At 44.7% G+C, this 287,487-nt stretch overlaps 7 protein-coding genes and 2 long non-coding RNA genes across 37 annotated transcripts; 4 read left to right on the top strand and 5 right to left on the bottom strand.

Annotated features, from left to right (window-relative positions):
- Positions 1 to 9,431: 9,431 nt before the first annotated feature.
- On the bottom strand, positions 9,432 to 24,498 carry LOC141949916 (uncharacterized). Of its 11 annotated transcripts, none has more exons than XR_012630889.1 (7): positions 24,250 to 24,498; positions 21,974 to 22,066; positions 17,112 to 18,823; positions 16,820 to 16,982; positions 15,544 to 15,672; positions 10,632 to 10,687; positions 9,432 to 10,449 (listed from the first exon to the last, which is right to left on the bottom strand). It is a non-coding gene; the product is annotated as an uncharacterized LOC141949916 (long non-coding RNA). The 11 variants fall into 11 exon arrangements; XR_012630894.1 differs by lacking the exon at positions 24,250 to 24,498 and adding exons at positions 10,923 to 10,975; positions 13,292 to 13,413 and having other exon boundaries at positions 17,112 to 24,239; XR_012630885.1 differs by having other exon boundaries at positions 17,112 to 22,066.
- Positions 24,499 to 27,412: 2,914 nt separating this feature from the next.
- EGR1 (early growth response 1) lies at positions 27,413 to 30,409 on the bottom strand. The gene is made up of 2 exons (XM_074883708.1): positions 30,010 to 30,409; positions 27,413 to 29,707 (listed from the first exon to the last, which is right to left on the bottom strand). The coding sequence occupies exons 1-2, from the start codon at positions 30,242 to 30,244 to the stop codon at positions 28,410 to 28,412; spliced, it is 1,533 nt and encodes a 510-aa protein (XP_074739809.1). The 5' UTR covers positions 30,245 to 30,409; the 3' UTR covers positions 27,413 to 28,409.
- Positions 30,410 to 51,484: 21,075 nt separating this feature from the next.
- Positions 51,485 to 77,459, bottom strand: REEP2 (receptor accessory protein 2). Of its 7 annotated transcripts, XR_012630809.1 has the most exons (10): positions 77,321 to 77,459; positions 76,997 to 77,069; positions 70,362 to 70,438; positions 69,167 to 69,235; positions 68,842 to 68,962; positions 68,164 to 68,277; positions 67,645 to 67,792; positions 67,184 to 67,341; positions 65,046 to 65,214; positions 51,485 to 56,964 (listed from the first exon to the last, which is right to left on the bottom strand). XR_012630809.1 is itself a non-coding variant. In XM_074883360.1 (9 exons), exons 1-9 carry the CDS (start codon positions 77,350 to 77,352, stop codon positions 65,140 to 65,142), a joined length of 867 nt encoding a protein of 288 aa, XP_074739461.1. In that variant the 5' UTR covers positions 77,353 to 77,459; the 3' UTR covers positions 51,485 to 65,139. The 7 variants fall into 7 exon arrangements, 6 of the variants coding, with proteins under 6 accessions (XP_074739461.1, XP_074739465.1, XP_074739464.1 ...); XM_074883360.1 differs by having other exon boundaries at positions 51,485 to 65,214; XM_074883364.1 differs by lacking the exons at positions 76,997 to 77,069; positions 77,321 to 77,459 and adding an exon at positions 72,630 to 76,952 and having other exon boundaries at positions 51,485 to 65,214.
- A 5,908-nt stretch (positions 77,460 to 83,367) lies between these two features.
- KDM3B (lysine demethylase 3B) lies at positions 83,368 to 147,616 on the bottom strand. 4 transcript variants are annotated; one of them, XM_074883357.1, is made up of 24 exons: positions 147,340 to 147,616; positions 127,387 to 127,554; positions 125,223 to 125,336; positions 124,675 to 124,780; positions 123,060 to 123,184; positions 121,579 to 121,647; positions 120,087 to 120,665; positions 116,555 to 117,800; positions 116,009 to 116,210; positions 114,462 to 114,676; positions 113,272 to 113,424; positions 110,651 to 110,758; positions 107,405 to 107,532; positions 106,524 to 106,803; positions 105,272 to 105,528; positions 102,988 to 103,254; positions 95,145 to 95,316; positions 91,956 to 92,046; positions 91,738 to 91,868; positions 88,435 to 88,554; positions 87,786 to 87,925; positions 87,274 to 87,450; positions 86,568 to 86,702; positions 83,368 to 84,716 (listed from the first exon to the last, which is right to left on the bottom strand). In XM_074883357.1, exons 1-24 carry the CDS (start codon positions 147,508 to 147,510, stop codon positions 84,636 to 84,638), a joined length of 5,235 nt encoding a protein of 1,744 aa, XP_074739458.1. In that variant the 5' UTR covers positions 147,511 to 147,616; the 3' UTR covers positions 83,368 to 84,635. The 4 variants fall into 4 exon arrangements, 3 of the variants coding, with proteins under 3 accessions (XP_074739458.1, XP_074739460.1, XP_074739459.1); XM_074883359.1 differs by lacking the exon at positions 147,340 to 147,616 and adding an exon at positions 133,208 to 133,323; XM_074883358.1 differs by lacking the exons at positions 83,368 to 84,716; positions 86,568 to 86,702 and adding an exon at positions 86,719 to 87,149.
- Positions 147,617 to 147,716: 100 nt separating this feature from the next.
- LOC141949545 (uncharacterized) lies at positions 147,717 to 149,288 on the top strand. Its single transcript, XR_012630806.1, has 2 exons — positions 147,717 to 148,257; positions 148,763 to 149,288. It is a non-coding gene; the product is annotated as an uncharacterized LOC141949545 (long non-coding RNA).
- LOC141949543 (C-terminal-binding protein 2) lies at positions 149,103 to 160,228 on the bottom strand. Its single transcript, XM_074883270.1, has 9 exons — positions 160,022 to 160,228; positions 159,246 to 159,400; positions 159,023 to 159,167; positions 156,398 to 156,604; positions 155,568 to 155,782; positions 154,655 to 154,785; positions 154,363 to 154,490; positions 153,687 to 153,807; positions 149,103 to 152,617 (listed from the first exon to the last, which is right to left on the bottom strand). The coding sequence occupies exons 1-9, from the start codon at positions 160,068 to 160,070 to the stop codon at positions 152,446 to 152,448; spliced, it is 1,323 nt and encodes a 440-aa protein (XP_074739371.1). The 5' UTR covers positions 160,071 to 160,228; the 3' UTR covers positions 149,103 to 152,445.
- A 10,753-nt stretch (positions 160,229 to 170,981) lies between these two features.
- On the top strand, positions 170,982 to 182,750 carry GFRA3 (GDNF family receptor alpha 3). Of its 2 annotated transcripts, XM_074883556.1 has the most exons (8): positions 170,982 to 171,085; positions 174,434 to 174,709; positions 175,431 to 175,523; positions 175,947 to 176,292; positions 176,371 to 176,480; positions 177,557 to 177,691; positions 178,684 to 178,814; positions 179,111 to 182,750. In XM_074883556.1, exons 1-8 carry the CDS (start codon positions 171,043 to 171,045, stop codon positions 179,243 to 179,245), a joined length of 1,269 nt encoding a protein of 422 aa, XP_074739657.1. In that variant the 5' UTR covers positions 170,982 to 171,042; the 3' UTR covers positions 179,246 to 182,750. The 2 variants fall into 2 exon arrangements, with proteins under 2 accessions (XP_074739657.1, XP_074739656.1); XM_074883555.1 differs by lacking the exon at positions 170,982 to 171,085 and having other exon boundaries at positions 173,831 to 174,709.
- Positions 182,751 to 209,056: 26,306 nt separating this feature from the next.
- On the top strand, positions 209,057 to 220,858 carry CDC23 (cell division cycle 23). 5 transcript variants are annotated; one of them, XR_012630811.1, is made up of 19 exons: positions 209,057 to 209,212; positions 209,282 to 209,354; positions 210,263 to 210,400; positions 210,677 to 210,719; positions 211,076 to 211,181; positions 211,282 to 211,414; positions 212,614 to 212,791; positions 212,885 to 212,982; positions 213,214 to 213,295; positions 213,881 to 214,034; positions 214,184 to 214,303; positions 214,624 to 214,699; positions 215,018 to 215,079; positions 215,942 to 216,020; positions 216,118 to 216,237; positions 217,061 to 217,811; positions 219,825 to 219,964; positions 220,279 to 220,457; positions 220,585 to 220,855. XR_012630811.1 is itself a non-coding variant. In XM_074883372.1 (16 exons), the coding sequence occupies exons 1-16, from the start codon at positions 209,085 to 209,087 to the stop codon at positions 217,229 to 217,231; spliced, it is 1,761 nt and encodes a 586-aa protein (XP_074739473.1). In that variant the 5' UTR covers positions 209,057 to 209,084; the 3' UTR covers positions 217,232 to 217,859. The 5 variants fall into 5 exon arrangements, 3 of the variants coding, with proteins under 3 accessions (XP_074739473.1, XP_074739474.1, XP_074739475.1); XR_012630810.1 differs by having other exon boundaries at positions 220,279 to 220,858; XM_074883372.1 differs by lacking the exons at positions 219,825 to 219,964; positions 220,279 to 220,457; positions 220,585 to 220,855 and having other exon boundaries at positions 217,061 to 217,859.
- Positions 220,859 to 225,474: 4,616 nt separating this feature from the next.
- JAKMIP2 (janus kinase and microtubule interacting protein 2) lies at positions 225,475 to 283,050 on the top strand. 5 transcript variants are annotated; one of them, XM_074883513.1, is made up of 23 exons: positions 231,141 to 231,295; positions 235,041 to 235,144; positions 246,428 to 246,697; positions 249,945 to 250,442; positions 252,419 to 252,628; positions 253,502 to 253,600; positions 255,503 to 255,649; positions 257,267 to 257,407; positions 258,306 to 258,362; positions 260,200 to 260,319; positions 260,777 to 260,905; positions 261,880 to 261,963; positions 262,266 to 262,328; positions 263,868 to 263,966; positions 264,918 to 265,016; positions 265,353 to 265,406; positions 266,265 to 266,330; positions 267,153 to 267,221; positions 268,265 to 268,342; positions 269,211 to 269,414; positions 270,973 to 271,038; positions 272,594 to 272,666; positions 281,066 to 283,050. In XM_074883513.1, the coding sequence occupies exons 3-22, from the start codon at positions 246,569 to 246,571 to the stop codon at positions 272,642 to 272,644; spliced, it is 2,463 nt and encodes an 820-aa protein (XP_074739614.1). In that variant the 5' UTR covers positions 231,141 to 231,295; positions 235,041 to 235,144; positions 246,428 to 246,568; the 3' UTR covers positions 272,645 to 272,666; positions 281,066 to 283,050. The 5 variants fall into 5 exon arrangements, with proteins under 5 accessions (XP_074739611.1, XP_074739614.1, XP_074739613.1 ...); XM_074883512.1 differs by having other exon boundaries at positions 279,490 to 283,050; XM_074883509.1 differs by having other exon boundaries at positions 278,887 to 283,050.
- Positions 283,051 to 287,487: the final 4,437 nt, after the last annotated feature.

The raw sequence follows: 287,487 nt of genomic DNA, 5'->3' as shown, positions 1-287,487 counted from the left end.
GGGGCAGATCACCCCAATACCATAACCATGCCTGGAACTGCATCATCATACACCTCAAGCCATCACGACCGCTTCACATGATTCCACACCACAGGCACTCCTAGTTGGAAGAGGAGGAATATGTTTCCCTCTGTGCACCACTCACGGTCCTTCTTTGCTTCTTTTTGTACACTCTGGCAAACTTCATGGAAGGATTTGCTTCTGGATTCCCAGTGGCCCTATTGTACCTGCAAAAGGCAAAAGAAGGAACTCTAGAGCCTGCTTGCTGATAACTACCGGCCATCTCCAAAACCAACCTACACCACCTCCACCCAAACAGGCCACGCTCACCAGCACATTATCATCCCCTTCTGGGACCTTTCCACCCCATACAGAATGGCTACAAACACACAAAGCAGCTCCACCTCAAACACACGCATCTAGATGCTCACAAACATGACCTAAGGATGCAAGAGTACCACACAGGGTAGAGTTAATGCCAGTCCAAAAGACACAGCCTGACGGTACATGCAAAGATGCCAAGGCGACGTGACACAGACACCCCCGTGTGGCCTGCCATGTGAGAATGCCAGAACACTGGATGATACATGGGCAATAACACCCCAGTGAGCAGTTGAGACAAAATGCTGTGAAAGACTAAAGACTACAATGACACAGGGAAGATTCCCTTGGAAGACCTCACAAGAAAGAGTCACAGAGACGAGACCTGGTGGCTTAGTCTGAGACCAAGCTACATGAAAAACCAACCAAATCCATCTACAATGCTGAACTGGATCAGTAACATCGAGCTTCTATGTCACACTGATTACCAAGACAGAATGGGCACTGTGCCAATAACTCAAGGCTGCAAAATGCAATGGATGGCGACTGCACACAGAGTAGGATGTGAGTATGCCAGAGGGTCCTCAACAGTGAAGGTCAAGACAAACATTGACACATCACATAACTAAGGCACACTAGGCATACTACACAACTCTACCGACTCATCTCAGAGCTGCTTTGGCAGTGCATGTATCTCACAAGAAGTATCACTCACCATTTCTAGTTTCTTGCCACAAGGTGCCTGCAAGAAAAATATGAAAGCTATTGCTGACATACAGGCTTCCCTCGTGCTACCTCACAATTCAGTTGAGATCTGCTCAACTCCCGCTCACATGAACACTGGCTTGACAAGGTCACGCAATACAGATATAGAGCTACGCAATGCTCTTGCCACTTTAATGCCATACAGTGTAACACTCAGATCAGACAAAGCCAAACAGAATGCCCAAAGACGCACTGCCGCCCAACGCCCAGAGACGCACGCACTGCCACACACAGGCCCCAGGCCCACTATCTGCCCCCAATTTAACAAAACCTAAAGAGCCCTCCCACTGACCCTGATGTCCTACCCCTTCTTCTCACCCCACCCCACCCACTGCTTTGGTCACCTGACTTATCTTTCAGAGAGCACAGTCCAGAATTCATCCTCATCAGGGGCACATCATCTAACTGGGGTTTCCCAGCATTCACCAGGTTCCTCTTCATCACCTGCAAGACAGAGCACCACGAGTCACCGACACGCCGACCTGTATCAACCTCTACCGCAATGACACCCTCCTCAGAAGAGCCACACCGCTCCCAACAACTGTATGTTGCACTCCTCCCCATCTCTCATGGAAGCCACAAAACTGGAGAAATGCAGCCGCCATCCTACTCAGAAGCAATTGCCCACTCAGCAGCTCCGAGCCTGCTGCTCCTCTTTTCCACCAACTCACCTGAAATCCTCTGCTGTTTGAGCAGAGACCTCACAATGCCTGCAAAAGCAAAGAAAATGGTCATTCAAATTGCCCCATGATCCTCAGCAATTCAGGTCTGATCAGACCAATTAACAACTCTCTCACCTTTTCTCAAACTGCCCTTGACTCTGCAACATCAACCCTCCGGGAAAGAGAGTGGCACCTGCAAAATAAACAGAGGAAAAAGCATGGGGTGAGATGCGGCCCAAATCCTCAGCTGGCTCACGGTGCTTCCTCTCCCCTGCTCATTTACCTCAGCCGCTCAGAGATGGATTCTTCCATCTGCTGTGCCAAGGCCTGCTCACCACCGAAAGAACTAAAACAGGGTATGATTTTAGCTACAACAATATTATGACACTTCAAAAAACTGCTGCATCAGCACACAGGTCACCACTCACCTTGCCAAAGTCCAAGAGTGCAGGTATCCCACTTCACACATCGATTCACACCTAGAAAATAAAACCAGAGTAAGCCCATCAGAGCCACCGGTCACACAGATCCTCTGACATCTTCCATCACCCTTCAGGAAGCAGCTTCTCGCTTTGCACCTAAACAACCCAAACCATGTAAGGCAAGCCACTTCGTTGTTAACCAAGACTTTTATGAGACCAAAGGTTTGTCCTCCATTTCTGTCTCCCTTCTAACTACTGCTAAAATACCCAAAACCCTAAATATTGAGCCCCACATACAAGCTAAGACTCATTTAATGTTCAACCCACTCAACTACTGCACAAACTGCCACTCCCACCAAGTCCACCCTCCGGCACCTGCCACACACAAGGAGAATAACTCTGTGGCAGCTGTCTACAGCTACCTGCCCAGAGATGGACTGCATGATCTTTGCCAAAAGCATCTGGGCAGATCCATGTATAACTACACAGCTACAAGCCTACACTCCCCTCATCTTTACTACGGCTAAACTCCTGGGCAGGACAGCTGCAACCCTGGCACAGACCTACACCACACACAGACACCACAAGTGAAGTGACTGTGAGACATGAGAAGACCACAAGCGAGAAGAACGACAACCGTAGGGAAGATGCTGCCAGCAGAGAAGCCCTACAGCACCACGATGGCACAGACGCATTGAAGCGGCCCCAAAATGAGAGTCGACCGCTGCAGCCTGAGAGACAAAGCTACCATTGAAACCAGAACGATAGATACAGGAGAAGCCAGGCTTCAAGACCTAAGACATGGGGATGAAATCCCAGAAGACTACCACATGCTAAAAGAACTCTCAAAAACACAGCTGCAGGTGCCATCTAGCTCGCCCATGCAAGAGACCACTGCTCAAGAACATCCTCAATGCAACACACACCAGATGAATCCACGCTTCGAGTTATAATTGCAAGACAAGAAGAGCTCGACAGGCACTAAGCCGATGAGTTGATGCACGTGAGACTCTTGGGAGGGCTATAGAGATGAAGTTGATCATAAAGAGCTACATAGACATCAAGACCTGATGACAGTACGGTATAAGATAAGTAATACAGAAGACACAAAGTACACAACACAGACGCAGGCTGGAACTGCCCTGCCCAGCACACAGTACTCTCGTGCTGAGAATTAACTCACTCCCTTCGCGGGCACAAAGGGCCCTGCTCCTGCACAGTCCTCTCCCCTATGCTAACATGAAAAGGCTTCCCTGCAATTCCCAACCCTGTCGCTTCCGCCCAGACCCTTCCCAGCCCTGGACCCTCAACTTAGCTTTCAGAGGACCAGGGGCCAGAGTCGTCTTCCACAATAACCACATGGGCTAACTGGGATGTTCTTGAGCCACCAGGTTCCTCTGCGTCATCTGCAGGACACCCACAAAGAATGCGACCGGTCAGCATCATGTCAGCCGATGGCAGCCTCTTCCGTAACACCCTCCTCAGAAGCACCGCTCGCCTCCTCGTTCCAGAGTCAGACACTGCGGCCATCATTGCTTGTGGTACTTAAGATACCAAGAGACACAAAATCACTGTTGCGCTTCTGACAAGTCACCCGCCCCTGCTCCTCCTTGTTACCGCCCCACCTCACCTCAAATGCTCATCTGACTCCAAAGGCTGCCTGCACGGCACCTGCAAAACCAAAGAGAAACATTTCGCTTAGATGTCGTGGGACGCTTTGCTCTTAAACACAGACCTAGCCAATGCCGCCTCACCTTCTCAGACTGCTCGTCGAGCCTGCGGCTTCACCCTTCCGAGGCTACGAAGGTCACCTGAAAATACCAGAGTAACACTTGGTGGGATACTGCCCAAAACTACAGTGTGGGCACTGATAACCCTCTCCCACTCCTTCACCTTGTGTGCTCACCCACCCCGCCTCTGCCGGTCACAGGTTCTCCTGTGGAGCCTGTAAGACACAAACAACAAGGGATGCTTCTTACTTCACCAACAATACAATGCCTGAAAAGTAACTGCTATTTGAGCACACCAGTCATACCTCACCTCATTCGACTCGCCTCTGGTGCCGGTGTCTTTCTTCGCACCTTCAAAATAAAACACGCTTATAGGCTACTCACACAGACACAGGTCGCGTCGTCCCTCTGACGCCGCACGTTGACCTACCTTCTCACAGTGCTCCGCTCACCACCTCTGTCACCCTTTGTCCCACAGGTCACCCCTCTGCATCTGAAAAAATGGCATCAAACGAGTCACCTGGATGCCGAGTGACAGCTTAACAATTCCGGAGGTCTCCTTTAGGTATGCCATCTAGATTGTCATTGCAGCCTGCCATTAAACACAACCTGGTCATCCCCAGCATCTCTGCATAACACTACAGAGAAAAGTCTTACGCCTGCTACATATATGGCTACTTGCTCTGAACTGGACTGCACACCCTCTGCCTAAAAAAAAAAATCTAGGCTTATCACCCTATTACCTATAGATTCTTATTGCTATTCTTTTGTTGACTATCACTGTTGTGCCCCCAAGCAGAGCAGCTCCAACCCAGACACAAAGAGGCACAGACCAATACTGCACACATACAAGACAAACGCTGTGACCGACACATTAAAACAAGTTCTCTAAGAATGACCCCTCGGCCAGAGACAGTGCCAGATGAGAAGACCTAGGGGGCCAAGAGGAAGAATCCATGGCAGGCTGAGAAGAGCCAAACACTGTGGCCCAAGACAAAAACAGATGGGAGCAACTGGGATGAGTCATATGCAAGACAGCTTACTTCAAAACCTAAGAATATAAAGATGCAGTGAAGAACATCCAGAAAAAGTCTTTACAATGATGGACCACTCAAGATCAGAGATGTTAACGCAGCCTGGAACAACGCTGCAAAAGCAGACCGACCTGAAACTTCCAAGACCTATCCACGCTTTAGGCTTGTAACACAATAAGAGAAGCACCCAAGCGGCATTCTGACGATGACTCCAGGCATTCCAGACCCTAGGGATGGTGTCTGAAGAGCACGCTGTGCTACTTCAGTGCAAAGAGCAACAAGGATGTCATGACCTGAGGAAGCTCTAGGACACATAGAAAACACAAACTACACAACAACATAGCCATAGGCTAGAACTGCCCTGCCTGGCACATGGCAGTCTTGGGCAGAAAGTTAACCTGCTCCCTTTCCCTGCCCAAAAGGCACTGTTCCTAGACAGTCCTCTCCCCCACACTAACTTGAAAACTCCTCCCTCCCATTCCCAACCTTGGCTCACCCCATAGCCCTCTCCCAAACACCACTCCCTCAACTTATCTGGGCGCTGGGGGTCCGAAGCCATCTTCGACAACAACCGCATCTGCTAACCCGGATATTCCTACAGACGCCAGGTTCCTCTTCATCAGATGCACAAAAACAGCACCAGGAGTCAACATCATGTCAGCTGACGCGGCCCTCTTCCACAAAACGCTCCTCCTCAAAAACATCAGACTTTCTGCTCACCTGCTCCGTGCCAGTTTCAGTGTTGGACACTACGGCCATCATCATTTGCGACACCTATGACATCAAAAGACCAAACACTGTAGTTGGGCTTGTATGAAAATGCCTGGCCCTCCTCTCTACTATCCTGGCTCACCTCAAACACTCATTCTATTCCAAAAGCTGCCTAGACAGCACCTGCAAAATAATACATTGCTCTGCAGGCAATTGGGAAAACGCTATGAGCCATCCCATATCCTGAAAGACACTGCACCTTACATCCATGCTACTTTCTTAAGAAATGCTAAAACTCTATATACAGATGTATACAAGATGCTCACTCTAACCCTTGCTCCATCATCTCACTATTAGTTCTATTTAAACAGATGATATCAATGACTTCCAATGTGTCCAGCAATACTAGGGAAAAAAAACAAGATCCCATCTTCATTAAAGCCAGGAAAATGCAATGCCTCTAGAACGAAAAGAAAAACTTTAAGTGTACACTATTAAACCATTTTACCCACCCCACCCAGTCAATACAAAAGTACTTAGCTGAAAACAGACCTCTACAGACCAGTGTATTTCATATTATATACACTGCTAAACCTTGACTGATCCTGAAAGTCTTACCTCAGGGACCTCTGTTTCTGTGATTATCAAAACACACCTACCCAAAGAGCTTCAACAGCTCAATATCTGCTACTGACTTAAAGAACACCAGAGCACTCAGAGAGGCCCAAGAGCAGAATAACGTCCCTGAGGAAAGGCTGTAGCTCATATACCCCAGGCCCCACCCACCGCCCTGACCACAATCACCTGGGAAAGGGGAGGGGTGAACCACCAGAAGGCATAAAAGCAGCCAGGGGAGCAGCAGCAAGTTTTCTCACCTGCCTTAAGTTTACAGCATGCAAAATATTGATTGAAGAAAGCAACCTTTATTAGAAACAATATCTGCTCTTTCACTACATCTATTGCATCAGTCACGTGACTACAGTACCCACCACGCCGCTACATGCGGCCGTCCCGCCCTTCTGACCCTGCGGGGACACCGTCCTTCACACCACCAGCCCCGTCGCCCACGCACCCGGAAGCCCGGCGAGCGCAGCCCCGCGCGGCTCCGGGGCCGCCCGGCCCCGACCCGGAGCGGCTTCTGCCGCCGGTCCCGCCGCACCGCCCGGCCCCCACCGTCGCGGCTTTCCCCGGCAGCCGCCAGGCGACGGACCGCGCGGCCCCGCTCCCCTTCTCGCTGCTGCTCCCTCGGCTCGCACCGGCTCCTCCTCCAGCACCGCCCCGGACAGGGAGGGGCCACTGCCCACAGCCTCACTGCCCGCCCCGGGGGCTCCTCTAGCCCGGCCCACGCTACATCTCCCCCCAGCCCCCGCGGTAACTATAGCAACCAAGACCGTTATTAAACGCCTAAAGTGCCCCTCAGTCCTCCGAACTCGGAGTTCTATGAGCTGCCAGTCCTCCAGTCCCGGTAACGCAGCTGCGCATGCGCGCTGGGCGGGGGGGGGGGGGGGCGGGGGGGCGGGCGAGCCAGCGGGGGGGCGGAGCCAGGAGCCGCACATGCGCACTGTGTGGGTGCAGCCAAAGGGGGCGGGGCCATGAGCCGCGCATGCGCAGTGGGCGGGGGCGGTGCCAGCATGGGCGGGGGGCGGTGCCAGCGGGGGCGGGGGGGCGGAGCCAGGAGCAGCAGATGGGCGGTGGGCGGAGCCAGTAGCCGCGCATGCGAGCTGGGCAGGGGGCGGAGCCGGCGGGGGGCGGGGCCATGAGCCGCGCATGTGCACTGCGTTGGGGGGGGCGGATCCAGGAGCCGCACATGCGCACGGGGCGGGGGGGCGGAGCCAGGAGCCACGCATGCGTGCTGGGTGGGGGCGGAGCCATCGTGAGCTGGGGCGGAGCCAGGAGCCACACATGCGCACTGGGGGGTGCAGCCAACGGGGCGGGGCCAGGAGCCGCGCATGCGCAGTGGGCGGGGGAGGAGCCAGGAGCCGCACATGCGCACCGGGCGGGGGGTGGTGCCAGCGTGGGCAGGGCCGGAGCCAGCGTGGGCGGGGGGCGGGGCCAGCGGGGGGGCGGAGCCAGGAGCAGCAGGTGGGCGGTGGGCGGAGCCAGAGTGGGTGGGGGCGGGGCCAGTAGCCACGCATGCGAGCTGGGCAGGGGGCGGAGCCAGCGTGGGCGGGGGGCAGGGTCAGGAGCCACGCATGCGTGCTGGGCGGGGGGCGGAGCTGTCATGGGCGGGGGGCGGATCCAGGAGCCGCACACGCGCACTGGGCGGGGGGGCGGAGCCAGCGTGAGCGGGGGCGGAGCCAGGAGTCACACATGCGCGCTGGGCGGTTAGCGGAGCCAGCGTGGGCGGGGGGCGGGGCCAGAAGCCGCACATGCTCGGGGGGCGGAGCCAGCGTGACCGGGTGGGCGGAGCCAGAAGCCGCGCATGCGCGCTGGGCGGGGGGCGGTGCCAGGAGCCGGGCATGCGCTCTGGGCGGGGGCGGAGCCATCGTGGGTGGGGGCGGGGCCAGGAGCCGCGCATGCGTGGTGGGTGGAGCCAGCATGTGCAGGGCCAGGAGGCGCGCATGCGCGCTGGTCAGTGGACAGAGCCAGCGGGGCGGGGCAGAGCCAGGAGGCGCGCATGCCTGGTGGGCAGGGAGGCGGAGCCAGCGTGGGCGGGGGGGTTGGAGGCGCGCATGCGCAGTGGGGGGGGGGGGGGGGGCGCGGCCGCCGAGATATTTCCGGGCTGTAGTACCCGCTTCTGGCCACACCGTGGGAGCAACGAGCACGAACGCGACGGCGCGAGCGGGCACGCCCGATCGCCGGGCTGCAATAAGCGATTTTTAACCACTCACCTGGGACAACCCCGACAGATGATCCACTCTGGAAAACTGACCCGTACCGGATAATCCTCACCAGAGAACCCCCAGGAATGCCCCTCCAACAGCCAGCGTCTCACCCCACACTTTCCCCAAATTGGATCTGGGTTTGGTTTTTATTTCTGTAACATAAAAACTGGGGGTTTTGTGCTTTTCCGAAATACTCCAGTTCGTTTTTTTCCAGCACTTTTCCACATCAAAATTGGTGATTTTTGGTTTTGTGCATGAAAATGGGTTTTCTGCTCTCCAGCTGCACCAATCCAGGCAGGTTTGGCTTTCCCAGTAGCCCCAAATTGAAGGTTTTTTTCCCCAAAAAACCTGGGTTTTTTTCCTCCCGTTGCAGACCCTGAATCAGGCTGCATGGGGTATTTTTGTGCCGTGGCAGTGACACAGGGCTGGCCCGGTGGTCAGGGGGTTAACGGCCGCCAGGCAAACCTGGCCCGGGGGGATCCGTCGAGCATCAAGAGACACTTACAACAACACACCTGAAAAACAAAAACCCCAAATCCTATTCCAGCATCTTGAAAAAATAACACAGAAGAAAGTTCCATCAGAATAAGGGACAGGATAGCAGTGGAGCTCAGGGAGGACTCTGTGTGAACAGGTCAGCTCCACATACAACACACCCTGGAAAGGCCAGAGCAATTTCAACTCCTCAAATCACCAGCAAGGCCGATCGATACGATCCCGAGCACATCCTGCCCATAAAAGCAAACGCTCTTGCTGGTGTCGGAATGTCTCATCCCGTCCTTACAGCAGGGCTGCAGGGAGGGAACTCTGCGAGGCTGCAGGATGAGGTCGTACCGTCATCACAACCTATGGCTGACGGATCCGCTGCGACCCTTGCGCTGCTGCTGCTGCTGCACATCCTGCTTGCTGGGTCAATAAAATCAGAAGTGAAGTGTAAAACTTTAAAGAGTAAAACAAAAAATAAATCTCAATAATTTCTTTATACTAAGAAGGTGTGCATATGTTTATATATGTCCAATAAAAATACTTGTAAGTATTTTCTTTTTGCATTAAACTTACACAGCTGTGAACTGATACAACTAGATTATCTCCAAAATACAAAGCTGTAACTTGACAAGGGGGTTTTTTCTGTGTTCCATAATTAGGAGAGATGTCTGGCCAGCTGCACTGCTCAAGACAGACGCTGATGAACTGCTAAGGAAAGACGCTACTAAAGGTGATACAGAAATAAAGTACTTCAGAGCACCCTGTCAAAATGGCAGGAAAAAAACCCCGTAATAATCATTTGCCTCTTTTTTTAAAGATTTAGAACAAATAGCTTACTGCTTAAGTACACCTAAGAAATTACATGCTATAGCTCTTTGGCAGTTACCGTTTAAACAATGCAAGTCAATTTGTAAATTATTCAATTTTAACTTTTTTTTTAAAAAAGTTTTATTTCTGATAGAAACATCAATGAAAGAAGATCCCCCATATGGTTTTACTTCTGGGGAAAAAAAAGAAATAAAATCCCCAGTACTGCAATACATAAGGTTACCAAAAAGGACTGGCAGATTTGCTAATGCTTTTGGGTGCACTGCAGAGGAACATGTTTTTATGATATCTCGACTGTCACAACTGAGAAACCAAAGACCAACGATGCCATCAACTTTTAGAAGACGTGCTGCCCTTGGGTCTTTGGAAGGAAATTGACTTTTTTTTTTAAGACAGTCTTTTTGGTGATGACTTCTACTGTCAAGTACATCATCTCTGAAGATCCACTCTGATGGGAAGTTCAGAAAATGAAGCTTCTTTGAATGAGAAAGATTTCCATTTTAGAAAGTCTCTTTCCAACTGAAGTCAAGATTAGACACTGTAGGGCAGTGGTCCCTGATCCCTCAACTCAGCTTTCAGAGGGCTGGGGGCCTGAATCCATCCTCAACAAAAACCACATCAGCTAACCAGGATATTCCTGCAGCTGCCAGGTTCCTCTTCATCATCTGCAAAAAAAAAACCAGTGCCAGCAGTCAGTATCACGTCAGCTGACACACCTCTGCCACAACACCTTCCTCCCCAAAAGTACCATGGCTTTCCGCACAGATTCCAGCATCGGACACTGTGGTCATCATGGCTTGTGGCACCTACAATACCATAAGACAGAAAAGGCCAACAACCACCTCACCTTCTTGGACCGCTCATTGGCATGCAGCTTCGCCCCTCTGAGCCTATATGTGGCACCTGCAAAAACCAAAGCAAGAGACACATGCTGAGATACTGCTTGAAACTGCAGCCTGCCCACACAGATTCCCATCTCCTGCTCCTTTACTTTGGCCGCTCACCCACCCTGCCTCTGATGTTTACATGTTGCCACGTTGAGGCTTGTGTAAGACACAAACAACAAGGGATGCTTCTAACTTCACCAAGAATACGACACCTGAAAAATAACTACTTCAGCCCACTAGTCATGGCTCACCTTGCCCGAGTCACCTCCGGTGCTGATATCCCACTTCGCTCATTGCTTCGCACCTTCAAAATAAAAAACCCAAACCTATAAGCTAGTCATATACCCAGTGGCCACAACTTCCCTCCAACACTATGCGCTGACCCACATTCTGACAGTGCTCCGCTCGCTGCCTCTGTCACTCTTTGGTGCGCATATTATCCCTCTGCATCTGACAAAATATTAAACAAGTCACCTGGATGCTGACTGACAGCTTAACAATTCCAGAGGTCTTGATTCCATTTAGGAACATCTATAGTCCAACTACAGTCTGCCATTAAAAAAAAACAAAACCAAAACAGCATTAAGCCCTACACACATGAGCCTTAACACCTCTGAGATTCCATCTGTTCAACTACCACTCCAGCAGCCTCTCCCAGATAGCTCCGGTCATCCCCTTGACATCCTTGCCTGCTGGTGAAGGCTACTTGCTCTGAGATGCCTGTAGAGTCTGTACCTAAAGAGTCCAGGCAAATCAACATTAACTACAGACTTTACTTTTATTATTGCCCTGACTGACATTGCTGTGCCCCCGGGCAGAGCAGCTTCAACCCAGATACACGTGCAGACCGACAAGGCAGAGACCAAGAGCACTCTGAAGAGCACAAAAAAATAAAATCAAAAGGGATCTAAAGTGCTACAAGAGTGTGGTGGGGTATGCAAAAGGACTCAGAAGACATTGTTATAGAGGAATTAGGAGGGGGCAGAGTAAGAAAAGAACGCACATAAAAAAACACCTGGAAGTAAGTCTACCATGGGGCTCAGTGTCAGTACACCTCCTCTTCTCTTGCAACATCTTAAGAGTCATTAGCAGACCAGTATTCATTAGTCCAGTTGGGAAGGGTTGACTCTTGTCACTGTCCTTCAAGTAGGAAGTCACTAAGCAGCTGCCAGCCTCCCTCTGCTTTTTCCTTCAGGGATAGGATTCAGATCTTATGTTTGAGAGGAAAATCCTGCTCTCGTACATCTGTGCTTCTGTCCACCCCTAAGGCTAAAAGCCCTACAAGAAACTTTCGCAGTTCTTAGGTCACCCGCCACTTCAGCAGTCTAACTGAAGAGGCTGCCCTTCCACTGTATCAAAGACCTCAGATCCGAACACACAGGTGAATGCTTGGTGTCAAAGGGAGAGGTTATTGCAGTGATCCTAACCAGGAGACTATTGTATATTAAGGAGATAATGGTCCATATACCAGTTAATGTAAGAAGGAACGGGCCTGGCGCTGTGCAATGCTGCAAATATAGCTTGGTCTTCAAGCCTGTGTTGCGCTGCATATATCCCTTGTTCACAGGATAACCTCAGCCAGCTAATTATAACAAAGGAGCCTGTAGACAGCACCTGCTTGGCAGTGGTAATTACACGTCCTTGTCTCTATCAAAGTGAAGCAACAAGTTCTCAAGTGAACATCTTTTTGTTTGACAGTAGAAATTATGAAAGGCACTATTTTGTTCTACGAAAATCCTGTAAGAGCTCGAAAGACCAAGCTGTCAGTGGAACCTCTCCACAGATGGGAACTGCACCACATGCCATGCCCTGATCCGAGGCCCCTCTGACCACATGACTCGGGGTTCCCAGCATCTGAAGGACAGAAGATTATCTACACCATCCTCTTCTTCCTTCTGGTGTTAGCTTCAACAAATGGAATTTTAATCAATACATTATATAGTCTGAGTGCCTTTCTTGCAGGGATCACAAAGAAAACTATGTCCAGTGCACTACAGGTTCAAATACCAAAAAAGGGTTCCCAGTGTACTCTTTAGGGCTTAAAGTTTATTATCTAAGGATTTAGACCTTTCCATTTAACAGTAAGTCATCAACCCTGAACACCAAAGTGGTAAACTGTAAACCTTGGAACCCAAATGGTCGCTGGGGATTTGAAGTTTTCAGATGAGGTTAGAGTTTAAATCCTGTGCCCTGATCAGTAAATGAGCAAACTGCAGACCCTGACTGGTAAATAACAAGCCCCACAAAATAAAGTAATAAACCATGGCTCCTGAGTGAGAAGCCCTCAAGAACAAACTCCAAACACTAAACCTTAAGTGAAAAATACTAAACCTCCAGTTTTTAACGCAGTTTAAAACACATCTGAGTAGAATCCATTTACAGATCCAATGCTTCATCACAATTCAGTACTGAGGCACGGTCAACACCCGCTGCAAGGTTCTAGGCTCCCTTTCCCACCAGATCTGTCTGCATTCCTAATCCTTAAGCACACAGAGGTCTTATTCTCCCCCCGATGCCCTGGTGGCCTACACAGTGCTCTGCTCCCTTACCTTGAACCATCTACAGCACATACCCCTGCATATGTCTTTGTGTTCTGATTCTGGCCAGCACTCGAGCTTACCAACTTCCTGGCGCCTCCTCTCTCATTGATCCCTACACTGGTCCCCTGCTCTGGTAAGCAAGGTCAGACTTTTTTCTTCTGCTCAGAAGTAGTGACTGTCCAGTCTTATGTTGCCAGCTCATCTGTGAGAAAACACACATGCAGAGCTCATCCCAAGACACCCCGCTGTACAAAAAGGACTGCTGAAATGCTTCACCTCCTTAAGAGTGTCGTTGAAACTTTTCTAATGAGGCAATGGTTTTATGTAGATACTACATGTAACATGTTGAACAAAAGTGACAGCCACCCCCAAAGAGCCCTTAACACAAAAAGTGTCCTCATCATGCCAAACTGTGTCAGCATTAGAAGTTTACTGCCTCACCTTTCTCTGGACTCCTATAGCAGCATTAGGTGGCTCAGTAGAAGTTATTTTTGTACACGTGTGTCAGGACATTCAAAACTGCTGTATTTGGTAGCCATTAACTTACAAACACTGTTACGTGCCCATGTGTTGGATCACTAAGCATACAGAGAAAAGTTCCATGTGCTCTGAAAGCAGCAAGTTAGGGACAGACATGCCACCAGACACCATGCATTCACTTTGTGGTTTATTTCTTTGGAAAAGGTGCTCACAAGTGTTAATTCATTGTTTTGAACTACTTCCTAAAAGGAAAGAAATTATTAAAAATGCATATGCTAAGTATGCTTTGAAGAGTGAAGCTGATGGAGAAATGCATAGAAGCATTCAGTGTGGGAAGAATTAATACTTAGTACAAAAATCATTACAAAAAGAACATCAGAAAATCATTTTTGTATGTTCCTTTCCTTTTCTCCTCCCTGGATTCAAAGCTTCTTATTACAACCACAAGGTTTAATGTCCTGAGTCTATTTGGGAACATATTCCTAAAAGGTGCATAACTGGCTGGGAGGCAGCATCAAGGTACAAGAGAAGTTAGATGTTAAAATGCATATACTTCTTTGCATTTTTGAAGCACTGACATTTATTTGCTGGTTAATCAAACTGACATAACACATGATGACAAGAAGTGGAATAAAAAAAGCTTACTTCCCTTTTGAATAAGGCAGAAGACAAAAAATGACCTTTGGGTTAAGGCAGTAATCGAGCTTTCTTTTCAAAAAATAAAAATAAAAGACTAGCTGTTACTTTCTTTATCCCCAGCCTTAGCCCCTAGCCTTTATGGCTCTCACCTATCACTATCAAGAGGTGTTTGGCTCTCCTAACTGCAATAGTATTAGTATTTGTAATCAGAAAAAAAATACGTATTTCTTTTCTAAAATCTTGCCTACAGAAACTCTTCATAATGAAACAAGGAACCCCCAGTATCAATACAGGCTCGGGGATGAAGGGATTGAGAGCAGCCCTGTGGAGAAGGATTTGGGGGTACTGGTGGATGAAAAAACTGCCTGTGAGCCAGAAACGTGCACTTGCAGCCCAGAAAGTCACCCATGTGCTGGGCTGCATCCAGAGCAGTGTGGGCAGCAGGGCGAGGGGGGGGATTCTCCCCCTCTGCTCCGCTCTCGGGAGACCCCCCTGCAGTGCTGGGTCCAGCTCTGGAGCCCTCAGTACAGGATAGACACAGACCTGTTGGAGCGGGTCCAGAGGAAGTGGGTCCAGAGGAGGGACACAAAAATGATCAGAGGGTTGGAAGATTTCTCCTATGAAGTTCAGCCCGGAGAAGAGAAGGCTCCAGGAAGACTTTATTGTGGCCTTTCAGAACTTAAAGTGGGCTTATAAGAAAGATGGGGACCAACATTTTAGCAGAGCCTGTAGCGATAGGACAAGGGGTAATGCCTTTAAACTAAAAGAAGGTAGACTCAGACTAGATATAAGAAAGGAATTTTTTACAATGTGGATGGTGGAACACTGGAAGAGGTTGCTCAGAGAGGTGGAAGATGCCCCATCCCCAGAATTCAAGGCCAGGTCGGACAGGGCTTCAAGCAACCTGATCCAGTTGAATATGTCCCTGCTCATTGCAGGGGGGGGTTGAACCAGATGACCTTTAAAGGTCCATTTCAACCCAAGCCATTCTATGATTCTATGATTGTAACTCACAGCAGACCAAACAGTCAAGAGCCACCAAATGATGCTGATAATATCTTTTCAACAGGCATCACCTGCGTTCCTCAGCATTCGAAAACCAGAAATAGTTTTCGTCCTTCCCCAGCCATACTACAGATCTGTCAGGGAAAATAGAAGGATGAAAATTTACTGCCTGTACCCAAACTTTTTTTAAATAGTTTCCACACAATACCTTGTACAGTGACGTTCTGTGGCACAGTCAGGGCTTCCATATACTGTCACACTACCAAAGCTTCTAAACACAGACCAGGATTCTATACAGAGCTATTATTTCTTCAAGAGCCATCCCCGTCATAGATATCTGCAAAATACAGTAAGACTGTTTTGAAGCTTTCCCCTGCTGCCCCCCTTTCTCATTAACTTTGCTGCACTGCTACTACAGGAGTACTTGTAGCACCATTGTGAGCAATATTAGCTCCTCGATTTGGAAGTCTTATAACAAGGCTCTCAAGAGCCCTGGCTGGCTTGGAGAAGACAAACAGTAATACCGAATTTTGAGTTACTAGATCGATTTACTATCAATTGCTGAAAGCTCAAACTTTAAAAACACAAATATCATCCATGAATATGAAAACAGTGCAGAACTTCAAATTAAAATCTGATTTACCAAAAAAAAATCATGGTCTTTTTAGTAATTTTCACTTGGTAGCAAATCTTTATCATTATATGACCAGCTATGGTTATGTATATATGCAGTTCAACATGGAGAAAAACTTCTGTGAATACCCTCATGTTTTCTCCACTGCACGATAAGCACGCACTTAACGCACAGACTACTAGATCTCAGTGCAAGATGAAGAAATTAAAGAAAAAATACTGAAGTTTTAATTCCCCCCTTTTCCATTATCTAGGATTAAAATTCATCACGTTCCACTAAAAATGAAGACTCTGAATACAATTTTCCTTCACAGAAACTGGATGTAAAATTATTCAGCATTGTCCATGTATAGTAAGCACAGGTGTATACAGTTTATCACATAGAAATTCTGCCTGAAACAGAATGAGTAATTAGTTTAGCCATCGCAAATATTTAAATCATCTAGCAGAGGGAATTCAGAGAAATCCAAGGTAAATTCATCAGTGCTATGGATGAAATGAATACCCTCCTATGACAGCAGCACTATTTCACTTTATAATGGTTTAGGTGGTGGACAAGCCTTATGCAGGCTTGTCCTCCTCCATGCCACAATGGATTCCATCCTTCAAATAAGCTTTCATTACAGGGCAGCTACAACATCTGGCAACGCACCACAGAAAGTTGTAGCAAATGCAGTATGATCGTACAGTGTTTCATGTCTGGAGTAATTTAAAAGCACAGGGTGCAGGGTGTCCCCCACTGCAGAAAGACTATCTGCAAACATAGTTTTGTTTAACTCACACACTCTTTTTTTTTCCAGCTTTGTCCTTCAAATTGCACGTAGAAACCTAGCTAAGGCTTAGATTCTCACCTTTCAGAAACCATATGGGAATTCAGCAGTCAATTTGCCACTATGCTTCCAAATACGTAGAGATAGCCAGGCCTCTTCACATATCCTCACTGCTGCCAGAAGGCAGACTCTTGTTTAAAGACAGCCTTTCTGATCCAAGTTTCTTCCACTGGACTTCTTTTAGCTGTTGAAAAGACCTATATAAGGACAAGTGTTCCAAGAGGCACCAAACAGTTCTGACTCTCTCAGATACACCTGGGTGGTGCACACAAATGTGCAGATGAAGGGAGAATAAAAGCACTTTTTGTCTTACCTAGCCTCACTGGAGATAGATGGGCATCCCAGACTTCAACATGCAGTGAAGTTACTTAGTGTTGCTTTGTCCCTTCCCCAGATACCAGAAGCAGCTTGCCTAGTACTCCTTAAAACAATAATCTACAAGTGTGGAGTTTACACAGTGCCTCACAGAGCATCTTGGCTCTTCTGGCTGTTGCCAACTGACAGTAGGAATGAACCATGAAAAGCAGTGTCAGAAAATAGAAGTTATAGCCTTCTAGATATAACTCATGCTCTTTATGTTACGCTCCAAAGACATGCATTCCAGCATTTGTCTCCAGGCACCCTGAACTAGAAAACAAAACAGCTTTCTACTCCTTGCAAGTTCCAGGAGGAATTGGGAAGGAGGAAGAAAAACGCACACACAAATGGGAAAAAAAACCAAACCACCAAACAAACCCAAAACCAACCAAAATCCTTAGTCTCAGATTCCTAAAGGAAAGCAAAGGAACCCAAACTGCATAACTTGACATGATTGTTTTCATATTCAAGACTAGACTTACAGTTACAAGGTCACTTAAGCATTATCAACATCGGTATTTCCTGGTAAGAACATCCAAGTTGTTTTTGTTTCTAAACATAAGGTGGCAGCATAGGGACACTAGTAGTATAAAGCCTATTAGCTCCATCTCTGAGAAAGCCAAACAGTTCGTTACTCAAGTATGACACAAGCCACTCTTAGTTATTTACCAGAAATCTCTAAAGCCTGCACAAAAGAACTTTGAGCATAATTCTTTCATCTACTACTACTTGACTATGTGTGCCCTCAAACACAGTCGTAAGCTACCACCACCCTAGAGGAAATGTCAGGTAGCCAGCCTTTCACGTCCGTGAACAGATGAGACGCGTTAGAGTGACTTTCCTTCTCCTCTCTTAGAATCTCAACAGCCCCTACTAGAAAAGGCATAAAAAGCAGCCCTAAGAAAACCTCTGGAAGACCTTTCTTTCTGTACAGCATTCCTGCTTCAGAAAAGGAAGCATGTTCCCTGCTTCTAAGCATTTGTCTCCTTCAGACAGAAGAGCTTATAAAACCCAACTTGCAAGAACACTGTGTGGTTTGATATTTCTAATGGAACCTATACGCATTTACATCTTGTCAAATTCTGTTTAAGCAAAAGAACATCCTCTGGTAGATCAAGAAACAGAATAGCAAAATGGCAAAATGTGTAGCTAGCTAATTGGAGGAGGCATTCAGGTTTGAATCTCTCTTCTAGATTACTTTACTCATTCTGGGTAGAGCCAATTTTGTTCTCTTTCGGAGCTGATTTCTGTTTAAAAAAAAAAACCCTGAAGTTTTTATTATTTTATATATATATTTTATAAAACCATCCACCATCTTTGATGATTATGGGCAAAACCTTAGCTGTGCTGACAAACTTCCATTATCATAGCTTGATCACCTAAATAACTTGGATGCAAGACAGATGCCCGTGCAATGGGGAAATAAATGGTTATTATGACTCCCAGTATCACCTCCATCACATCACATCAATCAAATGGGTTCCAAATCCGTTGCACCAACAGTTGTTGAATTACCAGCCCCAGGAGCACAGGACACAGGCAGTGCAGCATCCTCATGAAAAAAGTCTGGATCTTGAGGCCAAGGAACTCCAGCAGAGTGTTCAACAACACCTTCGGTAACAGCAACTTAAGCTGCTAACACCTATCCTGTGAATGAGGAAGAAAGTTCTGTGGAAAGAAAGTGCAAGTCTAATATTAGACAGGGAACGTTTCTGCAGCAGATCCTCCTCAGGAAGCAAAGGCTTTGTCACTGAGGATACCACCTGAGTGCAGGGATGCTATCATAAGGGAGACTCGAGGTAGGCTGTAGTGAAATGCAATGTGATTATCAGCAATATGACTACCTAACATTGTGACTTGTCAGCCAAGTGCAGAAAATAGGAGCTGAAGAGGAGTTTGGGCAGACTCTTTGGAAATGCCAGGAAAAAAGGAGAGCTTCTGGAAAGAAAGCTTAGTCTGTTAAAACAAACAAACAAACCTGTCAGCGAGGCCTTAGTCTTCAATTTCTTACTTTGGCTAAGGCCTCCCTGACAGGTTGGTTGGTCAGTTGGTTTTGTCTGGGGCAGGGGGGGTTATGCTCTCACTACAAACAGAAGACTGGAAATGCAGAGTGACTGTGCATGGCTAGAAAAAATGGTGCAAGGAAGAGGGATTCAGAATCACTAGGAACTACAGGAATCTTTAAAAATAGAAGGACCCTACACAGGAGGCATGCTCTTCATCATAAGCCACATGCAGTCAAGATGCTTACATTTACAATGAAATAAATTTTTTTAAAAGGCACAAGAGAGTTTAACCTAAGCATCACAGAAAAGCCAACCAACATGAAAAAGCACACAGTTTGGGGCGATAAACACCAACCTTTGTATTTTCCTAAGTAAAGCTTAGAACAGCATTCAACAAACACAAGAACAGTTCAACAACCTTGCAAGAGCAACAAAATCCAGATATCTACTACAACGGGGCAGTTTCAAAAAGGGAGTTAAACTTCTTTATTTTTAAATAAAGAGAAAGTAGTGGTGCAGATAGAAAAGTAAAAATATTTTCTAGTGACAGGAAAACTATTTAAAGATATCATATCAGCAATCACGCTTTATTGCCTGTTAGGAAAGGCTAAGAACCAATCCAAAATAATTATTGTTATGAAGGGGAAGGACAACATCCCTCAAAAAGTGGAAGTTATGCTGAAATGCAGAAAATAGACATGGTCACAAACTGTCATATTAAAACACAACAGGGCAGGCCAGAAATAAGGCTTGGGGAAAACAACTTGTAGACAGGAAGTGAACCGATGACTCCTTTCTCAGCCGTATCGGGGACTGTGAGACTATCAGAGTTCATAAGGCCAACTGACGGTCAAAATGTAAGGAGTGCACCAAAAGCGATTTTTGCACCCATTTTGTTTCATACAAACTTGCAAAAGTTCCTGTGCCAAAAACTTCCTCTATAGGAGTTGCATTACAGAATATTTTAAACTGAAGTGTCTGTAGGGTAGATTACAGAAGGGATTAAGATATCAAAATTAGTAACAACAAGTCAATAGACCATATGTTATCTCTTCAAATGCTCAACTTGGAGGATGAAATAACAAATATAGTAACTATGGTGTTCTACCTTGCTACCAGGGGACTGGATGGTACCATACATAACATGAATTTTTATAAAGGTTTCAGAAAGCTTCAGTCTTATAAATCCCATTCCAGGCATGCTAGCAGAAGCATACTAGTAGAAGTCAGCTAGAAAAATTAGTGGGCACATGAATAACTAGAAAATGTAGATAAAACATCAGCATAGTTTTTGTAAAGGAAATTCAGGCCTGATAAATCCTTTAGAATTGTTTGGAGTAAGCAATGAGCATGTGGACATCTACTGTGTTGGGATTTCCAGAAACTGTTCAGTACAGACCCTTGCCAACAGTTCTTAATATGTGTTGTGTGGGACAACAGGAGCAGATTCTCCCCCAGAGAAGCAACTCATTAAAAGGCTGAAAGAGCTGGAATAAATGGTCAATTCATAGCTGGGCAAAAATTGCAAGTAGCCTCATGCAGAGATCTCTGCTTAGCCCTAGGAAAGTATACTTACAAAGGATTTTAAAAAGTCAGGTGGATAGTGAGGCGACAGATTTCTAACAATTTCCTCCTGTGTAGTGAAAAAAATGCCCTTATAGAGTTGCTGCAGGGGCTAACAACATTGTGGGAACAGACAGTAAAGCTGCAGATTAATTTCAGTGTGAATAATGAAAAAAAAACCCAAACCCACAAACAGGCACAGGGGATGGGGATTCAAAGTTTGAACATTACACATTATATGATGGTCTCCAAGAGAACTGTTATGATCCAACAAAGATCTTGATAATTAATAGCTTTAAAGGCTCATTGCTCAAAAGCAAGATAGAAGGTTTTGAAACACTTGGAAAAGAAAACACAGGAGGGGAAAAAAAATTTACATCACAATTAATCCACATCATTCCTCCATCTTGAATATGGTGTATGGTGCAGGCCTCTACCTGTCAGAAACAAGACAGCAGTATGATAAGTTACGTAAAAGGATGATATGAGATACAGATCACCTGCTGTACAAAGCAGACTCTGCTTCTTCAACCAGAAAGAAAGCAAACTGGGAAAGGAGTGACAGAGTTCTGTAGCTATTGTGCAAGTGGTATTATTCCCCATCTTCTATAATAGAAGTCTTAAGAGGCGTCAAATGAAGTTATGAAGTAGCAAGTTTAAACACGCACACGCCTCTCTCTCTTCATGCAGCACCTGAATATGCTAAAATTCACTTTTCTGTCAGATATTGTGAATGCTAAAACTTTGTATAGCTTAATAAATCACTTAGACAAAGTTAGATGAAATGTGCAAAAACATGGGCTCTAGCTCATTAAATTTATCAGTCACAGGTCACCATCACCAGAATAATATTCCAGGGCTAAGTCAGACAATGGACCAGAGACTGAACTTCTTTTGATTGACAGTTCCTTTAACGAATGTCATCTATGTTTCCTTGCTTATTAACTACTGTATTTTAATGTAGTCATGCTTTTTAAAAAAGATCATCATGTGTTCACTTTATGACCCCAAAGATCTCTGGCATATTACAACCAGAGTTACGACACCTCAAGTGGCCTCGTTTTGTCCACAAAAGGCCCTCCTCCTTGAGGAGAAAGAGGAGATCTGTGGACAGCTTCTGCCATGAAGTTCAGTGCCTCAAAGCTGCCTTCCAGTTCATTTGAATGCAGCTGGAGTTTCTTATAATTCTCAAGCTTATTTACACAAACAGCAGTTAAGAATCATGGCCAAGACCTTTAATCACAAGTACCTTAAGATCAAAATGCTGCTGCTATATATTTTCTTCAACTTTGTATCAGATTTCCAACGACATGTAAAGATATGTCCAAGTCCAGTTCTCCAGCTAATTAGGAAGAAACCTTTTAGACAGTATTCTAAGAAACACTGTTGACATTTTGTTCCAGGAAATTTGCAGTAAGATTTACTCATTGCGTTTGTCCATTTCCTTACACTCCAGTGTTCTTTCAGGTATTCCAAAGACAAACATGGTCAAAACTATTAGAAGTGGTAAAACTAAACTTGTTTACTCCAGAGTGTTCTTCCAAGACTTAATCACACTTCTTTGACTGATGTTTGGGTTATACCAAGGTGTGTTTACCTTATTTTGAGGGTTCCCCAAGACTGCCATGACTAGAATTGCTGTATATGCAAACCTGGAAGCACAGTTCCAGACCACACTCGTAGAATGCCATGTGTCAGAATGCACCGGGCAGCTCAGTGACTTCGTACACAGCTGGGCACATTCAGGTAGATAACCTGAGGACTACCCATGGCTGTGCAAAGGAGTGCAGTAATTGGGATAAACACATTTTAGATGTTCACTATGCAACATGCTTTCAAGAGCCCCTAAAGCCATCCCCAGTTAAACTTGTCAGATTGAACAATAGCCACCACCAGCTAACAACTAATGCTCAATCTGCCTAAAAGTTTTAACTGCATCTTTGCAAGAGGCTCAAGGCATTCACCACCTTTTAAAGATCAAATCAAACTTCTGTCTCCCTGTCCCTCCAACTCTGATATTTGCAAGTCTATTTGTGATCAACAGGTATATTGTTACAGGGGAAGCCCACTCTCATAGCAGGCAGGATAACAGAAGTCAGGTCATATTACTCAGGTCAACCTTACAGAGAACGCTGGATAGCAGAACTTTTAGCTACTGACACCACTAGTAAAAATGTCATTGTGTATCATCATTTGTGTTTGCAGATACAAAAAAAGTAGTATGAAAAGCTCACAAGCAAAAAGATACGCCAATATGCTCATTTTAAAAAAAAAAAGTTCAAGAAGCATGTTTTAATAATGCTTTTTGTAGTTAAGGAAGTGAAATGTATGTTTGAAAATACTTCTGCCAAACCACCCATCATTTTCCTTATGGCAGTACCAAAGAATTATCCGAAATTGAAGCCTGCAAAGTGATAGACACTGTGTATAAGCATCAACCTCTGTTATTTAAGAGGAGAGTTTCATTAATGAAGTCTAGCCCATAAATCATTAAAGGCTATCAGTCAAGGTTGAATTTTAAAAACAAAGTCACTTTGACTACTGCAGAACAACTTAACTATTCAAGAAGTTCTTAGTCTTTAGCAATAGCTCATATTTCATCCTAGAGTCTCAATGCACTTTAAAACATGTAACCTTCCTTCTAGGTCTAACTAGTGCTTATTAGAACTACATTCAGAGAACGTACACAGGTAAAAACATGGACTGTTTAGCTCAAGCATCACACAGCCAAGCCCTCTTCATAAATATATTATCTCCACTCATACCTCCTGAGAATGCTAAAGGCTATTGGGCCACAAATAGAAAAACTTTGAAAGGAACAGCCACTTTTACGGAAGAGTCAACAAATACCCTAGCCCTACTTAACAGCTTGCTTTAGAAGGTGCCAAAGACATCCTTCATGAGCCAGCCTTCAACTACTCCACCCAGCCTTACTCAAACTGACAATGGTTGAGGGTTTGTTTGGGGACAACTTTGCTAAGAGCATCTACTGCAGCTCAGATCACCTTCAGTCCCCAACTGCCAGTTTAGAGTCTACAAAGTTATTTTTCTTGGGGTTACTTGAGGTCTTGCTCTGATGCACAAAATCCCTCCCTGTGGTGCAGACCTGTACCAGGGAAAGCACCAGAGGTGAGAAAGGCCCATTCATCACGAATCTCTTCACTCCAAAGTCTCTGCCTACAGCTCTCTATTCTCCTAGTTAAGTGGCATCTCTTCAGTCAGCCAGGGCCCATGACTGACTTGGTAAAAGCAATTCACAGTCACAGCAGAAATAGCTTTAACAGTTACATTTCACCAGTTTTACATGGATTCTCCAGTAGCATTTCCAGAACACAACAGGACACAGCTCAACAGGCCACACAGGACATCAGAGGGGATACTGGGCTCTTTAAGTGTGCCCGAGCTAATTTTTATCTCCTTTTTTCTAAAGGGAAAGAAAAGATTTAGTTTTTCTAGTGTAATTAAAGCACAAAACAGCCTCCTAGGCGAGGACTGCCACACTTCCCCACATCAATAGCAACTTACGGAAAGGCTCTACGGAGGAGAAGCCTGGGCGGACAAGGGCACCGGCCTCCTCCCGCTCCCCAGCTCAAACCGCACCCGGCCTATCGCGGAGCCGTCCCTGTCAAAGGAGCCGCAGCGGCCCAGCGAGGGGCCGCTGGAAGCCCGTCCCTGCCCTCCCGCGGCCCCTGCGGCGGCAGCGCCCAGCCGCGGCTGCCCGGGGCCGCGCTGCGGACGGGCGGCCACAGGCCCCAGGCCCGCCGCTCGGCCCGGCCCGGCCCGGCCCGGCGCGGCGCGGCGCGGACGCCTCCCCGGCCCAGCGCCGGCAGCCGGGGCGCCCCGCGCAGCGAAGGGGGCGGCTCGGCGGCGGGTCCCAGCGGCGCCGCGGCGGCCCCGGGAGCGCGCGGGCAGGAAACGCCTTTTTTGGGCCTCGGAAGTGCCATAAAAGGCGCGGAGGAAGCGCCAAATAAGGGCGCGCGGTTCCGGCCGCCGCGGGAGCGCCGCTTCCGCTTGGCCTTGGCCGCCCCGCGGCCGCGTGACATGGCCCCGCCCGCCGGCGCGCGCCCGGCGCTGGCACAGAGCCGCGCGGCCCCGCGGTGCCCCCGCGAGCCGCCAGGGCCGGAGCCGGGAGCTGGGCGGCGGGGCCCGGCCGCGGGCAACGGGATTTTCTGGCAGCGACGGGGAAGGCGAGAGGCCGGCGCTGGCGCGCACGCGTTTCCCCCCTCCCCCCCCCGCCCCGCACTTCCTGCGCCGCTTCGGGGCTTCACCTGCGGGGAGGGCGAGGGGTTTCCCTGGCCGGGGCGACGCCTGCTCTTCCCCTGGGAACAGCCTTGACACCGGCCTGTCCTCCCAGGTAGAGCAGGAGCAAACTTTTTCACCGTCAGAAATCCTGTCTGCTTCAGACCAACAGCAAACAAAAAGACCTTGCAGAAAACGTACAGTCAATGCTTTTTCAACCCTGAAATTGTCTTTCATTGGACGGGATGAAGGCCATGAGAAGAGTGGGAGCAAAAGACCCCCTGCGTTTTGTTTCGTTTATGTTATAAACGGGGATGGCAAATGCGAAGCATAAGTTGCTGCAATTTAGACCAAATGCTAAAGCTTAAATTATGAGCACTGTCTAGGAAGTTACACCAAAGGGTATCAGCATGGAAGTGGCCCTAGTAGGCATATGTCAACAGCTTTTAGAAATTTTTATTATTTTTTTTCCAAACCAGAGGCTCCATGGTACCGGGGAGCTTCCTGCAATGAGATGCAATTCAGACAAGTGACTGTCCCAGCTGGACAGGAAGGGTCGCTTGCCGGCTGTTACAGGCAAGCTACAGTGCTCAGGTCCTGAGCCCTTCCCTCCGAACACTGCTGGCTCGTGCTACGCAGCTGTACTGCTTTTTGAGTCAGGGGTAATGTGGGGCCAACGGTAACTCTACGCACCTGGCCCAGTGCCCCTGAACATCCCTGCGGGGGGGACGCTGGTACCTGTGGGCTGCCTGTGACCAGTGACCACAGCTGTGGGAGGCCAGAATTCTTCCATCTAAAGGGACACTGCAGCACCCTCAAGACAAGGCCTAAGGAGGTGAACAGGGAGGAGGGGAGAGGGTTAGGGTGGATTTCTACAGGCCTCCACAAGTTGAAAGGCTCTACCATCCCAAAGTGGAGAAAGCACAGGGCAAGTAGGACCAGCATTTCTTTGAGCTAGACACGCCTTGCAGAACCCATCATCTCCCTTGCACCGCTGCCTTGGCACCCACAGGCCAGTCCTGTGCGCGAAGGTGGCTAGCCAGATGTCAGAGACGTGCCCTGCTGGCTTTCATTCTTGTATAGCCCTGCAACGCTGCCTGACTTGGCCCACTTTGCACACAATACACCAAACAGCACCTATCTCCTTCTTTGGGCGTGGCAATTACCGTCATGGCTCATTTCTGTACAAACTGCTCTGGAGAACCTGGGGCACCCTCAGGCTCATCAGGCATTGCCTGAGAGCCCACTTGGTCAGTTTTTAGCACAATCCCAATTCCAGAAGGCTAGACCAGGAGTTAGCAGAGACTAGCTTGAAAAGACAGCAACATCTACAGCTTCCTGAGGCAGGGAAGTGCAGAAGGGGGGGTGCTGATCTCTTCTCCCAGGTATCCAGTGACAGGACAGGACACATGGGAATGGTTCAAAGTTGCATCAGGGGATGGTCAGATCATCCTGCTAAGGACAGTCATCCCCACCTCGCTGAGGACAGTCCTGCCTGAGGGACGACAGACTGGGATTTACCAACTGCTCAGCTGCCAGAATTGCTGCCATTTGTCGGGGGTGGGCTGCATCCCCAAGAAGGACTAGCCCAAGGGCTTCAGCATGTTGCCTTTCCTAGCCCGTGGGGTCAATTTTGACGAGCAGTAGAGCATGCTGCATCCAACAGAGACTATTTGCCAGTTGATGCTCTGCCAGGTGCATTCATCAAAGCATACATCTGCATCCCAGCTCCTCATAACCCTGAGTGTAAGTGACTTGTAGAGAGCCCACCTGAAAGGCCTGGCACCAGAACCCTCCTCTGCACCTGCACCACTAGTTCTCATGGATGCAAACTCCTCTGAGTTTGCTCTACAGAGTTCACATACCCCCTGAATTGTATTTCAAACCACCACGTAAGGAAGTGCTTTCCTCCTACAAATGCTGAAACATCCGTGCTAAAGGCTACCAGCCCCACACGCTTCAATGCCCTACGTTGTCAAGGAGGAACTTATGACAGCCTTTAGATGAGCAGGGCTACCTTCCATCAACCAGCCGTTTGGACCGAGCTTATTGCATATCCAGACTAGAAACTGCTCTATTATCTTGCCATCCAGCAAGATTTCTGACTACCTGTGAACGCACAGTTGAGATTCTCATTTTCAAACCTAATTTTCAGCACTAGGAGAATTGGTTTTCTTCCTAACATTAGCTCACGTGCTTCTGGAGAAGCCAGAAAACACGAATCATAGCTACTTCAAAAGAGCAGGTGATACACCTAATGTAAGGACTTGTGCGCTCCGTCCATGCCTTTGCGAGCACCTGGACTTAAGAGTGATTGGTCTCCCCTCCTTTCTTTAAGAGAGTATCTCTCCAAAAGACAAGCAGCACTTGTTACTTCCCAGCCACTCAAGGAGTCAGGGATGCTGCAGCACAATCTTCCAATGTAGCAACTTAAAGGAAAATGTGGAAGTCGGCACAAATTGATATTTTATTTATTTTTTTCCGAAGGGTATTGTACACCAAATATCCCATTGGCAGGAAAGCGCATTCGATGTGTTTAGAAGCCAAACAGTCACTTTCATTTTAACAAACACAATTACAAAGTAAAAATAAACCACAAAATAATGAACCGCATGTTCATAACATACAAAAATTGCTGCCTACTCAGTAGGTAACTACAACATTCCAACTCCCGAATATATATATATATAAATTTACATTTTTGTAACAAAAATAGACTTTGAGAGGTGCGGGGGTGTGGTTTTTTTTTTGCTTACATTCCATCCCCCAGGGCTTTCTCGTGCTCCCCTCCCCACCCATTGCCTGCTTTCCCTTACATTCTTTGAGTAACATCCCTTTCACTTTAAGGCAAGATGCAAAGCATCCATTCACACAAATGCATGACGTCAGCAAGGCTTCACAAAAAGGCACCAAGACTTGTAACTTTAAAAACAAAACTTCTGCCACACGTGAGTGTCTCATCAGGTGATATTTACACAGCATCATTCTAACATGCTCAAATACAGTAAGTGCTGTTCCCAAAGAAGTTTGAAACTCATTACAGCATTACCACGGAAATAGAAGTAACATTTACAAAATATGGCCCTGCAAACTCCAAATAATACAATATGGATATGCAAAGATTTTTCACATCAATAGTACCTAAAGGAAAGCAAAACCATGGCACATGTACAATTTACATTAGCTACATACTTAATCAAAAGTCCTTTCTTCCTAATAAAAGACTATTGTTTACGGGGAAAATTATACTGAACTTATATCCACAGTCCATGCAAATTAAGTCATTCAACGGAGGTGGAAAACTTAAACGGCAGTTGTTTCAGGCAGCTGAAGTTTAAAGAAAAGTTAAATAGCCTTGCAACGTATGGTGTTGGGGGAGTAATTGGAGACTCCGTGTCTGATAATACCAATGGAAAAGGTGAATTCTCCTGTTCCAGAAGGTAATCTCAGCAAATCTCAATTGTCCTTGGAGAAAAGGCTGACGTCATGTCTGAAAGTGCTGAGGTCACCTGTGAGCTGAAATTGTTGGTGACCCCTGGAGATGAGAAGGAGGTGGCCACTTGGGTCTGAAAAGTGGCAGTGCCAGAGGGATAAGTGGTTGCTATAGAAGGGGATGGGAATGTGGTGTGCGCAGGGGAGGGGTAGGAAGAGGGAGCAGGGGAGGAATACACTGTGCGCACTGGCGAGGGGTAGGTGGTGGCAATGGAGGAAGGGTAGGATGTAGTCACAGAGGACGAGTAGGCAGGAACTGGGGAAGCAGTTGAGACTGGAGCTGCCTTTTCCACCTTCTTGTCCTTCTGCCTAAGGTGGATTTTTGTGTGTCTCTTCCTCTCATCACTTCTGGCAAACTTTCTGCCACAAATATCACAGGCAAATGGCTTCTCTCCTGTGTGCGTGCGGATGTGCGTAGTCAAGTGGTCGCTCCTGCTGAAGTTCCGCATGCAAATGCGGCACTGGAAAGGTTTCTGTCCCGTGTGGATGCGGATATGCCGCGTTAGCTCATCGGACCGCGAAAACCTCCGGTCACACGACTCCACTGGGCAGGCGTAGGGTCGCTCATGAGGAGGAGTCTTGCTGGGACGATTTGGGTATTTCCTCATCCTGCTGGGCTTGATCAGCTGGGACTGATAATTAGTGTTGAGGGTCTTCAACTCTTGGGAGCCAGTCTGAGTAGCAAATGCCTTAATAGTGGACAGTGGCGTGAGGGAAGGCTGCTGTGCTCTCGTCTCAAGGGTTGGGAAGGGCTTCTGCTCAGCTGGAACAAGACTGAGCTCACCCTGCTGCTGAGGGAACAGGTAATCCGGGATCATTGGCACCTGAAAGTTGGTTTTAGCAGTTGGATAAGCTGGAGGTGGATATTGGATGGGGGCTCCAGAGGGGTTGGGAAAGGACTGGGTCTGCGGTTCGGGGAAAATGTCAGAGCTGGAATTGGGAAAAGTTGGTGCAGCCGAATAGATTGGACTGTTCTCGCTGGCTTGGACAGAACAGCTCAGAGGGGGGCTCTGCGAGGAGGAGGATGGTGATGATGAAGAAGGTGTAGAGGTGGGAGGTGCATTAGCCATGCCAACCAGCCCACTGACGAGGCTGAAGAGGGGCTCTGGCCATAAGGTGTTGCTACTGTTGGGGGCCGGCTCTAGGGAGAAGCGCCCGGTGTAGGTTATGGGTGGCAGCCGCGTCGTTTGGTTGGGGTAGCTGGTCTCTGGCAGGGCTTTCTCGTTGTTCAGGGACATCTCGGGAAAAGTGTCTGAGAAGAGAAGAATAGCGATTACTTCCAGCAGCCACTGCAGCTGCTGCCCGTGCTTCGCGAGCCATCCCCACGCAGCGCAGCCCCAGATCCTTGCTTCTGGTTAATTAATAATTGAGCGTAACATCTTGCAGCGCCGCTGGCAGGTCTCCAGCAGCAGCGAGCCCGGAGCCGCTGACGCACACAGGAGAATCCCCCCGCGCAGCCGCCGGGACGGGAGCGCCGCGGCGGCGCGGAGCCCCTGCAGGACCGGCACCGGGACCGGGACCCCCCGCCCGCCCAGGCCAGGGCAGCGCGCTTACCTGCAGCGAGGTGCTCGAAGTGCTGCTCCCCGGGCTCCCCGGCGGCGCCGAAGCCCGCGCTCTCGGGCGCCCCGGGGGGGGCAAGGAACTGCGGGCCCCCGCCGCTGAGCAGCATCATCTCCTCCAGTTTGGGGTAGTGAGTGTCCATGGCGGGGGGCGAGTGCGGGAAGGCGCCGAAGGGGTCGGCGATCTGCAGCGGGGGCAGGAGCTGCATCTCCGCTTTGGCCGCGGCCATGAGGGCGCCGGGCTCGGGCTCCGGGGGTGGTGGCGCGGCCGCCGCGGGCCCGGCGGACGGGCCGGCTGCGGCGAGGCGACCGTCGCCTGCTGCGTGCCCCGCGCCGCGGCCGCCCCGACGCTGGCCGCTGGAAGCGCCCGGCTCCCCACCCGCCCGCCCGCCCGCGGCGCCCGGCTCTGCCCGCTGGACGCGCTCGGCTCCCCCCACCCCGCAAGCCGCCTCTATATATCGGGTCCCACCGGCCGCGGCCCGCCCCGGCCCTGACGTACATGGCCATATATGGGAAGCAGGAAGCCCTTATATGGCCGCGGGCCGGAGGACCCCGCCTGGCGTCAGCGCCTGGCACCGGGGAAAGCCGGGCCGCGGGGGCCTCGCCCGCCCCGCGCCGGGAGCCCCGCGCCCGCTGCCGGCCCGTCCCCCGCCACGGGCAGCGCCGCCACAGCGCCGCCGGCCGCGGGGCGCCCGGCCCCCGCCCGGCCCGGCCCGGCCGCCGGAAGCCCCCGCCGCGCTTCCATATTAGGAAACACCCGTATAAGTCCCGGTTCCGGCGGAGGCTTCCCGCTCCTTATATGGCGGTTCCGGCAGCGGGCGGGGCTGCGCGGGGAGCCCGAGCGCCAGGTTGCGGCCGGGCCGCGCGCCCGCCCCCGGGCCGCGGGAGCGCGCGGGGCTCTCGGGGAGCGCGCGGCAGAGCCCCCGCTCAGCCCCGCCCCCCCCCCCGGCCCGGCTCGCGCTGCTCGCAGGGGCGGGGGGGGCCGCGGGAGCGACCAGCGGCGCCGCGCGCTCGGCAGCCCCGATGCGGAGGCGCTTGGCAGGCGCTGGCGGCGCGCGCCGGGCGGGGGCTGCCCGCTCCAGGAAAGGGGAATCTCCGGGACTCCGGCGGCCGCCGGGAGCGCCCCGCTCCGCTCCGCCCGCTGCCGCCGAGCAGCGCTGCCCGTGGCGCCAGGCCGGGGCGGACCCCGCGCGCCGTCCTGGCGCAGCGGCGGGGGGGGGGGAGGGGGGGGGGAGGCTGGTAGGAGCAGATCCCCGGGCACCGCGCAGCCGGCCCTGGCGCGAGGGAACGTGACAGCGCTCGGGGCCCCGCTCTCGCGCCCTTGGGGTTGTCCCGGGACGCGGCCGCAGCTCCGGCCTGGCCTGGCTCGGCCTGGCCTCCCCGGCTCCGTACGGAGCTGAGGGCAGCGCGCGGGGCCACGGGAATTGCGCTTCCCGGGCCGGGGGGGAGCCTCCGGCGCTATAAATAGGCGCTCGACGCGGCCGCCGCCCCGCCCCGCGGCCCCGTTGCCGGCGCGGGGCTCCCCTGACGCCGCGCCAGGCGGCACCGGCGACGCAGTGCGGACGCAGTGCGCGTGCGCGGCCGCCGCAAGGGTTTCCCCGCCGCGCGCGGGGCCCCCTGGGCGGTGCCGGGAGCACCGGCCGCGCCCGCGCGGGGGGGCTCCGGCGGCCCCGATCCGGCTGCGCCCGCAGCTGCGCGGCCGCCCCTGCTCGGCTGCGGCGGGGAGGCAGCCGGGCCCCGCCCCGCCGCCGCGGCTCCGCGCGCTGCCTCCGCCGCGGAGACGGCCGGGGGGCGCGGGCGTGCTCGGTGTCCCGGCCGGCCCCGCATCGCTGCCCGCAGGCCCCGCGGCTGGCCGGCCCTGCCCCGCGGAAGTCCTGGCGCAGGGCTGCGCTGCAGCTCGAGGCCGGGCGGTGCCCGTGGCGGCGGGACGAGGGTTCTGCCGCCCTCGGGGTGTCGGTTCGGGTTGCGGGCACGGCAGGGCCCGGCCTGCCCGCTGGCGCAGTTCCACACGGTTTAGGCCCGCTCGAGGCACTGCTGGCGCTGCGGTGCTGCGTGTCGGGCCGCGCCGTGCCAGCCCCAGTGTGCGGTGCCGCCCGCACCGGTGCTTTTCCACCCGAAACTCCGTTACGGGCCGCAGCCGCACGGTACCGCCAGGAAAAGACGCAGAATTCCCCGGCTGATGTGCAGCCTGGGTTCCTCACGGGCAGCTCACACGCACCCGCTCTCTGGAGAGAAATCGTTGTGGTTTTCACATGCCGGTGCACTAGGGCAAAGCTCTGGTTTGAAAATGCGATTCGGCGCTTTTCCTTTTTTAACAGATTCAAATATCTGCTGCAGGTCTTGAGAAGTCCCGGACGCAATAGTTAGAGCTGGGCTCTGGTTTCCACCAGCATGTCACAGTTTGAAGCCCTGTTAGAAAGGGCAGAGTAGCAGAACTTGATTTTTTCTCTAAACACTGTAGTTTATTTTGGCTCCTGAGCATCTCCCTAACACGGCAGAAACCATTGCATCCCCCCTTTTTCCCCTTCTCTTTCAAGAGCAGAAGGAACTTTATGTCAACCGGTGTCTGCTTCCCAGGGAATCTCACTCATCCACCCTGTATGTTAGGCCCAATACTCCTTTTTAACTGCAGTACGTAAGTCAGAAAAGCTTTTTTTTTTTTTTTTAAATCTGAAATCACAAAGAAAGAGATGGAAAATCTATTGCTTGCTTTCTTTTCAGTTAGCTTAATTTTTAGCAATGTAATTCTAATTTAACAATTCATATGAGAGAAAGCAAAAGCCCTAATTCAGAGCTGCAGACAGAGCAGGTAACCCGCTGGAGCTGCCCTGTTTTGCCCCACATCCTCCCCGTCCTGGGGAGGCTGCCTGGCCTCAGTGACGTACGGGCAAGGCAGCCGATGCTTTACAGCCTGGACCCTGAGCTCGGGAATTGCCTGGTGTCATTCACACACTGGGACAGACAATGTCTGCTAGTTTTCCAAACTCGTGTTCCGTTTTCTTTTTCTGAATACAACATTAGGTCTCTAGGAACTACATTAAAAGAATTAGACTTTTACTACTGAAAACCAAAAGCTGTTTAGTTCATCGAAGCCAGACATTTGTTAGACTGAGGGATGTTGTGGTCAGACTGGAAGTTGTGAATGAAAACTTTTGTAGTAAGTGGAGCCTCTAGCTATTAGAATAAGATAATATCTGTGGTTTGTTTTCTAAGTGGCCTAATTTGACTGGCCAAAGAATTCGCTAATATAGATCAGTATTTTAAAAATAATATCTTTCCAAAATGGCAGTTTTTAAATAAATTTATAACAGTTCCCTTAATGCTCCTAGTGAAGGCACAAAAGTGTAAGACTTTGCCACTGGATCAGTCACAATCCTTTCTGAAAGTTTAATAATTTTGGTAGTGATTGTCTAATGAATAAGCATGTGTGATAGTCTGGGTTTCCTTCAAAGTCCATCATCATCAAATGTACTTGTTGCCTCTCAATACATTTCAGTGAGAGGAATGCTCTTCCAAGGACACAGAATGAGGAATGCTGTGGGGTGAGGGAAAGAGAAGTGAGACTGGGGTATTAGCTCCGTGAATGAAGCGCCCATCTCAAATCACTGGAAAATGCCAGTGTCTGCTGCAAGTTGACAGAACACTACAAACAATCCACACTAGTAGATTTCTCCTTTTTTTTTGTTTTTAATTTGATGTTGTAATACTAGTGTTCTTTTCTATTTTCCAATTCAGATAATTTTTTTCAGCATCATTTCTGCACTTAAACAAGAAATTATTAATACTATAGTTACATGAATACTGCTGTGGCAGTGCCATCAGTGAATTTGACAGATTAAAATTCCCAAGTTAATAACAAAATTTATCAAGAGGCTCCATTTTTTTGCTTTAGAATGTATCATATCAGCATATGCATTAGCCACTTGTTTTAAGATTCTTGCATGCAAGTTGTGTGTGACAGTTGGCTTAAAAATACCTGGTCATAATAGCTGTCTTAATAGTCTAGAAAGCACATCGTGCTTTGAGAAACAACTTCAACCTGCTTCTTTGTAAATTCACAGCAACTGTATTCATTGGGCTTTCATGCTTTTTCTGCACTATATTAATGATTTATTAGCTGCAGCTAGTGATGGACCCATACCCCGCTTAGGGTGTCCTATGCATTGGTGTATTTAAACGTGTCTTCCTAAGTCACTTGCCAGCCACTGTTTGTCTAGTTATAATTTTTTTCTTCCAAAAGAAATGTGGTGGAAGGCTTTTAATTTTTTTTTTTTACTTCTTTTCTCTTTTTATAGTTATTCTTAATAGTGATTTCATTTAATTTCTTAAGTGGGATGAACTTTTAACCACAGTACTCCTTTTATATCATTGATTCCTTTTTGCTATCTGGTAACCATTTTTGAAATAATTTTTCATTTTCATTCAATTTTCTTTGTCTAAACTTCGCCTTCCCCTTAAATTTTACAAACTATTTTCTTCAGTAGCAGGAAACGATTCCTATTTTTTGACGCTCCAGTCATATTGCTGAATACATCTGATTTCTGCTTGCTCATACCGACTGTGATCAGGACGTGATCCCTAAGTAACCATGGAAGTCCAGCTTCTGCAGGTGAATTACTTGTCTCCCATTGGCACAACAAGGCCCTTCACCTTTGAAGTACATTTATCTTCAAAACAAACAAACTAAAGCCAGTTGCACCTTTAAGTTTTAGTATTTTTAACTACTGGCAGCATGTGTCCTCCTGAATTGGGCTCAGGGATAATACCAGATGTGGACTTAATGGAGAGACCAAATGAGCTGTGACCTTTCTGTCTACCAGCGCTACCTCAAGCAAAATGTCCACTGCAATATGATGCGTAGCACCTCTGTGACTGCACCGCCCCAGGTTCAGATCAGAGCTGTACCTGTCCACAATTACACAAATTTCCATTCGCTACAGGTATGAGATTGAAGAACAGTTTATTCCTTTTTGTTTGTTTGACATAGTCACCTGTAGTAGACCTTGCATACCATTGTTAACTTGCCCTGGTCTTTACTGTGTACCACACTAATCCAACAGGCATTCAAGATCATTCACATCAGTTACCAGTCATGCTACAGCAAGTAACCAGTAGCACTTATTTTCTTTGGTAGGCTGAACGCTTTGGGATCCAGCTCTTGTATCTACGTTGCTCTTCCTGAACGAGTGGTACTTGTGAGTTTAGCATTCTTAAGATACAGGAAGACTATTTCCATTAAAAGTGGTATACAGAACTGAAATTGGGAAGAAAATTACAGTTCAGTAGATAGCTGTGCTTAGTCACTTCTATTATTATGGAATTTCAGGTTCATCTGGTGCCTGACTGACGGGAAAAAAGAAAAAACCCACCTTGTTTATTTATTCTACTAGAAGGTGAACAGAAAGGGTGGGGGGGGGGTGTCACGTGATCTGAGTTTATCCGGCTGAAAATTAGACATCCTGAGTAAGTCAGTATTTGAGGTTCTCACTCTTGTCAATGGAGGGAGGCAGGACCTGCAGAACCCGGTTCATCCTCTCTGTCACATTAATGTACCTGCCCTGAACGAACTGGATCCCTCTATGTAGATGTGTGTCTCAGATGAGTACAGAAAGATTCTGCATAATTTTTTCTGCATCCATGTGTAATCTTTTTGATGGTTAAAAACTAGCTGAGACGAATACTGGGTTTCGTTTTGCTTGCTTTCTTAGTAGAAGCTGATACAAACTATTTTATATTCATCTCCAGTGTAACTTTCAATGTTTAATTTTTGCAACCATTTTTTCATTCAAACTGATTTGTTGTGTTGTTGTGCTAGTAAAAACATCATGGTGCCTTTACAAAATATGTTTCCACACAATTACAGCTTTGTCTCTCACTTATTCTTCATAACTGCTGCTTTCATGACTGCAACCTACTTCCAGGTCTTGCCAGCCTGTACTGTGACTAAATGTGAAGTGGTCACTCTTACTGTTGGCACTGGATATAAGAGTTCATCTCTGAATGCAAGAAAAGTTAGCCAACTTTCCTATCTTTGTAACTTGTTTAGTTTTCTAATATAAATTTTGGTTTAATTAGATGCACTTTTCACTTTATCCACAAACATAGTTTCCTAGTGTCTGGAATGTCCATTGACTTTTGGCAAAATTTAGTCATTTTCTTTCAGAGATGTTGGTTTTGGCTGGATATGTAAGAATAAGAGCAGCAATCTTCATTTCTCTAGTGTCTCGCTAGTGATTCAAATATGCATGTGTTCCATTGTCTTTATCCCAAACCTCCAATTACCTCATTCCATTCCCTCCTCTACTTCCCCTGGGGACTGTTTTTAATATTCCAGACTGTAAAACAAGTTTACATAGATAGCCCTTTAAAAGGTTTTATTATTCTCTAATTTTATCATTATTTATTGTGTTGTATTATTCTATAAGCCTGAAGAGTTAGAAACAAGAGGGGGTATTCCAGCTTTTTAAAGAAATGCTGTAGAGTTGTTTCTTCCCTCTCATGCCCCCAGAAGCAAACCATCTTGATTTAAAAAGCTGTGACATTTTTATCTATTGTACTGTAGGACATTCTAGATATTTTAAACTTATTTATCATTAATCTTGCTTTCTGTGCAGTAGCATTCATTACAATAAAAGACTATCACTTTTAGATGGGGCACAGAGAGAACAGTTACAAATGCACTCATAATTTAAAATTGAAAAATACTTAAATTTAAGCAGTCCTATGAGGAGTGTGAAGCAGATTTTTTATCAGCACTTTTTGAATGCATGGCTTTGCTCTAATGCCTGGGAATGATGTCCCCGTGTTTGCTGCAAAATTCTTAATCTGTTCCGGCCCGTGACTCCGTTCTGTAAGGAGGCCTGAAATGCGTTACACACATAACGGTATTGTCGAACCACGAGAGGGAACTCTTCCCTGTGATTACTTCAGGAGCTGGGCGGCGTCTACAAAAATGAAATAGGGCATGGGTTGTGTAAGAGTCAGGCTGCTTGTTTGGTTTTTTTTCTTGATCTCAGACATTATAGATGAGCAGAAAGGTGACATCACCAATTTTCCTCAGAAATCTAAGGCAGCTGAGGGTTTTCCCCTCAGGCTTTCATGCTTCGATTTAAACAAAGCCTTTAAAAATTCATTTGGGATGCATGACTTAATAGACTTCAAAAGCCTGTAAAGGTTGTGTCATTGCAAAAAAGAGTTGCTCTACACTACTTGAAGTATTCAAACATTTCCCCTGGTTCCTACGAGAACCTCTGCTCTGGTGAACTCCCAGCCTCAGTTTAGATAATTTGGCTGCGGTTCCTAGGAGACAATGCTTACCTTGGTTCGTTGTTGGCCCTGCGACAAAGGGTATAAGGTCTCCTATGGAGAAGTAAGACGATTCACCATATAGAAGGCTGTCGTCTATTGTCTCTGCAGAATTATCATATGAGAAATATAAGAAAGGTAGAGGTAGATAGTGGAAGAAAGTTTAAACATTTTTTCCTAAGCAACTTATTTAAAAAATGCCATGAGGCATTTTGCTCAGTCAGGTGATTTATTCAGCCTCACAATTTGCTGCTTTGACAGGTCAGCACTGCATTATTACAGTAAATTGCACTTTTTATTTGTAAACTGAAATATTTTTCAACTTGGGAATCTCACTTTTAAGTTAATTTACTTAAATCAGACTAATTTCCAAATCCATAAAATATTAGTTTATGAAAAATCTTATTTTTCAGTGGTCATGGTGGAGGAACTTAAAGCTTTTACACTTAAACAAGTAGAACTTGTATTATTATTTGGATAAATGAAACACAACTATATGAGCTTTTATGAAACCGCAGGCACAAAAAACTTACTTTTTCTCAAGATGTTTTAAGTTGCTGAAAATCTAGGATATTTTCTCTGCAGACCTCTTAGTAGTATCATTAATACAATGCCACAGTGGTCACTAGGCACTGCTAGTGATTTCTTAGATGTATGCTTCTCAGAGCAGAAACCATCTTCCAGCCACTGAAAACCACTTTGTGGTTGTGTAGTTGCTGTTACTGTTATACTGATGAATGACAACAAAATTAAGTGTTGGGTAGTAACAGTTTGTGATAAACATGTAGGGTAGGAATCTGATCATCCTAAGAATCACCTTTATCATTTCTCTCTCAACCGGGTTCCTTCACATTAATAGTTCCATTCAGTAGCTGAATATCTTGTTTTAAGATCTACAGAGTGGCTTTTGTGTTCGATGGCTTCTAGGTACCAGTCTAGCACAAATAAATGAAATAACGAGGATGATTTTTACAATTCCTTTTTCCAGTCAGCTTTTGGGGCAAGTGCGGTAGACCACAGCAGAATGTTTGAAGTGAATAATAAGTATTTTGCATTTGCAACTTTGACTCACAATGTCTGTAGTTCTTTGCTCCCCCAGCACCACCCCCACCCCCCCCCCCCCCCCCACCTTTGAGATACCTAGCCAAGGCAACTTAAAGGTCCTTTTCAGGAGTTATTTGTAAAAGGCATTGCTTTCATCTGACTTAACATGAAGCTAACAAGCTCAATAAAGACTGGAAATGACTAAAAGCAAGCAGTAAACTCAGGCCACCCTCCAAAAAGAGCTACAGTCAAACAGCTTTACAGATCTCTTTAGTAGGTAGATGGGAAAAGTGGTGGTCCTTCATATTAAGACTGTAATCAAAACATAATAGTCTAAACACCTATTAAAAATGGCTTGGCATGAACAAAATAGGCAAAATATTTCACAGAATGATTAGACAAGAAAACATGGCCTTACTTATTCATAAATTCAGCTGTTAGCAGCAAAGATGAAAGTGTAATTATTTTGCCAGCTGGTTAGGACTGAACTTTTAGCAACTTGATGAATAGCTGAGCAAGAACCAGTTTGATGTGCTGCGAGGTACAGGCTCCCCCCACTGCCAGTGGGCTGAACTTGACCCCCAGTGACCCCTACCTGTCAGTGTGAGCAAGGCCCTGATGAACAGTTCGGATTATATGCCTAGACTGTATCTGTGCAAAGGTAGATGAGTTTAATCCTATCCTAGCTACATTGTTACATAAGCAAGCGCTGTTATAAGCCTACCTAATTAAATGTTCTTTTCAAAAATCCTGCCTTGTGTTGCCACACTTGGAAAGTGGGATCCCAATACAGCAGAACCCTTGGATGTGTGTGATTTTAGGTATAAGATTAGTCAATGCTGGGGTTTTTTTCATTCTGACATCTTCAGGGCATGGGCTAATAATGTGTCAATTCACATGCTCAAACTGAAGTATGTACTTGAGTGCTTTTCCAAATTACAGCCTGCATGAGGCAAGTTTGCAGCATTTATTTTTAAATAACATAACAGAAAGGCAAAGGGGAGTTGCATGAGGACAATTACTGTGTGTCATGCAAATATTGAAGTACTGTCAATCAGTCAACACACAAAGCTGTGAAACAGAAGACCTCACTACTTACATTTCTTAAGAGGGACTTAACTAACATAAGACCCTACTTTACGTAGTGGTTTTAACTAAATGCTGCTGTGGACTGTTTCTCTTTTGCACTAAGGCGAGTGTCTCTGGGAAATGGCAGCACATGGCCAATAAAAATTCATAGCCTGAAGTGAAAGGGACAACCAAAGAAAAGCATGCCTAATCTTGTTCTTCCATGGGCTTCAGTACTCCAGCTGGCAAATCTAGAGATTTGACAAGGCAGTTTAAAATTACATTTCCTACTTTCTGTAGCACAAACAGTGCTATGAGTTGTGTTTATTTACAAGATAACACAAGAACACAGAGGCTAACCAGCCTGACAGCAGAAGGTTTGGGAGTTAGACAGCAAAACACTAGGAATTAATCATGGAAATACCTATGAGCTCTTAACTATAATGCTTTTCTGCTTAACCTGGAATATCTATGCAGAATACTCTCGCTCTTGTGATGATGGTTCACTAACAGAACAAAAACAATCCTCCGCTGTGTACTCAGGCTGTTATAGCAAGGATGGTGGCTTATTGTTCTGATGATTTGTCTTACGATTCTCAAACCCCATGGGGTTTGTTGTTTTTTTTTTTTCCACTCTCACTGCAGTGCTGGATAGGAAGTAGCTTGAAAAAATGATTGTGTTACTACAGCAATCTATCTCATATTCTCTCCAGCCTGTAACAAGATTCAGGAGGTGGGAGTTTCTTATTGGGTGACATTGACTGATAACCAAATCATACTACTGAAGGGAGATTCTGCCTCCTCCTGCAGAGCGGATTAATCGGCTTCCACTTCACAACAGCAATGCCTCCCCCGCCACAGACACAATAGCCTCCCACATGCACCTGTGTTTGAAAATGGTCTCCTGCTTATACTTGCACATAGGTACCTTTTCCATTAGTCAGCTTCCTATCTCATGCTAGCACATGCTCAAGTGTTGTAGGTGTAATCATGCCGACACATACATACCCCACAGCATATCGTTATATATATATATATTTCAATTGACTAAATATAGCCAAAGCACATGAAAAATTCAAAGTCAGATCTCGAACCTACTTGGTGTGTGGTGACAAAGGACAGCAGAAAACTGCAGGACACCATGCCTTGCATGACCACAATAGCCACAGTCACTCTGGCAAATAAAGTAGGCCAAGGTCCCTCTTCTCCAGCGAGTGGCATGACACTTGGCATGTGTCCATGCTCCTTCCACTTCCAGCCTCTGTTCTCCCTCTAAAGGAAAACAAGGATTTGTCCAGACTGTTAGAACAGTCCCTGGGCTGCTTGACTCACCTGAACTGGGCATGGGCTCTGAGGAGCAAGCTAACAGCTCTGAGGTGTGGACAGCTGTGGAGCTGTGCCAAGTGCATGACCCAGCTAATAATTGTCTTAACCATACTGGAGTACTATGTCTTTTTTGTAATATCTAAAAAGTGAAGAAGCGGAATATTTTTTTACTCCATTTAAAGTTCCTGGATGCATTTCCTAAGAGATTAAGTCTCTCACTTAGAGAACAGTCGCTTTCAATTACTAAAGATAGCTGCTTTTTTTTTTTTTTTCCCTCTTTCCAAAACAAATACGGTTTTTATTTTGCTGGAGCTGGCCAGGATGTATAAATACCATTTTAAAGAAGTCAGTATGAGAGATTAATGGAAGTTTAAATTAAGATCAATAAGAATACACATTTTATGGATTTCTTGAGTAGGAAGAACAGGTTATTTAAGAGTATATTGTTCAGAAATATTCCCAGTTGTCCTGCCTTTCTTCATGGATGTTATCAGTGTTCATCCTGTATTTGATGAACTGGTATATGGAGTAAATAAGGTGGTGAGTTTTCCCAAATTTCTATTCCACTACAGAATATTCTATTCCTTTAAAAATACAGTGCTAGATAGTACTTTGAATCAAAGGGATTTTAAAATGCACATAATTGCCAAATAGCTTTCTTCTTCTCACTTATCTTACATGTTTTTAATGAGAGTCCATGACCTATCACCATGTCTGACACTTAATTTCTGAGTAAGAACTATAAGTTGACTTTTCTATATAATATTTTTAATTGGCAAATGTAACACTTTTTTTTTCCCGGTTTGCTTTCATGAGTGCTAACGTACACATTGCTCCAGTTACCTGAGTGAACAACAGCTGTGTTGAAACCACCTACAGCCCTGCACTAGAATAGGTAGGGACTCTGCTCTTACTGCATCCTTGGTTATAAATCTGTCCTTTCAGAGGCCTTGCTGTCATACTCAATGATTGTCAGAAGCTGAACAGGCCACAGCATTTTTCCTCCGCTAGTTTTAATATACTTTGTTTTATTCCTAATTGTAGCTTAAAACCGTGCAAATCCCTTGCATTTCTTGTATGCAATTTTCTAGATAAGGGGATAGCATTTTTTTTTCTTCACCTGTTCCTCAAATGTCCATTTGCCTCTTTTCCTTGAAAAATACAGAATAGAGACCATGGGGGTGGGGGGGGGAGAGAGAGAGAGAGAGAGAGACCCCTCCTTAGGAAGCAAGCTGGAGGGAAACTAAGCTTGCATTTCCTGTGAGTGTCAGTGCTGCTTCTGGCTCAGTATCCATGGAAACCTGATTTCCCATCCTGCTACAGGAATTAATTGAAGATTCCCAACCCACTTTCTCAGGGAATCACTATGATATTAATTCACATGAGGCTATCAGGCTCACTTTCTTATCTCTGATACTCTTTTCATTACTTTTTATCAGAACTAAAGGTTGAATTAACTTTCACCAATTTAACAAAAAAAGGCCATCTAAATCTTTACCTCCACAAAACTAGGGCACAGCACATAGATGGTACATCTTGGAAAACAGTGATTTCAAATGGAGCACAGTTGGGGAGTGCTCTCTGCAAATCGCCTTTCCCGCATCATATACGCAGCCCTATTGTTCACCTCTGCCACTGGCTGGATTATCCTGAGGGGAAAAGTCACTGTCCACCCTTCAGTATCAGAAGATACCTTCCCTCTTCCACAGTTCAGTCCTAGGATATAACATGCAAAGCTTCAAAGAGAATATGCCAAAAGTGACTTTTGCTAGGGAATATTGCTTCCAGACATCTCTTTGAAGGCTTTTCATTCATTACATGGCAAGTTCCCATGGGGTCTGCTCCTGGATCACCCATCTCTGGATTTTTGAACTTTCTTTCTGCTTGCTTTTATTTCCTGCTTAATTCCTAGTCGCTGTCCCTATTCCCTTTTTTTCTCCCAGACCTCCAAATCATCTTACCTACTCTGTGTCTTTTCTGCTTGGACATTGATTTGCTCTGTTTTCATCTTTCTGATACCTTGTATCTAGCAGCTGGTCCTTTTGTAACCATGACAACTACATCATGATGTCAGCAAAGGATCTCACTACTATCTGAGAAACTGGATCTCATTAAATGCCAGGGATGCTGCTTGAGCTGACGTTTTGTGTTCCGTACCCAGGGGAAGAGTTTTGTTTGGAGTTTTATATTTTGTCTGTGAGCAAGGAAAGGCCAATTTCTTCTGTGAGCCAGTAACCTTCAGCCAATTGCCCTTCTCCATCTCCAGTCTGCGTCATTGACATATAGTCCCTCCCACAGATGTGGACCATTGAAGGAGCATTATGGCAGGAAAGATGGCAGAGTTGTTGTCATAGACTGGTTGTACAGTCCTTGTGTTAGATCCAAGAAATTATGCTGTGTTGCTCTGTTACATCTTGAATGCTGACAGTTTATAAGAAGAAATTGATTCGTCTCAAGCCGTAATCCCAGGTGCTGCAAAAGCTGCACATACAGAATAGTTTTGCATTCACGGACAAAGTTAAGCAGCACTGTTTTCTCTGACTGGTAAACGCAGGCAGGGGACAAGTGAACGTAACATTTTGAACTGACTTAGTGGCAACTCAAGACACGTTAGACAAAGAAGGATGAAGAAATACCAGTGAAAGACTGTACTGGAGTACAAGGACACTCATATTCTTAAGGGAAACAATTTTCCCTTCTAGCAGCATTTACAAATCACATGTTGTGTAATACTGTCACTCACCGCCAAGACTGAGAACCCCATCTGTGATTAACCGCTCCTCAGTCTCAGGCTGCAGCGTCCCAGCATCAGACTCTTCAGGTAGCTAGGGATTCATGTGCTGTCGGAGATAAGAGCTAGCCAAATGCAGACTTCCAGGGAGAACAGAAATTAGTAGGCAAGTACCTACTTCCCACCCATAGCAAAACCAGACCTTCTTTACATCCCTCTTCTCCCACTGTAAAAACACCAACTCACCTGTACTTGCTTCCTCTTTCTCCTCACATCAATAAAGACCATCAGGTGCTGTGAATATGAAGTCCTGGGCTAAAATAACACCTCAATGAAAACACCAGCTTTATGTTCAGCTGCAGTAAGAATACCAGTTGTTTAAGAAAGTGCTGACAGAAACCATAATGAAAATAATACGAATTCAACCTCTTCTTTCTTCACTCAGCTCAGGCTACTTCTTCAAAAAGAACCTTAAAAAAAAGGTGAGGCAAGCAAATACAATTTGATGTGAGCTTAGAACAAAAGGGCCAACACGACAAAGCAATGAGGCAGCAAGTCTAGAACAAATAAGCAAAAGTGCTTTTCTGTAGTGATACACAATGGAATTCAATGCTGGATGATGCTGTACAGGCCATAAGTATGAACAATTACAACATGGACTACATAAACTGATGAAGGATAGATCTATTGGTGGCTGTTAAACATACTGTCGAGAAGCAGCCTCTGGCTCAGGAATCACCTAGTGGTATATTAGACAGTGGGGGCAGGAGAAAGAAAAATCACTCTGTAATTGCTTTGTTTGTTACATATTATCAGCACCCACTATTGGAAACTCACAGCCAAGAATTAGATGGGTTAAGGAGACCTGATCTGTCAGTTTTTCCAAAGGCAAAGCTCAATAAAGTACAGAAAAATTTGCAAAAAATTCTTGCTTTTACAAAAAGAACAATTAGGATGCAGCACAACTATAAAAAAAAGAAAAAGGGCTCAATATATAATCTCTCAGAATATATGAGTGGGACCACCCCAAAACAAAAAGGAAGTATATTTTTGCACAGCACCTAACCAATGGAACTGTCGTGAAATACCACGGACACACATTCAGCGGATGCAGAAAACTTTGAGCCCTACAATGTGTTTCATCCTGGATTTATTTTAAAGAGAGACTCTTGCCTATCTCACCATCACTGCTCTGTCATAGCATAATCCAATAAATCTTGTCAATTAGCAAACATAAACACCATTAACAAGGTCAAGACATTTAACATTCCTCACAATCATGTACTTCTGAATCACTCAGTACCATCAGAGATCTGAACCTGGGTTGGCTAGACCATATCTGAGGTAATTCAGCAGTTCTGTCCTGAGTTGTTGTGGGAAGGGTTTAAAGTTTGCCATAGGAACAACAGGAAACGGAGACTCTGTGTATTTCAGATCAAAGGGTAATTTAATCATTTTTATATGAGGGCCTTAAGAAGCAGCAAAAAAGACAATCCTGTTCCATTATGACAGAAATTTCAAACCAATATCTTTGAATCTGAAATGCTAATGAGAAACTTATTGCTACTACACACTAGACACAGCATTCTGTTTGTCTTGTTTCCCACAAGCAGTTACAGTTCTTATACTTAAATTAGGTATTGCCAAACCCCCTCATTTCTACATTCATTTGCTTTTCTTTGCTGTACTTAACAAAATTTAGTGTTTCTCACAAAGGTATGCACTAGTTCAAGTTCAGGTGCTATTCAGGTGCTCTGTTCACCTGTATTTATCTAGTAGGTCAGATAATGTTATCAGCAAAGTTCCTTCTGGCCTTCAGATCTTTTATAAACAATCTTCATGCTTCAACTTGCCGCCTCCTGTTTTGCCTCTTCAAGCTTTCATGTTTTGCTTCTCTACAACTTCTAGCAGCTTCCACCACTAGCCAGACACATAGGTCAATAATTTGCTTTTGCTGGGACATGTTTTGGTGTAGCAAGGTGCAACGTAGTTCTACCAAAGCTATTTCAGATTTTTCTCTGCATCACTGCAGACAGCTTCCCCCCCCGTGGTTCTCTCTCTATTTGCAACGTTGTCAGTGAAATGGCATTTGCTACACCAAAGGGAGAAACATCTGAAAAGGGACAGAAGAACCAATGATTCCTGAGCCACTAATCTAGCAGATAAAACCTAAGTCTCAATGTTACTAATTCTCATTTTTTTTCCTCGCTTTAGCAAATGAAATGTTATTTTGGCAGGCATTTCTTAGTCTCATATTCATCCTCCTTTTCTGAAGAATAAAACATCTACTCTTTTCAGTATTTTGCATGGGCTTCAAAAAGAATCTTTGGGAGCTACAGTGGAGAAAGAACCCAAGATCATTCAGAATCGCCCAAAAGCATCAAGAAGAGTGCTACCAATTTTCTTCTGCTTGTAAACATGTTTTCTCCACTACACGACTCCACAAAACTCACTGAAGTGAGAAAACTCACATTTTTCCAGTCTATGAAGCACAGTATCTCTGTTTCTGCTTTCAGGGCTTTCCTGAAGGGCAGCTTAATCAGAGTTTAATGCGTGGAAGAGGGGGAAGGAGGGGAGAAGTTTTGCATGGGGTATTAGTTTTTGGGAATAGAAGTTTCTGCTAATGCAGGGAATGGTGTAGCCCTTTAGAGAAGGAAATCCAGAACAGGTCAGGCTCTGGTTTCTTGTAATAGTTTTGTTAGGGATAATACAATAGGAGTAATCCAATTAAGCTTGTCAAGTTTGCAATAGGTCCTCAGATTTCCTTTATCAATAAGGCTAAGGTATGATGAGTGTTTCAGAATAGATGTAGTAGTATTTTCCTTCTTTCATTAGACTGAAAAGTTTACTCCAATCCATTCTTTTACAGAATGAACTGTGATCATAAAAAAAAAAAAAAAATTAGCTGAAAATCAGCAGCTTCCATTTCAGTTTTCTTGTTGAGAAAAATATTTAAACTACAGGGTTTAGAGAAGATAGAAGTGCATCGATACTCAGCAACTAAAACTTTGGAAATGCAGCACATGACTCCTCCCCTACTCCAGGGAAGCAGTCAGGCCTCTGCCTTGCCCTTTTAAGTTCTTTCTATACTGCTGTTATTTTTAGTTTGGCAAAATTTAGCCTAGTGAAGATTAAGCTGGTCTGTATGAAAGAGAATAATGTAGTACAAGAATACAATTAACAAAAACAATGCCATGAATTCATGGGCAACAGAAATGTTTTCCTGTCTTTCAGAAAGATTTAAAAATACCCTTAGGGATGGTTGCATATAATTAATTATATGTGATCATACATTTAATCATATGTGACACTTAATTGGCATTTATTTTCCAGTTTTTCTTGCACATCTTTAAAATATACCTGTCTTTGCATATTTGCACTTGGCAATGTAAATGCTTGGTCAGGTAGCTCTGACTGACTTCTTGGATCCAAAACACAGGTAACTACTTCCAAGCACAGCCGCTTTGAGTTACATTTGAACCTGCAGCAGTCCTAAATATTATTGCTAGTTTCTAGAGGCAATCAGTCCCTTCTGATTCTAGCACATTCTAAATTCTCCAGATATCTTACTTTATAAAATAATTAACTTACTAAATATGCCCAAAGCTGTTTCTTGCTAATCAGATACGCTTCCCTTTACATTCAGTATCATTGAATGAAATTAATTCTAAGGGATTAACATATAAGTTTTCTTGTCTCTTCAGAGAGCAACACGGGACTCTCGGAGAGCACATGACTTTTAAATTCATCTGTTAACTGCTTTGGGTAACCTTCAGAGAAGAACAGATGAAACATCTGTCTTCAATATCTAATAATGTGGCTATTGTTGCCTACTGCTAAGTTTTTAAGATGTATAGAAAGACTTCATGTCTATGCTTCTCAGTAGCGTAGAGGATTTATTTTATTACCCAGTGCTTTATTAGATTAATATGATCTTGCAGTTAAAAAACGGACATATTCTCTGCTTCATATTACACACACAAATCACAGTATAGACAAATGGATTGATTATATTCGCCCTGTGAGTTCCCAATCAATTTTGTCATCGACACACACTCAAAACACCAAATCAACAGATGTATTTTCTTAGTAGAGATTATTTTTTAAATTTATTTATTTTCAAAGAGCTAGAGCCTACACTTAGTGTCACTGTAAAAAGGAAATTAAATTTGAACACTTTTATGCTTCAAGAAAAATTAAATAAATTACAAGACCTAATTACTAACAAAGAAGGGCCATTTTCTCAGCATGCAGGAAAAGAGATGGGGAAAAAATAAATTCTTCTTTCTCTTACCTTTGGCTCTTGTTCAAGCTTGCATTTGACATCAGAGTTTGTCTGTCTTCTAGTAGGCCATACATAAATAAAAACAGAGCAGCTTTGCACTTTTTTCAAGTCCTACATGGCAAGTTACCTGGAAAAAAGGTAACTAGAAGGTCTCTTCTATTAATGTACATTCTTCCTTTGAATCAGCTTCAGTTTCCTCCACAAGTTCTTCCAATTAAAGAACAAAGCCCAAACCAGACAATCCAGAGATCCAGACATCAAAGCAACAATGAAATTGTAGCTATGCAGCTTGGAAAGCAAGCAGAAAGAGTTTAGGTTTTGACTGAAGTTAGGTTTCTCTATTTGTAGATAGTGCCCAGGCAATTCTGTCCTTGTTCGCCGAAAGGAAGATTCAAGGCACTTTGCCATTATGGAATAATCTGCTATAGAAGTCGTCTCTCCCACGCTTTTGGTTAGCAAGTTGGTATCAACTGAGGCAAGAATGGTTCATAACGTATTACACTGTAGCTGTATCTACACCATATCAACACATCTCGAATACTTGCCCTGAGATTTCCCACTCACGTCAGTTAACACTGTGCTATTCCTGTTTCCTGGCTGGCCGTGGGATAGAAAACATGACTCTGCTCTCTGCAATAGTCTTCAGGCAACAGTCATTCTGCTGTTATTGGTGGTGATCTCACTTACTGCACTTGCTCTTGTTTGATCCCTTTGACACGGTCCCACACAACATCCTTCTCTCTAAATTGGAGAGGGATGGGTTTGATGGATGGACTATTCAATGGATAAGGAACTGGCTGGACGGCCACATTCAAAGAGTTATGGTCGATGGCTCGATGCCCAAATAGTGGTGTCCCTCGGGGTCCATACTGGGACTGGTACTCTTCAGTATCTTTATTAATAACAAAGACAGTGGAATTGAGTGCACCATCACTAAGCTGAGTTGTGTCTAGCAGTTGATTCACTAGAGGGAAGGGACCCCATCTAGCCGGGCCTTGACAGGCCTAAGGATTGGGCCCACGTGAACCTCATGAGGTTCAACAAGGCCAAGTGCAAGGTCCCGCACCTGGGCTGGGACAATCCCCAGTACCAATACAGACTGGGGGATGAATGGACTGAGAGCAGCCCTGCAGAAAAGGACTTGGGGATGCTGGCGGATGAAAAATTGGACATGAGCCGGGAACGTGCGCTTGCAGCCCAGAAAGCCGTATCCTATCCTGGGCTGCACAAAAAGAAGAGTGGCCAGAAGGTCGAGGGAGGGGATTCTCCCCCTCTACTCTACCCCACCTGGAGTCCTGCGTCCAGCTCTGGGGTGCCCAGAACAAAACAGACACGGACCCGTTTGAGCGGGTCCAGAGGAGGCCACGAAAACCATGAGAGGGCTGGCACACCCCTCCTGTGAAGAGAGACTGAGACAGTTGGCGTGGCTCAGCCTGGAGGAGAGAAGGCTGCGGAGACCTTATTGTGGCCTTTCAATATATAAAGGGGGATCATGAAACAGAGAGAGGCTTTTTACCAGGGCCTGTAGTGACAGGACAAGGGGCAGTGGGTTTGAACTGCAAGAGGGTAGTTTAGGCTGGACATAAGGAAGAAATTTTCTATGATGGAAGCGGTGAGGCCCTGGCACAGGTTGCCCAGAGAAGCTGTGGCTGCCCCCTCCCTGGAAGGGTTCAAGGCCAGGTTGGACAGGGCTTTGGGCAACCTGGGCTAGTGGAAGGTGTCCCTGCCCGGGGCAGGGGGGTGGCACTAGATGGGCTTTAAAGGTCCCTTCCCAGCTAAATTCTTCTGTGATAAGTGCTTTGGGGCAAATGCTGGGTTATGTATTTGCAGAGTACAAATACACAGTTATGCATCTGTAGAATACTAAACGCACACTAGGCCTGGTCTAGGGCCTGGTCTGAGTAATGCTGCTTCCAGAATTCTTGCAATTTTTTGCAGGTGGGTGGGAGGAGGGAAGAGCAGTAGTAGTTGCTTCCTGGGACTTTTTTGCTTTATCATTTACTGTATTATTTTAACTTTGAATTATCATGTATACTATAAAACAAATCAAATATTTTAATTGAAATCTGATAAACCCCTTAATTTTAGATAGGTTACAGCAATAATGCCACAAGCTAGCAATTATAATGTTAAAAACTCCCATGTATTAGAGGAAAACCTTAGGTTGTTGCAATGAAAGGAGCTAAATTAACTTTTTCTTATTCCCAGAGTAAGCCCAGGGAATTAATTTTCATATTATATATGAGTTTAACAATACCTCCTCTTGTACTTTAAGTAGTAGAACAGGAGGAAATACAATGTGGTTGTATTGCATTCACTGTTAACCTTCCTGGTTGCATTTCCTGACTTTTATTTTTAGATATTCCACTTCAATGGTACATGAACAGGAGTTTTTTGCATTGCATTCAATAATATTTTAAGTACTTTGAAAAACAAATGTTACAGACATTTTAGCTAGCTAATCTCCTGCCCTATGTCTCTGCAGGTTACTCTTCCTGAAAGTATATTATTGACCTTTTGTTTATTTCTCAGGGTTCCTCTGTGGCAAAAATTCCAAAAGAAAGCACAAGTCTTGCTTCAAAGTAAATTTGAAGTCAAAAATTACTTTAGAGTATTAAAACATAAACCAGTGCTTAACTATACAGGAAGTTAAAAATAACCATTTCCCGATAGGAAAAGTCTTATAGTAGTTAGGATAGCGGTAGACTTATGGCTTTTACTAATTCTAGCTTGTAAAAGCTGAGGAAAGAAGTGTGATTGTAATAAAACTAAACCACAATATAAACACATCACTAGAGGCAAGGTTCCCTTCTACCTCATGAATGAAATAGCCCAAGTCTGGACTGTCTTTGTCTTGATCTTACATTTGCTAAACTGTTCTATTACTGAATGCAAGAGTTTTTATCCCAAGCTGAGCAAGAACTCTAAAATCAACTTGACTGAAAGCTCATCACTGCTTGCTCATTAATATGCCAGCAGGTCTGTGTGACATTTCTATGGAAAGTCTCCATGCTCCTGGGACTGATGATTCAGTGCAGAGCTGCTTGGAATTTCTACAAAACTTCAGCCCTCCTCACTTCTCAAATGGCTTCCTTTTACCAGCCTGTCAAGCTAAACTAAAAATAATTGCTTTGTGTGCAATAACAAGGGGAAGGATGGAAATTTCACAGAACAACATCTTAGGCAGCTCACTAGAAAGAGGAAGCTGCATTTTCAAGAGCAGCGTTAAACCTATCTCCCATGTTTAATTTTTTTTTTTTTTCTGCAATTAGAAAAAAAAAAGAATGCCAAATTTTAAGGTGCATAGTAAGTAACACTCAAGGTAAAGGAGTATGCAATTAAGATCTCTGTGAAGTCAATTGATGAAATTTGTTCCTTGCTTGTCATAGTTTCATGAAAGCGATCAAGGAAAAAGCTAGTAACTGGCAAAACAGACGTGAAAGAACTGGAAGTCTCAAAACAAGTATAAAACCACAGGCTAATTTTGGTTTTCACAACACTGCAGAGTTTAGAGACTAGCCTCACCATGAATTAAACGGTATTCAATGGAAAAGATCCATTTCAAGAAAATTAATGCCTCATCATACCTCTCCAAATCCAGCAAGTGTCCCCACAGGCCTATCCCCAGGGAGGCACCGCTCTGGGTCCTGCGTGTAAGTGATTCTGCTCCACATCATCCTTTGATCCCCAGTAAAACAGAACAGGGACAAAGCCAAAAGAAATCGTGGGATTTACTAGTAACAGTCAAGGACCTTACAAACATTCTTCCTACATCACATGAGCTATTTCTTTGTAAACATATTTTAATCACATAAACATATTTACGAAAGTAACTAGAGTGGGGGAGCCAAAGCCCTCTGCATTCAGTCCAGGCAAATAAGAACCAATTGACAGAATTTATTGCATGAGAGGCCAGCAGTAGACTCACAGACACCAAGGAAGAGACGGTATTGACTTTTAAGCTTTAGTGACATAATAAGCACCCAGTACACGAAAGAAAATAATTCCTGGGAATGCTGGGATAAGTGCATTGTATGCATATTCTCTATGACATGAAATTATATACTTTAAGCTCCCTCATAGGCAATTTCAGAAGAAAAGGAACAGAGCAATTTTATTAAGAACTTTTACCACATTGAATTATATATCCAGATTTTTAATTTTCTGAGATAACAATTATGTTGAGAAAGACCTACAAAGATAACAGAACTGTTTTTGAAAAGGAACTGAGTAGAATACTTTAAAACCTGATAAACTTCAGAGTCATTAGTGAATCATACATTAAATCCATAAATAATGCAAGTTAAGATGCATTGTAAAAGCTGTTGAACATAAATATGAAAACCAAAGCAAACTACAATATCTAACAACTAAATTCCTTTTGATTTCAGGGGTACAGGATGACCTCATCAGAGGGTTAAAACAAAATCATGGCAATAAGTTGGTTTTTTTTTTTTAAGGAAAATAAAAGAAAAAAGCAACTTGAAAGGACTATCCTCCAAGAAGAAATGCTTTTCATCACCTGGAAAGTACTCTAGAAAACAAGATGTACTGAGCAGTAAGAAATCATTGGATCAATATTTGATATATATTATGGCACCAAGAAAAGATCACTGTATGCAATTTTCATTTGCATAACCTCACATGTGGGGAGAAGGTTATTCTACTTTTAAGGAGTCGATGTTCATTACCACACACTTCTGCACAAAAAAGGATTCAGGCAAAATGCAAAAAAATCACATCTGAGTGTATAAGACAATATTTAAAGGTTTACGTATGTAAAGTTTGGTAAAATACCATTTTCTATGTCCACAAATCCATCTGTATCTCATCTTATGGTTGAGATGCATGTACTATAGGAGTGACAGTGTCAAATTAGAATTCAATTAATTTTAAACTAAACAATGTATTCCAAGTACTTCTTTATTCTTCTGAGTAGTTCTAAACAAGCCAGGATTTTCCAGACTTCATAGTTCTAATTGTTTATGTTCAACATCTTCCTTAAGTCACTTCTTCAGGGTGGGTGTTTTCTTCTCCCACAGATGCATACATCTGTGTATGGTGACTCCGTTCAACTGGTACATGTTCCTCTTGGTCACTCCTGGCTTTGTTGTACCTACATGCTGATTGATAAGGTCATCCTTCCCTGCTTCTGGCTTTTTGCTTTCTTGTTGCATGGAAATTTACCATAAACCCTGGCACATGAGTTAGCTTACTTTCTGAAAAGAATCCAAGTTACTTTGGTGGGACTGTTTCTTCTCCCATTTCACTGCTAGAGCATACAATTTATGAATTCTGTAAAAATCAATTAAGGTTATGACTGCTTTTTCTGCAAGCTGAGTATGGCAGCGTTTGCAGTGTCTTTTACTATGATGATGGCAGAAGCTCCATAGCAACAGCATGTTTGCATTCCTACTGGAACCACATTACTCCTGTACTGTCTATCAGAAAAACTGTTTTGATATAATCACAGTTATCTAGTTTGTGTGCTGAAGAATTTATTCTGACTAAGAGAACAAAGTTTTAACTAAAAAGCTGTGTTTATTTGTTCACAGTTAGCACAGGTTTCACTGTTCCAGCTTTCTTGGGAGTTTAGAGTGACAGTATTTCTGTGGTGCTAAGGAACTGGAAGTTTTGGCTTCCTTCATCTGTAATTCACTAATATACAAACATGTGCAAAAGCTGTTTGGAGGCTTTAAACAGAAATTCTCTGAAATAATTCTTCATTTCTCTTGTAGAATCTCCGATCCTTTTCATTACATGTACCCATTTCAAAAAGGTCTTCACCCACTTAACACCATCAAAGAAAAGCTTTTCATAGAGTACACACCAGCAAACCAAAACAGATTAGATAAAAAGGAGCCAAATGGCTGGGCACAATTATATGAAATGTAACAATTAATACACATTTTTAAGGCTAAAAACAGAACACCATCAATATACTGTTGTACCCCCGATACTACCACTTATAGCCAGTAGACTGAGAGGCTCCAAAATGAAATGTAGTGTTTCACTGGTCATTGCCTGTAGCATCATCCATTAGAAAGAACATGAGGCCTCGTTTCACATGTCAAATCAAAGGCAGACGCACAAATTCATCATACTCAAGACATTTCATTGCTTTGCATCCTTGTTCTCATTTTGATCCCTGTCTTATGTAGCCAAAGGACATTTATGATTTAGGAACAATTCTAATGGTTTCTATATGCTAGGAAGAGCACAAATCACCCTCCCTCCAACTGGCAGAAAAAACGCATGCCAGCTCAGGACAGACAATGGTGCTCTCGTTCCATGGGAAGTCAGGCTGGTGAGAACTGCACAGATCTCCTATGGAACACACAGGATGGTTCCAAAGCCCCATGGTTATCCCTGTTATCAAATAATGACAGCTCTGGTGAGTCAACATCATAAACCAGGATGAATACTCCTGACCAGATAATCATCTCTGAGGTCCAAAAGCATTATCTCAGTCGCTGCGCTAGCAGACTAAGCTGCTTGCCAGTCATCTCTAACCTATTACCTACAACTCACAAATTCAGTGGTACTTTACTTGAGCCTGCTAGCCCAGGAGGAGAAGAGCTGCCAGTATTGTAACAAACAGGCAAACCCAGGGTCCAAACCAGTGCAACTCACTCACTGCTCCTGTAATCATTCTGTGCAGGTCAAGTGCTGTTGTACCATATTGGAGTGTACGATGAATACATGAAATACACTAGTCCTCTCCAAAAAGTGGGGATATGAAATGTCACAGACATATACAGAGAGCAAAATAACCACATAATATTTTTGGCATATGCCCAGAAATACAGACAAACACCTATTTACTACATAAACATTTCAGCTTCTGACTGCTGGGGTTGGGAATGTCAACTTGGAGCTGGCTGAAACAGAAGCAGCAGCAGCAAATCTGCCTCCTTCACGAGGACATCCACAGAGGTGGGAGGCTGGCAGGTTTGACATTCATAGCATTGGCAGGAAAAACTGACAGCAAGGGGGGAGAAAGAGAAAGACTTCACCTATACGAAGGTGCCAAAGGAAAACTACACTTGGGGAAAAACAGAAAAAAAAAAAAACCAACAACAAAAAAAAGCTAGGCTGAATTTCAAAGTCAAAAAGGATTTCAACTCAATCAAAACCAGAGACTCATTCCATTACTGCTGTTACTACCTTCCAGCTGGAGACCACAGTCCCTCAGCTTGAGACCTTTGTACTATCCAAAACACAAAGCAGCAAGGTGCCAGTAGAACCCTGCTAGCTGAATTCCTTTCTTATCCCAGTCACTACAACTGCTAGCCCTGACTACCCATTTGACTCACTAGCAGGGCCTGTGGAGGACCAACTGTTGATGATAAACACAGAAAATTCTTCTCACGGCCCATTTTTATCTCGTAATTTCACACGCCCTCTGTGTCTGTTGTCCACACAACAGGCTTTTCAGTAAGTAAGCCAAGTTCCTGCTACCTGCCCTGCAAGACTGCAATTATTTCCCCACCAATCTACTATTTCATACCTAGGTGTAGTAGCTATGTAGTACTGACTAAACATTCGTGCTTCTACACGTGCACCCAGAAACAGATATTCACCATTCTCTAACTTCACACACATAAAATTCTTTCCACCCTCTGCCCTCCCCAGAAGTTATTTGCAGCTGTAATTTAGGTGGGTCTCCTGGATGTGTTTGATTCTACAGTGATCTGTACCTGCACGAGTGAAAAGACCACTTAACAAATACACTTGTGATATGAATCCAAGTCCTCAGTTAACAGCTGGGAAGTGGACACAACCTAATTGAGAGGCAACATCTACGTGAGGAAATAAAGCCAGGACAAACCAGATTCTCAAAACTTGCCTTGAGTTTTACATGGCAGAAATAGTAGGACTCTGTATTAGTTTTCATATCTTTATTCAACAGTGGAGAGGGGGAAAGTCAGAAGACTAAACACATAAGAAAGACGTGGAGATAAATTAAAACAATTTATGAGCACAGTTTGAGAACAAAACAACAGCCTTTTAAAGAAAAATATTCACAGGTATCCATAATAAGAAACTGGGGCAGGGGGTGGGAGGAAACTATGTAAACTCAATAGCAAAGAACAAAAAGCCATACCTGCAACTCATAAACCTATAAACCTATTCTAACGACACATGGAGATTTCAGTTCAAATTATCTGAGATACTTCTCTGTCAAAATAAATTGGAAGTAAAGAGTGAATAAGTAACTTCCAGAAGCTCTCTCCCCCACCCACTCTATCAAAGCAACTTCTATCTAGAGGTGCCACCATATACTTGCATTCAGTTATACTTGGAGCACCACTAACAAGAGACCCACATAAAACAGTAGCAATATGTAATATTCAAAATTTAGTCATTGGATGATGGGGTTTTTTGTCTTGTCAGCTACTACAATCTTCAGCAAGTTGATCCAGCCTTAACAGACACAATATAATAAGTTTTTCCAAATATGCTTTAGCCCCAACAGAGGGACTGTATTTACAGGTTCATGACCCTCATGCCTTAGAGGGCAACTTGGCCAGGAAAGCTGCTTCTAGCAGAAATGGCAAAATAACTGAGAAGGGAAATAAGGATTAGCTGCCACCCTGTGGAATGAAAGCACATCTGCACCGATAAAACCTTGGTATCAATACTCGGGAGAAATGGGAGAAAAACTACAGGTCCTTTGAAATAGGAGAAAATTAATGAAAGCAAAAGAGCAAGATATCAAAGAGATAATACATGATTTTCTTTAACACTCTTCACAAAAGAGAATGTAAAAAGATACCTAGAAAGAGTCTGCGTAACAAAGCAAGCATATGACAAGATTAGGATGCCTCAAGGTTTCTACATTTAAGTCATTATACTGCAGCAACTGACTAAACTTTTAATATCTCTACAAAAAAACAGTGAAAGAATTCAAACTCCCTCTCCCCAAAAACCCCAAGCAACCCAGTCATTTAACATCACCGTGCTTCAGAGCATGGGTAAAAAGGTGACAGTGTCAGGAAGAGGCTTTTCCAATGTGTCTGTTAATTCCAGACTGCCCACTGGTCGTCAGGTAGACTCAGCACTATCAGAGACAGGAGACTGGGCTAGTTGAACCAATTCAGGCTGGGATGGCCTTTTCTCTATTTTCCCTTTTCTGAGGTAATGGTCTTTGAGCACGGCAGCGGCTCCACTGTTCAGTTACTGTATTTCTGTGGCAAATACAAAATGGTCACAACAGCTGGATTTAACAAAAATTGGCTTTTAAATGCAGTTTAGATCCTATTTAATTCAAGATATTCATTGCCCCAAATTAGCAAGTAATAGCAGCAATGCTGCAATTTCCATTCAGTTGCTAGATTCCCCAATAGGGCCTGGCTTGGAAAATTATGTGATTTGGTTTTGACTAAATTTATATCCAGCACATTTCCTTATAAAACTGACATTGAGTGTTGCTAGTAAAGAGCCTTTACGTTAGGTGTATGCTGGCAGAGATAGCCATGCACTAAATACGAGTCTTACTCATGAAAGCCCATTCCTACCTCCCTCAATAATATATTCATTTCTTATAACTCTTTAAATCATTACTAAGTGTTTCCTATAATGCAATAAATGCTCTTGGGGGTCTCAACTACGTCAGGGCAATCCACAACTCATTGAAATTTAGCACCTGCCTGAAAGCTCTATGTTATTTATTTAACTCTGGTCATATGATGGAAAAACAAAACAGAAACATACTGATTTCCCCACACCCCCCCCCAAAGTCTGATAATAAAGAAACCCCAGCCCTGTTCTATATTCTATTTCTTTTTTCTACAGTAACCTCCTGGTATATTCTGGACCTTCCTTCAGTCTGTAAGTCTCTGTCTATGATGTTGCGGATAAAAGACATCCTCTTTCTCAACATCGGAAAGAATCTCAGCCTGTCTCATCATGTTCCTATTAGGATTTCCATATATTTTGAGATGCAGGGTCAGACACACTATATACCTCCTGCTTCTTCCTGCACAACCTTCTGGCCTATCAGCCACTCTTCCCAGTTTTCTGTTATCAGCAAACTTGCTGAGGGTACCCTCTGCCCATCATCCAGACCATTAACGAAGATGTTAAACAGGATTAGATGCAGTATTGAGCCCTGGGGTATGCTGCTAGCTGCTGGCCTCCAATTAGACTTCCTGCGACTGATCACCACCCCCTGGGCCTGGCCATACAGCCAGGTTTTTATCCACCTCACTGTCTACTCCTACAGTCTGTACTTCATCAGCTCTTCTATAAAAATCTTATGCAAGACAATGTCAAAGTCCCTTGTACCCACATGATCTTGTATGGTTAAGAAATAAAAGTCTGTGCTTTTTCCTGAAGTGCTTGCACCATTGATTAGGTTGCTGACTTAAAAACAAAAGAACACCACCAATAAAAGGGAACCTGTCTCTTCTTGAGAATGCTATCTCTCTGTTGCCATGGTCACAAATTACCATAGTAACCATTAGACACATCTGTATTTTTAGATTAACATTGCTTCTATTTTCACAGAGTACAGATCCAATTGAAAGAAACTACTCATTCTTATCAGGAAATACTACAAACTTCAGTGCATAAATTAGGGCAACACTACTGAGTACACAAACACACAAAAACTGGTTAACTGCAAAAGGCGGGGGGGGGGGGGGGGGGGGGAGCGGAATAAGTCACAAACATTGCCATTTACAGAGCTGCTTCCTGCAGCTAGAAAATTGTTTGAATGGACAACACAAAGATTTGAGGACAGTTCTTCTCTAACACTATTGTCTCAGCAAGCCTCACTGGAAAGTGGCCCAATTAGAGAGCCCAGCAAGCTTAAATAGCCTTTTTAGTCAGGGGCTAACTGCAGCATTACTTCGTATTTCTCCATTAGAGCCTCATTTTATTCCCTGCCTCCCCCCCCACCCCTTCCTAAGCGGGACCATCACTCTCATACACAGGAAATACTGACGTTCAAGCTGTCATAACTCATCTGTTTCCAGACAAGTTTCTGCTCTCTCCCTTTCAGGGATTGTATGTTATGCTTATACCCTCTGGTGGACAAAAAGCAATTCACAACTCTCCCTGGGCCTTACTGCCTTCAGATCAGCACTGTGCTAACAGGAACTCTGTCATGGAAATGTTAAATCAAAACCAAGCATCGCTACATAGTCTCTAATTTCTGCACTTCAGCAAAGTTCCTCCAGTGATCCTTACCTCCCTAGATCTGTCTCAGCTTCCCCATCTTCCTATCGGGCTTTCGCTCAGCCAACACTGTTTCATACATAGTTCAGCATGTCTGAATTTAGACATGATGTCATGGTCACATCTCAAAATTAAAATTTCATTTATCTCTATGTGACATTCACAACATTTGAACAATAATCTAACAGAGGAGTCAAAAGTGAGGAGTCCATCAACTCAGTGCTTTCCCAAAAAGGAAGCAGCACGAATACAAAAGGTTTGTATTCAATACTAGGTTTGATGATCAGGATAATTAACCTCTTAATTTTATAAAGTCCCCCAAAATTTTCAGCTTGCTTTCTTTTTGGTAAGTTACTATAAGTATTACTTACGGTAAAAACTCAGTTCCCTTGCATGTAAAAATTTTATATGCTTGCCATCCAGCCTGACTCTCCTCCCCAACCTGCTGCAAACATGATTGAATTCCCCATCTTTGGTAAGTCAGTACAGCAGGGCATTTCTACTGCTGCCACAAATCTTCTACAGTCTCAAGACAGTTGTATATTACAGAAGACTTGAACTCTTACTCCTTTAGAGTTCACTCACTTTTGCAGCCTTTCCACAAACGTTGCTTCTAACATTATTTGGCTAAATGCAGACAAAATGCTCTTGTCCAAAGGGTCTGCAGAAGCACATTTCAGCCAGAAGTCACCGTAAGAAAAGAGAAATACATCAAACTATGCTATTGGCAATAGATGTTCAGATTGCACCCGGGAATCCAGCCTTAGGCCTTGTTGTGAGAGTCACTGTATGATTCTAGGTCATAGGATTAAATAATGGAAAAAGGCTAAATTTCAGCTCTAAAAGACAGTATTTTTCATATCTCCACAGTCAGCAAAATGGAAGTAGTCCCTTCCTTAATAAGAGAAAACCTAAGAAATGTAACTGGGTCATGAAAGGATAGGAGCTGAGAAACAGAGCAAGGAAGTAACAGTTTGCTTGTCAGGGGTTTATGGAAAGGTTTTAGGCACAGAAGCAGCAAAGACCTAAATTAACCTGCAAAATTGCAGAAAAAACCCCCCACCAATTTGCCACTGTTTCTCTTCATATTATTTTGATTCCAGTTCTCATCATAAATAGAGGTCTGGCAATTCTGACATTGAATTTTGGGATTCTACAGAGAGCTGTGTATATGAGTGTAGCAAAGTCCAGCATTTGGTTCATCCAAAAATGTAGGCTTTGTGCTGAGGGGTAACTTCCCAGATGAACGTACCCTCTGGAGCTCCCTGCTGGCGCTTCCCCAGCAGAACACACCTACTATAAAGTGATGTGAGATACTTTCTAATCATCTGGTCCTCCCTGCAGATCAGCTGCCTGCTGAGGTAAAATCCAAACTTTATTGTTCTGAAGTGATGAAAGGTTCAAGAATCTCAATGCATGTAGCTCAAGCCCAGCTTAGAAAGGTAAGACACAAAGAGGTGCTGTAGGAGAGAAATCAGGCTCTAACCTGTAGAGCACAGAGTTTAAGTATTGCTTGAGGATCACAAAGTCAGCAGTATTTTCTGGGCAACTCTCGTGTACACAGCTCATTTTCCACTCTATCTCATGAGACAGGTTTTTGGCTGCTATGCAGGTTTATTGCCTTTATTTACTGTTCAAACCAACTGTTCTCACAAGTTACTCTGCACACCTTAAGATCTCTTCTGAAGCCTCTAGGCTTAATACCTATAAATAACGTAATACTGAGTTATGTTTATAGTGTTTTGTAATAGTGCCAAATTCCAGATGAAAGGTGACCAGGAATCCTTTCTCCTCAGTAACACTAAAGCACATCCCCACACAGCATGCTCTTAAACATTAAATTCAGTAGGCTCCAGACCACAAATAGCACACTAGGAACTCCTGGGCAACTGGCTTGGGCTGGCCCTACCTAAGCAGGGAGGCTGCACCAGATGTCCTACAGATGTCCCTTCCAACTCCAGTGACTCTGTGAGCTCATATAGCTTCAGAACACTTTGCTGGTTTTCCACATATCTGACTTTACAGGGCAACTCAGAAAGCAGCACAACAAGATGCTTCAGCCAAGTGGCACATTACAAATCCTTAGTGGGTAAAGCAAGAGAAGCTGCAGTACTGATCAGTTACATAGAGAGATGTGATTCAGCATCTCCCCAGCAAGCAGCAATGTCACAACACAGCGTCTCCATCAGAAAGAAGGATAAGAGGGTTTTTTTCAGTGATTCTCCTCTTAGGCAGTAAGCCACACTTTCCAGCATTATATGCAAGTTTGGAAGACAGATAGGAACACTCGGCTCAACTCAACAGCTGCTCTCAAGCATACGATGACACCTCACAGTTAACATGCAGACACAACGCTCTGTGCAGATCAGAGAACCAGCAGAGTATTCCACAGTCATCCCACTTTCCTCCTAAGGCACTATATTTCCTGATGATTAAGATGGCAAAGAATAAACAACAATTTCTGGAAAGTTGGGGTTCTCCAGAAATCTTGCTTTTGAAGGCAGAAATTACTTGGCCATATATTGTGAGAGAGTCATACTTCCAGGAGGGATGTATAAAAAAGAAAGCCCAGCACTGCAAAAGGACAATGAATGGAACTCAGTTCACTAAAACAGGGGAAGGTGTAGCTTCCCCAGAAAAAGCTTTGCAATTTTAAGAACACCAGCATCCCTCTCTAATAAATCCTCTACCTACCATGGAAGTTAAAATCTAGTCTAAAAGAAATCAGTCCCCTCAGACTTGGAAACATAAGGCTGGAGAACCAGAAACTCAATAAAGAACAGTAAGAAATGAAGATGTTTAGTTGAAGTGTAAGGTTTAAAACCTGACAGCAGTCTCTCCTGTATCTTCCTATTTCTTACCCACCATGAAGGATACTGCCAAGCAAGAAACCATTTTTCCCTTTTATGCAGCAAATCCTTAAGTTTCTCACATTTCACTATCTTCTTTTCCAGCAGCAGAACACTGACTCATAGTATTATACAGCATGGAGGTACAACGTTTCTTTCCAAAAGGCAGTCATGGCTTCACGTTATATCTCATGGTACAGGTATTTTAGGATAATTTTTAGGCACACGAAGTATGACACACACATACCATGTCCCTACATTCCCCCCCCCGCCCACTTCAGGTATCATTTTCTTTTACTGTGTTTCTCTTTGTGCCCAGGTGTATTAGGAAAGGGGTATAAACACTTACTGAATACAAGGGGTTCTACTGCTAGGTGAAGATTTAACCATTTGTGTAACTGCACAATGAAGCCCACAGATGATACTGAAGAGAAACTACATTCCAGCATTTCCTGCTGAAAACACTGAACAACAGCTGATAAAAGCATTTCATCAAAACAGCACATTCAGCGTTCTCATTAACAAGAGAATTTCTATGCAAGACCATGCCATCCAATGCAGAACTATATCTAGAAACTCACTAAGAGATCACATGGGTGGTGGCAGATCTGCAGAGGCTTTGATCAAGCAGAGCACAATCTAGCAGTCACATTTGTACTGGAAGAAGAAAATAGTGTCTATGCTAAGACATTGTTCTTGCTCTGGGTAAGTTCTGCTGCTTGGCATCATCAGCTTTGTATCATACACTAGATAACAGTCCCCGACTCTACTCCAGACTCTCCCTTACAACCAGAAGTCATTTAATTTCCCTGCATAACAAAAGTCAGAGTTAAGACTGACCCGTACTTACTCACAGGCTAATGACATCACGTATCAATTCTAAGATACTCAGTGCAGAACCTAGCTCAGGAAGACAAAGGTAAATCCAAAGGCCAAAACTGAGTCTTTAGAAATTCCTCCTGTGCTTCAAAGCAAGAAGAGTTACTACAAATGAACTGATTCTAGAAAACATTCTGGAAAGTCACTGTATGAAAACCAAGTAATCCAAGACTATCACCATACATGTGCAAGGAAAGAGCATGGAGATCAGCATAAGGGAAGACTAACCAAACCTTGGCTTCCAAATCAAGTCCCTCACAATGATTTACGTAAATAATTTGCTATGGAAATTTTTAGTTAAAGGAAAAAATTTTCAAGAAATGCGGTCATAGAGGTACTTGGTATATAGAGAAAAATGATTCTATCTTGTTCTGTACAGTGAAATCTAGGACAGCAATTCCTCACAACTGAATCTTTCACATAATCAGTAAAGATTTTTAACCCTTGTATGGAAGAGGGGAATTTCCTTTGGAAACAGAATTCCTGCTCAGAACATGCCTTTGCATGTACTAGTAAGACACATATACAATGTCTGTTAAAGTAAAAAGAACAAAATACTTGCTTTTCTTTTGGGCATCAGGGATTTTCTACTGGCTTCTGCATAAGGCCTTGTGGATAATTTAGGACAAGTATTTCTGGCAGGATGCAAGTTTCTGACACGGTCTGTCAAGACTTCAATTTTTAAAAGCTACAAATAAAAGTAAAACCAACTTAATTGGTTTCCTAAAATAACTAGTCAATTCATAACAATTTCCCACCAAGACAATGGGAAACAAGAAAAAATTCAGTCCTAACCTTCAACTTTACAAACTTTTGAAGGGCTGTTCTTCAGGACAGAAGTACTTGTGGAACATTACTCGCAGAAGTGCTTCTATACATTGTCAACAGCAAAATACTGGGCAAACACAAATACCTGCACCTAGAGCTAAGAATGGTCTTCAGGAGGGAAGGAGGAGCCAGGTTCCTTTGATAAGTAGTTTTAGTAAAGATTAAGACCATCAAGTACTCATTTAGACAACCAAGTCTATAATGGTGGTCCCCCATTATAGATCTCAACAGGAACCCTAACTCATAAATTCCCACTGACCCTATTGGCCTGTCTACAGGGGATCTCCCCTCAAAAATGTTCAACAGATTAGAATCCAGCATGGCTTGGCATGATGCAAATTTTCTCTGCAGCACTGCAATTTCACTCCCACAACACATATTCTACATTCAATGTAGTTCTGTCCCAAGTGTTACATATTGCTCAAGCCTCAGGAAGCTGATGAACATGGCACATGGTCAGACAGAAAAATCTGTGCAAGGGCTGCAGTAGGATAAAGCAAGAGGACTGACTGATCACAGTAGTGTGTCCTACTCCCTGATTTTTATCCCCCATAAACGGAATCCTGGAACTAGTGAAATTCATACATCAGCTATTTATCAGTTCTCATGCCCTGAGGACCGGATCTCCTAAGGCTGAGAGATAAGGGCTTCTGAAATTCTCAAGTATGCTCACGGGCTATATTGAACCAGATTCTCCCCAGTCATCTGCTAGAACGAAAGAATTTGTCTGTAGTAACAAGCATCAGGTTGACATGGAGTTCAATCACTAAATGGCAAAGCAACAGTCTCCCTGCCAACTTCTCCCACTGCATGGGACTCACCTCACTCTGATGCTCTCACAGGAATCAAAGTGAACAACAGAACCTGAAATAAAATTCAAGCAGCTTCTAGAAGAGCCAAAATCTTACAGATGCCCAACTTCCCTTCTCAATACTTAACTCTTACAGATACCTGCACCTACTCCATTGCACTCAGTTTTTCAGTTATCTCCCTTCACCTTCCAGAAATAATGAAATAAAACCCAATCTCTTCATCTTCCAGTACTACTAACGGGAATCTAGAATACTCCTCCCATGAGCTAGTCCTTTATGTTCAAAAGCACTCAGCATACACCATTTCAGCCACCTTCTCAAAGGGGATGGACATGACAGGTACAGTCCATTCTTAAGGAGGATGAATCGTGGTGGGCACTTCTCAACAACGCACAGCTGCAGAAGAATACCCAGAGCAAGATAAGACATTTTAGGGAGCCACCCACCCCTGTGGAACTCCAGTGTCTAATATTTTTCCAGCTTCTGTGCAATGGATGTCTCTAACCCTAGTCAGTTCTTCCAGCAAAGATTCTCCCCAACTAGGGTTATACAGTGGGAATTCCAAAGCAACAGGCTATGTACAGACATATCAGCATTCCCTCTGACAGAGAGATGAAAAGGAGAAAATTCCCGAGGATGTGTATCCTCTACTCCATTTTCTGAAGCCCAGCCTCCCCCTTGCCTTGGAATGAGCTCTACAAAGCAGTATCTGTTATGTACATGAATCGCGGCTCCCTTCCTTTGGGGAGTTTCCCCTCAAAAGTGACAGGCAAATCCCGGAACAGAGACAGGTGCTGGGGAGGGGGAGGTCTCCTTAGGATGACTCGCCAGAAGCAAGAGAGCCTGCAGCTTTCTTCTTAGGGCGGGCTTTCACACTTCTTACTGGAAGCTGAGGAGATAAAAAAAGAGGCATCTTAGGTTAGTTTAACACCTAAATGCTTAGCAGAAAGATACAAGAATGCAGAGTGAAAATGGGACAAAAGAACTACAAGATGATGACCCTATTCATGTCATCTGTTGTTTCAAAAAGGCTACTTATCCATTCCATTTGTTTTTCGTTAATAAACAAATCACTCTGAGTGTATCTATCAAATAGCAACCAGGAGAGGAAGACATCCTAAAACTGGACAAGTGTGATAATAAAACCAAAGTCAGCTGTCTCAACAAAAGATTAGACCTAGCGATATTTCTAACTGGTAACATTCACATAACACTTCACTGCTGTAACTCTTCTGCTCCTTGACTGCCATCCCAAATGCTGTTCTCTGAAACACATAGAAACATCTTAGACTAGTTTTCACACCTTACTCCAGTGTCTTTCATTCTAGATATTGGCAAGAAGAGTGCATTTATGATCTACAATGCATTCGGTCCTTCTGGGCAATCTTGGAGGTCTCAGTCAAAGACCTCCTACAAATCCTACACCTGAACTGAAGCTCCAAACAGAGTGAGCATAAAACCCAATATGGCTGCAAAGGGCTTGATCAGAATTTCTGTATTCACAATGAACAGCACAGGAAAGTCGTTAGTCTTATCACAATTTCACATTAAAAATTCCTTGCTAGGAAGTTGGAACCAAATTTTGTTTCTGTTTCCCTGCTCCTGTCTAATATGCTACAGAGGAACGCAGAGGGATCAACTCAGAAGTAAGCCTTGGAAATTTAAAAAAGATCCAGGCTGATTTTAAATGCATCTTTAGACATACATATCCATCCTTGGAGATATTCAAAAGCTATCTGGACATGGTCCTGGGAAACCGGCTCTAGGTGGCCTTGCTTGAGCAGTGGGGTCGGACCAGATGATCTCCAGAGGTCCCCTCCAACCTCAACTATTTTGTGATTGTTACAAAGAATACTTAATCACATGCAAAGGTGTCCTGTACAGGTTAACAGTACAACTTAAAATGATGCTTTAAGCAATTCTTTTCCCCCAAATTATTTAATTTAGCCTGAAAAGCTTGACAATGTGAGCCAGTCATACAATACTCTTTATCTTAAATAAAAATAAAACAAAATTAGGAGTCCGAGTTGAATCAAGTAAATGGGACCCCAACTTCACAAAAAGAGAGAAGCATTTTATTAGGTATAAATCAAACCACAAGAAACATTCAAGTAAAAGTCAAAAGCTGGAAAGCAGCACCTCAAAAAGCATGTTCTAGAGAACACACCAACAGCTGAAACCAGAGATTGTTAAGCTAAAATGGCTCCTGGACACAACTGCATTTATTTTCATGTATGGTTTGTTTTAATAATAAGAATACAGGCAACTCATGTCCCATGTGAATGGCTGTAAATATCCTGGATCGTCACATGGACACATGGAGGGGACAGCTCCACAGTGACCAGTTAACCCAAACTTCAGGACAAAACCCTGGGGTGGAGGGGAGTTGGGGAAGGGATGGGGAGTAGTGTGAAGGAGGGAATAACATTTTCCCCATATCTAATACGCAGAAGTCCAGGAAGGCCTAAGAGGGTATAGAACCGTTGCATTTTAGATGAGGAGAAAGTGGCTAAATGTCACAATAGTATTATATTATATATTTAGACTGTAACAGACAGGAGAGAGGATACAGTCAACAAAACATGTTAAAAATATCTAACGCCCCACTCTTCAACACAAAACCTGAATGGGTCCTGGCTTATGGCAGAGGTTCACAGGCATGATAAAAATACAAAAGCTAGAAACTAGTATAGCAAGTAGGCAGCAAGTCCTCTGATGTAGGACTCAACTAGCAAAGACTTAGTCCAACAAAGTTGATACAAACAGCTTTTAAATGCACTGAGACTACGAAGCCGAAGCCTTCCAACAAAGCTCACAAATCAATGTCAGTGCTGCAAATAATTTACACACCACCTCACCTCAGCTTTCATCATCTTCTTAGGAGTTTTGAGACTCTGGGTACGTTTAGGAAGTTTGTCTCCTCCATCTTCATCTGATGGGTCTGTTCTAGTCTCCGACAGGGTTCCATTAGACCTCTGTGCCACACTGCTCTCCTCTCCTGAGGAGTAACAGGAAGCTAAGGAATAAGAAAGTTTCAGCAAACACTTTTGAAAAATCACATGAAGTCTAAAATGGCCCATGCTGAAGTACCACATGAAAGGGAGATGTCAACCATCCTTAAGAAGGATAATGCAAAAAAGTACAGGAATGTGTAAGCAGATGGGAAGGGACTAGGGAAGACAAGATAACTTCTCCCAGATAATTTGGAGTCTCGCAGTCCTTTTGAGACCCAGTGCACGAAGAGTCCAGGGAACCCCCCCTCCCCTCCTGGCTCACCACATGAGGCCTCACACAGTGGCCCAGCTGGGGTGTTCTGTACCTGAATCCTCAATGGTTTCAAGAAGACTCCCACCAGAGGGGTGCAGCTGTGGCTCATGGCCTCTCATATGCACAGTATCTTCATCCCGGATCAGAGTGAGATCCTGCATGCTGAAACTTCGCAGCTTTTCAGACAAAACTCCCTGTCCCTAAGAGGACATAAAAATTAGGGTCAAGGTCACTTCACCTTCACCAAGACCATCTCACATGGGATCATTCAGAAGAAGAGGAAAGGTGCCCTATTCCCAACTGGGGTACTCTGAAAAAAAACACAGAAGGGAAAAAGAAAAGTATGCTCCCGAGACCAACAGGGAAGAGGTTAAAGCAAAACCCATTCCACTCTCCCTCCACTTTTCATAAGTCAAAGGATGGGATTAACTGCAAGGCAAATGGGAGGAAAGGAACTGTAGATTGGTGCCAACAAGTACCAGCATCCCTAACAGACCCATAGCACTAATTGCTGGCACACAAAACTAAACTGCTGGGGAATTCCTGAACGTTAGAGAAGGTGTTGCATTACCTTTGCAGCTGCAGTAACTGCTGCATTGGCAGCAAGGTTTAACCCTCTCTTGCCAACTCGCATCATGGTTTCATAGCTCTTGTCACGAGCCTGAGTAATGTATTCATCAATTTCCTAGGAAGGCAATGTGGAACATGGCATTTAGCTCCTCGTTACAAACATGATCAAAGTCTCCCCACCATCACCCTTAAAAACCCAAAGCTCATCTGGAAGCTTTTTTCCAGGCTACCAGCATCAGCTGTCATTGATCACGTAACTGCAGTTTCTCTGCTACTTACAGAAAGTTTGCAAATGCAACTTTTACTTAAAGTACGCTATTTCGAAATGGTAACAACTGAAACAAAGCAGTTGCTTATACAGACAATGTGAAAGAACAGCATGGCTACAAAACATGCTGCTCCTACCGTGATTCAAAGAGCTTAACTACTGACAGTGGCTCTAAGGGCTCATGACGCTGGGTTAGCCAAACGTGCTTTCTAAGCATTAGGCAAACTACTGGCTACATCACAATCTTCAGTAAGCTGCAGTATGACATTGTTGTCAGAGACAAAATCATTCTACATCCACTACTGCCAGCACAAGCACGATTCACACATTTCAGTTTTTATTGTGGCATAACTGAATCAGAAGTCAGTCAGCTCCCAGATAGGTCAGTATCTTCTAACAACAAGTGAGTACCTTCTCCTTATTGGAGAGCGTTGGGTGCACAAACTTCCTGTAGAGGACACTGGAGCCCTTGGTGTAAGGGGAGAGCAGCCAAATCACAAATGCAATTTTCAGCTCGAAATAAAAGGGAAACCTGAGAGAAGGAGGGAAGAAAAAAAAAGGGGAGAGAGAGAGAGAGAGAAAGATGGAGAACTGGAATCAAGATCAGCACAGAGACAGATGGAGATAACTGGTAGAGAGCAGCATAGGCAGAAGGAGCAAAGGCAAGATAAAGGCTCGGAAACAAAAGAATATCAGGTCAGAATAGCAGAACCCTCTTTGGAATCCTAGGACATACCTTCTTCGAGTCTCATTTAGTCTTTCATCCATAGCCATGAAAACTCCATAAACAGGGCATCTCTCAGCCCTGCAAACACACCAAATTACAGTCTGATAGCTACTCTCATCATCCCGAGGTTTGTTCAGAGACTATCCACTGGATGTTAATATGACACTTTCATTTTCCAAGGTTTTCAACTACATATCTCAACAAATCTCAAATTCCTGCTAAGGCTGATGGCTCAGTTTCTGAAACTTCCAATAGGTACTCCTTAGATAAGACCCAAGAGGAGCATCCATGTAAATGAACAAGAGCAGGCAGCAGTAGTCTATCATCTCTAACCCTTGCAGTAAAGTCTCTGGGAAGATGCAGCAGTAGAGATTGAAATAAGTGAACACAAACTTTCTACTGTCGCTATTAGCAGTAAGAGACTTCTGTTTTCAGTGGTCCATTCTCAGTATGTAAACAAGCCAAAGCTCTTGTACTTTTTAGACCTTTGTCTGCTTCTCAAGGCTAATACAGGAAGAGGCAAAACTGCTGAGCACTTTTGTAAGGCCTGTGTAGCCATTTCACTTTTTTTTACAAGATGCAACTCTTGACGAGTATTCTTTCAGAGATGCATGCACTAAAGCAATGAAGAAAGTGAAGATATCCCGTTCCAAAGGTTCAGTTGAAGACATGTGACAATGATTTGTCATTTTTGGAGGCCTCCATATTGCCGAGCATGACACACAACACTGAAAGGATTAAGAATCTGCTTCCCCCAACCCCACTCCACCCCAGCCCCGCTAGTGTTTCATCATGCAAAACACCACTTGGAGCACAGACATGCACCTGAGCTGCTCCTCCACACAACAGGCTTGCAGTGCAGAGCAGGTCCCCTCCTTCTACCATCTTTTTTAAGTGTTTTTTAGACCACCATTTCTCAAGCTTTACCAGTTCACATTAACAGCTTCTCTAAAATATTTCGTTATGAATGAAGATCCTCTTACAGATACTGCGTATTTATCATAACTGTTTGCAAGCACAGGAGATGAAACAGCTGAACCAGCAGCTACTACACATAGCATCTACAAACCTGCAGACTCTTCATAGGGATTGAAAACCCCTAAAGGAGAGACAGTTTATTCTTAGCATCCTAACACTACTCCTCTTTTCTTTAAAAAAAACCCAACAAACACAACAAAAAAAGCCATGCCACCAAGGGACTCACCAAGAAAGAACAATGTCTGTGAGTGTTTCTGCAGTGGTAAAAAAGGCAAACACAATCCAGTACATCATCCACTTCACCTGCAAAAGAGCAGTCACTCAATAAACATCCATCAGAAGCCAGAAAAAAGCAAAATGTCTTCTCAGTAAGAATGACTCATCATCTCCACACATTAAGATGAATTCAACAAGGCGGCATATATCATCAGTACTGGAGAGGGTCACATACCAAATGGTACACTAGAGTTTGGGAAAGCATGTAGGATTAATGTGCTCGGATGTGCAGGATAATGCATACAGATACACTGATGAATGCATACCCTTGTAGCAATATCATGATGCAACAGTGTTAAAAGTCCCAAATAAGCTATCTAAAAAGAGTAAGCAGTTCACTTTAAGAAGTTATAGTCTTTCACACACAATTATTGTAATAAATACATATATATACACACATATGCAAAAGTTTAGTTTCAACAGCAGCCCTGTATTTTCTTGATTTACAGTTTTTCTTGGGAAGAAAAAAAAAACCCAAACCAACAGACACAGTATTTTGTTCTAACTCATTAATAAGCATTCTTTGCCTTAATCATTACTCCCAGAAATTACCTAAGCATTTCTCCTTTCATTTTAAATAAAGGCTCAGTAAGAGGTAAGAAAGCAAAGAGCATGCCACATCAACGTTACCTTCTTGTTTAAGGTCTTGAGTATAGTTTACAAAGTGTACTTTGTGCCATTACAGCACATCTCTATGCCTACTGTCTATCTCCCTACTTCCTCACACCTTTCTCTGAAGTAGTAGGTATTTCTTTCAAAGCAAACATAAAATAATTCTCCCCTAACACACACTCACACTCTGCTGTTTTAGTAACAAGTCTCTCAGCTACAGGCCAACTATTCCTAAAGAGGAATTAGCTGGATTATGAAAACTGCTACCCAAAAATTTCCTATAGTGGAAGAGTTAATATCTTATGATGGAAATTATCACTTTTCTATGCTGTTAAGAAGTAAAAATAAATTTAAGTAGCAGATAAATGGAAAGAAGAGGTCACCTTTGCTAAAAGCAACTTAACAGCCTCAGTGTCATCAAGAATGGGAAAAGAGAACGAAACTGAATCAAGGAAATTCCACATGTTAAATTCACATATTAATCCATATATTAAAATTACACAAACAGTTTAGTGACAGTCTTTGTTACAGCAAATGATGTTATAAAAGCAGTTATCTCCCCAGACTTGCATGTGTTGGAAAATTTGCTGATCTGCTCTTAAAAGACCCTCCAAAACTTTCTAAAAAACCCAGTAAAATTATGCTCCAACCCCTCCAACACAGTGGATGGTTTTGAAAATAGTGGTTCATAGCCCACCCAAATTATTTCCATTGTATTGTGCAATTTTTTCCACAACAGAAAGTAGAAAAACTTGTATTTTATGGGTCTCTCCTGGTTCTGTTTTTCTTTTCCTTGGATCATCAGTTTGGACAGGACCAGGACCAGGTGTCATTCACTTGACTTCTAGAGCAACTCAGTGAAACGAATGGTTAACTCTTCAATGCAGCAATATAAATCAGCTCTTGTGTGAAAAAGTGCGTGAATAACGACAAATCAGAGGTGCCACACAGGGATCCCAATGGGTGAGAGATTTCAGAGAAGCTACACACCAGTAAATCTTACTTAAGTATTAGGCAAAACGAAGGCAATAATAATACATGGAATTAGCAGATACGTACATATATGTAACATAATGAGGAATATGTTTTTTTGCAGAAAAAAATGAATCTCACAAATGTAGCAGAATTCTTAGAAGGTTTCCACAAGCTCCTGTTACAGTGCTTCCCTTACAGGCAGGGTGTATGGAGTTTCTACAAAGTTTCCAACAGGCCTAAATAAACACTTAAAGAAACTAAGTTGTCAAGGATAAAAAGGAAAGGACTCTTGAGGATTAACAATTGGTTAAAAGACAGGAAACAAAGGATAAAAATAAATGGCCATTTTTCACAATGAGGAGAGTTACCAGTGGAATCCAACGGGAATCAGTGTTGAGATCTGTGCTGCTCATCTTCATGAAAGATCTGGAAAAGGTTGCGAATAAGAAGATGACAAATGTGCAGAAGATACTTTTCTACCCAGCGGATTAAGTATTAGTTGACTGAAGAATTCAGAAAGGGATCTATACTGATGGATCTCCAGCTGCATTTTGTCACTAAGTGTCATTAAATACCAAGTAATGAACTTAGAATATGCTTTTTCTTAGTGAAAACTATTGTGGTTACATACATTAGCTCATGCCACTCAGGAGCGGTCACTGTAGACAGCCTGATGAAACCACTCTGCTAACAGAATGTTCAGGGGTGTTTGGAAAAGAAACTGAAAGGGCATTTTTTTATTACTGTTTAAATAAACTGCGTGTTCACATCTTTGATACTGGACACGGGTGTCTCTGCCGTCTCCTGCCACCCTTCACTCTATGCCCTGCAGCCAAAGACAAAAAGAAATATAGATCTTAAATAAACCAGAAGAATCCAACTTCTAGCTCTAGAAGTCCCTGAAGTGTAGGTGACCAGAAACTAGAAGAGCAGAAAGCAGAGGGACTAATCTTTTTTTTTTATGATGTTTGCAATCCATCAATTACAAACACCTTAAAAAACTGAGGTTCAAACCAGGCTGTATTTTTTTTTTCAATCCATTAAAGAGGAGTCAGGTCTTTGCTGCTCAAGCCGATGACCACCAACTTCAGCTAAGTGCACATACGTAGTTTCCCAAGTTGCACCAAGAACCTAAATGAATTCAGTAAACGCAAAAGCATAATTGGGATGTAGACTCGACCAAAGCTAAAGATGATACATAAAAAGAAATTACTTTTAAAACAGTCTGAGCTACTAGAAGCAGTTTTTCACAGCTGCTCAAGGACTTAGCATATAAATTTATCACGGTGGGGGAGAGGAGCAAGTTTGCAAGGTACTGTGATGCCACTGATGGACTGCTTGTGGTAGCCTGGTCTGTGTCAACTCCATCTCCAACACACCACACTCTCCAGCACAGACACACCTGCAAGATCTTTCTCCCTCACCAATGCTGGTTCTTAAGCATTATGAGCAAGTAGTGGTACACAGACACAGGTGGCTTCAGAAACGTGCAGCACAGCATCCAAGTTTTCCACTGACTTTTCACATGAAGAACAGTTTGAACAGATACTGGCCCCCTTTCCTGTGTTTAACAAAATTGGTTTTTCCCCGTCTTTCCACTTATGTTGAGAAGGAAGAAGCCCTCCAAATATCAGCGAATTAGGCAGATAATAGTCCAACATCTAAATCCTTATTTCTGATGTGGTCTTCTCAAGGAGAAATAAATTATATACAAGATCAGTTTTAGCAGTTCAAATACATTTTCTTGAACTAACTCCAGTATTTGCACTGAAAATAAGAGAAAATTTTCTGCTGTAGCGATCCAGATCTACTTCAAGAAAACTGTATCAGTGAAGTATTAAACAAAACCCAAAAATGAATGCCATAGTTTTCCACATCAGCCCTAGTGGGGCTTACAACCAGGTGATTGGTTGATATTATTGTTAAGACAGCTTTATGATATTCAAGTACTGCATCTCATTTCTTTTTCGCCATCAGATTAGGGAAGTCTTACAGCAATTTAGGTAACATCTACCAAAAGAAAATCAGATCAATACAATTTTTACATTCTGCAAGGAAATGCAGCATTTATGTGCCTCAACGGCTAACCTACCCACTGAAAATAAGCAGGTTTTTACTGTAAAGAATGCCTACAAAGTCAAAGGCTCTGTATTTACCGGGTCTTTGAGCTCCAGAACAAGCATGCTATAGGCCGTTTTAAAAAATGAGGTGTTTTTTCCCCTCAAGTTCTCCACAAACCAATTTAAAACTCTGAAATTTGAGTCTGTCTTAAAATTAACAGATTCTGTAACTGGAACACCTTCCATGACACACACTCATGAGCCTGAATAAAATTCTTGGTAAAAAATACACATTTCATGCAACAAATTAAGGTCAAAGGCAATTGGTAAGAGAAGAGGAAGCCCAAAGAAGACAAGAGTAATACAATACTACTTCATACATAACTGCAAAGATAACTATGAAGTCACAGGATCATGCAATTATTCAGTTAGTTTCATAGAATCACAGACTGGTTTGGGTTGGGAGGGACCTTAAAAGCCCATCTAGTGCCACCCCCTGCCTCGGGCAGGGACACCTTCCACTAGCCTGGGTTGCCCAAAGCCCTGTCCAACCTGGCCTTGAGCCCTTCCAGGGAGGGGGCAGCCACAGCTTCTCTGGGCAACCTGTGCCAGGGCCTCACCACCCTCACAGGGAAGAATTTCTTCCTTAGATCTCATCTAAATCTCCCCTCTTTCAGTTTAAAGCTGTTAGCCCTCGTCTTATCCCTACACCCCCTGATCAAGAGTCCCTCCCCCCTTTCCTGTAGCCCCTTTCAGTCCTGGGAGGCCGCTCTAAGGTCTCCCCGGAGCCTTCTCTTCTCCAGCTGAACCCCCCCAACTCTCTCAGCCTGTCCTCACAGGGGGGTGCTCCAGCCCCCCGAGCATCTTCGTGGCCTCCTCTGGCCCCACTCGAGCAGGTCCGTGTCCTTCTGATGTTGGTGCCCCCAGAGCTGGACCCAGCACTGCAGGGGGGTCTCACAGAGCAGAGCAGATGGGGAGAATCCCCCCACTCACCCTGCTGCCCACACTGCTCTGGGTGCAGCCCAGCACACGGGTGGCTTTCTGGGCTGCCAGCGCACGTTGCTGGCTCACAGGCAGTTTCCCATCCGCCAACACCCCCAAGTCCTTCTCCTTGGGGCTGCTCTCCAGCCACTCCTCGCCCAGCCTGGATTTGTGCTGGGGATTGCCCCAACCCATGGGCAGGACCTTGCCCTTGGCCTTGTTGAACTCCATGAGGTTTGCCCGTCCCCCCTCTCCAGCCTGTCCAGGTCCCTCTGGCTGGATCCTTCCCTCAGCGTGTCACCGCACCACACAGCTCGGTGTCGGTGGGGAACTTGCTGAGGGTGCCTCGATCCCACTGTCCGTGTCCCCAACAAAGATGTTGAACAGCACCGGTGCCAACCCTGACCCCTGAGGACGTCACTCATCACTGCTCTGCACTTGGTCATGGAGCCATCGACCAGAACTCTTTGAGTGTGACCACCCAGACAATTTCCGTCCGTCAAATCCACGTCTCTCCAAGTCAGAGACAGGATGTCGTGCAGGACAGCCTCAGATGCTTTGCACAAGTCCATGTCGATGACTTCAGGTGCCCTTCCCTTACCCACCAGCGCTGTAACTGTCACAGAAGGCCACCAAATGTGTCAGGCACGGTTTGCCCTTAGTGCAGCCATGCGGGCTGTCATCAATCACCTTATTTTCCATGTGCCCCAGCAGAGTTTCCAGGAGGGTGTGTTCCATGATCTTGCCAGGCACAGGGGTGAGACTGACTGGCCTGTAGCTCCCCTGGTCCTCTTTATTTCCCTTTTTAAAAATGGGGGTTATGTTACCCCTTTTCCAATCAGCTCCTTTCATGCTTTTTTTTCAGTTTCTAATGTTATTACTAATAACATTCAAAGTTCAGTAAAGCTCATCTTACTTTATCTTTAATCTTTGCTCAAAACACTGTATCAGTTATCAATGCCTCCTAAATATTCACATTTCAACTTCTCTGCTGAGACCAGTATTAAAAAAAAGCCCAAACCCAAAGCAAAAACCAAAACACCTCTGCCAGATGTTGTGGTTTGTAAAGCTGTCCACTATGAGTGAGACTCTCACCTCAGCTAGCATCTCCTTCAAAAAATGGTGGGCTGAATTTTAAGCCAACACAACAGAAAGGTCTAAGCAATTCTAGAGGACTGAAGCAGCACGAGACAAAAAAAGGACTATACCCTGCAATCTTTATTGTTGCTATGTTGTTTTGTAAGGAGCAAACAGAGCCAGCTGCATAAAGAGTCTCAGAGTACACCACAAAGCAATGCTGACAAATTATACCCTATTCACCCATGTTACCTCTCTTCTCCATCAGGTTATTCCTGGCTCCAGATAACCCCAAACTCATCCCACCCATAAACCAAGTAGCTCTTGTCTCCACTGATCAACTCAGAACGCCCTTTCTGTACGACGATGACACATCACACCATTCAAAAGCATTTGGTGTTTTAAATAGAGTTCATTGTAACAACGGTGTAGAGAGAGAGAGAGAAACAATTCCAGAAAAGGAGGAGGATGAAGTCCTGACCAACAGAAAACAGTGATCACAAGTAAGGCTGATGGGATGACACAAACCAAGCCAGATTACTCAGCCTTTTGGAAGAAAACAAAAGTAGTGCTGAAAATGCAGTAAAAGGGCACGGAATTAGGGTAAAGTTAGAGGAGAAAACTTGTCGTGGACTTGCAGGTGCTTCCAGGATGCAAGTGTTTCCCCCGCCTTCCCTCCTCCCCCAGCATCTCCCGAGCAAGAGCAGCCCGCGGTCGCGGCCGAGGCCGCCCGGTCCGCGAGCGCCCTTCCCGCACCGCCCGTCGGGGCTGCGGCTCCGCGGCCTGGCCCAGCCCGACGCGCCTGCGGGCCCGGAGAGGCCTCGGCTCGGGGACGGCCCGGGGGCGCGGGGCAGCCGCCGCACGGCGAGCCCGTACTCACGTATTCCTTCACGTTTTTCGTCTTAACGGCCTTGTAGGAGGAGTATGCGGGGTAGAGGGTGCCAAAGATCAGCCTGTGGGGAGAGCGGACCCCTCAGCGCCGCGCCGCAGCCCGCGCCCCGCCGACCGCTGCCCCGCCACCTCCCCGGGCGGGGCCCGCCCGCCCCCGCCGCGGCCTGCGCCGACCCGCCCGCCCGCGGCCGCAGCCGCCCCCGCGGCAGCGCTGGCCCCGCCGGCCGCCCCCCGCGGCGGGGTCCCGCAGGCAGGACCGGGTGCGCCGCTGCTGCCCCGCCGCGGACGGGCCCTGCGCGGCGGCCGCACTCACACCACGAGGCGGGAGATGATCCAGGAGACCATGGCGATGGCGGCGGGCACCGGGGCGGCGGCGGCACCGGGGCGGCGGCGGCGCGAGGCGGCGCTTCACGGGCGGCTCCCGCAGCGCGCGCAGCCCCGGCCCGGGCGCGGGGGGAAGGAACGGCCGCAGCGCCCCGCCCCGCGCAGGGGGAGCGGCCCCGCCCCGCGGCCCCTCGGGACCGGACGGAGGAGAAGGCGCCGCGCTCGGGCCCCCGGAGCGCGCCGGAAGCACCTTCCGCCGCCGCGCGGCCCGGGCACGGGAATGCCGCGAGCGAACCGAGTCGGTGCTTTCAAAACCGTCTCCCAGTCCCGCGGCCCCGGCTCCAGCCACAACCGGCAGCGAAACCCCCCCAGAGCGCGGCCGCGGGGCTTCCGCCCCGCACGGAGGCAGCCGGGGCCGCTCCTGGGGCACTTCGGTGCTGCCGGGGCCTCTCGCCCCAGCGGAGCGGCCACAGACCGGGCCAGGGCTCCCAGCCGTGCGGGGGGGTGCCCGCTGCAGCGCACCGGGTACCGGACCCCGCCCTACGGTCCCACCTCGGAGACCAGCGGGGAGAGGAGCCGCCGCTCCTCCGCCCGTCCCGAGGGCAGGAGCGGGGCCCTCCCCCGGTACAGCCCAGTCTGGGCCCGATCCCGGCCCGCACATCTCCGAGTCATGGCAGATGACCGTTACATAATCCAGTTTTGAGGTAAAAAAAAAAGAATTGATTTGCTAGAAAACTATTGTGGTTCTCCAGCTAACCAAAAACACCCCGAGGGAAGGCACCACGGCAAAGTCTCCTTACTTGCCAAATAGCTTTTATGAAAACACAAGTGACCAAAGGAAGAGCTGGAGCAAAACCAAAGAGCTGCTAGGGAAGAATTTTCTAATGAATGCATGAACTTTAGCACAATGAGCAATGATGAGAAACACAAAACATGAGCAACTTTCCCTTACGGGTAAGAGTTGAAAACACAGATGTCTCTACAGACAGTGACAAAGAACATTTTGTCACAGCCTGCTTTTGGAGATGAATGGCCACACCAGGATTGCACAAGGGACTGCACAACTTCCACCACTGATGGCATGAATGACCTACAAAGAGAACAAAAGGAATCTGCTCACACATCCAAGTAACGCCGACATGCACAATCTTCACCAAAATAATTCTATTTCTACTGGCACTAGTTCCATATCAGAGACCAGCACCTGAATTACGTGTTTGCACACAGGTGAGTGAGACAGAAGAGAGAAAATTCAGAGGCCTGGTGAGTGCAATGTATGAAGAGTGTGGGAGGGCTAAATGGCTGCAGCATGGCTAAGTGCACCGAAATAAAACGTGCCGTTGTGTTTTAAAAGGTTTAATGTGCCAAGGAGCAGTATAAAGATTCACAGTGCATTAGAAATAAATGGTGGTAAGAACAACAGAATACGAACATCAACATTAGTAGAGCAGGTGATCTCGTGCATGTCTTAAATGGCAGCTGGCTGTTCAGTAGCATGTTGAGCTTTAGATCAACTTCAGGAAAGGTATTTGAAGCTAGCAATTTATAGTTGGCTAGAAGTAGCTCAATTTCTTTTGATGTCAAAGAAGAATGAGAAATTAATTCATTAACTTACCTTCCCACAAGCAGAAACTACTGGTACTGAAGGGCTCTTTTTGGAACAAAAGCCAGCTGCAGGTCAAATTACAATAAAATGATTTATTAGTAGTATTCTTTTTGTTAAGTTATTAGTAATATTGTACAGTGCTGTGTAATTAGGATCTTAAGACCTACCCAGGAAAGCAATTCATCAGTTGTTTTCAAATTAAGGCTGTATATTTTTCTAGCGGGTATGCTACTGCTGAAATAACTCATGACAAATTTGTGTTCGACAAATGGTTAGAACAGGTGACCAGATATCTACCAATCTATTATGGCCTAAACAATAAGGCATGGCAATCAAACTAACTGTTCCTTGAGTAGAGCAGCTTACACAAAACTGCATTTAGAACAATGCCAGGTCAGATCCAGAGATCTTGCTGAAGCCAAGGTTCAGGCAGAAGCTGCTGTAATGAAGAACAGCAATTAGTCTGGGCTCAAGTACACAAGAGTGCCTCTGGAAAAGTTTAGCAGAATAAAGAAGGGTCTTAGGAAGAAAGGGGAAGTGGAAAAACACAATGGGAACCCTCTCTCTTAAGCCTGAAGGTGCAGATTGTAATGGAAGAATATCAAATGCTGAAAGGGATAAGGAAAACAGAAAAAGTACGAGCTGACAGTATAAACTGACATTGTGGGAGGTAAGGCCCGAGAATTGGAAATTAATTCTGAGGACATTTACCCTTCTTTACCTGTTTTGCTTTGTGATTGAAAACTCTCTGGTTAGAAGAGACCTTCCTAGGGGAAGCAGCTGTGTTTTGTTGTATCTGCCTCTTGAAACTCACTTGACCATGTTCGTATCAGCCTATATAAAGGCAGAGAGACAAAAGAAAAAGCTCTTGTAAGGCAGGGGGTTGAGGGAGATAAAAGTGAGTGAGTTCTGCCTGGTTATTCTTCAAATGCCTGGTAGGAACATGCAGCTCTTTTTCAAAGGTTGAGAAGACAGTGCCAATTAAGAGGAAGCTGTGGGCTAGTTTTAGATTCTGAGATGCACTGGGAGAGAGTGACCGTAAGAGGGTCTGTGCGTCCTGGACAGAGGGGGTAAGTTTGGGGAAAACACTGAAGTTGACAATCAGAAGGTTAAGATCACTTACCAGTAACTAGAGCCTGTAAGATGCCTTGTCCACAGATGCTTTCATGCTACGCTTCACTCACATGCTGTGTAGTTTCACATTCCTTTTCCACCCAAAGCAATACTTGCAAGGTACTTCTGATGCATGAATAAGTCACTAGCATGTGCCATACAGCTCTTCCCTGGAGAAGCTCAGAGAGCTATCAAAGGGCTATCAGAAGTGAGGAAGGAGAGGCAAGTCCTATGTATGTAGGAGCAGTAATTTTAAAGAATATCCACACCTGGTAACTTCCTTCATCTTGTTTGTACTGCAGGTAAATTTAAGTTACTGCTTGACACCTAACTGCTCTGCTCCAATTCCGATTCCACATCCTCAGGTTCTACAAGAGGCTGTCTCGGAATCTTTCAGAGGAACAACAAATGGATCGCAACCTTTGATGTATTAAGTACTTAATTATTCCCCTGTTTATGTTGCCCAGTTCAGTTACCACAGAACAGAGTTTATAAACAGAGAAGATTTAAGTAGCATAAAATTAACCCTTGCAGACTGCTACATTTTTAATCAATATCAAGGAAGGAGTTGTTGGGTTCAGACCAGGGACATTATTTCTTCCTTTTCATCTGAGACTGAAAGAAAAAGATGAATGTGTCCTGTGTAACATTTTGAAGGCTCTGTGAAACCGCTGAATGACAGTGCTGAGTATGCCCTTGCATGGTTAAACACACACCAAGCTTCACTATTGTGAATGCAATCCAAATTCACTTGGGCAGGCCAACAGCCCTGCAATCCTGAATTCCTGCTTCCACTTGTCTGTAGTTCCACAGGACGTCGGCTAAAAGACTGCCAGAGCTTTAAGCCGATGATAAGCAGTGGTGCCTGCCCACCATCTTGTGCAGTTCCATTCAGTAATGACAAGACAGCATTCAGCAGAATCGATGTCAGGACTGCAGCACACTAAATTTTAAGACATACAACTCAAGTTTTTATTTTCCTGCTGCTCAAAAATTTCTGATTTATAATGGCTCCTTTAATCTGCTTACATTCCAGGTAATGTATCAGCTGCCCTTTAAAATTTGTACCCAGAAAATACTGTGATAAAAACTACTGATTGTACATCTTAAAACAATTTCATAATCAGTTTGTCGGGCTACTTTTGCTGTAAGCTCTATATGAAGTATGACAGGACTGGTGGTGGGTACTAGAGGGTGAGTGCTTACAGTGACCCTTCACCCGAACCCTGTTAAGAGCGAATCCCAACACGAGAGCACCCTGTCTGCCCCATGTAAACACGTGTGTGACGGGCCCCGATGAGCTGTCACTGCTGAGGAAAGGTAGTACAGCCATCACTACTGGAAATCTCAGTGCTTAGCATTAGTAAGAAATGCAGCAACAGGAATGTTTCAGAAATGAGTAACGAATACCATTATCTCACCATAGAAGTGCATGGTGAACAAACCTTGAAACCCTGCATGTAGCTTGAATCACCTTCCCTCAAAAATGGGCTAGCTGGACAAAAAAGGAGTCAATGAGAACAATCAGAGGCGCTGAGCAGGTTCTGTGCAAAATTCTACAGTCCAAACCTGTTCATCTTGGACGACAGATGCATCAGGGGAGTGAAATAGCACATAAAAGAACTATGAAGCTATGGAAGTGGTCAAAGGGGTAAATGGAGGACAAACACTTCTTGGGAAGAAAGGCTCTGGAGCCCAGTTAAATTACTAAGCTAACAGAGATACATACTTTCAAACAAAGTGTAATTAAATCTTGCAACTCTGTCAAAGGAGGCAGTAGAAGCTCTAAGTACAGTGACTTCCGGCATCAACATTATAGACTTGCAGTGAACTTCAGTCTAATTACAAGGACCATAACATATCCCTGACCATGTAAGGCTACAGCAGAGAGCAGAAACTAAGCATGTCTGAAAGAAAACAAACCCAAAACAAACCCCTGCAGTTGTCTGGGGTTTATTTATATACATATATAAAGTGTAATGTATATAATGTATAATATATACAGGCATAAATAGGAATGGTATATATGTTTATATATCTGATTAGTATTAATAAAAACCTGTGTGTTTGCAGATACACAACAGGTGAAAACTCTGTTTTAGAAATTCTGAAATTGCTGTATAGTAACAGCTAGATTTTAATGAGTTGTACGGGATTCTAAGAGCTGACAATTACAGCTTTTAATCAGCTGAAGACCCCCTCTTGGTGGAAAACAAGCAAGAATTGGTAAGGGGATTCTCAGTCTACATAAATGTGAGTTTGTGCCCCATATAAGAAAATTACCTACTTGGAAAAACTTGCCAAAAGAAGTGGTAGTCTCCTTCTCCTGGTGCATACAATTCAGACAAAGGATAAAAGTTTTCCAGTGTAAGTTACTGGAACTGATTTACCAGATCAATTTACAAATTCCTCCTGTCCTCACCTGGTCTAAAATCTGGATCACTACACATATCTTAATTTTAATCTGTAGTTTTGGTGCAAATCCTTCCTTTGGTTTTGGTTTAGTATCGCTTTAGGTTGATTGTACTCTATGACCAATAAAAGAGGAAGTTCAGGAGGCAGAAACAACGTCTGACAGCCTCAAACCAAAGGTTCAGTGTGAGATGCAGAACTCTTCGTGTGGATCACTGCATTACACATAGCTAAGTCTTTGTCTTTCTGATCTTTATCTAATTCTGATTGCTGATACACAAACAAATGAGGGAAACATCTCAGCTATAATTAATTAATTAATCAGAATGGGTTGTATGCACAGAGTACAACAGAAGTGCACAAGAAATTCTGCACAATAGGAATACAGTGGAGTTGAATGGTTCGTGGGTCTGGGATGATCATTCTCATCTGCAGTGGATAACACCGGCCCATGTTCACAGGACAGCTGCAAGGGTTCGAAGGCAGCAAAAGCCCGGGGGTGAACCTCCTGCACCCAGTAACCAACCTGAGAAGCTGCCAAAACGCCACGTGCCCGCGAACGGAACCGCCGCCGCCATCACGGCCTCCAGGTGCCAGCACAGGGAAGTGTTACCATCCCGTCTGGACCTCCAGTGGAGAGGGCAGCTCTGAAGCCCAACCTGTTGGGAAGATAGCGAGAGGTGGGGAGCACAGCACCAGGGATGATGTTTCTGACAAGAGAGATCCTCTACCCAAAGCACCTCTGAGAGCCAGCGGTCTGCAGGCAGCTGGGCGCGCTACCGGTGCCCAGAGCAGCCCGGCCTCCCGTCCCTGGGCGAGGGGCAGCCCCACTGCCAGGGGCAGAAACCGAGGGACTCCAAGCAGGAAGATCAGTGTACAAATCTGAAAGAAACTGCCCAAGCCTGTTACAGTAAATGACTTTTATTTTTAAAAAAAAGAAATAACCGTGAACATATTAACAGGCCTGCAGGTGGCACTACAGTACAGCTGGATATAAGGTAGATACATTTCCCCATGTACCCGAACAATGAAATCCATTGCATCAATGCTGACATTAGTAAATTCTGAATACAGTTCTATCAAGCAGGAACATCTTACTTAAAATAGTTCTGGACAAAGTTGACACTGAAAGTTAACTTTTCCTTCACTTTGGAAAGGATAGATGTTTTCAGCTAGCACTGGTATTGGGTGAACTATTGCCTGCAGTCACCAGTGCAGGGAGAGATGTACAACATCTCCACATGAGAACAGAGTTTATACTCCTTTTCACTTCTCATTCTGAGGAAGCAGGGTGGTGTAGGGAGACGGGGGGAAGACGGGTGAGGAATATGGGCAAGGGAGGTGGGGCGTCATTTTCTATTCACTCTCCTTTGGCTGTTTTTGTGCTATTTTGGACTGCTTTCTAAAAATCACTTTTTGATTTTATTGAAAGGAAGACTAAATGTAATGCGCCTTTCCTTGAAAATCCAGGAACAGTTGTGGTACTTCAAAAATACTAAAAATATCTACTTTCATGAAATATTAACTGTTTCACTACAAACCTAGTTTTTCACTAAATACACAATTCTCCTATTTCTGGAGTCTCCTGGGGAAAAAAAGTGGGTTCTCCCTTTATTTCTGCAACTCTACAGTGTATAGAGAAACGGCTACAAAGAACGGGAGTGCAGAGAACAGCTTTATTCTTTTCCTTGGCCTGTATCTCACATGGGAAGTTTGCTTAAATTTCTGCAGGTGGGCTACTGTTGGTCACACTCCTCCAGCAGCTATCAGCTAAGTCTGCAGCAGGACAACCCACCTCCAGCACATTCCTTCTAGCTTTGTGGAGACTAACTAGGCATGAGGAAAAAAACCATCCACACTCTTTATACCATTTCTAATTATAATATGCAGGAACACCAAGTGGTTTCCACGTTCTTCCAATTTGCAAAAGGCCACAGGAAAGGGACATGGCACCTTTCATTCAAATCCGGAATTCTGCATGTAACAGTGCGACCTTCCGTTAGACCTTCGGTGTTGAGGCAGCGTAGAAAACAGTGGCTGAAGAGTGTGTGTAATACTGACCACACCAGCTCTTAGTGAGAAGCCTCTGCTCCTGCAGAGGCAGTCGTGTGCAGTCCCTGTATATGCTGTGAGCAAAAGGCTTACTTCACAGGGCATTTGGAATTAGCAGTTCCTACGATCTAGCTAGTTTGGATTCATGAGCTTTCAGTGTGCCAACAGCATCTTTCACTGCATGGTAGATAATGTTCTTCACCTGTAACAGGAAAAAAAAACATAAAGCAACTTCTACAGACTAACAAGGAGAGTCTTCGATACCTATGCAATCAACTTTGGCAGCTGAATTTGTAATAGTTGGCAAGCATACACAAAGTATATACGATCACTGCTTCAGAGTATCAACAGCACAAGTTTTAACTGTCATGGTTAGACAACAAATATTGTATAGACACCTGCACTGATTTAACAACTCGTTTTCTGGTCACCCAGTAACATATATTTACTCATTTTATTTTAAGATAAAATCTCTCTTTCGTGAGAGCTAGGAGGAAGTATACTATGAAGTCACACATATGAGTTTATTTTTAAAAAGTCCTTGTGATCTGAGTCACTTACAGATTCACATGAATTAAACCCAAAGGAAGCAAGAAAATCATATGGTTTAATCCTATGTAAATTAAGATGCAGTAAATCATCCTGTTGCCTTTGTATGGAGGCTAGAAATTCTTCTAATTTATGCATCTTCCAGAAAGGCAAGCAAGATTGGATGAAAAACCCACTGGACCTCACAGCAATCCGTTCCACGCTTAGCTATTTAACAATCAAAGCTCTATCTTGTTTCTGATTTTTCTGATCTAAGTTTATTTGAATTCAGTTTCTAGGTAGTGAACAGAAAAGCTTCACCTCTAAGTGAGTAGCTTAATTGCACTCGCTCAACTAACTGCCAAGCATCATCATTTTTTCCTGATGTCCATATGAACTCGGTCTTTTGTATCATTTATGCAAGTTATTATCTCTGTATACAGAGACATATGCTTATATAAAAATACTATTAAAATATACATGAAAAATTACACCGAAAAGCAGTAAAGTTTGGCTGAGGCACAAACACAAGCAGTATTTCTTTTCACAGGAGTACTGAGTTCCACTTTGTCAGCAGGATTTTTTTCTTTTTTATTTTTTTAATAATCATTATTCATTTGCAACCTATTCATTTACAGAAACACTTCCACACCTGTACCACTGCAGCTGAAGAGATAGTGAGAGCTGATCCTACTCCTGCTTTCCTTTAAAATCCTGTGCAAATCCATATAGAAATTTACAGCCATTTCTCACTGAACTGTTTGAGAGAATTAACATGCTAAGTTTAGCATGTTCACAATGAAGACTAACTCTTCAGAAGCATACGTAGGTGAAATCAGAAAAGGTCTCCTACAGTCTTCTCTCTAAAGAATTTATTGTCTTATACACGATGTACTACAGTGCATAATATGTTCTGTGCATAATTATTAGTTTAAGCAGTCATACTTCTTCAAATCAAAGCACAATTAATTTTCCTGTTTGGGACTAATTTAGAATCATTGAATCATTTAGGCTGCAAGACCACTGAGTCCAACTGGAAACCTAACACTGTCAAGCCCACCACTAAGCCATGTCCCTGCTTTAAATAAGCCAGCCTTCACTTTCAGAGCAATTTTCCTTTAGGCAACAGAGAAACACACAGAAGCATCCTTGGTCAAATAAACTTATCTCTTCCAAACAAAGCATTGCTTTTTCCTTTTTAATACTTGGGGGTTTTTTTTGTTCCTGCTACGCTTCACTGTCATTCAGGATTCAACCATTTAAAAACTTATTAATACCAACACATGTACTAGTCCAATAGTAGGGAATTTCTCTGGAAATCCAAAAGTTTATGACTACTTTTATTTTACATAGTACAGTAGACATATGTGCATTAATTATTTTTAAAATATTTATAAAAATGAGAACCTCCGAAGTTGTCGAGAGTTGTTACTTTTTCTTAAATCACTAGCCACACATTTCTAGTACTGAACAAAGCTGGTGAAACACAGTATATATTTAGTGACTGCTGTCATAAAATAGTTACCTGCAGTTTATCCTCATGGTTTGTATGAGTATTAGACAGGTGCCTGAACTCCTGGGTCAGACGGAAGCAGTGCTTCACGTGTTCTGGAGATACAAAATCTTCTGCCACTTTAATGCAGCTATACAAATTATGGACCTAAAACAACCCACATCAGTGACAGATACATCAAGGCTGAACGGACCACACAAACACACTGCCGCCCGCCCCCCCCCCCAAAACACACCACCACCACATATGTTAGGTTCTTCCACATTTACTTATCAGAAACAGGAACTGAAGCCTATTTGGTCTCACGTGAATTGTGTCTCATAGTAAAACCAGAGCAGAATACAGGACATCTCCCACGTTCCCTATTGTCCCACATACACTCGTGTTCCTCAAAGCAAGTTCTCTACTGTTCTCCCCACTTTTTTGGAATTTTGTTCCCTTGGCTGAAGTTTCATTACACGGAGTGTTTTCTCACCGTTCATCCTAATTTACTTTTTTTTCCTTAATTCCATCACAGTACATACACATGATTCAGGTAAGTCATTGTATTCGTAAAAATAAATTAAGATCCAATTCCAATAGTTCCTGTAAAAACTGCACACGTAGAAAAAGGAACCCAAGTCAGCCATATTAACTAACAGTTGTTTTGAAGTCACAGTTCTGTTGTGCCTCAAATTCAATTTTATTTGTCAACAGGGCGTAGAGTTGGCATATTTACCTGATGGGGAGCGCCTGCAGGAATGAACACAGCATCTCCAAGGAACTGCACTATGGCCCAGCCTTGTACACCATACTCATCATAGAGTCGCTTACGTAAGGTCTGGTCCAGGTACCAACTTTGGTCATGAATGGGGTCATGATCTGGGGGATTCTCTTGGCCTTGTTCTTCTCCAACCTAGAGCCAAGATATGGGGTGGGGGGGAAACCATGACACAGCACCTTGACATTGCTGGCTCACAAAAAGCTCTGTACCAAAAAACATAACAAACAAACTATTTCAAGGCAGGACATTACTTTCATTAAGCTCATTTAGGTCTTGACTAGTGATACATGCACTAGCATGAAGATTCTAGGCCAGGCTGAAAACCTGGGCACACACTAACAACGTGGTCCAAGACAGCATTACAATACCTATGCACTTGATGTTGATAGCAACTTGTATCACTCGGCTGCTGTAAGCAAGCTAGTCAAGGAGTACTGCAGGCTCCAGCTCCTTCGTAAGCAACATACCTTCCGGAGAAGTTCCCGTATCTTCTCAGCATCCTTGGCAGCATAGATGTGCCACAATGCTCCAGGTTTCTCTCTTCCTTCATGGATTCGCTGCTTTGTTACATCATCAGCATCTCCCTCATCAATTGTTTTCAGAACCTCTGGAAGGCGAATCCACATAAAGCGGTATGATTACAAAACTTCTGGTTTTTTTACATACAGAAGCGGAAGGAGCATTTTAAGCCGCTAAATCAAGTCACACTGCTACTGCAACTGCTGCGTCACACAGTGCCCGTTCTAAGCACGTCAGGCTTCCTCTTACCAAAATCCGGGAAATGTGTCAATTGACAGCTAATCACAAAGCTCAGTCATTAATTCAAAGGGAACTAATTACTCAAATACAAGGAGAAGAAAGAGTAACTTCTCACCCCTTCTCCTCCTTTCTTCAGGGAGCCATCTAATTTCTAGCAAAACTCTGCTGCTTCCACAGTTGGGAACCAAGGAAGCATTACTGCACTTTTAGATACGTGCTGCAGACCTAACAAACTGCCTTCTAGACTTGGGTCAGAGATCATAGATGTGACAAGCTTAAACAGTAAAAGGAACATGGTCTTTCTCATGCACATAATTGATTTTTAATGGACAGAAAACAGTTCTCCTCAAACATTACCATCATCATGGGTCCCTTCCCCAATGGGAATCCCAACGTACACCATGACATTAACAGCATCAGACACATCCAAGTGCAGGTTTGTGGTACCAACTCGTCTGTCTTCTGCAGTAATTAAGCCTATAATATAGCATAAAATAAAATCAAAATTGTATTTAAGCTCTTACAGAAATAAACTGCCTGAAAGATCTTTCTAGAATGCTAATTTTACACAGCAATGAGAGCAGAAAACAATGTCAAAGGGCAGCTGAGGTAGTTATTTTCATGTCATGTGTGGCACAAGTAAAAAGTTCACTAATATTTTTATTTTACAGGAAGTAGAAGCAGCAAATATAGTTCAGCCAAGCCATGAGAAAACAAGCGTTTTAAAAACAAAGCCTGAACTTGTACTTTACAATTGTGCCTCTGAGGGTCATTTGGACAGCGCATAGTAGGGAACTTAGCTTTCGTAATACAAAGTTAGTAGGCGTTCTTTGGCACTGTTTTCCTTTGCTTGCAGGTGCAAGAGAAACCTCCACTGCCCTAAGTGGCATTTAGCATCACACTGTGCATCAAGGCATCGACTGTTACAAGTATAAGCCTCCATCAGTTTGTTATTTTCTCATAGTCAGCTGTAAAATCCATATGATTAGTTGAATTCACAGCAGTTAGTGTCCAACTCATCATTAACAATTCAGATTACGACTAAGGAAGAACACCTGCAGACTCTCAAGTGCTTACACCTTCATATACTGATCTTACACCTCTCAAGTGGGTCTGAGTAACAGAGAAAGACTTCAAATGTTTGCTGCTTAATTCGTTCACCTTCTCATATAACACATTCTCTCCTCCTCTGACCCTTCAACAGCTCTCACTCTACTTTTGCTCCACCACCTCCTCTAGCAAGTAAGTGGGGAAACAAAAGATAAAAAAAGAAATATTTGTATCAGCAAACACTACATAAGTATGACCACAAGACTACTCGTTATATTTTAGGATCACCATCATATTTATCTCTTCTCTATTTAAAATATAAGCTTCTGGGGACAGGAACACAACTCAGTACCTACCACAACAGGTCAGAAACAGCAGCTAATTTAGACAGTTTGTAACATGAACTTCAAGAAAGCACAAATACAAATATGGATAAATCTAATACATAGGCTCAAAAAACAGGCTGAATTCACAAAACATAGGTTAGTTATTGACCTCAAGTAAGGGCCCTCACAACCTCCACCTGTGCTTTGCCAGATGCAGCCGGATATAATTTAAGAAGTGTCATTCTTTCCTTAACTATTTGCTAGTGGTTTAAGTCACACCAAGTATGCTGGGAAATACAAATGCAGTATCAATGGCAAGTCTTATGTTAAACAGTTCAGGTATTTATATATAAAAACTGGTCAATATTTAACAGTCCTTTACACACAAAACCTGTTGAAGGGACTAAGATTTCTTCATAGTTAACTACTGTAAGCAGCCCTTTTATTTAGGTGACTGAATATCACTAAGAATCCAGCTTCAGTCACAATTTTTCTATCTTAATGCTTTAGAATGCTAAGCACATGAAAGACTTTACCTCACTATTGAGAGCTTTTCTCCACCACATACTCAGAAAACAAAGCCATATACTTACAACCAAAATACATTTAATATGCTAGAAAAGTTGCTCTTATTCACCATAGACAGAATTAGTGTTTTTATATCTAGGTCCACCCTTTATCTTGTCTGTAAAGCAGCTAAGAGCAAAAAGATACAAAACTCTTTACGAAGACAGACCTAGCTAACTTTTTTCTCTTAGCTTGAAAGTAAACAAAGTGTAATACTTTCTCTCTTCAGACCAAGACCTATACATGTAAGAAGGATCAAATAATAGAGGGTTACATTTTATGCTGAAAAATTACCATCAACGCTCCCTCCGCCAACTCTGATACAACAGAAGACTTTGACATTTAAGATAAATTCAACAAAATGACTCCCTCCCTTCCATTGCTAGAGGCTAGCAAAACACAACGACAAGTTCGCCACCACTTCACCTTGCTTCTTGCTACACTCACAGATGTACTGCTTGGTTACATTGCAAGTGCTCTGGTGTACAGACTTCTTCACTCAACTTACATGTCAAGTAATACATAAACCAAAACACCGAACGCTGGTAAATATGGAATAAGATCAGTTTGCCTAAGTTCACAAACTGCTATTTTTTTAAACTCTTATTTGTGATGTCATACTGCTAAAAAAATCCCAAAATAACCCCAAAACACTCTGAGAATTGCAATATATTGGTTTACAACTTAAGTCTAACCCACATGTGGTTACTGAGCTAAAACATTTTTTAAAAAAAAGACAAACCAATGAAAAATCTTTCATGTCCTCAGGTGAGTTGCTACTGTAGGTATATTGATAATTGGAATGCAAAGCCTTATAAAACCTTGCACCCCTGTCTCATCAGTATTCAAAGAGAACTACAGAGATTACATTAGGGTAAGTTTGCTTCCACATAATTGCTTTGCAAGATGGCTGCAACTTTTTCCTTATCATCATCACTTGACATTTTTCAGTATATACAAAGAGCAACTACTTTAAATGTTATTTATCTTACTCTAAAGTTGCAAAAGTACATACTTCCAAATCAATTGGTTATTTAAAAGTATCCTGGAACTAAGTATCCAAAACCTGCTTTTGGCCATGACCTCACAGTCAGTACGTTCAGGAACTGAAATAATTCAAGTTGATACGACACATATTAAGTGTTCCTGTATCTTTTACGATCTGCTAGACTGACAATCACAGCCCCATGCAGGGTATGTGTTCAGACAAATGCTTCCTCCATTTGTGTGCTACTCACCTACTACATAATTACAATCTTAAGACAAAACTATCCAATTCAGGTAGCTGAACATGGTGACAGTTTTGTCTTGCACGTGTCTGTGTTCTGTGTTGTTTGACATGGGTTAAGAAAATGACAACTCTAGTTGGAAACAGGAACACACAGATCAGAGTGCACAGAAGCTGGCTAGTTCTCCTCTCAAATGTATCAATTAGTCTCAAAAAGATATTAACTACTTCTTGAACCCTGTATCAGTATTATGGTTATTATATGTATTAAATAATAACTGTTTGCAAACTTGTACGTACATCTTTTGGAAACCACAAGGCAAAAAAGGGCACATCTGACTGAGAGGACTAGCAGAGCACCAGATCACAGGACCAATTAAAAAAGTGACAGCATGCTCTAGGACAAACACTGAGTCTTGATTAATGCCACAGCCCCGCATATCCTAAAGAGTCAAAAACCACATCACCTGCAGGACTATTCTCACATACCATAGGCATTGTACATTTTGGGACCCAAGTCAGGACGAACAAAGTAGCTTGGCAGCCTAGAAGCCAAATTCAGCCTGCCATCCCTCTTGGTATATTCAGGAAGAGGAAGATTTTCCATCAAGTCCTCAAACCTGGAGCGCAAGGAGAGAACAAAGGCATGTTTTCCTCCTGTAGTGCTTACAGCAGTTCTGTAAGCATCAAAACTAAGATTTACTTACCTTGTAGGCATCATATCTCTAAAGTCCTCCCCTGGAGGCCAATCCTTTAACTTTAGTACCATTGGCTGACCATCATCTGACCTGAGCCGTTCTGCAAGAAACAAATTAAGATTTCTTCATGGAATATCTTTTTACCACAGCCCATCACCCTAAGCTATACGTCTTTTGTACCAACACCTCTTACGTTGCACAGCAAAACTGATCCTGATTTTTCTTTGGGCCTCCAAGCATTATCATAGTATGACCAAACAACAACTTGACAATTTTTTATATATATATTTTTTTATATATATATTTTTATATATATCTCTACAGTGGAAGTTTGACAGAACTTGCACAGCTGCTAAGTTTTAGAATAGCTCTTCTCCAACTTTGAAAACAAGCCTTTCCAAAGCTTTCTGCCTTACTACTTTTACCAAAGTCTATAAATGAGTTTTATCTTTCATTTCAAGGAGTGGTGCTTCTATAAAATTAAAGTTATTGGTTCATGCTCTGAAATCAACCCTAACCTCAGTATAAGGCAAGAAACCATGATACACCACACTCAAAAAACCTAAATGGCAGGTGGTTACTGAGAAAGACAGCCTTTAGTTTTTTTAATTCTTTTTTGCTGGAGGCACTCCAATTAGCAGGGTGCTGAATTAAAACATTTGTTCTTCAGGAGTTGTACTCGAGTCCCGACTGGTAACAGAGAAAGCTGGTAGCACCAAAAGATGGCATTACATATGGAACAGTGGATGTACAATATGCCAGCACTGACCGCATCCACTGCAGTTTTGCCTTGCACGTACAAGAGCTAAGAGTGTGTGTCTGGAAGTGGTGCCTGGAGCAGCTCAGAAGACCCAGCGTAACATTTAGAGAGAAACAGAGTTCACTCTTCTACCAGATTCTTCACGACTCTGCATGAAGCCATCAGTTGGAAAACAGGGTGCATCCCAGTCTGACACCTTCACACCACCTTTTCACCAGAAAGTAACATCCTTCACCACTTCCTACTTTACCAAGGACTGTCAGCCAAACAACAAGCAACTGATCTCACCCAAACCTAGCAGAGCTGCTGACAGCACGGGAAGAGAAAGTGGATCTAAGAAACTAAGACTTGGAGACCTGTGAATCACATCTGCGTTATACAAGCTACAGAAGACAGCCTTAGTTTGCAATATAAAAATTATTTTATTGAAATTAAAAGGAATTAAGAACTGCAGATATGTAAACCAAAGTGACTGATTTAAAGAAAACAAATTTTGATGAGCTACAGATTTTAGAGGCAAGTGAACTGAAAAGCTCAAGGACTTGAATTTAAAGATGTTTCAGAACTTCCCATATTCAAGATTTTGAACTCATCAAGGATCTTTGTTCCAAACAAGGAGAAGAAACTTGTAGGAAGGCTATTCAGAAAGGACAGAGCCAAGAGCTACCTGGAGGAAAACATACAGATCTGACAAATTACACAAAACTGGACAAAACCCAGAAAACATCTGATCAAAGAAAAGCAGGTCTAAGAAGGATCAAAACAAAAAGTTAGACCTGCCAAAAGTCCACTAGAAGTCAAAGATACCAAAAGTAAACAGCACAAGATTAAAATTAACTAAAGAATCATATAGAATAAAAGGTATTATCTCAATACCACCTCCAAATTCAGTGGCTGTTCTACAGCTCTTCAATAACTTAATGCAGGGACAGGACCAGCCACATATTTGAGAAGTCTAAAATTCGTGTTAATGCAGAGAAGTCGAGGTCATTACATAATCTGCAAACAATCTTCCTATGAGTTAGCGTGTGAAATCTCTGAACTAGCAGCAAACAATACTCTTCTAAATTGGAGACTGCATATGACTAAAACACACTAAATAAAATGTATTTAGGAGAAACTAGCAGAAGTGATCAGATATTCCAACCTAGATCACTAACATCTCTCATCTAAAGTGTGGTAAAGGCATTGTCTAAAATAAAGTCAGCAGCTGATTTTGCTGAAAGGAGCATATCTGCCTGGAGACTGCAAGTAACACCTCTCAAAGATAACCTGACCCATACGTATCCACTATTTCAACAAACGACCCTAGCACCAAAGTGAAGAGTTTGTGAAGTTTCCCAACTACTGTTAATACACAGAAAGACCACACTGTTATATCACTCTAGGCCATTTATTTCTGAGTACTGACAGAAACAGTATGAATTTTACAAGTACAAAATACAAGACTCTGTACTTGGAACCATATAAAAACAAGTCAGAAGTTGGGAGCTCTTTGATTGGAAAACGACTAGGGAAGGGAATATTTTTGGTCTAAAAATCTATTATTTCATTTGCTGTTGAACAAACATTCCATTAAGTCATCCAATAGTTCAGCATTTCTGCTATGTGCACATAGCAATAAATACAGGAAATGTTTTATACACAACACTAAAATCAGTAACATTGCAATGAACTGTTACAACTCTTAACATCTATAAATAGAAGACCGCTCTGATCTAGGTATACACAATCTAAAATAGAGCACTCTGCTTTTCAGAAGCTCTTGAATCTGACCAGTTATACCCCAGGAATTTTAACTGGTTAGCTTCCACATCCACACTTAACAGGTTTTCTCAAAGAAGAACTCAAGCATGAAGTTATGTGTCATCACATGAGGTACACGTCCAGCATTGCTATTCAGATTACATATAAACCTGTATTCATACTCACAGATGATCTACCACAAAAATAATTTGCAATGTCAACTTTACTTGGTTGATATATTCCATCAAGTCTGAGTTTTAGCATCAAAAGCCCCAGTCTGTTTTAGCTCTGCAGGTTCCATTTAGCTTTACAATAGAAGTTGAGGTTGGAAGGAGAGTAAGGGTAGTCAAATTACTTACAGTCTTAGTAACAGCAACTGATGATTAATTTCACTGAGGAAAGTTTAAAAAAAAAGCAGTTTCCCAGGAAATGGATCATCTTTTGAGACATGAAAGTAACACACACCAACACGCTGTAGTACAGACAAAGTTTTCTTGGGCAGCCCTGCCCTAATAGTCACCAACAAAGTATTCTCTAGGTGGTACTACATCTAAGGAGCAATGGTTTCTTTGGATGAGAATGATAGGTATTAGGATTTTTTTAATTATTTTTTGAGAAAATAGGTGGAAAAGGAGTTGAAGGTAGCAAGACAGACTGCTCAGTTAAACTAGTCAGCCATAGATATTACTTACTAGATATTATCTCAAAGCCATCCCAGAAGTCACGCACTTTCACGTCTGAAATTATGGCACAGTTCCTGCAGTTCACCAAATCTACATCTTGATCTCCAAATTCCAGGCTGAAAGCTTCTGGTTTCCAAAGCTCTGACTTCAACTTCTTATGGACACCAGATACCAGCACGGGCTGAGAATACAAAGATGAATGCTTACTCCACCATAACCAAATTTCTTACACATGCAGCCAAACTTTCTTAAGAGATGAGACTCCTGGCTACCATCATACAAAAAACACCACAATCTATTTTCATCCATGCCTGGCTTTTGTGCATCAAACAAATAACCAGAGTCAAAGCAAACTTCAGTTCCAGGCTGTGTGCAGTTGCCTTCGTAAGTCCAGTACAACACCACTTCCAAGGCAAGTGTCTCAGGTCTACACAGCACGGTGCTGGGAGCAGGGGGGGCGCTCTGTCAGATGAGGCTGGGAGCTGCCCCGTGCTGGACACAGATGATTCCACCTGGCTCCAACAGACCCATCGCTGGCCAAAGCTGAGCCCATAACTGACGCTGGTGGCGTCTCTGCGATAATAAGAAAGGGTAAAAAATGCTCCACAGCTGCTGGGGGGGGAATGGGGGGGCACGGGAGGGAGAGGGGAAGGAAGTGAGAGAAACAAGTCTGCAAGGTCAGTGAAGGACGAGGGGGAGGACGTGCTCCAGATTCCCCTGCAGCCCGTGGAGAGCTCACAGTGGAACAGGATCCTGGCAGGAGCTGTGGCCCTTGGAGAACAGTCCGTGCAGGAGCAAGTTTTCTGGCAGAAACTGTGGCCCATTGGGGACCTATGCTGGACCAGTCTATTCCTGAAGGACTGCAGCCCATGGAGGGGGCCCACGCTGGAGCAGTTCGTGAAGGATGGCATCCTGTGGGAGGGACTCCACACTGGAGCAGGGCAAAGTGTGAGGAAGAAGAAGCAGCAGAGATGAAGTATTATGAACTGACCACAACCCCCATTATTCTCCATCCCCTCTGTGCCATGCCGGGGGGGGAGGAGGTAGAAGAGCTGGGGATGAAGGAGTAAGGTTGAGCCTTTAGGAAAAAGGAATGGGTGGGGGTAAGGTGTTTTTAGCTTTGTCTTTGTTCCCCACCATCCTACTCTATTTTTAACTGGCAATAAATTACTTTTTCACAAGATGAATCCGTTTTCCCCATACAGCAATTGCTAAGTAATCTCCCTGTCTTTATCTTGACTCACAAACTTTTCCACCTTATCTTCTCCCCCATCCTGTTGAGAAGGGGGAGCGAGAGCGCAGTTGGGTAGGGGTCTGCCTGCCAGCCAAGGTCAATCCACCTGGGGAAGTACAGCAGGTGTTGAGTCCCACCACATTTCCTTTTCTTTAAGCACAAACGCAACTACCACTAGAAACAGCATTTGTAGTGAAGCCTTCTCATATGAAATTTTCATATTCTGATACAAATTTTTTAACTATTTCACTCATTCTTTATGTGAATCATGGATCATCATTAATTCCCCAGTACAAAACCAAGTAGCAGAAAAGTAGCTGTTCACTTGCAGAAGGAGTTTTAAGATGTTTAGGCTACCCATGTGTATATATTACACACTGAGATTTGACTGGCCTCTCTCCATAAATGCTCAAGGCATTTGTGAAACAAACAACACTAAGAAAAGGGATACCAGACAATCCTCCCAACACTGGCCAAGACCCTGCAATCTCTAGAGAGAGTTACAGAACTTGAGAGAAAAGGAAAAGAGCCCATGACACAAACCTGCACATGGACTATCCCACCTGAAGAATTCCAGGTTTAGTAACTCCCACCTATATTCAAGTGACAGTCTGCATCTCTATGCAAGTTTGAATAAATTCCAAGCTGTGCCCTAACATTAACAATGACCTGAAGGTGGATCATGGGTTTATAAGAGCTTAGTACAACCCCAAGGAGCACAGATGCCCCTAGATGGGCTAGCAGTATCGGTGTGTTAGGCAAAGATACCTACCGAGCTATAAACAAGCAACTCCAAAGTTATATTGCTTAAAAACTAACCACTGCTCCACCTGGATTCCCCAATGGCTTCCAACAGGACTGGATCCATTTTAGTTCCTAAGTGAGGACAACTATTCATTCAGAAATTAACGGAGGAAAAAACCAACTCTGGGGATAACAGAAATGACCTTGGTTTTCAAATATAACACAATAGAGCCCGTAAGTTCTAGAAGGCAGCAATGACACCTCAGCTCCAGAAGAGTGAGGTTTAAAAACAAAAAAAACCCAAAAAGGGGTTGTTTGTTTCTTTCTGTCAACTTCAGAGGAAAAAAAAAAAGGCAAAAAGAACCCCCACAGAACCACAGAAGCATTTAGGTTGGAAGGGACCACCCACACTAAAAAATGTGTTTTCTTGCATTCAGGTTTTTAATCTGTGACCATTACCTCTTGTCCTGTCAGCGAGCACTGCTGGTAAGAGTCTGGCTCCCCCTTCCTCATTCCCTCTCATCAGGTATTCATACACACTGGTAAGATTTCCTCCCCACTCTCTCCCAAGCCCTCTCTCCTCTGGCTGACAGACCCAGCGCTCTCAGCCTCTCTTCATACCAAAGATGCTCCAGTCCCTTTATCATCTTTGTGGCCCTTTGCTGGACTTGCTGCAGTAAGTCCATGTCTGTCTTGTACAGGGGAGCCCAGAACTGGACACAGCACTCCAGGTGAGGCCTCTACCAGTGCTGAGTAGAGGGGAAGGAGCACTTCCCTTGACCTGCTGACAACTCTCTTCCCATGGCAGCCCAGGATGCTGCTGTCCTCCCTCCTTTGTTGCGAGGATGTCTTCTTGGCTCACGGTCACCTCCTTGTCCACCAGGAGCCCAAGGTCCTTCCAGGCGAAGCTCCTTTCAAGCCTGTCATCCCCCAGCACGTACTGCTGCAGGGTGTTATTCCTCCTGAGGTGCAGGACTCTGTACATTTTCTCTTGCCGAACGTCACGAGATTCCTCTCAGTCCAATTCTCCCACCTGTGCAGGTCCTTCTGCACAGCAGCACAACCATCTGGTGTATCAGCCATTTCTCCTAGTTCTGTACCGTCCGTAAACTTGTTGAGGGTGCATGAGTTCTGTCCCATCTAGGTCATTAATGAGGTTGTTCAATAGTACTCAACCCAATACTGACCCCCCTAGGATACACCACTAGTGACTGCAGAACCGTGCATTTCAGTCAGTTTTAAATCCATCACACTGCCCACTTATCTAGTCCATACTTCAGTTTGGTGACACTATGACAGTGTCAAAAGGCTTAATGCTCTCCCCTCATCCACCAAGCCTGTCATCTCATCACAGAAGGCTACAAGGCAGGTTAAGCATGATTCAACCAGCATTCCTGAGCTCATCTTCTCTTCAGGACCATATCCCATGGGATTATTCCAAGCAGATATCTGGAAAAGTCAAACTCTGCTCTCCTGAACCCCAGGGCTTGTGATCTTGCTTTTTTGCTTTGCTCTCTCCTCTCTGGATCTTGAGCAGAACCCCACCATATAATAGTCACTGCAGCCAAAGCTGCCCCATAATCTTCACATCAACCACCAGCCCTTCCTTGTGTATAAGCATGAGGTTCAGCAGAGTGCCCTTCCCTAGTTGGCTCCTCGATCAGCTGTGTCAGGACCTTGGCATCAGTGCACTCCAGAAAGCTTCAGGAGTGCTTGTGACCTGCTGTGCTGTTCCTCCAGCACACACCAGGGTGGCACCATGAGGCCCAGGAAACATGAACACAGGGCTTTTTCCTGCTGTCTGAAGAAGGCCTCATTGCTGTAGTCTGTAGCAGAAACCTGCCACAACACTGCCCACGTTAGTCTGCTCACTAATCCTGGCCCATAAGCTCTCAAATGGCTCATCATCCGTTCCTACAGAATTTCATCCATTCCAGCTGCTCCCTCCTCATCTTCCTGGTCTGTCATTCCTCAGCTGTCCTTCCTGAACAGCCTGTACCTATCTCTTGCCATACCACAGTGGCAGGAGCTATCCCACCACTCCTCCATTGTACTAATGAGACCATGGCTGTGCAACAGCACACTAATTCCTCCTGTTTGCTCCTCGTGCTGCGTGCCTTAGCGTACAGGCACTTCAGAAAGACACCCAGTCATGCTGATTTCCCAGAAACGGTATGAGAGCTTTCCTCACAACCTGTGACATACACAGTTCCTTACTTATGTGCACGCGTCTGAGGTGGACATCTTTCACCCCTGTTTTCCTGAGTATGAGATTTCTCCTGTTCACATCACCACACGCTGCTTGCTTGCCAACCCAGTCAACTAATTCCTTTCTTGATCACTGGTCATATTCTCCCTCCCTTGTCGTTTCTGGCTTATAGCTCTCTTGATCATGTTGGCCAGTCTGTTGGCAAACATGCTTTTGTCCCACTTAGATGGATCCCAACTCTTCCATGCAGTCTTCAATCCACAAAGAGGTTCCCATGACCATAAAACCTAAAACCCTGTTGTTGAAACCAGCTGTGCAAACAATGGCTGACACGCAGAATTCATCTACCCCTCTACCCCTCACTGGCAGGATTAAGAAAATCACCTGGGCTCCGTGGCCTTGACCACTACTCCCAGAGCCATATAGTCACTCCTGATACTGTCCAGGTCTCCCTGGTAGTACTGTCCGTGCCAATACGGAAGAGCAGCAGAGGGTAAACGTCTGAGGGACAGACAACCTTTGGCAGTCTTTCCACTGTGTCCCAAATGTGAGGCCCTGACAGCAGCAAACCTCCCTAACATGACAGAGCAGATGCTCTGATCCCAAGTTTAAATATACTCCCTGATCCCAGAATGAATTGTAACATTAAGACGATGGAACAGTTTTAATCATATTCTACCAAAACCTAGGGATTACGGATGAGGAGTAAAATAACAGTACATTTCACAGGACAGGCGGAAACTGCTGCCAGTTGGACTTTAAGCTGATGGATAATCTTCTTCAGTCCAGGAAAGTAATGAGAAGTTTTGATCCCTGCTGTATTCACTTGACCAACTGAACGTAACAAAAAAAATAAATCTACTTAACCTAGTAGAACCCTTCCAGCTATTAAGCAGAGAATTTCTCATGGAAGAAAGAAAATGTTCTCTCTAGTGAAGAGCACAGCTAGGGTTGCAAGATAAAAGGATAGCAGACTTGGTTGGTACACACTTCCTGCCAGATCTGCTCTCAGACTACAGGGAGAAAACAAAGAAAAACCTCCAGTCCCACTCCAGATCTTTGGTATCTCAAAAAAGAGAAAGCCTAGCATGAAAATTCAGAAAAGAACAGGTTGCTATAGGGTTAGAATCCTGACAGTACTCCCAAAGGAGCAACAACCACATTCAGGAGAGCAAAATGCTCTTAAACAGTTTCAGAAAGAAATAATCCTATGGTCTCCCAGCAAATTCTGGAATAAGAGTTTATTTTATTTCTAACAATTTCTAAGACAAAGGAGTTGAAAAATGTTGCTCCTCTTGCACGCCACAGAGTGCCATTCATTATCCAAACATTAAGGGAAAAGAATTTTCTTTTTTAATGATTTTGGATGCTACCACAGCTAAGATCTTCATATAGCTCAGATCTACTGTCCAGCATGGATTTATTTTGATGGGGAGAGTAGCCACGAGATTTTTTCCAACTAACCTTTTCCAGCCCACAAATTGGGAAGGCGAAGATGATTTGAGGGATGGTGGTGGAATTAATATTCTTTGACTTCACTTTTAAGGTGCAGCTGTGATGTACAGCAAGATGTCAGCCAAGGTAGAACTGTGACAAAGCAGAGTTTGTGAAGCTCTGCTTGAAGAAATTCTTTTTAGAATAGCCTTGTCAAGACAGCAATGCCTGCCTGGGTCACCTGCTCTCTCTTGTGCCGGAATAAGAGAGGTTCAGCTAGATTGCTTTCTACATCTTAGCAGGAAATTCAAGTGAATGCCCCACCACTAGAGAATCCTTGAATGACCAAGGGACTTGCCTGGTCTGTTGCTATACAAGGGGCCCTCTGAATGATAAAGTCATCCAAAAGCATCACCAGCACATCTTGGGGCAAAGCCTAAAACGGAGGGTCACAGATAGTACATGATCATGATGGTTGTAGCCAGAGTCTCAGTGTGTGCACCAATGCAGACTACAAGCTGCACATCTGATGGAAGATTGGTAATCACATCTCTAGACTCCATAAGGAGCCTCAGGATTCATTAACCGTCAAGAACCCCACAGCCACGTGCAGCATCTTGGCACCTGGTGATTAACCAGTCTCATCTGCAGAGAAACTGAGAGACTGTATTATCTGCTGACAGAGAGGGTTGAGAAAATTATCCGAGTATACTGACCAGAATCTAGGGAGCTCTTTGCCAAGTTAGGCAGATGACTGACACCACCGCACTGCAAAAGAATGATCCAAAATCCTTCACAAATCAGAAAGATGCAACAGGTTCAAGATCAAAAAAAAAAAGCCACCAAAAAAAAAAAAAGAGACCCCTGTGCCCTCAAAAAAAAAAAATCAGGACAAAAAGATAACTGCAATTAGGAGGAAAGCTGGCAATACCAGCAGTGAGCTAAGTTTCTAGTCATACGAGTAAGGGTGTGCTGCACAGTAGCCTCTTCCACCTATTAGGAGCTGGCTTAGGGGAGTCAGAAACAGGAACCGGTAGATCTGTGGTTGGTGGTGTCGCAGTTCTCATGGCTACGTGCTGGTTGTGTTGTGCCCAGGGGACCCAGAGTGTGCAGTCCCCCGGGACATGCTGAACTTAACTGAGAAGTACTCTGGTTCCTGCAGGAATGGACTCTGCGTGCCAGAAGGGAAACACACAGCCTGACCCGCTCCTCTGCCGCAGCTCAGCAGTCTGTGTGTCTTGTGAGCAACCACACTAAGTGTGGCGAGTGCCCAGAGCACTGGCACAACAGCAGCACAGCTGATAATGAGGACTCCTCCAGAAGAGCTGATGAGGGACATAACTGTCTAGCACCTACGGTCAGTGGTAGTAACGGTTCTGAGCAGTCAGTGGAAGTAACGGTGTCAGAGGCACTGCAGAACCAAGACCACAGTCTGAACACAGACAGACACCCTGTTCCGTCAGAGCTATCACCGCACTTCCTCCGCAGCAGCAGCTACTCACTTTCTTAAGATTCTGCTTGTCTGACCAGGCCAATCTTAATGACTCTCTGGAAAAGTCTAAGCTGTAGCACTATGGACTGAGATCTGAAGAAGTGGCTATGCTGGCAGCAGGTCTAAGGTCCAGTCTTTCGACTGAAGGCCTACCAGGTGGATGACCCCTCAAGACAATCCGGGAGAGTGCTCGATACATGAGATGCTGAGTTCAAAACAATACTTAGGTTCACACAGGCTGTAGGCTCAGGATGAGACAGTGCGTCAAGTACACCCAAAATTTCAGCAGAAATTTGGCACAAATTACTGCACGTAGCGCTTTTATTCCTGTACATGCTGCAGCTGGAAGGAACAGCCCTTTCCCTGAGGCTATAAAGCATCAAGTATGGGGTAGACGTGAGCACGCATGCAGGAAATCATAGTGGATCCACTACTGGGCTGTAGAAGAGCAGGTTCAGCACAAACCATACCACCACTAAAAAGGCTGTCGCAGCAAACACCCTCATACCGGTAAGCTGAGAAGAGCTCAAGGTGCAAGAGCACAGGGGCTCGAGTCAGTACAGCATGGGGTGGACAGGGCCACTGTGTCCCCTGTTTAGTGCTACAGCTGAAATCTTCATCCATCATATTCACTCAGGAGCAATTCGCTAACGTTTGAATAGACTCGTCAATAACCAAGGTGCAGGTTAAAATGCCAGGATACCATAAGCAGTAAGGTTGGCTATGTGTCATCACCCACCTGGCCTTGTTTCCAGCATTCCCTGAAGATCTTCCAGTTGTTTTTGTTGCTAGGATCATGAAGGCAAAGGAGTCTGCCATCACACAGCCAGGAGTGGGAAGTGTGCGGATCCAGCACATTTAAGCCCATTACCATTTCCTTCACTTCTCTCTGTGTGTCAGCTAAATTACTAGCTCGTTTTGCAGCATCAGACGTCTTCTTATTTTCCACCACAGAAGCAATGATATGGTCTAAGAAGTTAGGCAGACTGGCTTTACCTTTGGCCCCCTAGAAGATGTAAATCCAGAGGTAAGTTTAGTCTTGCAACAGCATAAATATGAATGCACATCTGCTCTCATCCGGACTTTAGTCATGAACATCTTGCTATCAGAAAAACATGCAACAGTAAACAAATTAGCTCAGAGACAGGTGTGTATCCAGTAAGAACAGAAACAGCTGTGGCCCTGTTCTATAATTGTAAAACTTAAAATATCCCACTGCAGGCTATCCAGGAAAATATTACAGCAAACAGTCATGGAATAGAAAACTTAAGTGATCTAAACTCTGCTACTTTAATGGTAAAAATGGTTCACATTTTTCATAACTTCATTAATATCTCAAGTCTTATTTCCCCATTTTCCTCATTCCATTACTAAGGAAGTGAATTCAACCCTGGCACAGGTAAGCTGATGAGTATGGGAACATTAGGTAAACACTGACACAAGGAGGAGATAGTGCTTCCTGGATGATTAATGTTAACAGAACCCTAAGTAGGCAACTTCTCTGTTTGTGGCATCCATGCTCCTCAAGGGATGTTAAAATTCCAAAAGATTAATGACACAATCTTAAATTGTGTTCTTAACTTTAAAAAAAAGCAAGTCTGCCTACAGGCCTTGCTATAGCAGGACACTTGAGACACTAGATCTATTTCATATATTCAACAGAAGATAAACAGTAACAGAACCACTATCCATAAGATATTTATGGGAGGGGGCAGGGCTGTGATAGATTTCTGGCAGCAAAGAGCTTCTCATGCTAGCCAAAAAAACTCAACTAACACCACCCCCCCACCCCCCCCCAAAAAACCCCAAACAAAAACCAACCAAACACAGGGACTGGAAGCTGAGCAAACAGTAACAGCAAAAAACTGTTACTGGAACAATTTTGCCATTTTCTTTAAAACTAGGGTTCAATAGACAGAAAATTTACCATACGCAGAGCCAATCTAAAACATAAGACTGTTTATAACTGAAGATATTAATTCAGAAAAAATATTCATGGAACTATAGAAGAGTCTAGGTCAGAAGACGACCTAGAGATCAATACAATAGATCTGATTCGATGTGGTGAGAGAATGCGCAGAGCTGCAGGAACAGGGGTACAAGTTGAGACAGGCCCTCTCAAGCCTTGAAGGAATAACTTGCTTTAAAACAAGTGATCACAATTTCTTCGCCTGTACTCAGTGATGAGAGGGGGCGGGGGGTGGAAGTATCCACTTTCCTGTAGAAGTGACATATTTTCCCATACAGCTGTACAGTTACCCCTACCAAAAACAAACAACACGAACAATTATTAAGGCTCCATCCTTCCAGCCTGACAAGAAGAAAAAAAAAGTTCTGCTAGGAGACAAACCATTTCATCATCCTCCTCACTCTATCTGCCTAAACTTTTTGAGAAAGTATTCTCCAAGAAGAGCTAAGCCTTGATAAATTCCACAGAATCTATCCTTTTCAAACTAAATACTTTTAACCATTTCAAATATCGTTGATTTGTTCAGGGGGGGTTTTTAAGGTTATTTCCTCCAAAATAGATTACAGAGAAACAAAGTACCCTTATTACAGAATAAGTATCCAGAAATAGCAACTACACCTTAAATTCTTAAACTCGCATTTCATTTTAAATGCCTTTCAAGCATACATAAGGTTTTTTTAAGGAACTGGTTTGCTCATAGGTTTTTGTCTTTTTTTGTGGTATGTTCTTGCAATATTTGTGAAGATGTGGAATTTAAAGGGAGCTTTTATAGGGATGCTGGTTATCAATTAAACAATGTAAAGGCTACGTTTAACTCACTTTCTTGGTCTCTCGCAAGAAATAGCTTCTCCACATCAGTAAACCAAACCACAAACTAACAATTAGCATCAAAATTCTCTACAACCTTGTAGGGTGGTGAGTTTTGGTGAGATGCTGCATTTCTTTCAACATTTAAGAATAAGACACTACAAAAACCATTCAAATGGAAAATGTTAGATCATCATTAAATTTTTCCCTAGAACAGATATCACTGAAGGAATAGAAAATTATTTACCGTAGAAGCTGCAGAAAAGACCGGAGGAAAGGGGATTCCTGTGTCTAATGGGACCTGCGGAAGCTTTCCTGGCCCCGTGTGTAGCAGATCTCTGAGGCTGGAGCCTTCAGCTTTGTTGCTAGATGTCACTGGGCCCAACAAGAGACTATTAAAGAGCTTTGGGGTTAGTGGGGAAACCTTTGTACTGGAGTTGAAGGAATCCAATCCAAAGGGTGAATGGGATTCTTTATTAAGCACTGACCTCAGTGATCCTGATTCTGCAAGATAAAACATAACATTGGGGAAAAAGAAAAAATAAAAAAGGCAAAGTTCAAATGATCACAAAGTTCTCTGAAATTATTTGCTTTTGCATTAAATAGGATATTGGCAGAATCTTTTGGTAAAGGTAAATCATCACTGCAACAGTGAATAAGGCCCCTCAAAAAGAATCAAAGACATCATACATTTCAGACAGATTTTACCCTTCATATGCTGTGGTTTTGAATAGCACAGCAGATCTGATCTGAAAAGTGTTTGCTAAACAAGGAAGCACAACCTTGTAATAGACTCATGTAAAAAACATTTCCTTGACTTTCTGAATTAATGTTTCAGTATGAAATATTTCAAGTTTTAACTGCAGTCAAAATACTACAGCGACTAAGCCATGCAAAGCTAGTGAGAGTCATGAACATTTCACACTGACATCTAAAGTCACTCCCACTAGACACACGGACAGGAATCCCGTGTTAGTCACGCTACCTCTGACAACTGGGAGGTGTATTCTGTAAACAGTTATTTCATGTTGAGAATCACACTCAAACTACTGAGCATTGAAGGAGTTCTGAGCTTCCAACTGACCCCTCAAGTGGGCTTTTCTCTCTCAATTCTCTGGAACCACACTCTTCACATAGCACACAAACCAGTTTTATTCACTTCCATAGTAATAAAGTGACAAAGCAGCATCTGAAATTAATTACTATTGTTTTACATCAGGATACCAGCTGCTTATTACTTAGAAAATAAATACAAGAACTGGCATTGCAATGAACTGGGAGTGACAACACAGTATTTTTATCTTCAGCTCTATCATCATCTTTCCAGCTATGTGTATTCCTAAGCCTGTAAGAAACCCCTGGTTCTAAGAGGCAAAGGAAGAAAAACGACCATGTTCTTTTCTATTTAGGGCTAGGCACTCTCAGAAACAACAGCAACCAAGCGGTACATTATCATTTATCTTTTAATTCCAACCCCAGAGGGCATGCCTTCTGCTCACCTTTTGTTTCTTCTTTTGCTTTTTGTGTTGCTAAATCTGCAAGCCAGTGTAAGGCTGACGATGGAGCTGTTTCTGGACAAAGTGGTCTGTTAGTCTTTAGTTCACCAGAGTTATTGGTTGGTAATGTCTCTGTTTTTGCAGATTCTTCTATCCTACTATCAGTTGCTTCAGATTTTGGAACAGTGTCCATTTCTAGTTGCCCCACTCCTGCTGTCCCTGCTCCAGTGGAAAAGGTGCTCTCATTTCCAGAGACTGATGCACTAGGATTTACAGTTGGAAGCTAAAACAAAAATATAAACAGCTGATAAACGTTGAACAAAGGGAACAGTTCAACTTGGGAGTCACTGTAGTTATCCCATGCGTTGGATTTTGTTTGCTGTTTTAGTTTGTTCATTTGCTTCAAGCACACAGTAGAGTTCCTTGATGCTTATGTAGCACCAGAGCCCAGGACCTTGCACTGTGCCATGAATGCTTACCACGGCATCTTTTAACACAAGCCCAGACTTTTCAATTTCTTTTTTTACCAGAGGACTCTTTGTGTGAACAGTAACTGAACCACGTAACATTCAGGAACCATAACAAAATAAATGCACATGTTGCAAGCTACTCATAGTGGTTTAAGATTCAGCATCAATACGAATGGCTTCCTATCCAACCTCTACCTAAGAGTATTAGCACAAATAGCCACTTGGTAAACACCAGTGGCAGCACACATTCCTGAAAAACGTCCCAGAAGATTTCTGCTAAGCTAAACCACTCAGAATACATATGGAGAAAATAAAGTTGGTGTTTCACAATAGATTAGTCTAAAGAATATAACGTTTTAATAGATCTTAAAAATGTGATGTCAAACAAGGTCATTTCAGCCTCGGATTACGTACCTGTGATATTCCGTTAGTGACAGCTGGTCTCAACACTGATTTGTTCTGCCGGTTAATACACGGACAATTGGCTTTAATACCCCATTTGCCTCGTGCTGCGTGAACCATGTCTCCAATATTGTAAAGCGCTGGAAATAAAGTTAAGATCTTTAATGTCACATGTGAAGAAATCTAAAAGCAAGGCCTTAACTATAATATATATCCAGAGGAGTGGGGTTTTTTTAGTATTACTGCAAAGTATCTTTAAGATCACATGCTGTAACAAGACACTTGTCTCAATAGCATGGAGAACTGTGCTAACACTAGCTTCATGATGTCACTGAGAGGCTGTCAAGCCTGGCAAATCCTACAGGTCATCATCTGCTCCTACTATTCCATGTAGGGTCCAGTGATACTGCAACGAGGCAACTTCGAACCACCAAAAGATACTACATATACCCTGGAGCAATGCTAAAAGGATCTGGAGGACAGGTGGTGTTCTCTGTCCTCCCAGTAAGAGGAAGGAGGTAACAAACTGAACAGGTTGATGCCTGGCTGCGCGGCCAGTGCCATACTCAAGGTTTCGGCTTCTATGATCTACCTTTGAGAAGCTAGATCTCTTGGGAGCTGCTGGGATCCACCTGCCCAGCAGGGCAAGAGAGCCTTTGCCAACAAGTTGGCGAGACTTACACAGAGAACTTTAAACTAGACTTAGTGGGGGAAGGAGATGGAGATTTGAGCAATAGAGAAGAGCCAGGGGCTGCTGATGTATCAGGAACCAACAGGGAAACACCTGTGAAGTGCCTCAAAGGAATCTGGGCATGTTCCCCTCAAGAAGTGACAAAGTTGATAGCCGAGCTGAAGTGCCTCTATATACCAACGCATTCAGCACAGCAGCAGGAGCTGGAAGTCATTGTGCAACTAGAACCTACGACCTAATCACTAGCAGTGAAATGTGATGGGATGAATCGCACAACCAGAGACTGCTGGGGGGGGTTGCTTTCTATGTATAAGAACAGACTGACTGCACAGAGCTGTCTTTGAAAAGCAGTGATGAACAGGTTGAGAGCTTATGGGCAAAAACTAGGGGCCAAGCCAACACAGGAAACCTCACTGTTGGTGTTTACTACAGGACACATCACACTCACAGGCTCTGATCTTGATGGGGAAATTCAGTCACCTTGACACCTGCTGGAAAAGCAGCACAGCAAGCTATAAGCAGTCAAGGAGACTTTTGGAGTGCATTGAGGATAATTTCTTAATGCAGGAGACAGACTGACCAGAGAAGCGTTACTGAACCTGTTGCTCACCAACATGGAAGAGCTAATCGGAGATGTCAAGACTGCTGGCAGCCTGGGCTGCAGTGATCATGCACTGGTGGAATTCACAATTTTGAGGAATATTGGCCAGATGAAGAGTAGAGTCAGGACACTGAATTTTAGGAGAGCAAACTTTCAGTTGCTTAAGGAAATAGCATATGGGGCCCCCTGGGAAACTGCCCTCAGGGACAAAGGAGCTGAACAAAGCTTGCAGCTCTTTAAGAACATTTTTCTCAGAGTGCAGGAGGTCTTAATTCCTATGTGTAAAAAAATCAAGCAAGGAAGGCAGGAGAACAACACAGGTCAGTAAGGACCTCCTGGTCAAACTAAAATATAAGAAAGAAATGCACAGACAGTAGAATCAGGGATGTATATCCTGGGAAGAATATAAGGATGTTGCCTAGATGTGTAGGGATGGGATCAGGAAACGCTAATGCACACCTGGAGCTAAATTTGGCAAGGCATGCAAAGACGAAGGGCTTCAACAGGTATGTTGGCCAGAAAAGGAAGATTAAAGAAAGTATACACACACACACCCCCCCCACTAAGTAAGACAGGAGAGCTGGTGACAGCAGACATGGAGAAAGCTGAGGTAGTCCACAACAGCTCTATGTCCAAGTGGAAACCAGTAACAGGTGGTGTCCCCCAAGTAAGGACCTTACTGTGCCCAATGCTATTTAATATCTTCATCGACGACACAGACAGTGGGATTGAGTGCACCTGCAGCAAGCTTGCTGATGACACCAAGCTGAGTGGTGCAGTTGATTCCCTAGAGGGAAGGGATGCCATCCAGAGGGACCTGACAGGCTTGAAAGGTGGGCTCACCTGAACCTCCTGAAGTTCAACAAGGCCAAGTGCAAGGTCCCGCACCTGGGTTGGGACAATCCCCAGTACCAATACAGACTGGGGGATGAATGGACTGAGAGCAGCCCTGCAGAAAAGGACTTGGGGATGCTGGCGGATGAAAAATTGGACATGAGCCGGGAACGTGCGCTTGCAGCCCAGAAAGCCGTATCCTATCCTGGGCTGCACAAAAAGAAGAGTGGCCAGAAGGTCGAGGGAGGGGATTCTCCCCCTCTACTCTACCCCACCTGGAGTCCTGCGTCCAGCTCTGGGGTGCCCAGAACAAAACAGACACGGACCCGTTTGAGCGGGTCCAGAGGAGGCCACGAAAACCATGAGAGGGCTGGCACACCCCTCCTGTGAAGAGAGACTGAGACAGTTGGCGTGGCTCAGCCTGGAGGAGAGAAGGCTGCGGAGACCTTATTGTGGCCTTTCAATATATAAAGGGGGATCATGAAACAGAGAGAGGCTTTTTACCAGGGCCTGTAGTGACAGGACAAGGGGCAGTGGGTTTGAACTGCAAGAGGGTAGTTTAGGCTGGACATAAGGAAGAAATTTTCTATGACGGAAGCGGTGAGGCCCTGGCACAGGTTGCCCAGAGAAGCTGTGGCTGCCCCCTCCCTCGAAGGGTTCAAGGCCAGGTTGGACAGGGCTTTGGGCAACCTGGGCTAGTGGAAGGTGTCCCTGCCTGGGGCAGGGGGGTGGCACTAGATGGGCTTTAAGGTCCCTTCCAACCCTAACCATTTTATGATTTTTAGGACCAGTTAAGTCAACAGTCAAGTAAGTGCTGACCATTTACTTCCCCTCCCCCCCCCCCCCAAATATCTTTCTTGCAAGTTAACCAAATTCACTGATACAACTAAAAATAGCTGAGTATGAGGAGTCACAGCCAGTATCAGAAGGATGTTCACTTCAAGCCCACAGCATGATCTTACTTGGGTTACCTTCCCTTCAACCCGTCTACTAGAGCAAGTGGAATTCTCCTCTAAATCCACGCTAGAAAAGGTATCAAGCCAGAACACCAACCATCTTAGTATTTTTTCCACTTGTTTGCTCAGAATTGAGACAAAATTTGGAATTTTTCCTTTCACGTTTCAAGCATTACCTGTACCAGGAATGATCTGTGTTGGCATCAGATTCTCTGGTTCATGAGACTGACCCTTTGCACACTTGAGCCATGAGAAGACTTCTTCATCACCAATCTCCTCTGTCTCTGGAATAGAGACACAAAACTGTAAAATTTTGTACAAAAGTCACTAAAACTTTACAATACAGAATATTTCTGCATCAACATTGTTTCTTTAGATTCTTTACAGTGCAGGAGATTTATTTCTGAGATCAGCAGGTTAACGACAAACACAGACGATTAGAACAAGAGCTACAGCAACTTCTTTGCCTCTTCAGATCATAACCTACCAGTCATCTTCCCTTTATCTTTAGTAGCTTGGTTTTTTCAATCACCTAAAAATCTTGGCCTTTAGACCCAATTTTTAAATATCATACTCCTGTTCTCATTATGCCTTTGTAAGTTATAGAGTAGTTCTATGTTTTCTTGTCATTTATCTCCCAAGATTTTTCAACAAAAAGTTTCTGCAGATCAGTTTCAGGGAGAGGAAACTAAGCTCTCCTGTCAGTGTATCTACTTACAAAGCCAACAAGTAGCAAATTGATCATTTGAAAAACAGTCTGACAAATCTGTAATCCTTCAGTTTTTAAACCAAATTGGACCTAGAAATATGTAGCTGCATAAACTGCATGCCATTCTCTTCCTTTAAAAAGGAAGGTGGGGGAGAAGGGTGAGTGGGGTAGAGTATGAGAAGGATCGTATAAAACTTAATTAAATTGGTATAAGTTGTTTCTACAGCACAAAGTTCAGAAGCCTCCTGAGGCAAGTAATTGCATTTAAGTAATACCTTGGATCTACATTTTGGCCCACTCCAAAATTTCAGACTTGATTAATAAACCATAATTACAATACTACTTTCAGGAAGACATCATTAATAAGCAATACACACACACACACCCCCCACTGTCATTTGACATTGTAAAATATCCATCTTATCAGTGCTAACCCTCCTCTGTACACCACTGAGGAAAAACTTCTCATATGCCCAGGACACCTCTTCATTTTCACCTGGCACAGCCAAGGTTATTATATTTATTTTCTTGATGTGAGAAGAAAAGGGGTTAAGAGACTATTGCCCTTGAGTCATGGACATCTTTCTAACATTCTGTCAGTGATATGTGCAGTCCCAAACGCTTTTTCCGAACATGCACAGTGCCAGTTACAAGAAACCCTATTCTACTTACTTTCAACTATTTCCACTGTACTCTGGTTAGCCACATCTTAAAAGATTGTTATGCTCTCTTCTGATATATTCTGGCAGTAATTTCATAGGCTTCATTACTATGCTGAGTCTGGCTGGGATGGAGTTGAAGTTACTCCCAGCAGCTCCTGCGGTGCTGCGTTTCAGCCCCGTGATCAGAGCAATGCCGATAACACACTCAGGTTTTAGCTGTTGCTCAACAGCGTCTGCAGTGTCCAGGTCTTCTTGTTCCTCCCTCTATGCGTCCCCGCCCGTGAACAGACTGGGGATGCACAAGAGGTTGGGCCGGAACACCCCCCAGCAGACGGCCCCAGCTAGGCAAAGGGACATTCCGTGCCATGCCGTGTCACACTCTGCAAGGAAGGCAGAGGAGGGTGGTGGCGGGCACTAGTCAGCTTCTGCTCAGGGAACTGCTGGGCAATGGTCGACCTGTGGCAGGTGGCAAGTGACTGCCTTCGCATCACTTTGTTTTGTTTTCTTTTTCTCTTTTCTCTATTTCTCCTTCGCTTATTAAACAACTTTTATCTTGACCCACAAGTTTTCCTGCTTTTACTTTTCCCTTCCTAGTCCCAGTGCCATTGGGGAGTGAGCAAGCGGCTGCGTGGCGCTTAACTGCCCGCTAGGGTTAACCCACAGCAATGATAAAAATAGGTGACGACTTAGCTATTTTAGAAAACCCATTGCTTTTATAATTCATTCAGTATTCTCTGGCACCTTTATCATCATGACCAGACAGCAGTACTCATTTATTAACATCCGGTATTTTGTACACCTGCTCCAGCTAATAACGCAGCTCTCACTAACAGCCTCACACCTGTCCATTGTCAGCACCCATGCTACCAAACAGCCCTCAATACAGTAAAATACAAAGAAAAGCAACCAGGGATTCACTTTTATAAACACCGTGTGCCTCTATTTATTAGAAACTGAACTTACTGAACTTTTTCCTGAATTACAAACCCTAGCACGTCAAAGAATCAAAAAAAGAAGAAAAGTTTCCAGCCTAACACCTTGTTACAGAAAGGAGTTCTCCGCAATGGCTGCTTACTAGTTCATCTTGTGATGGTTCCAAACTATTAAGATATTACTTAATTTTTCTTTTATACTCTAAGGAAAAGATGGAACTATACAGTAGTCTGTCTCAGTACATAGCCTATGCATGCTGATGTTGTAATTTTACTAATCAAATTCTAACTAAAGAGATAAAACACAGGTATCTAAGGAAACAAAAAATGGAACTGCAGCACATAACACAGCGTGCCGAAGTTCCAAACCTCCAACCTCCCAAGACTCACTAACTGTCCCTCAAAACCTTCAGCAACTTCCCAGAAACTATCCCCACTGAAAGCCAGCCAGTTCAAAGATTACTGTGGGGAAAAAAAAAAAATCTAGTACTCACCACTACGTGGGCGATTCTTCCTCAGCCGGTAACAGTCCAGACAGACCCCAAAACCACACTTGCGACAAACCCAATGAATATTGAAGAGTGTTGTCTCACATACATCACACATTTCCCTCACACCACGTACTGCTCGTTTCCATGCCACTTTCTCTATAAAGAGAAGGAACATTAAGAATTATTGCTTTGACATTTTGCATTTCTCCCACGTAATTTGAGAATATCACAGCAACATTGATAAAGAAACAATTCACAGAAACAAAACTTGAGGGCAGAGTATAAAAACACATACTTTTTACATCCAGAGACATGTTCTTTGAGTTGCTAGTCTTGTGACACTATTCAAATCCCCATTTCTAAGAGCAGATAAGGTCAAGTCCCAAAATGCACACACCAGGGGAAATGCAGCACCTTACAGAGTTCTGTAGTAACTGAATTTCAAGCAGCACTTAGAGAGCTTACAGCAAAGTTATAAAACTTCTGCTAGTTTTATGAACAAATAATGTGAAATTGCAAAACTATAAAGACTGCATATTTAGTTTTACTAGTGACTGTCAACTCTTCGGATTCTAAACCAACACAAATGGCTGCCCTTGTACATTCCAGAAGCTAAAGGGGAAAAAATCATATAGTCACAGCTATCCATGTGATAAGCTGCAGGGGATACCTTTAGGGAATTTGTTCTAAACCCACTCCCCTTGTAGTGGCAACTCTGGCAACTAATTGCTCAGCTGAGTCCTTACAGCCTGAATGCAGGTACTGCTCCCTCCCTAGAAAACCCTGAGCTTTCATCTGGCATCCCTGGAGCATAACAGGATGGGAATGTGTAAGGAAACCAGCTCAGTAAAGCACAGGTAGTCAGTGTGATAATGTTCTGGACTTATTTCTATTTTCTTAGGAGCATGGGTCAGCTGATTTCTGCTTTTATTTACTGCAAAATAATTTAACGATGTCTGGGAAAGTTATCTTTAGCTTCCTTCAGTAGTGTTGCACTAATCCAAAAGAAAAATCTCAAATGCTGGTCCCACAATTACACACCCCCCAAAGAAGTGAATAAAGCGTCCTCTTTGGAAGAAAAGGAGACACATTTTAACAAGAAATTATATTATACTTTCAACTCTATTCCACTGCATTGTACACACATTACACAGAGAAGATGGGACAAAAAACACGTCAAAAGCCCAGCTTACGATGTGGCTCCACCATCATCATTGCCTCCTTCTCTGACATAACAAGCTGGCAGAACTGGTCCCCAACGTTGGCCAGGATGTATTTGGAAGTTTCCAGATCGATCCCTTCTGCAGGGGAGGAGGAAGGAATCCATAGGCTCATGGCATCAGGGTCACTCTGTTGTGGGTTCAAGAAACCCTCTACTCGTAGAATACCTTTCCGGGTAAATATCAGCCTGCGGAAAACAGGATGGAGTAACTGAGAAGCTGCTCAACCACCTTTAGTTAACTTATAATGCCACCTATGTCAGAATATAAACCCAGAAAGGGGAAAAAAGGCTTGAGCTAGAGTGCTATACTCCACAGCCAGCACAACTATTATGCAAATCCAAGTAACACAATGGCCACAAAACCCACTAGAATGAATCCCCACATACCAGTAAGCGTTGGTGGGAAGCTCCACATAAAGGTAATAGCTACAGCTTGGTAAGTCACATTTCTCTATACTATTAATAGAAAGAGATGACAGAACTCAATTTACTTGGGCTGCTGCACAACACTACTTGTAAAATTCTGCATCGTTCTCATTCTCTATTTTAACTCAGAAGAGAGTTATTTCCCAGCTTTTAGGAAACAACTATTTCAGTTCTGGCTAGGGCCGCCAGCCCTTGGCTGCTGCTCTAACAGTTCATTATACGACATACAGAAATCCTATCATACCTACTATTCCTGCCACTGCTCTCCACAGAGTCACAACTGTTTTATCAGTAGCTGTTGACCCTCCCAGTCTTGGTGTGGTAAAAGGTGTAATGACATAATGTAGAGAACCCCGAATGCCTCCTGCCAGTATTAAAGGGAGCTTCACTTTTGAGCAAAAGCAATCTTGGCTTTAACCTCAAAGCTAGATTAATTTTTAACAAGTTCAGGAAGAGAAGTAGCTATAATCCTTACTGAACAGGTGACACATACTAAAAACTCACTTCATCTTTTACATGTCAGAAAGTAAACAAACATCTTTTTGGAAAAAGATGCATAACACTTGCTAGAATAGGCAGTTAAGGAAGATGAAGAGAAGCACGACAGGTCAAAGAACTGTAAGACGTGTAAGCAACACAGACAGAAAACACAGGCAGTGTTCTACTCTTAAAAATTAGTTTTGTACTCAACAAAACCTAATCAAACATTAGCCTCATGCTGGCAATGTTTAGTTACTTGTTGAACAAATTAAAATTTTATCTCTGTTCTGAACTCCTTATGAAAGAGGGAGAGAACAGTTATTGCATACAAACTGCTACCCAGCAGTAAAATTCTACCCAATCAAGTGAATTCAATCTCCTGCGGCTGGACCTGGAGGGTCACTTGGTATGCCCCAGCTGTATCTTCCAACAACAGCTCTTGCTGCCCCAGCCAGGGAATTCCAATCAGGTGATGCAGGGAAATGCAAGACACTAAAAATCTTCGGTATTATACCCAAGCACGTTAAATAAATAAAGCGTTAATTACTTTGTGCTTGGACATGGTCCAAGCTCTGCACATGGACTATATGAAGGAAGGAAGAATTTGAGCACCTCCGGAAATGGAAGAAGCGACATGCCACAGTTGAGTCATCCTGCTCTTGCTCCTTGAATTTGCGGTACCGCTCCAGACGGCACTCCCGACACTTGTGCAGATGTGGAGCTACATTGATGCAAGAGCCATCCTGGAGAAAAGGCTCACCTGACTGCTTCAGCTTCCTCACCTTACTCATATCTTTCAGCACAGACTGGCCAACTGGGTGAGGCAAGGTAGAAGTAAAAATCCGTTACTTAACTGCAACAGCAAAAGGATACTAGCCCCAAAAAACATATTTTGAGAGATCCATATGCTCATACCCATGCAAAACCAGTAAGACTGTTCAAATCTGCAGCATACTATACTTTTGTCCTGACAAACATATGCTTAAACATTTCTCAAATACAAGAAGCATTGAGCTTTAGCCTTGCAAATATTCTGTGTGCTGCCCACTGAGCATCAATGAGGTTTACACCTCTGGTTAGTTCACACAGTTCATCACAGGAGATATCCCAGTATCCCACCTCCTCATGTTTCCAAGACACCCGGCATTCAAGTCTCACCTTTTAGGGGAGCAGTGCGAGGCCGGCCCTTTGGGGCTTGCTTCCCTTTTCCTTTCCCCAGCAGCAGTTCAGCATTGCGCTCTGCACTGGAGCCCAGCTTTGCCATCAAATGGTCTGGGATTCCCTTCATACAAGCCTTGGCCTGCAACTGGTCTTCAGAGTCACTCAAATCTGACAGGTCACTATTGGTACTGGAGTCTGAGTCCTGTTTGGATGTTAAGCTCCGCTCGTCTAGAGAGAATCTTTTCACAGCTTCAAAAGGGGCTTTGTTCTCCTGTGCAAACTCTGCCTGTGAAGAGAAAAAGCCAGGTGGATGTCTGCCAAACACATTAGAAAAAGTTTTCAGAAGAGGATTGTCCTGCTGCCCAGGCCCAACAGCTGGTTTTTCTTCTGTTGGGCTGGAGGAAAGCGTGGGCATCTCAATAGGCTGTGTCAAATTGCTGGTTGGTGAGCTGGAACGGCCATTCCCTACAGTGGAAGGGCTCTGAACACCAGCAGCAACTGTTGAACCAGGAGTACTGGAGATCATCTTTGAGGAGTCGGTTGTTATAAACAAGGTTTTCTTCTTAGCGAGAGAAGAGTCTGTAGAGGTGAGTGATTCCGGCCAGCCAGAAGTGGCCTTATGACCCACAGGTGTAGAGGGAGTAGAAACCCCTGTCTGAGATGAAGATGCAAAGCCACTGAAAGGACTAAGTTCTGCTTTCTCAGCAAATGCCAGGAAAGGGTTTGAGGGTTCCTCTCTTGATAGCTTTGGGGGCTGTAAAAATAGGTTTTCGTGACTATCTGGGGGACGAGTATTCAACAGACTTCGTGAAAAGGCCGGAGTAAGGGTAGGCATAGATTCCACAGGCAGCTTCCGCTCCACAGAACTGCCAGACTGGGCTCCTGGTTTAGTGTCCGCTGCAAGACTTTTACCTTTACAGATCCCGGCACCCACACTCTCTGTACACTGCTTGAATGAGTCCCGACTAGAGGCATCTTCAGTCAAGCTCTCTGAAATGACGGTGAAGTAGTTACTAGAAGGTAGATTTTGGGACATGCATTGAAAAAACAAGTTCTTGGACAGATCAGAATCTTTCTGAGCCTCTTGTCCAGTACTACAGCCAAAAGGAAATCCAGAGGGCTTGCTTTCTGGAGTCACCACTCCATTTGATTGGCTCCTTCCACCCCCAAACACCAAGGACTGAGAAGCACTTGGGAGAGACACTCCAAATCCAGAAGACGCCGAAAGTGAATTTCGGGAATTCTGAAACAAAATTAAGAAGCATTAGCCTATAAAAGGATTCTCGTTTTATTCAGCAACACCTTGGTTCATCTAATTGTACAACTAGCATTCTACTTATCCACCTGTAATAGAAACTTCCAGCAGATTTACAGTGAACAAACTTCTTTAAAGGATTCTTCTAGACTGATTTTTCCTACCTACAAGCTATTGAAACTAATGAGCTAACAGTATGTTACATACTAAAGACATGGAGAAAATGAACACTTAATGTCTTACCGCGCTTTAGAACAAACGTGAGACATAAGACAAGGTGAAGTAATTCACAGAAAAGCCAGTTATTTAAACGGTTGATTGTTTTAATTCAAATCAGCACGAAGGGAGCCTTAATTGAAACAGCTTTTCAATAATTTCCCATCTTTTACCCTCCCCCAAGATCATCCTGATAAGCTTCTCCTACTTAACCAGCACCCTTGAAATAATTACCTTAGCTTGCCAAATTAATTAAACAAAGAAAGCCCTCCAGCAGTTAGCGAACAAACTGTTACTGGTCACAGCAAGCCACATCAGTGGTCTGTCTGCAAATTCTGAAGCCAGATTATCAATATTGATTTTGAACAAGTGATTTGGGGTCGAGGAGAAGGAGGGAAGGAGAGGCGATACCAGAATTTCTCAGTACAATTAAAGTTCTTGCTCAATACCACTGATGATAGATACAGATTTGACCGTTCACCTACACAATCTGTAGTTGCTCCCAACTCTTAGCATTTTTTTTTTTTTATTTTTTTTTATTTTTTTTTTTTTGGTGGGGCAAGGGGTGGGCTAGGGGTGTGTGTGAGGTGGTGTCTGGGAAGAAAGAGAGAGCAAGTTGTATTATAACAATGTAATTATGTATCACCCCTGTCTTCTACAATTCTATTTCTCCCTTACACCTTAACATCTAGGAATCCTTATCCCAAGGTAAACTTCTCGCCTATCCCCCCAATTCCATTAGCTAGTACAAAAGACAGGGATGAAAGTAATCCATATAACCTCCTGGCAAGCACCTTGGACACTCTAATATATCTCCCATTTTTTTCACTTTTTTATATAGCAGACTACAAGTTCCTTAAATTCTGCTGAACTTACTGAGGTGGTGTTTCATTTTTGTTTTGTTTTTATAAGCCTTCATTTGATTACTCAAAAAGTCTTCTATTTTGTTTTTAACACTGTGTGCTTGTTTTGGCTGGGACAGAGTTAATTTTCTTTGCAGAAGCTAGTGTGGGGCCGTGTTTTGGCTTTGTGCTGAACACAGTGTTGGTAACACAGACACATTTTCCTTACTGCTGAGCAGTGCTTACCCAGACCCAAGGCCTCTTCTGCTCCTCACCCCGACACAGCAGCAAGGGGGCTGGGGAGGGACACAGCCAGGAGGGCTGACCCCAACTGACCCAAGGGGTGTCCCAGACACTTTGGTGTCATGCTCAGCACATGGAGCTGGGGGAAGGAGGGGGGGGGGATGACGGGGGGGGACATTGGGAGTGATGGCGTTTGTCTTCTCAAGTCACTGTCACACGTGATGGAGCCTAGCTGTCCTGGCCTGCCGATGGGAAGTGGGGAATGAATTCCTTGTTTTGCTCGGCTTGCATGTGGGCTTTTGCTCTATCTGTCAAACTATCTATCTCAACCCACAAGTTCTCTCACTTTTACTCTTTTGATTCCCTCCCCCATCCCACCAGGGCAGAGTGAGTGACGGGCTGTGCTCTGCTTAGCTGCTGACCAGAGTTAAACCACAACACAGGGTTTCCCTTCTACTTTTCCACTTTTCATAGCCGTAACAGAGAAGCTGGGCATCTCTAAAAGGTCCTCTAAGTGTAGCCTCATTGTTTTTCTGGTCTTGAGGCTTTTTTTTTTTTTTAAGTAACTTAATGATTCAACCCAGTGCACATTCTCACGCATATTTGTTTATAAGGCAAGAGATATTAAGTAGGTTATCTTCCATATGACACAACAAAATTAATTATATTAAGTGCAGTGCTTTAAGTCACTTTGAGAAATGCAGCCCTAAACTCACTTAGATCAAGGCTGACTAAAGATAAGGAGTGTTACAAAGTTGTCTCTTACAACTCCTCCACCATGTATCTTCATTTTCTTTTGAGTTCGTTCTTAGATCAGGTAACAGAAAGGTTTCCTTTGGGAGAGGAGGGATTCATCAGAGAAAAAGTAGTTTTCTCAATTCCATGGACACACTTTTCAATAGGAATACGCTGCAGAACATCTACTGCAAGTATGCATGTCTTCCTCAAACACGCTGGATCGTGAGCTACTCACCTCTCCCTGGGCTTGTGATCGGCCTGTTTTCAGTTTCTCCTGCCCAGTAACAGCTGGCAAACTGGTATCAGAGATTCTCACAGTTGTCGGTGTCAAAGCAGTTGTAGTAACTGCAGTTGCAGAAGTCACCGTACCTTGGCCAGCCTGTTCCAGTGATTTCGCTGCCTCTTTACATCCAGATCCAACTAGTAACGCTTGTCCAGCCACAGAGGAAAATGGAGTGAAGGGCAATGGTGTGTCACCGCCAACTGGCTCATCCTGGACTACCAGTGTTCGGCCGTTCTCTTTGGTGTAAGTGGCAAAGCGAATATTGCGATTAAGCTGAGGAATGAAGGCAGGCAGCTGTTTGGCCCTCGGATCCAGTCCTGTTTCACTACTGGAGCCTCCCTTCCAAGGACCTCTGCTTGCCTCACCTCCATCACTACCATTGCTATCGACCTCACCCCTCTCCTTTAGCTTCTTTGTTGCAGGATCACACCCAGAATCTGAAGCGTTTTTCCTCCTCCGTCCATCCTTTCCCTCCAGACTTTCTTTCTTCTTTTTCCCTTTAGATGATTTAGCTGCTTTTATTCCCCCTCCCTATAATAGACAAAACCATGCAATCACTAAACAGAACAATCAGGATACCTGTTCAAAGAACTTTTTTCTATTAGAACATAATACATTACACTGCTCTTAAGCTTAGGAACATTTAATCACAAATTAAGACGACCTAAGGAAAGATACCATGCGAACACAAAACACAAGCCTAGGTGCAGTCTTGTCTTCTCCGTACTAGAATAGGATCTCCACAGTAAAATTTTTAGCTGAGCTATTTTGCTGTATCATGTACCACATCATGGCGGATTTTGGGAAACACACAACATGGCCATACTCCAACATAGTTCTTGCTAATCTATGAAAACTATCTGCACACTAATTTTTGCTACAAGTCTAATCCCCGCAGTTCTTTTGAAGGGCACACTGTCTGTCCACTACCCAAACCCTACAGTATTTAACTATAGGAGATAGCTTGCCCTTTATCCTAGGGTAAAAACACAGGTTCAAATGTTATCATGAAACCTCTCAACTGAAGCAATAAAATGCCACAGACATACAAGCCTGCTTCAGAGAAGCCGGATGGTAATTTTCAGAAATGCCTAAAAAGGTCTGTGAAGAAGTACAGAGTGATCCCACCAGAAAAAGGCAGTGAGCAGAGACATTCTTTATCAAAGCACTACCCCTTAAAATGGGGCACAACAAATATGATTGCTGACCCCCCCAAGATCCATGCTGAACTTAGTAAAATAGGCCTAAATGAAAAGAGAAGATTGTTTAAAGAAAGCTATGACCATCTCCCAAACCGGTAAAGTTTCCCTCTTCCAGTTACATTATCAAAAGCCCACAGTGAACACAGCATCAGTTTTCAGTTGCTTCCATGTTTTAGATGTTTTCCATCTAAATCTTTATGAAGTTCCACACTGTACATACAAGACCTGAACTGCTGTAGTACCTCGCTTGGGGAAGTGTTATCCATCACCACATGAATCAGTCGAGGATCCACCGACTTTATTTCACCACTCTAATTTTTATGCACGTGGATATTGAGGAGGAAGAAAAGAGAACGTTAGTTTTTATTTCAGAGTATGTAGTATCAACATAAGTGACCTTAAACACAGGGTTACTCTGCAGCCCCTTCCCCATTTGCCTTTTCTTTCTGTCCCACTTCCTTAGTAATACTACAGCCTTCCAGTTTACCTTCTATCCTTTTGTTCCTTCTCTATTTCAAAAACTTTCAGATTTGATTCCTACCAGTGTTTCCTTCTATATTTGCTCTACTGAACATCTCTAGAGGCATTCATTGCATTAAACACAGCTCTTCTTAAATGTGATTTACCATTGTTCTAGCCTTCTGCACATTCACTCTGCTAGATGTAGAAAACACTTCCAGAAGGAAGCACATCAGTTTATGCTAACGACCCTCATCAGCGTCTCCCCAAAAGGAGCCATGAACACCCCGTCTCTATAACTGTGCTTGGAGGTCATCTTTTTATTTCACAGTAGGTAGGCAGTAAGTTGGGTGCTTCCTGGCCTGTATCTGCTGAAAGCATATACTCCACAGTTTCAATGCCTCTCCGAAGTACTAATCCTATTTACCACACATGGTACTTTTTTTCCTGTGCTCCAGCAATAGATCTAGTGGTCAGAGCACAGCATCACTGCATTTGTACACAGGACTTACTGGGCACATTCAGTGCATTTGTTTTGCACATGGAAAAGGCTTCGGGTGCAGGGGGCATGGGACAGGACCCAAAAACCCCTACAAGTGCTGCTGCTACAGTAATTTACAGACAGCACCACAGACCTGTTTCTAGCTGCTCCTGACTAAGGAAGCCATTAGGAGCAGGCTGCTGCTAGGACTGAACTACCAGTCAGACTGCACAGAAGCATATCATACAAACCAGGTAACTCCAGCGTGCACAGGTTTTCTGTGCTGTTCACAACACATGCTAGGCTTACTGAGAGGAACAGGGCAAAAGTAAACAGCCTCAGCCAAAATACATCAATCGATTTTGTTTAGACTAAGCCTTCATCTTCTGTGCTACATTTGTTTCAAGCCACTTGTAAAGCCTGTCAGACAGAAGCTGAGAGAAGACATAGGAAGACCACAGCGTAACAGACCCAGAAGGTACTTTCTGTACACCAGCATGCTCTCCCACCCAGAAAGCCACTTCCAATATTTTTTCATATAGTGCTCGTTGCCAAATAAATTCTTATAGCTTCTTTTACAGACATGGGCTGTGTATCATTGTTTATTGTGAAAAGTCATCACAATAGAACAAAAATATTCTGTGAATTGCAACGTGGATAATTACTCATTTTTAAGCAAATACACAAGAACCAGAGGTACGAGTTCTGGTGAAGCTGTCATTCTCCATGAGATATTGGGGAATGGTATTTTAAGAACACCAAAGCACTGCTTCGTATTTTTACCTCAGTCACAGACACCTCCATAAGACGAGTTATTGGGTCTTGATGGCTCACAACACCACAAAGCCAGCTATTTTCATCCTCTGGTTGGTAAACCTTAACTCTTTGGCCTTGGACACTGTAAGGACCTGGAAAAGAAGAACTTTTGAGTACATTTTCCGGACAAGCCTTGTGTCATACTAGCCAAGAGTCATAAAATAAAAAAAACTTATGTACGCATAATTAGGGCTGGAAGTGTCATCTTTCAGGTGGAAAGAAATTAAAACGCTAGGACTTCTGTTGCAAATCCTGCATAAGCCAAGCATTCTGTTGTAAAAAGTCAGTAAGCGCTCATTGCTGTAACTCAAAGCTATTGTAAGGACAAAATTAATACAGTTTACAAGTTAAAAAAAAAAAAGAACATGAAAGATCAAAATAAACTCAGTCCTTTGACAAAAATCAAGCTAGACAGGGACTCCTTGCTAACTAAACTCTTTTGTTTTCTAACTTACAGATAAGTAGTATTAAAGCATCAGTTTGGTGGACAGTCACAGCACTCTGCCTCAGTCCAGATACATCAAATCTCAGTATAAACTGCATGCAGTTCAGAATAGAAACATTTATTTGTAACTGTGGAAAATTTAATATAATTGCACAAACATCCAACGTCTCTAAACCAATCAGTCTTAGTTCTTTGACATGAGTAATGGATCATTTACAGAAAGGTTTCCTCCAACCCTGCCCTCACCCTCCACACCAGCATGCAGAACTTTCCTCCTACCCTAATTCCAGACAAAAAAAAATCTTTGTTAACATTAGATGATGGAAATACACACGATCCAACAGCCTGTATCTGATACAACAAGAACTATGCGCTTCAGGAGAAGGCTCCAAACTGGGCAACTCTGAAGCTACTTGCTCATGTACGAAATATTGTCCTCATAGCATTTTTATCAATAAATATTTCATTTAACCAAAGGCACCAAATTGCCATTAAGAATTACATCATCCTTCAAGTGTAATACAGTGGCCTACCTCTAGGCCACCTGGCCCACGAACCCAAACTCTGGATAGAGTTTAGCACTAGAGCTAGAAGACCCCAATCTGACAACAAAAACTGCAACCAGGCTTAACCTTAATACACAATCCAGACAACAGTTAAGGTATTAACTCTACACTGAACAGCCACACCATATTTTTTAACTTCAACAATAAATGTATTAATTATCAAAATGCCAAAATCTGAATCTGACATAACAAAAGAAATTTTTTAAACATCAACAACTACAGTGTGACTTCACTTCTAAATTTCCAGAATTATACAACAGTACCACAGAACATGAGCAAAACTTTAAAGATTCAAAGCCAAAACTTAAAATAAGGCAAGTTGTAAATACATGGACGTTTATCAGTAATATGTTGTCCTACTTTAACTACATCTTCAGCAATCATCCCCAGTAGGTATTTCAGGTTGTATCTCAGCAACTGCTTACCTGTAAAGAACTTGCAAAACAATACAGAAAACTGACCTTCCAAATCAAACAGTAACAGATACTATTACCATTCTCCTTCACAAATCCCAGCATAGTCTAACCATTCCACAGTAAAGTAGCTTTGAGATAGAAAATCCCAGTCTCACCTCTGCTAAATATCTCCTGAAGCTTCTGGTCACTGATCAATGCATTGACAGATTCTCTTAGTGAAGGCTGTTCCTGCAGAATCTGATTTTGACTCTCTGTTCCCATCTGCCAACAACAAACAGTTTTAACATAAAAGTATAGTCTTTTAAGGTAATAGAATCATTAGTTTTTAAGGGACAGCTCTTCTTGGACTGTCTTCAGAGACTGACAAGCCAAAAAAAAGTAAAATTAAGAAAAACATTGAGGAACATGCCAGGAGGGAAAATAAGACTAGCTATGCAAAAGCTGTTGCAAAACTTCCACTGCAATTATCAGCTACAGGATGCTTGACAGCTAGCTCTGCAACTGCCCAGGACAGAGGAACTAGGACTTTTCAAACGCAGTTGGAGGTTTGTGTAAGCGCCTGGAAAAGCAGGGAAACAAATGCAAATACATGACAGGGCGGTGAAAGAAGGAAGACAAGTATATTTAAGTGGAACAGTAAAAAAAAAAATTAATCTGACAAGCACAGCATAAAGTTATATTTGCACTTTAACTGAACAAATACCTGAAACAAACGTAATCCACTGGCATCAGACAGGAAACGTAAATGTCTGTCCAGAAGAAACTCCACTGGGACCACAGAGCCCAAACCCAGCTTATCTACTAGAGGAGTGAAGGTCTGTGATGAACAACAAAAAACAAAGGTTATAAAAATGGCTGAGCACACATATAAGCCAACAACAGTTGTTTTCACATGCCATTTAAGTATCACGAAGTATAAAACATTTAATTTCTCAACTTGCACCACCCAGTGCCCGAGTTTTCTTAATCATTATGTCTAAGCCAATAGTTCTTGCAAGTGTGGCATATTACAAGAAAGAATTACAGAAAATTGGCTTTACTTCTTCATTAGAACTCAAAGCAGAACTGAAAACACCTGTTGTGGTATTTGTTTTTTCATAGGTAAGCACCTTCTGATGCTCAGGTTAAAAATAAAAGCTATCCTACATATTCCAGGTATCGCCTCCTTAAAGGAGCATTTTTATTCCCATACAGAAGTCAGGTGTAAGTAAATTATAGGCATATTATTAAAGAGGACCTTTTTTTGCTCGTGTTTTGTGCAAAACTGAAGTTCCTAACAGGTGTACTGTTGATATTCAAGTTGTAGGACAAATCACTACGAATACCTAGCAGACTCAGAATGATAACCTCGTAACGGAACTTGATGATGGAAGAGGAAGTTGCCAACCACTGGAGTCTTTGAAACGTGTTACCCGTCTCATGCTCACACTTACATGGTTTTAACACACAAGTATTCACAACATTTTTCGCTTAACAGCTCTCATCAAGTTTGTTCACACTCCATTCTACCGTACACAACAGAGTATGTCGTGTAAATACACAATTTATCTTCTCAGTTTATGTAAAACTATTTCCTAAAAGTGAACAGGACTACAAGAATGAGACAAAGAAGGATGAATATACACTTGTAAGTGATAGCTCTCAAAAAGAAACCAGAAACCACCACCACCCCCAAGAAACACCATCCATTTTGTAGTGCTCAGTAGTTGGCTTCCCAGAACTGTCCACATGGCACATACGTACACCGGGGCTTCAGCCGACTCCAGGGAGGGTCCCACCCTGGAGCAGGCGGCTGCGCGGGAAGGAGCCCCCGCTGCTGTCGGTCAGTGCTGGGAGGACGGGGGTGACCCATGCCAGAGCGGCCTGGGGAGAGCTGCAGCCCGTGGGAAGGGCTCACGGCGGAGAAAGTTCGTGGAGGACTGGCTCCCGTGAGAGGGGAGCCACGCTGGGGCAGGGGCAGAACGCGAGGAGCCCCCCTGCCAAGGGGGAAGAGGCAGCAGCCTGCCCACACTCCCCGCTCCCTGCCCCCCGCCTGCACCGCCCAGGGGGACGAGGTGCAGAGAGCAGGAGCAGAGCTGAGCCGGGGAAGAAGGGAGCGGTGGGAGGAAGGTGGTTTTAAGATGAGGTAACGCTTCTCACTGTCCTACTCTGTTAGGTGGTGGTGTTGTCGGTGTCTCAATTAAATGTATGTTCTTTTTTTCCTTCCCCTAACGAGTCTGCCTTTTGCCTGTGACCGTAATGGGTAAGTCATTGCTCCCTGTCCTTAGCTTGATTCCCAAGCCTTTTGCTTTACTTTCTCCTTCCCAGTGCTGGCGGGGAAGGGGGGAATGAGCAGTTGTGTGGTGCTCAGTTTCCCTCTGAGCTCAAACCACAACCAGTGACCAACTTAGGGCACAGCCCACTGTCTTATTCTCTTCCCCAAAGTGCCTTCAGGAACACCTATTAGAACAATGCAGCCACCTTTACCATACAGAGCTTTAGAGTCCACAGTAAGACCAAAAGGTTTATTCTCACAATTCAGAAAAACCTAACACACTCAAAAGTTTTAAAATAGGGAAAAATAATCTTTGAAAAGGTATGTACCACACTTCTTCAGAGACCCACTGGCAAACAGTATCTCCCTTCTGTAAAGTAACAGCTTTCAATTGCTGGGGCAGGAACTGGAAGCACACAGCCTCTCAGATGCTGTTCCAAAGGCACGAGAATTCCCAGTTAACTGATCTCATACTCACCCTTTTAAAAAAACCATCCCCAAGCAATTTGTGGTACCTGCAAAACAGTGCCCTGTATGATATCCAACCCTTGTGTTTCACAGCAGAGTTGATGCAAACCTCTGAGGCTATGAGAGCTTTTGGCCCAATACTCACCAGTGCCGGCCACTGTGCCAGTGAGACTCGAGTCCCCTGGAGCATAACTGGATCACTTCGAGGTGCCCAGACCAAAGATCCTTCCAGCAACAACACTATAACTTCTTCAGCATGGACTTTAACCCAGGCATGTTGCTTCCAGTTACAGCCATCAAATTCCACAAAGATCTGATAAAAAAAAAAAAATTAGAAGGCATTTCATCTCTTTTCAGACACTGAATAGGAAAAAATAGATTCCTACAATCCCTATGGATAAGGAGTCAGACTTCCTTTAGTCAGAAAAATTAGGATAAGTATTGTAATAACGCTGATAGCTATCAAACATTACAAAGGAAACGGGAATCAAATTCACAGCAATTGCTAATCTCTGAAAACTTATTTATCCCCAAACACACATCACTGGCTCCAAATGCTGTGTTTCCCCATATAAAATTAGATGTAAAAATTGTTCATCCCAAAATACAGCTCAATGCAAGCCTCTTTCACATTGGAATTTTTTTGAGAATTTAGACACTTTTACTTGGCATTTCAACAGATGGCCTGTATCAGTATGGCTGACTGACATTCACAGAATTAAATCACCAGGAAAGTTTGTGTTTATGAAATCCACTCTAAATCAGAAGTTTTGAGTTACCTTATACATTATTAAACTCCCTGAACGAAGTGCAAATATTTTGGATGTCATGAGATTATCCAGAAATACCTACTCAGCAGATTTTTCATTACCTTATTTACAAGTGTGACATCATAAACCACCCAATTCTAAATCACTATTCCAAGATATAATGGTCTTTTTGTCTATCACAAAGGACAAATGTTAAAGCCATATAAAATTACATGGCAAGAATGCCAAGAGGAGGAACGCAGGCTACAAGTCTCATTCCACATCCTAACAACTACAGCTATTAAATGTTAAAGCACAGTCGCATTCCAACCTTTAATCTACAGAATTTACATACTACACAAAGATAATCAATTATGTCAGATTAACAGCCAGAAATTCCTAATCAGCTAAGAAACACCTTAAGCTGGACAGTCAAAACACAGTTCTGTAATAATTACAAGATCAGTGGGCGTTAACAGAGCACGAACCAAAGACAGACAGCTCTCCGCTTTACCAGTAATCCTTATTAAAAGAGGTATTAGAGATCACTCACACACTCTTCTTCCCCACTCCTCCCCCTAGACTCAGAAGCTCAAACTCCAAGGGGAGAGGGAGAGAACATGAAGCAATTCTCATGATGAATTCTTGAACTCCATTACTGTTTAAGCTGCCCCGCAGACAAAGAAGACGGAACCTTTCAAGATATCCTTCCTTCAATTCACCAGATGTCAGCAATATAATGGAAACTGGACTGAACACCTTTTCGGTTTCAGTGGGCCTGTACCCTTCTTAACATTATATTTGTGCTACTTAGGCAGTAGTATGTGACAAAGAAAGGACTATCAGGTAAGAATAATCAAATGGAATTATTTGTATATATGTACACTATTAATGAGGTAATCATCTTGTCATGATTCTCTTATCATAAAGGTTATATGAAAAAAGGTTGTCAAAAAGAACTGGTAGAATAACACTGACTTTGAAAAATATGCCTTTTTGCAAGATATTGAAGAATTGGATGAAAAGGAGGGAAGATTTTATAAGTGAATACACATGACCTCTCACTAGCACATCCCCTTAAATTAGCTGGCAAGGATCAAGGCAAATTCAAACAAGCAATAAAGTGCAGCTTACCACTCTGTCCCAAATAAATGAGGGTACCCATTAGGTTTATTTTTTATTTATTGCTTCACACAAGACTTAACCAAGTCATCTTACCTTGTGACACACATGAAGTAAGACTATAAGAAAATCTCTTCCAGCCTTAACCTATAAGACCCCTCACATTTCCATGAGTCATTATAAATTGATCAAGTGGAACAGCTGTACTTTTAGCTGCAAATTTAACACATTACTCCCTGGTTTAAAAGAAGAAAAAAGAAAAAAACACTACAAGAAATAACGTGTGATGAACTTCAAGATGGGCGTCTCACGTTTAAGAGGATCACTACACATTCTGACAAACCCTGTGCACCCATCACACGCCACGCTGCAGTGACGCCATCTGCAGCATTCGAGAAGCCGTTTCAGCAGGAGCCCTCTCCATCACCTGCCGAAGGTCTTGGGAGTCGGGGAGCTCCCCACTGACTGGGAGCTCGCCAACTTTACTCCAATTTACAAGAAGGGCACGAGAGAACGTGGGAGACCAAGCGGAAAGCTAAACAAACCCGGTCCTTTGCCAAGCCATAAATCCCTCTGCTTAGCGGGGGATGCAGAACGGCAAAGACAGAGCTTGGTAAAAGAAAGGGAGGGGTGGAGACTCCCCTGAGCTTCTCTGAGGAATGTCTCAAACACTCACAAGATCAAACAAACTTTATGCTTGAAAAGGAACTGAAGACTGATAAGAGGGGAACATCCCACCCCAGAAGGCGCCAAAGGCTGGATGATCGTCTGAGAAGCATGCGAAAATCTGTGGTAATCAGGGGAAAGGTAAATGTGGCAGGGAGGTCACCACCGACTCAATTCAAGACGAAAAAACTTGCCCCCCCCACCTGTAAGAAGCATGAGTTCTAATTTACATAGCAAGAGAGACTAATTTAACCCATAGCAGAAGAATGCTGAGCTCTGCCCAGCCACAAAACTTTTGAAAAAGGGGGTCCACATTAAGGGATGAGAATAAAAGGGGGTGACAAATTACATCGGGCGGGACTTCAGGATGTGAGCGCCCCTAGAAACCGAAGACCCCCATTGGCAGGCCCAACGCTGGAACCCAGACCGGTGATCTCTCTCTCTCCCCACCCCCCATCTCTATCCCTCCTCTCTTTTCCCCCCTCTTCCTTGTTATCATTAAATAACACAAGGCATATCACATCGCTTGCCACAATTTGTTATATACTTAGTCAATTATCATGCACTCAATTAATGCACCATGGGAAATAAATAAATGTTTATGTATGGACTTTGAGACTTGTCTCACCACTGTCCACTCCACTGGGGATTTATGAATCTAAGTCACTTGTCGCCCTCTTCTGAGCGGAAAATGTGACAGGGCAGACCCAGGGAACCACAGACCTGTTAGTCTAACCTCAGTACTGGGAAAAATTACAGAAAATCACACAGGGTGCTACTGAAAGACATTTAAAGGACAATGCAATCGTCGGGCAAAAGCCAACATAGGTTCACAAAAGGAAAGTCCTCTTTATCTAACTTAATCTCCTTCTATGATGAGACCACCCATGCAGTAGATGAAGGGAAGGCAGTAGATGGAGTTTTTCTGGATTTTAGTAAGTCAGATACTATCCCTCACAGCATCCTTCTGGACAAGTTCTCCAGCTGCGAGATAAGCAGGTTCACAGTACGCTGTGTGTAGAACTGGCTGAAGAGCAGAGCTCAAAGGGCTGTAGTGAACAGGGCTACATCTGGCTGGCTATCGGTCACCAGCGGCGTTCCTCGGGGCTCAGTGCTAGGGCCACTGCTGTTCGGGGTTTTATCAACCATCTGGATGCAGGAGTTGAGCGCACCATTAGCAAGTTTGCTGAGGATACCAAATAGACAGGTGCTGCTGACTCTCTCAAGGGATAAGAGGCCTTGCAGAGGGATCTAGATAGACTGGAGCATCAGGCAATCATCAGTGACATGAAATGTAGCAAGAACAAATGCCAGATTCCACTCCGGGGACAAAGCAATGCCAGACACAAGTATCAACTGGGAGAGGAGCGGCTGGAGAGCAGCCCTGCAGAAGGGGCCTGGGGGTGCTGGGGGGCAGCAGCTCAGCAGGAGCCAGCAGTGGGTCCTGGCACCAGGGGGGCAAAGCTGCATCAGAGCAGGTTCAGGCTTGACATCAGGGAGCATTTCTTCACTGAGAGGTTGGTCAAACACTGGAACGGGCTCCCTGGAGAGGGGCTCGATGCCCCCAGGCTGTTGGTGTTGAAGAGGCATTTGGGCTGTGCCCTTCCTAACGTGCTTGAACTTTTGGTCAGCCCTGAAGTGGTCAGGCAGTTGGACTAGATGATTGTTGTAGGTCCCTTCCAACTGAAGTATTCTCTTCCATCACTTAACTCAGAAAACAGACTTTATAGTTTTCCCTTCTAAAATCCAAGACCCATGAACGGGGTCAAAAGGAGAGAAAAGACAACATTATCATATTAAGACCATCTCTCTCCCCTGCAAAACAGAGAAGTCATGGCAAATTTGTTCTACACACTTTATATTCAATATTCAGTTTCCTTCCATCTTTGTATGATCCACATAAGCAATGGAGTCCTGCCAAACTTGGACTTACAACCATTAAAAAAGGTGTTACTAGTTCTAAGGCAATACCCAAGAGTATTTTCCTACACACAGATAGGCAGGGCAGCTGTTCTTGACCCACGCAACACCACACATGATATTGTCAGTAGATTCCAACATATCACAGCAACAAGAAGGATGAAACCCTCAATATAAACAGCTATGTTCTCAGTTTCTGCTTCCAGAATCTGCAACAGAAATCACTTGGTGTACTGGGTGCAAGAAGCAGAAGCTGACTGGCACAGCACACCAAGTATTTGTGCATATATCACTTTGCATTGCGACAGAAAACCACAGCGTATTCATGAACTGATGCTCAGATTCTATGAGAAAACACTAAGGGAATCCTGAAAGAGGTGCCTCAAGCGAGGAAAGCAAGGACAGAAGAGACAGACTTGAGAGTGAATAAACATATTTCCTTTGATATTTGAAGTGCTAAACAGGAATATTCTACCTTTGCTGAAAAACCCAGAAGCCTTATGCGAAGTGGCTGCACTGTAACTGAGCGTTTCCTGGTTTTCTCCCTCATCTTTATTTGAATACTGCGTAGTTCTGCGTCTGTATGCTAAAGCCCTGGCTACACCAGAATCAACTACCCCTCCAACGTACCGACGGCCCTACAATTCACAGGGTCACATCTACCCACAGGATCTTCCGCCACCCTCCTAACTCTGCACACAGCCAGTTCAGACAAGCCATTGGTAAGAACAGCAACGGTGCTCTGTTAGTGCCAGTGCTTTTAAACAGCGGTGCTGATGACGGCAACTAGATACACAATTAGTGCAGGTACGTCTGTATCATTAAAAAACTGACGCTGCTTAGACAAAAACACACCTGCAGGATTTCCCAAGTTCTCCTATGGGGAAAAACACCTCTCCTAAGCAGTATCTGATTACAAAAAATAAAGATTTTTATGTTTTGGTGATTTGGGGTTTTTTAACCTACAAAACCAGGGTTCTCTTCCAACACAAAAAAACCCAGAGTGTGCACACACACCTGTAATTCTCACCCCCCTCTTTTATTCTGCCTCTTCCAATAAAAAGTGACCTTAGAAAGCTGAGCGGTTGTTCTGCTTTATTTGATATACAAAGACAGCCTGAAGCATTTTTTCCAGAAGACGCTCTTGTCCAGCTACTACCCTAACATCCAGACTTAACACACTATAGAGAACTGCAGTCTGGTTCAAATGGAATTTCCCCTAAAGTTTTCCAACATCAGTTCCACTATAAAAGCAGCAACAATAGGAAGACCATAGCATAGATAATACAGATACATTGGCCTTTTCCATCACGTGACATACAGGCTCTAAATATAATTTATAATAGAAAAAATACTGTAGCTTATCACACTAGAATTTGCATCTAATGTAGATGCCATCTGTGAAAAACATAAAATCTGTACATTTTAGGGTTTTATAAATTATAAAAAACAGAAGATGGCAAAAAATCCAAGCTCAAAAATATCCCTTAAAATGGTCTTAAATTTTACCTAGTTTTGAAAGGAAGGATGGTCCATCAGTTGCTAGAGAGTAGCCAGAGACCCAGGTTCAATTCCCTGCTTCATCAGAGGCTTCCTGAATGACCCTGGTCAAGCCATTTAGTCTCACTGGCTGAGTTTCCCCATCTGTAAATTGGAATAATAGTACTTATGCCCAGAAAGGAGGCATTGGTAGGAATCTGTTGCGACTACCAAGTAAAACTGGGTAACAAGTTGGTCCATGGCCTCTTACTCATGATGCAGTAAGAACTACATTGTCAACACGTGGGCGAGGAAAGAAGGGAAGGTAGATACTGAGATTTCAGCTTGGGAGAACACATCCAAGATCTCATGCAGCTAGTACCACCACTAAATGAGATTTTAAAAATTAAACTACAGTAGTTTTCTAGTAGTTTTATAATGCAAAGTATTATTCTGGAATCCATTATATGAGATAAAGATGCTTAGAAAACTTGTAGCTTCCCATCCAGTGATCATGCTTCAAACTATTTCTTACAAGCAAAAGCAAAAAAAATACAATCTGAAATATATACACACACACACACTAGGTGTTTTACTGCAGCTGATTCCCAAAGCCAGGAAAATTAGGGGAAAAATAAGGAGAAAAAATCCTCCTCTGCAATAATTTATATCAAGCCAGACAAAAAGTAGATTTTATCACATGACCAAGAAACCAGTTATTAGACAGAACAATTATGCTTAAAGGTTGATACTGATTAAGACACTATATATTTGGTGAAGAACTAAATACATTTCTAAAATTAGAACATACACATCGTTTTTGTATTTCCTTGGCACTTTCCTATGCTTGTAACACATAACGAAAATTAAGCAAGACAATCAAAAATGCTTTTGACAGGATCTAGGGCAGAAATACTATTAAAATAGCAGGAGCTAGAGAAACCATAACTCTGCTAAAGCCATTACCTTATGGCACAGCAAGCTGCTAATAAATGGCCACAGATATCTGTGTTTCTGTTTTGGAGTTGAAGATGAGCTGGTACCATCCAAGTCAACACTTCACGTGCACAGTAATCTACAGCAGCACTTCGCAATCTCTAATGAAGATCAACATGTCTATCAGTCAACGGGTTCCAGATAACAGCAACTTTTTTTTGCAAGAGCTTAAGAAAATACCTGCCTTCATGTACTTTAGACTTTTTTAAAAACAACTCTTGAAATTGTTGAAAGAAGGAAGGAGCCAGTTATGAAAAAGGACAAGGAATTAATCTGATTACTTAGCCTCAGTGTGGTTCTGGCCAAAAGAGAGGACAGCATCAAAATGAAAACAGAACTATAAAAATGACAGGTCTGTCTCAGATCTGATTTGATAAAACTATTATTTTGTTGAATAATCAAACTTTTAGGTTTTTTACTTCTGTAAAATATTAGTGTCACATTGTACTAAATACATACAAGAGTACAAGTTAAACACATGGAAAACGTGACCCCAGTGGATCTCAAACCCTGAAAAGGAGTGCTTCACGTGAACTTCAGGCTTTGGCATCAGGTCCAATATTACTTAGTTCTGATGCACTGATGACCCAGCAACACATTACCAATGATAAAGCTGGCAGTCTATTCAAAAATTTCCAAAGGAAACAAAGATGACAGTACTGTCCTACCTCACTTTTTCTAGTAGGCTGATGGCATCAGAAAATCATTTGTAGCACTGCCAGTCAGAAAATAGCGGCCTATGTCTTTGTTGTAAGATGTTGGACGTACACCCAGAACAAGGCATCGCGTCCTGAGAAACAATGCATCTGGAGTATTCAACAGATGCGAGCGATTCTTTTTTTTAAATAAACAGCTTGTTTTTCAAAATATAGTTTTTATAATCTTCAGTTGCATACAACACAAATAACAATTTTGCCTCACTTTACTATTCACACTTTCCCAGAAAACTTTGCCATATAAAAGTTACTTAAAAACATTCATGGGTAGAAACAGATTAGATAGTCAAAGGCCCTGTCATTCTTTGATTGAAGAAAGACTACCAGGTCTTCCAAGTAGAGAAATACCAGTCTCGCACCTTGAATTTAGGCTTTGGAACACTTTTGTGTAACATTTCACACCAGGGAAAGACAGCCTATTTGCTGAACACAAAAATCAACTATTCCCTGATAAAATGGAAGCATTTGACTGAGGGTCTTCATAGGAATCTGTTCTAGTTCCAAAAGTGAAAGTGTTTGAGAACAGTCACTGAATATTGTAACAGACACCAGGATTCAGCAGAAAGAGAAACCTGAGAAACTGCCTCAGATCAGAGCACAACACAGTCACCAAAATAAGCACAAGGTGCTAAACAAAGGCAGAAACTACCAGTAACAGGACAAGTAACAGTTTTATAAAAAAAAAAAAAATTAGCTTATAATGGATCATAAGGTGGTATACGTTCAGCTATCTCATGCTGTTTCAAAACAGGACAGACATATATGTAAACAGCTGAATAGTGCACAACACCTGAAGCGATTGCCTCTCTGCTCAGCCTCAGGAAGTTCTCTGCTAAAATACTTATGACCAGTTTGGGTCAGAACAACAGGAGACAGCAGAAGAAAGCAAACAAGAAAGATCAAAGGTCTAAAAAATGCAAACTTTGGAGTGGTCAAATCTTATTCAAAAAAAAAAATACTGAAAAGGGAATTAATAACACGACCTTCATGAAAGGCCTGCCAAAAAAACACTAAACAATCCTATTTGATCTGTCCACTACAGAGATGAGACAATACTGGGATTAAAATTTGCCCAAAAATAATTGGATAATAAAGTTTTATGGAATGCCAGGTTGCAAGAACAGAAGCAATGAAGAGACTACGCAGGGAGACTGTAAAGGCCTTTGTATAGCAGAGATGGAAAGAGGCTACAGAAACATGTCGGGAACAGCACTGGTGGGATTAATGATGGTTTGATGCAACAGGATGGAATGACAACAAAGAGAGATGGATGGGTACAAACGTCATATTATTCAAAGGTGATCACTTGTACAAATAAGGCTAAAAAAGTGACAGAACACAGTATGACGGAGAATCAAGTCAGCCTTGGACACCTTTCTGGAACACTCTTTATGCAAGCAAGCTGTTGGGGCCAGTACAGAAATAACTAGTTGTATGGCCATTTCACAAACAACCACTGAATCAAATAGCTTCCTAGAATTTAAATCTCTCTTGGCTGGCATTACGACCATTGCTTTTGAAGTCTGAACAATGATCTGACACCACAGTAATATATGGCGAACTCTACAGTAAAATTTAGCTCTTAAAAGTACCCAAATATAGAGTATCTGAAAAATATGAGTTTGTTTACTCTGTTCATTTATACTACAATGATGATAGTTTCCCTTTCTGGTTTTTGTGTGGTTTTTTTTTACTTTACTTTAACAAAGGAGGAAAAAGAAACATTTCGAGATTAGTAAATAACAGAATTATAGGGGGAATTGGGAGCAACTGCAAAACAAGAACACCATAGTTAAATTCTGCAATTATCCTAAAACGCCAGACAGGATCTGGTTTAATAAGCTCTTTAAAAGAAGAATTAAAAAATCCACCAAAACCCACAAAACATATTTCAGCAAAAATAGCAGAGAAAACCATTCCTGAAAATACTGGTCTCTAGTACCTCTTTATGTGGCTCAATATTTAGATGAGTTGGGTTAAGTAGGTAGGAAGGAGAGAATGACAAAGTGCCAAAAGAAACAGAATGCACCACAGTGTTCTGTTAGTATCCCATTTCTTTCAGAATTATTGCACTTCCAGCTCGAGCATCACCACTGGCCCTAATGCTGGCCACACATATGGAGGAAAACGTCAAGTGATGGAATATCACAGCTCAGAATCAGTGCTGGGAAAATGCAAGGGAAGAAGTCTGATCTTCAGAAAGGCCCTACCCCATCCTGTACCAAGTTCAGTCGTTTTAGATCACCCTGCCACTGCAGCTGGCTGCTACTGGCAGCGTTGCACAGTGCCACACCACCGTCACACACAGTCCATCGTCTCCCCTCCAACAAGCGACGCAGCTGACGCCGCTGTGGTACGTTTAGGGAACACGTGGCCTAGAAACTAAGGACACACAAGGAACTGTTCATTTCCTGCAATCTTCCTCCATGCTGTGTGCTTGTGGGCCCAATGACCCACAAGCATCGTGCACAAGAGACAGGAAGGGAAATTACTTTTTTTTTTTAAAGCAGTAGCTAGCTACTATATTGACTTTGTAACATCAGACCAAACTCTTCCACTGAAGTCTTCATCGTCAAGTTTTTTCTTACCCATTAAGAGCAGGAACACAAAGCACCGGACTACTGCCTCTCCCCCAGGCTGCACTGCTTTTTTCCACTTTATCCAGTAACACAACAACTGTCAAGCAGCTGAACACTTCCAGATACCAGCTGAGTTGGACAGTTTTGACTTCGGCCAAACAAGAAGATGACTGTGCCAGCTATCTCTTGTGGATAACAAATGCTACTCAAGTCAAATTTGGGATCTAACAGTAACCTCACAGCCCCTGGCTGCATGGTCACCGTGAGTCTGTCAAACCAACCGAACTGAAAACTGCCAAGCCATGCACGTTCGACACAGAGCCACTTGATGCAAGCCGTATCTCCAGCCAGTTACGTAACATCCCTCGCACTCTGAAATGAATCCAGTAATTGTGGGGTATTTTTACACCAGGCAGAGCCAAATATGTTAATCACCATGCTTTCCTTTTTAAGAGGAACTTTACTTCGGAAAATGTTTGCATTCCTACAGAAACTTCCTGCCATCGGAGACCTCCTTGCTGCACAGCCCGAGACAGACTGCCTTTTGAAGCAGCACCAGCCCGCTTTGTACACTGAGAACTCATTCACCACCCTCCAGGCCTATCCTTAAGAAGTGACACCTTTTTTCCTTATACTAAAATTAACAGTTCTGAATTTTCTCTGCTATTAGTAACTTGAAATACTTGAGCTACTGGAAAGTACGAGTTCCACAGACTAAATTTGTTCTGGAAATGCATACGTATTTTTGTCAGATATTGTGCTTTTTGTTGTTATGTCTTCTAAAATGCATCTTTACCTGATGTCTGCCTGCATCCCAATCAAAGTATCATAAAACCAACTTCCGTGAAATAATAGCAAGACAATCCATTTTGACTGCTGTTTCTTTCTGCAGCTACTTGGACTGTAGAGACGATGATATCTTTGGTTTTGCAAAACAAATCACCCAGAAATCTCTAAGAAGGCTGTTCCTAATCCCAAGTATTCACAACCCAATTATCAGCAAGAAAAGAATGAGGACTCCCAGTTCAGAACTCTGAAGGAAAAGCAACACCTTAAGTTGCAGGTTTGATACCCAGACTTTTTAAGCAATTTAAAATTGGTGCCTGTGTAACTGTCAAGTGGCAAATACACCTGGTATTAAAAATGAAAAAGAAAGAACCTGATAACTATTAGTCTATTAAGACAATACAGGTGGTTTGCCAAATATTGCAATAGTTTCAGGTGAGGGCTGAGGAGGGGGCTGCAAATAAAAGAATGGCAATAAATGGAAGGAGTTAAAAGTGAAGGTTTTAACTACATAGCTTATATGTGCTATGAAGGACTTTCTCTTACTGCATCTAACCTGACCTTGAGTATCCAAAGCATCAAATGGCACTGCACTGAAAATGAAGAATGCTGGGGTTTACAAAAGCTTAAGGGGAATGGTAAAAGTAGGATGAAAATTATTAGTTTTAAACCAGCAAGTACTAGAACAGTAGAATTATTATTGCAACATTATTAATAATGTCCCTGACAAAGCTAGCATAAAAAGTATCAAATTTCTTTAGACACATTCCTGGCCTCAAGTCTAATGGTACCTTATGCAGATCAGAGAAGAATCTGAGGAGTTTTTGGAAGTTCTTAACCATCACAGCCTCTGAAAATTTGCTATTCCAATTGCTAACTGGTTTGCCTCACTCTTTTTCCTTTGCTTTCCAAGTCTGGCATCTTCCTTGAAAAAACATTAGTGATAAAGTAGTAGTACATCGCATTTTTGCTGAGTTTCATAGATTAAATTGGAAGAAGTAAAAAAATTATTTTATTAGGTGATAGGCCACATGTCTATAGTTAAAAGAAACTCAATCTCAAAGAAAAGCTTTAACCTGGAGCTTAATGCCACATTCTCAACAACCTGAAGATAAGAAACCAAAGCTATTCTTCCTAAGTAGAAAATTATGCTATTCATAAGAAGAATGTCTAAGAAACTGTCAGCCTCCCTCCCGAGTCGCCCACCTCAATGTCATTTAGCACACTAAGCAACTCTAACAAATGAAACTCACCTCTGAATACAGTTATTAACGTCAAAATGAACAAGGTGGACATCAACAAAACCATGGTTTTTTTGGAGGAAATTCAGGAAGATGGCAAAAGGTCTGCTAAACACATAAAAACTGACTATACAAGAAAATCTCCCCGTGTTTCTCTGTGTTTTGCAAACAGAGTGTCACCATCTAGTGCAGGTGAGATACTGAAAAGGGCCTCCCAACAGCAGCACCGGCAACAAGGCAGTCACAGCCGAGCAGCACCAGCTCAGGGAGCACGGCGAGTTCATCGTGTTCACAGGACAGCAGTAAGAGTTTTTCCAACTACAAATAAGCCCGCAATAAGAAGTTTCAGAATAAAACATACTTAGAAACTACAGAAGAAAAATAAATCTGCCACTGATTGAAAAGTTGGATGCCTTGATTAGATAGCATCTACTTAATCTAATTAGATTAGAACATCTAATCAAAAGGAGGTAGCACAAATTATGGGATGCAGAGACACCAGCGGCTTTCACAGGGAAAGCATGAAGCATTGTGCAAGTAACCCGAGTCACGGCACAGTGACCTCAGGACAATAATTATGTGGAGGTAAAACTGAGTTTTGTTTTGGTTCTGCAATCAGCAGCTGAAACTGGAAGCATTAAGACTACTTAGAGAGCACTCACACTATCAAGAGAAGTTACTGTATGAGCAAATGTATTTTATGACCACATTAAAAAGCTATTCAACATCCAAATGCAAACATGATACTCAAACTCTCATTACACTGTGTAAGTCTTCTTGGAAAGACGTTTCTCCAAACATTTCTGTAAGGACATGATGTGGCTACATAGAAATATTTTTGAAGTCACCATCAGCTTGGAAGTTAAAAAAGTGGGAGCTCTGTAAAAACCTCAAGCACATGGTGGCAAAGTCAAAATATGTGCATGGAAAAACCCTAGAAATCTGAACAATCACAGGACAGATCTTGAAGGAAAAAAAGAATGGTCTGTCTAGTTAATAATCAAGGGATTCACTGAAGCGCAGAACAAGACCAGCGAAAAGCAAACAACTACTCAGCACACGGAACTTGCCCGAGGAACATGTATAAACGTACTACATGCAGAAGATTGTTTTCCAACAGAAAAAAATTAATGCCTTGTACCTTAAGAAGTTAAAGCTACAAAACAGATTTCCTGAAGCAGTTGCTTGGTTAAAACATTGCCTTACCTTTTTCATCCCTAGTCTTTAGGAAATGGACTGCCATCAAAGCAGAGATGTAACACAGTCATAACGCAAGATAAACCCCAAATAACTTTGTCATAACCACCTGCATTTCAAGCAGAAGTTGCTCCATATCCACAAGTTCACGTGTTTTCACCTCCTACAAAATCATCAGTCTTCCATTTGAAACCCGACAGAAAAAAGTACGCCAGTATTCCACAGGAATTCCTGCGTTGGGCAGTGCCCTGCAGTCACACCAAGAAGCATAAACAAACAAAAAAGGAACCTTTCGAACTTCTCGTATCAACCCTGATACCTCCACCGAAAACTGAGAAAACATCTTAGTATGGATATTACAGACACCTGACTTTCTGCAACCATTTGAATGACAAAATGGACTCCCAGCTGCCAACCTGTAGCTCAGAAACTTTATCAGTTAGTGCTGAACAAACGCATGATTCCATCTTTCGTGTTTATTTGAAGTGTGACACATACAACCGCCTCAGAGAAAAACACACCAGCAAATGCGTTAAGACAGGGACCTCAATTATGATTATAGGTACTAGTATTCAACTTGCTAAATTTTCCTCTGTTTGCACAGCTCTTGAGTCTACTGCTTTGTGCAGCCATAACTAAAATTTCAGCTGAATGAAGTGACTATATTCACCAAACAGATCGCAAAACATATGGTTTCTACTTCCCCAGCTTATGGCATTCTATTTGGTAAAAAGCAAGCCCCGTACACACCATGTCAACACTGTCCACCCAAGAAGATAAACTGCCAAAGGAAAAATATGTTATGTTTTGACAATGATGGGAAAAAACCCAAGGTCTTGCCAAAGTATATTTTATTTTTCTAGCCTTTTTCCTTGTTTCTGTTGTTACACTTCAACACTACAAAACAATATTCAAGAAGGTCTAAACAAATAATTTTGATGAAATCCCTGAATCTCTTCTGTCTGTAATTGGAACATTCAACTTCTCCAAAGGCAAACAGTTTGATCTGCTAATGCAAACACTTAACAAGGAGCTTCCTGCAGACAGACTTTGCCAGTACACAGGAACTTTCCAGCTTTCACTTGCAAGAGCTGGATCTGAATACTCCTGTTAATTTAACATGCAAGCACACTACATTTTTCATATCACTTGTATCAGTACAAATAAAACTTGCAGATGCAATTACCACTAAATATAAAGACAATGGGTTAACTCTCGTAAGACATTCCTTGAATACACATTCTAAGCAATAAGCTTATTTGAGCAGCAATTTTCCAAAGCCAAATGAACGCGGTTCACTAAGTCTGAACTAGGGAACCTGAAATCTTTGATTCTGCTGCAACCAACACCACGCAGGAGGAAGCAGAGAGCAACCCTCCAAAGTGAACCCAATATTTACCAGTCAGTGAGCTCTACACAGCATCCACTGTCAGCTCAGCAAAAACTTACAGTCCTTCAGTGATGCAAATACATACATAGCAGTCATGCTCTGTGTGATTTTACAGCTAAGCATCATTTCAGAAAACTTCCACCTGGCAGCCTACTGGTGGAAGCCTTAACAACGTCGAGTCCTTCCACAGCAGCACAGGACTGGGCAGGCCTGGCAGGGGGACACACGACTAGGCGGGCCTTGGGCCTTGCCCAGTACAGCTGTTCTTTCATTGACACAAATCTAAAATACTCAAGACTGCAGTATCAAAAGCAGCATTTCTGTCTTGGAAGTTTACCTTCTCAAACTAGAGCTTCCATTTTTCTACCTAGACTTCCCCAAACATATTTATTTTGTTTAAGTTCAATAGGTTTAAAACATACTGAAATTACTGCAGACATACACATCAGCACAGCACACGTTCAATAGTGTGACACTTCCTAAAATATCAGAAACACTGCACGGATGTCATGTAGGCGCAGCCAACAGCCAAAGCGGGCATGTCCACAATCCCCAGGAATAAAAAAGCTCCACTAAAACTCCTGCACCTGTGCAGTAATTGCTACCAGGTGTCAAGAAATTGTAAGCATCATCCTCAAATATGGAAAAGGGGAGGGAAAAAAAAAAAAAAGACAAGAACTTGGTAGTATCTTGGTTAACGGAAACGTGGAAGACAGCAGGGTGAAAAGGCACCCAGTGGATGTGGATCAGTGGTGACAGGGACAACTCCACAAAGGGTTTCACCAAACGTGTGCAGGCTAATAAGCCTCTCCGGCACACTGCCACACAAATTTTATTACTGTTCCTGTTCCATAACCTGTACTTTAAAGGAACAGCCCTTCACCTCCCAGTCCCACTGCCAGCCCTGATACCACCACCACCACCGCCCTCACTCCTACCAACCCCTTCCACACCTGCCCTGCCCCTCGCTGCTGGGCGAGCAGGACATGGGACGCCAGAGATGGCACGAGACTGGGAAGGCTCACTGGCTTCATCTCCACCCTATTCCTCATCTATAAACTTAACAACCACCTCAGATCTGCCAAGATCCTTTTGAGAATTTTGCAAGTCACACTGAATTTCCTCTACTGCAGTTATACTGCCAAAGCAGCCAAGACTTTTTTTTTTTTAAAATAAACAAACTTATATAAACTACAAATGCAGAGGTATTCCATCCCCCTCGTACCATCCCTGCTCCCTGCATGTCAGCAGTATAAATGGTTATAGAATCCCTCATAACCCTATTGAGCCCTGAGAAAAGTCATCAGTGGAGCCACAGATGACACTGCCCCCCGTATGAACATGAACTTTTCAGCGTGGATGTCCGCCTTTCACACATGGGAAGACAGAAAGGCTACCAGAAAAAAACCTGTGACATAACAGGCATTCACAGTACTTTGTACATAGACCACCAATAAAGTATCGCAGAGCAAGTGGAGAAAACGTACATCCACTGCTTCTGCAGCCAGCTCTCCTTCGAAGAACTGTATTTTTACTTGCAAAGCAAGTAAAAATTTATTTGTAAAAATGCTCAACATCACGTTTGTCCTTGAACATCTCTTTTACAACAAGAGGCATTAAAGATGCACCTACTGGTCTCACCAACATTCACCCAGCCCAGTGTTCTGCCTTCCAAAGCAGCAATAGGAGACGTTACTTAGGGAGTGAGACAACGCCTAGCCCACCTTCCGTGGTCCATTCCCCCGCTTTCACTACGCAAACACACGCAAGTGTCTTGCTGACAGCAAAATGATCCAGGAACACGACCACCTCTGCAGGACAGAGGAAATGAAGATGAGTACAGTGGCACAGAAAGCCATCTGGATATCCCAGACTCATACAACCCCAGCTTGTTGTGAACCCTCCACAGAGTCCCAGTTCCAGCCGCCTCTCTGAAGACTCCTCCTTCCACACCTGCTGCGTTTGAAAGCCTCTACCAACTCCCCACCCAGTCCCAATCGGAGCGAACAAAAATTCTGCAGCAGACACACGTGCACAGCTGGCAAGAACCTCCACACCCGATCCCAAACAGACCGTACATCCATATTTCCCCACATTCTTCTCTGCTGTCAAGATGACTTTCAAGTGGCATCCAAAAACTGCTTGAGAGCACATAAATCTAAATCCAGTCTTGTAGGGTTCCAGCATCCCTCATCTACTACTAACAGTCTCCAGACAGGAAGAGATGATTTTCCAGTATGAGCTAGTTAGAAAAACTAGTTGAAATACCCTGGTATTTATGGTTAACGCAAACATTGCTGATACTTGCAAAGTAAATTAAGCTTATTCCAGAATTCAGATCGTTTCTAAATATCAACTTTATTCAATGAAGTCCCTTATGAATAAGATACTTTAGATTGTGACATGTTTCTGTTAAACTGTATAATCTACATATCATGTAGAAGTGAAAAGGTCTTCCGAACACATTAAATTATATGTGCAGATTACTGTAGGAAATAGATAAAAACTCAGACATAAAAAAAAACTTGTGAGACACATAACTTACTATCCATAATGGGGGAAAAAATAAACCAACCCTTTCTCCACCTTAAGCAGCATACGTGGATTATTCCAAAACATTATTACTCGAAACACCTTGTGTCCTAGGCCTCCTAACCTCCACCGTATCTGTACAGCTTGTCCGTGCATTAAAACAGTCACCTCACACACTTTCCCACGTAAGCAAGAGCAGCACTGCCCTGCACCGGACACGCTGAGCTGCTCTGCCCTTAACGTGGAACGTGTCCTTTTACAATATTGGGACAATACTGAGCTAAAGCTTGACACGTCTTTTATCATTCTGTCCTAAGAGACATTTTGAGCAAAAGGGTAAGATCTGTTTCTAGTTAGAAAAGGCAAAGCTGTTTTCTAAGAGCAGCACAGTTTCTCCTCAGGATTTCTTCTAGGTGCTCTCAAGATGACACAACTAGGACTGACCATTATTTTTTTTTTTTCTGGACTAACCATAATTAGGTTATTCCACCTTTTATCAAAGTAAGAATATTTAAGAGCTACTCTCTATAACTAAATTTACACAGGAAAAAAAAAAAAAAAAAAAAAAACCTTTTCAGAGGCTTTACCCCACCAGAGAAAGTAATGGTTTCCCAAAATTCCAATATTAAAAAAAAAAAGCGCGCTATTTCAGCTGCTCTCTGAACCGCTTTAAATTCTGTACTTCTATTCCCGAGTTTGCTGCCTTGGAAAAGTGTAGATACTTGACTGCAGTTTTGTATTTCCAAAAGCCCAACATCAGACTACGGGCTAGTAAGTGAAACCATCCTCTCAGGATACCACAGGAAAGCACAGACTTAAGGATCCCAAAGAGTAGAATATATTTTTCCCTAGCCCTTTTCAGACGTAGTTCACACTATTACTTTACCCTAGATGAGTATTTCCCAAACTGTGGTTGACTGCTTGGTGCCAACTCGTCACTTCTTCTGGCAGAATGAGTTTAAAAAGACGACTTTTTTTTTTTTTTTTTTTTTTTTTGATAGTACATCATTACCATTGTGAAAGCAGTGTTCATTATGCGTGGAAGGTTCCATGACAACACTAAGTATTCGCATTACAGAACTCTGAAAAACATGCCTTGAGTATTTCACACAGTTCACATATAAGAGTTCTTGTACGGATTTGGAGAATACACTGTTTAGAGACAGCGGCATCACCGAAACCCTGGTAAGTGGAAGGCTATTGATGAAAGGAACTGGGGTGAGAACTGCGGTGCTGAACAAAGATAATGATTCACACACCAAAAAAACCTCTGTTTTTTCCTTGCTATCACGCACTGAAGTTGACTTCTACTTTGTTAGGGTAGTCTAACAGGCGTCACATGGTTGGATAGTAACAACTAACCAGGAAACAACTGACCACCTTTTATTGGACAGAGATTCACACACAAAAACAAGGCAACACTCCACCAGTCCTTCCACCAAAACAGTAGTAAGATCAGGCACCCCAAAGATTCATTACCTCACACTCCTATCTGGGATGGATGATTCCGTAACGCAAGAATACTCATGATACACGTGTCAAATGCAGTCTGCTACAAGAGTAGCTCTCCAGACCAGATCTTAGTTAGCCCCAACACATTTTTACATTTCAGGTAAGAGTCTCAAACGCTTGTCCCGTTTTCCTTTTAAAGATCCCCTTTCTGCATGTGTTGGGTTGTTTTGTTTTCTTCCTCTTCCTTAGACAAATAAGGGAGGAGCTAAAGTGCATCACCACAGCTCTCAACCGCAGACATCGCGTGCCAGGCCACCTGGGTTTGCAAAGCTAAAACCAGCACACTCCTTCCTACTGATAGCCCTAGTTGCAGTGCTAGACCAAGGCTAAAGAAAGCAGCAGTGTTGTGGGAAGTCAAGAAAATGTCCCAAAGTCAGAGCTCTGCAAAGAAGTCTAAAGAATGTCTCATAACAACAAGAATTGTTAAAAAGCTGATCAAAAGGAGAACTAACAAAACTCTTCACTAACACAGAACCTCGTTCACCCTCGCGTGGGTCATTTTAAGAGCCCTCAGCTCTCCGAAGCACGCCATCGCTAAGGGAACACAGAGGAACAGCGCAGGTATCTCTGAAGAGCTCTTTTCAAGATCTCCACCCAACTGCCTCGCTGAGCTACACCAGGAATAAACCAAACAGATGCTCAAGAGCGTTTAAACAACACGTCACGCGAAGCACAGATTCCTACAGCTGAAAATGAAATCTGAGACAGAACGAAATCCATCATCCCCGCACGAAATCAGCCTTCAGGCAAGGGGCATCGTTTAGGCTGATCGAACATACTTAACACCTTCCCAGAAAAACCAAACCAACCCAAACCCCCACGCTCCAAAGTTCGATACAGACGTTTCGCCATCGGAAGGCAGGAGCGTCCCGGACGCGTTTGTTTCACGCTGAAGTTACTTCCAACCACCGCACCCGAGGCTGCTACGCCCGCCCCGCCCGGAGAGCCCCGCGGCTCGCAGGGCCGCTCCGCCCCCGCCCCGCCGCTCCCCGGGGCCCGGCGCAGGCCGCCAGCACGGCGCTGCCGCGGCCCGCCCGGGGGAGGCGTCGCCCCGCGGCCCCGGCGCCGCCGCCTCGCCCGCCCCGCAGCCCTGCCCGGCGGCGGGAGGCCGCGGCCCACGCGGGGCGGCCCCGGCTCGCGGCGCCCCCGCTCCCCCACCGCCACCCCCGCTCCCCCCGCGCCGCGCCCCCCCCCCCCGCCGCCGGGGCCTCACCGCCAGGTCCTGGGGCACGGCTCCGCTCATGGCCCGCACCGTGCCGCTCCGCCAGGCCCGGGAGGGCAGCGCAGGCCCCGGCTCCGGCCCCGCCGCCTCGCCCTCGCCCGGCCCCGCCGCCAGCAGCAGCAGGAGCCGCTTCCCCACGGGGGAGGCCGCCGCGTCCGCCATCCCCGACGGGCAGGAGCCGCCTCCGCCGCCGGCCCGAGCCCACCGCTCGCCGCCGCCCCGAGCCACCGAGCGAGAGGCTGCCCCGCGCTGGGCCTCCGAGCGCCGCCCGCCCCTATCCCGGCATGCACCGCGCCCGCACGGTTCCCCCCCTTCCTCTGCCCCACAATGCCCCGCGCCGCCCCGCCCCGCCCCGCACGCCCGGCGGGAGCTCGCGGCGCCGCCCCCGGGGCTCGAGGCGACGGGACCGGGGGGGACCGGGGGGACCGGGACAGGCGCCGCGGCAGCCCGGGGACCGCCGGCAGGAGCCGCAGCGGGAGGCCGCCCCCAGCCCGCCCCCGGGACTCGGCCCAGGAATGGGGGTTCACCGCCACTGCGAAGGGGACGGACACGAACCGGCCGATCAGCGGCGCCCGCGGGGCGGGGGGTTTCAGCTCGGCCCGAGGAACCGCCGTTGGCCCCCGAGCAGCCGCAGCGCCTCACCCGCGGGTCCGGCGCTTGGCTCCGCAGCGAGGCAGAGCGGGAGAAGCCGTTTGTGTGGGAGCTGTCCGCGGGGGACGGCTGTCACGGTTCGTCGGTACGATTGAACGGTTCTCGTGCCCTGAACCTCCTCTTCAGCCTACTGCACTACAAAATACTTGAGGATCCTGCACCGTTACACGCCACCCGCTGCACCCCAGCGCTGGAACAAGGAGCAGACGCTGCACCCCTCAGGACAGGGACGTTCTTGTGCAAGGAAGGGGTTTCCTGGTGGGTGTGCTGTCTGCTCGCTCTGGCAGAGCGACATCTGACACTGAGCTAGCAGCAACACAGACAAGTTGCTTGTTTTCATTGATTCAAAATCATTGTAGACCTGTAGATGAAAACTTTCCATCTTTGTTACCCTCAGGTTAGAGGGATGCGATTTACTGTACTGGGGAGGGGTCGGGCGATGCCCAACACCAGTTCACACCCTGTGCCTGTTCCCAGCAGTGTTTCGTCATTTCATCCCATTATCTCTACTCCTTATGGTGTGATTTTAGTCCTGATGTGGCATGCAGATAAAGTACTGAACAGATTCTAAGATTATTACATCAAGAGGCAGTTCAGGTTTTGATTTACCACATGCCAATAGCCTCACTAACTCCCACACACCCCCTTTCCTAACCCTTTTTCAATGACAATTCTGTTGCACCAACTTTTATTATATGTTGGAAAAATCAGTTTCATGGGCTAATTTTGTATATTAATTTCAAATACTCATTTACTGTAAAAGGGTGAAGACGCCTACTGCTGTTTAGACGTCTGTATTTAAACTACACACTGAAAAGGCTGCCAAACCGCTTCCCACAAACTCACCTTGGGAGCCCCAGGCTAGACCCCATGCTGCCCAACCCTGTGGATGGCTGCCCCAGTCTGCCACCTTCACAGCCCGGACTGAGCTCCGTGCTCCAGCATCCAGGCGGTCACAGAGCGGCTGATCCCGGAGCAACTGTGCAGAAGATCCACCTTACCTGAGAAGAGCAGGACTGATGCAGATACTCACCCACGCAAGTTTTCAACCCTCCCCTTCAACACTGTATCCAAGACCACCCCTTCCACAGACAGCAGCCATGTTCTTTGGAGAACTTTATTAAAATATATCCAAGAAGTAATCAAACATTTTCTCATGAGTCAGGAGAGGACTGAAGTGAGAAAAACATCTGTACAGAGGACAGTGCTGTAAGTTTTTGTTTACATGCTTTATTTCAATGTTTCACAGTTTAGTCATTGTCTACAAAAATATATTTCTGAAACTCTGAGTCCTCTATAAAAAAGCTGGTCAGCAGCAGTGACCCTGACAAACAGAATGTACCTTGGGACAGTGTGAGCACCTCCTGTAAGCAGATTAGCGCAGCAAGGGCACTCCTGCCTCACCCTGGGAGTCTTCTGTTCTTTGGGATTAAAGCTCTGCGCTAGCTCTGAAGGCAGGCATTCAGAGAAAAAAAGAAAAATCCTTCCACTTCTGTATAACTGCACTAAGCTTGGGAGGGGGAGCTGCAAGTCAGTGTATCACACAGATCGCCCAGGAGAGCGCTAACAAAGGACTTGGCACTTGGGGGGTGGAGAAGACCACAGGGTACTTCAGGACTGGTAGATTTTTCTTTGAGCTATCTGTTCAGAACAGCCTTTGTCTGGTGATAACAGGTTCAGTCTATAAGCAGAGGTACAAATGGCATATGAGCAGAGTAGTCCTATAAGCACAAAGAGAGCCCTTCTTTGAGGTCACGATAAGGGTTCTGTTCATTTTTACCTCAGTATTTTCTGCTGTGGCTTTAGACAAGGGGAAAATTGCCTTCATATCACGAGCCTACACAGTGTTGGACAGAACAGAGCCGCTATCAATGCCGTCAGCTTCAACTCCTTAGTATCCGTAACTGGAAATATTTCTATGACATCAGTTATTTAGTTCCTAGGCTTACTAGTCACCAGTATATCTAGACACTACAACTAAGAATTGAGAAACTCAAGCGCCCCCCCAAATGAGATCTTCCCACTCTTCTGCTCAGTTATTTGACTGGTCTATATAGATACTTGCAGTTAAGAAGAAAAAAAAATTGCTGCCTCTTTTAAAAAAATAAATCTATCTTGCATTGTGCTCTAGAAGAGACAGGGTCAATGTACTCTGATCCTCTGTATTCGCAAAGCTCATAACTAGAAGCCCCTTACCACAAAACAATCTCAGACCTGAACCTCTAAGCAGGGCAGGAATTCTCAGCAGCAGCAAATAAGGAAAAAGTAGTTATCGACAGACTGCTTCCCTAATGTGGTAACAGATAGAAGAGCTCTCAGTCCCTGAAAACTTTTCCCCATCTGCCTGTCAGAAGAACAGGTTTCTGAGCTAGTAGCTTGTAAAATTTCCACCTCCTAGAGATCACTCAGGAAAGCACTGCTGGCTATTTTAGGTACAGCTGCAGTCAACGTGCTTCTGAGCTCGAGGATTTTGTTCAGAAAAAGTTCTCCTGTAACTTGTGCCTACCACCAGTCCCAGTCTGATCTGCTAAACCTGAGCAGTAAAGGAGGTATATGAATTTTAAGTAGAATCAGCATCATCCAGGAAAACACAGAAGCCAAGAACCTTCACCGAGACAAATACCTGATCAAAAAAGACACTCAGCCCTAGAGAACTAGTATCATCTCACTAATGCTAAACAGTTAAAAGTGTCAAATCTGTAAGAAAACACCTGAAGTTTACGTCTTGCCTATTTTCTTGAATTGCTGGGGGGGGGAGAAGGGGATGAATCACTTCCCTGTATCAGTAGTAAGCCATTAGATGAAGGCAGTATTGGAGAAAAACTTAAAACCAGGAAAAAATCTGAAAATGTAGTGACTCCAAAAGCTTTTCTCAGCTTTCCAAACTATAAAGAGCCTAAACACAGGATTCTGTCCACCCCTCAAGGTGTATTTCCAGTCTGATCCCAGCCATTCAGCTTCCAGTCACAGACAGGCAGCAGGGGAAGAATCCAGGCAGGGAGGGAGGCAAAGCCGCGCATGCGGGGCGCTCCCCACACAGCCCCTACTCCAACGTACCCACACAACGGGAGCAAACCAGCCGGGAACTGTTACAGCTTGTGCGTGGAAAGGCTGTAACTGAAGTGTAACAAGATGAGAAAAGTCAAGGAAGATTTGGAATTAAGGAAAAATCTTTTCCTGTGGAACCTGTTTTGCTGAAGACTCCATACCCCTCAAAGAAGCGATTCATATTCAGTCATGTGGGAAATGGGAAAAGACTTGAGACCAACAATCCTGCCTTGGCTTCAGGTGACGGGCGAAGAGCGTTCCTTCTCCTCTAGTATTACAAAGCTTATTTGTGTAAAAAAACACTGTCTTGCCCGGCCCACTATTGGAGATGCAGTAGGCTAGCAGAGCTAAAGTCAATTCATTTGGTCAACTGTTAAATCTGCCTTTTCCATCAGCACAGAGACAAGTGGTATGTTACTGATAGTTGATGCAGTTATGCCAAAAAAAAAAAAAAAATCTGTAGCAAAAAGCTTAGAATTCTAACCCGATAGATACCTTGTGGATAAACACCACCATTAGACTGTGAGGTACGTGTGTGTGAGGAACCAGCAACTGCAGCTGCAAGTTATTGCTACCTGCTGTCTCCCAGTGCAAGTTTTTCCTATTTCTGCATTCTCTTGCCTTCTCCAAGTTACACAGACTCCAGGGTGAACTATTCTGAAGCCTCACAAACACAGTGGCCACCAGAACACATTTGATGACATTTTAATCCCTTCCAAATTATTTACAAGGCTGGCTTTGAGACTGTCACTTTTATCTTCAGGCCTAGTACTGCATAGACAAAACTTTGTATGGTCAAGAGCCAGCAACGCCTGCGCTATGTCTGTTCTCACAGGAAACCTTAATTAAAACAAGCGAAGTAATACACAGAGCTGAGCCTAGGCTGCATTCTACCAAGGGCATGATAAAGACAATAGTCACAACTTCTCCAATTCACTAATATTGTTCTAATACTCCCCATGGCTACTTAGAGACCTTCAGCCAAATTAGATTTAAGCTACAAGTCACAACTGAAAAGTGTGCACTGCAGTCTGGTGTTCAGAACATGGAGGGCCATCCCTGATCAGGCAGCTCCACTTCTATCTTCCAGTGCACAAGGGCAGTTCCCTGTCACAGGCAACCGAGGCAGATATATGGGAAAACTAATTCGTTAAACCAAGTATTTCTGAGGGGAGGCAAGGTCACTGCTGCCCTGCCCCAGAGAAGGAGAAAGATTCATTGAGAGATTAAAACAAAAGGGTTACAAAATAAAGGCAAGAGCTAAAGTTTGCCGGTAATGAAATGCATTCTCCCATCCTGTGTGAACAGGAAACAGTCTCTGTAGGGTGTTAAAGAAGGTCCGAGGAGGAGATACCCTCCTACTTTTTCTGCTGCCAGAGGAGAGAGAGAAAGATGCTGCTATTGGTCAGCAGGGATCTCTCTGTCTGCATCCAGTTTGCTCGTGTCTCCTGGGGAAGGGGTACGCGGTGCAGAGTGAGGAACAGGAGGGATCCCATGAGCTACCATCCCTTCCACTACGGGCGGTTCTGGTAGCCCAGGGGTGGCTACTCCCACTACTCCTGGAGGAAACCTAAAACCAACAGAAACACAGGAATTACAAGCTTGTCCAGCAGTTATGCAAGGGGAAAGGAGCCATGCCCTCGGGCACCTGCTGGATACAACCACCTCCTTCTAAGAGAAATGCTCTGGCAGAGCACAGGGAAAGTCTCCAGAGCAGCAGTTATACCCCAATACCAAATGGCAGCTGCTCTCAGGCAGGCAGAGACTCTCAGGTCACATACTAAGCATTTGGAAAACAGGCACAAAGTTCATCTCCAGTGGAAAACAGTGTGAGGCACTGTATGAAGGAACCCTGAAGGGCTGAAAACTCCCCCCCCCCATCAGCAGGAGGAGCATAAGCTGCCAGTTATCCTTCACTGGGCTCCAAGATAGAAAAAGTAAGGAGCTGAACTACAAAACAGCTAGACACAAGATGAAAACAGGGGAGAGATACTCATGAATTGCTAATGAACTTCCATTCTTCCATTACTTCCATTCTGCCTCCCTGCCTTCTCCAATAAATGTATCCGAATCTCTGTGGATCTCTCGGAGAAGGGAACAGAATGTGTTTCCTACTTTGCAGATGGGAGAAAAACAGAAGGGAAGCAACCCACCCACAATCACTTGGCAGGTCTGTAACGGACAAATAAACTGAAATACACCCTATTTAGGCCACTGCCCAAATCCACTGGACAATGTCTCTTTAATAGTCCATATTTGGGCCACAGATAAGAATGGTGCTTTGTTTATACAGCCCTAACAATAGGCACAACTTTAACTGTTAAGATCCAGACCTCTTCTCAGGCACCCAGCAGGCTTTCTTATATCCAGATACCTCTTGGGCAGCTCTTGCAAGGATTTGGAAAAATGAATCAGTATGCAGCTGGGACTAAATATGACCAAGTAAATGTTAAATCCTAGTACGGCTTCAGAAGTGCTGCTGTCGAGTTTCTGGAAGGAGCCCGCATACAGAGTACACGGGAACAGAAACAGACCTGCTTGCAGGCACAAGCAGTTCTCAAACCCAAAGAGGGATGTGGGCCTACTTCAGCAGGAAGATACGCTTGGAAGCAGCAACTTGGACAACCTGCGTATCTCACCTGTACGCTGCAGCTCCGTTGAGCTCTGGGTGGACAGTAGCAGGATCAATACTGGACCACTGAGCTGCTAACAGCAAGTACTCCTTATTAACACAGTTCCTCAAAGCATCAGGTATGTGACCTGCAAGAGCACCGAGAATGACAAAAAACCAGGACATGAGTAGGAGGGGCTCGTTCCCTGAAGCATTTACAAAGGAATGCAGAAAGGAAATGCACATCTTTTCCATCTACCTCCAAGGGATAACACTGGGCAGGGGAGGCTCTCCTCTGAACAACCGGTCTCTGGAGAAGACAAGAAACTGATCCTTCCTTCCCACTTCTGTGATCTTGTGGAAATTATTGGCCACAAACTGCAATTGCCAAGCCTCACCTTCCTCAAGAGACAATATGTACTACTCCAGAAAAAAACGTGTACAGTACAACTGTCAGAGGAATTATTGCAAAGGATTTGGAAGATGTACTAGGTACAAGGCTTTCCCAGGGAGGGGAAGTGCCACTCCAGTACCAGTTACAAGATTCTCAGAAAGGAAAGAGACAATTATCAACTTACGCTCCAGGTCCAGAAACCAGTTACTGAGTCTAAGTTTTCAGAACAATCAGCAATAATCCTTGCAGTGAACTAACAAAAGGAAACTACTTCAGCAGCAGCTGCGGAGCACACAGCCTTCCTCCTTACCTGTAATAGCCCTGCGGATCTCTTTAGCTGCATCTTCTCTGGATTCAATGGAAGCCTGCTCACTGTACCAGGCAGTGTGAGGGGTGCAGATCACATTGGGTGCATCTTTTAAGGGCCCCTGAGCAAAGCTGTGGGGGTTGGGGGAAAAAAAAATAAAAGTGGTTTCTCTCCAGAAGCGGTAACTGTGTCTGCCCTCTCGGGTATCACTGTAACTCGAATAGCAAAAAACTGAAAGAATCATCCAGCACAGGTGAGTCACAGGAAAGCAGCAGGCACGCAGGTGCAACATTACCTGAAGGGCTCCGACTCGTGCACGTCCAATGCGGTTCCTCTGATTCTCCCCTCTTTCAAGGCTTGCGCTAAGGCCTTCTCATCTACCAGCCCTCCCCGGGCTGTGTTCACTAAGAAGCAGCCCTGGCGCATCTGCAAGAAGGAAAATATTAAGTAGATTGAGAACGAGAGTTTTCACGGAGGCTAAGTGAATCTTGGGAAGTCTACTGGAAATGAGCAGGAGCCTGCAGTGATTAGATGAGGCCTGGACGAACTAGGAGTGCTCTCACTGCAAAGCTAACCACAGGGGAAATGCCTGCAAGCAATGCTTGAGAAATTGGCTTTAAAAATGAACAAACAAAACCAGAAGACAACAAGGGCAAAAGCGGAACTCTCAAGTTCTGCACTCCATATTCATCCTACTACATTAAAAAAGAAAGAGGACATGAATCAAGTATCCAGCTATACAAAACTGGACTACAACGTCCAGATGTCTCTCATGAAAGCACTGACAAGCATTCATAGACTAGTGGAGTAGAGCCCGAGACTGACTTTGCAGTGGGCTTGGGCAGAGAGGCTTTGGCAGAGCTGTGTAAAGAAACTTACACAGTCCCAGCCACACCACATCTGGCTCTGACCAGCAGCATCAATTCTGCATTTTAAAGGCAATCTGAAATTACTGAATCACCTAAAACATTCTCTATAAATGAAATTACTTGGCAAGAAGAGCCAATCCTATTGTTCTCTTAACATGGAACTCTATACAGCACAAAGCACAGGCACCCGGATCCACACGCTCCCAGCCTCCAAAGGCAGCAGGAGGCACACGACAGAGGCAGCAGGATTCACACGCTCTCAGCCTCCGTGAAAGCAGCAGTTTCTGTTTGCATTCATTTCCACAGTGCTCTGTGGGGGAAATCAAGCTCCTGCTGCACCTGTTTAATAGTGAAGTCATTGATGAGGTGATGGTTATGTTCATTCAGGCTGCAGTGCAATGTGATGCAATCGCTGTGCATTAGTAGATCCTGCAGGGTTCCTACTCGTTGTAAACCCAAGGATCGCTCCACTCCATCCGGCAGATAGGGGTCATAGAAAATCACGTTGAAGCCAAAGGACTTGGCTCGCAGAGCCACTGCCTGTCCAACTCGGCCTTCACAAAAGAAAACCCACAATCATCAAGGAAAGGTAAAACAAACTTTAAAGACAAGATACTGGGGTAGACTGGGAGCCTACACTGGAGTTTATTGCCAGGGCCCAAGGTGCTGCAGCCCCGGAAACCCCTAGGATTGCCGCAGGGATCCAGAGGAGGTTATTCAGTGCTGATCCCATGTGGCTCATTCTAGTCCTTCCCCATGCAATAGCCAGAGCTTGCCCAGAAGGAGCTCTGCTTTCCAAACCAAATCTGGACCCTGAGTCAGAGGCAGTAATGATCTGATTACCAGAACTTGGAGAAGGAACTGGCAGCTTTCAGGTGGCTTTGTTACTGATACAGAGCCTAGCACACAGGGAAACAGTCACTGAGAAGAGCTGTCTGAATGTTCCAATTCTTCTAGCCATTTCAATACCAAAAAAAATCCCCAATCCCAGGACATACACCCAACTCTTGAAGATATCCAGCATCACAGAATAGGGCACTAGCATTCCTTATGAGTCAGTGTGTTTCACAATGAACAGCTGTAAAATTATCACTTTTTCAGTCTGTAACTCTTAGGTTCCCAACAACTTTCACAGTTCACTTTTTAATCTAACAATTCCCATCACTTACCTAGTCCAATGATGCCCAAAGTCTCCCCACGGATACGCACAGCGCCTCCAGCCACCTCTCGAATCTGCTCTACGCTGGAGGCTCGATTCCCTTCCCGCATCGCCTGATGCAGCCAAGTAACACGGCGATAGAGGTTCAAGATGTGGCAGAGGGTGGAGTCGGCAGTCTCCTCTACTGAGGAGGAAGGGATGTTGCAAACTGCAATGCCTACAAAGCCATAGAGGGCATATAAGATTTTTAGCATCGCAACACTAAGCCAGCATAGAGCTCTTCAGGTGTTAGTGCTGAAAGATAATTCAGAACTACTGCCAAGAAACACAGGATTCATTTCAGAAGCTCATTCTACAGCAACATAGATGCAACCAGACAGCTTTTTAACCCCGAGGAAATACAATTTTTTCCTTACAAATATCCATTTGATTGACACCCTCACCAGGAAAAAAAAACAGGCTGAAATGAAAAAACTGGGTCATACAGGTGACGCAAGAAACCGACTGTTTTAGAAGATCTGCATCCAAAAAGATGCACTCATTCCAGAGATACTCCCAACAGATTCACCGGCAGACTGTAGAAGGATTAAGACAGATGGTTGAGCTCTTTCATGCTTCACAGTCCAGATGCTCACTGCACAAGCATCAGCTTCCCCAGGAGCAACAATAAGTAACTAACTCATTAAATGCAGAGAAGCTGCAGGAGCCTCTCTACATCTATTTGAAGTTACACTTAAAAATAACAACACATAACACTCCCACTCTAGAATAACAGAGAGCCACAAGGGACCATAAAACCCATGGCTAGAACTATCAGGTAAATTACTAATGCAAACAGAGTCAAAGTCCTGGAAGCACAAATTACTGTCAGGAAAGGGAAAGATGGAACACTGTAGCAAATCTGGTCATTCCTGAGCAGTCTATTGAAAAAAAAAAAAAGCTGGGGGGGCAGGGCTGGCAACATACCACTTCACTACTGCTATCCATCATTCAACAAACCAGCCAAGGAATGAAAATAACTAGATGAAAAAATGATCTCTTCCTAAACATAACCCTAGCCACCTGCCAAACCAAGGAAACCTTCCTCCTCAGAAGTCCACCACATACCTAAAAACTAGGAATAAAATCTAGGCAATGGCTGAAGGCACATAAAACTCAGCAACGCATCACTGTTTGTAAGCCTATTACAGAGAGGACATTTGACTCAACTCAGATCACGCTCTCCCAAGAGACCTAGGAAAGCAATGGCCACGCACAACGCCAGGTATCTGACTCCTTTTCTCTATCAAATCCTTTGCAATTGTGCCGTAATGCCACACAGATGACTCGGAGACATGAGGAGGGGAGCCAGGGAAACCTAGTTTCTTGTAATCTCACTTCAGACAAGCCACAGGCATTCACCTCTTACACAGCTAGACACAAATTTGTGTTTACACATAATACTATACCCAAATGTAAGAAAACACAGCCCTTCGTTTTGATTTGAAGATTCAGAACACATAAGGAACAGTATCTTACCTCAGAATGCATTAAAGGGCCTGGATAAGCATGAAAATAATCATTAATTGTCCATGAAAAAGCAAATCTGGCCATGCATAAAGGTTGTCATACTACCACTCCAGAGCAGTCTGGTGGTAGAAGAACTTTGACCCATGTCTCCTTGGGTTAATGAGAGTGGAGTGGGGGGAAAGGGAAAGCTATGAATCTGAATGAATCAAAGATATGGATGGTGACTTTAAATCAAGAACCTTAAAGAGTAGATTAGGTTCCAAAATCAGCCCAAAAATGTAATGGCTGGATGAGAGCCAAAGACCTTGCCAGGAACTCTTGACACTATTCAGTCAAATCATTCAGGTGAGAACTCTTTAGACCCAACTCAAGCACTAGACAAATATGCACCTTCATTTATCTGCAATTCATCTGTTCTTACAGACCTGGAAATTGTAATGCCTATTTCTATTTTATATATAAATACTTGCATTTGATTTAAGCTTCATCTGATCTGCATTACATTAAGAAAGCTTCTAAATTACTGACGTAAACCCAAAAAAGGGGCAGGGCTCAGATGATCTGCCTCACCCAGGAGGCTACAAGGTCCAGAAATCTCACCGCCATACATTTGATAAACAGCAGCTTTTTGTCACCTGATCCAGAGACTCCTCACGTGTCGAGGGCTCTAAAGGGATCAGTAATAAAGTGTGGAATTGGACCCTACCTGCATATAAAAAACTAACAGGAAAACTCACTTATCAAGGATTTACAGCGAGTTTACCCTGTACCCGCATCTGCAGGCTGCTTTTGAACGTCAGAGTCTGCTCACTTCTTTCCCCACAAAAACTCAAAGCCACTTCACCAAAAGTTACCTAGACACCATGTTCAGGATTCTGAATCCCAAATAACAGCAAAGATGCTGACATCTTTAGCAGAGCAAGCTGAGAACTGAAAATCCTTCTTTCAAGCCACCTACCAGCCCCGATATTGGTCAGCTTCCTAAAGACGCCTGGTACTAAGCAGCTGCAAATCTTTTTACATAAAAGGCTTTAAATGGACTCAGCTATCAAACAGAAAGCCATGTGCAGTGCTGCACCTCACATTCAGTTGTGATCACAACAGAGCCCTAACGGTGTCATCATACCTAATTCTGCAGCAGATTTGATGTCAACATTGTCATAGCCACTGCCAATACGCACAATGACCCTGAGGGCTTTGAATTTCTCCAGGTCCTGACGAGAAAGGGTAATGGTGTGATACATCAGCGCTCCCACCGCCTCATTCAGCACCTACAACAAAAACCAGTCCAAATCAATCTCCGCTTTGAGGCGGAACGCATCTGAACGCTCACACATTTTCTTGCCCACCTTTTCATGGATTTCCTGAGTTGACTGAGCATCACAAAACGCCACTGTAGCAACATCCTTCAAGATGGGCATCTCCACGGTGCAATCTCGTCCATCCAGCAGTGCAACCAGTGGCCGTGCTGGCATTGGGCCATTCACAATCGGAGGCCGAATGCCTATTAACGAGAGTCAGCAGCAGTGATTAACGAAAGACATCTGCTAGGCCAACGAGTCACTAGTTCTGTTAGAGCTCGACGGTATTTAGGAAGGGATTAGTCAAAGCAAAAGCAATAAATAGGAAACAAACACAGGGAAATGAAGCTAGAAAAAAAATCTGCTACCACTACATAAAGAAAAATAAACCATGTTTTATCAATAAGGAGATGACAGAGGTGGTCTACTCAGAAGCACGCCGTCTTGCTCCAGGCTCCCGAAACTGCTTCTGAAGGCCCTTCAGGCCTACACCCCCTCACCTGCCCCCGGCGCCCCGGCACACTGCGGCCGCCTGCTCCTGGCGCGGGCAGAGCCCGGCCGCTCGCGCGGCCCCGGCGGCGCTGGGCAGCCGCCCCGTTCCCGAAGGCCGAGGCGCGGCCCCGCAGCAGGGCCGCGGGCAGGCGCTGCGGCGGCGCCGGGCGGAGGGAAGGAGCCCGCCCGCAGGCAGCGGGGTGCGGACGAGCCGCCGGCAGGCCCGCTCGCCGCCGGCTGGGCCGGGGTCCCCGCCGCCACACGGGCACGCTGGCGCCGGTTACCGCCGCCGGCCGCGGGGCCGCTGCCGAAGGCCGCCCGCCCCGCCTCACCTTCGCAGATCCGGTCCAGCCGCTGCCGCTTCACTTTGTGCCGGTCCATGGGCCGCGCCGGGCCGCGCCGCCCCTCGGCGCCGCGGACGGTCGCCCCGTCAGTGGCCGCCACCGGCTCCCGGAGGAAGCGGAAGGGCCGGGCCGCGGCCCCGCGCCTAGCGGCCCCGCCACCACCGAGGCGCCGCAGCTGGGGGCGCCGCTCGCTTCCGCTTCCGGCCCGCGCGCCGCCACCGCCTGCCCCACAAGCCCTTGCGGGGCGGCGGCGGGCGAGGCCCGGCGGGGCGGGGCCGGAGGCGGGGCCTCGCGCTCCTGCCGCTGGGCCCTAGTGCCCCTCGGGCCCCGCCGCTCCGGGCCCCGCGGGAGCGGCTGCGCCGCCGGGGCGGGCACCAGCGCGGCCTGAGCCCGCGGTTGGGGCTGCCGGAGCCCCCTCGGGGCCGCGGGGGTGGGAGAGGAGCAGCGCTGCAGCGGGAGGCGGGTCGGTGCTCTTCGGCCCCGGGAGCCTCACCGGCTCCGCGACACTCGCCGGGGGGGAGCGGCCCCGCGGCCTCTCGCGCCTGACCTCGGGGCCCGCAGGCGACGGCGCGCGGCTCCCGGCCCGCCTGTGCCGGGGCTTCCTCTGCGCTGCCCGCGCTGCGGGTCCGGAGGCGGGAGCCCGAGTCCCGCCCCGAGGGGACAGGACGCGCGGACTGACCCATTGCTGCCGCCCCCCCGCACCTCCCGCGGACCCTCCCGGATCGGTCGCGCGGGGCCCGGGGGCTGTTCTCGGTGGCCCTCGAGGTCGCTGGTCCCTCGGCGCTGCTGGGCGGGGCCGCGGGGGCTCTGCTGGCAGGGCCGGGACGAGAAGCGCCGCTGAGAAGCCGCAGCGCAGCCGTACAGATCCAGGGGTCTGCGACTCCGGGCACTCGGTGGCGTGGGGCTCCTGCGCGGAGCCGCCTGAGGATGGGCGCTCTCGCTGCTCCTCCCTGCCGTGCGCGGGCGGACAGGAGACGTTGCCGGCCGGGGGACGGCGGGGAACACGGGCGTGCTGGGCCTGGCTCAGCCCCGCGACACCTCCGGGTCTTCTCCAAAGTGAGAGAGGCCTCAGCAGGCGTTCGAGGGGCAGGTTTGCCGTTCGCAGAGCGGTGCCTGGCTGCAGGAGCTGACCGGGGCGGTGGGTACCGCAGCCCGCCTTGCCCGGAGCGGGGAGATGGCCCCAGGTCTGCCAGGAGCTCCGTCTGCGGGGACAGACGGGCCGTTCGGAACAGCCCAGCGCCTGCAGCCACATCCCCACACGTGTCCACGCCCTGGGAGTGGATCAGCACCACGACGCTGTCTCCAGCTCCCCGCAGCCCCTCTAGTGATACCCCGCACCTACCCCCTCGCTGCGCGCGTCACGCTCGCTGCCTCTCCGGGAGGAAGGTCGGACCCTGGGGGCGCTGATGACCCCCGGCTCAGCCCCCGAGCAAGTCACAAGTGCTCACGCTCCGTGTACGGACGAGCCAGACACATCGCCAGGCAGGCTAAGGGTTTAGCTCCCCGGCTGGACCACAACAGGCTCCCTTGCTGCTGTGACCCAGCGCCCGGGAGCTGGAGCTGGGTGTCTCTAGAGGTGGCTCCCAGAACCTGTCTTGTTTGCACAGATTTCCCTGAACAGAGACAGCTCCCTTCCCACCAGGCGAGGACGGATGCCATCACCATGAGACAGGCGAGGCAGCAACAGGCGTTACACCCGTGGAGCCGTGGGGTGGGACAAAGCCAGCGAGGACACGGCCGGACAGGCCCCCCCACACACATCCTGTATATCCAGAACCTTCTGTTTGCTCCCTCGGCAGAGCATTAACGGTCACCAGTTAGAGTTTGGGGGTGAGAGAGGAGATGCAATCACCTCCTTCGCTATCCTTTTTTCCTCAGAAAACAGACTGAGGCAAAGAACTTGACCGCGTCCGTGCGAGTGCCCCACGCTGGGTGCAGCGGGTGCCACTGTCACTGCCCCCCGCAGCCGCCACCAGCTCAGTCCCACCAGCACGTTCCAGGCACACGGCGCGGGTCTCTGCTGACCCCCCCGAGCGCTGGGGGCGGGAGCTGGGGGACAGCACCTGCGGGCTGTGCTGGGGACCCCAGGAGCCGCCGTGACAAGTGTCCCACGGCAGAGTGTCCCCAGAGACGCCCCAAGCGTGGCCGGGGGACGCAGGCTCAGAGCAGCCCGTGGTGACACACAGCCTGGAGGCAGAAGAGGCGATGGGGGCAGCGGGGGGGCCGTGCCGGTGGGGTTGTGGCCCGAACCCCCCGGGGCCCGGCCCCGCCGAGAACCGCTGCGCCTGGGGACCGCGGGTGGCCGCGGCCCGTCAGGCGCCCCGGGGACCCCCGTCCTGCGGGCACCGGGCCGGGCTCCGGGCCCCGGGCAGTTACCGGCGAGAGGCGCAGTGCCGCGGCCTTCTCCTCCGCCGCCCCCCCGGCGCCTGCGGCACGGGTAACGGGGCAACGGGGCAACGGGCTGGGGCCGCGCCCGCGGCCGTTCCCGCGCGCGGCTCGTGCCGCGGTGCCGCCCGGGGCTGCGGTTGAGCGCGGGGGCCGCCAGGGGACGCTCGAGCGGCAGCACCGCGGGCACGGCCCAACCCGCCCCTACGGACCGACACCGGCACCAGCGGCGGGACCGGCCCCCGCGGGGCGGGTGGGGGGTGGGGGTGTGCGTGTGTGTGCGTGTGTCTGTGTGTCCGTGTGTCTGTGTCTGTCTGTGTGTGTCTGTCTGTGGGTCTCACCCCGGAGGTCACCCCGGGGCACCGGGCGGCCCGCAGACGGCAGCGCGTGTCCCGGTGCCTGTGCACCCCTCGGGGACACCCGGTGCCGCCCCCCCGGTGCTGGTGCCCCCGGCCGGGCCCCCCCGCCCTGTTCCAAATGACGCAGATCGCCGGCGGCACTGGGGCCGCGCCAGTCGGTCTGAATAAAAACTGCCCCGACACCGGCACCGCCTGTGCCGCTGCCCACGGGACCGGGCAGCGCTGCCCTCCGGCCGCCCTGCGGCCCCGGGAGACAACCCCACCGCCTCACCGGTAGCCCAGCAGCCGCAGTGCGCGGCAGGGGCTCGCCCCGGCGTTCGCGCTGCGGGACCCCACGCGTGTACACAACCCCTCTGGGCGCAGGGGGGGCTCCTGGGCGTCAGCAGCATCCTGCTGATCGCTCGGAAGTACTTTGCTGGACGCTGAAAAAGCACCGGAGGGTTAGGAGGGAAGAGAGGGCTTTTCTGAGGACAAAGACACTGGAAATCCCAGAAACCTTGTTGCCGCGGCCGGCACGAGCAGAGAAAGCCTCGTCCATCTGGACACAGTAGCTCCGTGCTCCGGTCCAAAGTCCTGCCGTGTGGGAGCGGCCCCTGGGCTTTCCCGGTAGTCTCGAGAGCACCTAATGCTGCTGATAAGATGTAAAGTAAACAGCCCTGCGCTGCTGCCCTGCCATGTGCCCATCACGGTCGCAAGCAAAGAGGAGAAAATGTACAGGGGTGGTTAAAATTAAAACCTACTGCAAGCAGCTGGAGCCTCTGCCTCCAGTCCTTCCTCCACGGCACTGAAAGGCAGCGGAGGTGGCAGCGGCTGGCACCACTGAGCTCCGCGGGTTGACGCCCTTGGAGCCCCCTCTCAGGGTGTGAAGGAAGGGAAAGCCGGGCCATTCCACTGCGGAAAGCAGCCGTGGGGCTGCTGCTCAATCAGGGGAAACAACCTAATGCATGTTCTGTAACCCAGTCGCGCTCATACCTCGTACCTTGCCAACCTACAGGAACAGCAAATTCTCCTTTTCAGTTCCATTACGTTTCAGTTACCATGTTCAATACAGCACGTGCTTCTCAACAGCCCCACCTGGGAGGCCGCTGCCAGGCCCGCTGGCCCGCACGCGGCTTCAGCTCCACTCCAGACAAGGAGGGAGCAAGTACCTGCTCTGACAGTGGATACACCAGGATCACAACACTGGGCTCACACTGCATCGCTTAAATGTCTCAATCAAAATCTAGTGTGATGCATTATTAAACTACTTACTTTTTCTATGTTCTTGTCTCTGAAAAAAATTTAGACTTAAGGTAGTAGAGCAGTGCTGTTCTAAGGAGCTCCTTCTTCTCTTGAAATATTTTGGCTTTCCTTTTACAAATAAGTTTTCTTCTGAGCTGCTCATGACTTGGATTGCTCCTAAATCTGTCATCCAAGCACATGCACACTAACCATTGCCTTGACTAGTTGGTGGGAAGGGACTTACAGAGCCTCTAATCCAGAACCTGTGTGCTAGTGAGCAAGTCAGCTGTGGCTTTTTCTACAAGTTTGGATACAGACTCCAACACACCTCTGGATAACCTGTTCTAGCACTGCACCAACTTCTTAGCGAAAAAGTTTTTCATAGTGTCCAGCCTGAACAACCCAGGGTAGAACTTGTGGCCATCACCACGTCTTCTATCACCTGTCACTGCCAGCATGAGTTTGGGTTTGTCACCTTTGCAACTCACCTTCGAGTAGCTGTAGGCTGAGAACAGGTCACCTCTGAAACTCCTCTTTGCCAAGCAAGGAAGCCCAGCTCTGTCAACCTCTTTGTGGGTCACGTGCTACCATCTTGGTAGCCCTCCACTGGCCCCTCTCTAGTTCCTCCACATCCCTCCTGAACCGCAGGGGCAGGGAGCTGTGCACAGCAGTCCAGGTGTGGACACACCACTGCTAAGTAGACAGGAATAACTTCTGTCAGTCCCTGGCCATGTTCTGTTCTGACACAGGGTGCTGTGTGGGTTGTCTTGTTCAGGATCAGAGCTTACTGGTATCCATGGCAACTTCCAGGTTCGTTCAGTGGACTGCTCCTCAGCCAGTCAGTCCCCAGCCCGAACAGATGCACGGGGTCACCCTTCCCTGCTACACAACGCCACTTCCCTTCCTCAACTTCACAAGGTGCCTGTTGACCCAGTCCCCTCATTTCTCAAAGCTCCTCTGGACTGAAGCTCTGTTGTTCAGCATGTCAATCGCTCACCCTAAATTATTATCATCATAAATGTACTAGTTCCTTTTTCCTGTAGGATGACTTACAGAGTTATTCTCACCAAAGATATCATCTATCCATTAAGCTTTATGACTTTGTACCTATCCAGACACCTAAATGTCTCTGATCTTCCTGCTGTGAACTGCACTGGGGCTAAAGTACAAGAGCAGCTTTGAATGCTTTATTCATAGGAGCAAAAGAAGAAAACTATATATCTGAGCCAGAAGTGGCCAAATATCACAGATACTGGAGCAGAAGCCTATGGGTAGCTGCTATGGGTGTCAAACCCCTGATCCTTCTTTGGCAATGAGCAGCCAGAGCTGTTTAGGGCACTAGCACTCATGCTAGGAAATGAAAGAGGTTTTTATTTGGTTTTCTATGAATATAGACATTAACTTCTGCTGGACTGTTTGCATTAGGTTAATATTTCTGTAGTGTACAGGTGTTAATATGAGCTGAGTGTCTACTGTCTGTCTCTAGCCCTGTAAAGAGCAGAGTATGGCGCTGTAAATATTAGCCCAGGCAGAGGAGTGTTTGCACAGCCCTCCTCTGTGCTGCCTCCTGCAGTAGTACTCTGACAGTACTCCTTAAAAATGACCAAGGCTCAGCCCTCAGAGCCGCAGCATCTTCTGCACTGCGGGGTAACATGCTCCGGTTTTGACTCAAGAAGGGTTGTAGTGATCAAATCCTGAAAAAAGCAGCAGAAGCACCAGTGTGCTACTGTCTTCGTTAGATTAGTACTACAAAAAATAAGGTAAAACTAAGTAATTTGGCACATACTGCAAACAAAACACTTGCTTGGTCAAACCCACTCTTCACTTGCTGTGGCAGTCACAGGCGTAGAGCAGAATTGCCTAGCACATCACTGGAATTGCTGCTTTAACACAGCAATATTCAGTCATTTCAGAAGGAAACTATCGATTTGTGCTCTTGGTTTGTTCAAAAGGGATCCCCAGTAACAGAAAGGACTGTCCATTGCTGTTGATTTGAAGAGAAGAGGAAACTGAAACTCCTCCTGCAGATACTGTAGGGACCTTCCTGCCACCAGAGAGGAGCAACTAATGAGGAAACAGCACCAGCACGGTGAGCGGATTTCTGGTTCCACAGCCTATGGTAAGACGTGACACAGATGTGGCCTGACATGTGTCCAAACCTGCTGAATGAGTTTTGAATGTGTTAGAGGAAAAACTCTCATGCACCGTATCAAGTCCTTCATAGCCTGAAAGCAATGTGAAGAAGGTAAACTGTGATGGCTCCAATGAATTTCAAGAACCTGAGGTTTGGTGCTAGTATTTTCCATGAGAGGCACTGTGACTGTAATCTGCACTGCAAGGACCAGAGGATCCAGGCTCATGAATGATAAAATAGAAATGAAAAGCAAAGTAAGGCAGTATTCTGGGGGGGCAGGTGGGGCGGTGAGGGGAGGAACTGTACCAAGCTATCCTGGTCATGCTGGGAGGGAGCGCGAGCTCCTGCCACTGCTGTAAAAGCAGCTGCTCTCTTGGGCAGATGATTCTCAGTGTAACAGTCAAAACCACACAGCCTCCATGAGAATGAAATAACGATGAAACAGGCAGCGCAAACCTGATGCCCGATCACCTTGCATACTGCTGTCCTCTTTGATCTAAATGCACGTCAGGCAGAGCAGCATTTACCTCTGAGAATAAACGCAGAGAACGATGGTTCACCCCGGGGTCAGAGCACCAGTTCTGTCTTCATGGGATTCAGTAGAAAGAAATCACAGCTCTGTAATAACCTGGTTCTGTACGGTAACTGATTGCCTGCTTGACCATGGCAGAATACTTTACTGAAGGTTTCCCTCAGCCCTGCTGAAGTGACGGCCCATCGCTCATACATGTGCAGGGGTAACACCCTCCAACCAGTTGCTGAGGAGCAAACTCTCTTCAGAGCTAGGAAAACAGCTCTATGAAACACACATGAACGTGACTGCATCACTCTGGATTCAAAGAATTTACATGCAGATTGACTTCCTTGATGAGTTTGGGCAACTCTGTGCCTCAAGGTCCCATGTGTAAATGGTGACAGTTCTCACAGCCTGTGTTTAAGTGAGTGTGTTTATTTAAATGATGACATACTGCCCAGGTACTGCTTACAAACAGAATGGTGCTTACTGCAGTAGGTGTGGACAAGGTGCTATGAACACACCTGCCAGGATGGGAAGGAAAGGAACAAGCTGTCCAATTTTTGCATGTGTTTAATCCCCATGCAACCTTGATGCATAAAGTTAACACTTTAATTTTGGGTAAAAGAAAATACTAGCAAAGATCTGACAAGAATTTACTTACTATGAGCCTTAGTCACGTATCTGTTTCATAGAATCACAGAATCATAGAATCATTTAAGTTGGAAAAGACCTTTAAGCTTATCAAGTCCAACCATTAACGCAACACTGCCAAGGCCACCACTAACCCACATCCCTAAGCACCACACCCACACGGCTTTTAAATCCCCACAGGGATGGTGACTCCACCATGACCCTGGACAGCCTGTTCCAGGGCTTGACAACCCTTCCGGGGAAGAAACTTTTCCTAATATCCAACCTAAACCTCCCCTGGCACAACGTGAGGCTGTTTCCTCTTGTCATATCACTTGTTACTTGGGAGAAGAGACCAACCCCCCCCTCTCTGCACCCTCCTTCCAGGTAGCTATAGAGGGTGATAAGGTCTCCCCTCAGCCTCCTCTTCTCCAGACTAAACCCTCCCAGTTCCCTCAGCCGCTCCCCATCAGACCTGTGCTCCAGACCCTGCACCAGCTCCGTTGCCCTTCTCTGGACACACTCCAGCTCCTCAGTGTCTTTCCTGTGGTGAGGGGCCAAAGCTGAACCCAGTATTTGAGTGTGGCCTCACCAGTGCCAAGTACAGGGGGATGATCCCGTCCCTGCTGGCCACACTACTCCTGACACAAGCCAGGATGCCGTTGGCCTTGGCCACCTGGGCACACTGCAGCTCACATCCAGCTGCTGTTGACCACCCCCCCAGGTCCTTTTCCTCCGGGCAGTTTTCCAGCCGCTCTGCCCAAGCCTGTGGCACTGTGTGGGGTTGTTGTGACCCAAGAGCAGGACCCGGCACTGAGCCTTGTTGAACCTCATGTGATTGGCCTGGGCCTATCGACCCGGCCTGGCCAGACCCTCTGCAGAGCCTTCCTGCCCTCCAGCAGATCAACACTCCTGCCCAACTGGGTGTCATCTGTCATCACAGGACCCGCTGACATCACTAACCCCAAATCAGCCAGGACCTGTATGAACCTGCGAAGACCAATACATGCAACATAAATCATGGAACTGGTGCTAAAAGCGGAGGAAATCTGATCAGATTTGATCACCATTTCTGCCACTGTTTGAGGAGGTCAAAGGCCTGGACCTTGCACAGAATTAGAGAAACTGATTCCTGAGATATTCTACATCACTCTGGTAGATGACCCCCACAGGTCAGAGCTGGCCTATACAATTTCAAATGGAAGGAGTGATGAAAGCTCTGGTTGTGAGAGACTGCTAATTACCCAACTCTCTGAGACTGTAACAAGGTTACAGTGCTGCCTGGCATGTGTGTGGGGAGAAAGGAATAACCAGATAACCTGGTCTGTCATGGGTCCCAAGCAAAGATACATACAGCTATGCAAACACTGAGAAGGGGACCGTGGCGCTGCAGTCATGGGCTGTGCCGACTAGTGAGGTGTAGGGAACTGGCCAGCCCATTGCCAGACACTATGTTTGGGTTCCTCTACTTGGCCACTTGCCAAAGCAACCTGAAAACACTGCCAAAGCATCCAGCTTTAATGTGAAAGGAAGAATTTTAACTTTCCTTTTTTATCTGCTTCAGGGCTGAGTTAAAGAATCATTTCAGTGGGCTTTGGGTGAAGATTTATAATCACAGAATCAGAAGAAGAGTCTGGAAGGAACTTGAGAGATCCTCTAAACTATTCCCTCGTACCAAACTGGACTGACCCGTCTAGAGCTGTTCTTAAAGATCCCCAGTACATATGATCTCTTCTTTTTCTTCCCTCCCCACAGAAGTTGTTGTTATGCTGTTGTAGAAGAAATTGTATTGGTCCTTGACAAATCCATATGGGAGACAAATAGCAGCCTGTTATTTTCCAAACGCTAACAGATCGTTTATGCATTCCAGAATCTTACTAGAGCTTGAAGTTAAGATTGTTTATATTCCTTCCTTTCTCAAGGCACACACACTGTTTTCTCTTCTCCAGGCTTTTCTCCTGTGAGATGTTGGCTATCAATTCACTGAGTTTACCGAAATCTGTCTTTGCTTAGGGGAAGTGTAAAAACAGCAAAAGAGAAACAACAAACTAAGGGTCACAGACAGACCACCACTACCACCCAAATTGCCCTTTACATTAATATTCTCAAAAAGCTATACCTGTCAGCTACAGTCGGGGCTCGCAGAGCTTCCCCTCCTGTGGTTGTCACCATCTTCTGTACGAAGAACATCAGCAACACGTTCCACAAACTTCCTGTACCACTGTACTCCTGTAACACGGGATACCTGGGCAGGGGTAACCTCCCACTGCCGTGCACTCGGTGGTGCCGCGTGGTCTGACTGCCAGGCAGCCTGCAACAGAAATGGTAGTGCCCAGTTTTCTTCCCTTCTAACAATCATGCAAATTGCCTAGAAAAGATCCTCCTACAATCTCAAAGCAAGTACACTAATCCATGACAGAAGGCAACATCTCTTCTACTTCTCCTGCCTGTTATTCCTCAGAAGTTGCACACTGCTGTGTTCATATTCCTGTCATAGTGATCGTCCAAACAGGTCTCTACTGTACCACAGTTAAAATGTGGGTCATGATTAAAAACTTTCAGATCCACTTGTTTATTCTTGCCATTTCTCACAAAAACAGAGAAAAGTTCACACGACCAAGGCGCTTCTGTTTTTTTCACATTGTCATAAGTAAACCTCTTTGCTCCCAGATTTTCTTAAGTCTGCCAGCTTCCTCCTCCTGAACGGTAACTGCAAACGATTCACTACAAAGTTAAAAAGGCTCTGTCCCATCCACCATTTTTCTTAAGCTCCTCCAACTATTCGACTTTGATTAGACTTCAAGCCATGGTGAGAATGATTTTTCTCTCCCCCTTAAGCACGAAGAAGAGCCTCCAGCGTTTGTGGACAGCTCGCTCACATTCAGAAGAATTGTCTCACAGCACTCCCCGCAGCAAGCAGGAGGACTGATTTTTTCAGAGCCCAAGAAGAGGAGGGCACCGCTGAATTGGATTGTGAATACTTCATGTGTTTGCACAATTTTTACCCTTTCTGTTGGGCTTTTCGGGCAGATGGGGTACGTCTCTACTCGTGCAAACAATCGACCTACGAAGGGTTTGCCTCACTTTCACATTCTAACGCTGGCCGTGCCCGTGTCGGACCGTGACTTCCCCCGGGTTCGGCTGACCCCAGGACGCGGACTAAAGCAGGATCTGTTCAAGAACGAGCCCGGCTGCCCACGCGCGGGCAGGCGCTCGGCGCTGCCGACACCCAGGGCTCTGCCCAGGGCCGGGCCCCGCCGCTCCCTCGCCCCCCGCCGTGTCCCGGCCCCCGGCAACGCTCCCGCCGCTCCAGGCTCCCCCCGAAGGGCGCCCCGGGGTGCTCGGCGCTGCGCAGCCCGGCCCGGCTCCGCGCTCGGTGCGGGGATGAGTCAACAAACGCCCGAACGATCGAAAATCCTCCCCAGCCCCTTTCGAAACGCCTGTGGGAATCTCGCCCGGGACGCGCGTCCTGCCCCGGGGGCCCGGCAGCTCCCCTGGGCGCTCCGGGGACGGACCGCGGGCAGCCCCGCCGCTCCGCCCGCCCGGCCCGGCACCCCCGCCGGGGCCCCGTGGACGGACGGACAGCGCTCGGCGGGCAGTGCCCCCCCCGCCGCAGCCGTGCTCCGGGGCGGGCCGGGCCGTGGGGCGGGGCGGGCCGGGCGGACCGGGGCGGGGCGGGCCGGGGCCGCTCAGACGCCGCCGGGCTGCGCAGCATGTGAGCTGCGGCCCCGGAGCTCGGAGCCGCCGACCGCCGGGCTCCAGCATGGGGCCCGCCCTGCTCCTGGGGCTGCTCCTCTCCCGAGCCGGTAACAGCGCCCGGGCCGCGGGGCGGCGGACGGGGCGGGCTGGGGGTGGCGGGGCAGCGCGGCGCGTCCCCCGTCCCTCTCCCGGCGAGCGGGGTCCGCGCCGCCGCCCCTCGGGGCCACCTGCGTCCCGGCGCCGCTCGCTCGCGTCCCCGCTCCGGGCTCCCGCCCCGTCGGGCCGTTCCGCGGGCAGCAGCTGCCCCGGGCGCAGGCGGCGGGGGGGGGAACACACACATACACACACACACGTGTGTTTCAAACCGGGAGAGCGGCGCCGGCCGAAACGTGAACCGCGAGCGGAGCGGGGGGCGGGCGGCCTCCGGGCACCCGAGGGGACGGGGTCGCTTCGCGACCGCGGGGGGGGGTGGGGGGAGGAGGCGGCCGGGAGCGGGTCCCTCGCCGCGGCAGGGAAGCACAAAGCAGCCGCTGCAGCCCGACCGGCCTCGCCGCTCCCGCCGTACCCCCTCGCCCCGCCTTCGCCCAGCGGTTGGTTTGATACCTCTCCCCGCGCCCCTCCTCGGAACTGCTCCCGGGCGGTAGTTTGGGGAGAGGCTCAGTTTGCCCGGAGCAATCGGGGGGCTCCCGCAGAGATGCTGCCGCTCGCCCTGCTCTGCCTCGTGCTCCTGCACGTCCCAGGAGCAGAAGAGAGAGATTATTCCTCCTTCCCGTTCGTCTCTTGTGGAGTCTTCAGGGCTGAGGTGAGCAGAAACACTGAAATTACCAAACCGCTCTGAAGCGTTCCTAGCCCCTGGCTGGGGGATGGCCGTGCTTTACACCCAGAACAAGCAGAGCTGCTGAATATCACAGTGATGGTGAGGAAAATGGGCTCCTGCACGACACCGCGGTAGCACTTGTGGCGACATGATTACAATAGAATTCCCACAATTTTCTATTCCCCAATACTAATACTTCTTTGATAACTGCTTAATAAAGGAAAGGTTTGCCTTCTGCAATCACCCCCTCTTTCAGTAGCATGGTGCACCGGGGCATCAAAATAACACAAATACGTAGGACAAGATGTGGGGTGAAAAGGCAGAATAAAGGTGTATTATTGCATTACCTACCCCTTTTTTTCTAAGGTGTAAATACAGCTTGTGAATTGATTATTACCTTTTAACTTTCTTTTTTCAAACTACAGAAGGGACTCCCACACACATGCATCTTAAACATGTGCTGCAACCTAGACCATGGGTCTAGGAAAGAATTAGCTTTCTCATTCTTTCCGGTTATTTTCTGGAATACTAAGACAAGGTTTTAAAAAAAATGAAACAATATGTCAAATATTAGGGCTTAAGACAATGCATGTATCTATGAAACAATGTCTGTAGAGGAGGACTGTTTTAAATTTGAGGTTTACAGCAGCTTCAGCTGAAGCATCTGGTACAGGCCTGTGGTAGAAACGCAGTCCATCCACTTATACCCAGCTCTGCTCTACCCTGGCAATTACCATATCACTTTTTCAAGTTTTAAAAAAGGCACTTCAAGCTCAGGTGCTTGCTGAGCAGAATTCTTAAGGCTAGGAAAGTGCAGCCTGTCCTTTTATGAACTTCCTACAACAGCTGCTGCAAGCCAGTGTTGGAGATGGGATCCTGGGGGAGATGGTACTTGGGTCTGGGCTGGTGGGGTAGATCAGTGAGCTCAGTTTAGGGCTCCAAAGGCCACTGGAGAGAAGGGACGGATTTGCTATTGAGAATTTGCACTGACTGCAACCTTACAGGATGTAATCACACTCAGAACGTTCGTTAAGGTTGTGCCGAGGTATAATGCCAAAGCAAATCCCCCTGTGCTGGTACAAAGCATTCTGATGAGCCGTTTGTTCAGGAAGCTTACAGAGTCATACAGTCTCTGGGTAACAGCTTCGGGAACAACAAAGCACAGTAACTTTCTAGAAAAGCCAAGAGATGTGTACAAGTGAGACAAAGACACCTAGATAGCACTAGTGGGCTGTAGGAAAAGTAGAAAGTTTGAGAAGCAGATTAGCACAGAATTATGCACCCTACTGCTTATAGCAAATAAACTGATGGAGCCAGCAAAAGAGAAGGAGGTGAGAGAACAGATGGTGAAGACAGTATACCGGGTAAGATGAGCTCTACCAAGATCATCCTCTGATCTGTAGTGAAGGCAGACTGGAATAGTGCTACTGCACCTGCTGAACAGGAGAATGATTGGTAAGATCATGTACCCAAAGGACCTTAAAAGTAGATGTAAGGCTCAGCACAGTCATTTCCTAAAACCAGCCAAGCGAAACTAACCTGAAGGGAAGAAACATACTTGGCTGTATGTAAATGTTATTAGCAAACAGTCTTGCTCCAGATCCTCCTTGTACTTGTATGGTAAACACAGATTCCCCTACTACAGAAGTGAAGAAAGATTGTGGACTGAATTCACCTACCTGTAACAACATAATGCTAGGTATCACCCCAGTATTACCTTATGAGACAACAGTCCATATGCAAAATTGAAAATGATGAAAGCAAAGTCTAGTTTTAAAGATTATATTGTTAAATTGAGATTATTTAATACTTCCACATAAGGTGGTGCGTGTGTGCATATACATATATATAATCAGTGCATGTATTATGCAAATACACACACACACACACACACCAAGGTGTCCTCAGAGTTCACACTCAACCAAAAGAGGAAAGCTGGCAGGCGCAGCCTGCATCCCAGCATTTTTGGCAGGGGTTTCAGGGACTGGATTCTATGTACTTAAATTCAGTTCATATCAGCACTTCTATATGAAGCTACTTGCATCTTATGTTAAGGATTTATTCTATTATGCAAAAAATGCTCATTCTTATTCTTAAGTTCCGAAGCTCAGTAAAGTAGTTGTTTTTACACCCTACAAATGGCTTTCTTGGTACATCTCTTAATGACCAGTATATCCACTTTAGCAAGGGCAGCAGCACTGACTCACAGCAGACAGTGTGGTGTTACTACGGGCTTATTGCACTGCGGTTTTCATTACCCAGATAGAAGAGCTGCTTCAAAGCAGGCCTCTGCAACCCCAAGGTTTCCACAGGGATTTACTATTCCATAAAATATAAAGCCATCCCTGATCCTGGCCAAGTTGAAAGAGTTAAGGGTGATAAAAAAAAGGGTTTATTAAGATTATTGTTGAGACTTTTCTTTAACCTTCTGTTCCCTCTTTCATACACGAATGCTCATCCTTCGGCTTCTAAATGGAGACAGCTATCGTTCCTTACTTCTCCGTATGAGAGCCCCCAACCAGTTTTGCCTCTTGAGAGGAGTCCTTACTGAACACAGATGCCTACAGAGCAATGACAAGGTGCTCGTGTGGCATCCGTCATGATCGTGATCCTAACAGTCTTTTCCCTGCCTGCCCAGGAGACCTCCTGGCTCTGCCAAGGAGCGACTGCATCACAGCAGAACAGCTGTGCCTCTCGGACCCTGCCTGCAATGTCACCTACAGGACCCTGGAAGACTGTGCCCTGGCCAAGACTCGCGTCCTTCCGCTGGATCACGACAGCAGGGTCAGATGTCTGAATGCAGAGCTCACCCTGGGAAACAGCTCTTTGCTGCACTGCAAGTGTCACCGGCGCATGAAGAGACAGGAGCACTGCTTGCGCGTCTTCTGGACCGTTCATTCCAGCATGACAGATGGTGAGATGAAATAACATGAGTTTACAAGGTACTACTGAGACTCACCCTGCCCCCCCCATCTGAAAACAACTGCGAAAGGCCACTTCCCAATACTGCAGGTATCACTTTGGAACCACATCTCCTAGTGAAGAGAATTCATTCCTGCTCTGTTTGATAAGCAGAGGAAGCTGGTCTGGTCTGAGACTGGCCCTTCCAACACACCAGGGACCCTAAGAGACAAAGGCAGCTACTCTGAGGCAGTTAGATTTAATGCTCTGAGGGGAGGCTGCTGTGAAAAATAACCTCAAAATCGTCGTCTCTACCCATCACTGAAAATGACGTGTGATTATGACACGCACTGTAGTGGCACCCTTAACCTTGCTGCTTCTTTCCAGCTTTAGTGGGATGCTTCTTCTTGGCCTCCCACCAAAGGCTGCCTGTGCTGCACATCTCCTCACTGGTACTGAAGCTGAAAAAAGCCAAATGACAACATAGACCAAATTCCATCTAGAGAAAATCTGATGACAAAATGTAAGGCTGTTTTTACATGGTAATACCTTTACATCTCTAGCAGAACCAATCTTGGCATTTGGCTTTGGGCAAGACAGAGCATCTCTGAACTCCAGCCTGAGGGAACAGCCAGGCACAAATAAGAGAAAAAATAAATGAAAAAAAAACCACCAAAAAACACTGATCACAAAGCATTTCTCCCACTGCATAAAGTATCTTGTATCTTGCCTAGGTTACTTCAATTTGGAGACCTCTCCCTATGAGAATCCAGCAAATGAAGAACATTGGAAGACAGATTATAATAAACTGGCAGCTCTGTTATCAGGTAAGGATTGTAATGGTTATAGGATACAGTGCTGCCCTTTCTTACCTTTTCAGGGCTGAAAATTGTCAAGAAGAACAGTTTGGGGTAATGGCCCCTTTAATCAGAGGAAACCTGTTCTGGATCCTGCTTAAATTTGTACCCCCACCAAGTGTAAATATAGCCACAGATCCGGGCCCATGAAACAGGGAATAACCCACAGCGATGCCTTCTCTGAAACAAACACCCCGGCACGAGCCAATAAAAAATACAGTTTTGTAACTAACATAACTGCAGCGTCATACTACAGGCACACAGCAGGACTAACTTGCTTTGTTCTTTCTGATGTTCCCAATCTGACCACCAAGTAAGGGCTACTCCTATTTCCACACAGAATCTCTTCTGGAGACTTGCCTCACTGTCTCTGGGTTTCTTTTGGCTTTATAGGCTCACAGTTAGCAGGAGATGCAACAAATCCATGCCTGAAAGCAACTCATGTCTGTAATCTGAGCAAGAAGTGCGTTCGTCTGCGCACAGAATATGCCTCTATCTGCACCAAGGGAGCAGGAAGCGAGGACACATGTGACCGTCGCAAATGCCACAGAGGGCTAAGGAATTTCTTTGAGAAAGTGTCTGAGGATTTCACCAGAAGGATCCTATTCTGTCCATGTCAGGATGAACTTTGTGGAGAACGACGCCGGAAAACTATTGTTCCTGACTGTTCCTTCCACTCTAACACCAAACCCAATTGCCTCTGGCTTCTGGACTCTTGCTTAGAAGACCATATCTGCAAGTAGGTCTGGCAGCAGTGGACACTAGCCAAGAGAAGAGAACAGCATAGACACTGATAGTCTCATTTTCCTTCCTACAGATCCCGACTGGCTGACTTCCAACAAAACTGTCAACCTGCAGACATGTCTCCAGATGGTTGCTCTCAGCACAACCATGCTGCATGCCTGCAGGCTTACATGGGGATGATTGGTAAGTGATACCCACAGCAACACGCAGGGCAGATGCTTTCAGGCCACAGACTTGCAGGCACACCCCGATGCTGTGAAGGACCATCTTGCTCTCCTGCAGGAGATAGTGCTCGGTATACCAATGAATATCCTTAGCCTAATTGATGCTATTGCTCCCTCTTGCTTCTGAGGTAAATGCAGCCCAAAGAGAGCCCTTCCATGGCATTTATCCTTCCATGGCATTTATCCCTCTACTGTCAACTCAGCAGCGCTTGCCTGAGATTTCTGAACACCTGTTTGCACCATCAGCTGGTGCAAGGTGCTCTAAACGCCTAACAGGGCGCTCTGGGCCTGTATGAACTGCCATTCCTGCTGCAGGAGTGACATCCCATCACAGCAGTGATTAAACATGACATTCCCTCACTGCCATCCCGATGGTTTGTTAGTGTTGTACACACTGTTTCCTCAGGGCCAGCCAGAACACGGCACTACCAGCTGTTAGAGGAAGGTCATCTTTGGGTTTGGGCATTCACTGCCAACCTGCTAATACTTTTTCAGAGCAGCTCAAAAGAGGAGCTGTAAAGAGCAGCAATATCTCTGAAGCTGTAAATCTAGTCTATACCTTCCGGTTTTCCAGATGTCTTTGTTGGTTTTGTGCTAAATGACCTCTGGCTGAATGGCAGTTACAGGTGTGCAGCATTTATTTGGCAAAAGGCCTTTGGCCACACAGTGTTGCCAGCTCCAGCGGGAGCCCGCGCGCCTCGCGCTGCCGTACACCAGTACAGCAGTGGAGTCCCTGCAGATGCTTCACACCCCTTGATCTAATGCTTGCACCAGCTACGGGTACCCACGTGCCTCGCCAGCAGACTGCCCGAGGCAGGGGTGGCCACCTCCAGACCTCCTCCCAGCTCAGCAGACGTCGCGTAGATTGACCAGGCCTGGGTGGTCTCGTAGGGGCTCCCGGCCTCTCCGGGGTAACGTGCATATCGCGGTGGAAGGCTTCTGCCTCCAGCATTCCCTGTAGCGTGACAGCACTAGTGAGGCTTCTTTCGTGTGGTGAAGTAAATCCTGATTCCAGTTTCCGTGGGTTTGGGACAGGCACACCCATGACACCCAACTACGTCAGTAACTCCAGTGTGGAGGTCTCCCTGTGGTGCACGTGTGAGAGCAGCGGCAACCAGAAGGAGAAGTGTGACCAGATACTCGGCATGTTTGAGAGCAACAGGTGCCTCGGTAAGCATCAGTCATTTTGCAGAATCAGAGAAACTGCTCAGCACAGGGAAATTCCCATCCTGTTGATTTCAAGATCCTACAATGCACTGCTCTTGCGTATAGTTCTGTCATCTCCTGCAGTGTCTCCATGATCTCCTGTCCAACCTATGGGACCAGCCTGGCTCTGCTTTCAGAAGTGTTTCTGTATCTTTTGGTGACACTTCTGTTATCTCAAACACCACGAAGCTATTTCCAAACAGCATTCAAATGAAGGGGTTGCAAAAAAAAAAAAAAAAAAATCACAAGGGGAGGTCAGACATGCTCTATCCATAGGTTGCTGAGTAACTACATCAGTGCACCAGGATTATAGGGTTTGGGTTCCCCTCCTCCCCCTCCTTTCCTGGCCTGAGGGCCTTTTGCCCTCACTCACTTGGTCGAGATAACTAGCTCCTGACACAGACCCCGTTACTGGATTCAGCAGCACAGCAGTTACAAAAATCCCGTTACGTGCAACTACGTAATCCTGAGTCTGTATTTCTTTTATCTCCCTAGCATTTTAGCAACAGACCTTAATAAGATTTAAATATTTTATGTTTGTAAAAGCTTCCAAAGGATAGCAAAGAAACCAGCATCATTAGATGATTAATATTTAAACCTACCTCCTGCTGTATAGAAAAGCCTTACACCCAGTACTAGAGATACACCTACAACCTCAACTCCATCTGAGATGCTACATACCTGCCCCTTACAAAATCGACAGCTGGGAAAAGTCCCAAAGGGACCCAAAGGTCCCCAAGTACAGTGCAAATTGGCTTTGCAGTCTGCTCAACCTCACAAGTAAACCCACAAACTAACAGGCCATTCACTGAACAGAGAATATGTATTTTCTAAACGAAACCCACACAACCTGTGAGTGCATTTCCTAAAACAGCTCCCCTGGACTTCTGCTCACTAGACTCCAAGGTGTGCACAAGAAAAGCACAGTAAGACTCTTGCTTTACTTCTGTTTGCAGAAAATACCATTTGGTCTCAAATGCACCTGAAGCAGACAGCTGTAGAAAGGCAGGAAGACTTATTTTATTCATCTTCCCTAAGCTTCCAAGGAGACAGTGCCAGCACATCCCTTGCTTCGGAAATGTCCCAGGTATGAATCGCTTTGTTGCCTTCACAAAGTAGCGAGTCCAGTGGCCTAGAGACAGCTGAAAAACCCTGGATCTGGAAATGCGTGACTTTGGACATCAAAGTGAGGGATGCCACATGCATGCAGAACCCTGGACCGCTTCACCTTGAGCTATTCCTTCCACAGACAGGCAGAAACAGGCTGTGCTGCCTGGCCGCAGGAGTTCCCCTACAGCCTTGCAATGCTCAGAACTGGATGCTCTGCAGCCAGATGTTTGAGCGTGTATCTAACTGGGATTCATTCCTCCTTTCATTTCCTAGGTGGCTGAAAGGAAGACACAGCGAGACATCTCCGAGCACAGCAGTATGCCCATGGCCTCCTCTGTATACTCTGGAGCTCCTATTTCTTGGCCGTCTCTGGCTCTGTTCCTGCCCCTGTTGCTGAGCCCACGTTAACTTGGCATAAATGGCATCATCTTTCCTTCCCATATATTAATATTATTCCATATCCAGGCACCTCCCACTACTGCTTTACCTTTGGGAAGCAGAAGGCTTCCAGAAAAAGGAATGGAACAGCTTTAACCCAGAACAGCAGTCACTGAAAACCTCCCGCTAACTTGTGCCCCATGGTCACCCCATCAGTTTGCACTAAGCTCTGCAGATACGGTGCCCACCATTGCTTCTGCCATGTTAGCATTCTGAGTAACAGTCAAGCTAATATTCCAGCACAGTATTTTAAAACAAAGGTCTGAGTTCTGTCAGAACTTGTGCAGGTTTGATTTCTGACTGCAGGGAGGGACCTGACACTGTGTCCTACCACCCCACCTTCTGGAGCTCTTCCTCAGGCATACAATCATTGAATGGTTTGGTTTGAAAGGGACCTTAAAGTCCATCTAGTGCCACCCCCCTGCCCCAGGCAGGGACACCTTCCACTAGCCCAGGTTGCCCAAAGCCCCGTCCAACCTGGCCTTGAACCCTTCCAGGGAGGGGGCAGCCACAGCTTCTCTGGGCAACCTGTGCCAGGGCCTCACCGCTTCCATCACAGAAAATTTCTTCCTTATGTCCAGCCTAAACTACCCTCTTGCAGTTCAAACCCACTGCCCCTTGTCCTGTCACTACAGGCCCTGGTAAAAAGCCTCTCTCTGTTTCATGATCCCCCTTTATATATTGAAAGGCCACAATAAGGTCTCCGCAGCCTTCTCTCCTCCAGGCTGAGCCACGCCAACTGTCTCAGTCTCTCTTCACAGGAGGGGTGTGCCAGCCCTCTCATGGTTTTCGTGGCCTCCTCTGGACCCGCTCAAACGGGTCCGTGTCTGTTTTGTTCTGGGCACCCCAGAGCTGGACGCAGGACTCCAGGTGGGGTAGAGTAGAGGGGGAGAATCCCCTCCCTCGACCTTCTGGCCACTCTTCTTTTTGTGCAGCCCAGGATAGGATACGGCTTTCTGGGCTGCAAGCGCACGTTCCCGGCTCATGTCCAATTTTTCATCCGCCAGCATCCCCAAGTCCTTTTCTGCAGGGCTGCTCTCAGTCCATTCATCCCCCAGTCTGTATTGGTACTGGGGATTGTCCCAGCCCAGGTGTGGGACCTTGCACTTGGCCTTGTTGAACTTCAGGAGGTCAGATGGGTCTGCTCCTCAAGGTAGAGCACAGCTTATCACCCTAAAGACTACAAGTCTGTGCTCCAGGGTGGGTTACAAGTAAAGCTCAATAAACATACCCATAATGTCCCTGGTAAACACCAGTTCTGGATTAGTTTCTGTTCCCTTTTCAAATCTATTCTTTTAAGTATATGAAAAATACCATCCCAGATCAAGGACACTATACTACAGTTTATATTCTTGCTTCTGTTTTGCCCCTTGCAACATACACGTATCATCCACTATCATGGTTAGCAACAGATTTGGGTTTTGTGGGTTAAGATGAATTTCTGTGCTCAGCCCCAGTAAATTTAGTCTTATCTTGCCTGGCCTCAGGACCAACCTTCTTTGTAACACTTAGAGAATGCATACAGCTCTTTGAAGCTGTATTGACCACAAAACCCCTGGGACATTCAGTTGCAAAAATCTCTGGGAGCTGCAACTGCCTTCTACCTTCCCACATACTCAAGTTGTCATTGTCCCCTTCTGTGCTGCCTGCCCAATCTCCTCCTCTGCCAAGATATTTCATGACCTGTTTATTCTGAGTGTAAATGTGTGCACTGTGTAACTGCTGTTTTGTACTGCATTTGCCTGTTAAAATGTGGTGTTAAGTGAATATTGATTTCTGAGCATAGGTTAATAGTCCACAATCAATTGTGTGCAAGAGTTGCCTCATCAGCCAGCCTATGCTTTCAGGATAGCTAGAAACTCAGCTCAGAGCAGCTCCTCTGTGGGCACACACACTGCCCCTTGCACATCCTATGAGATACAACAGATCTGAATGTGATTATACACAGCCAGACAAGACTACAGTCCTGATGCAGAACAGGTGGGTATTTCTTTTTACCCTATGTTTTTATCAGTTGCCAGGGAAGCACCAGTTAGGTAATACGCTGGTTCCCAGTCACTGCCAGACACCTTCTTATTACAGAATCTTACGCTGTCACGTGTATCAGAGTAATTGTCCTTCTGCAGTGGCAATACTTCCATTTCAAATGCCGGCCTTCTCTTTACTTCCTGGGTGGGTAGGGCAAGGACAGCACTGCATCGAGCAGAACCATCTGCTCTGTCGCACAGAGAAGCAACATTTTATTTCCATGCAGTAGGAACAAATATCATGTTGCCTTAATAAAGAGGAGTACAAATGCTGGTATTCCTGATTACCTACTGAAATGTGGCTATTTGGATCAAAAGCCAGCACTGTTTCCACATGTTTGCTACCATTATGAAAACAGAGTCCATGTTACCATACTCCAATATCTACATTAGTCCATCATCCATATGGTGGGACTAGAAACATGTCAAGAGCCTTGGCTGTAGTGTAATAACGTCTGTCATCTCCAGAATTTAGGGGAGAGTGACAGGGAAGAAGAAAATAATGTTCCTTCCAATATTCCACAAATCAGTGAGGATACCTGTGAGAATATGGAGTAGATTTCCCTGAGCCATCTGTACCACACAGTGTACTGCATTCATCTTCCACTCATCTGCACTCTGATCTTTCCTCCTTCCCCACTTCAGTGCTCTAAGGCAGGCTGATATGGAAAAAGGTATCAGCATTCTGCTGTTTGTATTCGGGGCACTTTGGCCCCTTACCCCTACTAAGAAGGTTATTAATTGCAACTACAGCCTCCTCTCATGTCCTGGATTACATCAGAAAATGGTTGACACTCAGACAAAACCTGCTCTAGACTGAAATCAAAGCAAAACTTGCCAGTTTGGGTTTTTCTCCAAGTCTCCTATGTCCCTTTCACATGTAGCTATGCACCCTTATGTACATGGGTGCTCCTTAGGCTTGTCCATCAATAACTGCAAACACAATTCACCTCTAAATACACCTGCATTCACAGGTACTCACACTGCTATGAGTACAAACCCATTTTCACTTAGACTTTTGTAACACCTGATCTCCAAATCTCAGTTATTCAACTACACAGCAGACATGTATGCACAAGTGCAACTACTACTACCACTGTCATGCCAATATCAGTATCAGTTCAGTTCTGTTAGCACCACCAACGTTCAAAGACTGGCACAGATACCTAAACCCATTCAGAACAGTTCTTACTAACCATACTAGAGGGCAATTTACGAAAAAACCCATCTTCTATTCACCAGAAACTGGAATATAACATCCCATGAGTACCTTTGGTCTAAATACAAAAATAATCTAATAAAAATTCACTGTTCCGATAGTCTTAACATTGAGCTCTCAGCAAGCATAGACAAGGAGGGAACCTTCTAATTGTTGTAATGTAGATTATTTTTAAAAGTGTAAAATAATGCCGAATCTCTCTAATAAAATTTATCTTGCAACTCTAGAAGTCTCCTGCCTTTCTTTGCATTTAATAGAAACCGCACTCTTTGTCTCCTACTGCTGGAGGCATTATGGGAAAGAAATTTAAAGAACAGAATTAGACAGAATCTCTTACAAAGCAATCTTAACCACTTTTACAGACATCACGTGCTGTCAGGTCCTTCAGACATGCCTTCTAGAACTCCAACATAGCTTTAGATCCCTTAACATGGTCTAATGTAGCATTTACAAAGGGCATTCAAAGTCCTTCTCCAGCAGTGAGCTCAGTCACTGTTAGACAAGTTGTTTCTTGTGTGACAGGTGGGAGAAGCAATACACACCTCTTGCCCAAGATCATAAGCAAGGTGATACCAGAGATAAGCCTTGAATATGGCAGTCCAAAATTATTGTGTTCTTGCCTCATGAAAATAATTCCCACTGCCTCCAACAAATGCACATGTTGCAGTAAGAATCAAGGGACTGCAGTTTTCCTTTTAAAAGGGGGGCACAATATGTATCCTAGATGAGGAAAGCTAAGCTTTACTTCAAACAGTAATTCCTGGTCACAGATCCCCGGCACGCCTCTTAAAATCTGCTGACAATAAAAGGTAACTTCGAGTTGAGAAGACACTGTAGGTTCAGCACCTAGAAAGAATGAAAGTATCTTCTTCAATACATCCTAAAAATCACAAGTCACTCTTGTTTGCTAAAAGGATAGGCAACTTTTCCCAAGAACAAGAGGGAAAACTTTCAAAGTAATTTTTGAGGTGTCCACGAACCAGACAAAGCTTTTGGGGACAACAGTGGAGAATCAGGAAGCCAACCAGCACTGCTGAGCTCAGCGGGATCCTTCAGCACTGCTGCGGAATCAAAACCAGCTGCTGTCCTACAGTTGCTTCCCCCATCCAAACACATACTGGTAAATACAATCAGAGGCTAATCACTTCTACCTCAGGGATTTTGTGGCTGAACCTTTCTTCAGATGAGGGAGGGCGGGTTGAGGCTGAGCTTGGTTTAGTCTCTAATGGAAGCTCTTCTCATAGGTGATTAGCTCTCCTCCAGGAAGTGACTTGGTGTTTGGGTTTCTTGCAAACCCCAGGGTTAGCAGAGGTCAGGGGATGCAGCACTTTCTCCAAGTGCCTTCATGAAAATAGCCCCACATACCTTCCATTTACAGCTGATCACCTCCATTATCCACAGGCTAGGAGGAGATGATCAGCAATTGTTAAGTGCTTGAATCAGACTAATAGCTCACTGCTAATTCCCCCAGTAATGTGAATCTAAATTCCTGGTAAACAAACTGACTGCTTTTCACACACAGGGATGAATGCCAAAAGCCTAATATTAGAGCTCTGGAGCTAAAGCTTTTAGAGCAATCCTGTCCACTCAAAGATGTTTAATGACATTATATTATGTACTAAATAATTAGAAAATGAAGGCCCGCTTGGAATCAATGGGTTACTGTCTAATTAAGATGAAAAAGGGTCTCTACCCTGTTTTAAACAAGTTTATACTAAAATGGTGTACCTGATAAATGGCACTGATAACTATGTCTTTACCTTTGGGCAGAACAAGGCAGCCATTAAGCTAGCACAAAATAATTGTGTGATTTTTGGCTCATCTTATTGGTCCCACCTGTTTTCCTGTAAGGCATGAGATTGAGCTGTTCTTCCCCTCCCACCATCAGATAACAAAATTTATTAAGCAACATTCAAATAGCTTATCCTGATGGTGAGAAAAATCATAGAATCATATAGAATCACAGACTGGTTTGGGTTGAGAGGGACCTTAAAGCCCATCCAGTCCCACCCCCTGCCCCGGGCAGGGACACCTTCCACTAGCCCAGGTTGCCCAAAGCCCCGTCCAACCTGGCCTTGAACCCTTCCAGGGAGGGGGCAGCCACAGCTTCTCTGGGCAACCTGTGCCAGGGCCTCTCCACCCTCACAGGGAAGAATTGCTTCCTTCTATTGTAATCTCAATCTGCCCTCTTTCAGTTTAAACCCGTTCCCCCTCGTCCTATCCCTCCCCCCTTTCCTGTAGCCCCTTTCAGTCCTGGGAGGCCGCTCTAAGGTCTCCCCGGAGCCTTCTCTTCTCCAGCTGAACCCCCCCAACTCTCTCAGCCTGTCCTCACAGGGGGGTGCTCCAGCCCCCCGAGCATCTTCGTGGCCTCCTCTGGCCCCGCTCGAGCAGGTCCGTGTCCTTCTGATGTTGGTGCCCTCAGAGCTGGACCCAGCACTGCAGGAGGGGTTCATCTTTGCCTTTGTTTTATTGCGTGGCCAGAATCACAGAATTCATACCACTAGATGCTTGGAAGAGCTCAGAGATTTAGACTGGAGTCTCTAGAGGCACTTTGCAAGAAGAATTACTAGTGAGCTTGAGAACATGGGAGATCACAGTTATCTTGGTGTGCAGATAAAAAGACTGAGGAATGTTCTACTGATTAGCTGACTGAATTTATTAGTAAATTAATTCAACTGAATTGTATCTCAGCAATCTCTCATCAAAATAAAGAGCAAAATTATAGAAAAGCACTAGAGTAACTGAAACTATGTATCTAACAATTTGTATTCCACTTCCATTGCACAACACACACACATACTCTGTACATGTACCATCCCCTTGAAAATAGTGCAAGAACAAAACAGTTGCATGAGACTTCAGTTTTCCTTCTCCTGCCACAACCATCTACGATTCCATATCCAAAACTAAATTAAAGATTTTGATCTTTATACACCTATCTTCCTCCTTCCAGTATACTGCTCAGGTAAGGAAAACAGAAATGTTTTCCCATAATGACGCTTCTTGTTCTAAACTGTGTCCATTCCTACTCCCAACTTCTTGGCATTTGGTCAGGGAGGAACATTAAATGGGAACACCTGCATTGCAACACATACAGAAAGCCAAAATTAAAATTTTGGTTTACAGTGACATATTCAGCAAGAAAAATCTTCAAGCTGTTTTATATGCTGGAATTGTTGTTGCAGATAAATTCCCCTGGCATCCACAAGTGCCTAATTTAAACTCCACTGAAACAAAAACATTTATTCCATTATTGTGAGACATAAATCATAACACATTTGCTTTCAGAAAAAACAAGTTTTATGTGACAGATTATATGTATTAACTTGTGACTGTGATAACAGGAGACTGGACCTGATGACACAGGAGGTTCCTTGCACTCTTAAGTCCCTAAACAAAGCAAATGGAAACTTTTCAAAACTATCTTCCACAATGTTTGTCCTATTTTACTTATTCTGGTTTTATTCTTAAAATACTGGGCATTCCAATGGGCTACAGAAAGGGAGATTTCCCCCCCCAGATTTCTTCTAACACATCTAGCACTCAGCAGTTATAAGCAGAACATAATAAAATGTGTTTTCTCCTAAGAAAAGGACACTTAAATCCAAGCTGACTTCAAAACTACATGCCAGTTTAGAATCCTGCATCAGATTTCACCATGGGCTCTCCAAAAAAACAAATGCCAGGGACTTTCAAGAACCGTGGGGTATCAGTTATAATTTAGTTACAATTCCTTTTACCTAGGACTACAGGAAAACGGCACATGAGTCGGAATAATGGCAAATGTTTCTTCATAATGGGACATGTTAATATTCCAGATCACACATGCCAGACAATTACGTTCTCTAGGCACCTATTATTGCTGTAGTCTCTTATGTGCTCACAGATTCATACACAACTCGCTCAGAAAATGTTTTAATAAAGGGTGAGCAAGTACCACTGCACCACTGTACTCTCCTCCCTTTCACCTTTTTCCCCAGTCTAGCACTTAAATTACTTTTCCTTCTATCTGAGTTTGCCCATTAGATACTGTCATTGTAGGTCACTGAGCCCCACTACAAGGAACTGAAATTTCTTTAACCATCTACACACTGTTACTTGTTCTGCAGCTTTCCAAACCAGCAGCTTTTTTTTCCGCCTAAAGAATCTTTTGATTAACTGAAGTCAATTTTGCTAAGTGCTAGTGGCTCTCAGAAGCTTGTTGTGTCAGTGATCCCCTGGGCTCCATTCTGTTTTCAAGGCTATAAAACAGGAATCACTCAGTCTTTTCGTAGAAATGGGAGATTAGCCTCAAGCTCTTTGGATTTCATTCCCATCGTTCCAAATCAGAGCATGTGTGTCTTTTATGTCAATTTAGCAGAAATTAGTGAAGAGGTTTCCCCATCTTCTGAATTTCAGTCTAGCCTTGTGCAAAATTTTTAATGCCCAAGGACTCCAGGTCCTCAAACACACTACACAACTGATGGCTATTCTACATCCAGCTTGGAGCTGCAGTGGTACCACATCAGAAGCACATTTTTAGTGCACTGAACACTTCATTCTTAATATGCAAATACAAATCACAGTGCAAATGGAACTAATACAGAACTGCAAGTCACAGTGCAAATGCAAGTTTTATATATATTTTTAACCCAGAAAGGCCCTCAAGCAGAGAGAGATTGTGACTCCTCATGAAGGAATTTACTAACAAGTTGGGAGCAAAATCTCAGCTGTTTTATTCATAGTACACAGGACATACATTCCCTCCACAGGGCTAACACCAGGCCTGCTCAAGGTCAGCCTCTATTCTCAAGCATCACCAAGTTACATCTACCATCTGGTAAATCAGGCACAATAAAATGTTAAGGAAAGGAAAAAGATGATGAGTTGATCAGTTTACTAGACTATTATTAATTTCTTTTTGATTGATCTCAGCTTAGCAGATCTCACCACAAGTCCTACTATTACTCATGATATCATAGTATTACTCAGGTGGATACCTGTATTTTAATTCAGATTTTCAAGCATGAACTTTTCAGTTCAGAATCCAGTTGCCTAAGTTAGGGCATAACAGTTCCAGAACTTAGTCTAACACCCTGTTTTAAGACCCAAGTAATTCTTCTTCTTCTTCAGATGTCTTTTATGTTTTAGTTCTGATTACCTCCTCAATCAGCAATGCCACAGACACAAGTAAAATGGTCTGCACGCTTGCTAATCTAATAATTCACTTCTGTGTTTGAGATAAAGTTAATATAATCTGATATGTTGTAAAAAAATGCAAACATGACTTTTCAAACTACACTCAATCACATCACATCCTGCTATCACAGAACTCAGCTAAGGAACATGTTCTGTCCAAGGTTACGCACCCTTCTGCCACAGAGCCCGGCTGTCTTCAGTATTGCCCACGTACAAACTCCACTTCAGTAGACGCAGCATCAACTGAAGTGCCTTTAACGTGTCAGGGTTCTCTTGCATGTCAGGCCACTTCCACAGCAGAAGCAGCAAAGCCTCCTCAAGGAAGAGATCAAAACCCCCTTTCAATAAAACATGTTGCTTGCTTTCTTCTGTTCCCCGCTCTTGAATAAAGCCAGATGCTTGAGGGAGGAGAGGGGAACGAGAAGACCCCTTCCTTTACATGTGAATTAGAGAGTAATGATTTTTGGAGAAAAGGTGAACTGTAGATTTGCATCGGTTACACTGTGATTACTCCCTTCAGGCTGTCAGTGCCATCTCTACCCAACTCTCCTCATCCGAGCAGAGCCTGGGCTTTCTAACAGGAGACTGCATGAATCCTCCACCAGACTGCCTTTTCCTCTCTCCTGCTCAGTGCCAACTACTGCAAGTTGGCTTCAGGATTCAGTACACTGGTCTGCCCAGTATCAGCCAGGCACACAAAGATGGAAACTCCAACTCAGACGCTCCCCCTGGCCTGTTCCATTTGCTATTTAATACTTATGTCTGATTTGTTTTTTCTCTTCATCCCTGAGTAGGACAGTTAATAAGGGAAAGGCAAAGCAGACTTACTAAGGCCTAGCTGTTCAGAGGTCCCAGAACTGGGACCACCAGAATCATGTTTTAACCCAAAAATCTTGAGATTCCTCTTCTAACCACTGCTACTGCTCACTGAGCAGAAGTCTTTATTGTCTTGGCCATAGCGATACCCAGACCTTTTAAAGAGGTTGTAAGTGATTTAAAGCCCCATAAGCATGAGTATTCCAATCATTCCTTCTTGTATGTATTCTCTAACATCTGTCAACACCCATTTTCATCTGTAATTGTGTTGCCTCCTCCTTCAGCTTCATTAGATCCCTTTGATGAGCATGGATCTCAAGCACCCTGTCTAAATTTGGGTACTGCTCATGTCCTTGACAGTTAACTTTCTTTTAAAATTGCTGATAAACCTGTTGAAAGTTAAACTTTAAAACAATGTAGCAATATTATGCATAGGTCAAGAAAGATGTTCTTTGCCTATGTTAAAGCCAAAGGCATCCCTCATCAGAAGAACAAGGAGATCCCCTTCTTCGAGCACAGACTTCCCAGAGCCGTTAGACCTTGAAGAGGATACATTGCCAGCTTGACAAGCAAACTCAAGGTCCTATCCCCAGCTGAACTACCCTCATTGTAATACTAGAAATCACATCGAGAGGTCAAGAAGACCCTTGCCCAGGTGAAGGCCCTTCTCCTGAGCATGCTCAATAGTAGAAGTATTGTTACAGCAGTATTATATGTAAATTACTAACCAATCATCATAGAGAGGATGAACTTGGAAAATTACTAACTCTGCAAGTTTTGAGTATAAATATAATGCAAAAAGTCCCGTTGGTGTGCTTGATCTGTGGGAGACCACCAAGCACCTAAGCTTGTGCAACCCTAAAATAAATAAGCAACGTCTCTGAGCGTGTGATTGTTAACCTACTGCACAGCAGGCAACGAATCTGCTTTTCGGACAACACATCCACCTTTTGGGACTCACTCACATTAACCTTTTGCCACACTGAAAAATTGTTTACTATTCCTCTATTTTCTAGACTATACTATTTCTTCAGTCCTCTGTTTGCTGCTCACAGCTACTGGCTGGAAAGAAACCAGATTATGCAAAAGCAATGCCATGACCTAGCAGAATATATCATCACTGCTACTACGACTTGTGCAGACTTCCTATTAACAGAAGGTGACAGCACTAATTACACATGAAAGTCTCCAGCAAATCAGAAGTGTTGGATCAAGAAATAAATCAGGACTGGTTGCATTGCTTCAAGTTAAATTAATTACTCAATATATGCCTAAGAGCATAACTAGGAATCAATAGGACTTAACAATAAAAAGAGGTGTAGGCCAGGTGTTAAGCAGTTTCCTGAGCTCTACTTGCCAGTGAAACAGAACCATCAGTCTAGGAAATTCACTTCTGCCCTCTCACCAATACTTAGGCACATATTTTGTTATTAGTATAATTTAAAAGCTGCTCTAGTTGACCCCTCCACACTGATTAACAACCAGAAATTTCATTGTGTATTTTTTTGTCAGCACTGAAGCACTGTTCCATCAATGGCCCAAGGGGGGGAAAAAAAAAAGTCACCTCTTGGAAAGGAAAATGCCCGCTTTCTAATCAAAGAATCCCAGTTCTCAGACAAGATGGTGACCTTCAGATCCTCAGATACTCATGAAGTACAAGCCACTCAACTTCTGTTGAGATTTCTCTGGAAGACAAAAAAACTTCCAGCACTGAAACTGGAATGCAGCGTGTTACATCCAGTAATTCTCAGTACGCGTAAAGTGAAAATACAATAGCAAGACTGACGCATTACATCCTACTTCACCTGAATTTTCTTGTTTTTATGTTACCAGTATACTGAACTTCAGGTACTGATTGTATTTTTGCTCTAATAACTTTTGTGAAAGGCTATGCATGCTGTGCAGTAAGGTAGTTAATTAGTAAAGAGGAAGTAAAAAGAAAGGAGGGGAAAGGCTTGGAATCTGTAGAGTACTGAGGGAGAGAAAAATTATTACTACTTTCATCATCTAGTTACCTCTCTAAGTATACTCTAAGTATGCTGAGATACATACTAGGAAAATAATATAAAAAATATTTTTAGTTCTTATCAAATATGGTACAATAAGGAAAAAATAAATTCTATTGTTGTGAATAAATACTTAAATTACTGAAAGCTGTACATTTTCTTAGCAGAAACTGCAGTGAGAACATCATTTTAGTACAACTAAACCAGAACTAGAATTACTTTGTTACACACAGATTGGAGTACAAAATGTTTTTTTATTGTTGTATGACTAGATTAACATGGGAAACAATTTACTCCCTAAGCAAAGGAACTAGTGAAACCTGCTACTCTGTAGGTGCTGACCATTAGGCAACACAAGCACATGCTGACTGAAGAAGCTGGTAGCTGCTGGCCGAGTTCTGGAAATGCCATCATACATACATTTGTTTCTTAGGAGATGGTCTAACCCCACAAACAACATAGAAAAACAAGTGGCTCAAATAGTATTCACAGAAAAAAAACAACACTTTATACACTGAGCAAGAGAAACCAGCTTCCTGCAGCACCTATCACTGAGCATGAAGCTTCTACAGAAGTGAAAATGTAACAGAATCCTAATTTCACATCATCTTTACTAATGAAACTCACAACATTCTCCCAAAGCAAACGTGTAAACACACAGATGGCAACAGCACACATCGGAACACAAAATAGCCGCTTGCAATGACCTTAGGCAAACTAGTGGCTTTAACTTATTAAGTGCTGTAAAAACAATTTTGCACTGAAAACATGCATTTTGTTTTTCAGATGCTGAAATCAAAAGTTCCCAATCTGAGAACTGACAGTTTGTAGATATGGCAACATGGTTTCATAAGCAGATTACCCCTTCCAATCTAGCAATGTTTTTAGCCTGAGTTAGTCATTTACATCTGATAGTTGCCTCATGACCTAAGCCATACAAAATGACCCATTTATCCTCAGGTCTTCATAGCGCATCTTTATCTAAATTTACACCTTTCTTGACAGCCTCAAATCAGTCAAAGGAGCAAATAATCCGTTGAGAAGAATTAGAAAAGCATCCAGTCAGCAAGCCAGCTCTGGCCAGGCTCACCAACAACATAAACCCTGGACACGTAGGCAGGAACGTAGACAGCACAAAGACAAACTTGCTTTACCAGATATTTAAAAGAAAAGTCAATCCTTTAGATGATCTATTTTGCACAAACTAAACTAATCTGGACAAAATCTAACACAAAAGAAGGACACATTTCATAACACAAACAAGTGGACAGCTTCAAGCAGGGGCTCTTGTTCAGCCTAATGCAGATGTCAGTTAATTAGAGTAGAAGATTATATCATTGGCAGCCAAATCGATATAAAAGTAATTAAGAGCTCGGACAGCAAGCTCCCCTGCTTTCCAGCACAGCACCCGGGGCTGTATTTAGCTAAAATTCAATACACATTAGCGGACAATCAATGTAGTCTTGTATGGGGATGTCTTCTTGAAACACTTTAATTGGGCTCTCTAGTGTTATCAGTGCTAAACAAGATGTCAGATTAACATAGAAGCCTTCCCAAATGGGACTGGCAGCCCACAGTCTGGAGAAGCCACATTTACTTCTATTAAAACCTCACTGGCTTTCCAACATGTATTAATAGTACTATTTTCACAGTTATCTTAAGAAAGAGTGACTGAAAAGCATCTTTACGTACAGATGTACAACTCCGCCATCTCCATACTGGCAACAGCAGATCCATCCCTTTTTGCAATTTCAGTCCTAGGCTTCATTAACTAAGAACCTGTCAGTCACACCAGACTGACAGTTTTTACCCTGAATTTACAACCTCTGCAGAGAATACAAATCGATATTGAAATCAGCAAGTGTAAAATACTCAACTGACAACTCTGGTAACTGGTATGAAATTTGGCACAGCAGTATTGTATGTAACAGCATACACTTTTAATGACAAATTTAACAGACATTCCATTCGGTATATTCCCTCAGTAAAACTGCAATACCATCTTATCACCTAACCAGGAAATTATTCTTACTGTACTGAATTTTGCCTTTGTTTTACAGGTACCACACAGCAACTACATGACAAATTTCCTGCTCAACAGAGTGGATGCTACAAAACAAAGCCAAATCTTTCCTCAGAAATGTTTTATCTAACAAGATAAGAAACAAGCAGATCCGTAAGAGGACAGTACTAAAAGAAACAAGGATCATGTTCACATTACACAGATGTGTAATGGGGCTTTCAAATAGAACAGAAGCAAACATTAACTATATCTAAAATTCCAAGAATATTTAAATATTTTCTGACAGAGATTTCAATTCCATAACTGACTAGGAACAGGCAGTACTGCAGCTCGTACTGGCTGGCACTGTCATCTGACAAGAGTGGTTACAACATCCACAAAGTGCTAAGGAAGACTAGTATCATGGGTAAGCATGACAGCATGGAACATTATAGCAGACTGAGAAACACATCAGAGATACTACAGAACACAAAAACCAGAAATAAAAGTGAACTCAGGAATTTTAACTACACATGAGAAATAGTGTATTCAAAGCAGAAGTGCCCGAAGTCCTGCTCAGCTTCTGATCATCTCAGAAGCAGAGATTCCTTCAGAAAAAAGGAGTCCTGATAGGTGCCCCTTTCACTATAGAGGGTAAAAGTTTTGACAGCATGGCTCTACAACCCAGTTCTAAAAATTCTGGGGGAGACAAAGACACGGACACAGTTCTGGTGTCCTGTCTCCCTTCTGTCCACGACAAGGACAGCTCAGAGTACAGAGTTTTGTCTCAGTGATTTGGATGCTGCAGGTCTGATTATAAGAGATTCCACTGGGGCAGCCCACCTACACACTACCATTTTGTCAAAAGAAATGATCAAAAACTTTCCGATGCTCTAGAACTAAGTAATAATCTGTTCCCAACTGAAATTTTCCTTCCATACAGATCAAGGTTTCTTTGCTCCATTTTGTGTACCTTGAGAAGCTCAAGCGTCACAAAGGAAATGGATTCTTGACAGCAGACAGTCCTGAAAAGCACTTAAGAATAAACGTAAGTGAACATGACAAATGATTTTAACATGATGTCTTTTCTACAAATATTGCATGTCACAGTATTTAAAGAAAAACAACAAATGACAGCCTGAATTAATGAAAAGTCTTCATATCCTCTCCTTCAAAACACCCTCCCCCTGAGAACTCTCTAAACCTTAATGCTTTGGTTAACTTTTTATTGTTTAAAGATTGTTTCAAGACCTATATTCTTAAAATACATGGCTCTTCACTTATCCTATAACCTCCCCCATTCCCATGAGTTTATTGTAGGACCTTATTATATAGTTTATTTTCTCACATTTCACTTAAGCATAAAAAGGAGGATAATGACCAACATCAATGGATGCATGTGCAAGAAGTTCAACTCTTCCCTCCCCTTTCCTCATACTCAGTCTCCATTCTTTCATGCTTAAAACAGGACACAAAGTTTCCCTCTATTTTTCAGTGTCTTCAACCAAAAGCCTTCTTGAAACGGTTAACTGCTTATGCACAAGTATTCATGCTACAGCACAGGTAAGTATCTGCACATGGTAAAAGTTCTAACTTTGGATTATAGCTACTACTACACACTTTCAGTTGATTTAATATACTGCACTCAAAATTTCTGGATACTGCAGTCTATCCAAACTTTGCCAAATCTGTCCTATTGCCCCACCCCTATAAAATTCCTAATAACTTTATTTCTAAGAGACTGTCATCTCAAAATACACACTCTTGCACAAAGCATCATCTGTCACCAGCCTTCATTTTATGTGTGGCGTTAACATAGTAAATGTAAAGAGTGACTTCATGGTCAAAAAAACAGCAGAAAGGTTCCACGAGGAAAGCCCACATACTGGAAAAGGGTCATTCAAGGTCTGGAGAGAATATATACTATGTAATGTAAAATAGAAAGAGCTGTTTTCTATTGGACTTTCTGAAGTCAGTGTACAGAACAGCATCTCTTTAAATAAGCAAAATGTTCCTAAAGGATCAGCAGTGCACATTGCACAGCATGACTGTCAGGAGATTCCAGCTGGAAAAAAGTTACAGCCTACTCTAGGAAGAAGACTGGCACTCACTCACTGCACAGCACCTTACTGCTGCGTAAACTTGAAGGTATTGCTCAATTAACCCCTAGCTACTCCTGGTTTTGAAAATTATGCCTCTGAAAAATGCACGGCAAAGATCAGCTTCCCCTGGCGCAACTTCTACAGAATACAAAGTGCATAATTACCCAAGAACATAAATATGCATCACTGTAAATCTCCAGCTGACAAGCAGCATATTCACCCAACTTTTCTCCATCGAAAAAACCCAAATCACAAGGGAAGAAAAAAAAATTGGAAAAAAAAGTCTTCCTAGAGAACCATAGATACACTTTAATGGACAACATACTGTGACAACAGAGTATATCAAGGAAGTGTCATGCCTATCAAGAACTGGCTCCAATTCACAAAACACACACTGACACAAGGAATCGGATTATAACCTATGGCTCCACTACTGACTTTTGTAGTATTTGTCAAACATGCTTTTTAAATAACTACCACAAACTCTTCACACAGGCCCACCAGAATTTATTGCTTTTGGATGTACAGTCCAAAACCCAACTCAACATAATAAAAATTCTGAAGGTTCTATCAATGTAATCTGTATAGCTTTCAAATGTTATACAGCACTTTCATACTGTGTCCTGGAAAAACATGAAGTCATTATTTCTCTCCAGCAATAAATCATCTAAGCAATGGAGTATTTTCTATAATGGAAGAGCTACACACTGTATGTTCCATTACCTTCAAGTTTAATTAAATGTTCCTTGAATAAATCTTGTGCTTATACTCTTGTGACACGCTACCAGTGCTGACTCCTCCATTATAAACTGACTGGATTCAGGCCAATCATCCCTGCATATTGTACCCATCACTCACAGAAAACTCCAGACTTAGAATCAGTCCTCTTTAGGTCCTTCTTTGCTAGTTACTAATTTGATGTGTCTGGAGAACTGAATTAATTATACAAGCTAGCTACCAACAGACCTCTTTTAGCTCGCTTATTTAGAGTGGTCAAGAGGTTGAAGGAGGACAGAACACCAACATTCCTTGAAGTGAAACTACTAGGAAAAAAAATCCACTTACTCAGCAGGAATACATTCACTTGATTTAGTTTCAGTTTTCGATTAGGCAGAAAGCATTGGATCAGGCAGTATGAAAAGCCTCCTCTTTGCATTTGAATATAGAATCTTCTTACTTATCTACTCTGACAGCGTAATAGCAGTAGGGGAAGATGACTTCAGACAAGTTAGAGCAATTTTAAAACACGAGTATCCTTCAAATGGCTACACATTTCTAGTCCACTGAAGCATCATGGTGATTTAAGCTAACGTGTTTTCATTAGAACAGACTGGAGGAGAATGTATGTTCAACTGTCACCCTTTGGCAGATGGAGGCATATCTTTCAGGGGAGATGCAGTAATAGTTTAAATCACTATTAACTTAATCATTAACAGTCATCTGACCAAATGCCACTATGCACCTGGGAAGAGAAGGCATCAAGTGCCATAAAAGTTATTCCAGATCATGTCAGCACCTAATAAAACAGAATGAGGATAAGCAGTAAGTCACATACCACTGGCAGTAAACCTGTATAAAGTGATATTTTCCTTTCCTGAACCAAGACTGTTACCAGGAATTTTTATAACGTATTTTAATACACACTCCATGATGATTGTGGAAAAAAGTGGGAGCCACTTTTCATGATGCTAAGAGAAGCAATCTACTTTCATTAAAAACATCCCTACAAATTCCCTTATATTGCATCTCCATTTTGATTAATCTAGTGGGGTTTGTGGGGTTTTTATATTTCTTACTCTTCAAAGAAGAGACATATTCTGTATATATGTTTACAACACTTTAACAACCTGAGCATCTAGACCAAATTCACAAAACTCTCTCAGAAACAGTTTAAAAGCATGCATTACAGAAATTATTAAATTAAGTATTTCAATTGCACAAGTTAACACTCAACATATTGAGTTAAACCCCTATTTAAACTGAAGATCCTTAATACCCCAATTTCTGTTGATCTGTGGAAAATGAACTGGAAACAAGCTATGTCATAGAAGTCACTATTGGGTTTCTGAGATTTTCTAATCCATCACAATGTGGCTAGCACCAGACAATTTAGATTACTAAATTCTGTTTCGGAACGACATCACTCTCAATTAAAGAAAATAAAGTCAATTATGTGCAGAACATACTTTAGTAATATTTAACTTCATTTTCCTCAGGATGTTTAACATGATACACCGCTACATCAAGGAAATAAATTTTGCATTTGTATCAGATCCAGTGACAGCAGAAATCACTTTCACAGCAATTCATCAACATGATAGAAGTCTACATGTGCATTGCTTTATCTTCCACCCAAATCAGTACAGCTTAGTTAACAAGCTAGGAATTTTAATCTAATTAGCACAGGTAATAAAAGCCCTGTAATCTAGCGTTGCTGTTTACTTGGATATCCACAATGTCCTCAGAAATTCTTCACTTGAACAAGGCTTACAAGTCATGAAGTTCCAAAAGAACTGGTGAAACCCAAGGAGACATCACAACTATACTGAAAAGTTAATTAAATTCATTTTATTACCACCACAATAGAACCTAACCGGCTAAAAAACATTCTCAATTTCATTCTAACACCAGGCCCATAAAGCAGAAGGAAAATTACTTTCTTACTACATGCACCAACACATGCTGGGGGCCACCCAGCTGGAAAGCTGCTCTGCAGAAAAGAACCTGGGGGTCCTGGTGGACACCAAGCTGAACACAAGCAGGCACGTGTGCCCTGGCCACAGAGAGGGGCAATGGTGTCCTGGGCCGTGTTAGGAAGACCGTTGTCAGCAGGCGGAGGGATGGGATCCTTCCCCTGGACTCGGCACTGGTGAAGCCACCCCTGGAGTGCCGTGTCCAGTTCTGGGCTCCCCAGCACAGCAGAGACACGGACATACTGGAGAGAGTCCCACAAAGGGCCACGAAGATGATGAGGGCACTAGAGCATCTCTCCCATGAGGAAATGCTGAGAGAGCTGAGACTGTTTAGCCTGGAGAAGAGAAGGCTCAAACAGGGATCTTACCCACGTGTACAAATACCCGAAGGGAAGGTGCCAAGAGGATGGAACCAGGCTCTCCTCCGCAGTGCCCAGCGACAGGATGAGAGGCCACAGGCACAAACTGAAGCACAGGAGGTTCCCTCTGAACACCAGGAACACTTCTTGACTGAGAGGGTGACGGAGTGGTGGCACAGGTTGCCCAGAGAGGTGGTGGAGCCTCCCACCTTGGAGATATTCAAAAGCCATCAGCACACAGTCCTGGGAAACCGGCTCTAGGTGTCCCTGCTCGTGCAGGGAGGCTGGGCCAGACAGCCCCCAGACACCCCTTCCAACCTCAACCATCCCATGCGACCCGGTGAATGTTGCGCATCTACAACCGCAGCATAAATGAAGCAACTTACCCAAATCCAAATGAGACGATGCACAGAATCGGCACCCAGACTCACACCCTGTGCTCCAGTTCAGTGTCTGAGCCACATGAAGGATCACACAGCTTTACTGCTTCCAACTACAAAGACTTGTCTACTCGAAAAAAAGTCACAATTACCAAAATACCACACTGTGACATGTCTTGCACAGCTCCCGCTTTGCTCGTCAAGCCTGTTATTTGACTTTTTCTGAACCAGAAATATTTCTGAAATTGATTTTGATTTCAGAAATCAAAGAGGTTTTCCTAGTAGTCTGAAGAGTCTCCTAACATACTATGGTTTATACAAGTTTCTTCCTATGACATTTTTTTCCCATAAGGGTAAAGGACAACACACAACCCAAAAGTTCCACTTTACAAACTCCTCAGCTATTCTTCACTTTCTCACCTGCTGAACTTTTATTTACTCTGGCTATTAAAAAAAAAACCAAACAAAACCAAAACCAAATAAACAACAAAACCCAACCAAACCAAAGAAAGAACCAAAACTAAAACCAAACCCAAAACAAACCTAGATCAGTCTTTTCATTCTATCATCTTGCTCACTCACTACAGTCAAGATTTCTGCTCTTGAGGAGTGATGATGCTCATCAACTCTCACAAGCTGTCTGGAACTGCTAAGACAAGCTATTTTTTCAAAGTAAATTCTACAAAGGTATCCAGAGCACTAGCATCTTCTACATCTTAGGAACTATCACACCCTTGTGACAACTATTCACCTCTGTTTTGTTTTTGCTCTCCAGTACATACGGTTCTACTTTGCACTATGCCTTCATTAGCCCCACAGAAACTTATGCAGAAAATAGTCACAACATTCTTTTGCTGGGGAGAAGTTGGCTTTACAGCAGCTATTTAAAGAACTGGTTTTTTCATAATCAAGTATACAAAAAACATCAATCAACACTAAGGTTCAAAAGAGTATTAGAGAAATACTGTGTTTTATTTAAAAATATCAAGCTGATGATGACATCCTTTCTATTAAATATATCCTCTCAGTAATACAGATGCAAAACAGAAATGCTACTAAGCATTCTGATTTTGTGATGTGCTGAGCAACCACATGTCCCTCTTACAACCAGGAGGAGCTTCAGGTACTGGTCATTTATTTTCTAAGGTCAAAATTACTGCTCCAATTTGTATAAAATGCTGCTGCATTAAAACATAGTAATGGATTGCTGATCGCCATAAAACATCCTCCTCTTTTCTCAAGTGGAGAGTAAGTATAGTGAAAAAGGGGAAAAAAAATGCCTGGACAGACCAAACATAAATAAGGATTTGCAGAATGAACTTCTAAGTTTCCCAACATTAGAAATCTGCACTGACCTGCTCAGTAACAGGTCTCTGACGCTTAAGGAAACGACCAGCAGCTTTGACCACTATTTTATTTCCATGCTCATTTCCTAGGGGGAGGGGAGGAAAAAAAAAAAGTCATTGCATGTCAATAGCTGCCACTTCTTTCAGCACAAACTTTCACCAATAACGAAGGGGGCGGTTCTGCCTTCCCAAGTTCACCTCCCTCACTCCTATGTTGACTCCAGTGGCCCCATGAAAAAACAGCACTGGATTTTCAGCCCAATTAGTTCTTTCATTACCATCTAGGTGTACAACCATTAGCATCCAAGCGAGGATGGCAGTACAGGACTGACCTTTCCAGCACAGACGTACGTCAGAGCGCAGTGCCAGTGGAGCCACCGGCTGCAGTCTCCGTGCTGCTGGCTGCTCCCACTCACAGGTTCCTCCTGCTCACCGGCAAGACCAAGACCACCACTCAACACACTGTCTCCACTCTCTCTGGTCCTCAATGACTTCGAGGATGCGTAGCAGCACACTAAATGCTAATCTAACTAACTGAGTTCTTACAATTCAGCCTAACCATAATTTTTGAAGACTGATTAAAACAATTGTCCTGGTCTCTTGCAAAAGGAGCAAGTCTGTTCTCCATGACATCGGAACTGCAGTTTAGCGACAATCTGAAGGCTCTTGAGTAACAGAACCCTTAAGAACCTGCACGGCTCTTTGCAGTTTCACTGTGATATCCAGGGGTCTTAGTGGGCAATATGCTAAGCACATGGTGCATGCTGGTCTCCTCAGAGCGCTCGGGCTAGTTATGCATGCAGAGCTGATACTACATTCAAGCTTGTCAGAAGCTGCAATTCAATAAATCTCCTCAGAACAGAAAATATATAGCATGAGTCAATGGATTTCTCAGATATAAAGAAGTGATTCAGGCACAGTAAACACTTTTGCTGCATGACTCCAGGGTCCTCAGAGGCATTTTATGTAACTTCATCTCAATTAACCTCCCAAGAAAGCAAGTCAGATCTGAGCAAGAGAGAGGAAAAGATGACATTACTGACAACACACAAAAGCCTACTCTGATGTCATAATGCTGTATTACTTGAGTCACAGGCAGATTTCCTGGAATTCAGTTTTGAAGCAGGAAAGCAGGCAATAAAGAATATAGAAAGAAAAATAGCTACCTGCTGTGAATCTGAGGAGGAATTATTTCAGATGCTGATGAAGTTATTACTGCTGAAGGTTAAAGCAGCTTTCCAAACTGCACCTTCACACATTATTCAGCTTTGAAATGTTTCCCATCTCAGTTTTGCACACACTGCATATGAAGAATACAATAAATAGTTCTAATTCTCTCACAGCGGCTTCTGGGTCACAAGGTGGTTGTCTATCTCTTTACACTCCAAAAAGACAATTCACTGTAAACTCATAGCTGCAACGACCTGTCCTGAAATTGTTGTTCCAGCACCAGCCTTCATGTAGCAGCACTGACAGAAATAACCATCAGTACTCTGTTACATTTTTTTAAGACACTTTTTTCATTATGCTACACTGCATTCCACACAAGGAAATTCAGTACCTCCTTTGGAGCAGGAATGCTTTTTGGTTGCATGAAGCTACCAGGCTGTGATAATGGATCAAAAGGACAAATCGCTACACGCAAAGGCCTGTAGGGTTCTAGTAACACTGAGAAATTCTTATTAGTAAAGAAACTACCCTTAACATAAAATATATTAATCATAAAATGAGTAACCTTAACAAAAGCAGGCCCTAATGCTGTTTGGACACGATGCTCAAAATGTCTATAGCAACCCAGCATTATAGCACCCTGATGTGATCAGGATACAAGAGCACACACATTTCTGCAGTTCTTTTCTTATACAGATCTTTACAAATAATAATCATAGGAGGAAAAATACAGTTTTTCATATCAAACCACTGGGTCAACTCCAGCAGGCAGCTGCTGCAGCCTGACTGCCATCTGGCACCTCTTTTAGTCCACAAGCCCCCAACAGAGATGTCCACACTACAAAACTCCTCACAGCTCACACCACCTTCTGACTAGCAGATGGAACCCATGGATTCCAAACTGCCTGAACGCAAACAAAGCCCAAACTGCTGCTGCAAACGACAGTCCCATCCTTCCTGTACACTCTCGTAGCCCTTTTGCTACCCAAGTGAGCAGTCCTGGGGTCTCTTCACAAGCTGGACAAAGCAATTCAGCTGAAAGCTGAAGGACTCTTTCATCCAAAATTTGTCTAAAGCCCAATCAGTTTCCCAGTCCAGTGGATTCTGTGACTGCATAACTGCTACCACCATCACAACAGAGGCATTAGGATAAAGCAGCCTGGGGTGGGCGAAGCAGGATCAGGAAACTGCAGTCTGAGCAACATTACAAAGGAAAGTAAAGCTGCTCAGACATTTTTAAGATTTCATTTCAAGACTTTTGCCCAATGACAGTTTAAGAAAGTACTGCCCCTCAACTATTCAGTTTGCCCATGCAGAACAGACGAGCAGGAGAGAACATGCACCCACAACTCATCTTCTGCCATGTGAAATCTAGCTACTTTGTCTAGCACCAACGGAAGCGTCTCAAGGGGACAGAGCACATTCTACCACAGCCACGTTAAACCTGTTGGCTACCACAGCCCCGGGTTCTTCTCTTGGACACAAAGGTAATCCCTGTAACACAGAACACAGATGTACCAGTCAGGTATGAAAGCCTGCTGCCTTGCAGCGCATCCTATAATCTTGTGGACAAGGACTGCATGCTTTCCAGGACTATCTGCACTGTGCCTGTCATTTAAATTCTGATGAAAAAGCGTAAACAACTTTTGCAGCGGATGACATTATTCTATCACGTCTGTAACAAAGACGTGTCTGTTTTCAATCAGGGCAGTTATAAACCTCCCCTGCAGTGTGTGCTATCACCGTTCATCGCCTAAGGGCACAGGGTAGCTAACACTGCATCCAACAGCCAGGAAACAAGATCATGTTCTGCGCTCCATTACTCATGTTAACACGCTCTCTGGACATCACACATTCCAGACTGCACTGGTTCGTGCTGTGACTGTGGACTCTAACACTACCTTGGCGCATGAGATACCCTGCAGTCAAGTCCCCGTAATAAATGGCTCCCTAGTTTTGTTATACAGCATGTATGATTTACAAGCTTAGCAATTGGTATATACATGAAAAAGTAATGAGGGAAAAAATTATCGCAAACAGAAGATGGAAAAATCATATTAAAAACCACCCCTTCCTTCTGATTACCCTGTCCTCAGTACTTACAGGTTAGCAAATCATTGGCTTATCTTAGACTGTCACTAAAAATGAACTGCATTAGGCTGCTAAACCTGGTAAACCATCCTCTTGAGTAACCAGTGCCCTTCAACAACTATGAAACGGGCCTGAACATGGGGGTTTTCATTAACCACAGAAGACGGCTAAAAAGGTGGTTAAATTTCATGTTGTTTAATGTGTACAAATCCTGAATTAACACACCTTGCAGAATTCTAAGCATATTACTTCTCTAAAGGTGATTTTATTGACTAAATCTGTAATCTCAAAGAATGCAACAGTTTGATAACAACTGTCTCCAAAAAAAAAAAATCATTAAAGCACTGAATTATAATGCAGGGATCCTACAATGGATTTTCTTTACATTACCTGGAAACTATTGCAAGCCTAAGACACCTGTCAGCTAAGGAAGTTCTCCTGTTTGCCCTTCTTAAAAATTAGCACAGCACTAGATTTTTATATATTTTTTAATATTTCAACATTTACTTTAAAAAATCGAATATATTTGGGACTAAAATATCTTCAATTAATTACTTCACAATTCTTGGATGTATGTTCTCTCTTCCTCCTTGCTTACAAATATTTATCCCCCAGTTTGGCAACATCCTTTACTATTTAAGAGCCTCTCGTTCTCTTTATGATATGTACTCTTTTCCAAATATTCACCATTTTGTTCTAGGATTCCTGTTTACTAAATTCTACAATACTAGCAGACTAAGAACAAAACCATGAAGTTAGAACATACTGAAGTTATATCGAAGTCCCTATAAAGACGGACAGACAGTTTAGCACTGATCAGAGAAGCTCACAGAATTAATGCCATTTCTGTTAGCAGAGCTGATGCTGCACCTGTGTGATACCTGACCTCTACAGTGAGAATTTTTTTATACATCCATTTTACACACTTCTACAGAACAAGCAGATTACCTATTTAAACACACATCTACTGCATCTCTGATCTCCTTAAAAACAAGAGCAAGCAAGAGGGCTTGTTATTGATTGTTATCAGCTGTGCAATTACATGACCATTTTGGAACTGAACTACACTTTTATTTGGTAATGGCTTTGACTTTGATACACAGAAGTTAAACCACTTCTGCTTCTCAAGCTGTACTACGTGCCCAATAAGGCTGTGTCTTTAAAAAAACCAAAACAAAACACCACAAAAAAGGGGACAAGCTTTACTCCCAGTGAACTTACTTTGGTCTTAGACATTGTCATCTTACTCTTTCTTTGTTTTGGGGGAAAAAACCCAACACTATAAAGGAATAAATGTTTGGCTGCCTACCTGTGGACTTCAGTCTTGCAATTTAGAAAAAACACAAAGGAAAGACCAAATACAGTTTTGGGACAAGTACTTGGCAGTTTTGTAACTGATAATCTGGCTACAGTTAAATCACAATAAAAGGCCTCCCACTAACACCAAAGGTTATGTACATCTGCTCTACAGGCCAGGAGTCCATCTGCAATTAGGAACCTTCTACAAATGCGAAGAGTGAAAGCCAGAATATAAATAGGCATTTTGGTCACTCTGAGGAAGCTACATACACACATCAATTTACTGCTCTGACTAGCCAATTCTTGCAAGAATCTATGTATTAATACTGTACTTATAGGATCTCCAGATTGTACCTATTTGTGCCATCCCACAGGAGGATGATGCAGCTTAAACAGTTTATTGAAGACGCCGTTTAGAACACAGCTGAGAAGGTCAGATCAAACTCTTCCTGAACTCTTCTCCAAACAGTTACAAAAGTATGGCAAGTACCTACCAAGTTCTTGTTTTCTAGCAGAGAAAGAATTTTCTTTAAAAAAATGCCATTGTCACACTGAGGTATAATTTTTCAGGAGACAGAAATTGTTCCAAGATCTTCCATCAGTGTTAGTGGCAGCCTCAGATTACCTGGTAATCTATGTCCTGGTCTTGAAGAATGAGAAACATCTTGACTTCTACACAGGCAGAATATTTATATACATATATACATATGCATATACACCAAAGCTTGTAGTTCTAAAGAAGTTACCTTCAAATTGCACTTGAAATAGTACAAGTCAAGTACCCAAAAATCAATTATAGGATAGCCAGTTTAAGAAGATTCATACTACTTTTTTTTTTTTTTTAAACCGAAGGTCACTTAAATAGGTCTAACATAGCATACACATGCAGTCCAGACAGAAATATAACTCTCATTTCTGGAAGGAAGAACAGTATTAGAAAGAAGAAATATAAAGGATATTGGAGAGAAAAGCTTGTCTCCATGGGATTAGAAGTTTGACAAAAGTCCCCTCAAACAAAGATAATTCCACGCTCAGGGACTCAATAATTGTGCCAGAGAGCTGATACAATTTTCTGGGTAACCTTTTTCACTTCTGACAGGCAATCTCCTGCCTTTTGAAACTATCCACAGTTTGTGAGAATTTATTCTTCAGTCTCGATGTATAGTGTATAAATGGTTTCCCTCACATCTTAGGGTCACATGGTTTCCAAGCTCTAACCTTAATGATGTCCCGGCAGACTCTACAAGCAAAAGTAGGAGTTGCATTAACTGTGCTAAATAGAGAATACAACCAATAGTAGAAAAGGAGTTCTTATTGCATCAAATTTCTCAGTGTAAGGTTATAAAAGAACCTGTAATCACAGCTGATTTTTAAACAAGTTAAAAAGTAGTTTGATAGCATCGTAATGAAGAAGATGAATTCAGATAATGCAGAAGTCTGGATTTTCTCTAACTCTGTCAAGAGATGAAGTTCCCTGTATTAGCAAGACACTTGACCTGGTAAAGGTCACTTACTTTGGATTTCATTGAGCATCAGCTGCACATTTGAAGACTTTAGTTTTGGGAAAAAAAAAGTCACTTTAAAGTAACTATCTACACAACCCATTCGTATGATGAAGATAATTCCCCTCCACTCACTGACCTTCATTGTTTTTGTCACGGTGTTTCTGTGAGGGACTAGAAAGAGTCTCATCCAGGGAGCTGTGCAGTGACATGGTGAACAAACTCCTGCTCTTCCACCAGCACCTGGTCAATGCAGCCAAGTTAAGCTGTATCTCCCTAAGATACTATCGGTTTTCATGCAGAGAGGATTTAATTAGTCCCCGGCTCTAAAAACCAGCCCTGGGTGTCACTTAAAAGACGCATCTATTACCCGATGGAATGACAGGAAGAATTACGAGTTCTCCTTATGAAGCGCGTCTGGAGCAATTGAATTACTGACCCCTCCGCCGTCACCAAGCGCCCTTTCACCCTCCCCTTGCTGCCTCCAGAAAAGCCCTAAGCGCCACCTTCTGCTGCGCAGTTGGAACCACAAGGACCAACTTCAGCAGCCGGTGAACTACTGCAGTGAGTTCACCGTTCACACACTCAACTCCATCTGGTTCGGACGCAAACACACACATGTTTTCTCACTAAACAGCTCAGTATGTCCTAGCTGTCAGAACTGCTGCTCTTCTACAGGAGCAGCGAACAGCTGGAGCACAGCTGCCCAAGTGGCACCCATCAGGAACCTGACACAAATGACATTTCAGCTAGATTTCAGCAAGCATCCAAACAAGCAGCACTTTGTGCATTTTTGCAGAAGGTTCCGTATTTCTTATTGAAACCTCGTAGAGCACCTCAAGCATAGTGTCACAGCTTCCAGCCAGGAAAACAGGGTGCAATACCTGGTGGGCCCAAAACTGAAGATAAACAGACTTTGATAAAATTACTTCACATACCTCACACACACAACAAAAACCCCAAAGAAAAACCAAACCACTCTGGATTCTTGTAAAACTGAACATCCTAAATTAAAACAGTGTAATTATAAAACAAATATCAAAATACAAATACAAAACTTAGGAGTACAGAAGAACCTCCTCTAACAGCTGATCCCTAGATACTGAGAACATGAAAGAGACTGTAAGGACAACAAAAATTTATCTCAGAAAAAAATAATTCTAGGGTTTTTTTTTTTTTCCATCTGTGCTTTGGGGCAGGGCAAGGAGAGGGAATGAGAAATGAGTCAGGCATTTTGTGTGTTGACTAGACCCATCTTTGTAATAACAAGGGTAACAAAGAACTTTATATTTACACCTTGGATATATGGGCTGACAGAATAATAGAAGTATTTTCTGTCCAAGCTACAACTGAATTTGCAACATATTTGTCTAAAATTGAGAAGAAAAAACATATAATACTAAAATCAGACTTCAAACAATGGACTAATTGGCTTTGTCTATTTGAAAGACCAAGAAAGACTATAAATAATCCATCATTTCCCACTTAAATGAACTGGGCTGTTCCTATTTCTGTCAACCTTTGTAGAACAACCTTGATTTCAGCAGGCTGCTCCGGATTAAATGGTTCCAGATCAACACAGTCACAACCTAGAAATTGTCATAGTAATCATCAAACTGAAAGCCAGTGGTAGACTTAGAATCTAAACTGGATTCAGTGTAAGAAGAAACAGTGACATTCAGTGGCTCACCAATAAAAAAAAAGTATTTCCTTATGATAATAATGAATCAAGTATGGTAACACCATGCTAACCAACTACACTCCGGTCATTACCAGTGAACCTGCAGCCAGTTCAAACACTGGGTCCTCTGACTCAAGTCACTTCTGTAATAAAAGAAGGGATTACAAGGGACACTTCCATGACAGAGTATATATTGCCCTTACCATCAGAAAAAAAAGTGTAACCTGCAAATGACATACAAAATTAATTTTCACAGTATTCTTTCTTAATTTCTCTTTTTAAAGAGAGAGTTAAAGCTGACATTCTGACACTGGAATGAGCAAAAAGTGTATTATTACCTTCCTGGAAAAGCTTAAAAAGTTGTAGAGTGCAGTGATCCCAAAACAAGTGCTTAAATGTCTGTACTGTCCAAACCACAAAAAAGATACAGGGTTAAATTACATTCTTGTGTAATTCCAGTGAAGTTCCCAGATCATCTCAGGAAACAGGCAACAGGAAAATAAACAGAGGCTGAAATGAAGAAGAAAATACAGGGTTAAAAGTACAGGCTTGAGACCATTATTAGGACTGATTCTACTTGATGTTTTTACATTACGATTTTTAGTGCAGGAAGTAGCAGCATGTGAGTGAAAATTTTCGCATGATACTAAGTTAGGAGGTGTTCCCAACACAACGGCAAACTGAAATACCCCGTTGAGAAACAATCAGATGACCATGAAGACTAGAGCCTGCCGGCAAGGCAGCACTAGACACTACGTGAGGAGCGTGTCTGCTGTCCGCGAGGAAGCAACCCCCCAGGAACAGGACAGGCTGGTGCTTCCTGAGCTCAGACTGATCATGATGCTTCAGTGCTACTGGGGTCACATCCCCAGCGTCCATCCCACAGCAAGCACTGCCACTGAGACTCAAACCACATACATTCTAGTTGGAGAGGGAAAGTTCAAAACAAATTAAACACTAAGTCAGCACGGAATGAGATTTTCAGTTGCTGCTAACTGGGGGAAGGCCCTCCAAAAAATCTCCTTACGGTACTAACCCTTTCTCAGACTTCTCTGAAAGGTCTTTCTTCTAGATTTCTCTAGTCCTTGCTTCTCCTCACTCCAGCTTCAAAAAACATTAGCTTCTGCACCTCAGAGTGGACATCTGTTACAGAGGAGTAATTATCAACCTTAGTGGAAAGGCACAAAGCCCGAACAGTTCATAACGCCGAGCTGGCACGCAAAAAGCAGATGCAAACTACTTAATAATAAAAAACCGCAAAGCTCAGATAAAGGGCAGGGCGGCACCGAGACGAACGGTCCCGCAGCCCCAGGAAGTACCGGAGCACTTGGAGCCCTGAGGCTGAGTCTCCCCCGCAGTACCTTGTGTAGCCGCAATTCCCCTCCCCGCTCCCCGAGAACTGCCCGCACGGCCCCGCGAAGCCAGCGGAGGGCGGGGGACGAAGAGGCCCGTGAGGGGCCGCTCCTTGGGCCGGACCACGGGGCAGGACTCCGGGGCTCGCTCCCCCTCCCCCGGGCCGTAACCCCGCTCGGGCGGCAGTGCCGGGAGCCGCAGCTCGGGCCGCGAGTGCAACCCAGAGCCGCCGGGCCGGGCCGGGCCGGGCCGGGCCGGGCCGGGCCGGGCCTCAGCCCCCACAGGCCGGACCCAGCCGCTCCCCGGGACCCGCTCCCGCTGCAGCGGCCGAGGCGGCGCGCGGCAGGATGAGAGCCCGCCTCCGCCGCAGCTGGCCAATCAGGCGTCAAGGCTCCCGCACGCCTCCTTTGATTGGGAGAGGCACTTCTCAGGATCGCCCAATGAGAGGGCCGCGTCTACAGGGCGGAAGGGCGCGCAGTGTGCGGGGCGGTGATTGGCTGGGAGGCGCGCAGTGTGCGGGGCGGTGATTGGCTGGGAGGCGCGCAGTGTGCGGAGCGGCGATTGGCTGGGAGGCGCGGCGGCGGGATGGCGGCCGCGGGGGTGGCGGCGGGGCTGGGCAGCGGCGACTTCTCGGACCTGCGGGAGATCAAGAAGCAGCTGCTGAGCGTGGCGGAGCGGAGCCGCGAGCGCGGGCTGCAGCACAGCGGGAAGTGGTGAGCGCGGCGGGCGGGCGGGCGCGCGCAGCCCGGCGGGCCGGGGCTGACGGGTCTCTCTCCCCGCAGGGCCTCCGAGCTGGCCTTTGCCTTGGAGCCGCTGCCGCTGAGTGAGCTGCCGCCGCCCCCCGCGCTCACGGAGGTACGGGCCGGGCGGGGGGCGCGGGCCGGTGGGTCCGGGCCCGCGGGGCGGCCGCGGGGGTGGAGGCGGCTGTGAGAGGAGGCGCCGCGGGGCAGCGGCTCGGTCCCGCCGCGGCTGCGGAGGGAGAAAAGCGGGAGCGATCCGCTGGGAAACGCGCGGGGGCGGCTCTGGGGCTGGTCGCTTTGTAACGGCCTGACCCGCCCTGCCTTGTGCGGGTAACGCCGCGGACAGCGCCGAGGGTGCTTCCCTAGGTGGAAGCATTCCATTCCACGTGTTGCTGTGCCCTGACTGAGATACTCTGCAAGCAAAATTTGAAATCACGCTACTTAATTTTCGGTTTTGTTCATATTTACTAAGGCCAAAATTTATTGTAAAACAAATTATGTTGCGCTATTGAACTTGTGCTCCTTAGGACACTGGAGAAGCAAGTTGTATCTCCACCCTCGCCCCTGCAGGTGTATGGAAGGGCTTTTAGGTCTGTTTTGTTCAATTACAGCAGTGTAACATAAGTGCATTTCAAGGCAAAGTTACCAGGGAAATGTTCACATTTAAGTTAATGGGTTAACATTGTTTGATATGGAATTCCTGAGTAGGTTTCTTATTTAAGGTCGTTTATACCCATTGAACAGCTAATTTGTGCCTTCTGGCATCTTGCCACAATTTGTTTTCTGGAATCACACTGTTTATTTTAAATGTTTCTAACTAGTTTGTACTCATTATTTGAGTTAGGAATCTGATCATGTGAGGGAATGGAGAGACTTTTCTGATTGTACTCAAACCCTCTTTGGGGATGAATAAACTACGTTTCTATCTTTCAGAGCAATTTCATTGATATGTTTGCAACTAGGTGATTTTCCTAAAGCATGTCAGAGCTTCTGAGGTCTTAAAACTCTTCTGTGTCCCCGCAGGAGGATGCTCGTGATCTGGATGCCTATACATTAGCCAAGTCTTACTTTGACCTAAAGGAATATGACAGGGCTGCCTATTTTCTACGGGGCTGCAAGAGTCAGAAAGCTTACTTCTTGTATATGTACTCGAGATACCTGGTAAGATAGAAGGAAATGTTGCCTGTTAGCATGGAACCCCTCTGCCTCCCACCCCTCCCTGACATACCTTATTTTTTGTCTATTCTGTTCCAAATGACCACCTAGAAGTCCAAATTACATGTTTGGGGGTGGGGGAGGGAGATAAAAAAGGGAGAAAAAGAGTTCCTTTTAGAACTGTGATGTTTGTGAAAATCGTTTACCTGCTGCTGCGAGCATTGCAGCAAACATAGACTATGCTATTGTCATGTAATCTTGGTTTTCCTCTCCTTTCCACAGTCAGGGGAAAAGAAGAAGGATGATGAGACAGTGGATAGTTTGGGTAAGTGTCTGGCATCAAGAAACAAAAGACAGTGTAATGAAGCTGCCAGTAATGCCTCTTCATGTAAATCATCTTGGTTTTATGGTTTTCCTCTCAATTTTTGGATAATAGTGTGATGTAACATGATTTCTTTCTCAATTTATTGGGTTAACACAGATTACAGATTTTCATCTATTAGTTCTTCTGTTAAAGCAGGTGACCAGACCAAGTGATTTTTCTTTTAAAAAGAGGACAATAACTCCAGGCTGGGAAGCCTTCAGGTCATGTCAGTGATGATTCTGAATATACCTTAGACTTTGTAATTGCTGTGGTAGGACTCTTGATTGAAAGCCAGCTGTCTGACTTTCTTCGTGCAGGACCTCTGGAAAAAGGACAGGTGAAAAATGAAGCTCTACGAGAACTGAGAGTTGAGCTCAGCAAGAAACACAAGGCACGGGAACTGGATGGATTTGGCCTTTATCTGTAAGTGTCTGCATGTGTTTCTGATGTATTCATGTGGATTTCATGTATTTGTGTGGATATGCAGAGTTTTATGGTTCTGATGACCCCGATAACGTTACAGGTATGGTGTCGTGCTGCGGAAGCTGGACCTGGTGAAAGAAGCAATAGATGTGTTCGTAGAAGCTGCCCATGTCTTACCTTTGCACTGGGGAGCCTGGCTGGAACTTTGCAACTTGATTACAGACAAAGAGATGGTAAAACTTGGGAGATATCAACATGTGGTAGCAAATTCCAGACTTTAACCTGATTCAGTAACCAGTGATTCAATTGCCACAGGACTGATGTCACCCACTGCTTTATTCTGTGAGACTATCAGGCAAGGCAAGGCAATCCAACATTGTAAACTGTGTTGTAAAAGCCTCTTTTCCTTCAGTTGCTTGCCATGCTGTAATTGAGAATCTTTGTACAAGCAGGGCTAATTTCTTATTCACCCAGAAAGTGGTTTAAGAAATGGCTAATCCACATCTTCTGAAGTAGCTGTCAGCAGGCTTATTGCCTTGTCACATGAAGGAGATCCTCCAAAGATTCTTTTTTTTTTTTTTTTTTTTTTTCCTTAATCTGGTTCTAGTTACACAGTTACTGAGCGCTTTTGGTGGCCTGAAAGGATATAGAGAATCACTGCTTTTAAAGCTAAACCAATAATGTAGGTGTTCCCTTTGCCAAATATGAAGCCACACATAGGAGATGAACTGAATTTAGATACAGAACCAAAATACTTTATTTTTCTTTATGCATGGGATTTTATGAGACCATTTCTGAAATTCTTAAGTCAATTTTGGCTGGTGAAATACTTAAAAAAGTAGAAGTGGCACAGAAGAGAGCCTTACTGAATTGTGGAAGAAAGGAAATGCATTTTTTGTGAGATTATTTGGAGTCTGTTCACTTAGCTCATCAGAAATAGTGATATGATATTGATGTTCAAACATAGGAAGAAAGTACAGTCTTTCAAAGGGCTTCTGAATGTAATGGAGAAATAAGGCTGAAGCAGAAGCCAGGTGCTGTCAGATTTGAAGACAGTTTCTTCTCTGATTGACCAAATGATTTTTCTGCAATGTCAGCAGTCGTGGGAATAGATTGGGAGTCACTAAATAGAATTTTGCGGTCCGTATTGTATTACTTCTTAGACGGGATGTCTTAATGCTCCTGTTTCAGTATTCTCAATTTGTAGGCATTATTTAGTCTCTCCTGTGGAGGAACTTTATATTAATTCTTGGTCCTAATACTGCTCTTTTGTAGCTGGTGTTATGGTTTAAGAAAGCGATTGCAGGAAAGCCTCCTACCTCGAGACCATCTGCTAAGTCATGGGAGGGAAGATAATGGATTCTTTGCCACAGGTGGCTCTTAGAATGCTACTGACTGTCATCTCTTCCTCCTCTTCTTTGGTTCTTGCTAGTTGAAGTTCCTGTCCTTGCCAGATACATGGATGAAAGAGTTCTTTCTTGCACACATTTATACAGAGCTGCAGCTGATAGAGGAGGCTCTGCAGAAGTATCAGAGCCTCATTGATGCAGGATTTTCCAAAAGCACTTACATCATCTCTCAGATTGCAGTTGCCTACCACAATATCCGAGGTCAGTGATACTTACTACCTAGTAGGAACGAGCCTCTTACTGCAGACTTGGCATTTATAGTTCTTGTTCTCCCATCTGCTGTTCTTTCTTCAGATATTGACAAAGCTTTATCCATCTTTAACGAGCTGAGGAAACAAGATCCTTACAGGATAGAAAACATGGACACTTTCTCCAACTTGCTGTACGTGAGGGTAAGCCCTCGTTCTGTTGCCTGTCCCTGGTGATGGTGTTTCCCGGAGGTGTGTCGAACACCAGCGAAGCAGCTGGTGCTGCCCAGCCTCTCAGTAGGGGCTCTCAGCTTCTGCTGTCTGCTCCGCAGCTCCGTGAAATAGATCCAGTGTATGCAGCGCTAACTGCCTGGGTTTTCTTTGAAGCTGCAGCGTGCTCCTTTTCTCATCACTTTCATTTCTTTGTTTGACTAGAGCATGAAGCCTGAGTTGAGCTACCTGGCTCACAATCTCTGTGAGATAGACAAGTACCGTGTGGAGACCTGCTGTGTGATTGGTGAGAGCCAGCTCTTCTACGTTTTCTCGTTATGCCGTCTGCAGGCTGTGCGAGGAAATCCTCGAAACCCTTGTGAAAACGGTCAGCCAGCAAGGCGATCAAAGCCACTGGGTGAATGTGCATTCAGGCAGCCTGAAAAGCAGACCAAATGAGAGAGTACCCTTTTCCCTCATTTCCCTCTGAAAGAGCTGCTGTGATGCTATCGGTGCAGAAAGGAGTTGAAGAAATCATTATGAGGACCGGTAGTGTAGCCGATAATCCCTTTATAGTCTTGGAAATAATTACCAATGGAAATAATTGCTTGTCAGGACCAGGAAATTAATTTGTTAGATCATAAGTTTTAAGGCCAAGGGGATGGGATCTTAACTGATTGGTACCACTGGAAAAGGGCTGACCAGGACACTGGAGAGCAGATGCTGTTAGCGCTCTTGGGGTCTGAATCAGATCTGCCTTTAATAGCACTCTTTATAATTTAAGTTAGCAGGTAGTAGATAATATGTCTTCCGTCTTTTTTCTACTTCTCTGCTGGGTTTTTTGAAGGTGGGTTTTTTTGAACTTACTTAAATATTGTGACTTTTGCTTTAGGGAATTATTATAGCTTGCGTTCCCAGCATGAAAAAGCAGCACTCTATTTCCAGAGGGCCTTGAAACTGAATCCTCGTTATCTGGGAGCCTGGACACTTATGGGACATGAGTATATGGAAATGAAGAACACATCTGCAGCTATCCAGGCTTACAGGTATCACTCATGCACTGCACAAAATGGTGTTGGAGTCTGCATGCACAAGGATTGAAGTAGTACCTTTCATTTTTTGTTAGTCTTTTGCTGAACTCTGTCTTGGTTTTGATCCTGACTCCTTTCTGACAAGTTCATCTTTTCTTCGACAGGCATGCAATAGAGGTGAACAAAAGGGACTACAGAGCATGGTATGGCTTGGGGCAAACCTATGAAATCCTCAAAATGCCATTTTACTGTCTCTATTACTACCGACGGGCCCACCAGCTCAGGTAGAGTTGAGAACGGAGCCATATTTCTTGGAGTTCGTTCTGACGTGGTTGCTACTAGTGAAGGAATTTACACACAGGAGCTAAGTTGCGGGAGGGAGAAGAACATCAGTGCTGTGTGATTTGTGCAGTTTCCCTGTTCCAAATCCTTTTAGTTGTGTTGGTTAACAAAGGCTTTGTCGAGGAACACTGGTCGGGAGTATAAATGATGTTTTATGCAGGAGAGGATGACAGATGCTGCCAGGTGTAGATTTTTTCCCCCACCCCACCCTGAGATCAGCTGGGTGTCCATTAAGCTACATTTAGGAATTGCTCTTTTACAGACCCAATGACTCTCGTATGCTGGTTGCTCTTGGGGAATGCTATGAGAAACTCAATCAGTTGGTGGAAGCTAAAAAGGTAAGTGAGAGCTGATGCGTGGAGTAAGTCATCAGGATGTCTGCTGGGTCACTGGGGGGAGTCACAGCAGAATTGTGCAGCTAGCACTGCTGGAAATGCACCCAGCGTGTTGTTAGGAGTTCCTGGAGCCGTTTCCGTGGCGGTTACCGTTGGGGCAGTCCTGCCACAGTGTAACCAGAGCGGCTGGTACATGGTCACCTGCGGGTGATGCCGGCCCCTTCGCTGGAAAGCCATGCGGTTTGGTTCTGGCTCGCCTGTGTGAGTCGTGAGCTGGAGGCGTTTTTGTGGTGTGCTTGACTGACTTTCCTTCCTTGACAGTGCTATTGGAGAGCTTATGCTGTGGGAGATGTGGAGAAAATGGCACTGGTGAAACTAGCAAAGTGAGTATGAGTTCTCACTGAACTGTCAGTACTCTGCTAAATGCCACTGGACCTTCCCCGAATGGTAAAATACTCAATGTGCAGCAGGTGGAGTTGCTGTTAGGTAGTATTGCTTTGGGAGCTATGTAACAACTGGTATCTTTAGGTCTGTAGTGACAGAATATTCTGGTGTCCAGCTTTAGCTTTAAGGTTCCACCAGGATAACTAGAGGGAATCATAGCGTAACGTGGGTCATGAGGGACCTCTGAATCCTGAGGGGATTTGAGCAGGCAGCGCTAGCGATCCTGTTTGTTGTGTTGAAACTTAAAGCAATCCATGATGATAGATGATGTACAAAACTGTACACTGATTTGTTTTCAATTACTGTTATTTTTTAATTTTCCCAGTATAGGATTGTAACATTGGAAAAGGGTGTAATATGAAATAAATATGAACACTCTGACATCACTAATTTTTGGTAGGGATAAAGTAATATAAAGTGGAAAAAGTGAAGGGGAAGGAAAAAGGCAAGTGAAAAGTGAGGCTACTGTACAAAGACTTTTGGGAAGAAGGAGCACTGGAGGAAATAGGTAAAACAGGATGGCAAAGGTCTGTTAAAAGCTTTAAAATGCAGCAGAATAAGCAAAGGTCGCTGGTGTGGTTGTCACTGCTAGCAGTTCGTATTGGACTGGCTCCCTTCCTGGAAATGCAAATGTTCTCAGGCTGGATCATCTCTTTCCATGAAGGGCAGTACACGGTGCATGTCTTGCAAATTCTGACGGAAAAGACCTGGCTTTAGTCCAGGTCAGGTTGGGTGGGTGCTTTCTCTAGACCAAGAAGGTCTTTGACTGCAGTCTTGTTCCAGTCGCCTGTTTTTTTCTAGGTTGCACGAACAGCTGAATGAGTCTGAACAGGCAGCTCAGTGCTACATCAAATACATCCAGGATATCTATTCCTGTGGGGTAAGATGATATCTTGGGGGTAAGAGGAGAAGTAGACATGGTGTAGCACTACCTTGGAAGGCCCTCACAGCTGATGGTTTTTACCCCCTGGCTGTAGGAGATAGTGGAGCACCTGGAGGTCAGCACTGCCTTCCGTTACCTGGCCCAGTACTACTTCAAGTGTAAGCTCTGGGACGAAGCCTCGGCGTGTGCTCAGAAGTGCTGCGCGTTTAATGATGTGAGTAGATGCACAGTCTTCACTGCTCCTTAGGGGTCTGTGACCTCCATCTCGCTTCAGCAGGAGTCCTTTATGGAAGGAATGAGGGCTGTCTGCCACGCCGGTCACATTCTGAGTGGTGGCGGTGTGTATGTGATCACTAATGCTGCTTGTGGCTGAGTAAAATCATGGAATATGGTGTAGATAGTAACACTGAACCATTCTCATTGGTGTTCACTAAATACAAGAATTTGAGGCTCCACATGGCAGGTGTTTACACGGTCACAGACTCCCACACACTGTGGAGTGACGGTACTTGCAGAACTTTGTTCCCTCATCTTCTGTGTGTAGGCAGTGCAGAGGATATAATAGTACTTGGGTTTCATGGGTGACTCCATATTCTGAGACGTTCTGTATCTGTAAGTGGACAATTTTTGGATTTTTAACTTCAGCCTAACGGTAGACCCTAGCCATGAGTGCAGGGCGTTTGGCCTGTCCTTAACAAAGCTCTCTGGAACTCTGGAGAACCTGAATTCAGCTTGTTTGAAGCTTCTCCAATCTATGTTTTGCTGGAATATTTAGACAGCTTCAGTGGTTGATGGTACAGCTGTCTAAAATACCCAAGTAATGTGCGAATCAGGTGCATAAAAGGAGAAAAGACAAAAAAAAGTGACATACCTTAACTTTTTTAAACAGCAGGAGACAAAAGAAATGAGGATGGTTTTTATAGTTTGAACCTTACAGAATGACAACTACCACAACCTATACTGCTTACATACCAAATTTGACCCAGAAACCACGCATCCATAGGTGTGTTGTTTTGTTTTTCACAAATTCTTTTCAGACCAGAGAAGAAGGAAAGGCCCTGCTGCGGCAGATCTTACAGCTTCGCAACCAAGGAGAAACATCATCCACAGATATTGCTGCTCCCTTTTTCCTGCCTGCGTCGTTGTCGGCCAACAACACTCCCACACGTCGAGTCTCCCCACTCAATCTCTCTTCTGTAACACCATGAATGATGCTGATCCTCCTGACCCACGCACTGACTGTGGCGTGGCCGATGGGGCTTGCAACTGCTTATTTCTTTCCAGCGACGTTTCTACTTTCCCTGTTGCCGTCACCCAAAGGGCAGGAGTTACCGGAGCCCGCGGCTGAAGGCGGGTGTGCCCTGGCAGGCAGAGGTGCAGCCTGTGCTGGGGTGTCAGCACCTGCTGTGCCTCTCCCCGGGCCGTCGCAGGCCGAGGGCAGACGCGTTCTGTGCGTGGGGCTGCTCCCAGCCGAGGGACAGACAGGGAAGGGCTCCTCTGCTGAGCTGAAATGTATTTGAGGTTTGATTCTGCCCCATTACCGCCAGTCTTTACTGAACTTCTTCGGGTGAACTCTTCATGGTATCGTTGCTGCCCCTCAGGAGCTGTTACCTGCCTGGCTACTTAAGGACTTTTGCTCGTCCTGACCTGCACAGGAGCTCCACTCAGGCAGTGGATCCAGGCACTCGGCTGTGGGTGCCACGTCTGTGCTGTAGGACTGAGGAGTGCCAGAGGAACCCCAGGTAGCCGCAGGTGGCGGCTGTTTGCCCTTCTGTCTGGCTCTGGCAGGTACTTTGGCAGCCAGTGGGATAGCACAATTAAAAAACTAATGGTTAAGTTACTGTCCTTGGCTTCTTTATGGTGCAGCTTTCGCGTGTAGCAATGACATGGGCTGAGCCATGAACAGACGGGGTAGTGTGGGGGGTTCCTCCCTGCAGGGCTTGTCCCTGCTCACGCACCCGGCCAGCGCTGCAGCCCGCTGGAGGTTTCGAAGGGGCACACAGACGTGACCATAAACGAACAGATTAACATCAACCAGAGGACAGTGCCCTTGGACACACTCAAACTAGAAACTGTCGAAGGGGCCCTATCCTGCTCCTGCTTAAAGTTTGTAGTGGAATATATACATACGCTTCCAGGGACTTCAGTCACGCCCAGGTTCTCTGGTCTCTCCAGTCTCTGCCCATGACTTCAGTTCTCTTGGGTGCCCAGGCCTAGACCTGGGCCATCCTGTCCAGTCTGGGGCCTGGTCCCAGGGTCGCTGCAGATCTGGGGTTTCTCCCTTTAGGGGCCGGTCCCAGTTAGGGTTGCTATTGGAACATACATGTGTGTACGCAAACAGAGCAAGGAGGACAGTGGTACAGAAAACACGCAGCAGTAGTGTTTAATTAATAAAAGTGTAAAGCATGCTGCGGTGATGAGTCAGCAGTCTCAGCCAGACGGGTCACGGGCAGCTCCTGCATGCCCCCAGCCCTCAGCACCCCCCGTTTCCTCAGGGCTGTCCAGGAGCAGGATCTCCCACTGAGTTCTGTAATTGTCTGAGGATTTCCTTAGAAGGAAATAGTCCAAGTTTCAGCTGAATGTTTTCTAATGAAGATTGTCCGAACTCTGGTGCTTATAAAGGCCCTGTGTTAAATCCAGTATCCAGATGTCGTTGTGGGGGGCTGTCTAAGGATGAGCTGTGCTCACCAGAGCTAAACCCCAGCAGCGATGACCCTGCCAGCTGGGTTCCAAGAGGCTTTTCCCATCGGGACGATCAGCAAAACGTGCTTTCCCTGGTGTGGAGGGTACGTCGTCCAGATGCACCTACTTTAAACGCTCATCTGTAAAGGGTGCAGCAGGGCTGAGCGACTGTTGGGTGGTGAGCACTGCGGGTTCATCGTTTGGTCTCCCCTAGCTTAGGTCATGGCACTTAAGGCCAAGTTCAGAAATGTCTGATGAGAGCACGGGCTGGCCTGTCTGTGGTGTTCTGCTGGCTCCAAAGTGTGACAGTCACTGTTGGTAATGACATCTGTTGCACAAGGCAGGAGTGATTTGTTAAGAATAAGAAGATGACTACACATAAGTAAAGATTACCTGCTGTCTTAAAACTGAAGATGTGATGGGGCCTCCTCTTTCTTTTTAATAGGGTCTATTACTATATTTAAAATTACAATCTGGCTTTCTAGTATCTTATAATACATAAGTAATATCTTGTTACAAACCAGTGACCTATAAAAATCAGTAGTTAGTAATGACAACTGATGATTGATTCTTTTGCCACTTAAACAGCAAGTTCTTACAATGTAAATTAAACAATTTATTAAATCTACTAGTTCTGTCTTTCCCTTTTGGTAAAACAAATGAGCTTTATGTTTAGGATAAATAATCATTAAACCTATAAGAGCATTCTAATACCTGAGGCATTGAAGAAAAACCTTCAAACTCTTCATGTTTTTGGGAACAGTCAGTCTTACAGAGAACTATTAACATTGGCTTCTTAATACTTTGTGAGAGTTTGTATGGGGGGAAAAAAGTCTAAAATGATCGATTTTGTTACTATATTGCCAGATCTCTTTAACGGAGATGCTGGTTTTTTATATCAGAAATGTGCATCATGGGGTTTAATTCTGGAAACAAATGGATTTCTAGACAGATATGTGTCCTCCACTTCTGATTAATTCTTCCTCCTGTCCTGGTTCAGTCTGTTTTTATCCTGGTTTAGTCCTAGTACTCCACTGCTCATTATTCATCTTTCCTAGAATCTTTCTGCACTTAACACCCTTGCTTGACAGGACATTACAACATCACCAATACTATTAGTAGGTCTGGCTCCCTCTCTTCAAGCTGTTGTCCTTTGGAGGATCACCCTGTAAAACAAACCAAGAAGACCCATTCAGTTGTTGGGTTTTTGGAATTCTTCAGAAGCTTTAACTGCTGTTACTGGAACTACTTATTCCAAGGTGGGTTTAGTCTTTCTTTCAGTATTTCTACCTGATACACTGCAGGACTTGCTGTTTCCAGAATTACAGCTGGCCCTTGCCATTTCCTGAACTATCTACAGGGGGTTTCCACTGACAATCCTGATATGTGATTTTCTGTATTCTATTCCTGGCAGTTTAGGAGCTTTCCAAATCTACTGTTTTGGAGCTGTGGCCTAGAGGGATAGCTCTCTCTCTGACATTTATTTTACTAGTGTATGGAGCCAGTGATCAGTTAATATTTTTGCTACCATGCAGCTGTAGACCACCATGGCTAAAGTGTTCTTGTTTCTCAGCCAGTGATTATCGTCCTCTGAGGAGAAAATTGCAATGAAGGAACAGAACAGAGAATGACCTTGGGCTGCGCAGGAGCTGGGGCAAGATCCTTCAGCTGTCAGAACTTTTGACTGTTTTTTTGACAACTCCCCTATTCTCTTCTGAGGACTGTAGTAACCAAAGCTTGACTGTTACTTAGGTACTTTTTCCTACATTCTTGGTTGTAACGCAGTGCCCATTTTTTGCTCCTTCTGGGTACATACCTGTTCCAGCGATACGAATGTGAATTCGCCCATATTCTGATTTGCCTTTGCTCAATATTTCAGTTTGGAATCTGCCTGTCTGTACCCTCCAGATGTTGCTTCAGTGGTGCTTAGATACCTGCAGCGGAAGTGTATTGCTGGAATCATCTTTCATGCACATCCAGGCTGCTGCCAAATACAACCATTTGCTGAATCCAGAGCAAAACTATTTTTCTTGAAAAAGTAATCTCTAAAATGACTTTCTCTTGTTCAGAATTCTGTGCTTATTGAACACAGTAACTCTCAGGAGTTACCAATCGCACTGTCTGAATAAAAAACAGTTCTAAAATCCCTGTTTCTTCTTTATGCCAGGTCTATGATACAAGGTGCCTTTACGGGGTGGTCTGGGAGGTCCCCTCCAGGGCTCCTGCAGTGCACTCCTGGAGGATCTTTGTCAAGAACCACTCTGGGTCAGAGTGAATTCCCATTCTACCCAGCTAAAGCTCTAATTGATCACCCCCATAAATCAGAAACCAGCCTAATCGATAGCCCATGCGGGTGCTGGAGCTGGGCACGCTCATGCAGTCAAACTCAGATATCTGTCTGAAACAGCCTCTGCTCCTCTTTCATTTGATGGCTGCTGTTCGGGAGTTGTTCTCAAAGGGCATTAGTGGGTGCTGGATTTCAGGCAGTCATGTTTTATACTCCAGCTCATTTCAAATTAGATTCCAGTTCTTCTGGAATCTAAATAGATCTGCCTGATCTACTGCAATTTTATCCAAGAAACCTCTTGTCTTTTCCTTTATCTTGAGACAGCAGCTTCCCTGTTACCCTATTTATTGCAGGCAGCTGGCCTGTTATAAGCAAATGTGATTGCTTGGACTGGTTCACAGACTTTCCTCTTCCATTCTCTTCACTGTGAGTCTCCCTTTCCATCTGTACTCTGTAAGTCTGTCCTGCTTGAATGATTTTGCTAACTGATTTTTCCATCACAATAATTTACTCAGCTGTGTGAGTCAAAAAAAGTCATAATGTAGCTGGAATCTACCTTGTGGCCTGTCTAAACCTTATCTTAAATGTGTATGGCTAGAGTCCAGCAATGCAGTGTGTTAACTGTGACTCCTGTCTTGTTACAGGACTCTCTGTTCATTCAGCTTTGGCATTTCACAGAATCACAGAACTGTCTAGGTTGGAAAAGACCTTGAAGATCATCCAGTCCAACCATCAACCCAACATTAACAGTTCCCAACTACACCATATCCCTCAGCACTAATTTGATGTAATATGGTGTGTGTTACTGTGGCTCCTATGTATTTCCTTTTCCTCTTTAAAAATAATGGAGGGGAAAACCCATATCCACTTGAGGTATTTTTATGATTCTTTGGGTGCTGAGCTTTGTGTGGTAAATGAACACTGATATTTACATCTTAATAAAGACATGCTGGATTTTCTCTGAAACTAACCAGAAATAATGCGGGAAAAAAAATTACCTGTGCTGTGGCAAATGCCAGCATAGTGGAAAACAAACTCTTTTGCTACCAGTATAAACCACCAGGGGAGCGTGAAGGAGCATCATAAACATTCCTCCTTTGGAAACACTGTGATATTTCTCTGTGGGGAGGGAAGATCTCTGCTTTCTTCCACCAGGACTCCCGTGCACATCTGCCAACGTGGGTCAGAGGAAGGAGTCCACGGGGCTGTTTGTGCACCTCTCATGACATCACCTGCCTCCTGCCAGCGTTGCTGCTGCTGGGGAGCTCGTAGGCACGTTACTTCTGAGGCTGCTGAATAATGAAAGTTCTCTTACCACAGCGCTGAGCAGAGGACCATGGATTGCGTGAAGGGCGCTGACGAGGCGGCTGAAGGCAGCACGTGCTGAACTCCGTGTGCAGGTGCTGCCCAGCGCGGCTCCTCTGCACCAGCGCTGCCCACCGTGCTCCCGCGCTGCGGGTGGAGGGACCGTGGTGAACCCCAGCTGCAGCGGGAACTGCGCTGCAGCGTGCCCGGCCACGCCACTGGGAGACACTGGCAGCAGCTCCTTAGCTGGGGAGGTAGCTGACTTATTACTGGGATCAGCGTCCCAAATAAAACCACAACAGTAGAGGCATAAAGATCCAGTGACTTTGCTCCCGAGACCCCCCTGCAGTGCTGGGTCCAGCTCTGGGGGCACCAACATCAGAAGGACACGGACCTGCTCGAGCGGGGCCAGAGGAGGCCATGAAGATGCTCGGGGGGCTGGAGCACCCCCCTGTGAGGACAGGCTGAGAGAATTGGGGGGGTTCAGCTGGAGAAGAGAAGGCTCCGGGGAGACCTTAGAGCGGCCTCCCAGGACTGAAAGGGGCTACAGGAAAGGGGGGAGTGACTCTTGATCGGGGAGTGTAGGGATAGGATGAGGGGGAATGGGTTTAAACTGAAAGAGGGGAGATTTAGATGAGATCTAAGGAAGAAATTCTTCCCTGTGAGGGTGGAGAGGCCCTGGCACAGGTTGCCCAGAGAAGCTGTGGCTGCCCCCTCCCTGGAAGGGTTCAAGGCCAGGTTGGACGGGGCTTTGGGCAACCTGGGCTAGTGGAAGGTGTCCCTGCCTGGGGCAGGGGGTGGGACTGGATGGGCTTTAAGGTCCCTCCCAACCCAAACCAGTCTGTGGTTCTGTGACACCACAGTCTTGCCCCTATGGAGCCTGCAGACAGAGGAAGGGGCCTACAAGCTACTTTGCTGACTCTTTGCCACGGGATCCCCTAGGACACTGAACTGATGCTGCCAGAACCTGTTAGGCTAATTTCACAGTCTCTTTGTGCCTGCAGTCCCTGAGCAGTCATGCAATGTTATATTCCTTAGTATTCTTCTCAGTTGTTTTTTCCCTTTTCAATATACTTCAGACCTTCCATTTATCTTGTGCAGCCACTGTACTGGTCTTTCAGAAGGCCATTTCCAGAGCTATGCAATCAGTAACAAAGACATGAAAAATAAAACACTTAGGCTAGACATATACAGGCAGCAACTTTTAAAACCCAGAACTTTTCTTTATTTTGGGCATTGAAGCTTTTTCAACCACCAAATGTGTTAACTGCCCATGGGATATTTCTTATGAAAACACTGTAATTCTATAAAGCCCATTTATAGCACCTTCTACTTTAGGCTCTTAAGAGCTTTTCATATAAATGGCAAGTGCTTTTCCTTTTGGGGCAAGTTCAGGTGCATAAGGACAGAGTTCACGGGGGGGTTGAACAGAGAAACCTATTGCACTCTTTGGTCTTGGGCTGTACTATATGCATCTAATGTTCAGGTGGATCCCTTGGCATTATGTTACAGATACTGCTGCACAAAATGAAAAAAAATAAAAGATTCACTGAATCTCTTACACCACTGAGCAAAACTAAATGCCTCCACTTTATAGGTGAAGAAGCTGAAGCCAGTACAAAATGGTCAGCCATGAGTCAGGCACATGGTGCCAGACCCTACTCTGAGACCTCTGCTTCTAGTGCTGGTTTCCTTCTCCTTTTCTGAAAGATTTCATGGTAAATGTTTGAAACACTTAAAGTTAGGTCTAACAACTAGATATTAAGGGGGACTCTGATGGAATTTGTTGTTCAGGGTGGAGGACTCAAAATTCAGCCTTTGTCTGAACCACTTTTGTTCTGATTTTGCCACTGACCAGGGAACTGCTTTACAGAATGGAGATAATCTGCAAACCTAGTAGCCAACTAAACTATCTTTTACTTTCTATAAATGTTTTTTCCTGCATGTTGCTGTGGTCAGGAAAAAAAACCCCAAACCCAGACTATTTGTTTTCACTTTGTCCACAAAAAGGAGTCTATTTTTGCAGACAAACTAACAACTTATCTGACCAGGTCTAACAGCGATACTTACCTTCTCTGTAAAGTGCCGAAAGGACAACGATGGGAATTCTTGGTGTGTTCACTATGGTCAGCCTACTGACCTCTTGCAGGGATCTTGCTGTCAGACTTCATGATGGAGATGAGGAAGCGTCTGAAGAACTTGAAGAGCAGGGGCTTCCGTGGTCATTGTTTGCATGACTGCCTCACTGATGTTCGGGCTATGCAGAAGTGTGACTGCTTTGGCTGTTTATTCAGATATATAACCAGTTCCGATTAACTCAGTTTGGGCTGGAGCTTGTTCCCCAGAATGCTATGGGATGCTTTTCCGTGGAGGTTCACAGCCTCGTGGAACACCAGCCTAACACCCATCTGGTTGACAGCTCCTTCCTTTGGGAAGACGTTTTGTTGGCCTGAGGTGTCGGCCTGAGGGATGATTTCAGCCAGAGGGATGATTTCAGCCTGAGGTGTTGACCTGAGGGGTGATTTGGGCCTGAGGGGTGATTTCACCTGAGGGGTGATTTCACCTGGGGGGTGATTTCAGCCTGAGGGGTCATTTGCCCCTGAGGGGTGATTTCACCTGAGGGGTGATTTCAGCCTGAGGGGTGATTTCACCTGAGGGGTGATTTGGGCCTGAGGGGTGATTTGGGCCTGAGGGGTGATCTGCCCCTGAGGGGTGATTTGCCCCTGAGGGGTGATTTGGGCCTGAGGGGTGATCTGCCCCTGAGGGGCGCCGTCGGCCCAAGGCGTGATTTCGGGTGCGGGCGCCAGGAGCTCTCTCGCCCCCCGCCCACACGTTTTCTGAGGGAGAGCTCCCAACCACCGTGGACCCGTGGGCTGCGGACGCTTCGCGTCGCCCGCGCTCGTCGCAGAGGACCGAGGCCCGTCACCCGCAGCCACCGCCCCGAGCGGGTCCCCCCTCGAGCTCCGCCGGGGCAGGGCGCGCCCGGCGCCCCGGCAGACCCCCGGGGCCCGCTCCCGCCAGGCGCCGCTGTCCCGCGGGCGGCCCCCGCCGCCGTCGCCGCGGCGTTGCCATGGCGGGCGGGCGCGCGGCGCTGCGGCGCGGGGCGGGGCGGGGCCTGCCGCAGACCCCGGCCCGGCAGCGCAGGCCTCAGCCGCGGGGAGGCGGCGGGGTGGGCGCCCGCCCTCAGCGTCGGCGCGCAGGAGGCCGGCGGGGCCGGGGCTGGGGCTGGGCGCTGGGGCCGCCGCGGCGGCGGCGGGAAGATGGATGCGCCGCGCTCGTCCCTCGCCGCTCGGCATCCTCTCCTGGCCGCGGCACGGTGAGCAGCGGCGGCCGGGCGGGCGGGGGTCGTCCGGGCCGGCGCGGTGCAACAATGACTTGGGCCGGGGCGGCGGGAGGGAGCTGGAGCCGCAGCCCGAGGTGAGGGAGCGGCGTGGGGCCGGTGCTGGGGAGCGGGGCGCGGGAGAGGTGTGGCAGCCTGCAGCGCCGTGCCCGAGCCGCCGCAGCCCCCCCCGGGCCCGCACTATTGTGCGCCCAGTCGGTCATTGTCTTGCCCTCCCCGCGCCGGGCGCGGTGCGGCGGGTGTGATGGTGGCTACAAAGGACGGGTGTTTCCAGGGCTGGACGCGGTGTGCGGAGACTGCAGCCGGCAGAGCCTGGGCTGGGCCTCGGTGAGATGGCATCTGGGGGTGGGCAGCAGCGCGGCGAGCCGGCAGCAGCTGTGAAGGCACTCCCCTGGTTTATTTTTACTCGCGGTGCATCTTCCCTCGCTCCGTGGCACGCACAGCATCCACAGGCTTTCTTGCCGAGCACGTCTCCTTAGAAATGCACCTGTGTGTGTCTCGGGGTATCAGGGTTGGCGTGTTCGTGCATGCGTGTGCAAAGATGTTCTCTCTTGCTAACAGACCCCGCAGGATGCATCCCTTTGTACATGCAACACATGCCTTTTTCTTACAGCCATTAACTGATGAAATGTGCCGCTTGGGCTGATGCGTAATTTATTCCAGCGTTACCGGATTGCCGTCCCTCAATTTCATTATGGCTACTCAGGACAGATCTGGATCGTGCGTTGGGGCTGTCTTACGGCACTGAATTCTCATTTGTAGCCTGTTTCTATCTTTTGCTGTGAACATATCTAAAAGATGCTGAGTATACCTGTAGGCTGGGAACATAGAGAAGTATACATTTTTCGAGTTCAATTTGAGCTCTTGTAAGGAAAAAATGAATGAGATGTATTGTTTAAAACATTGGCATTCTGATACTGTCCTACGCATCACTGTAAGGTGACTTGTGGTCCCATTCTCAATGTCTCTTATTTGCTGGGTCAAATTCTGTGCTGGTGCATATATCACGCCTGGCCTAGCATTCTGGGTGCCCCATCAGGAGAATGTTTTGTCCGTTTTCAGGCAACGGTGGGAGGTTTACTGCTTTCTGCTCTGACTCAGGTTTTGTTTCTATTGATCTGGCCTGCTGCTCTACATACGAATTTCAAATCCAGGCCTGCTGTGCTGTAAGTGCTAGCTTTGCTGGCGCTTGACCAGGTTCAGATTGGTGCTTGAGCAAGGTAATTGTCTGGTGATTCTAAGACGTTCTCCAGGAATGGTTATGATATTGGTGAAGTCTGAGAGTGGTTTGCTGGTAATTGTTGAAGAGGGCCTAAGACACGAGTGCTGTAGAAGTAGTTCTGGAGCAATCAAAAGACACTGTGGGCACCTCAGTATATGAAAGACATCAAACTATTAGAGTGTGTCCAGAGCAGGGCAGCTAAGATGGTGAAAGGTCTCAAGGACACGACTTAGAGGGAATGGCTGAGGTCCCTTGGGTTGTTCAGCCTAGAGAAGAGAAGGCTGAGGGGTGCCCTCATCACAGTCTGCAACTGCGTCAAGGAGGGCAGTGGAGGAGGAGGTGCTGATCTCTGTCCAGTGACAGGACATGAGGAAATGAAATAAAGCTGCACCCGGGAAGGTTCAGATTGGACTTTAGGAAAAGGTTCTTCACTGGGAGGCTGGTCGGTCCCTGGAACAGGCTCCCCGGGGAAGCGGTCATGGCACCAAGCTGTCAGAGCTCAAGGAGCGTCTGGATGATGCTCTTAGTCATGTGGCTCACTGTTAGGTAGTGCTGCGAGGAGCAGGGAGTGGGGCTTGATGATCCTGATGGGACCCTTCCAACTTCCAACATATTCTGTGATTCTAATCAAGTTAATGGGGTTGCAGCCAGTTCCACCCTTGCTTCCCCAGTGAGCAAAATTCTGAGGAGGAGCCTGAAGGAGGAAAGGCTGGAAGGTTTCTGTTGGGCTTTCCATAGGAGTTGCCTGGTGGAGGTGGCTGCCGTGAGCTGCTGGTGGGATTGACTTCTTGGCCGTGTCCCTTTCCCAGAACGGTGGCAATGTGGTGGGCTGCTGGGATTCTCTGGCTGTCAGCAGAGCTCCTAGCTGAAGAGATCAGGCTGCCAGTGACAGATGCTGCAACCTTTCTTGGCTGCTGATCTTGGACTGACTGTTCTGTTAGTGCCTAAGGTAGAGAAACATGGCCCTCACCTCACAGAATTTGAGCCAGGTATTTCCACAGTGTCTATCCCAAGCCTAACTTCAGACTCTGTGACACTGCAAATGCTGATGTGTTGCCTCCACCTCCCTTCCGATAACTGTGTCCCTGTCACTTTTCAGTGGCTTCTGATAATCCCTCTGCTTCCAGAAGCCGTTCCCAGCTAAATAGTCTTCTGAATAAGAACTTCTGTATCCTACTTATTAGGAATTGAACATAAGGTACAGCTAAAACTTGGTTGTGAGTTAAGGAGGCGATAGGCTATTGTAATTTGTAAATGTATGCTGGGTTCTGGTAGACCTTTTATTATCGAGACCTTAATGTAGCTGGAAAGATGCTGCATGATGTCTTTGGCATTATGAAGGATAAGTGACCTCAGGGTATTCAAGTCAGGAAAATGCTGCGAAACATAACTGGCAAAATGATGCCCAGAATAATTTTAGGTTTTGAGTTCTAATCACCCATTTGATAGACAGTTGATGCTGTGGTTTAAAAAGTGTGTAAAAGTAGTCCTCCAACTGTAAAAAAGGTGTGGTGATGGATTCTACTGTCATAAGGCTGGTGTAACTCAGGTGTAACTTGAGCAGTTGAAATCCAAATAGTCTGTTAATTATAACTTCTTTTTTTCCCTTTTCTACCAAACTATGAGAGACTGAAGATGCTTACAACTTGGCTTTCATTACTGAGTCATGGTCACTTTTCACTGTGGTCAATATTTGTGCTTTCCCTTTGCTTTGTGAAGTTGTGAGGCAGCAAAATAGTCCTTACCAGATATCTGGATTTTGGATCGCTTTCTAGTCAGTCATTCTTTGTATCTTCTGGGTTCCATCAGATTTCTCTTTAATCTTTGAGCATGGCAGTGCAGTATTTGGGATGCAAGACCTCAAAACAGATGTTTTCATTTTAAAAAACAGTTATTTTACTTTAATTTACAATGGCATGTTTGGATTATGTGTTTCTAGATCAATAGTTTGCTCAAATTCCCACCAGCTGACCTCTTCCAAGTTCCTCTATAAATCTGTATCACTTGAAGATCTGGTCTTTACCAGATGATAACAAATTTATCTTCCCATCCTCAGAGATGGATCCTCTGCTGCCTTTTCTTTAAACTACTACTGCTACTTCTGTGCAGTTCCCCGTGTCATCAGCTGTCAATATTCAAAATCCATGAGGGTAGAAGAATGTAATTTTTGTACTTCTAGTTTCTGTATCTTAAAGGTCTATTTGAATTTCTCCTTTAAAATATGACTAGAAAGCTTTGCTCCAGGAGGTGGGGCTCTAAATAGAAAATTCAACAGCATGTTGGAAGAGTCATGAAAATGCTCTATGGTCTAGCCACACTGAACGCTGTCAAGTTAAATGAGTGTAAATACAGCTTCTTTGTAAATGACAGAAAAACAGTGCAGATCACAGTCTGCAGTTTGGATTCTAAAACAGCCAATGAGCTTTAAAGGAAAGAGAGTGACATGCAAGCACTTTCAGGAATGCAGGTTTTCAGTTCATCTCGCTAAAATTTATGTGCTGTATGATTTGCTTGCCAGGCATTTGGATCACTGGTGGGTAACTGAGAAGCTGTCACACATCCTGGAAGCTTTAGGACCTGCGTTTTATCTGGAAGATCACATTTGGACATCACAGCCAGTTCCCCATGTTAAATAGTCTGAATCGGCTGTTGTCAGAGGAGGAGCAAAAGGCTGATGGCTGTGACCATCCACACAGCGCAGTCAAACAAGGAGGAGGCAGACGAATGCAGCAAAGGTTTTTAGTACACAGCTGCATAATGAAATCCTCTGACAAACACCAACAAATAAGGAATACAGGAGAAGACTGGATAGACCACAAGTGCCTAACTTTGGACGAGATCTAACTCTGTGATGAATAATAAAGCAAACTGATGTACCTGAGAGAATTGTTTAGCTAAAAGAGCTGCTATGGTATGCCAGGTCTTCTTTTATGTTAAAAATGATGATGCAAAGTATAACATTATCTCAGATTATTTTATCAAAAATAAAATTAATTATTTGAATTAATTGACAACAGCTGATGCTAAAATGCACGTTCTCTCCCATTTTCACTTTATGCATTCCTCCCATCTCCACCTGGAAGGTAATATCTCATTTACCCTTTAACACCTGTACTCCGTTTGTCAAGCTATTTGTTGAATTTTGTTGAAATTCTTTATTATAGTATTCTTTGAAGTGTTTAGGGGAAAGACCCCTTAAACCTTACATTGCAGGGACTGTAAACAAAAGGTCTAAGTAACATGGAAATTAAAACTGAAAAGAAGAAGAAACAGCTGTTGAAAATTGCATTGAGGTCCCAGGTGATTTAGGGTAATCAATAATGAGTAAGCAAATCAAGTTGGGATAAGTGGTGGAGTCAGGGCTTCTGGATTTTTTTTTTTACTGCATGTGTGCTGGTTTGTTAAATTTCACTAAGTTGATTTTCTTTTAAAATGGATGCAGAAGTATTTTTCATTATTCATTTCTATGGTGTATGCAAAATCCTTAGAACTCAATGTTACAGGTGATAGAAATTAATTAGAATCTGCTTGTATTTGGGGTAGGCTTGGTGTACAAATATTTTAGTGATGAATTTTAAAAAGACTTAAAATGGTATTAATACATAATATATGCTTATATTTTCATGAACATTCATTTACCTTCTTTCTTGAGGTTCTGTTATTTGTAGGTAAGTTATTGGGATTTCTTGTGCTGTATTTATTTGTACTTAATATTTGAGGTTCTGCAAGGTGCTCTATTCTGTCTCTCTGCATTGGTGAGGAGCAAAACGAGATACAGTCATTTTTGGAGAATCTGCTTTAATACAACCCTTAGTAATATTCCCTTCTCATCTCCCTTCCCTAATGGGAAATTATGATCACGTATAATCAGTCTTAGACGAAGAAAGAGTGTAAGAGGACTGTTGAACTTGAAGAACATTGAGTAATTTACAGCTGAAAGAACAATTGTGTTGGTTACTATTTGGTAGTTAATAACGATGCAAAAGGTTGCATTAAGCAATTTGGAAATGCTTTTGAGAATGAACCTGTAAGTTTAGAGTGTGTCCAGTAAGTCTTTCAGAGGCACGACTGATAGCTAATGAACATCCTTGGGTATCCGGTGGTATTACTGACCTCGTGGTGTTCGGCCCATGTCTGCAAGGTTCTGTGTTAGCAGATCCCTTTTGAATTACATCACATATTTTTGTAGGTCACAGCATGACCTACATGTCGTTTTCTTGGAATATGCAGTTGGTGTCAGTGATCTGTGTGGTAGCCTCTGTTAGGTGAACTCGGTGAAGATGCAAGCATTATGCTTGGGAATTGCTTTGAAATGATATACAATAGTTTAAAGCCTATTTTTAAAATCTCTCTGAAATTACCATAAGAGATTTTTCTGGTTTCAGATGCAGCCTTAATGGAAATCTTTGTGTTCAACACAGTATCCTGAATGTCTTGTAAGTGAAACCTTTTAATTCTCTTGTACTTTGTCACATCTCAGCTGGGTTTAAGGGGTGGTGGTTCATGCTCACACCTCTGCCAGCTGAGGATCCAGTCCGCTTGCATGGGAGGAGAATGCTGTTCCCCTGATCAATACTAGCTGACGCTCCCATTTTGAAAGCAGCACAGCTCAGCTAAAAATCATCCTGTAAATTTCAGGAGTAGTTTTTAAATAGTAAGCTGTAAGGATAAATTCTACGTTTAACATGAGTTTCACTTTATCCTGGTTGTTTGTCATGTCCTGTTCTGCCCATTATGAGCAGAGCTACTTCAGTCAGCACGTATGGTGTGAGTGGTATGTTTTCATTTGATTTGTTTTGTTGAGGGGGCAGGGAATGACAATTACTTGTCCCTCAGCTGATCAATGCCACTGATGGAAAAGGAGATTTCTAATGTTATCTGGTGAAAGTCCTGGTTTGGACCATTGTTAAACATCTCACAGACTCTAGGGGTGTTGAAGGAACCGATCTTTCAGCATCCGATAGAAGGGTAAGAATCACAACAACTCAGAAATGAAGACCACCAACTCTGGTTAGTGTATTCATAAGTGAATAATCTTGAGTGTTTCTAGTGAACGTGGCTTGTAATGTTTTTATTTTTAAAAGTATTTTGACTGTAAAAGATGGATAGAAATGGCTAATGGGTTATTAACATACATATTTACATTTCTGCTGAAAAACTGATGTGAAGAGACAAACTGTAATTCATGTTGGCTTGGTTTTTGCCGAGTTTCCCTGGTAATGGGAACTTTCAGATTCTTCTCCCGTAAAATGAGAAGAAAGGACAAGAGGGGTACAGGACATGGGAATGTGTACACGAGGTTCTGCAAGGCATTAATAGTGATATGGTGGGAGAAGAAAATACATGTTTTGAAGTTATATTGAACTGCAGGCTGATAAGAAAATGCAAGAAGGTGGTAATCTGGCTGGAAGTAAGGTGTCCAGAAAAGAAAATAATTCATTGTAGAGATCTACGTTGTTAAAAGTGAATGTGGGAGCTCAGAACGCAGATTATTCTTATTCATTCTGACATAAAGTTCTACCTTTATTGGCAAGAGCTTTATGTAGCAAGACCTGAGCTAAAAATGGCAAAAACTTTCAGAAGTGAACCCTCTTACTTTAAATAGAAAAATTACTTAAATATCTGACAATCTGTAGTAGTGAATGTAAAATATCGTCCTCTGATATCTGTAAGATAATAGATAATCATGGTTATGGCCTTAGAGGAAAGAAAAGGAAGGGTTTAGAGGATAAAGGTATGGAGCACAAACTTTCCCTCACTGTTTGTTGTTTTCTTGTTTATATGCATTTCAATTAAATAAACGATGGTTTTGCTGGCTTGTTAAAACCAAAATCAGAGAAAGGAGAGCCTGATACTATAAACTCTGGGAACTGCAGTGTTTCTCTTTCAGGCTGTATGTGTTGTCTCTGGCAGTGGTTGAGTGTGACCCTACTTGAGTAAAATACATTTACAAAACCATCTTTTTAGTAAACTAAGAATGGGCCTTGAATAATGCTCAAAGTACAAAACCACTGAAATGTTTTCTTAGACCCCCATCTTGCAATATGCTGGACAGGTTGATAAGAGTTCATCCTTTTCCTGACAATCCTGCCATTTTTAAATAGTGTGTCTAATCTGTCTCTGTACATCTCATCCTCAAAAATACTGATTCTGGAAAATTTCAGTTTCCTTTCAGGGTAGGGCATGATTTCGTGTTTTCACTGGTAGTGGTGTTCTCAGTGTGCATCGTGTTATGGCAACTTCTAGGGAAGTAATTGTATGAAAAAGAGACAGATGGTATTTTAGCCACAGAATACTAGAATATTGGTTTAACAAATCTCCTCAGCTTTGCTGCGGATAACAATAATGCTTCTGTCCCCTTTTGACTGTTTCCATGGAGCCGCCAGCAACTTGGATAGAGTTTTTTGGTTCATGTTTTAGAGCAACGGCCAATGGTAATTTTAGCGTGAGTGGTCTAGCAGCGCCAGATTCATCTGGTATTCCTTGTGCAGAGCCCCGAATCTGAGGTGTATTTTAATATTCCTGGAAATTGTTTTGGTATTGATTGAAAATCTAACTACAATACAATGATTTTGGTGCAGTCAAAAGCAGGGGGTGGTTGTTCTGAAAAGCTGTTTATCACCATTTGGTGGAATAGAACACATGTAAACTACTAGAATGTGAAATTTGCCATGTTCTGACTATAAAAAGAAGTATAGAGCAGAATTGTATAAATGCTGCAAATATCTGCAGCAAGTCTGAGCTGAGTTTTTGGATTGATCTTGGGATGCTGAATTATGATGTCAGACTAAAATAATACTAATCATCCTTTTAATCACAGTTTTCATTAATCGTGTATTCTGTTATGTGACCTAACACCCACAGCATGGAGTGCGATAAATAGGGCTTGAATTTTATTCTGAAACAATGCAAAGCATAGGTGAAACCTGGTAAATAAAAGCCAAAGCTTGGGGTTTATTCAAATCCCACTAGCAAAATGAGACAGGCTTTGGAAAGAGAGGGAATTGTGTTCCCCTTGTAGCTAACAGAATTGTTGCAGTGATGGGAGTTGACTTACATGGCAGTGTTATTTCCTTAAAATATTAAGACCAGATCAGTAAGCAAGCATGAATCCAGTCGAGCTACTGGGGTGGAATTTCTAGCAGGTAAGCACTGGAACTGCTCCTCTAGTTCCAAGGGAGTTTCACCATTTTGTGGGAGTAGAAAATGTCTCTCAGAATTGTTGCAGATTGTTGGCAGAGAGGATGAAGTAAACAAAGGCCACAAGGATTTGCTGAGGATGGAGAACCTTCACAGTGGTATTTACATTGATTTTCTTAATTTGTATTAAGAACCTGCAAACCCAGAGAAGAACTACCAAAGGCCACAGAGTTTTGCTTGCAGAAGTTGTCTTTTTGTCTGATATAGGGGTGGATATCAATTTGTGTCCCTGAACTGCCATCAAACTTCTCTAATTGAAAAGCAGAACAGCTTGATTTAGGGTTTTTACTTGCTGTGTTCTGAAGTTCTGTTTCTAGAGTCAGCATTGGGATCTGGAACAAGGGTTCTTGGATCAACAGTTTTGATTTGGAAAAACCCCCATGTTCAGGTTACCTAGTCTGAATCCCAGAACACTTTTCTGGTTCCAAATGAGCATGTTAATCGTTATTTTGGCAAGAGTTGAAATACTGGCTCTGGGCCTCAAGGAAAACAAATTAGAGTTTCTGCTTGTTCACATAGCTAAATCCTCTTCAGAGGAACAAATATCACCCTTGAGCAGAGCCAAGTGTCCGATAGTAGGGCTTTGGGAGGAGCACATCTGTGACTGGTGGTCCTGATCTGCTCTTGCCCTCAGAAAGCAGAAGATTAAAGTATAACTGAAATTGAAATACAGCCCTTAGAGCGAGCTCAGGTGGGGTGAGACCTTTTCTATGGGCAAGAAAAATAAAAGCCCCCTTCTTTTAATTACCATTTCAGATATAAGCAACTTGTTGAGTGGTGATAAAACAACTTGCCCATGTGCCAAGTTCCTCTTCAGTAGAACACAGATGATTACACAAATGAGACAGTTCAAGAATTCCTGATAGTCCCTCCCTAATATTTTAGGTGCTATGTAATCCCCCAAAATTTCCTCCCAGGACTTTGTGGATTTCAGAGGATTCAGTCAGAGAATGGAACGTAGATTCATCTGCTCTGTTACAGGTGATCAATTGATCCCGTGAAATGGGCAGAAGATGGGAGCTGGTGCTTGGATCAACATCCTTTCTGAAGTATTTTTTTCTTTGTGGTAGAGATTTCTGTGAAAGGTGAGTATCACTCTAATACTGGGAGTAAGCACGGTCAGTGGCATGTGCCCTGTTTCTGGCTGTTGATGGAGCAGTTAACTGTTAATATTAACAGTTCACTGAGATATTAAATACTGTTGAGTAGTGATGGTCAGTTGTGTTGAACTGTGGAGTGGTGCTCATCTTTCTGTTGTCCTCTCATGCACAGAGGAGGCGAAACTAACCCCCCCACCCTGGAAATCCTGAGTCCATTGATACTTTTTCCTTTCTGATAAGCCTCACAGCATCAAGTATACCAGTATGAATAGTGAGCAGATGTGCATTAAGCACCTTACTCTGTTGCCACAAGGGGAACACCAGCACTTGGGGAAATGCCGATGAGATTCTTGACCATAGCTGAGGTTCAGTGAGGCCACAAAATCCAAACTTGTCAAGGGACTGGCCTGACAGTAGCATGGAGGCAGAGTCCCTTCTGGAGGTGATGTGATGACGAAATATATGCAGTTATGAAATATATGTTTGGTGATACTGTACGTTAGAATCCCACCTGACAAGGGTTTGCAGGTGCTTCAGTCTGCTTTCCTTATCTGTGAAGGAATCAAGTCTTTCTTGCGACTCTGTTGATCAGCTTGAGGATGGAAGTTGGGGAAGAGGGGCTGCTATCTATTACGACTTTTTTCGTTATGCTGTAAAAGCTGTTCTGCCAAACAACTAGTTGATGTCAGATTTGGTAAATAAATCATCACAAAACTCACAGGTGTTGTGAACTGAGGGGACCCTTTTGCTACAGTTTTCAACAGCATTTAATTAGTGCTTGGTGTGATGGTGTTGCTTGGTTTTGACACAGCTGTTTCTTTTTTAAGTGTGACAGTATATAAATCAAAATAGTATTCTCAACAGTGATGCATTGATTTCACAATAGCAGGGCAGTTTAATAAGACAGTTTCAATATTTCCAAAAGATAAATATAAAAGTTTCTATTTCTGTTAGGCAGGGAAATTCTTAATTTTCAGAATTTTCCATACTACATAAATTATGAATTTTTTTAAAACCAGCTTTAGATTTTGAGACTGTATTGAAATCTACTTAGATTTGACCCCTTTTCTTCCCTCCCCCCATTCTGCAGGACTTTCTAATTTTTTTAATGCTGAGAAGGGAAGAGATTTAGAAATTACACAGAGCGGATTTGTCTTACAGTATTAATCATGATCTGGTCTAGAATTTTATGCCTTCAGACTCAGTAGGGTCAGTATAATTTTAGGGACAGATGCAGCCCTCTGATTAATAGGGTCACATTGTGAACTTGTGGGCGCTCTGAAGATATGTTGTGCAGATAATTGTATTGTCTTTATTGATGATGCTGGAGTCTTTGGGGGGACAAAGAAGATGATGTTGACCAAGAAAATAAAGCACAGCGCTGTTAGATTTGGAAACAAAAATATAAGTCTAGTGATTCTCATTACTTTTGGCGATATGATAATATACTTTTTCTACTGCATGTCAGTGAATTTTCTTATGACAGTGGACTTTCATGTGGCTTTTCAATGCATAAATACGTGCTTGTCTCTTGGTCAACATTTTGTGTTTCTAATTGTAGCCTAATTTATGCTTAGTGTGTGACTTGTCCCTGAGGGCGGGGACATCTTTAACTAGATCAGGTTGCTTAAATCTCCATCCCACCTGACCTTGAACACTTCCAGTGATGGGGCATCCACAACTTCTCTGGGCAGCCTGTTCCAGAGTCCCACCATGCTCATAAAAAAAAAAATTCTTCCTTATGTTCAATCTAAACCAACCTTCTTTCAGTTTAAAACCGTACACCTTTCCCATCTTATTACTGCAGTTGCATCTTAGCATTGTGGGACATGATAACATTACATGGGGCACATCCCTGTGTGGGGCTCAAAGTCCATGGATAACATTTCCTCACAATTATGCGTACGCTTTATCTTATTAGTAACGGGGAGCAAATGATAGTTGGCAATACGGCTAACACTTCACAAAAACCCCCAACACTTTATTAAATGAAGTAGTAAAATAATTGGCATGACTTATCTCCTGCATTGGAAAGGCAGAAAAATGTGTTAAGTATTTGAAATTTCACCATGTGGAATGAGATCATAAAATTATGCCTAAGCAGAATTTATTCTCTTCTGCAATGTTTTGACTTGCTGCTTCTTGATAAAGCAAACAGTGTTGCACATACCATGTTTAACTCCAGAAATTGGTACAATATGCCTAAAGCAGCTTGATGTGCCTCATAAAACAGAAACCTGGGGTGATACAATTATCCAAAATACTTCACTATATATTTTATGTGGAGGTATATGCTTTTGTTTAAAACAAATAGTTCTTTTAAATGTAAATTATCATCATGATTGGTTGTAATTTTTTTCCCCTGATAAACTTATATCACACAAACAGAAATACAGGATTTCTCAAAAGCAAAGTTCAGCCACTGTGTACCAGCTATAGCCTACACGAGTTATTCAGCCAAGGCTGCAGTTAACTTCATAAGGGCAGCATTTGTTTCACTTCTTTTGCTTTGAATCCAAAGATAGTTCATAGATCTCTTAGCTCAGATACCTCTTTCCTATCTGGAAAAAGGAATTTCTATTTTGAGAGGAGACTGCTGAGTCTGTTCTTGATTTCCCAATAACCCAGGGTGTTTTAGGACTCCTGTGGCTGGGTCTGGTAAGTCACTGCTTTGAACTGTGGTACATTTATATTCATCTCCCTTAAAGAATGCAACACCTGTTAGTGAATATTTTCTGTTCTTCTCTCCATCTTGTCCTGCACAGAGTTTTGTCTACTTTGTTCCAAGTTATTTTCATTTGAATCCAATTCTAGTATACCCAACACACCTATGGTTACAGTGTGTCTTCTGGCATTCAAGTCTGTGGCAAAGAAAGTTGGAGTGATACTGAGAAGAGCCCAGGCATCCATTGGAGAGGTTACTCAGCAACGATGAGAGTGGGGTACTTGTGCCCATTTTCAGTACACATGTAGAGCAGACAATACCTATAAGCCAAGGGGGCTGTTCAATTATGTTTTACTTTAAACCTAATTTCATATTAAACTTTAATTGGGCTGAACGGTACTTCTCTGGATGAGTCTTGGGAGAGGAAATTAAGGTGTGTTATTATGAATAATCTGAATGCTGGTTAACACTGCTGAAGTGTTCTTAGTCAGACCAGAGCTATGAATTCTCAGCCTCTCTCACTACCCACCCATCACTATGGCATTCTCGTATGCGTGTGGCGTTGTTCAAAGAGCAAGAAAAAACATCAGTACATTAATTTATTCATTCGTCAAGATGAAAGGCAGTACGGCCGATTAAGATTCCAAGAGTAAGTAGAACCCTGTTTCGTTATTTTTTTCCTAAGTCCCCAGGCTCAGCTGTAAGTAGCTCTTACGAATTCACTTACCCTGGGAGACACACTGGTCGCCTGCTTTCTGCTCCTGTTGCAGTTGGTGGCAAAGTTCCCCTTTAGCACTGCACAGACGTACTGGTAAAGCAGTTTTCAACTGAAGACACCTTTTCTTATTTCAAGTAAGATTTTTTTTTTTAACTGCAGTTTGGTAGACATGTGGATAACTGTTCGATTAGAACTTCTTGTTATAGGGAAGGTAAATGGAGAGCTCAGTCCAACAGCTTTTCAATGGTTCTCTGTAAAGTTATTTCATGCAGGTGTTTCTCTGAGTTTTGCTATTTCAGATACCTCTTGTATTTGGCCCTCATGTTAGGCAGCTGTTGCATAATTAGCAGAGTCTTTCTTCTTACTATAAATGTACAGCTATATGCATATTGTTCTGTGATGAGGCCTGCTGGGAGATGCATTAATGACAGCCTAAGTGACTGTGGTGGCGGTTGTAAAGAGGCATGCTGCACAGGCAAAGTGAGTGGGCAGCAGCACCTGGGCTTCGAAAAGGGCTAGTTTTTTCTGTCTTTTGGAAAGTACTTTTCACAGTAACTGCAATAGGATTTCTGAACAAGTTGTAAGATCATCGGGGCAGAGACTACGCATTATTTTTTTTGTCTGTCTTATCCCTATGCTATGTAATAACTAATTGAGGGGAAGCCTTTATTTTGATGATTGGTTAGTGTGTGAGATTGCTGCTCTGGGTTTGAACTGAAATGTTACTGCTGAAACAGGACCTTTTGTTCTGAAATGCAGGTTAGAATTCTGTAGGTCATATCTGTCTCCATACATTAAAAGGAGACTTGTTACTGTGTTTTTTTGCTTTGTGATATTGATGGTAAATCCCATTTGATTTTTCTGGCTAAATAGGGTCTGTGGTTGCTCTTGGTGATACAAACAGTGCTCCACAGCTGGAGCACGCAGGGAACGGGGTCCACACTCTGCAAGTGACCTTTCTCTGTCAGCCTCACTATTAAGCTGCTGTCATAATGTCCCGATGCTGTCATTGTAGCATTCTAGAGAAGATCAGGGATGAGTAAAGGGCCACAAGAAATGCTTGTACCTTCAAATGAGTGTTTGGTCAGCTTCACTGGAACAGCCTCAGAATTCCCTCTTGGGTTAAAACACAGGGAAGTGAAGTTCCTTTCTTTCCCTTCCTCCCACTGATGCATGCAATTTTTTGTTGAGTTAAACAGACTTTTACATTTGGAGGTCTCTTTACTTCTGTTTGAGCACAGATTATGATTTGGTTTGTTTTGTACCTGAAGTAAATAGAAAATGAAAATTGATGTGCAGCCTGACAATAATGCAGGAGAGCTTGCCTGGAATCCAGCATCAGAGCACCAATCGTTGTTCCTGCACAGTTTCACCACTGTCGCTGCAGTACGTGCTACCTCCTTCTTTGCAGTCTTCATCTTTCAGCACTTTACCCATCTCCAAACAGATAAACCAGATCTTTCCCAACATTGCAAACCAGATCTCCAAACATTCTCTCTGCTAGCAGCCACAAATGGGAATAGTAATGCTATCGAACGAAAGCGAATACAGGGATGATGATGATGTTTGTCTAATGTCCAGAATTTTATTTTATATGGTTAACAACCAGATGTTAAAACCCAGTGGTGATATTACGGTGTGATATTGCCATTCCTTGCATCATTTGTAAACTAGGATCTTATCCTCCTGAAGGCATAGGCACTCATTTCTCACCCTGTGGCAGACTGTAAGGTACTAGACACTAAAAATAAATCCTTGTGATCAACATCTTGAGTTGCTTGTGCCTTAGATTTAGTGGCCGGTATCTTGCCTTATTCTGTAGCTAGAAAGCACAATTTATTTGGGAGGTTGATAGCCTTAGAAGCATTCTGGAATTATAAATACAATAGAACTATTCAGTCGGAAGGGACTTACAACAATCATCTAGTCCAACTGCCTGACCACTTCAGGGCTGACCAAAAGTTCAAGCACGTTAGGAAGGGCACAGCCCAAATGCCTCTTCAACACCAACAGCCTGGGGGCATCGAGCCCCTCTCCAGGGAGCCCGTTCCAGTGTTTGACCACACTCTCAGTGAAGAAATGCTCCCTGATGTCAAGCCTGAACCTGCTCTGATGCAGCTTTGCTCCCCTGGTGCGAGGACACACAATTCTTCCATTGTTCTGATTTTTGGCTTCTCTGAGATCATGTTTTGCAGATTGTTTCTCTTGTTTTTAAAACAGCTGTATGCAAGAGTAGTGGGAGTGCAACATAATTTTATTTAATGGCTTGTTAGGCTGGTCCAATTCTGAGTCACAAGCTGTCAGTACAACTCTCCTGTGTTGCCCGTGGATGTGGCACGTTAAACCTGAGATCAACAGAGAGGGTAAAGTATGTCTGAGTCCCACAGAGGATAATGTGCCCAGGATTATTTCCCTGGGACTAGGAGGAGCTCAGGAGTACTGTGTTAAAGGCTTTTTTGAGCTGATGTAGGTTTGCACTGTTGGCAATGTTTTGAAATCCATGGACAAAGAAAAACTACCAAGTAACTAGTATGTGGAAAAGACCTAGTCTGAACTTATGTCTTTAGATGTATGCAGCTGAACGTAGGTCTATGTCTAGCCACACGTAGAAGTTGTATAACATAGCGTGTTTACTGGGGCAGGAGCAAAATTTACATTGTGCATATTATTTTCTAAGTGTGTGACCTTGACCCTCTTTGCACCCACAGCCAAGTTACATTGCCATGTGTAGTATGTTTGCCCCCTAACATGAAGTTCGTTTTGCAGGCGCAATTTGGGCATCCCATTTCAAGTGGATCCTGTATGTAATTCACAGAAAAAGCAAACCCATTGTTCAGAAGACAAAAATGGTCTGACTAGATTCCTCCGATGCACTTAGCTTGTTTTACTGTAGTAAAATGGCTAAGATTCTTACTACAAATGGGGAGAGTCGAGCAAGGAACTGTTGCAATGCTGCCAGAGAACGATGGCCTCATCTATTTTCCTGACAAGGCCCCGGGCGATTTCCATAATATAAATATGGGCTCGCCTGTCCATTTGCAAACTGGAGCATGTCTGCCTGTGGCTGTTTGATTGGTATGTGCTCATGCCTCTTCATACGTGGCTGAACTTCCCCTGCAAAGAGTGTGTTGTTTCTCTTGTGCTTCTGCTGCTATTCCAGTGAGACTGGGAAGGCATTTTCTGCAACTTGTCTTGTTTATTGCAAACCAGAACAGAGAAGGGAGCCAATTTGGAGCCTTCAAGTGTCATGACAAAGCCTTCCCTAAAGACAGATTGTTTTGATATAGCCTGACCCCAACTTGTCAAATTAACATTCAATATAATAATAGTGATTTTTACATATTTACAGGGGAAGGTGGCAAGAGGGCTTTCTACTGATACTTTTTTAGAAAGCATCTTCCATGTAAGCATAGAAACCACATTACAAACATGGAGCATTTCCCCCAGATTGACCTCTGGACTGCCTTGAATACAAGACTCTTGTTCAGTGCCCCTGTTTGGGGCTGAGCCTGCCTGGTGGTTACACTGAGAAGGGTATCCGGTGAAATGTGCCTCGAGTGCAGTTTGCACAAGCTTCTAGCCTTGAAAAATACAGTGGGAAGGCTTTCGTACAGGCTGCTAAACTCTACCCTGCCCCAAACTTGGAGGTATCTTTAGTGGGATTGATTTGTCCTGGATCCTTTTGGGTGAGGGGTATGACTTACCTTATCCTGATGTGAGCAAGCAAGCATGTCTCTGAGCTGGCTGCAAAGGCAGCTTCAGGGGATCAGCCCAGGCAGGAAACCTGCGTTAACAGATGAATCCTGCCCCTACTAATCCGTCCTGGTTGGCCTCACCACCTCAGAGGCTGAAGACCCTTTCGCCTAAGATCATGCTAGCCTTTCAGTGGAGCTTGGGGGAAGCAGCCTGTGGTGTGTTCAGGTCCTGCTCAGGCCTGCAGTACTAGAGCCAGGTCTGGGGTCTGGCTGTGGCCATGGACACGGCTGCCTGACTGAGGTGGTTTGGGCTCTCTGGACTGAGCAGAGCTCAGCTCTCAGCAGCCGTTCCAGAGCTACCTCTTCATCTGCCAAGAGTTCTGACTGACAACCCATGTGCTGGCACGGTCTGTGTCTTGTGTTAAGGAATTGCTCACCTGGAGGGCGCTTAATTGGGCTTTCCTGGGGAAGGGATGCCTGGCTTAAAAAGAAATTTGAAATGGAGCAATCATTCCCAAGGCCTCAGTGGCAGGATATACACTGCAAGAGGGAAGAAAAAGCATTCAAAGCTGGCTGCATTCCCCTGCTTTTTTTCACCTTCAGCCTGAACTTAGGTTTTAAGGTGTAATCAATAGGGAAATAAGTGACAGGAGAGGGATTGTACTGTCCTTTATATTCTTTGCTTCTGTGATTCTAGGTGTAACCTGTGGAGGCTTTGTGTCTCTCAACGGAGACCCATATACTTCAAGGTGCTAGACATACTCGGCTCTTTTCCTGCTCTGGACAGTATAATGCACAGGCAATTTAACAGAAAATAAAAGCGTGACAGCTACTGATGAAAATGATAAACCGATCCCGAACATCCCTGAAGCAGAGGCACAGGGCTGTGTAATGCTTTGGTATCTCCACCTACCTGAGGGCCCAGAACACTCTGGTTTGGGGGGAGGGGGCTGTGGTGGTGAGGTACTCATTTCTTCTTTCTGGGGTGTTTCTATCCCAAGGTGTCTCTTGCAAAGGCAGAGGAAGGCATTTCTCCACTTCCATAATTTGAAAAACCTGTTTTTGTAAATAAACTGTTAATTGGCTTGGAGAAAACAAAGCAAGCTGTGTGACTAGAGGAGAAAGGGAGAAAAATGGACTAGCCACAGGTTATCATTGGGAGCAATGTTCAGAGCAGGTTCCTTTGCCACTTCAGATAAAGGATAACAGTGTTATCTGGGAGCATGTGTAGGTGCAGTTTTCTTCTATACTTTTTCTAGCATATCACTGAACACAGGCATTAACCAGAAGGTAACCTAAAATGCTGGGGAAAAGAAAGAGCTAGAGCAAACACAAATAAAAAAAAAAAAAATTTAAAGGAAAGCATGGATGCCAAAAGAAAAGTAATAGCAATGGGTGAAATTTGTTGGAAGGAAAACAGAAGATTGAAGAGACTAGGTAGGAAGAAGCTTCTAGTGGGATTGCTCATCCAGTTGTACTTGTCTTTTTACACTCAGTCTTAAAGATTACAGAGTGCTTTCCTTGAGGCATTTATGTTTTTTATGGCTTGTTCTGCCACAGGAAGCAGCACACCGTTATCTGCACACTCGCTGCTTGTCATACTATGAGACTAATATTGCTTCAGACCTCTGGGAGTGTGAATATAAATAAACTTCTACCTGCTTGTATCATGCAGCTAAGCTTGAATTGATCCTAAAAAAACCCCAGACACAAAAACTAAAACCAACCAACCAGCAAACCTTGAGATTCAAATGTGCCTCTTCACATGGTAGCAGTTCTAATTAAGCTCAAGTGTAGCCATGATCTCTTGCTGATAAATACTCCACAGCCTGTAGCAATGTGTTACCACTACTCGTAAAAAGTGTGGCAGATTCTTCAGTGAATTAGTTTAGATTTTCATTCAAGATGCATGTCAAAAGAAATGTGTGCAGCTGTTACTTCAGAATTTACTGGATGGATTTTCTGGGGAGAGGGGCAAAATAGAATCTTTCCCTGTGAGCTCGACACTTAATTTATTATGCTTCAGGAATGGGTTTAAATGTGCTATTTTGGATGGAAATCTGCACATAGGATTTTAAAAAAATTTTTTTTAAGCCCTCTTTTGCTTAACCAGAGGTTTTCATGGTTCCAAGGGCTCCAACAATAATTCCTACAGATTATATTGACACGTGCTGGTAGAGGACAAAGCTGATAAGAGACACTCCAGCTGCTATTGTATTTTGCAGTCAGTCATTGTGAATAATACTGCCGGTCTTTTTGCTTACAGGCATCTGACAGATGCTTCTTGCAATCTCTGAATAGTTGCATTGCCAAATAGACTACCAGGTTTTGAAACAGTTATCAGGGTCATGTTATTCTCTGCTGTGGTGTTTTTATTTCCTTGAGTTGATATGTCTAATGGCATGAGCACTGTGCCCAATGTACTTGTCCTGTTTTTGGCTGGGATTGAGCTGATTTTTCTTCTTAGTAGCTAGAGTAGTGCTGTGTTTTGGATCCAGTATGGGATTTTGTATGAGAAGAACATTGATAATATACTATTTTTTTCAGTCGTTGCTCAGAAATCAAGGACTTCTCAACTCCCCGTGCCCTGCCTGTGCACAGGTGCACAAGAAGCTGGGAGGGAGCACAGCCAGAGCAACAGACCCAAATTGGCCAAGGGAATATTCTATATCATACAACGTCAGGCTCAGTGTATAGATGAGGGTTGGCCAGGAAGCTCCCGCTCTCTTCCAGGATAGCGGTTTGGGGATTTTTTCTCGTCCAGGATCACTAGCCAGGAATGGGCTGGGCGTTGGTCGGCAGGTGGTGAGCAATTGCATTGTGCATCACTCGTTTGTATATTTTGTTGTTACTACTATTATAATAACTATTATTTTAATTTTATTTCAATTGTTAAATTGTTTTTATCTCAACCTACAAGTATCCTTACCTTTTACCCCTCCAGTTCTCTCCCTTATCCCCCTGGGCAGGGGAGGGTGAGCGAGTGGCTGCATGGCGTTTGGCTGCCGGCTGGGTTTAAACCTGGGGTTTTTTCAGGGGTATTGTAACTGGGGGCAGCATAGGAAGCCCTGGGTGATACAGGACAATGTTCTCAGGACAGCAGGATCAGTATGGCAAGAAGTGAGTCTGCTTCCTTCAGTTCACAGTGACTCTTTACTGAGGATTCTGCTGTCGTTTCAAAGGGTGTGTGTCATTCCAGCAGGTTTCGTGGATGTGGTAGGAATGTCAGAGTGACCATGTGAATGTGAACATCTCAATCCCTGCTCGGTGCTGAGACACATGGACACAGAATTTTCTAGGGAGCTTATTAAATCCACATTTATTTTGTGGGTAGACAGAATACCTCTTTATCTGAGGCTGTCAGTCAGTGCCAATAATCAAGACAAATTCTAAACCTAACAACCTGACAACCCACCCCCCAAAAAAACCCCCAAAAAACCGCTAGGTATGTGGGACAGAGGAACACTTGTGTTCTTAGTGATATGGAAAAACCCCTTGGCTTCCTGATCTGAATACCTTGCTGATGTGCTTGGGTTTAAGCTTACCGTATCACTTTGGCTTAGGACAGAATTTTTCCCAAAAAAATTCAGTTGATGGAAATAATTTGTGGAATTGTTTTCTGTTTCCTTGGAAGTGGCAGAGGGGACAGCTTCTAGTCTGATACAGACTTTTGCATGTAATCAGTTCTCTGCTTCTACAGAGACCTGGAATGATGGTGAGGACTTCAGCACTTCCCCTCTCCTCCTGTGGCAGTGTTGTGGAGTCTTTGAGTTTGGCACAGGATCTTGGGTGGGACCAAGGGTTGGGAAGGGTAAGAGGAAGATATTATATGTTTGTAGATCCTTGAGACTAAACCTGCTTTGTGTTTACTTCCGTCTGCAAGGCTTGGATTAAATGACCTGTCCCTTCTAGTCCTGTTCTCTCAGTGTCACTAATCCTTACAGTAAACAAACTCCCATTTTCGTTGCGTGGTGCCCCTTTCTGAGAGCAGAAGAAGGGGTTATATGGAACCTCCACTAGTACGCCAGACTTGCATACAGAAGCCTGATTGTGCTGGGATCTCCCTTGCAGGTTTTCAGACAAAGATTGCAGTGTTTGGAGAAGTGAGCTATCTCTTGTGTTCTGTAACCATGTGAGCTGTCATGCTGCAGTGTCCACTAACAAATAATAGTATGTCTTATTTCTCACAGGGCTTCCAAAGCAGCTGAGACCAGGACCTTAAGGAATGTCATGCAGTAGGTGCTGAACTAACTGGCACTGAAAGGAACAGAAGAAGATGGCAGTCCGTATTTGAAATATTTAAGCACGTGGACTCTTGCTGATAAGAAACCATGTCAAAAAAAGGACGTAGCAAGGGCGAAAAGCCTGAGGCACTGATTGTTGCCCTACAGGCTGCCAATGAGGAACTCAGGACCAAGCTAACAGACATTCAAATTGAGCTGCATCAGGAGAAATCAAAGGTAAGTGAGGGTTTCGTTTTAAATAAGTGTCTGCGCTGAAGGAGAGAAACACATGCAAAAAATAGTCACAGGAATCAAGAAAGGCAATACAACTCCTTCTTAAAACAGTGATCTGATTCTTTCCCCACATACAACATTTTCTTATGTGAATGTCTTGTTGCAACCTTTTAAAATAGACAAGATTTGCAAGCTGCAACAAAGCGGACATCCTCACTCTTTCAAACTCATTCTTCATCCTTTCATTCATAGACATTTGATGACAATCTTGGAAAGCAAAAATGGTTTTCGATTCTTTTGTTTTCCCTGCAAGCTTTGGCATTCATGTATTGCACACGGGCAAGGCTTAGTTATTCTCTTAAGGAGCCCCAGGCTGGCTGCCAGAAAACTGATGGCCCAGGGAGCTTCTGTAATGCTTTCCACTATATTCTGAGTCTTGCTGCTTTTGTCATCTCTGCAGCTATGGAATTCCAATATGGGAGTTGCCAGTGCAGATTTTTATTACTAGACATCACTTCAAGGATGGCCCAAAATAATGAGAGTTACAAGAGTAGGAAAGTCTTGAAAACAAAACCAAAAAAAGCTTATCTGGAATATATTCGAATGCGCTTGAGTAACACTGTAAAGGAGGGGAACAGGACGGGAACAAAATAATGAAATTGCTTGCGTGCTTCAGTACCTCTCGGGATGCCCATCCGTAGGTGCTCTCATCTGTTCCTGTGACTAAATCGGACTGAGTGCTCAGGGTATTAAAGAAATTGTCATCATGGAGTAGTGGGGGCTAAAAACGACAGTCTCAGGAAGTAGATCACACTTCTGAATTGTTCTGCAGTTTGGATTGAGAGGAGCAGACATCACTGCAAATTTTATTTTCATCTGGATTCAGTTTTAGCTCTTTCCTCCTTTTTCCCTAGACATAAGCAGGTTCAGGTTGGACATCTTGGTACAACCTCATTTGTAAAATCAGGGTAGAAGCAGGATGCCAAACTGGGCAGTCACCCACAGTGTCAGAAGGACACTTTCTTTTAAGAAAGTGTTCATCCCACAAAGGGGCCAGACAAGTAGGATCTTTGGACTTCTCCGATCTCTGCTAGCAGTAAGTTCACTCTACCAGTGAATCCAAAGAGGGTAGAGAACTCTGGGCCATTGTGGTCTTTTATTGAACATGTCTCTCTTCCATTACTTCAGATGTAATAATCTTTTTCCCTCAAGGCCCTCATTCCCTTTCCCTTTCTTGCCATCAGAATGGTACATCGACAAGTCAGCCTCACATCTGATGGTGTTTCAGTTTAACGAACTAGGCAGCCTGGAAACTAATAGCCCTAAAACCAGGCATCCCCGAGCTCAGCTGGGTGGTACTCAGGCCCTGGCTGGGTCTGCGTTTGCGCCGTTGTGGATACCCACACTCCTTTGTGGACAGTTTAGCTTATCTTTCTATGCCGTGCCAGAATGGATCACTTAGAATAATCGCGCCTCATTCTGCAGTGCATTCAACTTCCTTTTTAATAAACAGGAAGAGGTGTATTACAAGATAGAAAAAGGGGCATCAGGCTCATTTTTAGTCACGACTATTCACAATCAAGGATGAACCTAGAATGAAAAAGGAGTGAAGGTAAACCAAGAACCTGTCCTAAGGACTTGGGGGTTGAGGGGCTAAGGTTATGTGTGGCTTTCTTCTCAGAAGTGATCTATGCAGTAAAGGCATTTTAACATCTCACGTGAATTGTACAGATGTGATTAAAAGAAACTGCTTTTTAGTCCCCGGCTGCACAATCTTCTTGTTGCATGTGACATGTGTTATTCCGCATAGTTACTGCATCGATAGCCTCTGAAGTCCTCAAGAGAAGTCAGTGGCAGTTGCAAGTGCAGACCACCTTTAAGAAGACATATGTATCAAATACTTTGCTTTGAAAAGTTTTGTGCATCCTAGAGCCCTGTGGAGGGAGTTCTAGGAGAATCTTTCAGATTTGTTTTCTACGGAGCCTTCTGAGGAAGATTCCTCTCATTTTTAGAGTCTGTTACTTGTCAGAATGACTTTGGTGGTTGAAACCAAAGTAAAAGTGTGCTTTCAAACTCTTCTGATGGCTTCTTTTGGGAAAGGTATATCTGAAATAAGATGGGGATAGCATGGAAGGAAAAAAAAAGTCAGTGAGCTCTGTATGTAGCCCATTGCACTTCCTACCTTCGCTAAATCCTCTCCAAGTGATCAGTTAGGCCTGCAGGCTAGACCACCGGTGTCTCTTGGAGGGTTTTCAGATGACCTACTACTATGCTTATTCATATTGACTGTTTTTTCCCCTGTTTTTTTTCTTTTGGAAAAGTTTGCTCACTGTTCCTCATTCTTTGTGGCCTTTATTTAAAAAGGAATTAACGAGGAAGTTCTTACAATCTTTGAAACCACATTTTTTTTTTTCACTGTAAATAACAAACCTGCCGAATTTGCTTTGAACTGAACAATCCTTATCCGTTGCTTTCCTTTGGTGTAGGTTCACACAGGTCTCTATTGTGGAATTTCTCAGGCGTATGAAGTTGCATCTAGAGATATGTTAGTGTGAGTGTACTGAGGGCTGGTGGGTTGCGCTCTTAACTTTGATTCCAAAGCTATAGACAAAGAGCTTTTAAAAAACTGTTGTTAATGAAGGGTAGCAAAGGACATACTTTAAGTAAAGCTAGCTGTTCCATAAGCATAATAACCAGTGAGGCATGCTTTTCTGTAGAGGTGTCTAAGAAGTGACTACAAGTGCCTGTTAAAACTATGTATGGTGAAGAACATCTGTAAAAGATGAAATGTTTCCTGGACTTTCAGACTTGCACCTTATCTCAGATGGTATCGTGTAGAGGCAAGCACTTCTCTCTCACCTGATTGACTGCCCATGGTCATGAAAGTTGTAGGAACCTTGGTATTTCTGAGCCCTCTAATTTTCTGGTGAATTTGACTGATGGGTTAAAGTCATTAGACAAATGCACACATATACACGGAGTCTTATTTCCTAAGGAAATGTTGAAAGTATGTGTAGTGTCACTGGGGCAAGACACCTGGAGAAGACAGGGTTGTTTTGGCTTGAGGAATGACAGTGTAAAATCTGCATGAATGCCCCGGGAATTGGCCCATATTTTGTTGTAGGAGCATGGAGGATCACCTGGGGTCTGCTGCAGGGTCTTCCTCACTTTGACATGGCTGTGTGTCTGGTGGGCTTGTTTTGATAGCATTGTGTTGGTAGCAGGTGACTCTGATTTTATCTCAATGTAGGTTGCTAAACTTGAAAGAGAGAAGACTCAAGAAACTAAGCGCATCCGTGAGGTGGAGCAGCGCAAGCAGACGGTGCAGATCACAGAGCTGAAAGCCAAACTCCATGAGGAGAAAATGAAGGAGCTGCAGGCCGTGAGGGAGAACCTCATCAAACAGCACGAGCAGGAGATGACGCGGATGGTGAAAGTCCGAGACAGCGAAATCCAGCGCCTCAAGTCAGCGCTGTGTGCGCTGCGGGACGGGAGCAGCGATAAAGTAAGGACAGCGCTGACTATTGAGGCTCGTGAAGAGGCCAGAAAACAGTTCGACTCCGAGCGCCTTAAGCTTCTGCAGGAAATTACTGAACTGAAGTCTGCCAAAAAGCAGGTAGATGAGGCCCTTAACAATATGATCCAAGCCGATAAGATCAAGGCGGGGGATCTTCGGAGTGAGCACCAGTCCCACCAGGAAGCCATTTCCAAGATCAAATGGGAGAGTGAAAGGGATATTCGCCGCCTGGTCAGTAACCAAAACAGTTGATGTGTTCTCTTACGCTGTAGTGAGTTTGCCTCTGTGCTTCTTAGCTTTCTGTGAGTAACAGAACTCTGCAACGCACCTCAGTTTGCAAAAGTATCACAGACTCCTGGCTGTCATTTCTCAGCCGTAAATAGATGGTGGGGGGTTGGCTAGAGCAACCACCGTGATGGCAGCTAACGCCTTCACGTAAGAGTGCGTGCCCGAGTCCGTAAGGGCCCGGCTGGCTGAGTGGTAACACCTGTGCCATGTCGAGTGTTAGAAAAGGGTGTTTGTGTCTGCACTTGCAGTCTGTTAGTTTCTCTATCTCTTGTGATGGCATCCTAAACACATTAAACCATGGCAGGAGGGGAGATGTGTTTAGGTTTATTCTTGGCTTAGCCTTCAGTGATTACTGGGGAAAATGAACAAAATGAGGCCCACGTCAGCAATGGTGCAAGTTGCCATGTTTCCCCATCATCCGGGGAGCTGGACCTGCTTGGGACAGCGGAAGGTGGAATTCAAGATTTCACAGTTAAGTAAAAGAAATGGTAACTTAAATTGTCAAGAATGATTTTTTTTCTTTTTTTTTTTTCTTCCTCCTCCCCCCCCCCCCCCCCCCAAGTCTGTGTACTGGAGGCATATTCTTGTGTTGCCAAAATGCTCAGTAATATAGTACAGACTAGTAGTAGTGGATTCTTCCCATCTGCCCTCTGAATTTTGACCCTTCTTCCTTTAATCCCCATTTGCAGTTCTGTGTAGCCATGAGAACAAACTACTTTTCTTTTTTTTCTCATCTGAAATTGAGGATCTATTTTCAGGGTTTTAATATAAAAAGGAACTATAGCAAAATTCAGGATATAAACTGAGCCATCTAGTAACATTAAGATCAACTCAGGTTCCACTTACGTATTGTATGATTTTATCTTTAGCAACTGATGAAAGGCTTTTTAAAGGCTACTTACTTGCATAAGAACCTTGAACAAGTCCAGAATTACTTTTATCTGACTTGCAGTGGATTTGGAAACCACTTGTGTATTGTCAGAGTGGGGGAAGTTACATCAGAGTGACATCTAATTAATGGAGATCAGAATCTAGCCCTGCTCATTTGAAAAATACTTTGGGGAGGATTTCAGCAAGCCTAGAAAGCTGCAAGACCAGAAAGCATCTCTGGCAGCTTCAGGCAAAATTCAGCATAGATACAATTTTTGTTTTCAGGGAATGATTCATATCGTTCCCAGATAATAGTACTTCTGTTTTGCCAGAGTGATTTGCAAATTCTGGTTCACCAGATTTTCTTGAGCTCGGTGACGTTAGCAGCTTTGTATCAATTTTTATGGTTGCAAGGCTTGTATGGCCTGATCTGATTCTAAGTTTTAATCTGAAGTTTTCCTCTCAGCCATCATTCTTAAAGTTGCTGTGAGGTGAAATAAGAGGCCCTTTTTTTTTGGATAGTCCTAGGATATGAGGCGGAAATGAAGTAACAATAAAATGAATATCTTTGACTTTGCACTCAGCAGAAGATTAATAAAGTGACGATGAGCTTATAAGAAATACTGGGTCTGCACAGATCTGTTTGTGAGAATCGGACCATAACCTCGACTGTCTCAGCTAATGTAGCTCCATTTACACGAGCAGGAGCTAGTCTAAACTTTTTTGGGATTAGAATTTATATTTATTTTTTCACGGATATGAATAACTGACCAAAATGCAATGTGAAAGCCTGAACTCTTCATCCCATTATCCATTAACACATCATGCCATGCTCAGTTCCTGGCCTTCATGGTGAATCCGCTGCTGTGCCCCTGTACCGTTATGGCTGAATCTCAAAGTGTATTGTTTTACAAGCCTGGTGCAGTATGATGATGCAGATTTAAGCGGTGAATGCTACTATTAAATAAATCATATACTGCTAGATTGCAGAAGGGAATGCTGTTGCCTTTACGCAGTAATATTGTTGTTCTGGTGCTTCTCTCATTCAGATGGACGAGATCAAGGCTAAAGACAGGATCATATTTTCCTTGGAGAAAGAACTGGAGACACAGACAGGCTATGTGCAGAAGCTGCAGCTGCAGAAGGAAGCTCTGGATGAACAGCTCTTCTTGGTGAAGGAGGCAGAGTGTAACATGAGCAGTCCCAAGAGAGAGATCCCAGGAAGGGCTGGAGATGGTTCGGAGCACTGCAGCAGCCCTGTACGCAGGTTTTACTGGCCCCTGCAAAACAGAAACATGGCTGAGTTTCTCTTAAATATATTCTCAGGCCCTGGGAAAACATTCTCACTTTTATTCACTACAGGGAAGTTACGTCCATAGATTCTTCAGAGAGAATTCTAGTGGGTCAAAGGCTGTTTCCTCAGTTGCTCTATTTACAAATATAAAACATCTTAAATAATCAGTGCCTCTTTGAAAGAATCATTCCATGAACATGACTACGTGGAGAGCATGCATCCTAAGAACAGATGGAACTGGAAAGATGGACAGGGAGAAGGCTGGGGTGGGGAAGGAATCTGGGAGACTCTTAGGAGATCCTTCTCTTTCTCTGTCTTATTCTCCACGTATACAGCCCTTGCTGTCCACAAAGCATACAACTCACTGGTTGTGTGACTAAATATATTATGTTTACACAACAAATGTATAATACACATATTTACACATACACAAATGAGGAATAGGAAAGTAAATGCAATTGATGCTGAAAGGGATGTCCTTTTTCACCTGACATAGTGGCTCAGCAAATAGAAGCAATGTATAGGAAAAGGTAATAAAAATTAGAATCTCTTAACTTTTTGCTTTTTCTTCCCCATTATAAAAAAAATTGACTTCTGATTGGTTATTTTCTCCTTATTTTTTTAAACAGCTGAAAATTTTCAATTAAAGCATCCCCAAAGCAGATACATTCTTCCAAAAATAGATGTTTTTGCCAGCATGTTCAACACTGTAAAAATCATAAATCTATCTTAATGATGACAGCTTATGTTGATTGATGTGTGGGTTTTGAGAATTCTTTTCCCAAGCATGTATTTTGAAAAGAATCAGTAACTGTATTATGTTGTTGCCAATGAACAGGACTTGCGCAGAAACCAGAAGAGGATAGCAGAGCTGAATGCCACAATCCGGAAGCTGGAAGACAGGAACACGTTGCTCGTTGACGAACGAAACGAACTGGTGTGTGAGCTTTGTACTGTCAGAGGAGGGCAGGGAGCCATAGGGGAAGGTGAAGAGAGGAGGGTCCAAGGATGGTAGCCAGTGATGAATATGTCTCCTCCCTCGCTCAGGAAGCTGAGGATGATTTTTTTAATCCTAGAATTAAACAGTAATTTCACTGAAGTTATATGAGTACAAAATCACAAGGAGAGTTGAGGCAGAGAGGCTTGTAGGTTTCTGTGTGAGTGCTTGTGTTCCCTCCTTGACTTCTTGAGCATACAGTAGTGTATGGTGAGACATGTAAATGAAATAATGTCTGTAGTCCAGTATTTGACCAGGTTGAGAATAGTTAAGTACTGGAACTAGGGAGAATGGACAACAGTGGATTTATCCCTGTATCTGATTTGCTCCTAGGTGGTGATACCTGTTTGTTGAAGTCAGCACCCTGGCTTTTTAACCTCTCCATATTGCTACTTCTGTGATTAAGGATAAGGGTGGTGAAATTCAATTCTTGGTTATTTTTTTTTATTCCTGAGCTAGGACTCCTAATGCACTCCTTTCATATCAGTTTAGCTGGCTTGGTTGTCCTCAATGTTCTTAGTGTGATACTTGCAAAATAATGTCTTACCAAGATTGCAAATTACAGATATGTTCATGTATGTCTCTTCAGAAATGAGAAGCTCTCAACCCCCAAATTTCTGTGATACTGAGTAGCTTGGAGTCAGCGTGATTAACTGTTGCATGTCGTTAAATATTCAGCCTATTTTTTCACAAGGAAAAAAAAAAAAATTTAAAAGGCTTCTAAGCTGTATCTTGCTCAGTGTGAGTACAGTGAACACATTTTGTTAAATGTGACCAGGAGTACTGCTAGAAATACCATACACTTTAAGATGCATTCAGGCTAGCAACAACTAACTTCATTCTTAGGGTAGGACAAGTGGTTGGTTTGCCCACAACTGCTCATCAAAGGTTAACCACTTCTAGCTGCTCCCCCCTTTTCTGTTAGTAGAAGGGATCTTCAGGTGCTTGCTAACCTGCTTCAGACAAAATCACTGGGTTAGTTTAAATAGCCTCGTAAGATGATGTGATGATGTAAGCAAATGTGATTAACTGTCCTGAATAGCTACAGAAAACTCTTGCAGTCCTTCCCTCAGCAGAACTGCAAGGGGCAGGAACCTCCCAGTGACGACCAGTAATACAGAACTGGGACAGTGACTTCGTTAGGTAGATTATCTGGGCATGCAGATGATGTCTTTCCACTGCCACATGCCACCTTCCTTATCCTCCCTTAGAAAAAGAAATTATATGTATAAAACACTCAGTATTACTGGATGGAACTAATTTTTCAGAGGAAGAGATCTTGGTTAAAACTCTAGTTGTACCAATACTGGAACTTCCAAGCATACCCTAAGATATCTTCCTATCTATAGGATTTGTTGTTCAAATCTTATGTGATTTGTTGATTAAAACAAAGTTCATTGTGCATATGCACAACTATTTCACTGTGTGGCATTAAAAAAAAAGACTTACAACTATGCTGTTATCGCTGCAATCCCGACTGAGTAGGTACCTATGCAAATCTGTCTTTCAATGAGAAAATAAATGGGTTTCTTGCAGATAAAGCCCAGATCATTTTGGACTTTGCAGCAGCTTTGCAGTTGCCTGACTGTGTGTTGGGTCGCTTCATCTCTATGCCTGCGTTTTCTCATAGATAAAGCCATCTCTTGGAGACAGATATGCACAATCATGCTTTGAGGTTTATAGATACGGAAGCTGTAAGCATCAGTTCCATTAGATCACTTTGGCATTTTACTGGGACAGTAGTTCAACAGGGAGATAACAAAAATACTTCTAACAAAGGAGGGAGAAAAAATATCTTTTATTTGGATTATTTACAATTATTAATTGCTATTATCAATCCAGTTGAAGCGTGTCCGAGAAGCTGAGAAACAATGTAAACCTCTTCTGGAAAAGAACAAGTGCCTCACGAAGAGAAATGATGAACTTATGCAGTCCTTGCAGCGCATGGAAGATAAACTCAAAGCAGTCACTAAAGAAAATATAGAAATGGTTGGTACTGAAGAGCAAAATGAGGATTGCTGTATGATCTATGTTACGGTGCCCACATCTGCATAGCGTGTGCATGTCTGTACACAGAGAAGATGTGTTGTATATAGTGTGTGATACTATTGATAATGTACAGCCATGGTTAGGTCTGTAGTAGACTTACGTATATAACATTGTGTATCATGCATACATGTGCAATATATTTAAGTGAATTCATAAACAATATTTAATACTGTCCCCAAAATTAGAATATTGAGTTTCAGTTGTTTTTTAAAAAAAAAGAAAAAGAAAAAAAATAGTCGTATCATTGAGTCCTATCCCACTGTGCTCTTTTGTGTCTGGAACTCAAAAAGGAAGCTGTATGAGCGATGTTTTCAGCCAGCATGATGTACATGTTCTTGTTAGAGCTGATGATGGCAAAGTTCTGGTCTGCCACTGAGCACATACAGTTTTTCCATGAAACACGTGCACGGTAGATGGATGGGGAGAGGGAGAACAGTGGCGTTAGAAATTTGCCTGAGGTTATGAATTTCACATATCGGGGCTGTATGAAGCGGGGTCAAAGCAGTTATGTCTGTATATCCTTCAAATGGAACTGCCCTGAGTATCAGTCAGAATCTGGTCGCTGCACATGCACTGGTGTTGCTCTGGCATTAATGAGGAGGTGGAAGTTCTGGTTGCCTGGGATGACTTCCCCTCCTAGGGGTGTTTGTGTGTCTTGTCTCTGGCTTGCAGGAGCCACTGTCCTGGTCTTGAGCAGGCTGGCTGTTCTGCAGTGGATGCAGCTTTCCTGCTGATTAGATGAGACGATCAGATTCGTTTGCCTGTCTTATACCCTTCCACAGCTGTGGTAGTGCAGGTCACAGCCCCTTGGGCTCGCCCACAGCAAAGAGAGGGGATGGGGGAGCCTGTGTGCATTAGACATCAGTGGGCAGCACCACTGGTACAGACGTGCACACGCAGTGCAGATGATCTGACTCGGCTCCCTGACGTCGGCTCTTCACACTACGGATGCCCAAATTATGGAAGTTAGCAAGCTGTGGGTGGCTAGTGTTGTTCTCATGGGCTGTAGCCATCTCTTCTCCCACATATGCTCAGGAGCAGGCAGGATGTAGACTTCTAGTTAAAATAGATCTAGTACCACATTTTTTGCCTTTCCTCCTCTCCTGGCCGGGTGCATGTCTTTCACGTGACTAGAGCATGTCCATTTCCTCCCGTGTGTGGTCACGTGAGGGGTATCGGTAAGGGCATGGGGTCAGGGGAGTAGGTAGTACTTGCAGGGAGTTCATCTCTGTTTGCCACATGTTGGGGCATCTTGATGCATGGCAGAGGAAGAGCTATGGTATGTGACCAATAAGGGCTGCTGTAGGGGAGATACTGCCCACACGATAAGGAGATATAAAGCTTTGTTGTTCTGGCTGAAGAACTCAGCCTTGCTGTGCTGCTTTATTGTTAAGAAGTGCTGATGGGTATTAATGAAGTTATAGAAATGGTGTAGCTGAAGCATATTTAAACGGCTGTACAGCTTAAAAGAAAGATAATGTCTACTTTTTAACTGAAAGCTGGTCTCTTTGTCTTTTAATTGCTGGATCTTATTTTATGTGTTTCTTCTTACCACAGAGAGAAAAAATGACATCACATCCTCCTTTAAAGAAATTAAGATCTCTCAATGACCTGGATCAGGCTAATGAGGAACAAGAAACTGAATTCTTAAAGCTTCAGGTCATAGAACAACAGAACATAATCGATGAGTTAACAAGGGTATGTCCAGAGCACCAGGGGGTTAGGAATGATTCCTGTGTACAGTTCACCACTGATAGTATTTCTTCTTATAACTAGAGGTCGGAGGGTTAATATCTTACTTTTAACACCTGTAAATGTTTAGATGTACGTGTGCATGGGTACGTTTTAACTGAATTTCTAGGGGGGTACCAGCCCCTACAACTCAAAAGTGTAACTCTTGTGTGATTTGAGCTCTAGAAATGAATGCAGACTAAGAACCGTGGAGCTTGGGAAGATCCCTATGTGTTCACAAGGCAGGGCTGTGCCAAGCTGTTTTACCATTATTTCTAAGCTACCATTAAAAAGTTTCCTTAACGAGAGGCAGGCACACAGTGCGGTATCACGTGCTGGGAAAGCGTGTGCTGCTAGACGGTGATTCACTAGTTCTTCTGTCATTTAATACCGACAATCCCGTTTTCAGCTGACTTTGCGTTATGATGTTGAGGGGAAGGAGAGAGTCCAAAACAGGCTGTTGCCTCTTCTCAGGCATCATTTCTAGGAGTGGTGAGACGACACTACCATCACGTAATGACTTTGGGACAGAGCAGCGTCTCCTGCAGGAAGGCAGAGAGCCTCTCATGCAGAGCCCAGCCCAGTCCCCTGCGGCAGGCCTCCCAGTGATTTTAACAGGAAATCCATCAGCGCCTGCCGTTTGACAGCAGCAACTGCACAACAAGGGGTTTTTTCAGATAGCCCATCTTACCTTCTTTAAGTGGTTTTCAGGAGGATATGAATCCTCTCTTCCACCTGGAATCAGGTTTCTGTTTGAACAGAGGAGCAGAGGGTTGGTGGAAGCCCAGTGATTTATTTCCTCTGTAGATTTGGCCTTCTACAGCTGCAAACAAGAGAAGAGTAACTTTTTAATCTTACTTTCCAGGACAGGGAGAAACTCATTCGTCGCAGAAAGCATAAAAGGAGCTCAAAGCCAATTAAGGTAAGCGGAAAAATTGTTTTCAGCTTATAAAAATACTAGTAGACTCTGTAGGAAAACACACTTTAGCAATCTGATTAGAGAGAGCTTTGTGGATTATAACAATCTGCTTTAGTGATCAGGTTTATAAACACCTTAGCTTGGGAGAGCTTTTTAAGTCCACTTTGAAATACAGGTTTTTTTCATTTTTTTCAGCAAAATGGGGCTTTTTCCACCCCTCTCTGAAATAGTAATAATCTTCCTTCCATCTGGTTTCTATAAATATTGGTCTCAAGGTCTATTATGCTGAGATGTATTTACATTTCCAGAGACCTTCCCATCTGTCTTCTGCTATCAATTTTTCACAGCACATACGGGCTAAAACAAAATCCTTGTGCAACTTTATTCTTCAAGTGGAAACTTCTGCCTGAGAAATTGAGTGTCATTCTCTCCTGCTCAGTTCCACAGGCCTTTGGCTACCCCTTGTATTACCCTGAACTGGGTCAAGTCCAAAGCTGGTATTACAACAATTTTAGAGCTGAGTAGTCAGTAGTGGTTCAAATAGCTCCTTTATCAGCTAGGTGTGAAGAATGACTTTGCAACAGCCACATCTCACCTCCAGAAAGCAGAAATACTGTGTAGGAAACAGAGCTTGGTTGCTCTTTTTCCTCCAAGCCCATCCCTTAGTACGTCAGCCGTGTTATGTGAAAATAGCCCAACTCTCTCTCCTACACACAGAGAATTTCAGACCAGTAAATCCTAGATGTGTCATCACATTGTTTCTATATGGGTTTTGAAGCAATACACAGCAGACAGGGACTAAAAAGTATTTTCATCAGTCAACTTTATTTCTAAGACAGAGATTATAACATGGGAAAAAATGGCTATTGTCTTCACTTGGAAAAATAATGAACAAAAAAAGATAATATGTGCAAAAGGTTATTGGCATCTTTGGTACGTGTTTCTTTGTGTGATTAAAATTCCAGGTTTAGAAGGTTGTAACCTGTCAGCAAAAGTGAAAAATGTTGCAGAGCAGAAGTGCATCTTAAATACTCGTTGATCAGTTTGTCTGCAGAATTATTCAGAAGCCAAGTATGTAAATGCTCAAATCTATACCCTAAACCCAAGCCTGCAGGGTCAAGCATCTGTACCTTCATAGAACATGACTCACAGTTTTCATTTGATGTAAGTCAGTTACTGAGACTGGAGATAGTGAGGTGTCAGACATACAACCAAACTGTGTAGTGTGAGCAGTCTCTTACAACGTGTGGCCGTTACTCTAGTACTGGAAAGATGCGTAGGATAAAAGTTCCTTCACTCTAGTTTTGTATCAGCATAGCTTTCACTCACACCAACAGCAATATCAGGGAGAGAAGCACTGAGATATTAAAAATATCAGCAGTGCCTCAGGCAAGCAGGAGGGTTCCCTCTTCTGCACACGTTTCCAGCTCTTCATGGTGTTATCTCTGCACACCAGTCTCCCTGCGTGTGGACAGATGCCTTCTGAACAGCTTTAGGGTTAACAAACAATTATCCTATCTTCCTGCAAGGGCAGAGATGTTTCCTTGGCGTGTTCCTGCTCCCATTATGTTTTTCAAGTTTTAGACTGAGCCAGATCCTCAGCTCAGAAAAATTAATGAGCAAACTCCTCCTCCAGCAGCCCAAGACCTGCTCTTCAATATGGTTCCCTTTGGGTTTGTTTGGAGATGGTAATTGCAGGGGTAGCCCATTGCTCTTTTTTCATGTCTTGCCTTTTTTATGTAACTAACTATCTGATTTTGAACTAACCTCTCCCCCCCCATCAGAAACTCATGCTACCTGTTTCCAAGGAGATTCAGAAATCATGTTTTCCCTTCTTTAGAGACATGTAGTGGATACAGTTTTTGGGTACGATGATGATTCCATGGATTCTGAAACATCTTCTGTGGCCTCATATAGAACAGACAGAACACCAGCAACCCCAGATGATGATCTGGATGAGGTGAGATCTGACTCCTTCCATAGGCAAGGACTGGTTTTCAAGAGACTTTGACTTTCAAAACAGGTGTCCAGGCTCTCAAAAACACTTAAGTTTCTATAGTGCATATTGAGTGATAAGTCCTTCATTAAGTTTGGCCACAATTTGGATTACTGATACACTGAAGTGCTGAGAGATTCTTTAAAAATCTAGTCCATAGAGTCTACAGCTGTGACTTCACAGATTTTTTTTTTCGTCTCCCCCTTCAAGAAAATAAATCTATCACTTTTAACTTAAAGACATATAAATGCTGTATAAATTCCACATTCTTATTACTTCATATCACAGCAGGTTCACCAAAAAAGCTATTTGAATAAAGACCTTTGAACCAACTATTGTGTTTAACAAATCACACTTGCATTCTTTGCTTTGGCAGTGCTCTAGTGTCTGGTGCTTAGACATGTCCTTTCTTATCCTTCAGGGTTTAGCAGCGGAAGAATCAGAGCTGCGGTTTCGACAGCTGACAAAGGAGTACCAGGCCCTGCAGAGAGCGTATGCACTACTGCAGGAGCAGACAGGAGGCATCATAGATGCTGAAAGAGAAGCCAAGGTCAGTAGTTGTTTGAGGGTAAAAGCATTTCGTTGTTACCAAGACAAACAAGGGAATGGAGTTACATACAGCATCCATACAGCTGAGAGAGGTCTGCTTCCCTCATTTACTGAGCACATTTAAAGAGAGTGATGATTAAGAATGGACATGATCACTCAGTTTACACGGGGCTGTCCTTCACCTGAACCTGAAAACTGCAGTTAGGCAGACATGCCAAAGCAGGTAATTATTCTGTAATTTGGCACAGAATCACAAGGCGTTTCTCATCTTTTGCCCAAGTGTGAAGGGGTTGGGTTTTAATGGTAATGCCTTTGCGAAAACCCACAGGCACACATTGCACCAACTTTAAGAATATTCACTTGAATGTTTCTAAAAGAGAAATGCAAATTATGTTCAAATTTTAATGTGATGCAGACTACAGCAAACCTTCCAAGGCTAAAAATTTCGACCCTGTAATAAAATTATAGAATCATTCAGGCTAGAAGGGACCCCAGGCGGTCTCCAGCCCAAACTCCTGCTAAAAGCAGTGTCAGCTGTGCGGTCACACCAGGTTGTTTAGTGCTTTGAGTCAGCTCTTGAAAACCCCCCAGGCAGTTACAATTGCTGCTTTCCACTACCTTTTGCCACTCATCTACTAAGCACTTTTCTCCAATTCAGGGACTGCCCCTTACTGGGGTCTTTGGGCAAAGCCTGTCACCCTGAATGCCTGAGCTTGTGTTTCGCTACTCTCATGCAATACCTGGCAGTAGCGGGCTTGGGCGGGGAGGGGGGGCTGTTCTGCCACTGTTCCCCTGTGTCATCCTGTGCCCATCTGAGGGGTGGCACAAAACATCGCTGAGCCAGGATCTTTGTAACGGTTACTCACTCAGTGGAAGCAACAGCATAAACCCAGGCTCTGCTGTGCTTGGTTTCCTTTTAATATCAGTCACATAGCTGGTTTTGTTACTGTTTAATGCTGTGCCTGACTTCAATAGGCTCAGGAGCAGCTCCAAGCTGAAGTCCAGAGGTATAAAGCCAAAATAGAAGATCTGGAGAAAACTTTGGCACAGAAAGGGCAGGTAAGCACTTCTTGTGTATTTTGTTTTCCTATGCTGGATCTTACCTGCTCTGCTTAAAAAATACGTAACACAATTTCAGTATAGACTTCCATGAGATGTCATGTTGCTGTTCAGTAAATAGGCAGGGCTAGCGAGTTCAGGAGCCTTGCTATGGCTTGGTAGATGAATATGTTGTTATTCTGTAAACGACAGTTCATTCCTGTAGGATTTTAAAGCCTGAATGTTGTGGCTCCAATTTTCAATAAATGTGCCCAACTTTGTGGAGTTTGATTAGTCTGTAATAGTGCTGCTTCATCCAACAGGACTCGCACTGGGTAGAAGACAAACAGCTTTTCATTAAGAGGAACCAAGAGCTTTTAGACAAGGTATGTTCCCAAGTTCTGTGTGTTCACTCTGAAGGGTAATCTGGATCCTGCAACACACTTTTTGAACATGCAGTCTGGTGTTTGTAAGTGTAGTATAAGGACAGAAGAGCATAGATAGGATAACATATGGAAAGACAAGCCCATCCCGCTTTGCTCAGGCACTGCTCTTGCTGGCAGTTGCTGATGCACCAGCTCTGCTGGAAGCTCTACTTGCCGTTCTGGCTCCAAGGCGCAGACCTTTGTGTTCCAGCAGCATTGCACTGAAGAGTTGGCGGCTGCTGCTGCACTGGCAGGGTGTTTTGAGCTTAGCTTCTGGGTGTGAAGCAGCAGTAGAAATGCCATCACCCGCTACCACCAGGACCCTTTCATACTCCCAGTCCCTGTGTGTTCTGTGTATTTTTAAGGACTTAGGTCCAGTGGAACTTGTACTGCGCAGTCCCTTGGTACATTTAGGAATATCACCTGTTTGTGTATATATATTTGTATGTATGTATATATTTTTAATCGTGGAATATAAGGATATGAAGGACCTCAGCATTGCTTGCATATCGCCAGCAGTAACAGCAGTGGCCATACATGTGACTGCCGTCAGCAAGAGGCCATAACTCCCAGCACCGCTGTCTTTCACCTCCCCAGATGAGGTTTCTTAGCCTGTGTTTCTTCCCTTCCATAAACACACCTAGTGAGTCTCCAGCCCTGCACCGTCTTTCCCCATCCAGACAAACTGACCTGTGGGGGCTCATTTGTCCTCAGACTTACCATGCGCCCTGGCTGTCCCTGTCGGGGCCCTACTCGGACAACCTGACCGCAAAAGATATGTCCTGGCACTGGCTGGAGACTTGCAGAAGAGAGCAGGCTGAGGAGCTAGTGGTGGAGTTGTCCCCAACAAGCAGGCTGTAGACAAGTGGCCAGTGGGGTGGTATTTAACTGACAGAACTCCTCGTCGAGATGCTTGCTGTGCAGTTCACACCAGTGCTTGTGTGGGGTGGGATGGCTGCTCGGGTAACTGCCTCCGCAAAGACAGCTCTCCCTCCCTGCATGCTCTCTGTGGTTCTTGCACTACGCTCTGGGAATCTCTGATCTAGCCCAAGCTCCTCTCCAAGGCAGGTGCTGCTGTGTGTGTCATTCCTGGCAGACACTTACCCAGCCTGTTCCCAGAGTCCTCTGACACCGATGTCTTCACATCCCTCCCCGGGCAATCTATTCCAGTGCTTTACCACGAGAGCAGTGTGTTGAATAGCTAATGCAGACTGATCTGATAGCTAACCTGACACCTCTGTAGAGTTAACTTCCCCGCTGATCTCAGTAGGAGTGGGTTCTTTCAGGAAAACCGCTAGCCTAAGCATTTTATGATGTTTAGGAAGTTGATGAGCAGAAGCTCACCTGTAAACTAAAGACTCACTGAGGTAAGACAGCAAGTAGTGATTCATCTCTAGAGTTTGGATTTTGCACTGCCTATGCTACCTCAACTATTACTCACCAAATATTCAGTGTTTCTTGTAACAGTCACACAGATCCTGATGTTAGTATTTCTATTAGATAGAGAAACTGGAAACAGAAAACAACCGTCTGCAACAGGAGCTGCAGGATGCCCGAGACCAGAATGAGCTGCTGGAGTTCCGCAACCTTGAGCTGGAGGTGATGGATGAGCTCGTTACAGTAGAGCTGGTAGCAAATTAAACTAGTGCACTTGCACTGGATGTCAACTTTAATCAAGTGTTTACGCAAGCATTCTAGTGATTTAACAGAGTCACAAATCAGGCCCAGCATTTTCATTTGTGAGCTGAAGTATGTCAGCTCTAATATCCTGGAAATAATAAGCTCCACGCTTGACTGGTTCACCTCTCTGAGCTAGGTGCCCAGTACGCATAGAGAAGCTTAGCTGATCAATGTCAGCGTGGCTCTTAGTTACCACACCTGCAGATATGGTTTTTTTTCCAAGTACTTTGGAGCAGTCTGTTGTGAACATGGTTTTTTTTTATCGCTGGCTTGGAATCTACTAAAATCAACAGAAATTAATTACGTTTAAATTTACTGAATAAGTAAGGCTTAAACCCCATTGTCTTGTACTTTTCTCAGTGCTGCATCCTGGTTCACAGCTAAGATCTCTCCTGAGAGGAGGCATCCAGGGTTCTTTTTGTTGGTTTTTTATTTTCATGAACCTGAGCAGGTCTTGAAGGAGAAAGAAATGTTGAGTGTACTTTTATCTCTAATAGCTGAAGAGCAGAGTGTTCCTCTAAGAAGTCAGAGGCGCAGGTACAGTTCCCTCTTCGGGGTCTTCAAAGTCCTATTTCCCCCTATTAATATGCTGATCTATAAATTATACTGGCTTTGTTCTTTTCCCCTTTTTCAGCAAGGGTGATGAGATAAGAGTTCAAGTTTCAGAGTGTGCTGCTGTGAGAAGTGCACCTCTCTAGCCCTGTGCTTGAAGGACTGGAACTGTTTGAAGTTCAGTTCAGCAATGATCGATGACATTGCATAAGCAGTTGTAAGAGGAAGTATCAGCCCCGGGGCTGCTGTCCTGCAGCACCATACCTGCATCTTCTTTGTTCTAATATGCTCTCTGGTGTCTTTTCAATTTATTTTCAGGAAAGAGAGAGACGGTCCCCACCATTTAATCTCCAGATTCACCCATTCTCAGATGGTGTCAGTGCTCTACAGATCTACTGCATGAAGGAAGGGGTTAAGGTAGGTCAGTTTTATAAGGCAGCACTTCTAACTGCAGGAGTGGTGGATGCTGCCCATATAACCCATTACATTAATCTCTGCTAATAACTCCACTAAACTTTAAGCATTTAAACTCAGTCTAATGTAGGAGTCTGTGATAACTGACACAATTGAATTGGACTCATAATTTTCACCAGAATGATAAAACCTGGCTTAAAGGCAACTGAAATCAGTGTGGGATGCATTTCCATGGGATAAAACAAAATGGTTGATTTCAACATGCTTCATAGGAGGGACAAATATTGCAGCTGTGATAAAATGTGCATGCCATGCCTTTACCTTATTCTCTCTTTGCAGGATGTCAGCATCCCAGACCTCATAAAGCAGTTAGACATCCTAGGTGACAATGGGGTGAGTTGAAGTGGGAAATACCTTCCCTTTACAAGCTGCATTTTGTACAGTAGAGCAAGTGAAATCTATAATTATCCTATTTTCAAGATACTTGTTAAATTACATAATATCAGAACAATACATTTAGGGAGTGTTTATTTCCATAAGTTTAGGATTTGTGAGATTTCAATAGTCAGAGAACTAGTAATGAAGTAGCAGCTTTAACATCTGGTTTAGCAGACTGGGAAGAGTGTCCAAAGGCCACTGATATTTGGAACTGAGCCTGACTGCACTCCAGTCGTTCAGGAAAGCACGTGAATTAGTTCAGCAGCCTGAGCCAACCACACCTTCATCAGAACTAGGATGCCTCTGCAAACAGTTTCATAAATACACAAGAATTACCAAATCCCTTGAGGTTTTCTAAGTGGGCATTGCTGCCCACTTTAGTCATCCATGTAGAAGAGGTCATCCTCTCTCTGGCCAGCATTCGATACGTTTTAGTAAAGTGCGTAAGAAATAAAAACGAAGGATCGTGATTCTCTGTTCATGTGGTGGTGTAAATCAGCATTATTTTTACAAAAGCTTTAATGGAGATTCAGCTTTGTAAAACTAGCATGAAGATAGACAAATGGGTCTAATTTTAGTTTATGTTTCTCATAAGATGCAATGGAATGAAAACATATAATTAGTCCATATCATGCAGAAAGGCACAAGCAGTGCTCTCTTTAATATGTGAACAGACTCTGAATGTTTCAATGGGAATAGGATACCCAGTACTACAGGGATCCCCTGAAAACTGTAGACTAGTCTGTAGGCTGGATTATCTTTATTCATGCAGGAAACTGCTGCCAATTTTCTTCTTCCCTCTCCCCTTCACAGAATTTAAGAAATGAAGAACAAGTGGCCATAATTCAGGCTTCCACTGTATTGTCCTTGGCAGAAAAGGTAAATTGTGTGCTTGTTTTTCTCATGTGTTATCTAAGGCCTCATCTAACACTGGAAACTTTCTGCTCTGTTTTTGTCAATATTGTCAAACTTTCTAGTGTAGGAAGTGATTCCCCAGATAAACTGCCAGCACAGTCCCAAACACCTTGCTAAAGCAGCAAAAATAACAAACTCAGCTGGCCCAGGCTGTGAAGTCTAAACAACCACAAATATAAAAAGAATGTCAAATGAAGCTTGCAGTTGTAAACTGAATGAGAAACCATCAGACATTTAAGCTGTAATTAGTTACAGTGTGGGATTTCTAGTCCTGAGATTTCCAAAGCTTCTGAAGGGATCTGTATGCAAAATTTCCCCTGAAAGTATGTGTCTAAGTTCCTTGTTTGGAAATTAAAAAGAAAGTGAGGGTTGGTTAAAATTGCTTTCTGCGGCTCAAATGCAGCACACAGTTTTGTCAACATGACAGCTTCCGAGGATTCTATTCAACAATTCCTCCTCTGCAAAGAGAATTGCCATCTACCCTGCTAAGTTGCTTTTGAGATGCTAGAGCCCCTTATCCACGGGGGGCAGTGGGTTCCCTGCCCACCTGAGGAAGTGCTTTTCCATCTTCGGTGACCCGGTAACAGTGATCTTGCCGCTTCTCTGTCGAGTGCGACCTGCAGACACTGCGGCTGCCCCTGTCATGGGAGAGCAGCTCAAGATGGGCCCAGAACTAGCAGTAGGTTACTAAAAATAGACTAACAAGCTGCTGTGGATGTGCTGGTTGCCGCTGCCCACGTGCCTAGAAAACACAGCAGGTTACAGCTCTCGTTGTCTTCCTTCCAGTGGATCCAGCAGATTGAGGGAGCTGAAGCTGCTCTGCATCAAAAGATGATGGAACTGGAAAGTGATATGGTAAGCAAACACTCCTGAATACGCATTGTAGGGGCCAGACACTGAGAGTGTCACACTTACTTGGTGTGTCAAAAGGTAACTAAAGTGTGCAGGCTTTCTCTGACTATTGGTGAATCCATAAAATTGTTACTAGTCTGGTTCACGTGCAACAGCAGAATCACATAGAAACAGAAATAGTGCAGGTTTGAAAACCCTCTCTTTTGATGAGGAATGACTGTTTCTTAATGAGTACAGAGGGCTCAAAGGTTGCTCAGTAATTTTCAGAGATGTGAGTGACCACACTCTTTGTCTTGTAAGATTCACAGTCTAAACATCAGCTGTCGTATCACATTTTATTCAATAGTAGTATGTGGGAAACTAACGAATTATCACAGTTTTCTTTCATTACATTTTAAGCCCATAACCATCCTAAAGGCAAAACATTCGCAGCTGAACTGTGCTATAGCACCAGTAAAGTTAGTGCCTTACCCTATTCTTATTCTAGTTAAGTAACCTACAAGATGAACAGGCATAACTACAGGATTTGGGTAACTGTAGTGGTTTACACTCTGTTCCCATGCTGTGTCTGTACTGTCTGTTCTGCTTCAGGTAGGCCGAGAAGTTAAAGCACAGCAGCTTCCCCTGGATAATGTGAACGTGAACATGCCTGTTTGGTGCCTGTTTATTGCACTTTCACTCTTCTTCCAACATAAGAAAGCACAAAAGGAGTCATCCGTGATGCCAGAGGGGGCATCTTTCAAAAAATCACACAGAAACCTCTAAATTACACTACTGAAATGCCAAGCGATACCCCTGAAGTAAAAAAAGAGATGATGTATTTAGCTCCATGTAGAGCAGATGTATTGTCATACAAAAGCCATGCACAGCTATCTTCCCTTCCTTCTTTTCTAGCTGAGTCAGATGTTAAGAATTCTGCAGTGTCAGTTGAAGACCAGTCTCCTAATCCCCCCTGAGTCAGATATCTGTAGTTGATTTAATAAAACTTCCCAAAGTATTTTTGAGTAACTAATTCATTTTTCTGTCCAAATGATCCTTCATTGTAGGAGCAATTTTGCAAAATAAAAGGTTATTTGGAGGAAGAATTAGACTACAGGAAGCAAGCTCTTGACCAAGCATACATGGTATGTACGAAGGAAATTCTGCAGCACATATTGGCCAGCACTGTGACAGGACACAGACTCCTGTTGGATCAGGAAGAGAGGTTTTTGCTTTTTTCTTAGTATGTTTTTTTATTTGGGTTTTTTTTGTATTCTTCTAATGCACTACCATGCAATCTGCACAGCTTCAATGCGACAGCTAGCTTTGTCATGTCACAAAAGGCAGATCTCCTGAAGTCTGAAACTCTTTTGTCAGTTTAAGGCAGATATTGCTCGTTAATGTCGGCTTGTCCAACTGGAGCCAGTGCAACCAACTGGAACTCAGATCTGGAATCTTGGCTGTTTTGCACATGTCGTGGCAAGAAGAAAATATGCCACAAAAAGCAAGAGTTCCTGCTCTAAACCCTGCTGTATCAAGTTCTGATACATAGGTCTGATAACTGGCTGTGCAAGTTCATCATGTTTGGTTTGTCAATTTAATGAGAATGCTCGTTAATTAGCAGGATTAAGAGCATAGTAGTCTGACAGTGACCTTCAATCTTTCCTCTTTTGTTTTTTAGCACAATGGGTCAAAATTTTAGAATTGGTTAAGTATTCATCTTTACACTTATAGGTATGAAAATTCTATCCAACTCCTAATCATGTCTGTAACTGCTTAAAAAAAAAGGGATGTCAGTGAAAATTAATATTAAATGGTTTTAAAAATAAAAGTTTGTATCTTGTTGTCAAAACACTGATCCATTTTATGAGTTCTGTTTTTCACACTTTTACACACTTAAGCACAGGGACCACCTCTCATGCAGGCGCCTGACTCTGCCACCAACCCCCCAGTTCCCACTGTGTTTTAAACAATGTTTCATCTCTAATTGGCTTTTGGTATTGCATCAACCAGAGGATCCAGGAGCTTGAAGCCACCTTGTACAATGCTTTGCAGCAAGAAACGGTGATAAAGTTTGGGGAACTACTCACTGAAAAACAGCAGGAAGAGCTGAGGACAGCAGTAGAAAAGCTAAGACGTCAGATGCTGAGGAAAAGCAGAGAATATGATTGCCAGATTCTTCAGGAGAGGATGGAACTGCTCCAGCAGGCTCATCAGGTAAGAAAGAGGAACCATCACAGCTTTGCTGGATAAGAACAAGCTGAGATAAAATTTAGGCAAGCTCCAGGTCATAAGGGAGCCTGGCATCTAGTTTTTTGAGTTGTTTCATACTTTGTGTCTTTACCATGTACACAAACCCATGTAACATTAGCTTGCGGGGGATTGTTTTGGCGTATTTTGAGTCTTAAAATTCCAAACCAAAGTGTTGATCCAGAATTCTGTCCCCATGAATCTAGCTTTGTAATAAAAATGGTCATCCCTGGTTACTGGGCTGGGCGCAAGAGGAACTGCATGAATGTTTCTGGCTTGTGTTACACAGGAGAACTATCTGTTTTTCCAGACACTTCTGCTCTGCCCCCCCAAAGTGGGCACTTGTTACATTTCGCTGCTGAGATACAGCACTACATTTTACATTCAAAGACCAGTGTTTGCTGCTCTGCAAGTTGTGGGGTCGCAGAGCAGAAGGGCAGGGTCACAGTGTGCTGATTAACGTGACAGCTGTCCAGTGCAACAAAACTTACTTGAGTGTTTATGGGAATAAGAGAGCACGTGTCCAGTGGTTCGGGTTTCTGGTTCACAGGAAGACTTAGTTTTCACAGTCCTGCCTGATCCTGAGTCAGAGGCTTGAGGCTGGTCCTTACATTGTCTTACCAGGCCTTTGCAACGTGAGGAGCTTCTCAATTTCAGCCCTGACTGCCGCCCTGATGAACGCTGCCCCGGCAGTTCTGGCTGCTTTGAACAACTCTTAGTCAGCCTGGGTTGCAGATGGGGCTGGCAAAGGCTGAGAGGCAGAGAAAGGCAGAGGTGGTGTTTGAAAGCTGCCGTAAGCGGGTCGTCTTGTCTCAGACAATTAGGAAGATGGTCACCAGGGTGCCGTCTGCTCTCCAGGTGCCTCCTGGTTTGCCCTCTGGATCTCTGCTGTTCGCAGGCCGGCCGTCTGATGCCCTGACTACGTAGAGTAAACAGACCGAGATTCAAGGCCTCATTTTTCATACTCAGCAGTTCTGTTACCTATTCTGTGGGATCTCTCTTCCCAAGGGGCTGAAAGTTTAACTCACATTACATAATGTTTCTAGAAGTACCTAGCTCTGCTAAAAAACAAACACCTTGTTGATAAGTTATGTGTATCCTGCTCACTACAGAATCAGTGTTTTCGTAGTATTGTATACATTTATCATTTCAGATCTAATAATAACACCTTAATCCTCTTTTAACACATCAAACTGTGAGAAATCTTAATGAATCATGATAAAATTCTAAAGAGTATAACCATGATCTTACACTTGCCATCTATTTAACAGGATTAATATGAAATAGATAATATGAAACATCCACTATTGATAAACAGTAGCGTATTTTGAGCAGTTGTACACATGGTAGAGTTGTGGTTAGGCAAGGTTGGTGGATGGAGTCATGGTACTACACAAGATTATCCCCGCCAAAGAAATGGATTTGTTAGTTTCTAGGCTTTTTGCACTTGGAACATTAAGTTACTTGTTCAGCGGAGCAGATTTACTGCGAATTTAGTCTAGATGCTTTCTTTTCTGATTTCCAGAGGATCCGAGATTTAGAAGATAAAACTGACATCCAAAAGAGACAGATTAAGGATCTGGAGGAAAAGGTTGGTTCTCTTACGCTTCTGAAGCATGTTGATCAACTTTTTTGAAAGTAATGACCTAGTTCTCTTGAACTACATGACCTTTTTGTTTAGCTGAACCAGCTGGACCTGGTGGTGGTGTTCTTTTCAATTTGTGTTTCAGTATATACAGATTTTAGTCTTAGAGTCTCCTCCGCAACACTTCATTTTAGGAAATACATGCCAAACACTTTTAATTATGGGGAATGATACTGTACCAAGTGCTGAAGCATTTACTTGACTGTTGTGTGCTGGTAGATGGACAATACTTCATTAAAGGCCCTTAAGGTGAGGCTAGTGAGCAGGAAAGACTGAACGAAACTGAGTGAAGACTTGAAGTTTATCCTTATCAGGTGGGGTTAGGGAGCTCTGGTTCTGATGCTGTCCTCTTTATTGAAGCTTCTAATTGACTATGCCATGTGAATACAGTACCAGAATCTTGCCCTGAAACTGAACTGTCAAAGAACCATATATGCACATTCTTTATATATACTATATATTTACATACACACATTCTCTCTCTCTGTAAAAATATGCACTGCATTTTTTTGGCAAATAAGGCCAGCTGTGTCACACTGAGTTTTGCTACTTGTAAGTAAGTTAGATAGGATTGTTGGAAAAAGATCATACATGGGCACAGCGTACTGCTACCAATAATGTCTTTTCTAGAAATGCCAGAGTGGTGTAAGATGTATCTCCAGTGGTAGCCTGGGCAGTGTACTTACAGTAGTAACTAGCAGTGTCAGTGTGCAGACTATAATATTAAATAATGGCTATATTAACACAGTGACAGCAGTGCCCTTTCCGTTTATGTTCCTGAACTGAAACAAGTGGGCATAATGCAAAACTTGATGCACGTAATTCTTTCCACTTTTTTGCCAATGTTTTTGTGATATAAGGACTCAGCATCTATCTTTCCGAATATATAACTTGGAAAAATAACAGATGATAGTCCTTGCTGAAAATTAAAAAAGCAAAACTTACGCCATGGTCAAATAGAGACCTTGGATAGGAGACTTTTTAGTGTCAATTTTCAAAAGAGCTTTCAACTCACAAAAAGTCACATCTTGGAATATAATGCATTCATGATTAAAATGAGACATCCAAAAATTGATTACTGAACACTTAATGGTTAGGTTTTGATATGGGGTGTGGGTGTGTGTGTATATACATACATATATATATGTATTTCCAGGCTATTTCCAGCATGGATTGCAGGCACTGTTTTTTAACACACTTAAAAATATTACCATGCTATTTTTGATACCCAGCTTTGTGCCTTCAATCAACCCATGGCGGTTCATAGTGACGGTTATATCTCAGGCTTTCAATATGGTGCCAACTGTAATTCATCACCAAAATTAATGGGATCTGTTTTCCAAGCCTGGGAGGTGGTATGGTACTTAGAGAAGTAGCTAGGGAAATACAGTGGTTTCTGAATGCATAGTTATTCTAACTGTCCTACAGAGTGCAAAAATAATCCTGATGCTTACAACGGCATGACCTTTAGTTTTTACACAATCTTCTTTTTCTTCTGCAGTTTCTATTTCTATTCTTGTTCTTCTCTCTTGCCTTTATTCTTTGGCCTTGATGTCAATGTGCCTCTTGGAAAGGTAAGACTGTTTTATTTATTTCCTCAAAGCTAGCCCTTCTAGCACAGAGCTGAGGGTGACATCCTTGTGTGTTGCTGGGTATGTCTGGAGTCAGAGGATTCGGCAGGTCATTGTCAGTTTGTAGTTGCTCGCAGCGGAGGGTCATCACCTTACTGAGTTGCCACAGGGAGTTGCAGTCAGACAACGCCAACAGACTTGTAAGTGAATTGCCAAAGCTCAACTGGTGGTACTGGCTATGCAGAGTTGTAAAAATAAAAACTAACAAGAATTTCACAGTATCAAACAGGCAAGAGAATTGCAGGTGAAATTAAATGTTGATGTTTGCAAAGTGGTGCAGAGGGAAAACAGTTACAAATCTCAACCATATACCCACTGTGGTGGGCTCTGAACTGACAGGAAATAGATGAGGAGGTTGTAACGGGTGGAGCTCAGTGCCCACGAGGAGAGATGCAGGAAGAACAATCAGCTGCTGAGAGACGGAGAGATGGAAGGGTTTCTTCTGGCTCAGAAAAGGAGACACTGTTAAAAGGAGGTATGGGAGAGGTCTATAAGATGTCATGGAAAGGATGGATGGACAGATTGCTGTCATTCACTGTCTCCTCCAGTACAAGCAATTGTCATGTAATAAGTTCAAAGTAAGCAAAAATGGATAGTTAATATGTGGGATGCAAAGAAGTCTTTGCCACAGCATGCTTAGCAGCTGAAAGTTCAGAGTTCAGAAAGCAACGTGAAGATGGGGAGATAAATTAGGGAACTGTAAAGTGCATGGCCTTCACATTTTTCCTTCTGTGCCTAGCCACTTTTAGAACGAGGATGCTGGGCTGGGAGGATCTTCCTTCTGATCCGGGATAACAGAAATAGAACATAGCCTAGATAATGTTATGTTAAAGACTCAGGATGATGTGAGGACTGTTCAAAATTTTCTGATTTGGGGCCAGACCCATACCATTGCATTTCTTGCTGTATCTCTTCGTTCTGGCTTGAGCTGTGTCAATGAATAAATTCTTCTGCCCTGCACGTGAGGCAAGCCGAGAACACAGTTGTGTGTGTACGGAAGATGTTGTGCCGTGCCCTTCCACCATTTGTACTGGCTCAGCCTTTGATTCCAGGTGCAATTCCAGGTATTGGTTATAACTAAGTGCCGTGGGTCCAGTCTGGTGGGTTTTCCTTTCCCTGTGTAAGGAAAAGCCCCCTGCTTTGTGCATCATTTCAGGTAGATCAAGGATTTTTTGCAGTTTTGTGCTGATGCAGAGACAACTCTCAGAATTAGCCACACCACCTGGAATCCACTGCCTCCTTGGCTGGCCAGAGCTCCAAATGGATGTTTCATGGTCTGAGGCAGCAGCATGCATGGGGGCTGGGCTGAACAGGGGATGAACCACAGGAGAGAACCAGAGGAATGTGGACAGATCAGGGATCACAGCTCTTGTAAACAATGGCCAATATCATTATAGAGTTGCTGCTATTTAAAACATACTGCCTTGATCCAGTCAACATTAAACAGATTAAGTTATGACTGCATACTTACTAATGCTCCTGCTGCAGGATTGCTGGGAACCGTGACACAGCACAGCAGTTGTGATGTTTTGAGTGGCCATGACTGGTGAAAATCTGATTTTACAGTTTCTTGCTTATTCATAGTGGGGAAAAAAATCAGAAAGTCTTCTGAAACAGCCTGGAAGTCTCTCTGAATCAGCCAAATTAATGTATAGACTAATTTTAAGAAGCTAATTTTAATTTCACAGTACACAGTAATATCAGATAACTTTATATGATGGTGTCTTTTGCTGTACCACAGAATCATGAGTCCAGAACACGCAGCCAACCTAGAGGGAGAGTTAAAAAAAAAAAAAAAAAAAATTCCTGGGTTTAAGGTGCCCCATGAAAGCTCCCAGGAACTGATAGTGACATTTGCAAGAAGCTGTCTGCATGAGTTTTTCCCATTTGCCGACACTGTTGTACTGTTGTCCTGCTTTCAGTCTCTATCACACTACGATAAAGTCCTTGTGAAGCATGTGAGAAAAACTGGGGCAATAAGAGGTTCCGAATCATCTGTATATACAGTTTGCACCTATATTTTGCACCTGTATGGGTTTGGAATTGGTTTTCTGTTGAGTATTTGCCTCTTCTGGTACAGCTACAGAATTAGTAAGAAGCTTATACATTCTAGTTTTACCAATGCTGGTATCAGCTAGGGTGGAAGAAAAATGAGAAACTGGGGGATTGTTATTTCTTTTAAAATGTGCCTCAAAAGATATCCCTTGCTCAGTTTAGGTCACCTTGATTAAAAATGCATTTGTGACATTAAGCTACTGAACAATTTTCCCTAATCCTGTCTCTCTTAAGATGGAGCACCCAGTAAAGTCTTCACAGCAGAGCATGAATTCTGAGAAATACAAATTAAAATTTTCATTATTATTAGAATTCATCAGGAAATGTCTTCCTGAGTTTTTAAAATTGTTTTTAGTCTTGAAAATTATTTTTTTCAGAAGTTTAAACAAAACCTCAGTGGTAGATGCAAATGCCAGAAAGATCTAGAAAAGCGCATAAAATTTTTGTTTATAGATATGACATTTTTTATTAGAAAAGAAAAAGATGATTCGCATGAAAAACTTAATCCACCTGTAATTGAACTTAGAACAGGAAATCCCTAGTCCCAGAACAAAAATTTCAGTGCGTGCTTCCTGAGGCGGTGTGCATGGTTTTGGTATGCCAGCACAGAAGTGAAAGGAAGATGAACTGAGAATTACAGACATAACCTGGATGAGTCACTTGGCTTTGCAGGAATTGCAGGTATATACCAGTATCTTTTGAAATAAGCATTTCCCAAAATACACGAAAACCCCACACTATTATTCTGACGTTGGAATTCCAGCGGTGCTGATGAACTCTTTGTCTTGGTGTAAGCCAAAATGTCTTGCTAACATCTTCTTTTTCATCTTGCTTTTTCGTCTTGCTAAACACTTCTTCCTGAGAAAAAATTAGGTCAGTGTCAATGTAGCTTCTGGTATGTGCAGACGCAGCTGAAGGCTGGTGCTGCAATAATGCCTGCTTTCTAAAACTCCAAAACGAGTCTTAGAGAGTTCCTCTGCCGGCTTTTACGGTAACATTGGAGGCTGTGAAAATCTCTCTAGTGCCCTTTAACATTTCAGTGTCTTCATGCTAAGAAAAAACGTGTTTTAGCAGCCTGACAATTAGCTCTGCAGTGTATTCAAAGGCAGACTGAGTAGTTCGTTGCAGAGGAGCCATTCCTTCCCTCTCCTCACAGCAGGAAGGGGAGAACTGCACATATAAAAGGGGAAGAATCAGGACCAGCAAAAAAAATACACCACCCCCTCCACATTTGCTGGTAACTTATGCCCTTTTGGTCTAACTTGAGGGCAGATACTGGCTGGTTAGAAAAGCTAATGAGGTGCTAAAAGGTCAGAATTTTACATTCCTTCAAAAATTCTAGCAGACTTGTTGTTATTCACCTGCAGTCATTCTTCTACCTGCAAGTGGCTGCTGGGTCCCATCCAGCACAAGCTCTCCGCACTCCTGGCGCGTTCACTGAGTAGCACCAACACTCAAAAGAAACGTAAGTGCTTTTCTGAGGCCTTGAGGGCTGGCAGGGCTGTCGCAGCTGCAATGGAACCAAGGCAGCATTGAGGCCGATCTCATTGCCGGGGTTTTACATAAATCCTGTAGGGGCTCTGTCAAGACTTCACCTCCCCCTCCCTGCCCCTCTGGCCCAATCTCCTTTAATAGGTTTTCTGCTCATTTTAAACAGCATCAAAGGTTTAGCAGGTGTAAATCTCTTCGGTGTAACTTCACTGAGCCTAGGAAGTGCCAGCATGACCAGAGTTTTGCTCGCTGGCGTTGCTGCTGCCCCGGGAGTCTCTGGTTTGAATGACTTGTGTCTCCGCTGCCCTGGAGAGGACAAGAAGCGTCAGAGCGTGCTGAAATGTGGTTCACAGCCCCGGAGCGCCTACTGGTGTGTTGTGCCACCCCTAGAACCGCACAGGAGATGAATGATTCTTTTGCCTTTCCCATCCCGTTTTTGCATGTTTGGCTCTGAATGTCAGGTAGGGAACAAGAAGGTGGATTACTGTGAGTGGGCAGCAGAGGGAAGTAGCCATGACAGTGGTGGAGATACTGTGATGTAGAGAATGGGACGTTGACTATGAAAATGGAAAAATGTTATGGGCGAGGTGTGGGGGGGATATATAAACTCGATGCTGATGTGTGGAGTCATGATTTTACAATTAGTAAGGTTATAAAGAAGGTATGTTTATTCAGCGTTGGGTGTACGGGGGATCGCTCCTCCACAAACGTGCACATTTTGGAGCGAAAAGCAGCTCCTTTCTATAGTGTAAGTGTTTATATATTCATGATAATCCCGAGAATAGGGAGAGATATTATAATTAGTTTCGAGAAATCATTATCATAAATCCCGCCCCAAGTCCCTCCCCATTGCGCCTGCGCAATGTCTCCTGATGGTCTTGGGCAGGGGTCTTCAGGATGAAGATTGAAGATTCCTCCTCTTCCTCTTATGACTTTTCACCCAATTAGGTCTCTTCAGCATGTCAATTTAGCATTCTTTGAATTCCCCTTCCTTATCTTGGGACTCAGTAGTTGCAGCTCCTCCCTTATTTCAAGAGCCCATCCTGCTGAGAGTCCACCCTGCTGAGAGGCCTGCATCTATTTTGTTAAGGTTTCTCACTTCAGTGCTTTTCCAGAGGATCTGCGTTGCTGTGAACTCCCTTGAACTGTAAAGACAGCCGCAGCAGGCCCAGCATCATAGCAAGCATGGTATCTGTAGTGTTTTACCAAGGCAAGTCACTCTACAAGTGCAAAGCATCAAGTCTTGTAGCAATTCCTCACAAACAAGGTAATGGTAAGCAGCTGTTAGCTCCTTGTCCCCTGCCTGACCCCAGTCTTCACCCCCTCCACGGGATCCTCACCCCTCAGTGCCTGAGGGGAAATCTCAAGACAAGCAATTTGGGGATGGTGTTGGCGAGACTGAGAGGGATTTTGGCAAGGTTGTGTTTTCTGAGGCTGGAATACATGGAGCCAGAGAGAGTAACTAACATTGATTTGTGTCTCCCATTCACTTTAAAAACCACCTGCCTACCCAGGGGACTTTGACGTGTGAAGTAACTCAGCAAGGGTGAGCATGGCACGGGGAGTGTGCCGTCAGCACTTCTGGTCCTTAGAACCAGAGATACAGATCATCAGGGGGATCTTTGCAAAATTGCTTTATTTCCACTGGATGCAAGTTAGTTAACTTTGTTAACCTTATCATAAGAGACTTCAAACAGATCCTTGATAAAACAACAAAAAAAGCACAACGCATCCTTGAAATGTACCTGGAGAGTCATTTGATGATGAAAGGCCTTTGGTTTTGTTCATGCCTTGCTGCAGTTTATCCTTTACTGACCTTTTTAACTAGCTGGGAGCAAACCACAGTGCAGTTGCAGATGATAGTTTCTGGTTACTTTCAGAGTGAGCACAGCACCCACTGCTGTACTTCTCAGATGAGGAAGGACAGGCATGAATGAAACCATCTGGAGCAATATAGAAGGCCCAGTCCAGAAGCTCTCTACTTCCTGTTCATGTGTGATTTTCCTACCCACATTATTTCTGTTTGTGAATATACACATTCACTTATTTGTGATCACATAAGGAAGTCTGGTCTGCATGGATTTTGCACTCAGGAAATTTTACCATGTAGGCTTGAGTGCTGAGAGAACAAAGACACAATATGCCCTTTTTTCCCTGGTTTCAAACCTGAGAACTGCAGTTCTTTGCCTAGGCAGGGAAGGCTTCCTTGGAACAGGAGCAGTCTGTGTTGGGCTCATTGCTGCAGTAGCCAGAGATCTGGAGCTGCCCTGACTCCACAAGCGTATCACCTGCTGTCATGTCTCCCACCCCTGGTGAATTTTAGGCAGTTCAAGAGTTATTGAAACTGGTGCATAACTATTCATCTGAAGATGCCCATGAGGACTTTTATGGGCCAGAGGGGCTGTACTTTGTAGGGTTAAATGGACAGGCTTGGCAAAATACCCAGAATTTTCACAAATACCTTTCATACGGATGAACAGAAACAGTTTAACAACGGTAACTGTAAGAACAGACTTTTTCAACTTTCTGATTGATAGACTGCATCTTAGCTGGGATAGGTAGGTAGAGGAGCTTACCACTTACCTGATACAGATGTTCTTTTTTTTTTTATTTTTAGAGTGCCCGACCACACAGATAAGTCCTTATAAAGGCAAATGCTTCCATCCCCTGATGAAGAGAACATTGTTTACACCTATTTTAAAAAGTATAAAAAGGAATGACCTGTAGCCAAGACTGTAACCACCTTGTATTTTAAAGCCATCACTCAAGATTTGTTACTTGACAGTTCCTGTCTAAAGCTATGATATATGCTGCATCTAATGAAATTCTATATGTTGAAATTACAAAAGGGGAAGAACAATAAACTGTGAACCTACATCACTTAGGAAGAACTTAAAGGGAAGGAACCACTTTCAGCTGATCAAGTCAGTGTGTCTTGGGCATGGAACCAAAGTTACAACAGAAAAAAAATCTATCCCTGCTGTGCAGGGCAGTCGTTTAAATGTGACACTGTCATCCCACGAATGGATCAAAAGTGAACAGGACAGAGCAGGAGAGACACTTATGAGCGGTGGAGAGATGCTGACAACAAAGTATTTGGTTTGAACTGTCTGGCTTTCTCACTGCAGGGACTCCTCTCCCTCTTTGGTTTTAACCTCAGGAACAAATGACAGCTGCAATGTGGGGGAAGAAAGGAAAAACACTTTCTGGTTTATTGCAGGATGGGCAGGACAGAGCACCACATTTTGTGCTTGGGATCATAACAAAGCACCACCCTACTCAGCAAAGGAGGGGAAGAGGTGGGTGTCTGGCGTAAGGAGGATTTCTGACACTTGTAGCCTTATCTCTCTTCACCCTCCTTCCACGAAGAACAGCCTGTCTGTTGTCAGATACTTTTCTTACTCTTTAAAGACTGCCATTGAGATAATAATGACTATACTTGGGTTTACTGTTTGAATAATACACCGAGGATCACTGGATTGGACCCACAGAGTAGCTTCTGAGAAAGACAAGAAATATGTTGGAGGACAGAGCGGGGAAAAAGCCAACCCCCTTGTCCATGTGGCACGATCCACAAAGCATCAGCTTCCACCTGTTTTGTCCCAGCTTGGAACAAATGTTTTGGTTTGGCTTGTCAAACTGACTTTGTTAGCTGGCTTCCTGATCAATGACATATAAACCAAAAATGGGGAGAAGCTGTGTGAACACATCCTTATTATAAGTAAGAAGAAGTATCACTAGTCTGTTTAGATTTTTCCACGGTTAAGAATAACTAGAAGTAGTTTGCATTTCAGGCATTACTCACCTCTGCCCACAAAGCCTGGAACCCAGTCCTGGTGTCTCCCAGAGGCAGCGCAGGTCCGTGCCCCTGTAGTCAGTGGGAAACAAACCCTGAGGCGTCTCCACCTGCAGCAAAGTGGTGAAGGTCCGGTGCTGGCTGGGAGCAGAGCATCCAGCGGCCACCTGCTTCCCCTTCCTCGCTGCTGTGCTGCAGGAGCTGGGCACGACGAGGCGCTTCTCTGTGCCCCTGTTTGCCTTCCCCTAGAAAGGGAGTTGTGCCTGTTTAGACATCAGGTTCCTGTGGCAAGGCTCCTTCTTTGAGCTGTGCCTTTCACGGTGGAGCCTTCACTTCAACTGGGAGAAATGGATGTCTCAGTTACCAAATAGAAAACTAAGGGCCAGAATACAGCCTGTGCATTCCTTAAACCTTCAACACTGGGCTCACATGTACCAATATACGCACACAGACTCTGCCTATCAGAAGCTTTAAAAGTGCTTTACAAAGAGTCTCTCCTCTGTTTGCTTGTTTATTTTTACGGATGAAAGAACTGAGGCACAAAGCAGTGAAGTAACTTGCCACAGCAACCCCGCAGGTTTCAAAAGCAGTTCCTTGGCCCCTGTGGGGATGGAGCTCCTCAGTACTGACGATGCCTGCCCCTCAGATAGCTTTTGTCCAGAATGGCTTTCAAGCATTAATGTCCTTTCACCCAACTGGATTGCAGTGCTGGGCTCCATTTCTCCACAAAGACTCCTAACACCCTCATTTCTTGCATGCCCTGAGATTGTGTTAAGCCTTCCATCAAAGACTAAAAGCTATTAGCGGGTGATTATTTTTTTTTTCCCCTGCTCCTTAGAATTAACATCTTGAAGCAGTTTGTTTCAGTCAAGGGGTTTACTGAATTCTACACCAACTATCTTTGTTGGTTCATTTTTTTAAAAACAGGCTTGTGGGCAGGTATGTTAAATGAATACAGGTATGTTGCATGCTCTTTGTTTAAATTCTTTTCCCCTCTCAGCAGAATCTGTGGATGGGGTTGGCCCAAACCTACAGGTGCTTTCCAAGAGCGCTGGTAGCAGTTCAGTCCTGCCCTCTGCAGCCTGGCCCTTTGAGAGTCTCGCCCCACACCTGTGACTCCTTCAGGTCTCTCAGCGATGTTACAGCATCTTGTCAGCTACAAAAAGGGGTTTTTCCTCTCTGGTTATTTCTTCCCCCTCTCGCTCTTTTTTCTCATTGCAGCACCAGTTCATGTCGTGCCACTTGGCTGCAGTGTCCTGCAAGGAAATAGAGGCTGGGAACTTTTCCCCAGGATTTGGGCCAGCAAATAAAACATTGAACTCTTGCAGAAGAATGAGCAGCACTTGTGTGCCATGATGGTGCAGTAACTTCCACCCCTGCTTTGATATAAGAAAAAGGAGGACTAGAAACAGTTGTTTCAGGCAATCATAGGGGAAGGTTCACGGCACAGATAGAAATATCTCGTTTCAGATCATACCTGACTGATCTGTGGCAGGCTTCATCATTTAGGCCCTCTGAGGCGCCTTGTGCACATCCTACTTCATTCCTCTTTTTTTGCCTAATTTCCCCTCCCTTGCTCTCATGTGTACATATGCACGCAGGTGCTCCATTTCCAAGGGCTTAGGGTGGGGTGGGGGTTGGGAGACAGTCCACAGCTTATCTTGGTCTGCAAACTTGTAAGAGATTGGTGAACTCCCGAGCTGAACGGCAGCTGCTTCGCTCCCCTCGCAGCACAACACAAGCCACGCCTGAAACACGCTTGTGAGGAGAGTAGTACAAACGTTCTGCCATCAGCTAGATCGTGTTTGATGTTTGTGTATATATATATACATGTATCTATATAAAGTATATATGTATATGTACATATATATGCATATATCTATTCCATATTGTATATAGTGTATCGTTGCTAGAGCTTATGAAAGTGTACTTCCAGTTGAGGTATGGGGAACTGAATCTAGACTTGTTTAGCTGCCACAACCGCTACACTCCTTGTGGTTTAGTTTTACATCTCATGGGCAACTAGTTTTTGGGTCTGTTTTTCTGGGGTCTCCCCCCCTTCTCTGTCCTGAAGTTGTTTATCCAGGGCTTTCTGCCGTTTCTGACATTCACTGAGGCAAAGTCTTGAGACCCCTCCCTCAAATTAGTCACTGCAGCCAACCTCCCCTCCCCTAAACCTACCAGCAAAATAAAAATCCATGTATTGCAGCCTTTCAGGACAGCAGATAAAGCCCTGGATTCCTCCCGCCCATCCGCCCGGGGCTGCAGTGGGAGCACCAGCGCTCCAGGCTCTCCACCCCACCCCAGCAGGAGATGAGCCGTGTGCCTCGTGCTGCGGCTTCTCCCTGATCAGGGCCGGAGGGTGCGAAGACAATTCTGTCAGTTCAGGAACTGCAGGTGGGGGCCGAGAGAGGCGAGATGAATTCGGGCCGTTGGGGTGCAGAAGGAAATTGGGCTGCTTGCAGTATTACCAGCCTGGCTCACCGCTCCACCCTCCGCTGAGGTGCCTGGAGGGGCACAGAGGCTTTTTTGTAGCTGTGCTTCATTTCCAGACTCCCTGCCCTCATCCCAGCGGAAGTGTCCTCTGACCCCCCCCCCAGCTTTGGTCCCGCGGCACCCACGGGACGGACCAGGCCAGGGCAGGTTCAATGAACAGCCACAGCTGCTGGTGAGTCGAAGGGATTTTCCTTCTCCCCCGCCCTCCCGCACAGCAGCACCTGCGTGTTTTTATAGAAACTTTTTGTTCCCAATTTTTTTGGTGTCTGTTCCAGAACATAATTGTAAATGACTTGGCAGAACGACCCTTTGGTAAACACTGGACATGGATCTGTACGATATGTATTAACGTGTAGAAGAGAATCCTTATTGTATGTAAAGTTTTATGAATGGTTATTTTTTAATTTATGTATTTAATATAGGATTCAATGACCTCTGGTGTTTTAGTTTGTATAAAAAAATAAAACAGCAGCATTTTTTAAAAAAAAATCTCACTTTACATTCACGGAGATTTGCAGGGTCTGTCTGGAATCTGTTCGGGGAATCGTCGGCAGGAGACGGCGGGGGCGGGGCCAGGGCGGACGTAACGTCGGGGGCGGGGCCAAGACGGGCGTAACGCCGGGGGCGGGGCTTGACGCACGCAACGTTGGGGGCGGGGCCAGGGCGGACGTAAACGTCGGGGGCGGGGCCAGGGCGGACGTAAGCGTCGGGGGCGGGGCTTGACGCACGCAACATCGGGGGCGGAGCCAGGGCGGACGTAACGTCGGGGGCGGGGCTTGCACGCAACGTCAGGGGCGGGGCCAGGTCGAACGTAACGTCGGGGGCGGGGCTTGACGCGCGTAACGTCGGGGGCGGGAACAGGGCGGACGTAACGTCGGGGGCGGGGCCGGGGGGGACGTGACGTCGGGGGCGGGGCCGGGGGGATGTGACGTCGGGGGCGGGGCCAGGGCGGACGTAAACGTCGGGGGCGGGGCCGGGGGACGTAACGTTGGGGGCGGGGCCAGGGCGGACGTAAACGTCGGGGGCGGGGCTTGACGCGCGTAACGTCGGGGGCGGGAACAGGGCGGACGTAACGTCGGGGGCGGGGCCGGGGGGGACGTGACGTCGGGGGCGGGGCCAGGGCGGACGTAAACGTCGGGGGCGGGGCCGGGGGACGTAACGTCGGGGGCGGGGCCAGGGCGGACGTAAACGTCGGGGGCGGGGCGAGGGTGGACGTAACGTCGGGGGCGGGGCTTGACGCGCGTAACGTCGGGGGCGGGAACAGGGCGGACGTAACGTCGGGGGCGGGGCCGGGGGGGACGTGACGTCGGGGGCGGGGCCGGGGGACGTGACGTCGGGGGCGGGGCCAGGGCCGACGTAAACGTCGGGGGCGGGACCGGGGGACGTAACGTTGGGGGCGGGGCCAGGGCGGACGTAAACGTCGGGGGCGGGGCGAGGGTGGACGTAACGTCGGGGGCGGGGCTTGACGCGCGTAACGTCGGGGGCGGGAACAGGGCGGACGTAACGTCGGGGGCGGGGCCGGGGGGGACGTGACGTCGGGGGCGGGGCCAGGGCGGACGTAAACGTCGGGGGCGGGGCCGGGGATGTAACGTCGGGGGCGGGGCTTGAGGCACGCAACGTCGGGGGCGTGGCCAGGTCGGACATAACGTCGGGGGCGGGGCCAGGGCGGTCGTAAACGTCGGGGGCGGGGCTTCACGCACGCAACGTCGGGGGCGGGGCCACGGTGGACGTTACGTCGGGGGCGGGGCCATGGGGGACGTAACGTCGGGGGCGGGGCTTGACGCACGCAACGTCGGGGGCGGGGCCACGGTGGACGTAACGTCGGGGGCGCGGCCTGGGCGGACGTAACGTCGGGGGCGAGGCTTGACGCACGCAACGTCGGGGGCGGGGCCATGGGGGACGTGAAGTCGGGGGCGGGGCTTGACGGACGCAACGTCTGGGGCGTGGCCACGGCGGGCGCAACGTCGGGGGGGCGGGGCTTGACGCACGTAACGTCGGGGGCGGGGGCATGGCGGACGTAACGTCGGGGGCGGGGCCATGACGCACATCACGCCGGGCGGGGCCCTGGGCGGGTCTGTCCCACTGGTTTCCCTCCCCTGGTCACTCCGGTGCCGTCCCAGCACCCACCAGGAATCCACGGGCCGAAGTCCCAGGATCACCCTCGTGGGGTTTCACAGCTTCTCTTCTTCAGGAGAACAAATGGGACTTGTCCCAACTCTGCTGAGGTTTTCATTTTGAAGAAGCTCCATGATCAGCGCTGGGGCCGCAGTGAACAGCGGAGCTTTTATTGCATTTGTTGTCAGAGAGACAAAATATTTTTCCGCCCTGCTGGGGCAGCCCGTGATCCCAGAGGTGAAGGCAGCTCTTGGCAGCCGCGTGTATTACAAAAAAGGCCTTTGGAAGGAAACTGGCCAGGAAAGTCTTAGAGGGGAAATGGAACGCACATGGTGAAAGTGCAAAGTCCTAGCCAGGTATTTACACCTATCCCCTCTTTTTACCCTCAAATCCCTGACAATTCTAAGCTAAAGAATATTAGATTGCCAGAGGATAACCCAGTCTGTGAATGTATTCTTTATTTAAAAAAAAAAAAAATCTTTCACAAGAGCCACTGCAGCTTGTATCTTTAAAGTGTTCTTAGAAGACTGAAACATGTTAAATGGGTCCAGGACACAGAAATTCAGATCTAGATTTAGATCTCTACTATTGCAATAGAGTTTGAAAGTTCATCTCCAACACCCTTGCACAATAAGCTTCAAATAACGAACGAAGAAAAGAACTTGAGCCAAGCAGTCTCATTTCCTTTGGCTAGCAAAAATTGAAAGGGCATTTAATATTAAAATACACTCATTCAGAATTAAATCAAAGGGAATAAATATGCATATAAAGTAGATGTGCACTACAGGACCTGTGGAATAAGCTTGGCTTGTCTTGCCTGGTGAAACAAACATGGTGAGGGCAGGGGCTGCACTGTAAATACCTCAGGGTAGACAAAACACTGCCAGCGAGAGGGACTTCTGAGCCAAGGACAAAGCTGAGAGATGAAAGAATGCATACAAACTAGCTGTGGCTTGTTAGAAAGTAGAAAAAGTTTCCTGGCTGTGCTGTTCTACTGCACACTACTACTCCAGCCAGTGAAGATCGATCCTGGGGAGTGCTTGAGGGGGGACCGCGAGTCATAGAACTGAAAGTCAGAGCAAGGGTACCTGTCTGTGGTGGAAGTGTTGCTCTAGCAGTCGCTTCTCTGGAGACTTTTCCAGGCCCAGAATGTCAGTACTGGAACGAACCACGATGTGTCTGGGAAGGAATGGGCCGTGTTCGATGTCCTACCGCGCAGGCACCGTTTCACCCACTGGAAGGCAGTCAGTCCATGTCGTCAAGAGTAGGTGGGTCCCACTGGTTACCTGGATACCGTCTGCTCAGTCTTTGCTGCTCCTAATGCGTACGACAGGGATCCTCATCACTACCACTATCTACAGCTCTGACAACTGTGCATAGGTTAATGACTGAAACTATATAGAAAATGAATCCACTTGTAAGCCTTTCAGTTGGCCCCTTGAGCTCACAGTTGAAACTCATTTGTGGAACAAGTGTGGTGTCAGAGGGCTAGAAAAGTCGCTCTGTACCCCAGAATTTCCACAGATTCAACATGAGTGTCACGCCCCACCTGCTGAGAAGGGCTCTTTGCTTTACTGGACTTTTTCATTTAAAATACCATCAGTGTGCTAGCTGGCCATCGATGCTGCAGAAATTCTGCAAACTGTAAAACTGTACTTGCCCCTAGATGTCTGTCAGCAGCTCCTGCTGTGATGGGAGAGCAGCAGTGTGGCCGGCTCAGGAAGGCTCTGCAGATCCTTCCCAGGTAAGGCAGTGGAGTGCAGCTCCTGTGCCAGTACAAAATATCCCCCCTGCCCAGTGAAGCGCAATAAGGCTATTGCTATGCAGCTACTCAGCTATCAGACTAGGAGATTCATTATAGTCTTCTAAAAATCTGTAATAAAATTAGCAATCTATTTCAGGCAGGATGCTGCTTACTGGACCAGGATCAGTAGGGGTATAGGAAAGCTGCCGTGTAGGCTCCAAGCCTGAACTTGTGTTGATGTACCCAGGAGTGCTTTGCTGGGGGGATGAAGATTCGGTGCTGTGAGACCAGCATCCACAGCTGATACAAGTCGGAGGGGTAAGCCTAGGTGACAGCATCTGTTATGTCTGGTTTTGCCATCTCCTGTGCATGCATGGAAGCATGGCCATCCAAGAGATCATTTTTATGACAATAACAAGAACTCTGACACCAGATTTTGAGCCCAGAACTCTCCGGGTGTTTCTCTGGGATAGCTGCAAGGCGTGTTCAGCTGCAAGACAATAGAAAGGATGGGGCAATGCATGGGAGTCCCAGACTATCCGTACGACGGTCAAGAGAGGGCAAGCCTTGTCTGGGTCTGTCCCTGGTACATGACAGTACTCCAGCCCACTCTCAGGTAGAAATTACCCCAGTATGCTGGTGGCCAGAATCAGGCTGCAGCTGTTTTGGCTACTCTTGAGGCACATCCATTTTGTCCAGTCTTTTAACCATTAAAGAGGGCTTTGGAGAGTAAAGAACTGGGCTGTGTTACAGACTGTGCATCTCTCAGGGGCAGGCATGGCCAGTACTCATGGCTTGTGTGAAAGGAGCTATGACCACACGTTAGAAGGTTTCTGTGTTGTCTCCGCAGCACATTTGGATGCCAATAGTTTTCCATTGTTTGGGAGATATTGTCTGAACATAGTCAAAGCCCCGATAACTGGCCATGTGCCATCTGCTCATGTTGAGGGGGGCTGAGTCTCTGAACACGGCAGAAAAATACATTCCAAAGCCCCGTTCCTGCTTGGACAGAGGAGCATCCCACAGCTTGTGCCACACTGACAAGAGGCCATTGTGCAGTGTCTGCT

Source organism: Strix uralensis, chromosome 14, assembly GCF_047716275.1.
Source record: "Strix uralensis isolate ZFMK-TIS-50842 chromosome 14, bStrUra1, whole genome shotgun sequence".
Lineage (NCBI taxonomy): Eukaryota > Metazoa > Chordata > Aves > Strigiformes > Strigidae > Strix > Strix uralensis.
This window is presented reverse-complemented; position numbering and strand designations above follow the sequence as displayed.

Excerpts from the sequence above, each read along its gene's own strand:
- CDC23 (XM_074883372.1), top strand. The coding sequence starts at position 209,085 with ATGGCGGCCGCGGGGGTGGCGGCGGGGCTGGGCAGCGGCGACTTCTCG. Across the intron at positions 209,213-209,281 it reads CTGCAGCACAGCGGGAAGTG|GGCCTCCGAGCTGGCCTTTG; the intron begins GTGAGCGCGGCG and ends CTCTCCCCGCAG. Across the intron at positions 211,182-211,281 it reads GATGGATTTGGCCTTTATCT|GTATGGTGTCGTGCTGCGGA; the intron begins GTAAGTGTCTGC and ends ATAACGTTACAG.
- JAKMIP2 (XM_074883510.1), top strand. The coding sequence starts at position 246,569 with ATGTCAAAAAAAGGACGTAGCAAGGGCGAAAAGCCTGAGGCACTGATT. Across the intron at positions 258,363-260,199 it reads GGAGCTCAAAGCCAATTAAG|AGACATGTAGTGGATACAGT; the intron begins GTAAGCGGAAAA and ends TCCCTTCTTTAG. Across the intron at positions 265,407-266,264 it reads ACATCCTAGGTGACAATGGG|AATTTAAGAAATGAAGAACA; the intron begins GTGAGTTGAAGT and ends TCCCCTTCACAG.
- REEP2 (XM_074883360.1), bottom strand. The coding sequence starts at position 77,352 with ATGGTCTCCTGGATCATCTCCCGCCTCGTGGT. Across the intron at positions 77,070-77,320 it reads ATCATCTCCCGCCTCGTGGT|GCTGATCTTTGGCACCCTCT; the intron begins GTGAGTGCGGCC and ends CTCTCCCCACAG. Across the intron at positions 68,963-69,166 it reads CTAAATGAGACTCGAAGAAG|GTTTCCCTTTTATTTCGAGC; the intron begins GTATGTCCTAGG and ends TCCTTCTCTCAG.
- KDM3B (XM_074883357.1), bottom strand. The coding sequence starts at position 147,510 with ATGGCGGACGCGGCGGCCTCCCCCGTGGGGAAGCGGCTCCTGCTGCTG. Across the intron at positions 105,529-106,523 it reads AGCAAAAGAAGAAACAAAAG|AATCAGGATCACTGAGGTCA; the intron begins GTGAGCAGAAGG and ends TTTATCTTGCAG. Across the intron at positions 87,451-87,785 it reads TACGGGAACTTCTCCGGAAG|GTTGGAGAAGAACAAGGCCA; the intron begins GTATGTTGCTTA and ends TCTTGGCTCTAG.
- EGR1 (XM_074883708.1), bottom strand. The coding sequence starts at position 30,244 with ATGGCCGCGGCCAAAGCGGAGATGCAGCTCCTGCCCCCGCTGCAGATC. Across the intron at positions 29,708-30,009 it reads CTTCGAGCACCTCGCTGCAG|ACACTTTTCCCGAGATGTCC; the intron begins GTAAGCGCGCTG and ends TTCTCTTCTCAG.
- GFRA3 (XM_074883555.1), top strand. The coding sequence starts at position 174,367 with ATGACAAGGTGCTCGTGTGGCATCCGTCATGATCGTGATCCTAACAGT. Across the intron at positions 175,524-175,946 it reads ACTGGCAGCTCTGTTATCAG|GCTCACAGTTAGCAGGAGAT; the intron begins GTAAGGATTGTA and ends TTGGCTTTATAG. Across the intron at positions 177,692-178,683 it reads TGAGAGCAACAGGTGCCTCG|AAAATACCATTTGGTCTCAA; the intron begins GTAAGCATCAGT and ends TTCTGTTTGCAG.
- LOC141949543 (XM_074883270.1), bottom strand. The coding sequence starts at position 160,070 with ATGGACCGGCACAAAGTGAAGCGGCAGCGGCTGGACCGGATCTGCGAA. Across the intron at positions 159,401-160,021 it reads GCTGGACCGGATCTGCGAAG|GCATTCGGCCTCCGATTGTG; the intron begins GTGAGGCGGGGC and ends TCTCGTTAATAG. Across the intron at positions 156,605-159,022 it reads CAAATCTGCTGCAGAATTAG|GCATTGCAGTTTGCAACATC; the intron begins GTATGATGACAC and ends ATGGCTTTGTAG.